General features: G+C 37.9%; 11 protein-coding genes, 1 long non-coding RNA gene and 1 pseudogene across 21 annotated transcripts in view; 3 read left to right on the top strand and 10 right to left on the bottom strand.

Moving 5' to 3' along the window:
* The window catches only part of LOC144651442 (coadhesin-like), a 31141-nt gene extending 17519 nt beyond the window's left edge, over positions 1–13622 (bottom strand). For 2 of the 7 annotated variants that reach the window (XM_078511378.1, XM_078511385.1), the window contains exons 1-3: positions 3883–4736; positions 1809–1906; positions 896–1065 (exon numbers count right to left, since the gene is read on the bottom strand). In XM_078511378.1, the coding sequence (XP_078367504.1) occupies positions 896–989 (94 nt within the window). In that variant the 5' untranslated portion in view covers positions 990–1065; positions 1809–1906; positions 3883–4736. Of the gene's footprint in view, positions 1–895; positions 1066–1808; positions 1907–3404; positions 3520–3882; positions 4737–13597 lie in introns of those variants that run through there. The other 5 variants (XM_078511384.1, XM_078511383.1, XM_078511380.1 and 2 more) reach the window with 5 other exon arrangements.
* Positions 13623–29094: 15472 nt separating this feature from the next.
* On the bottom strand, positions 29095–46549 carry LOC144651437 (uncharacterized). The gene is made up of 14 exons (XM_078511374.1): positions 46429–46549; positions 45969–46220; positions 45426–45590; positions 44996–45109; positions 40816–40941; positions 40591–40687; positions 37806–38024; positions 37083–37459; positions 35847–36014; positions 35075–35185; positions 34119–34238; positions 33715–33805; positions 33249–33623; positions 29095–32130 (listed from the first exon to the last, which is right to left on the bottom strand). Exons 2-14 carry the CDS (start codon positions 46200–46202, stop codon positions 31409–31411), a joined length of 2919 nt encoding a protein of 972 aa, XP_078367500.1. The 5' UTR covers positions 46203–46220; positions 46429–46549; the 3' UTR covers positions 29095–31408.
* A 13624-nt stretch (positions 46550–60173) lies between these two features.
* On the top strand, positions 60174–78752 carry LOC144648146 (uncharacterized). The gene is made up of 2 exons (XM_078507777.1): positions 60174–62768; positions 78623–78752. Exons 1-2 carry the CDS (start codon positions 60196–60198, stop codon positions 78750–78752), a joined length of 2703 nt encoding a protein of 900 aa, XP_078363903.1. The 5' UTR covers positions 60174–60195.
* A 6108-nt stretch (positions 78753–84860) lies between these two features.
* On the top strand, positions 84861–86543 carry LOC144648145 (uncharacterized). Its single transcript, XM_078507776.1, has 3 exons — positions 84861–85315; positions 85754–85831; positions 86431–86543. Exons 1-3 carry the CDS (start codon positions 85093–85095, stop codon positions 86541–86543), a joined length of 414 nt encoding a protein of 137 aa, XP_078363902.1. The 5' UTR covers positions 84861–85092.
* A 5032-nt stretch (positions 86544–91575) lies between these two features.
* On the bottom strand, positions 91576–119575 carry LOC144651422 (uncharacterized). 3 transcript variants are annotated; one of them, XM_078511353.1, is made up of 15 exons: positions 119132–119575; positions 115306–115454; positions 114179–114430; positions 113511–113675; positions 113062–113175; positions 112618–112743; positions 112352–112448; positions 111200–111418; positions 109693–110069; positions 109102–109269; positions 108364–108474; positions 107418–107537; positions 107039–107129; positions 92472–92846; positions 91576–91884 (listed from the first exon to the last, which is right to left on the bottom strand). In XM_078511353.1, the coding sequence occupies exons 1-15, from the start codon at positions 119214–119216 to the stop codon at positions 91871–91873; spliced, it is 2463 nt and encodes an 820-aa protein (XP_078367479.1). In that variant the 5' UTR covers positions 119217–119575; the 3' UTR covers positions 91576–91870. The 3 variants fall into 3 exon arrangements, with proteins under 3 accessions (XP_078367479.1, XP_078367480.1, XP_078367478.1); XM_078511354.1 differs by lacking the exon at positions 92472–92846 and adding an exon at positions 106351–106725 and having other exon boundaries at positions 119132–119573; XM_078511352.1 differs by lacking the exons at positions 91576–91884; positions 92472–92846 and adding exons at positions 101877–102954; positions 106351–106725 and having other exon boundaries at positions 119132–119569.
* Positions 119576–120271: 696 nt separating this feature from the next.
* Positions 120272–122864, bottom strand: LOC144651490 (roundabout homolog 3-like). The gene is made up of 2 exons (XM_078511437.1): positions 122409–122864; positions 120272–122133 (listed from the first exon to the last, which is right to left on the bottom strand). Exons 1-2 carry the CDS (start codon positions 122779–122781, stop codon positions 120995–120997), a joined length of 1512 nt encoding a protein of 503 aa, XP_078367563.1. The 5' UTR covers positions 122782–122864; the 3' UTR covers positions 120272–120994.
* A 2280-nt stretch (positions 122865–125144) lies between these two features.
* Positions 125145–129598, bottom strand: LOC144651558 (uncharacterized). The gene is made up of 3 exons (XR_013570333.1): positions 129471–129598; positions 127803–127888; positions 125145–125971 (listed from the first exon to the last, which is right to left on the bottom strand). It is a non-coding gene; the product is annotated as an uncharacterized LOC144651558 (long non-coding RNA).
* On the bottom strand, positions 125145–177269 carry LOC144651418 (uncharacterized; annotated as a pseudogene). Its single transcript, XR_013570312.1, has 16 exons — positions 177179–177269; positions 175169–175317; positions 174279–174530; positions 173556–173720; positions 172591–172704; positions 172127–172252; positions 171858–171954; positions 171236–171454; positions 170442–170818; positions 170052–170219; positions 164506–164616; positions 164070–164189; positions 162821–162911; positions 162331–162705; positions 160771–161447; positions 125145–125400 (listed from the first exon to the last, which is right to left on the bottom strand). The product of XR_013570312.1 is annotated as an uncharacterized LOC144651418 (transcript).
* Positions 135149–158948, bottom strand: LOC144651559 (uncharacterized). Its single transcript, XM_078511523.1, has 16 exons — positions 158853–158948; positions 155061–155209; positions 154186–154369; positions 143628–143695; positions 142963–143127; positions 142515–142628; positions 142065–142190; positions 141799–141895; positions 141207–141425; positions 140367–140743; positions 139545–139712; positions 138814–138924; positions 138407–138526; positions 138021–138111; positions 137357–137731; positions 135149–136183 (listed from the first exon to the last, which is right to left on the bottom strand). Exons 1-16 carry the CDS (start codon positions 158935–158937, stop codon positions 135456–135458), a joined length of 3177 nt encoding a protein of 1058 aa, XP_078367649.1. The 5' UTR covers positions 158938–158948; the 3' UTR covers positions 135149–135455.
* A 6912-nt stretch (positions 177270–184181) lies between the features above and the next one.
* Positions 184182–186451, bottom strand: LOC144651488 (roundabout homolog 3-like). Its single transcript, XM_078511434.1, has 2 exons — positions 185826–186451; positions 184182–185527 (listed from the first exon to the last, which is right to left on the bottom strand). The coding sequence occupies exons 1-2, from the start codon at positions 186205–186207 to the stop codon at positions 184383–184385; spliced, it is 1527 nt and encodes a 508-aa protein (XP_078367560.1). The 5' UTR covers positions 186208–186451; the 3' UTR covers positions 184182–184382.
* A 5986-nt stretch (positions 186452–192437) lies between these two features.
* LOC144651420 (uncharacterized) lies at positions 192438–213895 on the bottom strand. Its single transcript, XM_078511351.1, has 16 exons — positions 213254–213895; positions 210598–210746; positions 209621–209872; positions 208907–209071; positions 207822–207935; positions 206158–206283; positions 205878–205974; positions 205250–205468; positions 203722–204098; positions 203125–203292; positions 202326–202436; positions 201909–202028; positions 195771–195861; positions 195099–195473; positions 192982–193978; positions 192438–192596 (listed from the first exon to the last, which is right to left on the bottom strand). The coding sequence occupies exons 1-15, from the start codon at positions 213336–213338 to the stop codon at positions 193254–193256; spliced, it is 3174 nt and encodes a 1057-aa protein (XP_078367477.1). The 5' UTR covers positions 213339–213895; the 3' UTR covers positions 192438–192596; positions 192982–193253.
* On the top strand, positions 198967–200943 carry LOC144651511 (uncharacterized). The gene is made up of 2 exons (XM_078511472.1): positions 198967–199037; positions 199218–200943. The coding sequence occupies exon 2, from the start codon at positions 199318–199320 to the stop codon at positions 200647–200649; it is 1332 nt and encodes a 443-aa protein (XP_078367598.1). The 5' UTR covers positions 198967–199037; positions 199218–199317; the 3' UTR covers positions 200650–200943.
* A 4725-nt stretch (positions 213896–218620) lies between the features above and the next one.
* LOC144651406 (protein turtle homolog B-like) lies at positions 218621–220142 on the bottom strand. Its single transcript, XM_078511336.1, has one exon. It carries the CDS (start codon positions 220140–220142, stop codon positions 219276–219278), a length of 867 nt encoding a protein of 288 aa, XP_078367462.1. The 3' UTR covers positions 218621–219275.
* Positions 220143–225590: the final 5448 nt, after the last annotated feature.

Raw genomic sequence — 225590 nt, 5'->3', positions numbered from 1 at the left:
AAAAATCGCGTGTAGTTCCTTCAAACTAAGGCTCCATATACACGGGTCCGGACAAATCTTTGCACGGACAAAAAACTTGCACGGTTCCATCTTGCATTTACACGGGACCGGCGGAACTGGACGAATTTTTGAACGGCTAAGTGTGCAAGTTTAGTTTTGGGACCTGAAAAAAGTAGGTCAACTTTTTGACCGGCACGGTTCCATGTTTCGTACGGACTCACCCAAACCGTGCAACTTTTTGCTCAGATAGCGCGGTTAAGGCCTGGAATCTAGTTAAGTTTTTCTTGGTCGCTTTGCAAAAACGAAACATTTTGTTACATTTTGCCCCTGTTTTGCTACATTTTGTTAAATTTAAGACAAAAGAAGCAAAAAAGGCAGATTACAGATATGAGGAGACTTGATTCTTTTTAGTTTGTTTTGGATTCGGTCTTTGTTGAAGTTTCCCCACGCCTCGGTACGTCGGACGAATTTCTCCTTGTCGTCATCAGGGTACTTTTCCAAAAACATTTTGGTTACGTCCTCGTACCACTTGCTCCTGACCGTTTCCCAGTCAACTCCTTACCTTGCATTTCCTTCTTTGTAATCTATAACTACATGTGGCAACCAATCAATTTCTACATCAGACCACGTAAAGTTTTTGTTAAAGTTTTTTTAAACATTAGCGATAACCAATCACAACAGAGAAGTAAAAAAAAACATTCAAATGCCGCGACTGGTCTAAAATTTGCACGGATCCGTGTAAACACTCCTACAATCTGTAACAGAATTTGCACGGATCCATGTAAACAGGCAGTCCAGGAACAAAATTCGCCCGTGCAAAAATTTGTCCGGACCCGTGTTAACGGGTCCTAACTGTTATGTAACGATACGATTAATTATTTTTCCCTTTACTTACGTTTCCAATTTTCAATCACTGTTAGATTAGCGAGTTGTTTCTGGATCTTCTTTAGCTTAAGAATCACCCACTCCTCATGATCACTTTGTTGCATGTTAAGCAACCAGGCCTCCCTGCGTCATTCAGTACTGCGTCTTCTGGAGAGTTTGCCAACATAATTTTGGGAAAAACTGAGAAGAAAAGTAGGGAGATTTTATTTCGATTACAGTCACTTCAAGACACTCTATGAAAAACGTTAATTTATCATATTCATCATTATTTGCATGTTTATAGATGCTTATCACTAAGTCATACTTCCCGAAAAGAACGTAATTGAGTGAATAATTCATTTTCCTGTCTGCTCGTTCCACTAGATATTAATTTGGCCTTAAAGGTAGTATTCTATAGGATCATATCAGAATAAAATGCTTCTGAAGTATTGACAACCTTCACCGCCTTTGAAAATCAGCATCGGTGCTTCAAAAGGGTTAAGGCTTGTTGCTACGTCACGATCCGCAACAAAGAAGTGTAGCTGCGCAGTGGTGACGAGAACATGTTGGCTGGCTAGAATTAGCTTTTAATTGATTTGTATGTTGAATTCGTTTATTTTACGGAGGTCAAATGAACGCAGAGTTGCCTGTCAGAGCGCTACAGCCGGGGTGGCCAGCACTAAGCCTAGTCACACTCCTCATTGTACAGCCCTGTACCTATCCGTTACATTTATTTTGTAAAAAGTGTATTACAGCTGTACTTACATTTTTTATTCGTCATTGCTCGCCAAAATACTACAAGATTAGCAAAAATATACACTTATATGTCCAATAAGTCAGCCTGACTAAACCATCTGCAATGAATGTTCAGCTCCTACTCTGTCACGGCGTTCTTTGCTTCCGAGGTCAACTGAGTCTAGTATTTCTTTATTGGTAATGCTTACCTTCGGGCTTATTGTAACATTTTGATTCTACTGTAATGTGTGACATCAAGAGGAAGAAAAACACAATTGACTTGGTAGCCATCTTTAAAGTCTATCAACTAAGGGAAAATAGAAAAATCATTGACTGGTTAATTCAGGGGCACCCAACAGATCGTTTAGGTGAATATCTGTTCAGAAGACCTATAATCGCCTAGGATTTCGGAATTAAAGTGTGTTGAAAAACTGGATATTTCTTTAGCTTAAACTTTCGTGTCATGGAGAAAGTAATGGCTGTTGTTTTTGGAGAGAGAAAAATATCGTTTTGGGTACAAAAAAAAAGGCCAGCTACGATTTTCGAGAAGGCAACAGCGGCTCGTAAATTCGGTTAATAATATTTCGTTCCCTAAAATTTTCTGAAGTTTGAATGTCCAGCTAGCGTATCCGAAAAGATATATTTTTCTTAGCGTTTAAAAATAAGTACCAGATCACAGGTGCTTCCGGCCGGCGCCCCAGTCCGCCCGCCCTTCGGCCGTTCTCCTCTCGGCCATCTCGCCGCCCCCGGGGGCCTCCTCTCTCCCCCCCCCCCGCGCGCATGCGTCGGCGCCGGTGTCCTCTCCTGCGTCGTGTGTGCTTTCGTCGTCCGTGTTGTCTCACTCCGCGCGCCCCTCTCTTCCTCACCTCTCATCCTTGGGTTGCGGTTCCTGGCCTGCTCCGTGTTCTTCCGCGTCTGCTCCCTGGTCGTCGCCGTGCTCTAGCGGTAAGTTCTGATTGTCTTCGTCACATTTGTGTTGTCATCCTTTGAGTCTCCCTCGTCTGGCGATTCACCGGCCGCCTCGGACTTTTGCTCACCGCTCGTAGTCTAATTGTTTATTAAATCGCACAAAAAGTACACTTATAACGTAAAAACGGTGTTCCGACACCTATGGTAAAATGTTCTCGTTCGGTGCCCCTGCTAATTAGTTCTCAAATTCTCCGATGAGCTTGTACCAGACCACTTTGAACATGTAGACTTTGCAGCCTCTATCTGTCAAGCTTGTGCAATGGTCAAAACTCGTTACATGCTATGCTTATACAAAAACATTTTCATGTGATGAACATCATAAAAGCTAGCGTGGCAGTTAACAGGCTTTGGAGTTATTAGAAATCATCAGAAACTTTACCAGACCAAGTGGCACAAGCTGCCGTCCTTACAGAGTAAATAGACGATCTTGTTTAGAATTAAATACAGAAAATATTTTTTCTTTATTATACCGTTTTTTTTTTTATTATTTTTTTCCCCCCAAATTAATATAATCCTTTATTTTTTTTATCCCCCCAATATTAACCCTTTTTTATTTTATCCCCCCCAAATAAATAACCCCTTTTTTAATTTATCCAAAAAAAAAAAAAAACCCCCCTTAAATAACCACAACAAAAAAATAAAAAACAAAAAAAAAAAAAGAATGGCAACCAATCTAAAATAATACTTTTTTTGAATGATTCAAGCACCAAATGTAGTTACCGTATTTACCCTTTTTAGACTGGCGAGGGACTGATCGAAATTAAAAAAAATTGTATAGTCAAGCGGAATCTTACTGCACTTCTGTACGTTGTGACACTGGAAGTCTGTTAAATTACCTTGAGCAGTTAGTTTCACAGTGATCTCTTTCGTTTAGACACGTACGCTCCACGTAAGATGTAATACAGAAATTCTCTTATGTAAACATAAATATCGGCGTGGCTGACTAGGGTCCTATAAGTTACAAGAAAAAAAAATTGTGAATGGCGTAATGCATCCAAATATGTTTATATGAAAACAACACACATTTCTTTCCCCATATCATGAAACTTTGGGCTAAAGAAATCTCCAGTTATCATCACGCTTTTATCCAAAAATCGTTGGCGATTATACAAGTCTACGGATCAGTTATTTTATTGACCGAAACGGTCTGTTGGGTGCCCCTCACTTCCCAAAAGAAAAACACGTATCTTATACTCAAAGCAACAAAAGTTAAGCAAAAAAATTGTAATTTCCTAAATTACGCAAGTTAAAGCTTTAACCGCTCACGGCTATTTCAGTTAGTAAGACTGAAATACTTGCATTCTCTCTGCCTACCTTGGATATTCGTGGATAAAATGTATCAACGTTCACTTCAGATGGACAAGATATCGTCTTAACTCAAGCGATGAAAACCTGCAAAAAATAAATACATTAGAATAAACGGTTGGCTTTTCAACTGTAGCTTCTGTTTGAGTTCAACGGAGAGAAAGTCTTGTAAACGGATCCTACCTGTCTTCCTGTGGCAAGCATACAGCCTGACTGAAACGGAGAGAGGACGCGGAGTACGTTGAAACTCGCTCTTTCTATTGGTCACTGATAACATAATGAGTAAGATAATTGCCTGAATTGAAATGGTAACTTCTGCTTATGCTCTTATGGTGACTTCTGCTTATGCTGACTTCAGCTTATGCTTGTAGCAACTTCTGCTTATGTTTTTGATCTAGCCGACGAGGATGTCGTTGACAACAGTCACTTCTCTCACAAGAATTACGAAAGCGTTCAAGGACATAAATTTCCATATATATATATAGTAGTTTGGTACGTGGTTGGAAATTCAAAATACAAACCGACTTTAACCAGTCATGCTTGACTTTTCTTTGTTTTGAATGTCCCAGCGCGTGCTTGCCTCCAGCGAGGTGTTGTATAGTTCCATCGCCAGCTTTAAAGGTCCTATTAAACAGAAATACACGAGTTTTATTTTCTTTCTTTTGAATAAAAGTGTTGCTGATAGTTTGATTGATAATATTCCATAACGTTCCGAATCAAACAACCTTCGGAACATAACGTAATAACGTTTTTTCTAACATCTCTAACGGTTCCCCGGAAAAAGTCGCGAAAACCGAACAACTGAATTTGGAAGCAGCGAATGCAAGCATAACTTAACTTTCTATTCACTGACATATTCACTGAGTGGGATGTGCAAAAGTGTGGTCTTTGACTTGTTTTCTTTGTTGATATGACATTTTCAATGATAGTTTACATGGAAATGGCAACATCTGCTCTTGTTTTAGCCTGGGGTTATGCGAAAGGCCTTTTAATAGTCTTGACAACCTTCGCGATCTATGCAAGAAAGTCAGTGTTTATATCTATTTCTTTTATCAATTCTTCGCTCTTCACCTTCTTTAGCAATCTTCTGCTATTGTTATAAACAAATTGAATTTGCAAGCAATACAAAGAGTGCGCTGAATTTCCTTTTATTGTTTTAGTTTTGTTTAATGAGATTATATGCCCAGCAACTGTTTGGTTAATATTATTTGTCCGCTAGATAATTCTATAAAAAAAACCCTTCAATTTCATGGTAAAAGAAAATACTGCACAAAAACATGTACTTTTAAACGGAATTGCCCAGCAATTCACCACACATGACAATACTTTGCACCAAACTCTGGCAGTAAGAATCGAAGCTACTTATTCAGCCATCTTGGCTCATTTAGGAAGGAAAAGCTGCATATCAGTTCTGTGCTAACGAAGTACTCGAACGATGAAGTTTATACGACAAATCCAATTTTCGACCGACATACGTAGCTCGATCTCGGAAGACCAAATTTTTTCGCATACTGGCCGACTGTTTCAAGTACCCGTGGTCAATAGCGGAGCGCGCGAGTGACGCCATGACTCAGACAAGACTCAGACAAACAAGCCGAAATGGCGGATGATTTTCCTAAAACACTTTCTAAAACAGCCGGTGTTCCTAGAACCTTTTTTTTAGCGAAAACTTCGCCTAGATTCCCTCTATTTATCTCAGAACACGCTGATGTTCTCTGAGGCTCCTGGTGGGTATAATCATTTGCATTCTATTTTTAGACGGCCTCGCGCGCTTCGCTATTCTCAAGATTGAATTTGTATACGACTAGCTTTGATTGCATCGTAGTTTGTTTCCTGGGAAGGGGCCCTTTAAAACATTATGTCGACCACTTTTTTAAGTATGGCTTTTATATAAAAACTAAAAAAACAAACTTAAGAAGCATCTTTTGTAAATTAATGTTTTTATATTATTTTATTCCTTATCAAAGATTCACCAAATTAAAGAATAATTATACGATAACAACTCTTGCCTACAATTCTGTTATGAAGTCTGCCTTCGAGCCTGGTGTCCCAATAGGCCAGAGCGTATCCCGGTTTAACTAGCATGACGCGATTTGGAGTATTTCCACTCTCCCCTGATTAAGATGCTAGTCGATCGCAGGGTTATCTCCAGCTTTTATTCACCGCTATCCATTTGTACACCTGACACTATGAGAGAAAATTGTCTTGCCCAATAACACATCACAGTGACTCATGCCAGATCCCCGGTCATGCTATGCGTACATCTATCGAGCTGTCCATGCACGTGGAAAGTTGGGAGAGTATGATACAGAGAAGCTTAAAATGTCATGTGGAAACACTATACTCGGTCTACTAGGACGATCGAGGCGAGTGTTTAATTGCATCAGGTGCTATCATGCCCAGGGGGGTACTTGCAGTATTCATGACGGGGGGGTCCGACGGAGCTTCATATGGGAACCCAAAAAAATACATGAGCCTGAATTTTACACCCAAAAAAATACCTGACAACAAAATTCTACCCCAAAAAATACAAAACTAGCACCTCGATCTATTTATTCAATCAAACAGACTTTAAGTCCTTAAAAATACATACAGATCTCACCCAAAAAATACCGAGGGTGTAAAGTTTCAACCCAAAAAATACGTCGACCTCCCCGTCATGTATCTGCAATACCCCCTGGGCTATCATGAAAATCGTGCCCCGGTAGAAACCATACTCAGGCGAAATATATCACAGATTAAACCGAGGTATCCAATACTGGCATTTTCTAGGATTTAAAGATATACATGTAAATACAATTGCTTTAAAATAATCGGCGAAAAGTTTCAAATGCACGTGGCTGAGACGGAGAAAAATTAGAGAAACATCAGAACAGCATACTACAGTACTCACAAGTACACGAGAAAATAAATCGCTATCAGGTTCGAATTTCACTTTTCGATTATCGACCACCTATTCTCTTTAAGACTTCCGCCAAGATTGAATCACAGCCCGAATCGAGCTAGACTGTTCACAGCCCTCTATTTTTAAAAATAGAGAGGCTGTGGACAGTCTAGAATCGAGCAGGACCATGCATGGACCCTGTGTCCAGGTCGATTTCAAATGTCCGATTATGCAATCGAGACCATTTTATGGGAACCGGCTTGGGGTCGATTTACAAAGATTTATACCCCGTCGCTGTTTAATGATTTCAAAGCGGAACTTTCCATGGCATCCTGCGCGATCCCGCGCGTCTCAATCCACCCTTCCAGACATCGTAATCGATGACATCAATGAGAAATCAATAGGTATATCGATGGGTAATCAGTTGATTGGTCATCGATTATTGACGATGATCAATGAGTAATCAATGGCTAATCGATAAGCCACATCATTTTCCGTCATTGATAAGTCATTAATTGGATTGATTAGTATTTGATTGCAATGATTAGTGATTTGTTTTAATGATTACCCTCTTTTTTTTTATAAGAACGTCTAATTTTCGGCCGAGGCTGAACTTTCTTAATTTTTTCGATGATTTGTATGTAGTAGATAAAATATGAGCGGGAGATCTGTATGGGCGTTTACAATGGCGAGCCGATAGGCGAGCCATTGTAAACGACCATACAGATCGGACGCGAATATTTTATTCTACTTGTGAAATGAAAACAATAAATTGAATGCAAAGTTTTGTTATGCGAATCAGTAGAGATCTGTATCAAAAGTTAATGAATACTAATTAGCTGAGCAGGAGTCTGTATCAAAAGTTAATTCTATTGTTTGATTTGTATTGGGGTTTACAGTTGTGTACATGCGGTCGGTGTAAAACGCAGACCATGCAGACTGCAGACTGCAGACTGCAGACGGTGCAGACGGTGCAGACCGTGCAGACTGAGTAATTTTTTTTTCTTCTTTTTTTACATTGTGTTTCACAAAACTTTTCACGAACGGTTTCCGAAGTTCGTTTGAAATTCGCGAAGTTCGCTACGAACTTTAGGGGGAATTTCATTAAGTAGTTGTCAATCGAATTACGAACTTCGAAACGAAATTGTGAATTTCACGTGCAGCGAAGTTGAAAGGTTGAGGAGTTCGCAAGTTGAGAAGAAGTTCGTCCAGTTTGTTTAATTTGGTGAAATGAATCCGTTCACGGTACAAGGAAAGGCAATTTCAAGTCCAGGAAGGCAGGAAATCATCTAAAGTTGGCTTCAAGGTCAAGGATTATTTTATTTAGCTTCCAGCTTGTTAAGTTTTCTTCTACTGTCAGAGAGCGCGTTACACTGTAAACATTGGAACATTTTAAGTTTTAGGTAAAACGAACTGGTCGGATATAGCAGTTTGTTTGTAAGTTCAGGTTTCTAGTTCAATTTTATAACGTAAACAAATGCTTCGGTTGGTAGTTATGCTTTGGGAATACAGGGTTTTCTCGAGAAATCCCCCAAAATTTTTTACACTGTCCTTAATAATAAAATATAAGTAATTCATAAATAAATAACCATTTCAATTGTTCCAAAGCAAGTGTTGTTTATTAGTAAGAAAAAATTTAACCAAAGCTTATTTTTTGCAAATATAAATTATTTCAGAGGAACAGAGTTTATCACGAACGGACAGATGGCGTGACTTGCCTGTTGTGTAAACACAGAAGTATAACAACACGGAATTAAAAAGTTCTGGTTTTCCGCAGATTTTCCAAACTGATATGTATTCAAGAAGGAAAACGTTTTTTTCTCTTTAGAAGATTTTTACGGCACACACAAACAGTATTTTTATATTTAAACCGGTTCATCTGTTGAAATTTTTTCCTTCGAAACTGCACACGGCAGAACTTGTAATCTATTTTTAGTCGGGTGTCGGGTGACATTGGGAAACTCACTCGCTCAGTTGTAACATTCACAAACCATTTTCAGGGCCGCCTTGCTTTTTAGTCCGTTGATGTCCTGCCTTACTGGACTTGGGATTGCTTTTTACTGTACTGGGAACGGATTCATTTCACCAAATTAAACAAATTGGACGAACTTTTTCTCAACTTGCGAACTCCTCAACCTTTCAACTTCGCTGCACGTGAAATTCACAATTTCGTTTCGAAGTTCGTAATTTGATTGACAACTACTTAATGAAATTCCCCCTAAAGTTCGTAGCGAACTTCGCGAATTTCAAAAGAACTTCGGAAACCGTTCATGAAAAGTTTGTGAAACACAATGTAAAAAAAGAAGAAAAAAAAATTACTCAGTCTGCACCGTCTGCACGTCTGCACGGTCTGCAGTCTGCAGTCTGCATGGTCTGCGTTTTATACCGACCGGTGTACATGTGATCTGAATACAGTGCTGGGATTGGTTTGCACCCTCATGAATAGTTAATGAATTTTACAAGTTATTTTAAAACCAAAGTGGTATTGCAATCTCTTCATTCCTGGCCGAAGAACATGTTCACGTAACTGATTGGCGATGGCAATGTTGGTTACAGGCTGGATTTAAATAAAAATTGATTTACTGCATATTTTCGTCACTCACAACAAGTAGGAAAGAGTAAAATTCGTTCTCAACCAAATAAAGCCTTGGATACATTCTTGGGATGCTCTTAAATTTTAGCCTTTTCACAGCCTCGTCTCGTTATCTGTTTGGTTATCAACGTTGCCGCTTCATTTTGTTCGCCAGGCGACTATTTAATATAACTACGGCATACTGTGTGTGAACCCACTTTATCCGTGTACTATCAAGCTGGTTCGTTTGGTTAAAGTAAGCATTAAAAATATTTGTAATAATAATAAAAAAATAAAAATATTTGCTTGTTACACAAGAAATCCAAGCGCATTCGATGCGTCGTATTTATGAAATTTCTTCCGTGTACTATCGAGTATTGTGTTCTCGGGCAAGACAGTCACTTTACTCACATAGTGCCTCTCTCCACCCAGGGGCCAATTGTTCAAAGCGCGGATAACGCTATCCACCGGATAAATCGCTATCCAGTGGATAAATGCTAACAAAACATACTACACTATCCACTGGATAGCGATTTATCCAGTGGATAGCGTTATCCGCCCTTTGAACAACTGGGCCCAGGTGTATAAATGGGCACCAGCAAACTAATGCTGAGGCGTTAATCCTACGATGGACTAGCATCCCAGGAGAGTAGAAATACTCCTAGTCGCCTGATGCTACAGAAACCGGGATAAGCTCCGGTGGTTGATGCAGACTTTTTGCAGACTTTAAACTATCGAGTGACTCGTTTGCCTAAAATTAATTAAAAAAAAAAACACGTGTCCTAGCACTATAAATATTTGCTTGTGCCATAATGGAATCCTAGCGTATTCGCTGCGACGAAAATCTGAAATTTCTTCCTTATCATTCTTCGTTGGCATATGGCGTCATCACCGTCTTTATAGTGAACTTGGTAAGTTGTCGCTCTAGAAATGATCTGAACGGTTTGTCCGGCTCATTAATAGTTATTAGATAGAAAAGAAGTCTGACATAGTTTGTTTGAAGAAAATCTGCATTCTTGCCCGGACACTCAATTGCAAATCAGCAGGCCAAATTCGCATTTGCAAACCAAACCGCACTAAGAAGTTCATAGACTTGCTCCAAGTCGCTCGCTAGATGGGACGTTCCTACCCGCTAGATCGTGAGTACCGCTGGATACGGAAACGGAGGGCGCGCGCGGGCATGAAAAACAAAATGGCGGAGGATCTTGGCGGAACGCGCACGAATATATAAATTCCGCGCGGTCACTCGCGTGCGATTTCAAAGCAATCTTACTCAAGTAACTCTATCGACATTAAACGAGCGACTTGGAGCAAGTCTAAGAAGTTCATTTTGCACACTTTATCAGTAGAAAACCTTACTGGGAGATAATGTTACGGCTAAATATATCTTTTTTATTACCCAATTAGATTTTGCCAAAGATTCGACCAAACAGCCGGCTATGGTTTGTAATACAGCATTCTAGAGACCGAGCACCGTATTTACAAATAATCCAAATCGTACCATGTATTTTTTTAATAGTTTCTAACAGGGCTCTTTTGCGAAGCTCGCATTTTTTTTTACTACAAGGAGCAAGCTGGTTCTGCATGAGCAAAAAATAATAAAAAAATGTCTCATTGAGTGACAGTTTGCCGAGCAAGTATTTGCATAACGCTCTATTTTCCTTTTTGTAAATGATAGAAAGATTTCAGACCATTTCACGGTGCCCCTGAATTGATTAAAAATGCTCTTAGATTTTACAAGTGCCGAGATCTTACTAGTGCTGTACATTTACTTTGGTTCTCTTTAGGAGAATTTGACTCTAAATCAAGACAGCATCATTGCAAGCCTATAAAGAAATCTGGCGGGACGAACAATTAAATTAAGGTGGCCAACAATAGTTTAGGCCTCCCCGCCTTTGGCATTCTATTAAAGCTAGCCCGACGGTGAGGCTGAAAAACGATTACTGTAAACCAGCAAAGCTTTTTCCAGTTAAAAGAGTCCGATAAAAATGGCGTCAAAATTTGTTGCCGTGGCAACCCGAAAATGTAATAAATGCCCTATTTTGACCGTTTCAGGCTAATTACTTGAAAAGCACTGTGTGAAAGTTTTTTATTTTTTGACATATGACAAACGATACACTTTTGTAAATTTTAAAACAATCTGTTAGTAGGGTTCAGAGCCACCTTAAATTTATGTAAGTATAACATAGCTCTGAACCTTACCTACAGATTTTTTGTAAAATTTGCCCAAATGTTTTCTTATGCTGATAGCACAGATATATATTTTGGGGGAAATAAAAAAAAAAAAAAAAAAAAAAAAAACAAAAAACCCCGAAAATAAGTAACAATAATATTAAAAACAAAAACTTTCTCCGAGTAGTTTTTAAGCTATTAGCTTCAAAAGGTCAAAAATAGGGTAACTTTGACATCTTTTTTTACGTTACCATGGCAACGAATTTTGATGTCAAAGTAACCTGTATTTGTTTATTTGTAAAACCTATCAACATTTGTGCTAAAAGTTATTCCTTACCACTATTGGTGTAGCTGCGATAGATTGCCGAAGACAGGAACGTTTAACCATCACGAGCCACCTTAAACTAAAATACACTGACAACTTGGAAAAAGAAGAGTCTTGATGTATTAGTTTATTAATTTGTGTCCGGTTACACTACAAGTGTTCTCGGAGCTAAAGTTCGTCACTTTTCACGTTTGTCGCTAAATCACACAGTTCCAACCGTTTCCACTCTGGCCACAAAATGAAAAGCCTCTAAACAAGCTAAGATATGGATTTATCCGTGATTTCTCATTCTCGCTCGTGTTCTTTGGCCTTTTTCCTACTACAAATTGGTTCCACAGGCTATAATTTTCGATATAATTCTTGTAATACGCAAATGGCCAAACATTTTCGAAACAGAGCAGCTAATGCTGGTTGTGCTTGTCGATTAAACTACATCAAAAAGATGGTATTTATGCTAGCCTCATGCTATGCCATAGCACTTCAGTTTCCCCAGTGTGTGGTAACCTTCCTCGCCGCTATCGCCTGTATCGCCAAACCTCAGCTGTTTAACTGGTAGATGTAGTCTTGTCAGTGAGGAGACCGCTGTCTTCACGCCATACCGGGTCATTCTTATCACAGTTACAACCATAATTGGGGTCTGCACATGAGTTGGTCATCCCACATGCGCAATTACCACTGCCAGGTGATGCTCCACCCCAGTACGTCATCTTGCTAGAATCACGTGACATCCACCAGGCAAATCCCCGGTGCCCCAGGATTATTGATTCATAACACTCATACTTGATAAACTGTTCACAGTGTGACGAGACTCTAGTGAGACTTGCAAGCTGAGACAGACTCGCTAGCTCCTGTGTAATGAATGTCACGTAAGTAACACCCTATAGATTCACATTCTTTTACATGCGTTCTGTTCTCACTGTGTTGACCGACCACAGTAACACCAACGCCACTCTTGTCACCCATGTCACAGTAAACTGAAAATGGTGCCAGGCCTCCCGCGCCATCTGGATCAATGACGTAATTTCTGCTTTTATCACCGCCGCTCCTTCTGATCGAAGAACAGGAAGTAGTATAGTTGCATTCCAAGCCATCTCCAACGTAACCATGGTTGCAGGTACACGAATATGATCCAAGTTCATTTGTGCAACTGGCATGCTGATGACACTCATATGTCTGTCTTTCGCATTCATTTAGGTCTGTTGAACAGACAAAATGAATTTAAACTAAGCTTAACAGTAAATATAGTATAATGAAAGAGGCGTGTTTATGTGTAATAGTGCATAAACTGAGGGTAAAAACGGTAAAAAAATGATAATAGTAATTCTCCTAACTGATTGCCATACATTTCCTTTGAAGTTAGTAGAGGGAATTTGGTGTTAGATCAAGACAATATCAACTGACAGTCTATTAACTAGTTGATGATTTCCTTAATTCTCATCACCAGTCTGTTTGTAAGGAGAAATTAGAGGATGATCATTATTGAAATCAAAGGTTCAGAATAACGTGTTAAATTTTAAAAATAGTTCCTTAACTCTCCAAACTTCTGTAATTCTGTCCGATTGTAAGATATGCAATAACTGGGCAATTGTGAATAATTTCAGCCACCGATAATCCTCAGTGGCCGTTGCATGGCTTATTTCGAATTTTCAATATTGACTTAAAATTTTTTTCTACCATGCATGACTTTTACTTTATTTTAGGCCTACCATCATACACAACATGGCAAGAAAACAGCGCGATAAAGCATATTTTAGTCAACTAATTACTCTACCTCGTTGACTTGAAATATTTAAACATTGTCTATTGTCTATGATTTCTAATTCGGCCTAATAAACACTGATTGACATCTTACCTTTCTTACAAGTGTACTGATGACAGTCGCTACACCGCACGTCATTCCACTGGTAGCTGTGTTGTACACCAAGTGTGTGAACACAATCTTCTCCTCTGAAACTATTTGGCTGATTTTGAGCCCAAGCCGTAAAGTTTCCTTCTCCCCGATCCGCCCAAGTGAAGTTGCCTTCCACAAATCGATCATTCAACCCCATCCAGGCCTTTGCACCATTGTGTTGATGCTGCAAGTACACATTGTCTTCGTTGCTGCTGACATGTCGTGATACCGTTATGTACTGGTGCCGAGTTTCCACTTGCTGTTGTGCTGTGATTGGCTGATACAAGAACTGATGGTGTCGTGTTATATCTTCGTGTAAAGTGCACAAACTGTATTATGAAACAAATAATTATACTTTTCATTAAACTGTTGACGATTATCTTTGCACATTTAAATTAACTGTACAAATATTAATGTGCCCCCTAATAAGTGGATACCCTTGTTAAATGGTTAATGCACGGAATTATTTCTGAGGACAAGTGCACAGTTCTAATCAGAGAGTCATTTCTCTACCTTCCATGCAGCTTGTTGATTTTTTTTTTCATACACTTTTCTGTAAACTTACCTCGCAGAAAGCGTTGTTATTTTCATCTGTTGGTGGGCGGTGTTTGGAAAATTAACAGAACCATGTTCAGTTAAGAGCGGCCTATGTAGTTTAGAAAACGCCAACCAGTTCTGTAATAAAATGTCATGGATGTGGTTTGAATAAAAAGAGGTCCAGTGTAAAAGTTTCTAAATTTCCTCTGGACATAATAATGGAGCTGGCAACTAAAGTTGACCTGAGCACGATGACGGGAGGTATGCCATGTAATCATTGTTACAAGCAAGTTCGTCCATCCCGGCCCATAAAACCTGACGTTTTTTCTCAATACCAAAAAATGCTGTTACACTTAACTTGAGCCTGAGTCTGAACTTGAGCCTGGTTGGTCAAAGCACCATTAACCTAATCCTGGATTCGCGCGAAGTTTGATTTCAGTTGAGTACATTTTCAGTGACATTTTCTGTTTATATTTTCTGTTCTTCAATTCTGAATTTCATTTATCTTAAACTATAGAAGACGATAGCAATGCAAAACACTTTCACACAAGATAAGTCAAAACGTCGACTTGCTTTTTAATCGTGAATAAAAGCGTGGTGAGATATTCTGGATCTAAGAGGGTCATTCTACATTATTTTAAAAATAAAAACATGTGTTCTATGTTGTCTGAATGTTGGCATTAAATTCAATTCGTTTAGCAACAACTATCGACTGTAATGAGCAAACGAGTCAATTTTCTACTACTTTTTTGTCCCAGTTTGAAGGCTTTGCTTAGGTTAGCGACTTTAAACAGTACTTAAAACAGACGTGCATTCATTTGCCATGGCCGTTCAGCTTTATCATCTCTGAATTACGAGTGTCGCGTTACCTCGGCTCTCTATAAGGCGGACACCTCCCTAAGACGGACAGTTGGGGCCGCACCCGAAGGTGTCCGTCTTAGAGAGAGTTGACTGTAATCTAGCTTGGCCGTGTAATACATATAATTTCCGTCTACAGTTTCACTTTACACTACCAGACGATATTATCGAGAAATACAGCCTCGGTTGATTGAAAGCATTAACGCGTGATGATATAGACCTCCAAGGTTACTCTTCACCTCTGTTCATGACCATGCTACTAGCTTGCATTGTAGGGTAACCTACCAGACGTCGGAGCTTCAGAATAAGCTTAATCGTCCAATCAGAATAAGCTTAACCAAATCTTTGCCTCACCTCCATTCACCTCAATTTTTGTTAAAAGAGAAAACAACACTTATGATATGATTGACAGGTTCATGCCAAATGAACTCACTTGACAGAAGCCATAGTTGTCTTCAGCTGTTGGAGCTCCGTTATTGGAAAAAGACGCCTCTCCTACCAGCGTAAAGTAAAATCAGAACCGTTGCCATGGAAAGCAAAGCAGTCCCGCCGAAGTGAAATAAAGAAACAATTGAATGATTGTTTCCGTCAAAAAACCAAGACTTTGGAATGATCTTCCAAAAGACGTTGTGCAGTTCGAAAGCTTCCAAGTTTTCGAAATAATTTTGTAAGATTCCTGCAGGTCTACTAACATATGCAAATAATAGAAATCTTGAATGTTTGTTAGTATTTTTATCGCCACCGTGTAAGAACTTTTCGCTTGATTTCTCTTACTTAAAGATGTCCTTGAATCTTATAGTCTCTTTACTATAGTTCCAGCGAGTTTTTTTTACATAGAGTGCACCATTTAAACTGCATGATATCAGAACGTTTCTTATGTAAGTTTTACATGTTTTTTTATGGTAGTTTTATTTTTTTATTAAAGTGATCCTAAAATACACACTATATTGTTATTAAAGCATCATTCGACCCTCAAAGCCTTAAAAATAAATGTTCAATACGTTAACTCACCACAATTGTGTCTTGGTGTTTTCCATTAAATGCCAGAAATTCTGGAATACAAACCTCGAAACTTTCGGAATTCACGTTCTCCAGCCAAAGGTACATGGCATCATCAGGCTTTGTATTACGAGTGTACTTAGCTGAGACAAACACAGAAGGCTTTCCACCAAAGTTCTGTATAATTTCACAAAATTGTGTTAGAATTAGAATTTCTTTTAATTTGTTAGCCTCTTGTTTATAGGTTCTTAGCATAATATACTTATAACAGGGCTGTAACTAGCAAGAGGCAAGACGAGGCACTTGCCTCGTCTAAATTTTAACTCAAAATTAAAAACAAAACAAAATATCTTTGGTTGGGAAAATAATCCCAAGTTAAACAAGATTTATTTTTCTTAAGAAATACCTTACGAAAAATGTCGAAGAAAGAGTTCCAGAGCTTCTAGTGTTCAAAAGTTTCTAGAGGAAATGCCCCAAGAACCCCTTAGCAAGATCTTGCCTCTTCTATGACAGAGGTCTGGTTACGGCACTGATTAATAAATAGATTTAGGCAAGCCTAAAAGCGGAGCTCCCCATTTATTTAATTTTCACTGGAGCTTACAATGTTTTCATTCTAGTGAATAAGCGACCAAAGTACTAATGTTTACGGTGGTTAATAGGTGCAAGACAAATTTAAATCGCTCATGGTTAAGCTGAATGTCTGCGGTACGACAAAAAAAAAATCTTAAAGCAGGGCAAATGTCATTACTCATGGCACTAAAAATACTTTAGAGTACAGTAAATTATGTGCTTTCTAGCAATAGAAAATAGTTTCGCGATCCTGTTATAGTTTCGCAGCAGTTTAGTAGACCCCACAATATCTGTTACATTGATATAGGATATATTCGTCTTGCATCACGGAGCTTGTCGCATTAGTGCAATCGAGAATTCGAAGGTGCCAGTATGCGGACCGGGAGGTCGTGTGTTCGAATCCCGGAGGGGTTAGATTTTTTTTTCTTTTTTTACCCCGTAGCAATAAAATGGTTTGTTTATTATATCGCTCCGTAGGTATGCATTGCAGAATAAAAACAGTTATATGTAAGCAGTAAAGAAATAACATATCAGAACATATAGACTGATTCAGGTAAAAATGTACTTGTGTACTTTCTTGCGAACAAGCAGCCACGCACTCGATTTTAGCCAGCGCTCTGGTTTCTAGATAGATCCGTTGTTGATGAAGTTTATGTGAAACACGATTTAGCTTTTGAATTCTCCTTCATGTACGACGCTGGCTTTACAGATAGACACGAAAGTCATCGATCGATTATTGCTCTCAATGTCCACTTTTTTGGCGGTCAATTACTTTCTACACGTAATTGTCAGCCACATTTCAAACCCCTTTAAATTTTAAAAGCCTCCTTTATACGGCCGTCTTAATACGGCCTTCTTGCTTCACTCTTTCTACCGTCAAACTATGGCCGCCATGTTGCGCGACACCGACGTACGGACGCGCCCGCGAACCATGCCGCTAGCCAAGATGACCATGGAAAACCAAAAGCATGGTATGGTTCTAATTTTCCATGGGTATGGTTGCTCCGCTCGGGAGCTCCGCTATAAAGCAATTGCTTCAAGTGATATTTCGAAAGCATTTTCACCTCGTTTAAGTTTGAAAGGTGAAATACTGAAAATTCTCTATGATAGTTTGGCAAACAATGATACTTGTTTTCCCATATCCTTTCTCTCTGCCTGTTTTGGTTAAATAAAGTAAATAACGTTCGTTATATTTGATATAAAAACGATCGTCATTGCAACTTTTGCAGTTTTAATTCTTGTTTTTAAGCCGAGTAAATCTTGTTGCCGTACCTGTGAAAACGTGACTTTCGCGCATATTGCTTTCTGTTGTCCATATTCCATTAAAACTAACACTGCCATGTGTCATTTGTGGTTGATCTTGGAAACTAAGCCAGCCAGTTGATGATTCCAGTTCCATTTGATCCAATGCCTGCCTCACGTGCACACACCTCAAATCCACGTGTACTGACGGATTGAACCCACACAGCAGAAGGAGAGTGTACACGTGAAAACTCTTCACCATGGCTCATTGACACGTGAACTTGAACCTAAAGGACGTCAAATAGAAATAAAGTATAAGTTTGAGCTCTATTTTACCAAACGGAACTTAAAAGTGTCTTAAGGTGCTTCGTCAGGTAGACGCTGTGTATTTATGAATTTTTAAAGAAAGTTTCAGCAAGGGTCTGAATATTCCTTAACCTAAAGCCTACATTTATGGTGCGTGCAACTAAAAGAGCTCATATGAATTTAATTGGAGGTGATTTGCACCACAAAGCTCACCTTTCCTGATCCGCTGAACGTATTAGGGAATGCAACAGTTGTGCAGAGTGGTAAACGACAATGCTGTGAAGGCAAACATCCACTGCTGCAGATCCAGTCGATACCAGTTTTTGACACGTTGAGTTTTCCAGCTTGTAGAGAAATCCCTATATGGACAAATGGTCAAACTTAATCTAATCAGATATTTTAAGCCAAAGGCAAAAAGCATGAGTATCAAGATATAAACATGGGAAACAATCCTAAGTTGCTGTCCCAAAACAAGATCTTTTTGTACTTTTTTGATTATTCGCAGATAAACAAAGGACTTAAACCAAGACTTAGCATAATGGGAACATTAGGTATACAGCGTGCACTTTGTATGCAGAGAGCACTGGGTTTGCGGCGTACTCTGGATATACAGGGAACACTAGATATACAGGGTACATTACATAAACAGGGAACACTGGATATACAGGGAACTCTGGATATACAGGGAACATTGGATGTGTAAGAAACACTGGATATACAGGGAGCACAAGATATGCAGGGAACACTAGATATACAGGGAACACTGAATATACACGGAACACTAGATAAGCAGGTAACTCTGGATATACAGGAAACTCTGGATATACAGGGAACACTGCATATACAGGAAACAGTGGATATACAGGGAGCACTAGATATACAGGGAACACTGGATATACAGGGAACACTGGATATACAGGGAGCACTGGATATACAGGGAACACTGGATATACAGGAAACACTGGATATACAGGGAACACTGGATATACAGGGAACACTAGATATACAGGGAACACTACATATACAGGAAACACTGGATATACAGGGAGCACTGGATATACAGGGAACACTGGATATACAGAAAACACTGGATCAGTGTAGAGGGAACACAGGATATACAGGAAAAACTCGATATACCGGGAACTAGATATACTAACACTAGATCTACCGAGATATACCAAATGAATCACTGTAATGAAATAAAGGCTTACTTTTTTAATTTACACCCCTATACAGGAGACATTTCACAAACTGGGAACGCTGGGTACACAAGGAACACCGGATATAAGGGTAACACTAGATATACATGAAATACTACCTATTCATTCGATACGTGGTGGCCTCTTCGAGCCCTCGCTGGCGTCACTGCGTTGTGTTCTTGGGCAAGACCCTTTAGTCTCATAGCGCCTCTCTCGACCCAGGTGTATAAATAGGTACCGGCGAATTTAATGCTGAGGGGTAACCCAGCGATAGACTAGCTTCCCATCCAGGGGGAGTAATACTACTAACCAACAAAAACCGGGAGAAGGTCGGGCTGTATGGGCGACTTGGCTCGACTTAGACTTTACCTACTAGCTATTCAGAGAACACTAAATATACAGGGATTACTGGGTATGAATTAATTTGGAACAGATATAAAGGCACCACTTGATATACAGGGAACACTAGTTAAACAGAGAACACTGGGTATACAGAAAGTACTAGATATGCAGAAAACACTTGATACACAGGGAACATTGGATATACAAAAAACACTGGGAATATAAAAAAAACTAGATATACAGGGAACACTGGATTTACAGAGAGCAGTGGATATACAGGGAACACTTGATATACAGGGAACACTGGATACACAGAGAACACGGATACACAGGGAACACTTGATATACAGGGAACACTGGATATACAGGGAGCACTGGATACACAGGGAACACTGGGTATTACAAGGAACACTGGATATACAGGGAACACTGGATATACGAGAATACTGGATCTACAGGAAACACCAGATATACAGGGAACACTGGATACACAGGGAACACTAGATATACAGGGAACACTGGATACACAGGGAACACTGAATATACAGGGAACACTGGATATACAAGGAACACTGGATATACATGGAACACTGGATACACAGGAAACACTGGATATACAAGGAACACTAGATAAACAGGGAACGCTAGATATACAGGGAACACTGGATATACAGGGAACAAGGGATATACAGGGAACAATGGATATACATGGAACACTGTATATACAGAGAACACTGGATATACAGGGAACACTGGATATACAGGGAACACTGGATACACAGGGAACACTGGATATACAAGGAACACTGGATACACAGGGAACACTGGATATACAGGGAACACTAGATATACAGTGAACACTAGATATAGTAGGAGGGGTGCGACAGATTCCTGAAGGGCGAGGAAGTGGTTTCTTCAAACGTTTTGTTTTTGATTTTTTTTAAAGGTAATTCCCTAGAAATAGAACTGCTCATAGATTTCCAACCAAACTTTGCCCGTTGGTTGTATACTTTAAGGGAAGTTAAATTTTGTAATAAAAAAGGGGGGTCACAGTATTCTTTTAGGAGCAGGAAGACCTTGTATTTACCATATAATTCCTTATATTTCCTTTGCGAGTACTGGCAAAGTACACGTTTTCGGTAACAGTATATTATTCTGCCATAGAAATTGATCTGTATTCATTTTATAGAAAGAATTTGATCACTACTTTCGAATTAAGAGAAAAAAAAACTCGTTTACAAGAAAACGATGATTTCTCTCTCGCGCGAGCCAAGCCGCATAGAATAAAGCCGCCATTTTGTTTATGTGCGCGCGCTAATCATGCGTAAAATTCTGCGCAGTTAGGATGCGCAATGCAATACTAGGGAATCACCTTAAACTTCCCTTTGCTGCATTGAACTATTTTTTTATGTCATAATTTTTCGCATTTCACCGTAGACTTTTCGATTTTATCCTTGCAGGAACCACAGGGATCTAAAATATAAGGGAGTTAAGAGTGGTGTGATCCCCTTCGTCAGTTATTCCTAATGCGCCACCTCACGAAACGGATTCTCGCAATTCCAAAACAAGGATTATGTTTTTTTAATAGGAAATATGCCAAAACGCATATTAGCGCATATACCACGGACACTGTTTTGTACCATAAAAGTATACAAATGCGAATTTTTCAACGACATCTTAAGGGGGCTTTGTCACGGATATAACCAGAGTTTTGAACGGCTAAAATTTATGATTGTGTCGCAGGAAACCTAAAAATAATAGTCTTTTTTTATTAAAAATTGCTATATTAGAGCACTGAAACTATTAACGAGCGTCTTTGGCTGCAGATGGCTCGGATGGAAATGGATTCCAACTTAAGTTGCCTACCACTAATTTCAGAACAGTTTAGACCAAAAAATCTGCAAAATCCCCGTGACGTAGTTTTAAGCTGACTGGAAACAGAAAAGAAAAATACTCTTACCCGACTTTGCGCTGGATGGAAGTACCAACAGCATCATAACACCCAAAATCAACTTGAAGTTCATAATTCTTCGCGTTGTATGATAGTCTGTGGATGAAATAGCATTAATAACCAGATAAAATATCAGTCAGAGGTATTATTTTCTGAGTTATGGACCTATTCAATTTTTATTTGAAAATATTCAGAGGCAGTGCCTAAGCTTAACCCAGATTTATAACGGAACATTCTTCAAACGATTCTAACTCAAATAAAAATAATTCTAATTTCTTAATATGATGGAGTTAGAGGTCCTTTAAAAGCCTTTCGTTCTACTTCCCCAAGTGCCTGTTTCCATCAGGTAATGAGTGGGGAGTTTTCCCTTTGGAATTTTCAGTTGCAAAATGTAAAATAAAAAAAAAATCTGAATAGATATGTATATAACTTACCTTGCCAAGAACTCAGCGCCTGGGTTGTAAGAACAAAAGAAGAAGCCATATGTATCCCCACTAGTTATAAACAGTGTGTTATTATTAGTTTAATTTTTTCTGTTTTCTCTTTTGCATGTAATTTTCTTTTCATTTTGTATTACATTGTTTGAATAAATGAATTAAAATTAAAAAAAAAAAAAAAAAAAAAAAAAAAAGAAGCCTTAACATATAAGAGAACGGTTTATCGAACACGTGAGATGCAGCATCAAAACGATTTTAAAAACAACAAAAACCATACTTACTTCTTGCTGTTCAAAGCTGAATGAGTTTCCTTCTTTGAACAATGATAGATTTTGTTCGCTAGAACGACTTTTTTTCGTTTTAGATCTGTCCAATGGCATTAAGTCAAACATTTTTCTTTTGATGCTTTTGTCACATTTTTTGCTGACATAGCTCGCAGAGATATAATCACGACAGATTGTCTGTGTGAGATACCACCTGCACAAAGATAAACGGCAAAAGACATTAGACCTAACAGATAGTGATACTTCTGGATACTAGATTTGTTTTATTTTTGTTTAAAAATTATTATTTAAGAAGTTCTTGAGAAGATTTGATGTGTTAACAACCGGCTACATTCCTTGCCATTACCCACAATGCTAAACATCAGTGTACGCTAAAGAGGACCAACTAATGGAAAAAAGAAAATGACAAAGCCTCGACGTTGCAAAAAACTTAGCTATTGTCATTATTTGAGCGATAAATTAAACATTCAAACCATCTTTTTGAAAACTTTGACAACAATGCGCCTGTATTTATCAAGCAAAATTGAGCCTGCTAATTGCTTTTAACGATGAGTTTCAAAACAGGCTGTGTTTATAAACCTGGCTACACAAAGTCTATATATATTTATCAATCCAAAAACAAAGCTAGCACTTATTCCAATACGTTATCACGATTCTTGACTACAAAATTTTTTAAGGTGAAACAGGGGGGGGGGGGGGGGGAAGAAACTTCCTTTGTTATACGACTCAAAAATTGATCATAGCGGTGCCGGGCAACCGAGACTGCGCAGTAGCCATCGAATGGTTACTAAGGGCGTAATGAATAGCTTGACAAAGTTCATTGTTTAGTTCGCATGTTTTGGTCTTGACCGTGCACAAAACACAATAGCTATTTGCATTTTGATTGCTCCTTTCAATTTTGCCGGACATCAAAACAACAAACAGTGATAACGGTGATCAGTCTGCCAAAGTAACGCTTGCGAATTATACTAATTAAAAATAACTCCAATGATTCTGAAATGATTTCCCATTTTTTGATTGTTAAATGTCAACCGTGACAAATTTTTCTCTTTTTATTCCACGCCGCCAAAACATTCTCAGTGACGTGAAACATCAGGTGAGAAATCTGGCTGAAAATGCCAAAAACATCTCAGCGGCGTAAAACATCAGACACAAACACCGCCACTATTCGCATTTCACACGCACGCAGTCATTGATATTTAAATCTTTCGGAGAAAACAAAACTCTGGTTTGACGTCTTTCTTAGCAACGGCTTGATTGACATAGGTTCGCACCGTTTCCAAACACTGCTATGTATTCAAAGAAAAGTGCCGACTTTCTCTCCCCCCCCCCCCCCCCTGAGGTGAAACTACTTTTCAGCCCTTTCTTAATCAGATTTGTGAGACCAACAAACACACTAGCTTATTATTTTATCTATTTTCTTCTTGTTGGCAATGGCGTTGGTTAGAATGATTTGCTTAGTTCCATTAATATGTCAAACGGAATGTCATCTTTTAGCTTTGCTAATGTTGTGCATGAATTCAGCTGCAAGTTGTGACACCCTTTCCTTTTTGTGAATGTGAATTAGCACGTCCGCACGAGAAAATTCTGTCATTGAGAATATTAAGCATAAAATTAAATTACAAAAGTCTACGTTTAGTAGGAAATAAATTTGGTTATCTTGTATGAACCGATCACCGGCTGTTTACCGGTGGGATGCTATTTTTTCTAAGAATACCAATATGAACAAGCGAAACACAGACTGATTCTTGGTCTTTCAGTTAAAGAAACAATGTCGCGGTATATTAAGTCATTTTTCTGATTCCTTTCAAATTAAAGGAAACCTCAAAATAATAGTTTTCCAACATAGAAAAACAACAAACAAGTAATAAAAAGGCGAAAATAACCAAGAATGGTTTCGACTGATGAAAACTAAGACAAATTTCGAACGACAAATTTGGGAGAAAAACTTTGCCAATTTTTTTTCAAAATTTGTTGTTCGTGACATAGCACCTTTAAAAATTGGAGCCTCAACTGGATTACAGTTCAGTACTACTAAAAGATATATAACGAAAAAACAATACATAAGATAAATGTCAGAGGACAAATTTGAAACATTTTGCCAATTTTTTCAAAGTGTGTTGTCCGCGACGTAGCTCCTTTAACAATTGGAGGCTCAACTGGATTAGAGTCCTGTATTTTTTAAAAAAAACAATAACGAAAAAAGAATACATAATGTTTTACTGACTTTAGCAACAAGCCATTTTAGCCTTGCATAGCTAGGTTTGCTCTTTTTGGTTTCTACTTTGGATCTTCACTCTCGATCTAAAATCATGATGAAAGTCTCTGGTGGACCTTAATTTGCACACCAGCTGTGTCACGTGATCACAAATGTTTGAGTTCGTGCCATTTATGTGTTTGTTTGTCACTTTAATGCTAATGGACTCTAAGTAGGCCATTATCTTCTATTTTTTATTAGATTTTAGTATATTTGTTTAAGAGGAACAGCTGAGATCCACATTGACATTTTGCAGTCAACAATCTTGACAGCCTCTGCACACATCAGAAGTTTGGATTGTGAGTCATTTTCGAGAAACATTTAATTTTGAATCACAACGAACAATGTTGGGCTGTGATCTAGGCGTAAAACCATGTTCAATTCGATGTGGAATATCCCAATACCGATGTATCTTAGGCGCGGACCAAAAATTTTAATTTTGAATCACAACGAACAATGTTGGTTCTGAGCAATAAAATAGAAAGGAGAAGTATCACAGTTTGTGATAGTTCGCCGAGAAAGTATTTGCATAACGCTCTATTTTCATTTTCTTTAAAATAATAAAAACTGACCATCATCCTGATAATTATTTGTGTCCGAATTGGTAAGATTTGAACATTTTTAACGATGCTGTTCTCTTATTCAATACACGCAATGATAGTTTTTCCGTGCTAAATAGATTTGAGTTTATGTGGATCCGAAATGTGGTCCACAGTGGCTTTAAAAGAAGGCGGTGATAATCAATTCAAATGAACACCCTCAAATATTAGAAGCTTTTTCCTGACTTTTTTTTTCTTTTTCGGGGTTGTGATCTGGGGCGTAAAAACGTGTTCAAGCCGATGTGGAATATCCCAATTCTATCTATTTTTGTTTACTGAATCTTAAACCTTATCATCTTGAAATACTTCATTCAGTTACCGATGTATCTTAGGCCCGGGCCAAACGTCGAACTCAGTTCACATGAGTCGAACCTAATGCAAATGACCAAAAACAATCTAGGTTTTGCTCATTTACATTAGGTGCGACTCATATGCATGTGAAGTTCGACGTTTGGCCCGGGCCTTAGCGATTGTTTAAGGATATTTAGCAAGGGACGAAACCTTACGCCAAGTTTTGGCCACTAAGGAAGTAAGTCAAACATTTGTGGAACAACTGAAAAACAAAGATAACATTTAAAGATTGGGCCAGGACCTTGCAAAAAACGAGGATTTAAGATAGTTTTAGCCCTTATAAATTTATATAGGTACTGATCTTTGAATAATCACCTATAAAAATCATCATGATGAATATATAGTTGCCGCAAAAGTGGTAGGTAAGCTTTACATAAGTAAACTACGGGTGTTATTGGGTGAAAATGTCATTTAGATAGCCGGTCATTGCATCCAGCCGGTGTATATGCTAGGAAGGAGCACGGAATTACTGTTTACTTGTTGGTAAACATTTATTAAGAATTTAGATTTCGTCCATATAATGCTCGCTTGAAAAAATATATGCTATTTACAAGGCTAAAAAAGTTAAAAATTATAAATTAAAATATTGAAATCGAACATTTTCGGTTGTTTGCCATCATCAGGGTGGCAAACAGCCGAAAACGTTTGGTTTCAATATTTTTATTTTATAATTTTTAACCTTTTTAGCCTTGTAAAGAGCATATAATTTTGATCTCGATAGCTATGTTTGCTTGTGACATGGAAACGTAGCGAATCCAATGCGAAGAACATGTGAGATTTCTTCCGTGTACTATCGAGTTCCTCGACACTGCTTGTAAAGTAAACGTTTTTCTCACATACTATATATTTGCTTGTGGCTAATGGAATCCTATGGCGCATATGACGCGAAGAGCAATTGTCAAACCATTCGCGTATTTCCTCATACTCAAGAGAATTAAGGCAAGGGTCAGGCTAAACTTTGGAAAATTTTTGCTTATGCAGAACCAGCGTTTCTTCTTGTAGTCAAAACAAAAATAAAATTGATGTGAGCTTCGCAAGGGAGCCCGAAGCAGGCGATTTCGGTCAATAAATATTCCACTAACTACGGCATCAGGTACTGTGTGTAATGGCCACTCTATCCGTGTAGCTGGCTCGGCACCAACATTTAAATATTTGTTTGGGAGACAAGGAATGCAAGCGTTGCACTTTTAATCCTGTGTACTATCGAGTGCCTCAGATTGCCTAAAATTAACACGGCTTGCAAAGCAATTGGCATGAGGCGGCTCATTTGTCGATCCAGAAAAAAGGTTTAAAACCATTAATTTACCTATATCAGGTATTTCGATTTCCCTCATTTAATTTTTCCGGCTTATTAATAGCTATCAGATAAAAAAGAAATCTGACGTAGTTTGTTTCCATCAGAAGTCCTTTTGTTGTAGAAAATCTGGCGTTTTTGCGCTCAAATTAGCCGGCCAAAGTTGCGTTCGCAAACCAAACCGTACTGAGAAATTTGGCCGGGCACTTTTTATCAATAGAAAAACTCACTGGAAGATAATCTCAAGGCTGTAGTATACCTTTTTGTTGCTAACTCGATTAGATTTTGCCGAAGATTCGACGAAGCAGTCGGCTGTGATGGGTAACACAGCACTCGACAGATCGAGCGCGCATCACCGGAAGTAATCGTTGGAGGGAATTATACCGGAAGCTGGGAAAGACTTACGAAACAAGCTACATAAAACCATTTATTTTTGCAAAATAAATATCCTATAATCCAAAACGTACCATGTGTTATTATTATTATTTTTTTTAACGGGCCCTTTTTGCGAAGCTCACATTTTTGTTGTTGTTGTTTTTTACTAAAAAGAGAAACGTTGGTTCTGCATGAGCAAGAAAAGAACAAAAATTCACATTGAGTCACAGCTTTCCCAGATGGTATTTGCCCCACGCTGTATTATTTATGTGTAAAAAAAATCAAATTAACACTGAATTATTTTTGTGATTTACAAGCTTGAAACAACCTTGATACGATCTCGTAAGAATAATCAGGCCTTAAATTACACACGGAATTTCGAAGAGATAGTTTTTTTCCACGTAAAAATAGATTTAAATTCATATGAGTCCAAACTGAATTTGTTCAAGGGGACAGTGTATAGCTCCTTGGCGTATTTCTAGGGCCGGTAATTTAGTTCACATCAATAAGCTCAAGTTTTAAGTTCTTTTTTCTGCCTTTCTTTTGACTGATCACACCTAATACGGTCACATCAGGTACTGCGACACCAAAAGGGTCGAATTTCGGGGTTGTGCCGGCGCGGTTTAGGATGTACAAAGCCGATGTGGAACATCCTGTTTATTCGAGATTTAATAGTTTTTTATACATTATATTCAGCGCAGTCTATTAATTTTATTAAGCGATGTTTTTTAGTAACAGATGAAAGACCAAATTTCGGCCTTTGCCGATAAGAGTCAGAAATTTGCAGAAAGAGAGGCAGGCAGAGAGGTTTAATTTGGAACAGTAAAACACAAAAACGAGATAATCGCTTAGATCAGAATTGGGTTAGGGTTAGTCATTTTAAAGGGAACTATAAAAAGCCGAATCGTTTCCGCTACTTGCGAGTCTTGTTATCTTATGCTGCAGGAGATTTCGCTCAATAACTTTTATGCAGTTGGCTACTGAATACTGTAATGACCATTTTTAACCGTGAACTATTGAAATGGCTCCTTTGGTTTAAATAACAGTGCACCTGCCCCGTCCCCAGGCGTCCTCCTCCTTGGTCGTGCACGGTTCGCTTGGTGTTGTGGGACAGACGTGCACGGTTCGTTTGGCGTTGTGGGCCTGATAAACAATCAACCCCTGCGTTCCCTGTTTTCCGCCTTACTGCCTTAACCGTCCGGTCGAGCAACGCCTGGGGACGAGGCAGACAGTGCACTGCGTGCAACGTAAATTTCTCAACGTGTTTAAGCACTTAAACGCTTTTGACACATAAAAACCTAGCGCATTCGATGCGACATAGTTGTAAATAACTAAAATGTATTGCTGAAAGTTCTGAATTTTACGAAAAGGATCATGTAACAGCTCTCGCAAGGTCTCGCATGAATGGCTCGCTACCCTTGGAGAAAACAATAGAACAAACAACAGCAACAATGCCCCTACCTCCAGAAACAATAGCAACTGCTACGCTAGAGGACCAGTAGAATTACAAGGTTATAAGAGCTGCTACACTACCGCGAAAAGGACCGATAAGATAAATGGATCACTGAAGAATTTATGTCTGCTACCTGCTTTATCAAAGCATTGTGCGAAAGAAAAAAGTAATTTGGACCCACCCCATTTTGAAAAGGAGGGAGTAGTAAGAAACGAGGGTGGAGTTAATGGATGGTACTCGTTGAAACTCCAAAAAAAATCATTTACATGTAACCTGAATTTCTTGGACGCTTAAAATCACGACTAATACAATAAAACTGCACAAGAACCATTTTATTACATTACAAAACGGAATAGATAAGTTACATTATAGTAATTAAAACTTTGATAATAAAGTATATTTTTTCGTTTGTCTCACGACGTAGTCACTTGTGATGTAGATCACGACGTTTCGACTGCACGCTGCTATAAACTTTGCCGCCTAGCCTTCCTCGACACCACAGTTTCGAGAAAACCAGACGGCCGCCTCACAACCAGCGTATATAGGAACCAACACACACTGATCAATACTTAGCCTATTATTCAAACCACCTTCAATCAGAAAAACGCGGTATTAAAAAAATTGTCTTTACGATCGTGCTAAACCCCTCGTAACAAAACCATCTGTTATCTCCAAAGAGAAAAAACATCTGTCATCTGTTCTTGTTTCTAATGGTTATCCTTTTTCTTTCTTGCAGAAGATCACCAAGACCAGAAAACCCAGCACCAGTGCTGAGCCTACGACCGAGTTTAAATCCACTGCGGTTCTGCCCTATGTCAAAGGTCTTTCCGAACAACTTAGACGCTTAGCTACAACAACGCGCTGTTTTCAAGTCGGAAACTACCTTAAGATCACACCTAGTATGGCAAAAAGACGCTGTTGATCGTCTTAGCAAGATGGCGGTGTTTACAGAATTCCCTGTGAGTGCGGCAAAGTTTACATCGGTGAAACTGGAAAACCTAGGCAAGACAGGATCAAAGAACACGACCGGGACATCCGACTCGCCCGTATCCAGAACTCCGCCGTTTTAGAGCACACCCACAACACCGGACACTACCCGCTTTGTAATGAGGTGAAGTTTATTGATCGTGAACCACACTGGTACACACGCAGGGTCAAAGAGGCAATTCAGACAAGACTTCACCCTAACAATCATATCAACAGGGATAGTGAAATTGAAATTCCCGAAGCATGGATGCCCACAATCAAGATACACAACACCAGAAAAACGGAACGACAGCGAACCGCTGAGGGAACAACAGCACACCAGAACAGCGAGGATCGAAACGTACCAAAAACAGTTCTTGAGAACCAACCAATCACAGCGCAGCAGCGTACTTTATAAGGTTACACCAGACCAGTCGACCTTATCGCCTGATGAAGACTAGCAGTGTGCAGTCGAAACGTCGCGATCTACAACACAAGTGACTTCGTCGTGAGACAAACGAAAAATACTTTATTATTAAGAAACTTTTGTTCAGTAAACAACAGTAAATGATCGCAAGATTTCAGACCACAGTCATGGTTATTCTATGTTAATTAAAAAATACTGCAGCATTTTAAAATTGCCAAGATCAGACAAATCTTCTCCTTACTACTGCTGTAAATTTATCTTGATTCTCTTTAGAAGAATTTGGCTCTAAATCAAGACATCATCATTGCAAGCCTACCAATAAATTTGGAGGATGTACAATTTAAAAAAATTGTTGAAAATACAATAACATGAAGAAAGGACTTGCTGTATTAGTTCATTTGTGTCTGGTAACACTACATCTGTTCACGAAGGTGACACGTTTCACATTTGTTAATTACTGGCACAGCGTTCCAACCTTTTCCACTCTGACCAGAAAGTGAAAAGCCTCTAAGCATGTTAGACAGCTAGATATACCGTCGGTTGCATCTGAGCGTGAACACGTCAAAAAACACGATCTGAGTACATGGATATCAAACGTTGCATGATTCGTCATCAAACATTTGAAGTTTGACGGATCATTACGCAAACTTTTGCGCCCAAAATGCAATATAGTTGGTTTCGTTTTATCGAATGGTCATATGTTTGCAATAATTGATTACGGACGAAAGTTCAAACAACAAGTTTCTTTGTCTAGTCTTTGTCTAGGGAACTCCTGGTTTAAAATTTCGTCCATACTCATTGAAAACATTTTGATAACCCGATAAAACGGTACCAACTGTGTTGTACAAAGTTCAAATGTTTGATGACGAATCATGCAACGTTTGATACCCACTCAGAGCACGTTTTTTCATGACGTGTTCACGCTTAGATGCAACCGACGGGACTGAGATTAACCCATGATTTCTTAATCTCGTTTTCTTTTTTTTTTCTTTATTTGCCTTTCGTCCTACTAAAGTTTGGAGGCTTCAGAGGCTTTTATTTTTGTAATCCGCGCATTCCTACAAAGGTACACCATCGCTTGGCTATTACTGAGAAGCTAATGTTGGTTGTGTTTGTGGATTATACTACATCAAGAAAATACTGTAGTGTTTATGTTTCACAGCACTTCAGTTTCCAAAGTGCGCGATTTTTTGTGACTAATTTTAGCTGTAGCTAACGTTGATTGTGCATCAAGATGACAGTGTTCATGCTATGCCATAGCATTTCAGTTTTCCCAGTGTGTGGTAACCTTGCTCGCCGCTATCGCCTGTATCGCCAAACCTCAGCTGTTTAACTGGCAGATGTGTCTTGTCAGTGAGGAGACCGCTGTCTTCACGCCATACATAATCATTCTGATCACAGTTACAAGCATGACCACTTATACAAGAGTTGGTCATCCCACATGCGCACTTACCACTGCCAGGTGATGCTCCGCCCCAGTACGTCATCTTAGTAGAATCACGTGACATCCAGAAGCCAATTCCGCCACTTAAGGAAGAACCATAACATTCATACTTAATGAACTGTTCACAGTTTGAGGAGACTCTGGTGAGACTCGCCAGCTGAGACAGACTCGCTCCTGTGTAATGGATGTCACGTGAGTAACAACCATAAGCTTCACATCCCTGCACGAGAGTTCTGCTTTCACTGTCGTGACTTACCACTGTCACGCCAACGCCACTCTTGTCACTCATGTCGCAGTAAACGGTAAATGGTGCCAGGCCTCCCGCGCCATCTGGATCAATGACGTAATTTCCGCTTACATCACCGCCGTTTGTTCTGATCGCAGAACAGGAAGTATCATAATAGCATTCAAAGCCATCTCCAATGTAACCATATTTACACTTGCAAGAATATGATCCACGTTCATTTGTACAGCTGGCATGCTGATGACACTCATTTGTCTGTCTTTCGCATTCATTTAGGTCTGTGAACAAAAAAGATGAATTTAAACTTAGTTTAACAATAAATATAATATCATCAAAGAGGCGTGTTTATGTTTCATGGTGAACAAAATTGAGCTAAAAAAACTGATGGTAGTAACTTGAAATTGTTCTTGGACACTCCAACCTTCTGTCAAGTGAATTATAAGATACAACTATTTCAATTATCGTTGGTAGATCAAAGCTAAAGCTTACACGACAAGCGAGACCGAAATGTTGTATTGGTACAAGAAAGCTATAGCTACTACACAGGATGACAACTACTGATATATTACAACCTGATGGTAAACATGATTTTCTACTGTTATTTTCATGTCGGAAGAATCTTTAAGACTCACAGACATATGCAATTGACAGAGAAAGTTATGCTGCAGAAAAAGGTCTCTTGAGAGGAAAAACAAATACATCACATGCAAAATACAAACTTGTATATTTTCAATATGCAAAATTTTCGAGCACCCAGACCACCATTCGGTACTGTCTCGCAGGCTTACACGCTTTATCCGACAACGTTAATTGAAATATTTGTATGCAATAATTGGGCAATAGTATTTAGCTTATAAAAACTAATTGCGAACACTATTTCTTTAAAAACATATCTTAGCTACATCAAGTTAAAAATATTTACACTTTAATTCTAGGAACAAACCTTACTACATAAATAAATAGACAAATAAGTGAATAAATTAATGAGAATGTAATAGACTTTAAAATATAAGAAGTGTAAAATGTAAAATGTTATTAAAAAATTAAAAAAAATATAGCGGCCTAGCCGCATATGCACATTTACACTCAGTATATATTAGAAGTGCAAGCTCTTTCCTCCAAATACTGTTTTTGAAACTCTTGACATTTGGTTTCTCCTTATCTCCCTATCCCAGCCATCGATGCTCTTCTGATCTATAACCTTTGCAAGGCATATTTTGTTGCTTTTATATTGATCAAAAATGTTTTTACTACGGCTTTAATTTATTTTAGCCCTTACTATTCACAATAGAAAACATCGTGATGGGGCATCTAATTTATGTCAAATAATCTGACATAATTGCTGCAGCCCTCTTGATTTCTGGTTCGGCCTTATAATCACTGATTGACATCTTACCTTTCTTACAAGTGTACTGATGACAATCGCTGCACCGCACGTCATTCCACTCGTAGCTGTGTTGCACACCAAGTGCATGAACACAATCTTCTCCTCTGAAATTATTTGGCTGATTTTGAGCCCAAGCCGTAAAGTTTCCTTCTCCGCGATCCGCCCAAGTGAAGTTGCCTTCCACAAATCGATCATTCAACCCCAGCCAGGACTTTGCACCATTGTGTCGATGCTGCAAGTACACATTCTCTTCATTGCTGCTGACATCAACAAGGACGGAGTCTTCTTGTCGACATTTTTGCAATGCTGTGGTCCAGTTGGCACATGTCTGACTTGTAAAGTAGCAGAAGCCATTAAAATAGTCCCATTCAGGATCACAGATATCTGCAAAAAAAAAACACTGTTTGCTTTAATAGATGGAAGGGAACTATATCAAGGAAACCGGTACAAAGTAAAAAATGTAGTATTTACTGACCTGTTAGGACCACATAGCTAACTGATACAGGATCATATCTTGTCTCGTACAATTCCTTGACACAGGCTCTGAATCCAGAGGCATTCATGTTCTGCAAATGTATAAAGATATCACTCGGTGATTGCTGCAACTACTACAGCTATTACCACTACCACACCAAAACCACTGCCACTGCCACTACTTGCTACTGCTACTACTGTTACTTCTATTACTACTACACAGGTGCTCTCGTCGATGTCTGTTAGGTTAGTTGGGTAAACTGAGACATTATCGAGGAGATCACAAAACATTACAAAAACTAACTTGTTTTTTTTTTTTAAGTGACATTCCAAAAATATTAACATCGACTGCTTTATTCTTAATCGTTTGTAAGTGTACAATGTAGTTTTGAAACAAAGTTTTACCTCAATCCACGTCGTGATACCGTTATGTACTGGTGCCGAGTTTCCACTTGCTGTCGTACTGTGATTGGCTGATACAAGAACTGATGGTGTTGTGTTATAACTTCGTGTAAACTGCACAAACTGTATTATGAAACAAATAATTAAACTTTTCATTGCATTGTTGACTTTTATCTTTGCTCATTTGACTCATCTGGTATCACGGAAGGAAAATTGCCGTTTTCGTTCCAAGTGAAATTGTGTGCAAACCATCAATGGTAACCCCAATAAAGTATATATTTTCTGAAAGCTTATTGAATAAAGATTGTATTGTTGGATTTTGTTTTGATCATATAGACCATAATAAGCAACATAAGCATTTTGTTTGCAATTATGTATTCTCAAATAAACCTAATGTTGTACAACATCATAATAAAGCCTAAACTTTTATGTGAAATTTGATATACATATATTGGTCTAAAAAAGCTGTCTCAGATTTTTTTTCACATGCTCCATTATTTTTTTTATAAATTTTTAAACTTTAAAATGGCGTTCGTAAATGTGTTCTCAAATAAACCTAACGTTGAGCAACATCATAAATGCAAACAAAATGCTGACGTTGTTTATTATGGTCTATATGATCAAAACAAAATCAAACATTACAATTGTTATTCAGTAAGCTTTCAGAAAATATATACTTTGTTGGGGTTACCATTGAAGGGTTGGCACACAACTTAACTTGAAAGGAAACGCCAATTTTCCTTCCGTGATTCCTTAACTGTACATATGTGCACCCTTATAAGGGAAAGCCTTGTTAAATATTTAGGCAAGGAATTATTTCTGAGGACTACAGTGTACATGTTCTAATCAGAGATCTAGAATCATGCGTAGTCCGAATACGAACACTAATGAACTTTTTTTTCTCTACCCTCCACTCAACTGATTGATTTTTTTGTCATGCACTTCGTCTGTAAACTTACCTCGCAGTAAGCGTTGTTATTTTCATCTGTTGGTGGGTTGGTGTTTGGAAACTTTACAGAGCCATGTTCAGTGAAGAGCGGCTTGTGTAGTTTAGAAAACGCCAACCAGTTCTGTAATACAATTTCATGGATGTGGTTTGAATTAAAAGAGGTCCATTGTAACAGTTTCTGGATTCCCTCTCGTCATAATAATGGAGTTGGCAACTAAAGTTGACCTGAACACGATGACGGCGGGAGGTATTGCCATGTAATCATTATTACAAGCAAGATGGTCTATTCTGGCCCTAAAAGCCTGACGTTTTTTCTAAATACCAAAAAGTGCTGTTACACCTAAGCCTGATTGTTCAAAGCACCATTGACTTAATTCTGGATTCGCTCGAATTTTGATTTTACGCAGTTAAGTACCTTCTCAGTGAGATTTTCTGTTTGTATTTTCTGTTCTTCAATTCTGAATTTGATTTATTTCAAACTATAATTTAAAGACAATAGCCATGCAAAACACTTTCACACAAGCTTTTAAATCGTAAATAAAAGCGAGTTGAGATATTCTGGATCTACGGGGGTCATTCTAGATTAGTTTAAAAATAAAAACATGTGTTTATTTAGTTCAATGCGGTGAGCAACAACGTTTGTGCAAGAGGGAGGTCAGAATGACGGTCGGTTGTTTAATTTTTGCAATTTTGTAACTGGTTGTAGGTGGTGAAATGGTTAACCTTTCTCTTTACGTCTAACTTTTCTAAACTATTGATCGTGTTATTTTTAAAGTACGTACCACACTAATATCTTCATGCTTTCCATCAAAGTTTTGTAATTCTCGGAGACAGACTTTAAATGAGTCCTTGGTTACATCCTCTGTCCAGATCAGCGCGGCATCATACTCCTTACCAGTCCTCAGATGTTCTGATGTCACGAGAACTACAGGCTCCTCCTTAAATTTGTCCTGTACAGTGTATTTAGACACCATTATGTGAAAAATTAGAAAAAACGTATGAGACAAATTAAATTCCACATTACATGTTTGTTGATACAAAACTTCATTCTAAGCTGAAATTGGCAAACAAATATTTACATCTCTACTTTTCCATCCCTTTGTCCCTCCCCCCCCCCCCCCCCCTCTTTTTCATAAGTCGAAAACAACGGCTGGCAAATGATCTCCGAAAGAAAATCTCAGAAAAATTTATCACAATTATTCAAATTTTCTAAAAGAACTTCAGATTTCAAGTAATTCAGGTTGGATCGCTTATAGAGTAATTCTAAAGGACTACAGGCGTGAGCTAGGGCTGCCTACTCTTACCTCTGCTATTCTTAGAAGTTTTAGACTGGGTGACGTAAACAACATTTGAAAGACCTAGGCAAATTCGGTGGACGACGATCTGGAGACTAGCTATAGAGGACCTTGACTTTGCTGATGACATTTGCATACTATCGCAAACGCTCCACGATGCCAATAGCCAAATGGAGCGACTGAACACCACTACACAAATAGCAGGCCACAAGATCCATCCTGGCAAAACCAGAGTGATGCGAATCAATGCCACCCAAAAGAGGGGTTAACCTTGAACAGTCGTACATTGAAGAGGTTGAAGAGCTTACCTACCTCGGCAGCGCGGTGGAGACAAAAGAGAAGAAAGAAAGCAAAGCATGTTTAAGCTAGTATGGAGAAGCAAAGCCCTGCGAGCCGCAAACAAAATTAGAATTCTCAATACCAACCTAAAAGGCACACTAAGAGAGGGCGAGAGGAACATGGCACGCCATGCGATGGATTGGAAACAGGAAAGCACACGTAAACGTGAAAAAAACAGAAATAAAATGGCGTAGAAGCATCCAGAAAGACCTGATATGAAGATCAACATGACTTGGTGAGAAGCCAAACGAGCTGCTCGAGACCGTCAGGGTTAGAAGTAAAAAGCAATTGTGGACTCCCAATGCCACCCATGGGACAAGAAGGACTAGATGTGTTGAATCCCTAAGCAAACGAGCGATGCCTGGAATTTTTATTGTCACCAACCTTGGGAAAAGTCACATTTGCACAATTTGTTCCAGACCACCATTTCTTCATCTTAATTTCTCCCGTCATTCCTTTCAGCGGTGCTCCCTGATACGCCAGCCAACCAACAGTCGCAAATGGATTAAAGTTCTTTCTCTTTCTCCCAGATTGCATTGCACAAACTGTGAAATTCTTCGTATTGATATTTTCAGTCCAGGAAGTTATGGCGTCGTGCACAGTTTCAGAATCGTTCAGATTCATGTGATTGACTGTTATCTGTACATGAACTTGCTTGTCCGGATAAAACCGATATGGCGAAAAAGCAACCTTCTGGCAGCTTGAATCTGACCAAAATGGAACACGAAGAAGTTCCACTCGACCACGCTCAAGTGGAAAACCTGTAAAAAAAAAATTGAAATTTTCTGGCTTATTGTGACAGTAAAATGACAAATATCGTAAGAAAAAGTCAACAGTGATAAAGTTTCCAGTATCTTATAGTCGAGTGAGTTTCCAACGTAATGGATTTTGTAACGTTATCACCCTTTTAGGGGGGGACCCCATTCAATTTATCGTCCAACCTGACGTATGGAGTGCTGCTCCAGTACACTCTTACTACACATGTTATAATTATGTAGATGTAGGGCGCATGGAATGACCTCTCAATTTCGTTGTAACAATAGAATAGAGTACCTACTGTGTACTTTTGTAATTGAATGAAAGCCTGGCATAGGGACCCTGACTTACCCTCACAGCTTCCTGGGTGATACACAAGATTATTCTCAAGTCCTCTACAGTAGTTCAACTCGTGCCAGCATTTGTTGTCGTATGTTGTACCATTCGCGGTGCACACTGGGTCCTGATAGGAAGGACAGTCTTCATAACACACACAGCGAGCTTCATGGGCGCTGTAAGTTTTACAAACGCCAAATGAAGGACAATGTACGCCCAGACATGGATCGAGATCTATAAAACAAAAGGGTATAAGGCAAATGATAGACAATGCATGTCAAGAGAGAGGCATTAATGGGTGGTTTTCTGCATAGGACTTCCACACGACAAATATGTAAACCAGTATTTAGAAATTTATTTTTTTATATATTTCTATTGTACATTACTGATATTTTAACCGTGATAAAACAAAGATTTCATTCATTCATTCATTCATTCATTTATTAAGATCTAGAAAACAAAAGAGTGTTTTGGAATTGGATTTAGTTCAGTTGCGAGAGAAGTGATGACCTTTTATATTTGGCGCATTTGACCCAAAATTAATGGAAGAGCTCGAGCTCGAGCGATTGCTAGGTCATTAATTGTGTTGTGTTGTTTTGTAAGGTACTTTACCCTCACAGTGCCCTTCACCATCCAGGAGTACGGGGTTCCAGTTATCTCTTAGGGCAAACGGACTGAATGATGGGAATAATATTTGATGGATTAGCTTTTCCTCCATGGGAATGAAGCTATACTCCTAGCCGCTTCTTGGCAGTGAAAACCGGAATTACGCACGGCCAGTTGTGGGTCACTTTGCTCGTGAAAACTTTCCTTTGTGGTTAATACTTTCACAACATTCAGCTGAGGTCAGCTGAGCCAAACCGACAAATCGTTTCAAGAACGAAATTTTACAAAAACTGATCATGATACCATGCTAAAGTTAAAAAAACCCCGCAGTTTACGTTTTTCATAGATCAAATTTTCGAAGTAAAGTAAAGCTGTTTGAAGGGATAATTGATTTCCGGTTCTCCAATATAATTAAAATTGGTTTTCACTCATTCTTGATAATAGTAACAACCAATACTATGGTCGAACGGTTTGTTTTTTATATGTAACTCAATAATAATGGATTTCCTTCATAAGTAGGTAGGTAAAGTCTGCATACGAGCCTAGTGGCCCATCAGGCCGAATCTTATATATCCCGGTTTCCGTAGTATGAAGCAACTAGGAGCACAGGGAGCAGAGGAACCAAATTTGACCTTTGTAAATATTAAAATGTTCGATCTATTTCGTAGCGCTTCTCCCGCCCTGGTTGCTGGTTATCTGATCATTTTGTTTACGCGACGGTTAAACCAGCGGGAATCTTGTTGCGCTTGGCGAAGCCCCAGGCTCAATGACCGTGGGCGCCACAAGTTTCGAGCAAGGTTTCAAGTTCAAAGCGTCGGTTTGTTTCTTCACAAGTGTGAATAAAATCTTAACAAGAGTTAGATTTCAAAGCGTGCGTTCGCGTCTTCGCAAGTGTGACTAAAAGTTTCGAGCAAGGTTTCGAGTTCAAAGCGTCGGTTTGTTTCTTCACAAGTCTGAATAAAATCTTAACAAGAGTTTGAGTTCAAAGCGTGAGTTCGCGTCTTTGCAAGTGTGACTGAAAGTTTCGAGCAAGGTTTCGAGTTCAAAGCGTCGGTTTGTTTCTTCACAAGTGTGAATAAAATCTTAACAAGAGTTAGATTTCAAAGCGTGCGTTCGCGTCTTCGCAAGTGTGACTAAAAGTTTCGAGCAAGGTTTCGAGTTCAAAGCGTCGGTTTGTTTCTTCACAAGTCTGAATAAAATCTTAACAAGAGTTTGAGTTCAAAGCGTGAGTTCGCGTCTTTGCAAGTGTGACTGAAAGTTTCGAGCAAGGTTTCGAGTTCAAAGCGTTGGTTTGTTTCTTCACAAGTGTGAATAAAATCTTAACAAGAGTTTGAGTTCAAAACGTGAGTTCGCGTCTTCGCAAGAAGAAGGTCTCATTTTGAAACGTTGGTTCGCGTCTTTATAAGTATGAATAATAAGTTATGCGTGGTTTAATTTCACGTTAATAGCGTTGGTTAGTTTCAGGCGCGGAAACCTGTCCTGACGAGTACAAATTTGACGCTGCCTACTCCCCCAGTGTAGCTAAATTTTCATACCGACAATCTTCCGATTAGTCACGAGCTTTTCCGGTTAGCTTCGACCATGAGTCCCTAAGCGCAACCAAGAACAAAGGGACTATTGTTTAGTGCTTAATCCAAAAAGTTGAAACACAACAATAGACCATTTCTTGATACGAATACTGGACTTGAAGCCCACCCTCAATGACAACGTTGGCAGTGAAAAGCTGTGGCTTTATTAGCTCTCACCTATTGTTATCAGTGTTGTTAATTATTGTTTAGCTCGTTACCAGTACCTCGTTTTTAAGTTTTAAAATCTTTCGCTTTTTGTAACCGTCACTTCTGAAGATGCGTGCTGTAGCATGCGAAACGTCGAGTAAATTTTAGATTCTTTTTACAGACCATGCGTAGTCCATGTGTTATGTTTGTTGCCGCTGTTTGTATTTTATTTCTGGTCAACTAGGAGTATTTCTACTCCCCCTGGATGAGATGCTTGTCTACCGCAGGGCTACCCCCAGCAATAGATTCGCCGGTACCCAGCGTGAAGAGAGGCACCGTGAGAGTAAAGTGTCTTGCCTAAGAACACAACACAGTGACTTCGGCCAGGACTCGAACCCGGACCTCTCGATCCAGAGTGCAGCGCTCTAACCGCTAGGCCGTCGCAGCTCCCATGATGAAGGTAAGTATATAATACTAACCTCCAATCACAACATAGATGACTGAGAGAGGGTCGTGCTTGCTTCCTGTTCCACTCAAATCTTTGACACAAATCCTCATGGATGTGAGTCTAACTTCCTAAAGAGAAGATAAAAATCCTTAAAACTAATCAGGTGATCTGTTAATGCTTTTCACAGGCTCACATTCGAATAAAACAATGTGGACCAAACGCTCATGCATGAATGCGATAAATAGTAATATCTTACCTCCACCCAAGCCGTGATTATGTTATGTTCTGGAGGAATGTGTTTTTTCACTTTTCGGTCGTAATAATGATGAACAGACACAAGTACAGCTGGTGGCGCGTAAAAGGTGGTGTTATAGTGAACTTTCTGGAAAAGAAATAAAACAGCCGTTTCAATTAATAAATTACAGCTAAATCTCTCTTAACAGACACCTCTTAAAAAAGGACACCTCCGTAAGACTGACACCTGGTGACGGTCCCTGCGGTTTTTGAGTCATTTTACTGTAACTAAACTCCCTATAAGACGGCAACGTCTATAAGACGGACGACGGACACTTTAAAAACCGTCAGCGGACACATAAAAGGTGTCAGTTTTCAGTAAATAATTCTTCACAACTTCTTGTTGACATAAAGCAAAGTTAGTCAGTGCCTTGAGAACGCCAAACTTACTCACCAAAACAACCCGCTATAACGGATTACCTTCTCTGCTGATGTAAATGGGTACAAAATAGGTCGTTTTCTACTTACAGTATTACAGGTTAAATAATCTCTTAACTCTTGCTTCAACAATTGAATACAGTCGTTTTATTACTTTAGTCTTGTTCCAGTTTGCAATGTTTATAGATTAGAAGCCGTGAACGTTTGCTTGAACTCAAGCGAGTACAAACTGACATGTTACAGTACGCAAAATGCATGTACTGCTCACTCTTCAGAAGCAGTAAACTATCGACTGTAATGAGCAAACGAGTCAATTTTCTAATACTTCTTTGTCCCAGTTCGTAGGCTTTGCTTAAGGGACCTGTCATTATTTATTGGGGGGCACTTTATTTGGGGGGAGGGTCACTACTTTTTGAGCGCCAGTTTGAGGAAGGCCATAACTTTGTAAACTGTATTTAGGGGGGGGGGGGGGGGGGGGGGGGCTCTGACTTTTTTTAAGCGTAAAACTCCAAGTGTCTCAAATGATTTGAATATCAAGTTCTTAATTTTGAAACTGATGTTTGCCCTTTCTCGTGATGCCCGAACAATGGTGTTGACTAAAGATTTAAGACAATATTCAAATATGGCCAGTAATGAGCTTTAATTTTCTCTTTTCGAAGACTTTATTTTGACTTTGCTTTACCTCTTTGCCTTATTACATATTGTCTTTTGCCCTCGGCAACAGTCAAACAATTTTTTTCAATAGTGCCTATTTTACTAGTAAGTTGCAATAGGTATTGAATGCTTTGTACCTTAAATAACAGGTGTTTATCACTGGTATAAATTGAAAAACTTTTCATTTTTTGACAGTTTTGAGTAAATTTCTTGTAATTTTAGAAGACGTAAAATAAACAATTTTCCCTGGGGGAGCATACCCCCGAACTCCTGTAAACGTCCTTGTGTTGTGTGAAACTGAGCTGTTTGAGTATAGGCTTCTTGGGCCTCACGCTTGAGACTCAGATGCAATCTTACACTGCAGCAATTATTTCCAGCATGAAATAATCTTTAATTTAACAGTTCATTTTGAAGGCAGGAAGTTAAAGTACACCTAATCAATGATCGTCCCAAAACATATCACTACATTTTAGTTTCATTTTGTTACCTTCTTTTATCCGTTATAAATAGCTCAAAACAACAGTGGTCTAAATGGCGTTCTCGATATGCGAAGGGCTATTTTGTTGCTCAGAATCGCGGGTAACAGATCTAGGAGGAATCGATATACTACAAAATTTCCTGGGAAAGAATACATGGCCACCCTAGCCTAGAGGGCACGCAGCCTCGCTCATTCTAAAGCCCACCCTTAATTTTGGGTAATTTTGGCACTGACCAACCCATGGCCAGAAATCGCGGACATTGGAGTCGGCGAATTTTGATGCATCGTACATTAAGCGGTCACGAAAGTTGGAAATAGCCGCTGATTCGAAAGCCTGACTTTGGGCTCATATACATCGACGATGATACACAAAATGAGGCCCACATAAAGGAATATTTTGTGTAGTGGGGAAACCACTGGTCAAATATATTGCACAATAATAAAACTGGAAGGAAAAGAGCTTTCAAACGATGGCTTTTGCAGCAAAATTGGAGCATAGACGGCTGACAACGCTTTGCATAGCTTTATGGACATATTAGAACTGAATTTCGCACATGCGCATTGTGCACGTCCGCCAATTCTGGGAATACGGTCATATAATTAACTAAAAAATCCCAATGAACGGCTTAAAACCGAAGAATAACTCAAAAGAAACACAGAAAGGCCAAAAAGGGGCATGGATGGGCGAGATTAAAACGGTTTGCGTTCGGGTAAACTTGAAAAGCGTAGGTTCGACTTTTTTCCAGTTTACTTTCAAGATTATATTCAAGTTTATTTGTATGAAATTGTCATTTAAAATGCTTGAAAATCATCCTTGTTTGTTACAGGGGTGGATCCAGGATTTTTTGAGTGATTTGCACCAACTTAACTAAGGGGGGGGGGGGGAGTTTGGGGCATGCTTCCTCAAGAAAATTTGAAATTTAGTGTCTTCAGATTTCAATTTTGCTGTTTATTTCTGAGAGTACTTTAAGCCATACAGACACAGCACCCCACAGAAAGCATGATTCTGTACAAAAAATCATTCCTGTTTCTTAACCCTTTACAGCCCAAATTAATTGAAACTCAATTTAGTACTAAATCTGAGGTCCCCAAAAATATAAAATATGTCACGCATATGTCACAACAGAAATATGTCACGCATATGCTACAACTCAGTAAAGCTTTGCGTAAATATTTAATATGTTTCCAATACGTGAATCCATTAAAATAACCCGTAAAATGATTTGTACGGTTTACACTATGTATAAATAAATTCTCATTTGTAAAACTCCCTGAAGAAGTCCGTGACAGTCTGACGACACGCGTAGGAGAATAAATCAGTTGTTCAAATACCGTTCGCAAAGTGCTGTTCACTAGTTTAGTTTCCAAAAAAAAAATATCTTCTAAAGTCGATACTGGAGGAAGCCACATGAAGAACGGGGCTGGTAAAATTATAGTTGCTCCGAGCCAAAGAGAAAATTCGCCATTGCAATCACACAGAATCACTAACATTTCCCGCTGGCGGGTTTCGAAAATGTCAGACTGTGGATAAAATACTTCTACAATTTGTCTGAGAAGTTTATTCGTATTTCGCCCGCAATGGACCTCAAAAGATACATACGGTAAACATTATGCACCATCAAGATATTTAGTATGCTAGCCAGGGAAATCTTGCTAGCCAACCCCACACAAAATGGCGCTTAGAATTCGAACTTTCCACTAACACTGGGAACTCAAACAACTCACCTGGTTTCCAAAGATTCTCTATTACCTGAACTTGTCCTGGTTGGAATATGTTCTCGTTTCTTTGAAAACCAAGCCGATATCGTTCACAGAGCAGTCCTCCTTACGGCAAACTGGATCGCCTCGAGCCATAGACTTAAGTATTTAAACGCGTTTGTAAATTGAAATTCCCTCTTCCTCCGTAGCAAGTTTTGAACTCTGTGCTAATCTGAATACGAACGAACAAACGAAGGACTCTCGGGGAGAGGCTTCCCTTTATATACGATTGTCACTAGTTTGCACAGTAGTTTGCGGCCTGGATAGCCAATCAAAACCGAGTTTGAGTGATTCAAAAGACAATGCGAGTGTTTCTGGCTAATCGGAGAGGGTTTTGAGTGATTTGTGAAAAGATCAAGATACCACCTACTCCCACCCACTGCGTACAATTTTTTTTCCAGTCGTGCCTACGAATTTTTTCGCGTTGATCTGGAAGTATCGACAGAGGACGAAAGCGCGCGAACGGAGACTCTTCGAATTTGATCGGGAAGGACTGGATTTGCTGTGTATTGTTCGACGGAGTAACGACAAACGAAGGTTTTTCTTTGTTTTATTTTATAATCAACAGTTAAACAAGAAGGATAAATTAATTTATTTCTTTAAATAAATAAAGAGCCTGAGAAATAAAAAAACGCAAATATTTGGAAACATTTGAGTGATTTGTGCAAATCACTTGAACTAGTCTGGATCCACCCCTGTGTTATGTGGCCGTGATATTTCCAATAAATGACTTTTGCTCTGCCAATTAAGCTTAATCCTCCAATCAGAATAAGCTTAACCAAATCTTCACCTCACCTCCATTCACCTCAATTTTTGTTAAAAGAGAAAAGAACACTTATGAGGTGATTGACAGGTTCATGTCAAATGAACTCACTTGACAAAAGCCATAGTTGTCTTCAGCTGTTGGAGCTCCGTTGTTGGGAAAAGACGCCTCTCCTACCAGCGTAAAGTTAAAATCAGAACCGTTACCATGAAAAGCAAGCCAGTCCTGCAGAAGTGAAATAAAGAAACAATTGACTGATTGTTTCCGCCAAAAAACGAAGACTTTGGAATGATCTTCAAACACATGCAAATGATCGAAATCTTAAATGTTTGTTAGTATTTTTATCGCCACCTTCTTAGAACATTTCGCTTGATTTCTCTAACTTAAGAGTTTTTTTTTACATGGAGTGCACCTTTAAATCTCGTTTATTATGTAACGTTTCTTACGTAAGTTTTACATGTTCTTATGGTAGTTATATTTTTTATTATAGCGATCCTAAAAAAACACATTTTTTGTTATAAAAGCATCATTCGACCCTCACCACAATTGTGTCTTGGTGCTTTCCATCGAATGGCAGAAATTCTCGAATACAGACCTGGAAACTTCCGGAATTCACGTTCTCCAGCCAAACGTACATGGCATCATCAGGCTTTGTATTACGAGTGTACTTAGCTGAGACAAACACAGAAGGCTTTCCACCAAAGTTCTGTATAGTTTCACAAAATTATGTTAGAATTAGAATTTCTTTTAATTTATTAGCCTCTTGCTTAAAGTTTCTCAGCATAATATACTTATAAAGCAATTGCTTCAAGTGATATTTCGAAGGCATTTTCACCTCGTTTCAAATAAGCAGGAACTTAACTGCACTATCATTAAGATTGAAAGGGAAAATACTGAAATTTCTCTACAGTTTCGTAAACAATGTTACTAGTTTTCTCATATCCTTTCTTTTGGCCAATTTAGTAACGAAAAACAAATAAAACGAGTAAATAACGTCCACTATATTTGATATAAAATCGACCGTTTTTGCCATTTTTGCAGTTTTAGTTTTTGTTTTTAAGCCGAGTAATTCTTGGTGTCTTACCTGTGAAAACGTAACTTTCTCGCATTTGTTTTCTGTTGTCCATATTCCATTAAAATTAACACTACCATGTGTCATTTGTGGTTGATCTTGGAAAGCTAGCCAGTTGATGATTCCAGTTCCATTTGATCCAATGCCTGACTCACGTGCACACACCACAAATCCACGTGTACTGACGGATTGAACCCACATAGCAGAAGGAGAGTGAACACGTGAAAACTCTTCACCATGGCTCATTGACACGTGAACTTGAACCTAAAGGACATCAAATAAAAATAAAGTATAAGTTTTACTTCTATGACTTAAGGTGCTTCGTCAAGTAGACGCTGTGTTTTTATAAATTTTTAAAGAAAGTTTCAGCAAGGTCTAAATATTCCTTAACCTAAAGCCTATATTAATTGTGCATGTAGCTAAAATAGCTCATATGAAATTAATTGGAGGTGATTTGCACCACAAAGCTCACCTTTCCTGATCCACTGAACGTATTAGGGAATGCAACAGTTGTGCAGAGTGGCAAACGACAATGCTGTGAAGGCAAACATCCACTGCTGCAGGTCCAGTCTTGAAACGCATGTGATACGTTTAGTTTCCCAGCTTGTAGAGAAATCCCTATAAGGACAAATGGTCAAACCTCATCTAACCAGATATTTTAAGCAAAAGGCAAGAAGCATGACTGAGTATCAAGATATTAACATGGGAAACAATCTTAGGTTGCTATCCCAAAACAAGATCTTTCTATACTTTTTTCAGTGATCACCTCGCAGATAAACAAAGACCATAAACCAAAACTTAGCACAATGGAAACATTGGGTATACAGTGTCTAGTAGTATAGGAGTTGGGGGTACGAGATCATAAAAATTTTTATTATCTCTTACATCCCCAACTCCTATACTACTCACAGCACTGGATTCAAAAATAGAATCAAAAATAGAATCAAAAAATAGAATCAAACATGGAATCAAAAATGAAATCAAAAATGAAATCAAATATTGGAATCAAAACTGAAATTCAAGCCATGGAAAATCAAAACTGAAATTCAAACCCTAGAAAAACAAGCCTGTAAAACCAAGCCTGAAAAAAACAACCCTAACTCAACCCTAGGTTCAAAATAAAAAAATCTTCTTATACTCTTTTTCAAAATTTTGGATACAGTGCGTTTAAACAAGCCTTGATATCATAACTGAAATATCAATCTGGAAAACCAAGCGAAGCCGAGTTTTATGATGTTTTTTGAAATTTATTTCAAAATCTCTTATACTCTTTTTTAAAAATCTTGCATCTTAGTGCGTTTAAGGGAAAAACGCATAAAACCATATAAAAATAAAATCTCTTTGTAATATATATATATATGAATAATAAAAGATTTATAATTGGTTTAACCTCGGATAAAAATGATAGATCGAATGATATTAAAATAATTGCTAAAATCTTAGAAGATGAATTTAATTTCAAGCACATGGTATTTAATCAGCCAAAGAGTGTAGTTGTTATGGATGGTGGTGCTAACCCATGGGCTGATTATATTGAAGCATATTTTGATAATTATAAAGATACTAATTACGTAATATCAAATTTGTTTAATTTAGATATTGTCGAAATGCTTTTTGATAACGGCTGTAGTATTATAAATATTGATACCTTTTTTTATAATGAAGACCAATTGGATGAAAAATTAGTTGTTGATAAATTCAATGTTTTTTTAAAATGAATGTATGTCCTAAAATATTTTTTGTAATCAAATACTGATTTATAAAAATATTATACTTAATATTTTTATTTGCATGTGTAATACTTGATAATTGATTTTAAGGCACTCTTAACATATACTCCATAAATAAAATTAAAAATTGTTTATATATCTTTCAAATCCTTGATTGGAATCCAACTGTTGAAGTCATCACTGTATCCTTTCCACTTAACTAAAGCTTGTTTCTTCTTATAATCTCTACGGATCACTTTATCAATACTGAATACTTCCTGTTTTGCTTTTAACATTTCAGGCTCATAAAAACTTCCTTGTATGTCTTCATTATTGAGATCTTTCAATTTGTAAGTAATAGGATTAGTGTATTGTATCTTATCGATTGTAAAAATTTCTTCTGTCCAGTTTGGGGTGTACCCTTTATCGAAAATATTTCTTTTATACTTCGATATTCGAACCTTATCACCTATTTTGAATTTCGGTTTCTGTTTTGATGTTTCCATATCACCGTATAAATTGAAATATACTAAGCCTTCATTCTTTTTCCTCGATGCTTCTACAGGTGTCATTTTAATGCTTGAGTGTTTGGTATTATTATACTGTTTTAACAGCTTGGGTAGCATATCGAGGTACGTCGTATTACCTTGAGCAGTGAATTGTTTCCACATTTTGGTTTTAATTGTTCGATTCCATCGCTCACATACAACTACTCTTCTCTTCATTCTCTGTTGAGTATAGTGTTATTCTATTCTTTTCCAAGAGGTCCTTTACATTTTTATTGTAATACTCTTTACCCTTGTCTGTCCAAAGATATTGTGGTTTACGCCCCTCTTTGAATATTGTTTTCAAAGCTTGAGTTACAGTTTCACCTTTTTTGTCTTTTAGAGGCACTATCCAACCATATTTACTGAAAACATCTAGTACCATTAGAAGATATCTGTAGCCCTTATTCCATTTACTGAACTGTTGCATCTCAACAAAATCACAGCACCATATCTCATCAATATGGTTAACTATAACACGTCGTTTAGTAAAGTTCCTCTTTATTTGCTTGTGTAATTCATCAGCTAATTTTTCTTGCCAGTTTTCTTCACCCGACGGCTTTTTACGTTTTTTGGCTTTTTTTTTTTATACCCAATCCGATTTTTCTTTTACTAGCGATTAAAGCTTGTACCCCTGTTGTTCCCCATGGACGGTCTTTAAATGGTATTTTTGATATTCTCTTAAGCATAAGATCATCTGCCTTATGTTTATCAGCTAGTGATTTTGAATTACTGTAGTCAATATCATGCTGTTGGCATATGCTATCTAGATTGTTTATTGGATCTCTATATTTAGGATCGTTAGATGCTAATCTTTTTTCTAATTTAGTTCCAGGTCCACAATAATTATACTTTTTGCCTGTAGGTGTTCTCATGTGTAGTTCTCCAAGTTTTGATAAGTGTTTTTGAATATCAAGAGCCCCGCCATAATGCTCTTTGATGAATTTGCTTTTATTCTTTTTGCATATAGAACAAATCGATTTCTCCACGAGCCGGTTATTTTTGCTTCTGACTTTTTTAGGATTTATTGAATCGGTATATCTTTTACATGAAACGCAGTATGATTGGCACATTATATATATTGATTAGATATTAATCGCAATAATGATTAATCCATTTGCCGTTTTTATATTCTGTGTAATTACATGATGGATTAAATTTTTCATGTGCATATGCACCAGCGGGCTTCCAAAAATTAGATGTCTGAATCCCGCTTTTTTTATTAAATATACCTTTAGCAAAGTCACCGCGCCAATATTTTTTAAATAGATCTTTATCACCTCCGGTAACTGCCATGATAGCCGATGCTAAGTCTTGAGCCTGTTGAAACCCTGGAATCTTTTCGCCGACCTTTTTGTTAATCGTTTCACCTACTCCACGCCCTTTTTTCTCACTAACAAAACGGGTTTTAGTAATACCACAAGAAGCGCATTTTGATTTGAGCAATAAACGATTGTTTTTTGTTCTCACATATTTTTCAGAACTAGGAACTGAATTAGTTTGTCTTTTTTCACGTACGCAATACGTTTTAGTCATTGTATATATATGAGTTATATATTTCTGAAATAATGTTGAATGAATTTTTCATTATTCATTGTGTCATATATGTCAAACACTTTTAATAAATTATAATACGAATTTCCCTTATTCATTTCGTTGAGAAAGTATAAAGAGAAGTATCCGCATGTGGTTGTATTTATATTCTGTATCTGATTGTTTTGATGTATCAATGTTAAATTCTTCTTTTTTGCGTGATCGACTATTTCTTGAAATGGAGGCATACCAAAACTATCAAAATAATTGATTACCATATCTTTTACATAAGTTGCAACCCAATGGCTACCGCTCATATAAGATGGTTCAAGATTGTAAATAAATAATGCTTGTTTATGGTTATGTGGTACTCTTTTATCCCTTGACAAAACATCACTAATTGGGATGCTTAAATATCTGCACCATTTTATTAGATCAAAATTACTCATCGGTATATTCTTATGGAATGTTGGCTTTATTACTTTCTTTTCGGTTTTAAGATTTTTTTTTTTGGAAGCACTAATCCACCTGTTCTAAGAAATTTATCATATTCACCCCATGATCCTATTACTGGAGGAGATCTGTAAGATAATACATCTTTCTTACTTGGTAGTTTGATTTTGCCACCATTTTTTGGTCTTTGCTTCCTAATGATTTGTGGTGAATAATAAGGGTATTCTATTTGCATTCCTGTCCCTCCTTGAGGGGGAGTGACTTGAATTCCTTTTCCAATCATATCCCTTCGCATTTTACTTATTTGGGCTTTAGATAAAGTCAGTGTAATGCCTTTTCCTTCACTTTTTACTTTATTGTGCCGTGTTATTTGTCTTTTTGTAAGGTATAACTCAGTATTACCCTTCTTTTTGATCTGATGCTTATCAATCAATAAACTCACTTCACTTGAATTTTTGATTGCTCTGGCTAGCTTTTTCATTTGGCCTTCTGTTAAATGAATATATGCTGAAATATATTTTGTGCTCATAGTCTTGCTCTATATATAATAGTGTTAGATTAAATATTACATAAAAATAAGTTCATTCCCAATTTTGTCAATTACAATTTTTTCTTCATAAAGAACTACAGCGTATATCATATAATCGTCAGTAGCTTGTACATTCAATCTGTAATGAAACAATAACTGTTTTGGATCATCAGTAACCGATTCCTTATGATTTCTTAAATCGAAATAGATAACAGGAAATAATTCAGAATAATTTTGTAAATTTAACTGAGTTCCTGTATTGTAGTCGTTGGTTCTGAATGCATATTCTTGAATGTCATTATATAATCTTGGTTTAAAATCACAATCATACTCTAGTTCTGGAGTAAAATATGAATTTCCAAGTTGCAATCGACAGGTAGATAGTGTACATGCATTATCACCCGCATTTATTTTAAAAGTATCAAAAATAAAGGGGTTTTCTAATTCATTATTTGACTTGTTTCTTTGCAGATATACAAAAACATGTTTTGCATTTTTAATAGCTGGTGTAATTTGATATATCCCAGAAATAGCAGTTGTTGGCGATGAATGTTTAATAAATTCTCTTAAATATGTCCATTTTGTTGCTGTTAAAAAACTACTATTCACTAATTTTTGTCCTGCTGATGTAAAGTTTAAACGCGGTAGCCATAACTGAAAATCTTGAACAACATATCGTGTTTCATCCCCAGCAACTCTATAAATAAATTCTCTATCATCATTTAGTGTTATGTTTAGTTCGATTTGCATTGGTGGTATCATTTTATCGCGGAGTTCTTGAAAAATTGAAAACCTATTTAACGGAATGATTGCGTATACGTCTTTTGATTGTGAACACAATTCAGCTCTTTTAATTGCTCCTACTTTTGGGGCTGTTCTTAAATCGCCAGCTAATACAGCTCTATCGTCGAGATACCAATTGAAATTGGTAGCTACTGTACGGCTATAGTCATCAGAAAATTCAAGCAATCCTTTTATGAAACAGATTTTATGCATGTCATTACCATCGTAAGGTTTTTTACCTCCTGAAGTTATCATAATGTGATTTATAATACTGGTACTATCATTTATCGTTGACGTTAGCGCAGGTGTTTCTAGAGCATTGACCGCAATGTTCGATCCATCAGCCTTTTTCTCAAGTTTATATTTCACGATAAAATACCCATTATACCAATCAAACCAACTAGACCTATCAGTCATATTGAATATATACCCTGTTTTTTCCTGATATAGCCCATTTGCAGGTCGAATAATGGGTGTTTGCAGATTGAATCGGAGATAATCAACTTTTTCAACATTTTCTATGCTTCTGAAACTCATTTATATTATTAGATTAGATAATTTACTTCAATTGTGCTAATCGTTTCAAAATAAGATCACCAGCTTTTTCACTTCTATTTAACACGGATTTTAAACTTTTCTTTTGTGCTTTGATTATTGGTGATTTATTGAGATATTTTACCATTTTTTTAGCATATTGTCCGATATTTTCTAAATCATTAGTTATTAAACCTGATCCTTTATGACGATATTGATATAAACCTTTTTTAGGGTTATAAAATTTTGACCATTCGTATACTCGATTCATTTTATATTATTAGTTTAGATTAATTCACCTCTTTGATAACGATATGAAACGCCGTATCGATTTCATTTAAATCAATGGGACGATTATACGAATCGGTTATATATAGTCTGATTGAATCAATACTATTTTTATTAATTGGTGAAAATTTCAACCTTCTCGGTTCAATAGTAAAAGGAAAAGATCTACGAATTCCTTGTGCTATGATACTAAAACAAAATAATACATCTTTTGATTCATCTGTCAATGATCGGTGAGTTAAATCACAATGAATACATATCATATCAACGCTCCTTGTTAAATCAGGTATTTTATCACTGATGTTGCTTCCAGCTGATAAAATTTTCTTATCAAAACCCAGTATCATATTAAAGTCTGATACAGATAGATCTAATTCATAATTTTGCTGTATGGTTATTATTGTTCTAAATAATGATAAATCAAACGTAACTAAAAATGGATAATCATCACCATCTTTACCAGTTGTATTTTTTAAAAAAGTATCAATGTCACTATATGAATACATGCCATCTGGAAAAACGATATCTTTAAAACTTGTATCACTACCTGTTGTTTTTCGATATCTAATCTTATTATTGGTGAATGAAGCCGAAATATTATACCAGCTATACGTCATACTGATTATTTCGTCTAGTGCCATCTCATAATTTTTATTTGGATCAAGGAATAAAGGCTGGTCAAGATAAATTGTAAAATCATGTGCTTTCTGATTATAATTATTGGCTTGTCTTTTCGCCCTGAATGAACTAAGTATTAAATGCTTCTCCATTATATATATTTAAATTAGATAAAATAGTTGTTATAAATTTTTTCATATAGACGCTTTGTAATTCTTTTCACTCTTAACAGTTCATCCAATATTGTAATACCTTGGTTTTTTAATTCATAACTCGTATTCCCAGAGTTAATGCTTCCGCAAATTACATCCAGTTTTTCAATAAGTTTTTCAGGGTCTCTGTAATAAATAGCCTTATAATTATGGGCTAGACCACCACCATCCCATTCATCGTCTTCTCTATCAGAATCAGGCGCTGTGTCCCTTCTCATAGCATCTATCTTATCAAATAATGATTCCTCTATAGTTGGTTTTTTTTTATATTTAGTTTTTTTGGGGGTCTTTTTCAATTTTTTTGATTTTTCCTGTAAATCCGAAGCTGAGAAAGGAACCCGTTTGTACTCCATACGTTGTATTTTTTGCTTAGTTAATAACAACTGGTTTTCAATATTGTTAATTTGGTTTGTAAAATCTTCATCTATTTCCAACAGGTCATTATATGATTTTCCTTTGTATTTACCAGATTTGATCATATTTTTACCACTTTTATTCAGTTTGCCTAATAAAACACTAACCTGACGCCTTTCTTCGGCGAGAGATTCCCTTTGACGATCTAACTCCTTTTGATCAGCCTTTTTGAGCGAACTAGGAACCCATTCTTTTCTCTTTCGTTCTATTGAGGGCGGTGGATCAAAATCGGGCATTTCATCTTCATCTTCTGTTTGAGCTTCATAAATGGGTGGCGGTGGATCAAAATCGGGCATTTCATATTCATCTTCATCTTCTGTTTGAGTTTCATTAATTGGTGGCGGGGGTGGATAATTTGGCATTTCATCTTCATCCTCATCTTCATCAATTGGAAATTCTGGAAGAGGGTCAAGCTCTTTTAACCCTTTATTATTCAACTTTTTAGTTGCTTCAATTTGTGTATCGAGACGAGATGTTACTGGTTTAAACATTTTTGTAAATTTGATTTGTCCTAATTCATCTGCCAATTTTGAAGACATTATTTGATTATTAATATTCTTGATTTGATTTTCAACTTCTTCTTTTTGATTAGCAATTTTTTGCCAAGCTAATAGACTCATTTATATATATTAGTGTAGATTATTATCAATCTTTCATCAGTCTTCCAGAAGTCTTTCATCAGTCTTTCATCAGTCTTCCAGAAGTCTTTCATCGGTCTTTCATCAGTCTTTCATCAGTCTTTCATCAGTCTTCCAGAAGTCTTTCATATTATATAATTAAATAATATAAATGAAGATACCAAATTATGACAGAAAATCATCAAATAAGCCCGAGAGAAAGTTATGCGATTTTATAAGCGAAGATTATAGAATGCTCGTAGCGGGTAGTAGCAATTGCGGTAAATCAAACCTAATGATGTTCATGTTGAGAAAACCGCTTGTCTTTTATGATAAAATATTTATTTTTACCCCTAATCAGCATCAAGATAAAATTCAAGATCTTATAAAGTTGATGCAGGAAATATCTGGTTTTGTAGGTTATGATGTGCTCGAAGTTGGTGGTGAAGATGATATAAAAAATACAAATGAGTATCAAGATGATAACAGAAAAGTTGTTATTTTTGACGATATGATGAATTCAAACAATAAAATTCAAGATAAAATAGCTAACCATTTTACTGATGGTCGACATCATAAGATTAGCCCTATATATCTGAGTCAAAGCTACTATGATGTTCCGCAAAAAATTCGGTTAAATTGCTCTCATATGATTCTATATCCACCCACGACAAAAAATAACCTCCAGATGATTGCTAGAGAAAATCTGATATCGCCGAATTTGTTTGATAAACTCAAAAAATATGAGTTTTTATTTCTTGACAAACAAAAAAATACCGTAAAAAAGAATTTCGACGAATCTATATTATAATCTAATATATTAACATAGATGGGTTACATTAATGATGAAAATGATTTTATATCAACTAAATATTCTCAAAGTGCAAAACCTGCAATTGGTTTTAAATTGACTAGCCATGGTAACTATTATATGGACAAAAAGAAAATATTCGGGTTAAAGACACAAGATGACGTTGCAGTGGATGCTGATTATGATTCATATGCAAAAGACTTGGGTAGTGCTATTAATAAGAGATATATTAATCAATTTTGTTTAAAAAAAAATAGAGATGAAACTACTTTTGATTGTGTTGGACTTTCACTTCAGAACACTGAAGCTTACTATGATGGGTTGTATAACGACTTATCAATACCGAATGTTGAATACGTAAAATTAGAAGACAATAAAGTCAAAGCAGAACTCAATAACAAACTCGCTGATAAAGCCGACCTTAGTACCAATAATGAACAAACGTTTAACAGCATTTTAAATGTACCTAATTTCGATCAAGGTTATAGCAATATGTCTAACGTGATGAATAAAGAATATATTGACTCCAGAGACGCGCTTAAAGCCGATAAAACATATACCGACAATACATATTTGAAAAAAATCACTGGTACAGCTATGGCTAAAAGCATTCAAACAAAGGCTGATAAACAATACGTTGACAGCAAATTTGCAAACAAGTCTATAACTACAGCCCTAGCTTATAACCTTCATACTAAGCTTGATATAGACGGTAGTAAAAAAATGTTAGCTGATCTCGATATGAATGGCCATACCATTAATAATTTAAAAGAGCCGAAAAAGAATGCAGATGCTGTAAATAAATTGTATGTTGACAGTTCACATATTACCTCTATTGATAAAGGAAACGTTTTCAATAATATAATGATTGACAGTAATAATCAACTTAGTGAAGAGAATGATATCGAGTTAGGCAGTTTAATCGATCATCCGAATTCATACCATAAGATCAATACGAAAGTTGTAGACAGTAAGCTGGTACTTGACAACAATAAAGGCTACTACTCAAGCAGATTAGGTATCAATGTATATAGTTTACCAATCAATCGATACACAATGGTTTTCGAGCTATTTTTTCCAGCTGAAGTAGATCATGATAGTCTAGATATCGATATTGTATCATCAATCGACAACATCGACAAATCAACTACGCGAGTTTATGATGGATATAGTCGAACAATAGCACAAATTAATAAATATCAACAACATCCAAATAATTATCTCTATGTTGATATCGTTTTAAAGATGAAATCAGGGAACGCATATGTCCCAAAATTACAAACATATATCGTGATTTATGGAATAAAAGGTTATCAGAGTAACGTTGATCCTAGGATATACGATCAGCTATATTATGTTGAAAATGATAGAATAGCTTTCAATGCATCGATTGATATGAAAACAAAGGCTATTTATGGTATTAAACCAGCTACTACTAATGACCAAGCTGTTAATTTTGAACAGTTAAAAAATTTTCGGGACAATTTGAAGTCTGATCTTGAATTAAAAATGGATAAGAAAAGAAACATCAGCTATTACCATAAAATTTTCGAGTATTTTTATGATCTAACGGATCCATCTGAATTCATCATGTCAGATGCAAACGGAGCGGTAATTCAGGGATTAAATAATGGTCTTGTCTTTAATCCCACAAAATTGTTAGAAGATTTTAATCCAAAAAACGGCTTTATGAGTGGTTTCGAAATTAATTTAAATGAAAATATCACTGAATCCAATGACTGGACTATATATATGGCATTTAAATATGACTATAAGCCCAGTGATAATAAAAGGATTAAAATTGAATTTATCGAGGGTGATAGTTTTAGTTTTCCGTGGGTTAAAGTTGAGCATAATAAGCTATTCATCGATTATGATCTAGATTCATATAAAGAGCAAATAAGAGGAACATATTTTGATAAATATTTGAATCTCTGGTATACTAAAATAGGAAATCAATTTAGAATCGCTGTTTGCAATAATGCTATGAGTATTGATCAAACATTGTCTGGGTTTAATATCAATGCATCCAACATTAAAATCAGTTCAGATTACTATGTACAAAGAATCGCTTTTAGTAAAACTGCATATCCGATAAACGGTAGAGAGTATCATAAAATCCAATATTTAGATAAAACAAAGGCTGTATTCTTCGAATAAATTATCTAACTCCAACGATTTTATCTAATTAAATTATATGAAAACAGTGAAATTGGTTAGCAATATTATTGATTCTATTGAGAGATTAATTCAAAACATAAGGAAGCTGTATTACACAATAAAGAACAAGCGCAATGCTAAAATGACAAAATGATAAAACAAAAAAATCATATATAACTAATATATATGACTAAACATCGAAAATGCATATTTACATGGAACCATATATCAAGCGAACTGACTGAAGAACAAATTATAGAATTGAAAGCTTATTATCAAACATATCATCGAAAATGTTGGGCTTATAAGCAGGCTGTTAAACGTTTCAAAAAATGGAAATTATTAGGGAATTCATTGTCTATTCTCTTTGCATCCGGCTCCCTTGCATCAAGTATTGCTACAGGAGGTATTAGTTTGGTTGCAATTAGTACAATAGCGCTTTTAATACAAGGCTGGATGCATCATCAAAATCTCGATTTAAAAATTCAAAATAGTACATATGCATATCAGAGCTACCAGCATTTACTCAACTCAATTAAAAACACGATGAGATGCGGTGATTACAATCCGTCTAGCGTCATAATTTCAATGAAAAACATTGACGATTATGTGACGGATACCTGTCCGATAATCGACAAGTACCTACGAAAATATGATAAGAAATTTATTGGATGATCCGATTTATTTTGCCAAAATTTAATGACAAAATCTCATTCCAATACAATCGATAATAGGCTAACGTTTTCTTGCTTTTGCTAATTTTGATAAATTCACAAGGTAGATTCATCATCAAAAAAAGCTGTTTAATTATGAATTTGGTTGATATAAGTCTTTTTCTACCTTTGTTTACAACAGGAATAGCGCCGGATTCGATAATATCAAACACTTTATAAATTCGATTCCTTTGATCACTAGTCAATTGTACCCTATTTTTAATACATAAATCGTTTAAAACATTCTCAACGTGATACTTCCGATGATATACCGATTCTCGCCGTATTCTATGCATATTTTCATAAAAATCAATGTACTCACTGACATAATCATAACTATTAACCAAACCGCAATTTAGACAGACATCCATACCATTTATATTTTCTATATCCTGCTTACTACAGCATTGCTCAGCATCCTTGATACCTTTTATCAATAGTTGATCACAGAAAGGGCATATAGGTTCTTTTAAATTTTTTAATTCATCGTGGATTTCAGAATTACAAACCATTATATATATAACACACATAACTTCACGGCACAGCTGTGTTTGGCAGTAAATTTCAGAATAAACTTTTTGAGTAAACTTTTGAGTAAACTTTTGTGTAAACTTTTGTGTAAACTTTTGTGTAAACTTTTTGAGTAAAATTTGTTGAAATATGATTGGTCAATAGAAATCACACCAGATTAAAATACCTGCTGACGCGTCAGCAGGTTTTTTCGGTCAATGGTTTAGTCATTAATCATTTATAACTTATGGCTAAAACCGTAAACTGAATAATTATTTATTTAATGTTGATCTTTACGAGGTCTCCCCCGTCGTCGTTTCTGGTTTTTAGGTATACACTCTAAACGTACATGATTTTTGTCTTCATTTGATATTTCAGATCTGCTGTTAAGGTCTGAAGATAGCATTTTAATAATACTAATATTAGCGTCAAGGATGCTCTGAATACAATACATTTTATTAATGAAGGCTATATCATTCGAGCTTTTATCAGCTTCTAGTAGGTGTTTGATATTTAATGTTATATAACACATTCTATATATATTAATAAAGAAAATAATTATCTGTTTATATCTATCACTTAAACGCACTATAAAATGATATAAGCAGATATTATGTAATGTATACTGTAAAAAATCCACAGTATATATTTTTCACATATGCTGTTTATTGTTACCATTTGGTAACCAAAAATGAATTCTGTTTCTGGTTATCTTATATGCATTTTTTGTTATGAATATATTTAGTACTGTTCCTCATTTGCTTTTCACATCGTGGACATATATAGATTCTTTGTAGCCAGCTTTTTGCCTGTTCTTTATTAGCTTCTCTCTTTTCCTCAATTGATGTATATTTACTTGGGCGTTCGTTCAAAGACTTGATAATGTTTTCAGGCATATCATCTTTATTAACATATTCAAATTTATACTGAATATTATCTTTAGTAATGCCTGATTTACAATGGTTTAAGCCTTCGCAAACCATCTTTACAATACCAGCATTAATACCGAGATTCTGTTGAGTAGCATACATACTATTAAAATATAAAACTTCATTTGTAATGCAATTAATAGCTTTAACACATTTTTTGTTTTTATAATTGTTTTTTACAAATCCATAATCACGATCTTTTGCTGATTTTTTACAATTTTCTTGATGTGTTAATAGTTGTAGATTGCATAAACGGTTATCAGATTTGATATTATTGATATGATCAATGACTTTATCATTAGCGATAACACCGTTGAAACACTCATAAATAAAGCGATGTACTTGGTAAGACTTTTGACCTGATTGACCATATTTTCGAACACTACATGCCATATATCCATTGTGAGATTTTTTACCACAACTGATATCTCTTTTAAATATATGAGCAATTTTACCATCTCTACTTGCACAATATAAATCATATATAGGATGAATTTGAAACTTTTCATTATTTATAGTTATTATAACATCAGCCATTTTTTCCATTTTAATTTTAATATGTGTCAAATCTTTAAGCCAAAATATTTTTTTTAATTTTGACTTAAAGAAATAGTTTTAATATATAATAAATCAAAATGACCCAAAAAAATATCTTAACCAATATTAATACAGAACTTATGAACCAAGATGATCTTCAAAATTTAAGTAAAGATCAGCTTATAAAAATAATAATCTCACTAAAAGAAAACCAACCAAGGATATACAAACCACGGCCTCCGAAGCCTACTCCAAGACGAAACGTTAAACAAATGATTCAAGATTATGAGGAAAATATCATTCAACCACCTCCTGAATTTAGGGATGATTACAAGCCTACACCCATGCTAAGGACTATAAAAACAGCCCCACTACCATTACCAAGGACTAAGATAGAGGAAGTTGCTAAAGCTATGAAAGGCTACACAAAGTCTTTTGAAATTGGTATAAAAAATAATAAAGACCCGTTATTACAGCTTCAAAACACAAGAAAAGCTGTAGAAAATCACATCATAAAAGAGCTATCAGAAATGAAAGGACTCAAATTTGCTGAAACTCTTAAGGTGACATTTTCAAAGATGACTGGCGATAGTGTAATATATAAAACAGCTTATTTTAATTGCAAACCACAAACAATCATCAATAATCTAGAGATCGCAGAATCACTACAAGCATCTAAACAACAGATATTAAATTTCGTAGCTCAATGGATATCAGAAGGCTCAGGATGGGTATTACAATCTGTTGATGGTCATTATATTAATATAGTAAAATATGAACCAATAAAGGCATCCTCTTATATCAAACTACCTCAAGAACTCAGAAATAGTTCAAAAGGATTAATAAATATGAAAAATGAAGATAATGAATGCCTTAGATGGTGTCATATCAGACACATAAATCCTCAAGAAAAATATCCTCAACGTATTAAAAAAATTGATAAATCATACATTGAGAATCTAAATTATGATGGAGTTCAATTCCCAGTAGCAATAAAGCAGTACAATAAAATTGAGAAGCAAAATGAGATTAATATTAATGTTTTCGGTTATGAAAACAAACAACCATATCCCATCTATATATCAAAAGAAAAGTATAACAATCAGATGAATTTATTATTGATAACTGAAAATGAAAACAAGCATTATGTTCTAATAAAGGATTTCAATAAATTCATGTATAACCAAACTAAACACAAAGAGAGGAAGCACTTCTGTATGCACTGTTTACAATGCTTCAGTTCTGAAAAAGTATTAAATAATCACAAAGATAATTGTATTCAAATAAATGGAGTACAAGCAGTAAAAATGCCTGATAAGGATAACAACATACTAAAATTCAACAACTTCCATAAACAGCAACAAGTGCAATTTGTCATTTATGCTGATTTTGAAGCTATAACAGAAAAGATATCCGGCTGTAAGCAAAATAATGATAAATCATATACTGAAGCCTATCAAAAACACAAAGATTGTGGATATGGTTATAAGGTTGTTTGTTGCTATAATGATAAATATTCAAAGCCTGTTCAGATATACCGAGGTAAAAAGGCTGTTTACAAATTCATGGAAGCTATGCTAGATGAAGTTAAATATTGCAAAACGACTATGCGAAAATTCTTCAAAAAACCACTAAAAATGACTCAAGATGATGAAGATGCATTTCAAAAAGCAAACGGATGCCATATTTGTGACAAACAATATACTGACGAAGATATACGAGTTAGAGACCATTGCCATATAACTGGTAAATATCGAGGATCAGCTCATCAAGAATGCAATCTTAAATTAAGAATAGAGCCCGATAAAATTAAAATACCAGTCATTTTTCATAATCTAAGGGGATATGACAGTCACTTTATAATGCAAGAGATCGGAGCTATTGTTAAGAACCATACATACAAAAATAAAAAAGGAGAGATCAAAGAGATGAATATCAATGCTATACCCAACAATATGGAAAAATACATGGCCTTTATGCTTGGTACTCATTTAACCTTCCTCGATAGCTTCCAATTCATGAGTTCTAGTCTTGAGAAGCTGGTTAGTAATCTACCTAAGGAATCACTAAAATATACTTCTGAAATATTCAAGAGTAAGCAACTCAATCTAATGTCAAGAAAAGGAATATATCCTTATGACTATATGGATAGCTTTGACAAATTTAATGAAAAACTACCCAAAAAAGAAGACTTTTACAGTATATTAAATGATGAGCATATATCAGATGATGACTATAAGCATGCTAAAAATGTGTGGAAAACGTTTAAGATCAAGAATATGGGTGAATACCATGATTTATATCTAAAATCAGATGTCCTATTGCTTGCTGATGTGTTTGAAAGCTTTAGAAAAACATGCTTAGAATTTTATAAACTTGATCCATGTCATTACTTTACAAGTCCGAGTTTATCGTGGGATGCTATGCTTAAAATGACTGATATAAAATTAGAGCTAATGACTGATGTAAATATGTACCAATTCATAGAAAAAGGAATGAGAGGAGGTATTAGTTATATAGCAAATCGATATAGTAAAGCAAACAATAAATATATGAAGGATTATGATAAAAAAGCTCCTTCTAAGTATATCATGTACCTCGATGCGAACAACTTGTATGGCTGGGCAATGAGTCAATATTTACCAACAGGTGGATTCAAATGGTTAAAACAGAAAGAGATTGATAAGATCAACTTAGCTCAGTATAATGATAATAGTAAAAAGGGATTAATAATAGAAGCAGATTTAGAGTATCCAAAAGAATTGCATGACATTCATAACGACTACCCATTGGGAGCAGAAAAAGTTAAAGTAACTAATGACATGTTATCAAATTATTGTAAAAACATAGCAACTAAATACAATATATCAACAGGATTAGTTCATAAGTTGATTCCAACTTTAAACAACAGAGAAAAGTATGTACTACATTATAGAAACCTTAGATTGTACTTAAATCTTGGATTAAAGCTAAAAAAAGTGTACAGAGTGCTTGAATTCAATCAATCTCCATGGTTAAAACAATACATCGATTTTAATACCGAAAAACGTAAAAATTCTAAAAACGCTTTTGAAAAAGACTTTTTTAAATTGATGAATAATTCAGTATACGGCAAAACCATGGAGAATTTGAGGAAGCGAGTCGACGTTAGGTTAGTGACTAATAAAAATAAATTATTAAAGTTAGCTTCAAAACCAACATATGTCAGTAGCAAAATATTTAATGAAAACTTAGTAGCTGTCCATAAAATCAAAGAAACATTAACCCTCAATCGACCTTCATATGTAGGAATGGCTATATTAGATTTAAGCAAAACACTAATGTATGATTTCCATTATAACTACATAAAAAAGAAGTATGCAAACAAAGCCAAACTGCTATTCACAGATACAGACAGTTTAACTTATGAAATTCAGGCTGAAGATGTATATAAAGACTTTTTTGATGATAAAGAGAAATTCGATAACAGTGACTACCCTGAAAAATCACCATTCTTTGATAAAACAAACAAGAAAGTCATTGGTAAATTCAAAGATGAAGCTTCTTTTATTCCTATTTTAGAATTCATCGGTCTGCGATCAAAAATGTATTCTTATATTAAAGACAATCTACAAGTAGGAAAGACAGCCAAAGGAATCAAGAAATCCGTTATCAAAAAAGATATCACACATGAAAACTACAAAGAGACCTTATTCAATAAAACACAGATGCATCATACTATGAAAACCATCAGAAGTCAAGGCCATCAACTTGGAAGCTATGAGATTAATAAAATATCACTGAGCTGTTTTGATGATAAACGGTATATACTTGATGATGGCTTAACAAGTTATGCTTACGGGCATATTAATAACAGCATCATTTACAACAAAAAATCAGATTAAACGCACTTTATAAATGATATAAAAAATAATGTATAATAAATATTATAATGACATCAAATTACATCAAAAAAAAATTTGTTGATATGATGAATATTATAGAAAAACATTGCATTAAGGACAATACACATTTCTTACAATTAAGTGAAAAGGAACAATCAGATAAATTAGCTAACATTTGTACTGATCTCGGTATTATATCAAATATGATCCTTCATAAAAACATGTTAAAAAATCTGATAAAAATACAAAAATATTATATTGAAAATGTAATATAAGACGTTCATTTTAAAAGCACTAAGATGCAAGATTTTAAAAAGAGTATAAGAGATTTTGAAATAAATTTCAAAAAACATCATAAAACTCGGCTTCGCTTGGTTTTCCAGATTGATATTTCAGTTATGATATCAAGGCTTGTTTAAACGCACTGTATCCAAAATTTTGAAAAAGAGTATAAGAAGATTTTTTTATTTTGAACCTAGGGTTGAGTTAGGGTTGTTTTTTTCAGGCTTGGTTTTACAGGCTTGTTTTTCTAGGGTTTGAATTTCAGTTTTGATTTTCCATGGCTTGAATTTCAGTTTTGATTCCAATATTTGATTTCATTTTTGATTTCATTTTTGATTCCATGTTTGATTCTATTTTTTGATTCTATTTTTGATTCTATTTTTGAATCCAGTGCTGTGAGTAGTATAGGAGTTGGGGATGTAAGAGATAATAAAAATTTTTATGATCTCGTACCCCCAACTCCTATACTACTGTGTCTACTATGCATGCAGAGAGCACTGGATTGACTGGATTTACAAGGTAAAAAGTCTATAAATACAAGGAAAAATGACAAACACCCAGGTAAAACAGACAAAAATAATAATATATTATTATGCAGCACCGGGTATGCAGAGAAAACAGAATAATTAGAGGCAACACTAAACATACTGGGAACATTGGATATACAGGGAACACTGGATATACAGGTAACACTGGATATACAGGAAACACTAGATATACTGGGAACATTGGATATACAGGTAACACTGGATATACAGGAAACACTAGATATACTGGGAACATTGGATATACAGGGAACACTGGATATACAGGTAACACCGGGTATACAGGGAACACTAGATATACAGGGAACATTGGATATACAGGAAGCACAAGAAATACAGGTAACATTGGATATACAGTGAACAGTGGATATACAGGGAACACTAGATATACAGGGAACACTAGATATACAGGGAACACTAGATATACAGGGAACACTGGATATACTGGGAACATTGGATATACAGGAAGCACAAGAAATACAGGGAACATTGGATATACAATGAACAGTGGATATACAGGGAACACTAGATATACAGGTAACACTGGATATACAGGAAACACTAGATATACTGGGAACATTGGATATACAGGAAACACTGGATATACAGGTAACACCGGATATACAGGGAACACTAGATATACAGGAAACATTGGATATTCAGGAAGCAAAAGAAATACAGGGAACATTGGATATACAGTGAACAGTGGACATACAGGAAGAACAAGAAATACAGGGAACATTGGATATACGGTAAACAGTGGATATACAGGGAAAACCAGCTAGATATACAGAAAACACTAGATAAACAGGCAACATTGGATATACAGGGAACACTTGATATACAGGGAACACTTGATATACAGGGAACACTAGATATACAGGAAACATTGGATATACAGGAAACACTGGATATGATGGTAACATTGGATATACAGGGAAAACTGGATATACAGGGAACACTAGTTGTACAAAGAACATTGGATATAGGGTGAACACTGGATATACAGGGAACACTAGATATACAGGGAACATTGGATATACAGAGAACACTTGATATACAGGGAACACTGGATATACAGGGAACACTGGATATACAGGGAACACTGGATATACAGGGAACACTAGATATACTGGGAACATTGGATATACAGGGAACACTGGATATACAGGGAACACTAGATATACAGGGAACATTGGATATACAGGAAGCACAAGAAATACAGGGACCATTGGATATACAGTGAACACTGGATATACAGGGAACACTAGATATACAGGGAACATTGGATATACAGGGAACACTGGATATACAGGGAACACTAGATATACAGGGAACACTAGATATACAGGGAACACTAGATATACTGGGAACATTGGATATACAGGGAACACTTGATATACTGGGAACATTGGATATACAGGGAACACTGGATATACAGGGAACATTAGAAATACAGGGAGCACAAGAAATACAGGAAACATTGGGAATACAGGGAGCACTAGATATACAGGGAACACAAGATATACAGGGAACACTAGTTATAAGGGAACACTTGATATACTGGGAACATTGGAAATACAGGGAACACTAGAAATGCAGGGAATACTAGAAATACAGGGAACACTAGATAAACTGGGAACATTGGATATACAGGGAACACTTGATATACAGGGAACACTAGATATACAGGGAACACTAGATATACAGGGAACACTAGATATACAGGGAACACTAGATAAACTGGGAACATTGGATATACAGGGAACACTTGATATACAGGGAACACTAGATATACAGGGAACACTGGATATACAGGGAACATTAGACATACAGGGAGCACAAGAAATACAGGGAACATTGGAAATACAGGGAGCACTAGATATACAGGGAACACTAGATATACAGGGAACATTGGATATACAGGGAACACTGGATATACAGGGAACACTAGATATACAGGGAACATTGGATATACAGGAAGCACAAGAAATACAGGGACCATTGGATATACAGTGAACACTGGATATACAGGGAACACTAGATATACAGGGAACATTGGATATACAGGGAACACTGGATATACAGGGAACACTAGATATACAGGGAACACTAGATATACAGGGAACACTAGATATACTGGGAACATTGGATATACAGGGAACACTTGATATACTGGGAACATTGGATATACAGGGAACATTGCAATTCAGGGAGCACAAGAAATACAGGGAACATTGGAAATACAGGGAGCACTAGATATACAGGGAACACTAGATATACAGGGAACACTAGTTATAAGGGAACACTAGTTATAAGGGAACACTTGATATACTGGGAACATTGGAAATACAGGGAACACTAGATATACAGGGAATACTAGATATACAGGGAACACTAGATATACAGGGAACATTGGATATACAGGGAACACTAAATATACAGGGAACACTAGATATACAGGGGATATTGGATACACAGGAAGCACAAGAAATACAGGGACCATTGGATATACAGTGAACACTGGATATACAGGGAACACTAGATATACAGGGAACATTGGATATTCAGGGAACACTGGATATACAGGGAACACTAGATATACAGGGAACACTAGATATACAGGGAACACTAGATATACTGGGAACATTGGATATACAGGGAACACTTGATATACTGGGAACATATGATATACAGGGAACACTTGATATACAGGGAACACTAGATAAACTGGGAACACTAGATATACAGGGAACATTGGATATACAGGGAACACTGAATATACAGGGAACACTAGATATACAGGGGACATTGGATATACAGGAAGCACAAGAAATACAGGAACCATTGGATATACAGTGAACACTGGATATACAGGGAACACTAGATATACAGGGAACATTGGATATACAGGGAACACTGGATATACAGGGAACACTAGATATACAGTAAACACTAGATATACAGGGAACACTAGATATACTGGGAACATTGGATATACAGGGAACACTTGATATACTGGGAACACCGGATATACAGGGAACACTAGATATACAGGGAACACTTGATATACTGGGAACACTGGATATACAGGGAACACTAGATATACAGGGAACATTGGATATACAGGGAACACTGGATATACAGGGAACACTAGATATACAGGGAACACTAGATATACAGGGAACACTAGATATACTGGGAACATTGGATATACAGGGAACACTTGATATACTGGGAACATTGGATATACAGGGAACACTGGATATACAGGGAACACTGGATATACAGGGAACACTTGATATACTGGGAACATTGGATATACAGGGAACACTTGATATACTGGGAACATTGGATATACAGGGAACACTGGATATACAGGGAACACTGGATATACAGGGAACACTTGATATACTGGGAACACTGGATATACAGGGAACATTGGATATACAGGGAGCACAAGAAATACTGGGAACACTGGATATACAGGGAACACTTGATATACAGGGAACACTAGATATACAGGGAACATTGGATATACAGGGAACACTGGATATACAGGGAACACTAGATATACTGGGAACATTGGATATACAGGGAACACTGGATATACAGGGAACACTAGATATACAGGGAACATTGGATATACAGGAAGCACAAGAAATACAGGGACCATTGGATATACAGTGAACACTGGATATACAGGGAACACTAGATATACAGGGAACATTGGATATACAGGGAACACTGGATATACAGGGAACACTAGATATACAGGGAACACTAGATATACAGGGAACACTAGATATACTGGGAACATTGGATATACAGGGAACACTTGATATACTGGGAACATTGGATATACAGGGAACACTGGATATACAGGGAACATTAGAAATACAGGGAGCACAAGAAATACAGGAAACATTGGGAATACAGGGAGCACTAGATATACAGGGAACACAAGATATACAGGGAACACTAGTTATAAGGGAACACTTGATATACTGGGAACATTGGAAATACAGGGAACACTAGAAATGCAGGGAATACTAGAAATACAGGGAACACTAGATAAACTGGGAACATTGGATATACAGGGAACACTTGATATACAGGGAACACTAGATATACAGGGAACACTAGATATACAGGGAACACTAGATATACAGGGAACACTAGATAAACTGGGAACATTGGATATACAGGGAACACTTGATATACAGGGAACACTAGATATACAGGGAACACTGGATATACAGGGAACATTAGACATACAGGGAGCACAAGAAATACAGGGAACATTGGAAATACAGGGAGCACTAGATATACAGGGAACACTAGATATACAGGGAACATTGGATATACAGGGAACACTGGATATACAGGGAACACTAGATATACAGGGAACATTGGATATACAGGAAGCACAAGAAATACAGGGACCATTGGATATACAGTGAACACTGGATATACAGGGAACACTAGATATACAGGGAACATTGGATATACAGGGAACACTGGATATACAGGGAACACTAGATATACAGGGAACACTAGATATACAGGGAACACTAGATATACTGGGAACATTGGATATACAGGGAACACTTGATATACTGGGAACATTGGATATACAGGGAACATTGCAATTCAGGGAGCACAAGAAATACAGGGAACATTGGAAATACAGGGAGCACTAGATATACAGGGAACACTAGATATACAGGGAACACTAGTTATAAGGGAACACTAGTTATAAGGGAACACTTGATATACTGGGAACATTGGAAATACAGGGAACACTAGATATACAGGGAATACTAGATATACAGGGAACACTAGATATACAGGGAACATTGGATATACAGGGAACACTAAATATACAGGGAACACTAGATATACAGGGGATATTGGATACACAGGAAGCACAAGAAATACAGGGACCATTGGATATACAGTGAACACTGGATATACAGGGAACACTAGATATACAGGGAACATTGGATATTCAGGGAACACTGGATATACAGGGAACACTAGATATACAGGGAACACTAGATATACAGGGAACACTAGATATACTGGGAACATTGGATATACAGGGAACACTTGATATACTGGGAACATATGATATACAGGGAACACTTGATATACAGGGAACACTAGATAAACTGGGAACACTAGATATACAGGGAACATTGGATATACAGGGAACACTGAATATACAGGGAACACTAGATATACAGGGGACATTGGATATACAGGAAGCACAAGAAATACAGGAACCATTGGATATACAGTGAACACTGGATATACAGGGAACACTAGATATACAGGGAACATTGGATATACAGGGAACACTGGATATACAGGGAACACTAGATATACAGTAAACACTAGATATACAGGGAACACTAGATATACTGGGAACATTGGATATACAGGGAACACTTGATATACTGGGAACACCGGATATACAGGGAACACTAGATATACAGGGAACACTTGATATACTGGGAACACTGGATATACAGGGAACACTAGATATACAGGGAACATTGGATATACAGGGAACACTGGATATACAGGGAACACTAGATATACAGGGAACACTAGATATACAGGGAACACTAGATATACTGGGAACATTGGATATACAGGGAACACTTGATATACTGGGAACATTGGATATACAGGGAACACTGGATATACAGGGAACACTGGATATACAGGGAACACTTGATATACTGGGAACATTGGATATACAGGGAACACTTGATATACTGGGAACATTGGATATACAGGGAACACTGGATATACAGGGAACACTGGATATACAGGGAACACTTGATATACTGGGAACACTGGATATACAGGGAACATTGGATATACAGGGAGCACAAGAAATACTGGGAACACTGGATATACAGGGAACACTTGATATACAGGGAACACTAGATATACAGGGAACATTGGATATACAGGGAACACTGGATATACAGGGAACACTAGATATACTGGGAACATTAGATATACAGGGAACACTAGATATACTGGGAACATTGGAAATACAATGAACACTAGATGTACAGGGAACACTAGATATACAGGGAACACTAGATATACAGGGAACACTGGATATACAGGGAACACTTGATATACTGAGAACATTGGATATACAGCGAACACTTGATATACTGGGAACATTAGAAATACAGGGAGCACAAGAAATACAGGGAACATTGGAAATACAGGGAACACTAGATATACAGGGAACACTAGATATACAGGGAACACTAGATATACAGGGAACATTTGATATACAGGGAACACTTGATATACTGGGAACATTGGAAAAACAGGGAACGCTAAATATACAGGGAACACTAGATATACAGGAAACAATAGATATACAGGGAATACTAGAAATACAGGGAACACTGGATAAACTGGGAACATTGAAAAAACAGGGAACGCTAAATATACAGGGAACACTAGATATACAGGGAACATTGGAAATACAGGGAGCACAAGAAATACAGGGAACATTAGAAATACAGGGAACATTAGATATACAGGGAACACTAGATATACAGGGAACATTGGATATACAGGGAACATTGGATATACAGGGAACACTTGATATACTGGGAACATTGGATATACAGGAAACACTGGATATACAGGGAACACTAGATATACAGGGAACACTAGATATACAGGGAACACTAGATATACTGTGAACATTGGATATACAGGGAACACTTGATATACTGGGAACATTGGATATACAGGGAACACTAGATATACAGGGAACACTAGATATACAGGGAACATTGGATATACAGGGAACACTTGATATACTGTGAACACTAGATATACTGGGAACATTGGATATACAGGGAACACTTGATATACTGGGAACACTAGATATACAGGGAACATTGGATATACAGGGAACACTAGATATACTGGGAACACTGGATATACAGGGAACACTAGCTATACATGTACAGGGAACACTAGATATACAGGGAACACTAGATATACTGGGAACACTGGATATACAGGGAACATTGGATATACAGAAAACACTTGATATACTGGGAACACTGGATATACAGGGAACACTAGATATACAGGGAACACTAGATATACAGGGAACACTAGATATACTGGGAACACTGGATATACAGGGAACACTAGATATACAGGGAACACTAGATATACAGGGAACACTAGATATACTGGGAACATTAGATATACAGGGAACACTTGATATACTGGGAACATTGGATATACAGGGAACACTGGATATACAGGGAACACTGGATATACAGGGAACACTGGATATACAGGTAACACTAGATATACAGGGAACACAAGATATACAGGGAACACTAGATATACTGGGAACATTGGATATACAGGGAACACTTGATATACTGGGAACATTGGATATACAGGGAACACTGGATATTCAGGTAACACTAAATATACAGGGAACACTTGATATACTGGGAACATTGGATATACAGGGAACACTTGATATACTGGGAACATTGGATATACAGGGAACACTGGATATACAGGGAACACTAGATATACTGGGAACATTGGATATACAGGGAACACTAGATATACAGGGAACACTGGATATACAGGGAACACTAGATATACAGGGAACACTAGATATACTGGGAACATTGGATATACAGGGAACACTTGATATACTGGGAACATTGGATATACAGGGAACACTGGATATACAGGGAACATTGGAAATACAGGGAGCACAAGAAATACAGGGAACACAAGATATACAGGGAACACTAGTTATAAGGGAACACTTGATATACAGGGAACACTAGATATACTGGGAACATTGGATATACAGGGAACACTAGATATACAGGGAACACTAGATATACAGGGAACATTGGATATACAGGGAACACTTGATATACTGGGATATTGGAAAAACAGTGAACACTAAATATACAGGGAACACTAGATATACAGGGAACACTAGATATACTGGGAACACTAGATATACAGGGAACACTAGATATACAGGGAATACTAGAAATACAGGGAACACTAGATAAACTGGGAACATTGGATATACAGGGAACACTTGATATACAGGGAACACTAGATATACAGGGAACACTAGATATACAGGGAACACTAGATAAACTGGGAACATTGGATATACAGGGAACACTTGATATACAGGGAACACTAGATATACAGGGAACACTAGATATACTGGGAACATTGGATATACAGGGAACACTTGATATACTGGGAACATTGGATATACAGGGAACACTGGATATACAGGGAACATTAGAAATACAGGGAGCACAAGAAATACAGGGAACATTGGAAATACAGGGAACACTAGATATACAGGAAACACTAGATATACAGGGAACACTAGATATACAGGGAACATTGGATATACAGGGAACACTTGATATACTGGGAACATTGAAAAAACAGGGAACGCTAAATATACAGGGAACACTAGATACACAGGGAACAATAGATATACAGGGAATACTAGAAATACAGGGAACACTGGATAAACTGGGAACATTGGATATACAGGGAACACTTGATATACAGGGAACACTAGATATACAGGGAACACTAGATATACAGGGAACACTAGATATACTGGGAACACTGGATATACAGGGAACACTAGATATACAGGGAACACTAGATATACAGGGAACACTAGATATACAGGGAACATTGGATATACAGGGAACACTTGATATACTGTGAACACTAGATATACTGGGAACATTGGATATACAGGGAACACTTGATATACTGGGAACACTAGATATACAGGGAACATTGGATATACAGGGAACACTAGATATACTGGGAACACTGGATATACAGGGAACACTAGATATACATGTACAGGGAACACTAGATATACAGGGAACACTAGATATACTGGGAACACTGGATATACAGGGAACATTGGATATACAGAAAACACTTGATATACTGGGAACACTGGATATACAGGGAACACTAGATATACAGGGAACACTAGATATACAGGGAACACTAGATATACTGGGAACACTGGATATACAGGGAACACTAGATATACAGGGAACACTAGATATACAGGGAACACTAGATATACTGGGAACATTAGATATACAGGGAACACTTGATATACTGGGAACATTGGATATACAGGGAACACTGGATATACAGGGAACACTGGATATACAGGGAACACTGGATATACAGGTAACACTAGATATACAGGGAACACAAGATATACAGGGAACACTAGATATACTGGGAACATTGGATATACAGGGAACACTTGATATACTGGGAACATTGGATATACAGGGAACACTGGATATTCAGGTAACACTGAATATACAGGGAACACTTGATATACTGGGAACATTGGATATACAGGGAACACTTGATATACTGGGAACATTGGATATACAGGGAACACTGGATATACAGGGAACACTAGATATACTGGGAACATTGGATATACAGGGAACACTAGATATACAGGGAACACTGGATATACAGGGAACACTAGATATACAGGGAACACTAGATATACTGGGAACATTGGATATACAGGGAACACTTGATATACTGGGAACATTGGATATACAGGGAACACTGGATATACAGGGAACATTGGAAATACAGGGAGCACAAGAAATACAGGGAACACAAGATATACAGGGAACACTAGTTATAAGGGAACACTTGATATACAGGGAACACTAGATATACTGGGAACATTGGATATACAGGGAACACTAGATATACAGGGAACACTAGATATACAGGGAACATTGGATATACAGGGAACACTTGATATACTGGGATATTGGAAAAACAGTGAACACTAAATATACAGGGAACACTAGATATACAGGGAACACTAGATATACTGGGAACACTAGATATACAGGGAACACTAGATATACAGGGAATACTAGAAATACAGGGAACACTAGATAAACTGGGAACATTGGATATACAGGGAACACTTGATATACAGGGAACACTAGATATACAGGGAACACTAGATATACAGGGAACACTAGATAAACTGGGAACATTGGATATACAGGGAACACTTGATATACAGGGAACACTAGATATACAGGGAACACTAGATATACTGGGAACATTGGATATACAGGGAACACTTGATATACTGGGAACATTGGATATACAGGGAACACTGGATATACAGGGAACATTAGAAATACAGGGAGCACAAGAAATACAGGGAACATTGGAAATACAGGGAACACTAGATATACAGGAAACACTAGATATACAGGGAACACTAGATATACAGGGAACATTGGATATACAGGGAACACTTGATATACTGGGAACATTGAAAAAACAGGGAACGCTAAATATACAGGGAACACTAGATACACAGGGAACAATAGATATACAGGGAATACTAGAAATACAGGGAACACTGGATAAACTGGGAACATTGGATATACAGGGAACACTTGATATACAGGGAACACTAGATATACAGGGAACACTAGATATACAGGGAACACTAGATAAACTGGGAACATTGGATATACAGGGAACCCTTGATATACAGGGAACACTAGATATACAGGGAACACTGGATATTCAGGGAACACTAGATAAACTGGGAACATTAGATATACAGGGAACACTTGATATACAGGGAACACTAGATATACTGGGAACACTAGATATACTGGGAACATCGGAAATACAGGGAGCACAAGAAATACAGTGCACACTGGATATACAGGGAACAATATCTGTACAGGAAACACTAGATCGCTCGGATGTAAATGGATTCCAACTTGAATAATTAAGGCTTTTAAAGTTGTTTTCTCGTGCGTTTTCAAAAAATCAATTTTTATAGCCGTAGCTTGATTTCTATCCGCAAATGAAGGCAAGATTATGTTTTTCATAGGTTGATGCCTACCACTAATTTCAGAACAGTTAAGACCAAAAAAAATTGCAAAATCCCTGTGACGTAGTTTTAGGTTGACTGAGAACAGAAATAAAGAATACTCTTACCCGACTCTACGCTGATAGGGCGGAGTGCCAACAGCATCATAACACCTAAAATAAACTTGAAGTCCATAATTCTTCGTGTGGTATGAAAGTCTGCAAATGAAATAACATTAAAAAGCAGATAAAATATCAACCAGAGTTATTATTTTCTGAGCTATTAAAAATTGTGAATATGAATTTTTTTTAATTTTTATTAGAAAATATCGAGAGGCAGTAACTAAGTGTATCCCTGTTTTAACATGGAAATTTTTTCAAACGATTCTGACTCAAATAAAGATAAATTTTATTTCCTTAACATGGAGTTTAAGATTCCTTAAAAGCCTTTCTTTCTACTTCCCCAAATGCCTGTTCGCATCAGGTAATGAGTGGGGCGTTTTCCTGGCTTTTTGAAATTGTCAGTTGCAAATGTAAAATACAAAAAAACTTTGAATAGATATGTATATAACTTACCTTGCCAAGAACTCAGCGCCTGGGTTGTAAGAACGAAAGCAGAAACTAGAACATATAAGAAAACGGGACATCGAACACGTTCTAATTAGGTGCTGCATCAAAACGATTTTAAAAACAACAAGACAACTATACTTACTTCTTGCTGTTAAAAGCTGAATGAGTTCCTTCCTTGAATAATGATCGAATTTGTTCGCTAGAACGAGTTTTTTCCGTTTTAAATCTGTCCAATGGCATAAAGCCAAACATTCGTCTTTTGACTTGTTGTCACATTTTTCCCAGAAATAGCTCGCAGAGTTATCATCACGACAGATTTTCTGTGTGAGATTCCACCTGAACAAAGATAAACGTCAAAAGACATAAGACCTAACAGATAGTGATACTCCTGGACACTAGATTGATTTATTCTAGTTTAAAAATTATTTTAGAAGTTCTTGAGGAGATTTGGTGTGTTAACAACCGGACTACATTCTTTTCCATTATCTACAATGCTAAACATCAAAGTACGTTAAAGAAGACCAATTAATGGTAAAAAAGAAAATGAAAAAGCCTCATAATTGCAAGAAACATAGCTATTGCCTTATTTGAGCGATAAATTAAACTGTCAAACCTTCCTTTTGAAAACTTTTGGAAACTATTTTCAGCCCCTATCTTAATTAGATTTGTGAGACCGACAAACACACTAGCCTATATTATGTTATCTATTTTCTTCTTGTTGGCAATGGCGTTGGTTAGAATTTTTTTCTTAGTTCCATTAATATGTCAAACGGAATGTCATCTTTTAGGTTGCTGTCGTTGTGCATGAATTCAGCTGCAAGTTGTGACACCCTTTCCTTCTTGTGAATGTGAATTAGCACGTTCGCACGAGTAAATTCTGTCATTGAGAATATATTATTAAGCATTAAATTTAGTTTTACGTTACTTAGTAGGAGATAAATTTTGTTATCTTGTATGAACCAAGCACCGGCCGGTTTCCAGTGGGATGCTATTATTTCTAAGAAAACCGATATGAACAAGCGAAACACAGACTGATTCTTGGTCAGCTTGTAGTTAAAGGAGCAATGTCGCGGTATATTAAGTCACTTTTTTGATTCCTTTCAAATTGAAGGAAACTGGCCTCAAAATATATAATAGTTTTCTAACATAGAAAAACAATAAACAAGTAATAAAAAAGGCGAAAAGAATGGATCAAGAATGGTTTCGACTGATGAAAATTAAGACAAATAACAGAGGACAAATTTGCCATTTTTTTAAAAAAATGTGTTGTCCGTGACGTAGCCCCCTTAAAAATTACTTGTAATTGGAGCCTCAATTGGATGCACGAGTCCAATAGAGCAGTTTTCAATTAAAGGTCAAATGCAACGAAATTTGATGAAATTTTATTTAAGACTCATTTTGACTTTAAATGAAAGGAAATACTGTGAATAATCATAATCTAAAGTTTTAAACGATTTGGTTAAAACGTCGCTGAGATATTCGATGTTAAAGACAGCCCTTTATCTTCGCTTCACAAACGGAACGGTTCGGAAAAGCTTCGGAAAATTGTCGGAAATGGATTTTGTGACGTCACATGTGGCGAGCTTCGACGCGCGAAGATGCAGCAAAGTGCTGTTCCAAGTTTGTCTCTACCAGGTCTGCTGCACCTTTTGGCATTTAAAATCCCGATAAAGCCGGATGACCATTCGAAATATCTTCTTAAAGACGAGGAGCGATGCAAGGAATGGTTGAGATCGACGAAAAAGAGAGGATGTGTATGCCAAATGCACGCTGGCTTTGCTCAGCAAATACAATATCATCCGACATGTTTTTCTCAGAAAGCTTCCAGCAGAATCTTGCACTTTGGTCCGTGTTCCAGCCCTAGAAACTTCAAATGAGACCTGGCTTCTCCTCTTATTACCAACTTGGAAAGAAAGCCGTTAATCCAGGACTAATGCGAAATCGTTTGCGACGAAATGCAGAATTCGAAGGTAAAGTCGCTAATAAACTTACCCATTGTCTGGGAACCCCAAAGTTGTACTTTCTTGTATTATATTGAACTTAGATTCACACACTACTTCCTTAACCTGACGCTAGTCGCTTCATAAACTTCTACCAAAACTATAACTCTACTGTTTGCGTGAAATATTGTGAATCGCGAGGCTGGTATTAAAAATATATTTTTTATTACAGGAAGGAACTTTTGCAGACTTTTTATGTTCATGTTTCTTTTTACTTAAAAATGATATTCCCTATATAGCTTCGATCGTCTAAAAAGCTAAATTATACATGCAGACATTGAAGGAAAATAATGCTTTTAATTTACAGTATTGTGTACAATGAAACACTCTTTTCAATGTTTGTTTATATTTGAAATTATTATGAATGCTAAATATAACAACGAAAATACCCCCGACTGAACATTGTTGGTGCCCAAGAAAAGGTTTATATTTTTCATGTAAACTACATGTATATGATGAGTTTGTTCACTTGTAAAGGCCAATTTACCTGATTCATTTGTTGTTCAGATCTGCATTAACCCCATTTCAGTCCAGTACAATGACTGTTGCATTGCATAGCACTCATTATAAGTCAAGTATAAGTCAAGTGAACTACTGGCTCAGGAGAATCTACAACCAGATTGTAGGTGTGTCATGACAATTTATTTCTGAAATTAACTTTTCATAATTTTGTCTGCCCCAAATCTGTTGACCTTTTACAAATTCCTCAGTAACAGCTTTAGGCATACTCCCTTTAAAAATCTATATGGGTATTTTTAGTGCCCAAGACCCCCTCCCCACTTGCTGGGGGTACTCCCATACTCCCATAGACTTTCCAAAAGTCGTTCGCTCGATTCTGGCTTGGTGGTAGTAGACCCTGGTGCGAACCCGGTGCGGAGCTTTATAATAATGCAGCTTTGACAAAATCTCATGATAATTTGTACATACAAGGATGTGTAAGCAAGGTCATTGAAACACAAAACTAGGTGTAAATTTTCCCTGCTACATGTCCCAGTGTCAGGTCCTGTGTCAGCACACAAGTTAGATCTTATAACCTGGGTCTTAAGAAATGCAAGTTGCCATAAATTACTGTTGAAATTGTTATCTTCGACCTACACCCCATCTACTTAAGACAATTCCCTTTTCAGAGAATCATCAATAAAATCAACTGAAAAATATAAGGGCCAGATTACAAGATAATCACCTAGGTTAATAATTCGGCAAATAAAGAGCAATATTAATACCAGGCATAATTCTGATTGAAGCTAAAAGGCCACGCAGTCACGGTATTTAATTTCAATCTTTGAAAATAAATTATTTGGCTGAGGGGAATGAGTTTAAAGCTTCTAAAGGTTTAATCGATTCTTCAAGAACACACTCAGCTCAGCTCGGGCAATGCTACAATTAAACAGTGTACAAATAATTCCACATTGCAATCCTTTCGAACAAAAGCAAGACAATACTTCAACTTAAGATTCAACTATTTATTTATTTCAAATTCTTTGAAAGCCGTTTGCATTATATTTATTAGGCTCACCAATATATGTGGCATATTCCTTCGTTGTTGGTGCATCTAGATGTTGCCGGATTAAACGCCATCTTGTTCACTCGCAGAGTCGGAATTAAACACTCCAGAAATCGATTTAATCCTTACCAGATGCCGTTAGTTCGAACTGATATGGCTGTATTTAGACTTTTCGAAGGCTTGAATCAAAGTCTTCATCGGTTTCAACTAACGGCTGTTTCATAAACTCTGGAAATCCATCGAACAAACCCAGTCTGGAACAAACCCAAGGATTTGCAAGGATCGCTCAAAACAAGTGAAAATTTGCTCGCCACACCTGACGTCACAAATACCTCTATTCGATTCCATTCCACGCGCGGCCATTTTTGGTTCGTTTTCGTGAAGTCTTCGGAAATCGTCGGATTTTTATCTCCTAAGCGCCACAATTCGCACAAAAACCATTTCTGAGAGTTTATTATCATTAGTACCTTCATAAACGACAGGTTTGCGGACAAAAGAAAAAATTTCCAATTTCGTTGCATTTGACCTTTAAGTGTCGTAAAACCAAAACTAAGGTAATTACTCTGGCCAATCAGAAACGACATTGACAATCCAGTGAACCAATCAAAACTCGAAGCAAAAACATGTAGCTGACGCGTAGCGCGGGAAAACGTGCGCGAGCGAGTCACGATTGGTTTTGGTTTTAATTCTGATTGGTCGAGAAAGTGGCGCGAGATTTTTAAACCAATCACTGAGCGTAGTAATGCAAAACCAAAGCAAACGCAAATTACTTTCGACACTCAAGCGAAAACCGCTCTACTACTAAAAACTAAATAACGAAAATAGAATACATAATGTTTTACTGACTTTGGCAACAAGCCATATTAGCCTTGCCAGCTAGGTTTGCTCTTCTTGTTTCTAGTTTAAATCTCCAGTCTCGGTCTAAAATCATAATAAAAGTCTCTAGTGGACACACATCAGCTGTGTGTCACTTGATCACGAATGTTTGAGTTAGTGCCATTTAAGTGTTTGTTTGTCACGTTAATACTTTTGGACTCTAAGTAGGCCATTATATTCTGTTTGTTATTGGATTTAAGTGTATTTGTTTAAGAGGAACAGCTGAGATCCACATTGTTTTTTTTTTTCCTCACGCTACAATCTTCACAGCCCTCTGCACAGAACAGTAGTTTGGGTTGCGAGTCATTTTCGGAAAAAAAGGAGAGCTAAAACTGCAATTTTTTGTCGAGATTTTATTGTGACCCCAGAAGACGCCAACCGTTTTCTGTTTCGTTTCCTAAGAAACGAAACGGTATTGTTTAGGATTCGATATGAACTATTTACACAGTGCGGGGGCTACTATCAAATCAGAAGAACACTCGTAACCACAATGTCAACATGTTTCAGCAAAGACAAAAACATGGTAAAACATGTTCTTAAAATATCGAAAAGAAAATCGTCAGGAAGACAAAAGAAGATTGAGTATTATTAAAAAGAGAAATATCAGACTACTGCAATGCTCCCACTGTCGTGACTTATCACTGTCACGCCAGTGAAAACTCTTAAAGACAATTTATTAACCAAATAAATGGTTTCATGCACCTTATGAAAATGAATCTTTTCGGGCTTCCGGTCAGGTGGTGTAGCATTAACCCTCGTTATAAGGCAGAGAGGAGCTATTTTCAGCCTCTTGGCATCAAAGCATTCAAGGCGAAGTCAACATTTTCCACCCTCTCTGTTTTCCACAGAAAAAGATTATTAGCATGTGTTCAGGTATCCCCTCACCTTTGCTGGGAAAAGTTTCATTTAGACTGAACTTCATTTGAAAATAAACGGCCATCTCGGTGGTCAAAAGATGGCAGAATGTGTCACGTCATATCTCTTCCCAGCAAACCGAGCTCAACCAAGGCAATGGGCGCAGAATAGGAATATTTTCGTTGAGTAACGCATAAAGGAGCATAAAATAATCATTTTCGCGTTACGCAAATTTCCATGCCACTAAAAAAATCTCCAGTAATACCCAAGTATAACATAGAGAATACACAACAGCAACTTTATTACATCATTAAACGGAATAGCTAATTATGCACTATTTTGAATATTTTTATAAAAGAAAACGTTAATTTGTTCAGAAAAAAAAAACAGCAAATAGTAAGATTTTAGACTATTTCATGGGACGTCTATATAGATTAAAATGCTGCAGCGATTTCACAAATGCTAGGATCAGAATAAATATTCTCCTTAGTATTGTTGTACATTCTGTGTTATGATCTTTGGGTGAATTTGGTTCGTAATCAAGACATCCTTCTTGAGGTCATACGTTTCTTTATTGTCTTGGCTTGTCAACTTGAATTTGCCATAAACAACAACGACAGTTTATTATTATTATCCAACTCTGCTTCGTATAGTACAAATAAGTGAAAGAACGAGCAAAACGAGTACAATTATCTCACGATATTTGTACTCGACTCATTCCTCCCGACCGCGCGATAGATTAACAAACGTGGCAAGACAGGATTTTGGGGAAAGAAATCGTTGGATAAAGAAATTGGTTTGTAGTACCGCTGTACAATTTTTACTCGTCATTTGTATTTTGACTCCCAAAATACTGCAAGACTCGGAAAAATATGCAGCAATACAGTACAAACCCGCGAGTAAGAACCTAACATTTAAGAACCCGTTAGACTAAAATTTACAAATTAGACCCCATTTTTATAAGAACCTATTTAGCCTAAAATTTGGAAACAGGTTCTTTTTTTTCTAAAGTTGATTAAAAAAGGCTACCTTTGGGAAATAAGTTGGACAAAGCATTACTGTGCCTTTATATAACGTTATCTTCTAAATGATTAGTGCTTCATTTTTACATAAGCACTTAGTGGTATGCAAATTTTATACAAGGAATAGGCCGAATACCACCTGAAGCATATAAGCATCAATGTAAATTTTCTTCGAAAATAAGAACCTATTAAGAATCTAGATAGCCTAAATTTGTGTTAACTACTGTTAACTAGTATAGTTTTTACTATACTACACACTAAAGTGTCTAATAAGATATATGCATTTCTTTGTTGTTGTTGTTGTCGTTACGTTGTTACACTTGCTTTACTGATTAACTTATCGTTACTTCAAATAGGCAAAGGGGTGCGATAACAAGAATACGATAAAATATTTAGACGCAGCGGAGCGTTTTGAAACGTTGGGGGATAGGGGGGCTCATCGTACTCCAAGCCAAGCGCATACCTTCCCCCAGGGGGGGGAGGGGGGAAATCCCCTACTCAAATTTTCCAGAAGGTCTTTAATAGTGTCCGGTGCGTAACTAGGATATTCAGACGATCCTGCTTCTTGGTGCTTTTTGGAAAAATCTTAATCGTCGAAGCGCATACAATGTACGCTCTGAAGTCGCCGATGCCACAGGTAATGTCAAATACAATCTTCTTAACAGATTGCGGACCTCTCCTAGTAGCGTTTTGGGGAACGCAGAGAGGAGTTTCGTTGAAAGTCACACAAAGTCATGCCACGCGACAAGCGCGATCCTGATGAAACGATTTGTGCAAAGATCACGAGACTGACTATCTATTTTGTGCTGTAATAGCGATACTTTTAGCACTGAAATATCGGGGGCTGAGCCCCCAAATATTTGCCGGTTGGGGGGGGGGGGGGTTCTTTCCCCCTCCCTGCTCCGCCGACTAAGCAATTAATATTCCTTACTTGGAAACATTCCTCATTGCAATTCAGTGTAACCAAAGAGACGAAATACGGGCAAAATGTAAAACGAAACACAAAAATTACTTCTGATAACTTTATAGCCTTCTTGCACTTGTGCTTCTGCTCTTTGTATGTGTTTACGTTGGCTTCTAGAACATGTAAGAATCGTCGTTCCCTTTCGTGTTTTCCAAGTAACTAATGGGTACATAACGGAGCAGTTGGTTCCCTAACCGTTTCTACTTTACTTTTCAGGCATTTAATGTTCCATCGTAAGGAGGTATTTACTTCCTTCCCGTTCGACTCGGAGTCCAACGCACTAACTATTAGGCCAACGCACCTCCCACAATTATATAATAACCTGAATTCTACGCGCATTTTGATTGGTTCTTACTTATGATCTATCAGAGTACAGACACATGGATGACGTCACGCGGTGGTGTGACTCGCGCGCGTGATTAGAGTTCATAGTCCAGATCAGAGTTGTCGGCAAAGTTTTTCAAACTTGCGAGGCCACAACAAAGCAAAAAAAGTTCAGCTTAATTACAAACGTCCAGTGAGAAACAATACGCCAATCATCGTTCACCTTTCGAAGCATTTAACTGGGCGAAACAAGCTTGAAGAAGACAGTGAATTATTCGAGAAATTATCCGAAATCTTTATGAAAGTTTGGCCGATGTTGTGCAATTGGACGACGCCACGGGAAACAAACAGTGAACAAACGAATTGTGGTTGAACGCTTCGGTTATGTTTACAGATTTGAACAACTTTCCAAATCGGAATAAAGGTTAGAGTTTTCATTGACTTTCAATTGACCATTTTTCTGTTTATTTAATTAATCGGATTATAACAGTGCTTCGTGTTAACGAAAACTTAATAGTTAAATCAAAACAACTTAGCTCATCTTTACGGCGGCATTGCTCACACTGAAGTGTGCTGAAGCCTTGTGTTATTATATAAAACAAATAGATTCCATTTTGCCGTGGGTCTGTTCAGTTATAGATCACAGAAGACGTCAAAATGTGGTATGAACATCAGTGACCCACTCGGCTAGCGCCTCGTGGGCCACTTCTCTGTTCATACCACATTTTGACGTCATCTGTGATCTATAACTGAACAGACGCACGGCAAAATGGAATCTATTTGTTAAACAGACAACAGGCATACAGTTTACTAAAAGTGGTGTTATATTAACTTCATTTTAATTGTGGGCTGGGCTCCACCGTTAAACATGTGTCAATGATTAGCGAGTAGGTTCGAGCAATAAGCAAAAAAACTTTTATAACTCGTTTGACATGATGTGGGGACCTAGCTCCCAAACAGAGAAACAAAGAAATAACTCAACAAACAGCGGCAGTTCTCTTAGGATGTCTGTGTAAGGCAATTGCCGCAACGTAGACTATTTTACACCGCTACGGACAATAGGATCCTAAAAAAATTACAACGCGCTAATAGAGTCGCTATCCTGTGTCAGTAAGTGAAAGCAAACATTCTCTCGGTTAAAAGAGAATTTAAAGGAATCCAACAGTGTTATAACAATAATACCTCATTTTCTTCAAAATCAGTCATATAATCCATATAAACCAATAAAATTGCACAGTTCGCTACCATTTAGCAGTAAATCGACTTCAAACAACGCACTTTTACGGCTTCCGATCGCAAGGGGCCGCCATCTTTGAATCACGCAATGAGTTGTGGGATTGATGACGTTTCACGGCTCCCGGCCCCTGACTGAAATCTGAGCTGTCAACCTTTTGATCAACCGTTCTCTACATTCCTGTACATTTGCCGAAAAATGGCTCAAATTATCCCATTTCAGCTGGAACCGGAATATTCGTCTGACGAGGAACGTCCAAAATCTATCGTAGAAGAAGAAGAAGAAGTTTTATTTCCAGAATTAGGCAACTTAAGGTTGGGAAATTCGTTGTGGTGCATTTGCACAAATTGCAGCGAGATGCCTTCGGAAAAGGAATGCGTTTGCTGCAAGGAGATGAAAAACATTTATCTCATGATGGAAGGTAAGTGAAAGACTTTATGACTTTAGAGAAAAACGTGAAGCGTGTCATGTGTAAAGATCGATGTCTAGTTCTGAATTTACGGAACTCTGACAGTTATCAACAAGAGCAACGAAATTATGGCTTCGATTTACATGTATAAACAAACAAACAATAGCTTTATGCCTGTTTCATATGCTTCATTTACGGTTATTTTCTTGTTATTCTTTACAAAACGTTCGATTCCTTGAGATAACTGGTCTAAATGCATCCACTGCTCAACGATTGAAATTGTTTTAAAAGGATGATCAAAAGTTTTTAAATCGATTTAATAGTATACAGCCTTCGTTTTATCTGGACTTACATGCAAACTTCAAATTAATATAGAAAAATATTTAATATAATTTTTTTCGGATAAGCTTTTTTGTTGCATTTTGTTTACATGTATTTTTTTAAATTCAGGTCTTCACTGTGTAACACAACACGAAAATTTTTCCGCCGTTTGTCTTAATCGGGATGTCCTTTGGACTGCATTGGCAAGCATTTATATATGACAGGGAAAATGCTGCTCTACCAAACCGCAAGAATGTTTCCAACAGGTTTATTAAATTGAACCATTCATTACTTTATATACTTGGGAATTTACAATAAACTAAGTTGTTGCGGTCGATCGAGTGTGTTTGTCTTTGTTTATTAAGTATAATTTAATTCACAAATTTAATGAAATTTTCTTTCCCAATTTGAGAATGTTAAATAAATATTGTTTGGAAATACTGCCATTACAACTGAATTCAGATGGGACTACCCATTTCAGAAGTTCATTCTGTGTGAAAAGTTACTATTTTTATGAATGTGAGTCGTTCACAAATTGTAGTGTCTGATACCCAAACTATGGTATTCCATATCTTTGAAACTTGGTAAATTGCAGTTATTTACAACACTTTAATAGTGCGAAAGCACTACACTTAAATATTTATACAATCAACAATGTTAAGGCATGAAGAATTCTCTTTTGTTTAGGTGTTTTCGTTATGCTGCATATCGCCAGTTTACCTGGTGGGCTCATGGTTGGCTCGGGAAAAAAATCCACCGAGTGATCCCAGCCTGTGTAGTTACTCGCATACGTGCTGTTTTTCCAGAGCCTGATGGTGTTTATGTTGGCTACAAGGAAGGTGATGATGATGATGACGAGAACCACGACAGTGAAATACAACAGGCATGGAGAGACTTTATCCATTTGTGTGAAGTTTAAAAAAATTTTAAAAGCCTGTGTGACCTTTTTGCAGTTTTTGCTAAGATATTGTAAGTTCTGGTAAGATATACACATCAGAGCTACTTTACATAAGAACAAAAAGATAGCCTTATTCCTACTTATTTTCTCCAGTACTAAATTTTGCAACTCGCAATTTCAAAATAATTCTGAAGTTTAATTTGCATGAAAAAACATTGTGCAAAATTTAAGCATACCAAAGTTAAAACCATATTATAATATGTATCAAAACAGTAAACATTTTAATGTTTGAAACTGCAACTATTTACCTAATTTTTTTTGGTCTTGTTTCCAACAAACACCCTTCTTCTGATTACTGTTTTCTTCAGCTTGTAATTTGGCCTAAAATAATGTCTTTAGTACAGTCAACTGCAGGCTTGTTGTAGTTACATTGTTTGTCCAGTAGTCCCTTTAAAGTCCTTGAAGACTGAGCCATAAAACACTACTGATAAATTCATGAATTTTAGTACAGTTTTGTTCTAATTTATATTTCTTGAAATCATGAAAATAATTGCTTGCAAAATTTGGCTTCCAGATTTTTTGAAAAATCACGCGAGTAAAATAAGTCAGAATAAGGTTTCATTTTCTTTAAAAAAAAAACTTTACCACTTTTTAGCTGTGTGGTTATGGTGCACTTGCAATGTTTGGAGAGCACTCAAGAAGCTAGAGCACCTGGAACAACTCTTGTGCTCCCTTTATGCTCTCCAAACTTCCGACTTTCACCATAACTCGATAGTGCATACTAAAGCATGAACCAATTTGATTTTAGGTTCCTACATGTAGTAATAATACATTCTAATACATTATTTGACATGTATTCCTACACAAAAAAAATGAAAGCTAAAGCTGCAAGGTCAACTGGTTTTTAAAAGCGTGACATTTCAAGACGTCTGGCAATGATCTCTTCTCTTGGTGGTCTACTTTCTGGTGCCATAACATGTGTTCGATCAAGCTCACAGTGTACATTCACCTGGTCATCATTTCTAGCCAAAGTAACAATGTCATCTAGCATCTCTAGTTGATAACTGAATGATTTACTTTGTGGAACAGGTTCTGCTCCAAAACGCTTTGTGACTTTGTTCCAAGAAATTTTGAATCTTGGCTCTCCTTTGTGGTCACCTTCCTTAATTGTTGCCTGTTATGTGATAAAATACACTTGCATCAATTGATATTTATAAATTCATTTTTTAATGTAAAAACAAGTCAGTATCAGGGTTCAAAAGCCTGTGCAGACTGCTGTTAGTCTTTGGTTTCTAAGTATACAGCTAATAACATGAACTTGAAAAAATATATATATATTTTGTTGAATTGTAATTTGTATAATATAGGCACCTCTATGGGAATTGGTAACATTTTATTTTATCAAAAGCTGCAATCTATGCCTCAGAGTGTGGGTTTTTCAGATTATAAGAGGATAAATAATGACATGGATACCAATAGAGCAGTTTTCAGTTGAGTGTCATAAAGCTAAAACCAAATGATAACTCTGACCAATCACAAAGAACAAAGACAATCCAGACAATCAATCAAAACTCAAAGCAGTACAAAGCTTGCATAAGTTAGACGAAATTGGTTTTGGTATTAACTCAGATTGGAAGTGGCACAATTTTTAAACCTATCACCTAGCATAGCAAATGTATATAAAACTAAAAAAATGTTGTTTATAGTGGTCATGCACTTAGCTTCATATCTCTACGAGATAAAATTTATATTACTTCTGACACTCAAGTAAAAACCACTCTATGCCTTTTTTCATGTTGACTGACCTGTGGTCTGTTAACATTCTTGTTATGGTCCAGAGCAGCCAGCATTGTGCCCTTACTCATGCACTCATGAGTAAAGTGCATCTGTTTTGGCAGGTATTTGAGGTACATAGAGTGGTATACCTCAAGCAGTGTTGTGTGTACACACTTCGTCAGATGTTCCATGTCCTTAAGTAGCCTCTTGTCTTTAATGACTTCAACAAGGGCATTGTGCGCAGCTGATCCTGGGGTTAGCCATTTTTTCTTGCGGGAGGCCTCAGGTGTGTACGGTTCATGTGCACACTTGTGGTAGTGCTGGTTGCCAGGCCACTCATGTCTGTTTGTGACATGATGGATCACTGAACACCACTTCTCTTTTAGAAGCTCTGGGTTTCCTTCACAAGTAGTTGCGCTCCACCAAAGATGGTTAATTATTGATGGTATCCATGGTTTCAGCTCGCCACACCCTTTTTTGTTTGCTGCACTTCCCAGTTTCTTTGATATAGATTTAGCCAAATGCCATGGGTCATACTGGTGGTCCTTGTCTGGGTGGTTGACCCTCATCTCCTTGCTTATTTGGGAATGGCGGTCAGTTGATATCACACACACCTCAATTCCTTGACTTTCAACTGTAAATAGGGCATCTTGAAATCCCTTAATTTCCATAACATTGGAATTTGCTACTTGACCAACACTTACAACCTTAAAATCAACAACTTTATGGGATTGAAAGTCGATGAATGTATAAGTGCAGTACTTTGCACTATGGCCTGGGGAATCACATCGCCCATCTCCAATTAACATATTGTTTTCTCTTGACTGTAAATCCCGAATAACACTTGCCTGCTCTTCTTCCCAAGCTTTTTCAATAACTGGGAAAACATACTTTTTCCTTAACACGTAGTATGAAGATTCACTAATCGATTTCAGATTTAAGCAATGAGCAAATCTTTCGAATTTTGCAAAGTGGATCCCACTAAAAAAAATCGCTGTAGTGAGTGCCACATTCCCTTCACCTTTAGGGCCATGCAGGGGGGTTGTGACTGCCACTTGTAAGAACAGCCATTCAGGCATGTCAGATGTACTGAAAGTTGTGATCCCTCATTTTGAACCTCGTTTCTAGTAATTGTTGGGGACCCACAGTTTGGACAAAACCGATAAAGCTCTTTCAGATTATCCTCGTACACGATAAATGTCCGTTGTCTGTTTATAACAACTTCTACTGCTGAACTTTGGGAAAGCCCGTCTTCAGAACAATCACTGGGATAATATTCAGATTGGCTGGCAGTTGCAGTTTCAGTACACTGAGAATCCACATGTTCCTCAACTTGTTGAGGCACTGTTGAAATATCCTGAAAGTCGTCACTACATGTTTCAGGTCCAGATTCGATTGTTGCGTTTTCTTTTTCGTTAACTGTTCTCGACGGCCGATCTTGAGTCTTTTTGGAACAATACGGATGGTCAACCATAACCTCTTCGACTACATCCTCTGGGAACTGAACGGAGACCTCACACGTACCTACGGTCTGGCTGGCTTGGACGCCAAAGTCAACTTGGATGCCAATGTCAACTGATGGGGACATGTCTGTTTGCGTACTCACTTCTTTCGATAATGATTTCGCTTCAACTTTAATATCATCGGAGTTCTTTGACGGAGTGTTTTCTTCAGAAAACGAAGCCAGTGCCTCTTCAATTGTCTGAAAAGTGAGTATTGAAATTGTCATTGTTTTTTTTATCCCACCAAATTATTAACACTAATTATCTAAAAGTATGAACCATGTAGTAAAAGTCGTGTACCTGCTGTCGTTGTCGTCGAGCTGCACGTTGCTCACTTATTACTCGTGGTTTTTTTGCCTGCTTGTGTGAAAAAATTGTTGGCACTGCATCCTCCTTTAACTTTCTCTTCCACCGACAGTGACCAATTAAATCTTCTTGAAGACGGACTGTGTCGTCAAACGCATCAGGACGAAAATGGTGAGAACACAATCTCGGATCTTTAGGCAAAGTGGTTCGCTTGACAGCAACAATCCACTTTTTTCTTAATTTTTCATTCCTGGGAAAACTGTGAAGCGTTGAACTTGAGCCACTCCTGTTTTTTGTCGAAAAATTACACCCAAAAGCGCAACAACTCGGCATTTTTTTCTTGTTTACATCTTTAAACTTCGCGCGTAGCTTTAAACTTCGCCGGGAGCCGTGAAACGTCATCAATCCCACAAGTCATTGCGTGATTCAAAGATGGCGGCCACTTGCGATCGGAAGCCGTAAAAGTGCGTTGTTTGAAGTCGATTTACTGCTAAATGGTAGCGAACTGTGCAATTTTATTGGTTTATATGGATTATATGACTGATTCTGAAGAAAATGAGGTATTATTGTTATAACACTGTTGGATTCCTTTAAAGAGATTACTGACAGAAGCGATCACTAAAACCGTCGCAGCTTGCTTGCAACCTTATTAAGAAATTTAAGGATGTAGAATGAAATTAAACTGATAAATCAACAGCTTGAAAAACTTAGACTCCAGTTTATTAGTCCTTTTGTGCTAGGTAGACTACAGTTGTCCACGAAGCTCTTACTTTTCACATTTTTCACTAAGTAGCCCAGAGTTCCTATAGTTTATAACACATTTGGGAAAAAATTAAAATCCTTTAGCAAGTAAAGCCCACAACTTCGTATCCTTGCTTGCTTTTTGGTCATTTTTGTAACTACAAATTTGTATCTTAGGTCATCGCACTTTCCTACATAAAAACCAATTACAATTTTTAAAATACTGAGTTTAACCAAACATTTTTCTAACTGAAAAGCCAAATAAAAGCTGCTGTGGCTTGTTCTTGTCCAGAGACCTACATCAAGATGTAAAAGTTTATGCTATACCATAGCATTTCAGTTTTCCCAGCGTGTGGTAACCTTGCTCGTTGTAGCCGCTTGTGCCTGTATCACCAAACCTGAGCTGTTTAACTGGCAGATGTGTCTTGTCAGTGAGGAGACCGCTGTCTTCACGCCACACCTGGTCATTCTTATCACAGTTACAAGGAAGGCTGAGGTCTGCACATGAGTTGGTCATCCCGCATGCGCACTTACCACTGCCAGGTGATGCTCCGCCCCAGTACGTCTTCTTAATAGAATCACGTGACATATATATATGATATATGAATGATAACACTCATACTTGATAAACTGTTCACAGTGTGAGGAGACACTGGTGAGACTCGCCAGCTGAGACAGACTCGCACCTGAGTAATGGATGTCACGAGAGTAACTACCAGGACTGCTATACCCATTCACGTGCGTTCTGCTTTCACTGTCGTGACTGACCACAGTAACGCCAACTCCATTCTTGTCACTCATGTCACAATAAACTGTAAATGGTGCCAGGCCTCCCGGGCCATCAGGATCAATAAAGTAATTTCCGCTTACACTGCTGACGTATTTTCGTATCGCAGAGCAGGAAACACGATCACGATAGCATTCCAAGCCATCTCCAGCGTAACCATGGTTACAGGTGCACGAATATGATTCACGTTCATTTGTACAGCTGGCATGCTGATGACACTCATTCGTCTGTCTTTCTCATTCATTTAGGTCTGTTGAACAGACAAGATGAGTTAAAACTAAGCATAACAATGAATGTAATATCGTCAAAGAGGCGTGTTTATTTGTAATGGTGCACAGAAAATTGAGGTTTAAATCGAGTCGAAAAAATTGATGTTAGTAATTCTCCTTACTGGTTGTCATACATTTCCTTAAAAGTAAGTATAGAGAGTTTGGTGTTAGATCAAGACAACATCAAATGATAATCATTCTTGAAATCATAGGTTAAATAACAATGTGTTAAATTTTTCCACCTTGTTCCTGGACACTCAAAACGTCCGTCAATAATTTGTGTTCGATTGTAAGGTGTGCAATTATTGGGCAGTTGTAAATAGTTTCAGTCATTTATGCCTCTCTTTAACCGTTGGATGGCTTATTTCGTTGTTTCAATACTAAGTTAAAATGTTTTCTACCAAAGCCTTAATTTTAGGTCTACTTTCTTCCAAAACGCGCAAGAAAACAGCGTGATAGAGCAACTTCAATTCAACTTATCACTGTATTTCTTGACTTGAAATATTTAAACACTACTTACTGTCTACGATTTCTGATTCAGCTTAATAAACACTGATTGACATCTTACCTTTCTTACAAGTATACTGATGACAATCGCTGCATCGCACGTCATTCCACTCGTAGCTGTGTTCCACACCAAGTGCGTGAACACAATCTTCTCCTCTGAAATTATTTGGCTGATTTTGTGTCCAAGCCGTAAAGTTTCCTTCTCCTCGATCCGCCCAAGTGAAGTTGCCTTCCACAAATCTATCATTCAACCCCAGCCAAGACTTTGCACCATTGTGTCGATGCTGCAAGTACACATTCTCTTCATTGCTGTTGACATCAACAAGGACGGAGTCTTCTTGTCGACATTTTTGCAATGCTGTGGTCCAGTTGGCACATGTTTGACTTGTAAAGTAGCAGAAGCCATTAAAATAGTCCCATCCAGGATCACAGATATCTGCAAAAATAGAAAACATCTGTTTGCCTTTTGTCTTAATAAGTGAAAGGGAGTTATTTCTTAGTTTTTCAGTGCAAAGTTAAAGAGTAATATTAAGGCTCCCCTACAGGTTTCATGGAACAAGGGAATATCCTCTTAAAATAATTGGGAACAAGGGAACTAAAAACCAAAAAATGCTAAATATCGACAAAATACTTTAAGGGAACAAAGAGGAAATGTTCCTGCGAACATGGAAACAGAGGCACCCTTCCTTCCCCTGTGTGGCCCTCAGTATTCACTAACCTGTAAGGACCACATAGCCAACTGACACTGGATCATATCTTGTTTCGTACAATTCTTTGACACAGGCTCTGAATCCAGAGGCGTTCATGTTCTGCAAATGCATAAAGTTAACAATAGGTGCCTGCTAAAACTACAACAACTACCACAATAACACCAATATCACTCAATAGTTGACGAGTGCCGCAAGGGCTGTTCCTTCTGCTCATTTTAAATTTTTATTCAGTATCATATCATTTTTAGAGATCATAATTCGATTTTTACACTTTTAGACCAACTATTTTTATCACGCACGAAATTTTAATCCCTCCAGTGGGAAGCAAGATTATGAACCGGAGGGCACCAGACCACACTCGGTTAATCCGTTTCTGTGACTTCCATACACTGTGTTTAAGCAAACTGCCACAAATAGCTAGCCAGCAATGATAAAGCAACTTGAAACAAATTATTGCATTTGCATCTGACTAAGGCTTTACCATTTATATTCAGTTGTCGATCAAGGCAGATTCGTACTTGAGCAAGCAACAGCTTCCAATTAAATATCTCACAGCCATTAACAGTGATAAAAATAAGTTTCACATTGTCACGAACTGATATGTTTCAGATCTGTTGTGTTACGACAGTTTGGAAAGATCAAAAGCATGCGATGTTTTAAGTTTCAGCTAAAATTCATTTACGAGATCATGGTTATCAGTTTTCCCGCGCTTTTAATTTAATACACGGCACGCGACCCACTTAAAGAGAGCATTTTAGCCTAATCGTAGGTTTCCGCTGACGAATTAAAAAGAAAAGCTGTTAAAACTGGAATGAGACCAAAGAAAAACAATGCACAACTAAAATGTTCTTGAGTAGGCTTAGTGACACACGTAAAAATATTAGCCTCCAAAAGAACATTCATAAGTAGCTGATAAAAGGATTCTACATTGAAGTATTTACTAATCCAACCAAATATTTCAAAGACTTTCAGCGACCTTAGGCCAGACAGGTTTTCTATTTTTGTATTCGCATGATGCGTTCTCGCACGTTCGAACAGATTTCACATGATACTCACACACGCAGAAGTGGCAATTGGACTTGTTTCTCTGGCTGTGACGTTCGACTCAAAACACTCAAAATTAATGCAGTTACCTCCAAAACACTCAAGTGGGGAAAACGTACAGCTTTCTGCGAAAAGACTCCTAGAAAAGGCTAACGTTACTTCCAGCCCCACCCTCGACCTAGTTATGCAATTTCCCCCATAAAGAATAATGTGATGAACTATTTGTTGAACGTTCCCTTTAAGTAGCTTAGACGGTGAATCTTCCATCGACCGTGAAGACAAAAACTATATTTGAATATCCACAATAATGAGCGTCAAAAGTCCTTGAGAGAGTTGGTTGGAATGTATTCTAAATTTAACAATCTCATTTTCCCACTTCAAATCGGTTGCAGCTTGTGAACCACTTCCCCTCCCCCTTTCCAAAGTTGTACACAAACGCGGCTAGTCTTGCAGCCAGTAAATCCAACATTGTTTCGGGGAGAGGGGGTATATCGAAGGGGTGAAAGGGAAAATTTGTCCACGGTACTAAAAAAATTCCGAATGTCTCAACACTTTTGGCGCTCATTGCAGTCGTACTCAGAGAAGTGAATACGGTCATCAGTGACGCAGCTGAAGCAGAGTAATATAAAATGTAAAACTTGCGACCTTTACCGCGTCAGAAACTTTAGTAGGTTTCGCCACTCTTCGGAAAAGGATTTTTGTAGCTAGAAAGCAAAGTTAATGGGTCGTGTACGCGTGTCCGCTTACCAAAAGTACTCTTTCCAAATCAAATCTCTCCTTTAACACGAGCCTGGTTTGTGTTGTTAATAACAGGAAAAAATGCCTGAGCTTTGATCTTTTACAGAAAATGAACCACAGAATATAATTTTATCTTTGATAAATGTTCTATGCTTCATGCGAAAAGAAAAACAATTAAACGCGCTCTTCTGAAAGGGGGCGTGTCGACTTTAGTCTGTACTCGCTGCCGTTGTGTCGGCAAATTATTATATGCCTTTGAATTTCTGAAACATCACGAAAAGCTATATGATAAAATGACATTTAAGGTTTGGAAACATTATCAGCTCCTAACGATTGAAAAACAAGATCTTTGCACCGTGCATGTCTTTGAAATACTCGTAACCTCTTTAACAGCATAGATGTTTGCCTGGCTGTGTATAGAAGTCTCCTATTCCTTTTGCTTTAGCTTAAATTTACTTGACAAAGTGTTAAATGCTGCAAACGTAAGCGAAAACATGATGAGTAGAGATTTAAAGCTTTCGAGGTTTGTCATAAAATGAGGCCAGCCCAAAATGAAACACACAAAATTTAAGTTTCTTCGAAGTTGGAAAGAAACAGTGAGATTATTTGAAAGAAAGATTACCTTGAGTGTTCCTTTAAAGTTAATGTAAAGTACGTTTTTCCAGAACATGGATCACAGATGGCAGACTTATCATTAACTGTAAACGTGAGACTTCCTAGGATGGCCAAAACCAGCAGAACTGCAGGCGAAGGACGAGCATACATTCCCAAGCGCATCTTGTCGAGTCAGGAGGTGCACTGTTCTCTGGGCCTGTAAGAGTCTTAATTTATATCATCTCTTCAAATGCGTCTCATACGTAGGCAGAAATATTACGTTTCTTAGACAATACATTGTTTTTCAACTGGGTTTTTACAGGTCAGGTTAAAATAACTTTAAAGAAATCAAGCAAGGCACGATCGTGTGCGAAAATAACAGCACACAACTATCGAAGCAGAACACTTTATTAAATAACGCTTTTCTTCTTCTCTCCCGACTTTCTTCAATGATCACAAGTTTGTGTCTCTGTTTTTCCTATGGTTTTCATATCCTTCAGCTTTTTTCTACGTTTTTAGTTAAAAAAAATCAGTACTAAATTGGTTTTGAAAGTGTTATTTACTTGTGCTCTTATGTTATTTTCTTAACAACTAATGGATTTTTACGTCCTTTATGCGGGTTGATGATCAATGTTTGCACGCAAGGGTTCAAGTAACAGTTGCAATTACTTTTAACAAACTTTGATCGGCAAATTTTATCTATTAAAGTTATTCTTAGTCTTTTATCAGAATAAAATTTTAATGAAATTGTTTCAAAGTACAAAAAAAATGAAACGTTCGACTGTTTAATGAAAAAGGTAGACAAGTGACAGCTCCCGTTTTGACATTAAGTCGTGAAAGGATTCGAGGTAAATGCTAAATTCCAAGTTTACCGAAACCAACTAATTGCATGATGAAAGAAGTTTTAAAATGTAAAGAACATCCTTTGTTTAACTTACAAGATAACTGTCAAGTTAGAGACAATATGTCGCGCCAAAGCCCAAAAGTACTTTAAAAAAATTAAAACACTATTCGAGAAGAAACTAGCTATTACTGTTATACACACTTCGCACTGATCGTCCTGAAAATTTCTAGACAAGAGAACGCGGGAAATAAAAATAACAACTAAATAAACACATTTTCGGACGGCTACTGCACTTGTCTGTACATAAATGATCGTCATTTACCTCATGCAGACTGGGGGGGGGGGGGGGTTAAGGTTTTAAGGTTGTGTTACACGGGACAACTTGCAACAACGATTTTTTTCGCGTCAACTTTTCGTGGTATGTTAAACGAGTCATCTTTTCGCGCAACAACGTAAAAAATAGGTCACCAAGGGTGACATGAGTCTAATGCCGTATGGCATAGTGATACTGATTGCGCGGTTTTCGTAAGCCGGTTAAAATTGTTTAGAGGTTTGTGTTCGGGAGTTTAATTTAAAATGCTTATAGCAAGCTAGGGGCATCGTGGATGATTATGGATGAAAACGAAACAGTCATAAATGTTATATGCTTCACAAAATTTAAAGTATGTACAGGAGTTGATGTTACTTCTTCCGTATTGTCCGTAAAAGCAGAAACGATTAAACATTTGGACAAGATTGCGTGACGACTTACAAAAAGCATGTTCATTACAACAAGGGTTGAAGAACTTCACATCGTTTTCTTTCAGATTTTTCACCATTTTGATGATGACTCTTGAAACAGATTTTGCAATAAAAGCACTTGAAATAGTGACTGTTACTCCATTGTACTGTAAGCACTTAGTGACAGATTTTCCTAAAAACGGGTGTAAATGCTCACGTCAATATAATGATGACCTTTTGAACGCTGGAAACTAGGCAATTATTATCGAGCTACCATACACAGGAGCGAAGACTGTTTATCATGATGTACAAATTTCGCGAATCATCACTTCCATATCAATGTAACCATTTTATGATTTTTCTAGCTGTAAGAGGAACTTAAGATCTCTGAGAGTCGTAAAAGCATGAAATTCGATTTCAGTGTATGGCAAAGGCCGGGCGGGACAGTGTTATACTGCAAAGCGGCCAAACAAACGCATTTTGATTTAGTCGCGTAACTTGATTTACATTTATCCATGAACATCTTTTATTTTTGAAGGTTTTTGTTTGCACTGTAAAGAAAAAATTGGTCAAAATTCGAATGACTTAAATACAAAATACGAGGTAAAGTTTTCTCTTTTTTAAAACAAAATAAATATTTGGTCGCATTGTGTAAATAAACGCGAGTCGCCGTCGAAATATTTTTTTCTCAAAGACGTCTTGCTTTTTAAGCAAGACGAAAACACAAGTGCTTAACTGAACTGAAAACGAAGATTTATTTTCACAAAAAGCTTACAAATGTCTTAACTGGAAAATTATTACGTCCTGTTCAAGTGTTGAATAATCGTGACTTGAGAAAGAACTTTTAATTATGCGTGGGAACACGTGTCGCTGATTGGCTGTTTTTAATTGAAACTAATCGTGCGTGTCCGTACGGAGTCCGTTCTTGCAGCTGATCATTGTTTTCTACATTACAGCGAACGATTATCGATCCCGAACCATTCCCTTGGGATTGCTAACAGCTTTTTTCATATAACAAAGAGTCTAATGCGCATGCGCAAAGCGCACGCAAGCATTAGACTCAAAAAGTACTTGGCAACATGCATGTTACACGAGACGAAATGTCGACTCGCAACATTTCGCGTATCCAAGCAACATCCGTCCACATAACATGTGTCCATGTTAAATATAATTCTGGGAAGGTGTTGCGCAAAAATCGACGGCGACCCCGTTACACGAGCCAACTTTCTAAATATTCGTCATCTTGAATTTCGAGCTTTTGACTTGGGTTCAAAACCTCGTAACGTTTTGCCGAGTAAAATGTTGCGCAAAAATTGTCCCGTGTAACACCGCCTTTACGCAATGAAGGTTCAAATCCATTAGTGTTTGATTCAAGTTATAAGAGTTACAATAAGTTATATTTATTTATTACTTCTCTTTAAAGTGGTATCATACGCAAGCAGCAATATTACGTTTCTTAGACAATACATTGTTTTTTTAACTGGATTTTTACAGGTCAGGTTAAAATAACTTTGAACGAATCAGGTAAATGCCACAATCCCATGATTTACCGAAACCAACTAATTGCATGTTAAAAGGAGTTTTAAAATTTAAAGAACATTTTTTGTTAAATTTACAGGATAACTGTCAAGTCAGAGACAATATGTCGCGCCAAAGCGCCAAAAGTACTTTTAAAAAATTATAACACTTTTCTAGAAAAAAAACTAGCTATTACTGCTATTCACACTACGCAAATTGTCCTGAAAATTAACATTTATTCGAGAAAAGAGAACGCAGGAAACAAAAATAACAACTTAATTCACACATTTTCGGACGGCTACTGTACTTGTCTGTGCGTAAATGATTGTCATTTATCTCATGCAGAAAGTGTTAGGGTTTTAAGGCTGTGTTATACGGGACAACTCGCAACACCGCGTCATGGTATGTGAACAAGTCAATTTTTCGTGCAACATCGTACAAAACGTACTTGGCAACATGCATCATGATCTTACACGAGACGATTTTCAGCGCAACGTCGACTCGCATAACACGTGTCCACATAACATTTGTGTCCATGTTGAATAGAATTTTGGGAAGGTGTTGCGCAAAAATTAATCGACTGCGACCCCGTTACACGAGCCAGCTTTCTAAATATTCGTCATCTTGAATTTCGAGTTTTCAGTTTGACTTGGGTTCAAAAACTCGCAACGTGTTGCCGAGTAAAATGTTGCGCAAAAAATTGTCCCGTTTAACACCGCCTTTAGGCAATGAAGGTTCAAATCAATTAGCTTTAGGTTTAAAGATGATAAGAGTTACAATAAGTTATATTACTGGCACGGTGCGATTTGCGACGCCGGAGAGCCACTTTTCAAGTGGATTTGTTTGTATATCGGGTTATAAATTTGGATTATGTTTGCGTCCCGAACTAATGGATTTCGACAGACTGTTACAGTTTACGTAGATTGAATAGAAACTTGAATCCAAGGAATTTGCTTAATAATTAGCTTCTACCATGCGGCAATGGACTTAACTCGTTAAATGGCCGAGGAAAAATCAACCTTTACGGACTTTTTACTTCTCCAACAATGTTCGTGTTGATATTAAATCCTTTAAATTCGATTTCAATAGTATTTGTCAAGTGTGCATTCAATCGAAGCAAAACGGACTAAAAGATTACGACCTCTATTAAGTAATCTCATTTAGAAGGTTTGTTTTAACAACACTGGGGGAAACTCTTAAGATAACAACGGGATTATTTTCAACGTCTACACGTGTCTACGGAACTCCAACATAGTCGTGATATACGACATATTATAGCTTCTTCCAGGCGTTTGGTTAGATGGGAAGGAGCGCGAAGAACTGAACCTCGTCGTTTTGTTTTCCCCCTAAATGGAACAGGCAACAACATATACTACTGAATAAACATCACACTCAATGTGTTTTCACTTCCATCGATGTGCAATACAATGCCCTCTTTTAAGAAGAATTTGACCTGCGTAATTATATATATATATTTTTTCTATTCAGTAAATGATTTGACTTGACTCTGGAGATGACTTCTGCTCAGGTTGTCGAAACGTCAGTCACCAACAACAGTTCTTTTCGGAACTACTCCCACCCGGACGATCACGCTATAAGACCAAGTCCTCAGAGCCTAGTTTTTTATTATTAATTTAACTAATGAAACAATGTGCTTTCTTTTCTCTTAGAATTGCAAGTATGTCCGGCATTTCTTTGATATCGACCCTATTTAAGGATAAAGAAAGCAAAAATTGATACCCTTTTTAAGGCCCAAAACCAAAAAATGACACCCTATTCAAGGAGAGGAGAAGCGTCCCGTGACGACCAAAATAACGGCTAACCGCGCACGGCAAAACACAAATCAAATCTTAATAAAATCGCTTTACCAATACTTGAACGGTTAGTTAATTTTTAAGATCCCTTTTTATTTTTCGTTTAGCTGGGCGTTTATTTTAGTTGATAGATTTTACGTACCCTATCTAAGGATCAAACCGGAAACACAATGCCAAAAGAAGCAAAAATCATCCCTATTTAAGGACCGAGAACCTCAAAAACCATACCCTGATACCTATATAGCCCATATATGGGATTCCCCGCCCCCACCCCCCGGGGGATTTGGTCAATAAAGTCTGATTCCATCTTCATGATCCTTACATGATCCTTGAACTCAATCGCGCGTATTCATGTGTGTGCAGGCGATGTGTAGATTCGACATTGTTATTGTGCTAATAATTAACAATTATTCTATGAGCCTGCGTTGGCTATAACGACTCGTATTCAACAGGGGCGAATGAAATAATTATTTTATTAAATTCTTCTTTAAGTTTAAATCGACTAGACAGTTCATTTTGATGTGAACGAAGTGATGGTATGAGGAGGCGGGAAAATTTGTGGCGCGGTGTTCATTTCTTGTGTTGAATGAAACACACGAGGAAAGCGAGCGAGAGAGTTTTCTTCCCAAGATTTTCCTCTAACAATCTCCTCTAAAGTCGTCTATATATGCTGGAAATTGTGACGAAAGTTAAGATTTACGAGAAGATCCGAAGCAAAAGCTTTTCTAGAAACTTTACGTCTTGTGCAAGTCGAACGAAGCAAGTGTTTACATTGTACTTGTTTACGGCTCCACGGCTGTCATCAAGACTGCTATATTATTTGAAGCAAAATTGAGCACAAAGTGGAACAGGTTTATTTAAGTTTAAAAAGACAAGACCAAGATCGAAAGGTAACAAACTTAAGTGCTGAGCTTAATTTTATGACGTACACTGAATGAAACTGTGTCAGTTTGCCGTTCTTTTTTGATAAATTATTTGCTGCTTTTCTACTTTATTCACTCGCTCTTGTTGTGCGTTTACAAGTTATTAATTAAAATTTTCGCATCAATCCTTTTGTTTTGCATAGTTAATTTTACTATGGCATAAGAGCTCTGGGAAACGCTAAGGCGGAGTCCCCTCCTCTAATTTTTTTTCGACAGGAACAATAAAGATGCTTCATTATGCACACAAAAACCGCCCAAACAGGAGAATGCCTTAGGACTAACATGCATTTTTCAACATGTTCAACTAACTTTGTATGCTATTTTGGCAAAATTTCAGAATTTTTTAGTTGAAATACGGAAAGTCTAAATATAAATTTTAACTCTTTTCGGGAATAACAAAAAAATAAGCATAGAAGTTAAGTAGACTTACTTATTTGCGATAGTGAGATAGGAATCCGTTACGATCGAAAGTGAAATTGCATTAGTAATCACCGAAAAAGTTGCAGCTTATAAAACGCCACAAAGAAGTTTTAAAAGTGCATTTACAATTAACAACTTGAACAATGCGTCTCTCATTTTATTTATTCCTTTGTGTCTGGTTACACTACAGTTGTACACAAAGCTGTCAATTTAAACATTTGTCACTAAATGGCACAGAATTGTTTCCTACGTTTAACAATCTGACGACGAAGTGATTGAACAGTTTTAAAACAAATAAACCCATAATTTCTTATCCTCATGCACTTGCTTTTTTAATCAATTTGCTATTACGAATTTGTTTCGCAATCTTTAATTTCTTGTACTCCCTATATTCATACATAGAATCCTAACATTACAACAAATTCTTCCCTAAGCCATATATTTTTGCGACGGCAAAGCTAAAGCTAATGTTGGTTCTGTTTGTTGAGAGACCTACATCAACATAATAGCATTTATGCTACACCATAGCATTTCAGTTTTCCCAGTGTGTGGTAACCTTCCTCCGGGCTGCCGGTTGTGTCGCTAAACCTCAGCTGTTTAACTGGAAGATGTGCCTTGTCAGTGAGGAGACCGCTGTCTTCACGCCATACATTGTCATTCTTATCACAGTTACAACCTTTACTGGGCTCTGCACATGAGTTGGTCATCCCGCATGCGCACTTACCACTGCCAGGTGATGCTCCGCCCCAGTACGTCATCTTAGTAGAATCACGTGACATCCACCATGCCGATGACATCGCAGAATTATGACACTCGTACTTGATAAACTGTTCACAGTGCGAGGAGACTTTGGTAAGACTCGCCAGCTGTGGAAAACTTGTTCCTGTGTAGTGAATATCGCGCAAGTAATTGTTAGTACCCTTCACCCGCGTTCTGCTCTCACTGTCGTGACTTATCACTGTCACGCCAACTCCATTCTTGTCACTCATGTCACAGTAAACTGTAAATGGTGCCAGGCCTCCTGCGCCATCTGGATCAATGACAAAATTTCCGCTTACACTGCTGGCGTATTTCCTGATCACAGAGCAGGAACCATGATAACATATCAAGTCATCGCCAATGTAACCATGGTTACACTTGCAAGAATATGATCCACGTTCATTTATACAGCTGCCAGGCCGATGACACTCATTTGTCAGTCTTTCGCATTCATTAAGGTCTGTTGAATAGACAAGATGAGCATTAACCGAGCTTAGCAACAAATCGGGATGGTATAATCAAAGAGAAACACGAGAACTAAGGCAATAAAAAAAATGTAAGAAAACGAGTAGAAAAATGATAATTATATTGCTCACATTACTTACACACTTCTTTTTTGAAATGTTAGTTCTGAGAATTAGTGTTTTATCAGGACAATATTTCCAAGTTTATGATCTTACTTTATTTTTGAGCTCGTCACCTGTATATTTTAAAGAAACAAGATGCTGATCGCTCTTGGGTAAAATACAAACGTGTTAAATATTAGACAATTTAATTTCTTTTAAATCTTAACTCAAAACTAATCTTTGTAAAAAAGCTTTTTATTTTTATACTTTAAATGCACATTTATTATTATTATTATTATATTTTTTATTATATTGTAATTTCAGTATTGTTTTCTTTAATTTTTTAACATAAGTGTAAAGCGCCTGGAGCAGACCTGGATAGGCGCTATAGAAATATTTATTTATTATTATTATTATTTTTTTTGAAAATTCAACAACTTTATTTCTCTATTTCTAAACTAGTAATAACGATACGTTAAGTAGTGCGACCACGTGTATTTTGTATAGAATAATCTATTAAAAATGTTGTGAAATAAAATAAACTACAGGAATGTGAATTCTAGAAATAAGTTATGTTTTATGTGAATTATTGTTTTTAAATCCGGTCAGTGTAAAATGCAGACTGCAGACCAGGGGTGAAATACAGACCGAGGGTAAAGTAACGAAATATGAGTCACAAAGCCATTTTTCCCTGCCGGCTAGCTGCTCCAAATTTCGAAGAAATGTACGCCAGACAACGCTTCGCATGAGCTATCATGAAAATGAACTGGTGATAAATGTCATACAAAATAGATAATTTGATCAAAAGCTATCAAATTAACTTTTTGATACGTTTGAAAGCCCGATTTAACTCATTTAACTGGACGGTTTAAGGATAATTTAGAAAAAATAATTCTCTATTATACCATGCCGACACAGCAAGGTCACGTTCAGCCATCAAATTACTCCACCGCAACAGCTCTTTCAAGTGTTTTTAACTGGCGCAGATTAAACGCTTCCGCAGTAAAGTTATAAATAATGGCTTTGCTTCGCTAAACGTCGTAATAAAACGCTATATAAAAAAATAAAAGGTACAACACTTTTATGTTTAGAGCGGTTAACTTGCTTGCTTGCGTTGAGAATTGCAGACGATCGAGGATTTCGTGACACGTCCGGCTGCAACACAAGGAGCGATAAACAAATGAATTGAGTCAATGAGTTCGTGTGTGTAAAAAAATAATTTCCGAAAGGGCACAGCCTGAAACAGCTGAAAGGGCTGTTAACCGTTCAGTTTCATCCAGTTTACTGGTGACGAAGACTTGAACTCTCACAAGGTCAAGTCCGTATTAAAAGTAAAAAATTGAACTCATTTTGTGTCGGCATATAAACATTTTTATACCGTCAGTCCATTCACGTGTTCGCTCATGCGAAACGTAATCTGACATACATTTCGTCGAACTTTGGAGTCGGCGGAAGCCTTTCGTTACTTTACCCTCTCTGTCTGCATTTTTCTCCCGGTCTGCAGTCTTCATTTTACCCTCAATCTGCATTTTAGTCTTCGTTTTACACTAACTGCTCAGAAAACTCATGAGCGATGTGAAAACATGTTGACATCGTGAAAATACGGGCACGTACGAACACGCCAAATAAGGAATACCGAATTATTGAACGTGCGCATGTTTCGCTGCACCAAATATGGATTAATTTAATTAAAATCATATGAGCAGGAACATTTGTTCACGTGCTAAATGCCAAATATAGCTCGAGAACAATACAAGCGCCCGCGAATTTTAGGAGTATATGACGGAATCACTAGTCAGCGTCAAAGAAATCTTTCCTCACCAACATTAGAGTTGCTCCAGCGAACTGCGCTGGTGCTTGTTCGCTGTCGCAAATATTTACAATGGCTAAAAATACATTCTGACTTAAGTTTGAGCGTACATTACAAATACGACTTATTTTTGGTTGTCTATTACAGAGTAATTAATAGTATATAATAGCGAAATATGAATCTAAAAAAATAATCAAAAATAAAAACAAACAAAAAATAAAAATATAAAATTATTATTATCATTATTATTATTATTTAAAAATTTATTTTTTTATTTCATTATTATTATTATTATTATTATTATTATTATTATTATTATTATTATTATTATTATTATTATTATTATTATTATTCGCCTTATGCCGGCAGGCGATGGAGGATTAATGTTACGGTGTGAGGCGCATATGGTCCATGAATCGAGCTGAAGAGCAATGGGAACAAAGAACTTCGACTTTTATATTAGCTTCCTACGCAGACGCTCTTTAGGCTTGTCACGTGTTCCTTCCCCACGCTCGTCATTGAACCACTTGTGACGTCATTCATTTGCACGTCAGCGAATTTTGTTAAGAAACTGATACATCTATGATTGGTCTTTTAACAGGACTAATAATTTTCCTATTTCGACTGCATTCTGACATAGGTAATAGAAAAAACACGGTCAGTTTTTTTGTACAAAATCGGTGCTTAAACAGACCAATTCTCCTTTTGAGGGTTAACCAATGATTACGTCAAAAAAAAAATTCGGTCAGAAAGAAAGATATGAAGAGTAGAAACGGAGAGGAACGCTTCAGTCAAAAATAAAATAAAAACGCCCAAATTTTGGCCTATGCGCATGCGGCAAAGTAAAATATAATACATTTTACACGGAATCTATATCAAATTGTTGCTACAGTGCGAAAAGTTAAGGGAGATGTAGTACCGTAGCACCAAAAATTCAGTTTAACGGTTAAAAATGCGCGTTTTTTAAAAAAAAATCGCTGGTGAAAGGGTTAAGTAAATAAAAAATTAAAATACAAAAAGTCGCACTTTCTTGGATCGTTGTATAACGTCATCGACTCTGCATGCGTGCGTTCAGTTTATTATTTTTTGTAACGAGTTTTGACTTAGCTTAAAAATGAAATACCTTTATCTTATGTATATCTTTTGTATATAATAATGTTTGTATTTTTTGTATTTTATGAAAAAGCTGTATTTTCTACTAAACTTTTTCTTATGTTATTGATTTTATTTGTGGTAATACCTGAAAAATAGCTGCCACGCCCGACATCGAGCTAAGTGTTTCACCACGTTATTAAAGTTCTGTGTAATGTGTTGTGTTGTTTTGTATTGTATTGTATCGTCAGATTGGAAGTCAACTAATTGTACCATCCATTTGAAATACATGTACTATTTAATCATTGTCTATTGTCTATGATTTATAATTCGGCCTAACATATCCTCTACTAACTATGGGCCTTATAATCACTGATTGACATCTTACCTTTCTTACAAGTATACTGATGACAATCGCTGCACCGCACGTCATTCCACTCGTAGCTGTGTTGCACACCAAGTGCGTGAACACAATCTTCTTCCCTGTAATTATTTGGTTGATTTTGTGCCCACGCCGTAAAGTTTCCTTCTCCTCGATCCGCCCAAGTGAAGTTGCCTTCCACAAATCTATCATTCAACCCCAGCCAAGACTTTGCACCATTGTGTCGATGCTGCAAGTACACATTCTCTTCATTGCTGTTGACATCAACAAGGACGGAGTCTTCTTGTCGACATTTTTGCGATGCTGCGGTCCAGTTGGCACATGTCTGACTGGTAAAGTAGCAGAAACCATTAAAATAGTCCCATCCAGGATCACAGATATCTGCGAAAATAGCAAACGTTTGTTAGCTTTTTGTGTTAATACATGGAAGGGAGTTATATCTTAGTTAACCGGTACAAGGCAAAGTAAAATGAGTATTGAGGCTCCCCCAGGGTTTTCAGGGAAAAAGGAAACATGGGAACAAAAGAAAAATAAAGCCTTGAACTCGGGAACAAAAGCTTTGTCTCTGACCATAATTTTAGGGAACAGGGATCATTACAATTGACAAAACACTTTTAGGGAACACGGAAAAGTTTTCTGGGAACAGGGTAACATGGACCTACCCACTTCCGTGAGGCCAACAATATTCACTAACCTGTAAGGACCACATAGCTAACTGACACAGGATCATATCTTGTCTCGTACAATTCCTTGACACAGGCTCTGAATCCAGACGCGTTCATGTTCTGCAAATGCATAAAGTTAACAATAAGTGGCAGCTACCATTGCCACACCAACACCACTGCCACAAACACTGCCACAACTTGCTGTTGCTACTACTCTTACAGTGTACCTACTATTTAAATGCTACTGTCGATGTCCGCAGGGGGAGCTGGGATAATGATAGATTATCGACGAGATTAAAAAAAAAATTTAAATGTTACTTTTGGATTTGAATGACTTTATTAAAGTTTTATTATCGACATCTTTTGCCATAATTGCCAATGTACGTGTACAATGAAACAAAGTTTTACCTCAATCCATGCAGTGATACCGTTATGGACTGGTGCCGAGTTTCCACTTGCTGTTGTGCTGTGATTGGCTGACACAAGAACTGATGGTGTTGTGTTATAACTTCGTTTAAACTGCACAAACTGCAATACAGTAAAAACCCGTGTATAAGAACCTACTTTTTTTCAAGTTAGCCTAAACAGGTTCTTATATAAATGGTATTTAGTGTAAAATTAGGCTAACTAGGTTCTTAATTAGCTTCTTAACTTTTGGTCAAGAAATAAAGTAGAATTTTTAAATGATCTGGTCTTTAATGTCCAATAAGAGTATTCTTGGAGGCTTCGGTAAGCAAAATACTATCTGGAAGTTGCTTTTGGTCTGCATGGATGCAGATTTATTTTTGAATTCATGTACTGTGATTTCAAAAGATTCATCTGTTCATCTCAGTTAATAATTAAATTCAAGGAGGACAAGTTTTATGTAACTTAATTAATGCTGTAACTATAATGTGTACAGACTGTGAATAAATATATTTTTGAGACGATTTTTTAATTCTATATTTGTGAGAAAATGTTTTTTTATTTTTTTGAAAATAAGAACCTGTTTAAGAATTTAAGCCAAAAATGGTTCTTATATGAAGGGTGCTTAAAAATAAAATTTTAGCCTAACGGGTTCTTAAATGTTAGGTTCTTATACGCGGGTTTTTACTTTATAACAAATAATAAAACGTCAATAAGCTGTTATTTGAGTGTTTATTATCTAATGACATTTTATTGGTCTGTATAGAGGCTGAGTTAGTTTCTGTAATTGACAGGGAATTATTTCTGACAACTTCATACATCATTTGTTTCCCAATAATATAATTAGTCCGAGTTAACCAAGTAAACAACTTCACTGATAAAGTTTCTTTTTATTCTGCCTCCCACTCAGCCTGTTGATTTCTTTCCATGCACTTTTCAGTAAACTTACCTCGCAGTAAGCGTTGTTATTTTCATCTGTTGGTGGGTTGGTGTTTGGAAACTTAACAGAGCCATATTCAGTAAAGAGCGGCTTGTGTAGTTTAGAAAACGCGAACCAGTTCTGTAATAAAATGCAACGGTTTTGGTTTAAATAAACAGAAGTCCATTATAAAAGGTTTCTATATTTTCTTTAATCACATTTATATGGAGCTGGCAACTAAAGTTGATCTAAACGTGATGACTGGGGTTTCTGAATGCAACCCGTTTTTAGATACAAGTTCATGTCTACCACTAAAAGCTTCGCGTTTTTCTTCAATACCGCTTCTTACAAATTACAGTAACACATAATTAAGCTAGTCTTAGATTAGTGCAAAGTTTCAACGAGATTTTCTGTCTATATTTTTGCTTTCCTTCAGTTTTAACGTTGATTTCTTTTTAACTTAAACCAGAGGAACACTTTCATACGAGATAATTTGAAACCTCGATTTGTTTTTAATTCCTGGACTAGCGGTATTCGGCTTTAGAACAATCAGGCCCTGTTTTGCAACATTACGAACTCGATGTGCAACTACCATTTACAAGAAAGAGTTTAAACAACAATTTGCGAAAGAGAGAGGTCAGAATGAAAGTCGGTTATTTAATTTTTAAAGCAATTTGTAACAGGTTGTAGGTGTTTAAATGGTTAACCTTTCTCTTCACATATAACTTAACTAAACTATTGGTCGTGTTATTTTTTAAAAGTACGTACCACGCTAATATCTTCATGCTTTCCATCAAAGTTTTGCGACTCTCGGAGACAGACTTTAAATGAGTCCTTGGTTACATCCTCTGTCCAGATCAGCGCGGCATCATACTCCTTTCCGGTCCTTAAATGTTCTGACGTCACGAGAACTAAAGGCTCCTCCTTAAACTTGTCCTGCGTTAAGAAACAATAAGATAGATGAAATAAGAAATTATATGACATCTTTTTTACTCATAATGGGAAGAATGGCTTCTTCTACTGCGGTGAAGAAACGACGTCATGAGATGTCTATTTAAACCACGAGCGACGCGTGAACTTTTAATGCAAATCTTTTTAATTTTTGTAAAACTAGTCTTGTTTTGTTGTTGTTGTTTTTAACAGTGTAGACCAAGGAAGAATGTAGTCAATTTGGAAAGGATATACTCAATTGTGCTTTTTAGGTTAAAGAATACAACTGTTTCTCCCATACAAAACCTTATGCTTTTACTGTTCCTATTTTGAAGTTGGGATACTAGAGCTTCAAGATTTCAAGGAGTATGTTGAAATCTTACAAAATTTATTACATTTTAGAAAAAAAAAACATAAAAACAATCCAACCTTGGGAAAAGTCACATCTGCGCAATTTGTTCCAGACCACCATTTCTTGATCTTGATGTTTCCCGTCATTCCTTTGGGCGGTGCTCCCTGATACGCCAGCCAACCAACTGTTGCAAATGGATTGAAGTTCTTGCTCTTTCTCCCAGATTGCATTGCGCAAACTGTGAAGTTCTTCGTGTTGATATTTTCAGTCCAGGAAGTTATGGCGTCGTGCACTGTTTCAGAATCGTTCAGATTCATATGATTGACTGTTATCTGTACATGAACTTGCTTGTCCGGATAAAACCGGTATGGCGGGAAAGCGACCGTCTGGCAGCTTGAATCAGACCACTTTGGAACACGGAGAAGTTCCACACGACCACGCTCAATTGGAAAACCTGTTTAAAAAATAAAGACTTATTTTAACGATTTGCTATGGTTTTTAAAGCTCGAGTAACAATAGGCCCGTAACCAGGATTTTTTATGGGGGGGGGGGTGCTTTTGAGCGCCGCAGGTGCGATAACGTAGGGGGGTTCTAGGGGTATCCTTCCCTAGGAAATGTTGAAAAAATAGGTTATTTTGAAAAAAAAAATAGGTTATCAGAGACAGCATTTCATGCGTTTTGAAGGCAGTTTGTTAGGGAAAAAAGGCAGGTAAAAGTAAAGGTAACAACGACAATAATTCTGGTACATTTTAAAAATCAAATCATATTTTTCGAAACAGAAACTTGAAAACGTAACTTACAATTTATTTAGCTAACAATGACGGCAGTACATAGAAGGAAGACAGGAAAAAGATAGCTTTCATCATTTCTGTGTCAAATGGTAATTACATAAATCAGCCAGAGTCGTGTTTTTTTATCTTTTAGCACTGTGGCAAGCTCCAACCTTCTTGGGTGCTTCCGAGCCCAATGAACAAGTACCCAGTCTCTCTCGACTAGGAAGGACATTAAGTGGAACGTATCGTTGAAATTAACCTAGAATCGCACAATGTGGTCCAAAACGTACGACACAACTTTACAAATGGTGGGCCTTCAACCCAAAAGATTATATTGAATGTAAATAGTCGAAGTACAGAAATACCATTTCCCTTCACAAAAATTTCACAATGAGCGGACATCCAAGGCACGTGGGGGGCGGGAGGGGGTGATGCGGACGCACCCATCGCACCTCCCTCCCTACGGGCCCGAGAAAACATGATAAAAGGATTTTAAAAGAGACAGTGGGCATTTTCTAAGCCATTTCTTTTGGCCTTCAATTCAACTTCAATTTGAATAATGTGTAAATCAGTGAACAAGCGATGCATAAGATAAAGATGACAAAATCTGCATTGAGTTTTTGAGCAAGGATAAACGTTACTCTTATAATTCATCCCTCTGGGCAAATGGGCTATCCTATCCAAGGAGAAAACAAAAGTACTACTAGTCTTTTTACACAGCAAAACCCCCAGTTACCCGTTTGCATCAATAAGTCAATTGGCTTTTGCGATTCATGAGGTTGTGCAGAATTTTACAGACACCCTGACTTACCCTCACAGCTTCCTGGGTGGTACACAAGATTATTCTCAAGTCCTCTACAGTAGTTCAACTCGTGCCAGCATTTGTTGTCGTATGTTGTACCATTCGCGGTGCACACTGGGTCCTGATAGGAAGGACAGTCTTCATAACACACACAGCGAGCTTCATAGGCGCTGTAAGTTTTACAAACGCCAAATGAAGGACAATGTACGCCCAGACATGGATTGAGATCTGTAAAACAAAGGAGTATAAGATTGAGTCTTATATTTGCCCCAGAAGATGGACAATGCACTTCACGAAATGGATCGATCGAGATCTGTTAAACAAAAGAGTATTGAAAGTGATAAATGATCGTCGCAGTGAATTTCCAATTTAAGCAATTGGAATAAAGAAGCCTGAAAAAAAAAAAAAATTCAGGTCTTCAACGGGATTCGAACCCGTGACCTCCGCGATACCGGTGCGATGCTCTACCAACTGAGCTATTGAAGCCACACATTGGGAGCGAGGTCAATTGTGAGTTCATATTTTCCCGTGAGAGGAGTGAAATGATGTAATGTATATGATATACATTACATCATTTCACTCCTCCAGTCGAACTTTTCATATACATTACATCATTTCACTCCTCTCACGGGAAAATATGAACTCACAATTGACCTCGCTCCCAATGTGTGGCTTCAATAGCTCAGTTGGTAGAGCATCGCACCGGTATCGCGGAGGTCACGGGTTCGAATCCCGTTGAAGCCCTGAATTTTTTTTTTTTTCAGGCTTCTTTATTCCAATTGCTTAAATTGGAAATTCACTGCGACGATCATTTATCACTTTCATATACATCCGCAGTTCATATATGAATCATTTCATATACATTACATCAAAAGAGTATTGGTAAAAAAACAAGTTGTACTTATACCGCTTTCAAGACTAGCTGCATTACAATTCCATTTTATAATTTAACTAAAACAGATAATATACTGGCGTGATCAAGTTTGAACGATCTATTTTTAGAACTAGAGGATAGGTGCACGACTGAGCATCATCAGTTATAAATAATTCATTGTTAATTTTTAGATCGCTCCAACTTTTTTACAAGGTGATCACTTGATTAATCAGAGGTATGCCTTAGTTTTAGCCAAGTTTTAGATTAAAGATAGCATAATAACTAACCTCCAATTACAATAAAACTAACAGACAAAGGGTCGTGTTGGGCTCCCGTTCCACTCAGGTCTTTCACGCACATCCGCATGGATGTGAGTCCAACTTCCTGAAATGAAAATGAAAGTATTGTGAATTTTTATCAATGTTTTTATAAGTAGTTGTAATACATTCCTTACAGGCTCAAAAGTGTCTCTTGGGTGTTAACGTGTAGTTGTTCAAAACACCAATGAGGGCCAAACTGCCATAAATACATGCAATAAAAAGCTATGTCCTACCTCAACCCATGCCGTGATAATGTTGTGTTCTGGTAAAATGTAGTTTTTAACTTTCCGATCGTAATAGTGATTGACAGACACAAGGACAACTGGCGATGTATAGAATGTTGTGTTGAACTGCACTTCCTGTGAACAGAAATAGACAAAAAAGGCGTCATTTGATGCAAAGAAACGATACATAGTGCACTAAAGTCGCAATATTTTCCTCTATGGTGAAATTTTACTCTAAAAAAAAAAACACACGACAATCTTGAAACCATCACGTTTATGAAATCATTGGTTGAAGACATTAACTTGTTTGTTGGATCTTATACTAATTGGCAAAAGCTCATAATTTGAGACATACAAAAAATTAAACAAAACGTCTAAGGTGTTTATTTTTGTTTACTGAGATAAGCCTATACACGATGACGTGATTGACACCTGCTTATCAAATACACTCACTTGACAGAAGCCGTAGTTGTCTTCAGCGGTTGGATTTCCTGTGTTAGGGAAGAACGATTCTCCTGCCAGCGTAAAATTCAAATCAGAACCGTTGCCATGGAAAGCAAACCAATCCTGTGGGGAAATTAAGAAAAATTGATAGAAAAAATATCAATATCTCTTATTTCAGCTTATTCCAAATGAGTACCATTGATGAGGAACAAAGTACAACGAGCCCTGGCGATAAACTACCGAATTCTAGGAAGTTGTAAAAATTGAAACTAAGGTTCGTATAAATAACCACTGCTCCACCCAAAACATTTGCTAAACAGGCATCGTGTAGCATTTTTAGCTGCAGCAAAAAGAGTCATTTTATAGTGGAGTGCTGTGTTAACTTCCATTCCCATTCTAACAGTTATTTTCAGTTAAATCTATGCAACTCTCAAAAATGTCCAAATAATTTTACTCACCACTATTGCATCCTGGTGTTTCCCGTCGAACTGTAGAAACTCGCGGATGCAAACTTCGAAGGATCCGGGCTTCACATTCTCCAGCCAGATATACATGGCGTCATCAGGCTTTGTACTACGAGTGTACTTAGCTGAGACAAACACAGAAGGCTTTCCACTAAAGCTCTGTATAATTAAAGAAAACTATATAATGAGAGTCCAAGATTTGATTGATGTAGTTGAATTATAAGCAGGGAAGGAAGAAAAACAGAGGCCTGCGAAATTTACCGTGCATAATTTATTTAAATCGAATAAAAGCACTAAACAATCCCTTTAAAATTGTGTGACGAGGGTTTGGCTTGCACCCCCTGCCACCTTCATCCCCTTTTTCTTTTAAATTGCCACTATATTCTGACATTTTCTAGGATCGGCTGATAGAACTGATGATGGGAACAACTCGATGAAAAGGATGGAATAAAAAATAACTCAAAAAGGAAAACGTGAAAAAAAAAAATTTGTGCATTTACTCAGTTTCCACCTTATTCCAATAAGAAGTAATTGAATTTCGTTATAACTTTAGCTTTTAAAACAGACGAAAGAAACTACAACTTATTTTTCTATTTCTTCTATCAAAAAGCCTTACTGATTTTTAAACAGTTTTCTACCTTCTAACGATATTGTTTTCTAACCTGTGAAAGCGTAACTTTCTCGCATTTGCTTTCTGTTGTCCATATTCCATAAAAAGTAACACTACCATGTGTCATTTTTGGTTGATCTTGGAAAGCCAGCCAGTTGATGATTCCAGTTCCATTTGATCCAATGCCTGACTCACGTGCACACACCTCAAATCCACGTGTACTGACGGATTGAACCCACACAGCAGAAGGAGAGTGAACACGTGAAAACTCTTCACCATGGCTCAATGACACGTGCACTTGAACCTAAAGGACGTAAAATAAAACTAACATTAACAACAGACATTTTATTTAGAAAAATTTCGGAGGATTAAAAGCCCAAAAACCACATGGCTGAAAACTGAAAGTTTTACACTTTTGTTTTTCATAACTTCTTTCACGTAATTATACCTAAGTCTTAATGTGAACTAGGTATATATCAAGTTATCAATTACATTTTTCCTCTACACAAGGACAAAATAAATCATTCTTATTTTGAAAGACGTCTTATTTTCTTATCGGTTTTCCGTTTTGATCGATAAAGTAAGTAGCATTCAGTTGCAGGTGCAGATGGGTGAGTCCTCATTCACCGAACACGATATAAACACTGCGCACAAATTTCCAGCACGGAAATGACGAGGCAAAGGGGAACATTTTCACTAGTTTGACATTATTTCTAACTATTTCTAACTAAATTAATATTTCTTTCTAGAACGATCTTACTATTTTATGTAAAACGATCAGCATGGAAAAAAGTGACTTTGGAACGAAGTGACCGGATGGCGTTTAGTTACTACCTCATAAAGGAAACTCCTGTTTATGTCGAGATAAAACTCTGCCCATTTCGACAAATACACATTTTATATCTTTTGATTCGCTTAATTCTGGCCTTCAGTGCATAATGCAGCCAGCGTAAACAGTTGTGTTAAGTCTGGAACTGAAGTAGAAAATTTTTTAAATTCCGTAAACCTGCTGAGCCCTGCCATATATTTAGACGCAGGACGCACCACTATTTGGAAGCTAAAAATATCCAGTGTATATTGCGGCATAGAAGACCGTTCAAACTTGCCTATAAATTCTTTTTAATGCCCACTGTTTTACTATCAAATTGATTTTCAATTGTTCTGCACTAACACACTAACCTTTCCTGATCCACTGAACGCATGAGGAAATGCGACGTTTGTGCAAATAGGCAGTCGACAATTTATAGGAGGTGAACATCCACTGCTGCAGGTCCAGTCTTTAAACGTTCTTGACATATTGAGCTTGCCACTTTGCTGCAGAGAAAGCCCTGTACAGACAGAACGACAAACGTCTGTTAGCTGAAATATTTAGCATACTGAAAAACGCACATCAACGTAGTTTGTTGTATAACTTAATACAATTTAGTTTATACTACAACATATTGATAGAATAATAAAGAATGTATGCGGGTGAAACATTTTTTATAAAAGTGCATTCTTGGTTAGGTTCAACTTCGTTCCCAAACTAGTTGACATTGGCTCCAGACCTCTCGCTCTCGTTTCAACACCGAGCGCGTTCGCAAAAGATACGACTGTTTTGCAGTCTATTCCCAAACAAAAAGCTACCGAAAATAGCTTGAATACAGGTGGTTAATGATAAACCCCTTCTTTGGCTGACAAGAAAGCCTCAGGCTTTTACACGGACCTATTTGCGTTTACATTTCCTTTTGTTGTTGTTCAACAAGAAGTGCGTTATGTTGAACCGTGACATATATTATACGATACTCGGCCGTCATTATTCAAGGTCAAAGGTACTTTGACCGCTTTTGAAGTCTTTGACGGTAGCCAGCACTGATAAAACAACTTGAAAACAAATTCCACTGTAAAATAAATTTGTGACTGACTAAGGCTAATCCATTTAATATATTCAGTTGTCGAGCAAGGCAGATTTGTACCTGAACAAGCAACAGCTTTAATTCCAATTAAATATCTCACAGCCATTTACAGTGATACAAATAAGTTTCACATTGTCACAAACTGATATCTTTCAGATCTGTTGTGTTACGACAGGCAGGCTTCAGACGGTGATCACGCTTACAGTTTTCCCGCGCTTTTCACGGCACGCGACCCACTTAAAGAAAAAATAAGATTGCCAAATTTAAGCCTGATCGTAGGTTACTCTGTGGCTTCTGCTTAACAAATTAAAATAGACAAGTTCAAGCTACTTGCATGGCGCGCAGTGTTGAAATTGGGCTGACACCAAAGAAAAACAATGCACAGCTAAACTGTCTTTGAGAGGGCTTAGTAATAAACGTTTACATATAAGCCTCCAAAAAATCATTTATAAGTAGCTGATGAAAGGATTCCGCACATTTAAGTATTCACTAATCCAACCAAATCCTTTAAGGCTTTTCGGCGACCTTACTCCAGACAAAGGTTTTCTATTTTTGTATTCGCATGATGCGTTCTCGCACGTCCTTACAGATTTCATATGATACTCACACACGCAGAAGTGGCAATTGGACTTGTTTCTCTGGCTGTGACGTTCGACTCAAAACACTCAAAATTAATGCAGCTACCTCCAAAACACTCGAATGGGGAAAACGTACAGCTTTCTGCGAAAAGACTCCTGTTAACTTTACTTCCAGCCCCACCCCCCCCCCCCCTTGACCTAGTCATGCAATGTTCCCCATAAAGAATAATCTGAGGAACTATTTGTTGAACGTTTCCTTTAAATTTTCCATCGACAAAGACTAAAACTATATTTGTAAATCCAAGTCGTTCTCAGAGGCGTGAATATAGTCATCAGTAACGCAGCTAAAACAAAGTAACAAGATGGGCAACTTTCTGCGTCAAAAGATTAAGTAGGTTTGGTCTTCGAAAAATGAATTTGTAGCTAGAAAGCAAAGTTAATCCCTGTACAGACAGAACAACAAACCTCTGTTAACTGAAATATTTACTGAGAATCGCACATCAACGTAACTTGTTTTAAAACTTAATAAAATTTTAATATATACTACAACATATTGATAGAATAACAGAGAATGTGTGCGGGTGAAACACGATTTTTATAGGTGCAAGATTAGTTTAAAAAGCCAAATCAGTCATCTCTGTGACAAAAATAATCTGCAGCGTGCGATCTCTCCCTGATGGATTAACTCATTTCTGTGACTTTTATAAACGTGTTTAAACAGACTGCCGCAAATAGCTAGGAAACAACTTGAAAACCAATTCCACTGTTAAATGGATTTGCGATTGAATAAGACTAAACCATTTATGTTTAGTTCTCAAGCAAAGCAGATTCGTACGTGAGCAAGCAAAAGCTTACAATAAAATATCTCACAGCTATTTGTAGTGATATAAATAAGTTTCACATTGTCACGAAATGGTATGTTTCAGATCTGTTGTGTTACGACAGTTTGCAAAGGCCAAAAGACATGCGAGGTTTTAGGTTCTAGTCGGAGATCACGCTTATCAGTTTTCCCGCGCTTTTAATTTAATACTGTCACGGTACGCGACCAATTCAAGAGAAAATAAGATTGCGACATTTAATGTTGATCGTAGGTTACTCACTGGCGTCCACTTAACGAATTAAAAAGACAAGTTCAAGCTACTTGCATGGCGCGCAGTACAAGTGTTGAAATTGGAATGATACCAAAGAAAAACAATGCACAACTAAACTATCCTTGAGAGGGCTTAGTGATACACGTTCACATATAAGCCTCCAGAAAAAACATTTATAAGTAACCAATAAAAGGATTCCACACTAAAGTATCCACTTATCCAACAAAATCACTCAACGATTTTCAGAAAGTTCAGGGCAGACAAAGATTTTGTACTCACATGGTGCGTTCTTGCACGTCCGAAGATATTTCACGTGATACATGCACTTCGACTCGTTTATCTTGCTTTGATGTGCGACTCAAAACGTTCAACATTAATCCAGTTACCTCCAAAACACCCAAATGGGGAGCGAGAACATACAGTTTTTTGCAAAAATCTCCGCTAACGTTACTTCCCGCCCCACCCTCGACCACCTCATGCAGTCCCCCCTATAAACTGAAAATAATGTGATTAACTACTTGTTGAACGTTTCCTTAAATCTTAGACGTAAACTGTCCATTGACAAAGACACAAAACATATTTGAATAGTCATCAGTAACGCAGCTAAAACAAAGTAATAAGATGCGAAGCTTGTGACCTTCACTGCGTCAGAAGCTTCAGTAGATTTCGTCTTCAGAAAAAGAATTTTTTAGCTAGAAAGCAAAATTAATGGGTCGTGTCCGCTTATCAATCATAGTGCTCTTTTCAACTCAAATCTCTTCTTTAACACGAGCCTGGTGCGTGTTGTCAGTAATAGGAAAAAAATGCCTGCGCTACGAATTCGAACTTATACAGAAAATAAACCACAATACAATTTTATTTTGGAAAATGTTCTATGCTTCATGCAGAAAAACCTAGAAGCAAGCGTTTTCCTTTCTCCGCCTTTGAAAGGGGGTGTGTCGACTTAGTCTGTTACAAATATGAAAAATGCGATAAAAAGTTGTATTCGCTGCCAATGCACAGACAAAATATTAGATGCCTTTTTTAAAAAACAATGCGAATAAAAATGATTCGATAAAATGACATTTTAGGTTTTGGGAAACATTCTCAGCTGCCAACGATTGAAAAACAAGATCTCTGCCCCGTGCATGTAACCTCTTTAACAGCAGAGATATTTGCCTGCCTGCGTATAAACTCGTCTCCTATTCCCTTTGCTTTGGCTTTCATTAATTTAACAAAGTGCTTAAATGCAAACGTAAGCGAAAACATGATCAGAATAGATTTAAAACTTTCGAGGTATTTCATAAAGGAGGCACAGCCCAAAATAAAACCCGCAAAACTCTTTTATGGTTGAAAAGAAACAGTGAGATTATTTTAAAGAAATGTTACATTGAGTGCTTCTTTGAAGTTCATGTAAAGTATTTTTTTTTTCCAGAACATGGATCACTGATAGCAGACTTACCATTTACTGTAAAAGTGAGACTTCCTAGGATGGCCAGAAGCAGCAAAACTGAAGGCGAAGGTGGAAGATACATTGCCAAGCGCATCTTGACGAGTCAGGAGGTGCACTGTTCTCTGGGCTTGTCAGAGTCTTAATTTATATCTCTTCAAATGGGTCTCATACGTAAGCAGACATATTGCCTTTCTTAGCAAACACATTGTTTTCAACTGGATTTTTACAGGTCAGGTTAAAATCACACTGGAGATGTCAGGTTTCAAATTGTATCACGAAGTGAGTAAAAATCGCTTGACTTCTGACAAACTTCCAAGCCACTGTACTGCACGCACAAAACATCAAAATGGGGTACCTGTGGTTCAAGTGAGAAAACGTGAGATTACTGTCAGCACGCTTTGACAATTGACAATACCGAGCTATACCGTAGTTAAATTTTAATTCGAAGCTCTCGAAAGTGATTTTCGAATAGGACACAGCTTTAATTGTTTCCTCAAAAAACCATAAGAGTACTTTGCTCTGCGTTCTAATTTAAGCTGAGGGCGGGCCGGGACTTTTAAATTCGTTTTTGTTTTCACACAGTATCTGACCTGACAAAAAGGATCTTACTAATTTTAATGATTGCGGGAGCTTAAAGTCTACTTTGAAGCGGATTTATAGACGCTAACTAATTCCAGCAGCTTTAAACACGAAATGACCAAGACTATTATCACAGAAAATTGTACATCAACGTACTTTCGACTTCTAACTCACTTCACGTAGTGATAAGTACAATGAAATCCGGTCTAGTACTTGCTTCCCCATATCTGTTGCCTTGCTAGCTATTTCGCATATAAAACTTAACAGACGAAATGACTGGCATGTGCTATTTGTTGAACTAAAAGATTTATTTACTGAGTTCAAAGCTTATTTACAGGTCATGTTATACTTACTTTAGAGAACAATTCCAACAATAACTTTTTATCACGAAATAAGCGAAGTGTCTCCTTTACCGTTGAAAAGTACAATGGAATCACTTTCCGCTAGTAATTATCACATCCTATAATCAAAACTACATAAAAACAACAAAAAACTGTACAAAGTCTTCCTAGAAAATAATAATTGAACATTACAGTGACTCATGATATGGCGGTTTTTAATTGGACACTTCATGAAGGGCATTGCAGATCAGGAATAATGCACGTAAAAGCTTATTTAAAAGAGATATAATTTACCATGAGCGCTAGAGGAGGGTCAAGCCCTGACAGATCTATTAATTTATCAAGGTATTTCATACATTCACAGCCAGGCTGGGCACGGCACGTTCCATTTTTTCCCGGCAGCTCGACAACAGTCAGTCGTGGCCCAGAAGTATCATTTCATCAGATGTGCATGAAAGCTAGCACAAGTCACGCTTAATTTTTCTTTTCTTATCCTGTATCCTCCCTTCGATCCTTACATCTGCTTTGTCTTACTTCCCTTCTGTTGTCTCATTGTTATTGTTTTAGCGTCCTGTTTGACATTAAGTCGTGAATGGATTTTCATGGTAAACACCACAGTCCAGATTTACTGAGCCTAACAATTGCATGATAAGGAGTTTTACGAATTTAAGAAAACTATTTCGTGTTAAACTAACAGAATAAATGTCAAGGTAGAGACAACATGTCGCGCCAAATTAAAACTGCTTTTATCAAATTAGGTCAATGTACATTAACGACCGTACTGTGCGTCGAGCTATCAAAGAAAAAGAAACGTTTTTCCGTGTGTCTATGATTATAAGACATTTGTGATATGTACCCTATATTACTTCAACATATCAATATTGTCATTACAAACATAAAACTTAAAGGTGTTGCTACTACATTTGGGGACTATACATAAAGAAATCAACGTTTATGCTATGCCATAGCATTTCAATTTTCCCAGTGTGTGATAACCTTGCTCGCCACTATCGCCTGTATCGCCAAACCTCAGCTGTTTAACTGGAAGATGTGTCTTGTCAGTGAGGAGACCGCTGTCTTCGCGCCATACATACTCTTCCTTATCACAGTTACAAGCACGCCAGGAGTCTAGGCATGAGTTGGTCATCCCGCATGCGCACTTACCACTGCCAGGTGACGCTCCGCCCCAGTACGTCATCTTAGTTGAATCACGTGACACCCAGAAGCCAACTCCGCCCTTAAATTGTGAACCAACACATTCATATTTAATGAACTGTTCACAGTTTGAAGAGACACTGGTGAGACTCGCCAGCTGAGACAGACTCGCTCCTGTGTAATGAATGTCACGTGAGTAGCTACCCGCAGCTTCATATCCCTGCACGTGCGTTCTGATTTCACTGTCGTGACTTATCACTGTCACGCCAACGCCACTCTTGTCGCTCATGTCACAGTAAACTGTAAATGGTGCCAGGCCTCCAGCGCCATCTGGATCAATGACGTAATTTCCGCTTACGCTGCTGACGTTTTTTCTTATTACAGAACAGGAAGTCATAATAAATGGAGTATTGATTTTAACTTTGGCTTCTATTGTTGACAGAGCATTGTTAGCTCTACAGGTATAAGATCCTTCGTGTGATTTCTTGATGTTCTGAATAAGCAGTGTTCCATTCTGTAGAATATTGGACTCTACAGGAATTGAAGACTTGCCATCCTTTGTCCAAGAGATTGTAGTTCTAAGGTCACTCACGGCCACACACGGCAGATGAACACTTGAACCCATCACAGGAGTTACCTCTTGAGGAGGACGGACTTTGAAGCGCAGAGGAGAAAATATCATGACCAGAGCAGTGTTTGTAGCTGATCCCAGAATGTTCTCTGCGTTACAGATGTATGTTCCAGCGTCCTTTCGTGTCACATTGTAGATTGTCAGGGTTCCATTCATCACTTTAGTTCTGACTTCAGTCAAACTACCAACTGCTTTGGACCACGTGATACTGGGAAGCGACTGACCAGTAGCAGTGCAGGCGATGGTGACGTTTTGTTTCTCTTCAGCCATCAATCGATTGGATGACAATGAAAGTTGAGGAGGAACTGTCGAGAACAAGAGAACTGTCAAGTTCTTTGACCAAGCACAAGATGAATGCACTTTGATAAACAAGATTTTATCATACTGATAGGGTATTACAAAAAATGTACATAAATGTTATTTCACATTTATATTATATTTCATTAATCACTATATAGCCTACGCTTAGATGCCTTCCGATGAATACCGTTGGGTTAACCTGTTTTTTTTTTTAGAAAGGATTTTTTCACAACATTAACTGCAACGTCTGGAAGGTAAATGTATAAATTATACAACTTACACTGCACAGTTAATTTCGCCGAGGCATTCACTTGTCCCAGCAAATTTTCAGCTTGGCAGCTGTAAACTCCGTCGTCTCCAACTCTAACGTCTTTCACAATCAGAGCGCCACTGGACACTACTACATGGCGATCAACAGGAAGCGACGAATTCAGCTTAGACCACGTGACTTTTGGACTTGGATTACCATCCGCTGTACATTTTAAGATGGCTGTCTGACTTTCATTGACTGTTATTCCAACAGGACGCTGCAGCAGAGATGGAGCCGAGATGGACAGGCCCGGTTCACCTTTGACGCCTTTCATACCCAGCGGGCCTCTAGGTCCTACGGGACCGAGGTCCCCCGGCACTCCAATATCCCCTTTTATGCCCATTGGTCCTTGAGCTCCTATTGGTCCATGTTTACCGGGAGGTCCGCTTGACCCGGGTCTCCCTGAGGAACCTGGTCTCCCTCGCGTTCCCGGTCTTCCTCGTCTTCCCGTGTTTCCTTTTGGTCCTGTGCGGCAGAGCGTGTGATCTTTAGCACAGACTTGGTTTTGTAGCAGATCAAGTTCTTGTTTGATCATTACTTGTACTTCAGAGGCTGTTATAATTGATTTATGTTTAGAATCATCAGGCGAAGAGCGTTTTTGTCTTGAGACTGTCTCCTGTCCACCTGAAAAATTTAAAACAGTTATTCAAGTTAAAATCGCACCCCTTGAAATATTGTTAGACATACAACAGAAGCTATGATCGAGCTTCAGCAGCAGTGGAGGAGACTTTCGCTTCCTTAAGAAAGGGGTTCAGTAACATGCTGTCAGCCTCGTTTTTTTCGTTTTCATTTGTATTGGTTAAAAGAGAGTAAAAAGTTTATTTAAGGATAAATGACATGAGGTTGAACTGAACACAAGACGGCGGATGTATATAAAGAATGATCAGCTACATAACGCAACTCACCTTTGGTCCCTTGCCATCTGCCGTAATTTTGTTGTACTTTTCGAAGGATTTCTGTCTCCATCTTATCACAGAATGTTACTGAGTGTGATATCAGTCGATGATGTTCTTGTATTCTGAGTTCCACGTGAATAAGAGCGATACAACACACAACAGACAACAGCAAGCCTGACGCGGAACACAAGCTGTTCAGCGTTTGTCTTTTGTTCGGCTGCTTCTCTTCTTTATCTTGTATCATCGTTACAGCTCCTATCTGAAACTTTTGATTTCAAACTGATACTTAGGACATTTTTTTCCTCTGCGAGCTGCTTAAAATTTACCTAAAGACGACAGAGAGCTGATTTGTCTGAGCTTTATCGATCTCACCGACGAAACTGTAACCGGAATCTTGAAGTAAAAATCTTGACTTGTTTGTGCTTGTTATGGAGATTGAGTATCACAGGAAGTATATTATCTGATTACGTACTTAAAGAATATTTCCCTGGGCTGGTGAGGTGGAGTACATGTGCAAGGGAGGGGAGGGAAAGATTGGCCAAATGACCATGAAAGCAACATTTACATGTTCAAGTTCTTCCCTGGCCGGGACACCAGAAGGAGAGTTTTCGTGGGAAATGATTTCCACACACGCCACCTGGGGGAAATCCCGGGGGGGGGGAGGGGGGGGAATAAAACTGATTACGAAAAGAATCAGTGCTGGAATGTTTATAGTCCTTTATTATTTTTTTCTTGCCTTGTATTCTCATTCGATTGTTTATAAACACGTGAAAAGAATCCCGAGAGAGGGGAAGGGCAAGAGATTGGAAGCGTTATCAAAGTGATGGCGGGTAAGTGGTCAGCTTTTAGTTGAGGGTCTCAAAGGGGTTTATTATTATAGCCGTAAAACCGACCAAAAACTTAGGTGCTAGGTGTAAAAGTTTAACCCTTTTTTCCCCTTATCCGTACAAAATGTTAACTGTAAAAATGTCTGGCAACGAGAGACCACGAAAGTGAGAGTCTTAGCGAAAGTGAGAGTCTTTTGTCTTGCCTTATATGTTTTTCGGTACTGAGAAAGGCCCAGAATTTCTGTGAAATATCCCAGAATGGTCCTAAGACCTTAAAATTACTATTTACAATGATAAACATTGATTTTAACTTTTTTTAACAATGGAAATTAACTTTTATCACTTCTGTTAACCGTAAAGGAAACAAATTAACCCCCCAAATGGGGGTTGACCAGTGACTTGAAGTGGGGGGCTTAAAAGAACTCTTCTCTTTATAAGTCTTTATTTTTTTCAGAAATTCTGGGCGTGGGGGCTAAAGCCCCCCTAGCCCCCCAACTCCGCCATCTCTGTGTAAACATGGATCAGACTCGCTTGACTTTTGTGTAATTACATTGTTTTAGAGACTCTTGATCTCAACTCAGTGTCAAGTCTATATGGCACATTTGCCAAAACTCTAAAATTTCGGTTAAAATTGCTGCAAGTCTTAAAATAAATTATCACTGTTTTCAGGGATAATAAAATTCAGCATGGTAGTAGATGCTGTAGTAGAGTTACTTACTTCCGATACTAATCCTTTTCGGTCATTAGTGAGATTACATAGGCGATCACCGAAACAGTTTCAATGTTGTTAAGAAATTACTGTAGAGTAAGCACAATAAAAAAAAGAAAAACAAATAGATCAATCCGTCTCTCATTTTATTATTTTCATTTGTGTCTGGTTACACTACAGTTGTTCACGAAGCTATCACAATTCACATTTGTCACTAAATGGCACAGAGTTCCTATGTTCAACAATGTGAAGACAAAGTGAACAGTTTTTAAACAAATAAATCCTTAATTTCTCATCCTCGCTGTCTTTTTTGTCATTTTGCTACTACGAATTGGTTTCACGGGCCTTCATTTTTTGTAATCCGTACAATGCTACATGGAAACTCGATTATTCCAAATAATGCGCTTGACCAAACATTTTGTAATTGAAAAGCTAATGACGATTGTGTTCGTTGAGATACGTACATCAACATAACAGTGTTTATGCTATGCCATAGCACTTCAGTTTTCCCAGTGTGTGGTAACCCTGCTCTTTGTATTTACAAACACTTCCGCCTGTATCGCCAAACCTCAGCTGTTTAACTGGAAGATGTGTCTTGTCAGTGAGGAGACCGCTGTCTTCACGCCATGCTAAGTCATTCTTATCACAGTTACAAGAAAGACTCGGGTCTGCACATGAGTTAGTCATCCCGCATGCGCACTTACCACTGCCAGGTGATGCTCCGCCCCAGTACGCCATCTTATAAGAATCACGTGACACCCACCATGCCATTCCATGTCCGAGCAGCCTTGAATCATAGCACTCATATTTGATAAACTGTTCACAGTGTGAGGAGACTCTGGTGAGACTCGCCAGCTGAGACAGACTCGTTCCTGTGTAATGGATGTCACGTTTGTAGCTTCATCCAAGCTTCATATCCCCGCACGTGCGTTCTGTTCTCACTGTCGTGACTTATCACTGTCACGCCAACTCCATTCTTGTCACTCATGTCACAGTAAACTGTAAAAGGTTCCAGATCTCCCTCGCCATCAGGGTCGATGATGACTGTACCGTTTGCTGTTGATCGATCGAGATTTTTCAAGTCGCTACAAGACTTTGGTACTGAAAAAATGAAGAAAAAAATTGCAATCAACATCATCTACTGTTTTTCTTTAAGGTGGCTCACAATATTTTAGACCCTCCTGTCTTTGGCATTCCATTACAGTTAGGCCGATTGTGCGGATGAAAAACATTTAGTTTGTAAAGCATTATTATGTACTTATTGACTGAGTGGGAGGGCCGGACGGGAAAATATTTGGCTCGAGGTCAGGACGTACGGACCGAGCGCAGCGAGGTCCGTGCGTCCCGACCGAGAGCCAAATATTTTCCCGTCCGGCCCGACCTAACTCAGTCAATAAGCATTTTATCATATGACCACTGAATTTTTTTTGGTTTTTCTTTCGTGGATACAGACGCGGCGGCCCGTTTCGCGCGCATTTTGAAAAGCCAATGGTAGCTCACAATTTGTTTGGGAAGCCAGTAAAGTGCATTTGAACTGCGATGTGCGTACAAAGTTTTTGGACTTTTGTTAAAATTGTCAACCAAATCTCCGAGTTTCAGCTCCATTCCAAGAAGATTTAAATCCGACAGAATTCCTCGTAAATGACTGCAGTTAGTAGAAATTTCAAAGGAAACGTTTATGAAGGACTACAACAAAGAATTTGCACGACGTTTCGGCTAGTCGTGCTCGTCACAGCGAAGACCGAATTTATCCTGATTGAACAACTTAGCGACGTTTCTTCTGAGCCGAAATTCGCAATTGGTTCAAACGAGAGAATTAATTTATTTTTCACCAAGAAGGATTTTGGACGTTAAAACAACATCACATCTTAAGCTAGTATGATAAAGACTTGGAAAGGGATTGCACTGGCAGTTCAGGAATTTGGCTTCGAGCTTCGCTTCCCTTCGGCTTCAAGTTGTTTTGTTTACCACGGATCGTAGGATTCATGAACGTCTACTGTTGCTTCTAAGTCCCTGAATTCGTTAGTTCCTCGACGATGTTGAGCTCTGCATTACAGTTGATGTCCCAATTGTGCTTAAAATGCTTCGTGAAAACAAGCGGGAAACTGTGCCATTGATCAGGTTAGCCGTAAACATGTACACTCGCATTTTGTTTGTTGTGAGTTAAAATTACGCAGCAGAAAGAGAAATTTGAGTTTACTTCGCATTTGCTTTTTTTATTCTTCAATGTTTATCATGACTACAAACCAGGATACGTCTTTGTCCGGTTATGTTTTTTTTTTACGGCTTTTATTTCGATTTTATTGTTGTTGTCAGGAGTATTTCTTCATCATTTGCCAAGTTTAAACACGTTTTATTTAAATTTTTGCGCCTGCAAACTACATCGCTTTCTAGATAGTAAAGTTTTAATAAACATGTTGGACATTCTTTGCTTTTAGAAAAATCTTAACTATCGTTCATCTGAATTCAAAGCTGTGGATTCAACTGGTTCCATGCTATTTCGGCATCTCGCAGCAGTAGCGGGTCCGTACGCTTTTCTAGCTGGGCCGTACGGCTTTTTCCGGCCCTGCTAGAGCGAGGCGTACGGCCCTCATACGGGACTTTTTCTCATATGGTTTTCCAAGGAAATTGCGCGCGGGTCCGTACGGGTCATATGATAACACCCAATATTTGACCTTTTAAGGCTTTTTTAAATTAAAAGATGACCTTAAAAGGAGATTTTTAATTGACGAGCGTAAAGGCGGCGATGCAGTGTGTGGGACCACAAGATCACGTATAGTTCTTTCAAACTAACTGGCATGACACGATTAATCATATTTTTTTTGCTTTACTTGCGCGTACGGTTGCAACTTGCATTCGCTGTTAGATCAGCAATCTGTTTTTCGATCAAGTTGTCTACACGCTTCTTTAGCTCAAGAAACACATTATTCACGTTGTTGCGTGACACGCAACCAGGCTTCCCTGCATCATTATGTACTGAGTCTCCTGGGGAGTTTGCCAACATACTTTTGGGAAAAACTGAGAAGAAAACGAGGGTAAAATTATTTTGATCACTTCCTTGATCACCGTCAAAATGTTGATCATAATCAACATCATTATTAGCATTTTTTAAATGCTTATCACTAACGACGCACTTCCCCAAAAAATGGATTGAATAATCTATTTCGTGTCTGTTCGTTCCACAAGATGCCAATTTGGCCTTAAAGACATTACTCATTCATATCAGAATAAAGTGCTTCTGATTTTTCGATAGCTAACACCAACCTTCGTCAACCTTAAGAAAGTAAAACTAAGACATTATTATTGTAAGCTATTGTAATAATGTCATTAACCCAAACTACGAACTTGAAATGGAGTTTTCAGGACTTGCACGCGCAGCTAAATGCAATTACCGTACCCAAATTCGCAAGTAGCCAATCAGAAGCGCGATCTACTATTCTGATATCCTACGATATCAAGTCACTGACCTGATATGCCACCATATCACGGTCACTTTGAATTAAAGTAGTCTTTCCGTACTATGAATTGAAAAGAGGTTTTACCAATAAAGCAGAAACGAGTATTTTAAATTAGCTGGTGCTTACCGGTCGTAAAATGAGAAAAACTTTCCCGCCAAAACTAAACTTGAGCGCGCTCGCCAATTGCGCGATGTTTGCCGACGAGTACTGAAACATTCACACTGAAACAATGGAGTCGGAGTTTCAAAATGTTTCGCTGAATTTGGATTTTGAAAATTTAGGAAATGAAACTCCAAACAAACGAGTAAAAAATGTGAGAAGAGGACTTGATAAAAGTGTTAAAGACCAAAAAAGTATCAATACAAGCAGGTCAACACATTTTGCACTACGTGTCTGGCAAGCATGGCTTCGACAGAGCGAATAATATCACCGGATTTTTGGCTGAATTTGGGTACAGTAAATACCTAATAGTACCTTTTTGGTACGCTTCGGCGGCATATCAGGCTCGTTTGGTCTCGCCATGGGTATTTTGGCTCGACTGCCGCCAAAATACGAACCATGGCTCGACCAAACTCGCCTGATATGCCGCCGAAGCGTACCAAAAAGGTACGATTAGGTATAATAATTGCTCTAGACACTTAGAAAAAGAAAATAAGAAAAAACAAAATGTAAAAAACAAAACAAAACAAAAAAACGGCAGGTGTGGAGTCGAACCCGGAATAGTACGCATCAGGCGCGTCAACTCTACCAATAGGCTACCAATTTACTTGATTCAAAGGCTTTTCAATTCTAAGTAATAATTGTGTTTCCGTACAAAACTTAACAGTGACAGGCTCACAAGAGTGCATTGTAGGTAAACCGAAATGAAGACCCACCAAACGTATTTTTTAACGTTTTTAAATATATTTTCAATGTTTGTAACGTATTTTTTTCCAAATTGCAAAAATAAAATACCAGTAAATACTGTCTCGTCAAAATCGCGAAATGAAGTACCGTACCTGCGAAATTAAGTACAAATAAGGTACTCCCCAATAAACCTAAAGATACAACTCCTCTCTCATCATTGTTGTTCTTATTTACTGCAGACAGTAACCACATGTCCTCTCAGTAGAGGGCTTTTATTCTATATTAGTAATGCTTACCTCTGGGCTTCTCGGAAAATTTTGATTCCGTTGTAATGCGTGACATCAAGAAGAAGAAAAACACAATTTCCTTGGCAGTCATCTTTAAAGTCTATTATGAAAATGGAAAATCATTGAGTGGTTAATTAGTTCTCATGATCAAATTCTGACTATTAGCTTGTACTAGGCCAGTTTGAACCTGTAAACTTTGTAGTCTCTCTGTAGTCTCAAAACTGGTTACCTGCTATGCTTATACAAGGTAATTTTCACGTGATGAAACATCATAGAAGCGTGCGTGAAATAGCATTAACAACCAGATAAAATATCAATCAGAGGTCTAATAATTATTTTCTGAGCTATTAAAAATTGTGAATATGACTTATTTAATTTTATTTCAAGTAAATATCGAGAGTCAGTCTCTTAGTTTATCTCTGATTTAACACGGAATATTTCTCAAACGATTCTAACTCAAATAAAGATAATTTTAATTTCTTAGAGGTCCTTTAAAAGGCTTTTTATCTACTTCCCCAACTGCCTGTTCCCATCAGGTAATGGGTGGGGCGTTTTCCTGGCTTTTGAAATTTTCAGTTGCAAATGTAAAATACAAAAAAACTCTGAATAGAATTGTATATAACTTACCTTGATAAGAACTCAGCTCCTGGGTTGTAAGAACGAAAGCAGAAACTAGAACATATAAGAAAACGGGATATCGAACACGTTAGATGCAGCATCAAAATGATTTTAAAAACAACAAAAAACTAAAAAACTTACTTCTTGCTGTTCAAAGCTGAATGAGTGCCTTCCTTGAACAATGATCGCTTTTGTTCGCCAGAACGAGTTTGTTTCTTTTTTGATCTGTCCAATGGCATAAAAATAAACATTCTTCTTTTGATCTTTGTCACATTTTTATTTAAGATTCCACCTGAACAAAGATAAACGTCAAAAGATATTAGACCTAACAGATAGTGATACTCCTTGATACTAGATTGTTTTATTCTTGTTTAAATATTATTTTAAAAGTTATTGAGGAGATTTGGTGTGTTAACAACCGGACTACATTCTTTTCCATTATCTACAATGCTACACATCAAAGTACGTTAAAAAAGACCAATTAATGGTAAAAAAGAAAATGAAAAAGCCTTGCCATTGCAAGAAACATAGCTATTGTCATTATTTGAGCGATAAATTAAACTGTCAAGCCTTCCTTTTGAAAACTTTGAAAACAATGCGCCTGTATTTATCAAGCAAAATTGAGCCTGCTAATTGCTTTTAACGATGAGTTTCAAAACACGCTGTGTTTATAAACCTGGCTACACACAGTCTATATTATTCAAATCAAAACCAAACTAGCACTTTTACCAATACGTTATCACGATTCTCGACTACAATATTTTCAAGGTGAAACTATTTTCAGCCCCTTTCTTAATCAGATTTGTGAGTCAACAAGCACACTAGCTTATTATTTTATCTATTTTTTTTTCTTGCTGGCAATGGCGTTGGTTAGAAATATTTCCTTAGTTTCATAAATACGTTAAACGGAATGTCATCTTTTAGCTTTGCTATAATGTTGTGCATGATTTCAGCTGCAAGTTGTGACACGCTTTCCTTTTCGTGAATGTGAATTAGCACGTCCGCGTAAGTAAATTCTGTCATTGAGAATATAAGCATTAAATTAAGTTATAAAGGTCTACCTTAGCAGGAGATAATTTTTTTTGTCTTGTTTGAACCAAGCACTGGCCGTTTGCCGGTGGCATGCTATTTTTCTAAGAATACCAATATGAACAGGCGATACACAGTTAAAAATGAGGCTTCATCTGGATAAGAGTCCAGTACTACTAAAAATATATATATATACATCGAAAAAAGAATACATAATGTTTTACTGACTTTAGTAACAAGCCAAAGCCAGCATAGCCTAGCTAGGTTTGCTCTTTCTTATTTCTAGTTTGGTTCTCCACTCACGATCTAAAATCATAATAAAAGTCTCTTGTGGAAACACATCAGCTGTGTGTCACTTGATCACGAATGTTTGAGTTCGTGCCATTTATGTGTTTGTTTGTCACTTAATGCTATTGGACCGACGCTAAGTAGGTCATTATCTTCTGTTTGTTATTAGATTTGAGTATATTTGTTTAAGAGGAACAGCTGAGATCCATTTTGTCTTTTTCCTCACGCTACAATCTTCACAGGCTCTGCACAGGACAATAGTTTGGGTTGTGAATCATTTTCGAAAAAAAAAACGGAAAGCTTAAACTGCAATTGTTTGTGGAGCTTGTATTGTGACCCAGAAGACGAAATTTGCAGCAAAATTTTTTTGTTTCGTTTTCTAAGAAACGAAACGGTATTGTTTTGGATTCGATGCGAACTATTTACACAGCAGGGGCTACTATCCAATCAGAAGAACACTCGTAACCACAATGTCAACACGTTTTAACAAAGGCAAAAAGATGGTAAAAACATGTTCTTAAAATATCGAAAAGATAATCGTCATAAAGACAAAAGAAGGAGATTGAAAATTATTAGAAAGAGAAATATTTGACAACTGCAGTGCTCTCACTGTCGTGACTTATCACTGTCACGCCAGTGAAAACTCTTATGAAAGAAATTTATTTATCAAATAAATGGTTTTATGCACCTTATGAACTAGTAGTGATCAGAGATTAGGGGAGTGCGTTCGACCTATAGGTAAAATAGACCAAGGTAAGCAGGTAGTGGCAAAGAACTGACATGGTCGGCCTACAAGTAGTATGCCTTATACCAAAGTTAATTACTATGCTTATACCTCACTTTAAACGCGAGGAGTATATGTGTGAGAAAGATTGTGTGACGAGCCAAAAGAACATAGAATGAATAACATAATTATGTACACAAAACTAATTATTTATTTCACTTGACTTGTTATCGTTTAGCACTAAACGAGATTTAAACTTCCACAAACTTCGGGAAATAGTTTCATTCACGAAGTTCCACAAAATGTCACAAAGTACTTAAAAATACAGACATAATTTACGCATGCTGAACATTCAATATACAACGATTTCCTCGTCAAAACGTCTAGTGTTTCTAGGATAAACGAAATATCACAAAATTCAAAGCAGTAATAAAACAATTATTATCCGCATTATACCCACTCTTGATGCATGCAATTCTAAGAATTTGTAGTTTTGTGCAACATGAATTGCCGGAAAACACGCTGGTTTACCTACGAACGATCTCCGTACGAAACGACGCATCGACTTACTCGATTTTCACTCTTTTTATGATGTTCGTTGGCTGAAGACAACTCTGCTGCCTTGGATGATAACCCTTTAATGTTCTCCACGACATTTTCGGCAAAATTACAACTTTGGGCACACGTTTTTAGCCCTTTTTTCAAGCAAAGTAATGTTTCTGAGCTCAGTTTGGGGCGCCATCCTGTTTTGCATGAGATCGAGGCTATCTGTGGCTACCAGTTTCCCCGCCGAGATTTGCCCCTGCAAAAATCAAGTTGGGGGGGGGGGGGGGGGCAATCTGACGTTCTTACATCTGCGCGCGCAAGCGGCTCAATTCATTCCGCATAACAGTACACAGGCATACCAACTCAAAAGACACAGGACGCAAAAACAAAATTAGGCTTGCGCCCTCCTTCGTCGAACGCAACAATGAAACTGTTGGGGCTTCCGGTCAGGTGATAGAAATAACATCTTTCAGCATTAACCCTCGGTATAAGACAGAGAGGAGCTATATTAAGCCTCTTGGCATCGAAGCATTTAAGGCGAAGTCAACATTTTCCACTCTCCCTGTTTCTCACAGAAAAAGATTATTAGCATGTGTTCAGGTATCCCCTTACCTTTGCTGGGAACAGTTTCATTTAGACTAAGCTTCATTTGAAAATAAACGGCCACCTCGGTGGCCAAAAGATGGCAGAATATGTTATGTCATATCTCTACCCAACAAACCGAGCTCAACCAAGGCAATGGGCGCAGAAAGAATAAATATCGCTGAGTAACGCATAAAGGAGCATAAAATAATCATTTTCGCGTTACGTAAATTTCCATACCTTAAAAAGTCACCAGTAATACCCAAGTATAACATAGAGAATAAACAACAGTTACTTGATTACATCATTAAACGGAATAGCTTAATATACACTATGTTGAATATTTTTTTTATAAAAGAAAACGTTAATTTGTTGAGAAAAAAACAGCAAATAGTAAGATTTTAGACTATTTCATGGGACTTCTATATAGATTAAAAATGTTGCAGCGATTTCACAAATGCTAGGATCAGAATAAATATTCACCTTAGTATTGTTGCACATATTGTGTTATGTTCTTTGGATGAATTTGGTTCGTAATTCCTTCTTGAGGTCATACGTTTCTTTATTGCCTTGGCTTGTCAACTTGAATTTGGCATAAACAACAACGACAGTTTATTATTATTATCCAACTCTGCTTCGTATAGTACAAATAAGTGAAATAACCAGCAAAACGAGTACAAATATCTCACGATATTTGTACTCTACTCATTCCCCCCGACCGCGCGAAAGATTAACAAACGTAGCAAGTCAGCAGTTTAAGGAAAGAGACCGTTGGATAACAAATACTTTTAAAATAAGGCTCGATAGAAACGTCGCGTTGCTGTTTTTGGTTGATTTCCTCAGAAACGAAACGGTATTGTTTTGGATTCGATGTGAACTATTTACACAGCATGGTCTACTATCCAAACAGAAGAACGCTCGTAACCACAATGTCAACACGTTGTACTGAAGGCAAACAAACCCGTTTTCCATGTTCTTCAATATCGGAAGGATAATCCTCAGCAACACCAAAAAAATATTGAAATTTTTTGGCGACTACAATGCTTTTAAGTTCGAATAAAGCGATGTATCGGCGAAAAATATGAAGCGAACTCGTTGCGTGTTTAATTGTTAATTAAATTTTAACAGACATCACGTAAGACACAAAAGTGGCGAAGAACGTCTCAATCAATTCACAAGTATTTTTTACGACATAAAACTTTGTTTAAATTTTAAGATACATGCAGTACTGTATTGATTAAATATTATTGGGAAAAGTCAACCGCATGTAACTGATTTGACTGCTGAAAGTGTAGACATTTGACGGGACCGGCAAGGAATTTTAGCTTTCACAAAGGAAAATACCAAAAAAATTCGCTTTTGCTTATCATATTGGCATAGTCAACGTATTTCCGCCAGTCGCTCTAACGATATGAGGAATGAGAGTCCAACTGTAACTGAAAAATTTAGATGTTAGCTAGTTCGGGCGGTTTATTCCCGGGTTTATTGAAAGCAACTAAAGCGATTTAATTTACACGCAGAGATAGCTGAACACGAAAATAGAAACAATCACCTTGCAAAAGTAGTTATCCTCGAGCTCATGCATTTGTCTAATTTCCTTGTCTTCCGCATCAAAACCAGTTTTCCTCAATTCCTCACAATTTAACCCAACCTTACCAAAACCTGTTTGCCCAACACCCAAGGGACCAATATATGATGCTGTTATTGGTTATTTCGGTTGTTAATCAAATTATCCTCACTCCCAAGGGAAATACACACGCACCCTGAAAACAACTGGGGATGCCCTTAGGAATCCCCAAAAATTCAAAGGATTTAGAATGAAATTAAACTGATAAATCAAACAGCTTGAAAGACTCCAGTTTTATTAGTTTTTTTTGTGCTAGGTAGATTACAGTTGTCCACGAAGCTCTCACTTTTACGCATTTTTCAATAAGTAGCCCAGAGTTCCTATAGTTAATTACACTCTTGGGAAAACATCAATGGCCGTTAAACAAATAACAAAGCTCATATCTTTTCATCCTTGCTTGCTTTTTGGTCTTTTTTGTTACTACACTGATTAGTATCTTAGGCTATCTTACTTTCCTACATAAAAACCTATTACGATTATTAAAATACTAAGTTTAACCAAACATTTTTGTAACTGAAAAGCCAGAGAAAAGCTGATGTGGCTTATTATTGTCCGGAGACCTACATCAAGATGTTAAAGTTTATGCTATACCATAGCATTTCAGTTTTCCCAGCGTGTGGTAACCTTGCTCGTTGTATTGGCTTGTGCCTGTATCACCAAACCTTAGCTGTTTAACTGGTAGATGTGCCTTGTCAGTGAGGAGACCGCTGTCTTCACGCCACACCTGGTCATTGTTATCACAGTTACAACCTTGACTGGGGTTCACACATGAGTTGGTCATCCCGCATGCGCACTTACCACTGCCAGGTGATGCTCCGCCCCAGTACGTCATCTTACTAGAATCACGTGATACCCACCAGGCAAATCCAGAGTGCATAAATGAATGATAACACTCGTACTTGATAAACTGTTCACAGTGCGAAGAGACTCTGGTGAGACTCGCCAGTTGAGACAGACTCGCTCCTGTGTAATGGATGTCACGTTTGTAACTACCTGGAGCTTCATATCCCTGCACGTGCGTTCTGCTCTCACTGTCGTGACTTACCACTGTCACGCCAACTCCATTCTTGTCACTCATGTCACAGTAAACAGTAAATGGTGCTTGACCTCCCGCGCCATCTGGATCAATGACGTAATTTCCGCTTTTACTGCTGACGTATTTCCTGATCACAGAACAGGAACCAAGATGGCATTCGAAGCCATCTCCAATGTAACCTTGATTACACTCGCACGAATACGATCCATGTTCATTTGTACAGCTGGCATGCTGATGACACTCATTTGTCTGTCTTTCGCATTCATTTAGGTCTGTTGAACAGATAAGACGAGTTAAAACTAAGCTTAACACTGATAAATATTATCAAAGACGTGTGTTTATGTCTAACACTGCACAGAAAACTGAGGCTAAAAACGAGTAAAAAAGTGATAAAAGCAACCTCTTCATTGATTGTCGTGCATTTCCTTTAAAGTTAGTAGAGAGAATTTGATGTTAGATCAAGACAATATCAACTGACAGTCTATCAACTAGTTGATGATTTCCTTAATTCTCGTCACCAGTCAGTTTGTAAGGAGAAATCAGAGGATGATCATTCTTGAAATCAAAGGGTTAAATAACAATGTGTTAAATTTTACAAATTGTTCCTGGACACTCCAATCTTCTGTAATGTAAATTGTGTTTGATTATAACGTATAAGATTATTGGGCAATAGTAAGTATTTCAACCATCGATGCTCCTTTATAGTGGTTGCATGGTTTAATTTACCCTGAGAGCAGAGCCTCTTTTAACTTCCTTACGGTTGAGATTTGGGAAGTAGAAAGAGGCTCTGCGTGAATCGTGTCATTTCTTTGAAGTCGCTGCAGCCTCAAAGTTTGGGCTGGTCAGTCCTGATTAAACCGGTTTTTGCTGCGCGGGCATTAATTTTTGGAAAAACTGATGGCCAAGACGGAGCCCACAGTACGCTCTCGAAAGCACTAGAGCTGAAGATTGCTCTCGCCATCTGCTACCGTTTGTGCGCGCGTGCAGCTTGTGGATCATTTAAGATCTCATTTTTTTAGCAAACCAAGAAGAAATTTCACGGTTTAAATCGCACATCTCTACCATAAAGTCACTAATACGACCTCAAGCGGTGCTTAAAGTGTTTTTACTGAGGGAACGCAGACGATTTTTGAAGAAAAGAACTTGTAAAACAAACACTTTGTTCACAATGTCGTGTACGATACGACAAGCCATTCCGCGCGCGCATGCTAAGATTAAGTGGTCCTCGCGCAAGCTAAACGCGTAAGCATCGCGTAAGCCTCGCGCATGCTCATCAAGGATTTTACACGATTCTTGCAGAGCCCCTTCTTCTCAAGTATATCAGTGGAAAAAAGGGGCTCTGCTCGCAGGGTGGGTTTAATTTTGTCAGGGTTGTTGCATTGATAAGATTTAAACACTGTCTATGATTTATGATTCGGCCTAATGAACACTGATTGACATCTTACCTTTCTTACAAGTGTACTGATGACATTCGCTGCACCGCACGTCATTCCACTCGTAGCTGTGTTGCACACCAAGTGCATGAACACAATCTTCTCCTCTGAAATTATTTGGCTGATTTTGAGCCCAAGCCGTAAAGTTTCCTTCTCCTCGACCCGCCCAAGTGAAGTTGCCTTCCACAAATCGATCATTCAACCCCAACCAAGACTTTGCACCATTGTGTCGATGCTGCAAGTACACATTCTCTTCATTGGTGCCGACATCAACAAGGACGGAGTCTTTTTGTCGACATTTTTGCAATGCTGCCGTCCAATTGGCACATGTTTGACTTGTAAAGTAGCAGAAGCCATGAAAATAGTCCCATCCAGGATCACAAATATCTGCCAAAATTGCAAACATCTGTTGGCTGTTTGTCTTAATAGGTGAAAGGAGGTTATTTCTTAGTTATTCGGTGCAAAGTAAATAATAGTGGTATTAAAGCTCCCCAGCGGGTTTATGGAACAAGGGATCGTCACCATAAAATAATAGGGAACAAGGTAACAAAACAAAACAGAGCTAAATATCGACAAAATACTTTTTAGTAACAAGGGAACACAGAGGAAATTTTCCTGCGAACAAGGGAACATGGACCCCCTCCCCTCTCCTGTGTGGCCCTCAGTATTCACTAACCTGTAAGGACCACATAGCTAACTGACACAGGATCATATCTTGTCTCGTACAATTCCTTGACACAGGCTCTTAATCCAGAGGCGTTCATGTTCTGCAAATGTAAAGGTAACAGCAAGTGACTGCTACCACTACCATTACCACACCAACACCACCCCCCCTGCCACTGCCACAACTTGCAGCTATTACTGCTTCTACTTTTACTGATATCCTACTACTCTCGATGGCTGTAAGGGGAGCTGGAATACTGATATATTATATATTATCGACAAGATTAAAAAATATTATAAAAATATTACTTTTGGTTTTGAATGACTTTCTCAAAGTTATATTGTCGACAGCTTTATCCATAATTGTTAGTGTACGTATACAATAAAACGAAGTTTTACCTCAATCCATGCCGTGATTCCGTTATGGACTGGTGCCGAGTTTCCACTTGTTGTTGTGCTGTGATTGGCTAATACAAGAACTAATGGTGTTGTGTTATAACTTCGTGTAAACTGCACAAACTGTAATATAAACAAATAATTAAATCTCAGTTCGCTGTTCAAGTATTTTAGTGGTTATTAACTAAGCACTGCACATTTTATTTATCTGTATGGAGGCTGAGTTACTTTCTGCAAATGCGTGCCCTGATACGTTCAATGCACTTTAGTTCTGAAAACTTCATAATTTGTTTCTCAATAATATAATAAGTGAGAGTTATCCAAAAATATGCAAGTACACTGATAAAGTTTTTTTTCTGCCTTCCACACAGCCTGTTAATTTCTTTTCATGCACTTTTCTGTAAACTTACCTCGCAGTAAGCGTTGTTATTTTCATCTGTTGGTGGGTTGGTGTTTGGAAACTTGACATAGCCATGTTCAGTAAAGAGCGGTTTGTGTAGTTTAGAAAACGCCAACCAGTTCTACAATAAAATGCAATGGATTTGGTTTGAATAAACAGAAGTCCATTGTAAAGTTCCTATATTTCCTTTGCTCATAATTTTGGAACTGGCGACTAAAATTGATCTAAAAGTGATTACTGGTGTTATTGTCATGCAATCAGTTTTTAGATGCAAGTTTTTCTACCCACTAAAGCCTCCGCTTTGTTCCTCACTACCGTTTCTTATAAATAACAGAAACACATAATTAAGCTAATCCTAAATTAGCGCGAAGTTTTAGCGAGATTTTCTGTTTATATTTTTGCTTTCCTTCAGTTTTAACGTTGAATGATCTCAAACTTAAACCAGAGAAACACTTTCATACGAGATAAATTGTATCCTTGATTTGTTTTTAAATCCTGGGTTGGCGATTTTCGGCTTTTTGAATACTCAGGACCTACTTTGCAAAATAACGAAGTCGAAGTGCTACAACCATTTACAAGAAAAAATTGAACAACAACTTGCGAAAGAGAGAGGTCAGAATGAAAGTTGGTTGTTTAATTTTTGCAATTTTGTAACCGGTTGTAGGTGGTTAAATGGTTAACCTTTCTCTTTACTTCTAAGTTTACTAAACTATTGGTCGTGTTAATTTTAAAAGTGCGTACCACACTAATATCTTCATGCTTTCCATCAAAGTTTTGTAATTCTCGCAGACAGACTTTAAATGAGTCCTTGGTTACATCCTCTGTCCAGATCAGCGCGGCATCATACTCCTTACCAGTTCTTAAATGTTCTGACGTCACGAGAACTACAGGCTCCTCCTTAAACTTGTCCTGTATTGAGAAACAATGAGAAATATCAAATACAAAACTTAATTACATATCTTGATCTCTTCCTGGGAAGAATGTCGACTGCATTGAAGAACCAGCATCATAAGATGTCAATTTAAACCACGAGCGATGCGTGAATCGGTTTACTGTATAGTAAACCGATACTATAGTAAATACTATAGTAAATACTGCTAGTTTAAAATGTAGTCAATTTGGAAAGGATATACTCAATCGTACTTATAAGGTTTAAGAAAACAACTGTTTCTCCCCATACAAAACCTTATGCTTGGTGTGAAACATACATGTAGAACAGACCCTCCTATTTTGAGGTTGGGATACTTGAGCTTCAAGAATTGAAGAAGTATGTCCAAATCTTACAAAATTTATAACATTTGATTTATCCATTTACCGGAAAATTACGAGAGTTTCCCATAAAAATGGTTTTAGAAAATATGCCTAACGTTGCGTCACTTTAAATTTTAATGGTTTATGCTGCGAGCATAAGCCATAACTTTCATAAACAATAAACCATAAACCATAACATCAACCATAACTTTCAAACAATGAACAGTCCGGCACTACAAAAATAAAAATTAGATGTATATGTTGAAATTGTACATAAACATCTTAGAAAAAGAGCATATAAAGCAGTCAAACCTTGGGAAAAGTCACATCTGCACAATTTGTTCCAGACCACCATTTCTTGATCTTGATGTTTCCCGTCATTCCTTTGGGCGGTGCTCCCTGATACGCCAGCCAACCAACAGTCGCAAATGGATTGAAGTTCTTACTCTTTCTCCCAGATTGCATTGCGCAAACTGTGAAATTCTTTATATTGATATTTTCAGTCCAGGAAGTTATGGCGTCGTGGACAGTTTTAGAATCATTCAAATTCATGTGATTGACTGTTATCTGTACATGAACTTGCTTGTCCGGATAAAACCGGTATGGCGGGAAAGCGACCGTCTGGCAGCTTGAATCAGACCACTTTGGAACACGAAGAAGTTCCACACGACCACGCTCAATTGGAAAACCTGTTTAAGAAATTAAAAATGACTTATTTTAATCATTTGTTTCTGTACTGAACTCGAGTTGCAAACATGATAAAAGAATTTTAAAAGAGAAAGTTGACATTTTCTAAACCATATCTTTTTCAAATCATCTTCAAATAGAACATTGTCTAAATCAGTGAACAAGCGATGGATAAGTTACAGATGACAAAACCTGCATTGAAGTTTTTGAGCAAGGATACGCGATACTCTTATAATTCCTCTCTCCGCTGAGAAAGAAAACGGGTATTCTCGAATTGTTAAAAGTGCAGAGGGCAACAGGCAGTGGGCTGATATTCTACCCAAGAGATAACAAAAGTACTCCCAGTCGTTTTAAACAGCAAAAACCACAGTTACACATTTGCATCCATAAGCCATTTGGCTTTTGCGATTCATGAGATTGAGCAAAATGCTACTTTTTTACCATTCAACATACACTCTGACTTACCCTCACAGCTTCCTGGGTGATACACAAGATTATTCTCAAGTCCTCTACAGTAGTTCAACTCGTGCCAGCATTTGTTGTCGTATGTTGTACCATTCGCGGTGCACACTGGGTCCTGATAGGAAGGACAGTCTTCATAACACACACAGCGAGCTTCATGGGCGTTGTAAGTTTTACAAACGCCAAATGAAGGACAATGTACGCCCAGACATGGATTGAGATCTGTAAAACAAAGGAGTATAAGAGTGAGTCTTATATTGGCCCTAGATGATGGACAGTGCACGTCACGAAATGGATCGATCGAGATTTGTTAAACAAAAGAGTAAAAAAAACAAGTTGTACTTATACCGCTTTCAAGACTAGCTGCATTACAATTCCATTTTATAATTTAACTAAAACAGATAATATACTGGCGTGATCAAGTTTGAACGATCAATTTTTAGAACTGGAGGATAGGTGCACAACTTAACATCGTTATAAATAATTCATTGTTAATTTTTAGATCGCTGCAACTTTTTTACAAGGTGATCACTTGATTAATAAGTATGCCTTAGTTTTAGCCAAGTTTTAGATTATAAACAGCATAATAACTAACCTCCAATTACAAGAAAACTACCAGACAAAGGGTCGTGTTGGGCTCCCGTTCCACTCAGGTCTTTCACGCACATCCGCATGGATGTGAGTCCAACTTCCTAAAATGAAAATGAAAGTATTGTGAATTTTTATTAATGTTTTTATAAGTAGTTGTAATGCATTCCTTACAGGCTCAAAAGTGTCTCTTGGGTGTTAACGTGTAGTTGTTCAAAACACCAATGAGGGCCAAACTGCCATAAATACATGCAATAAAAAGCTATGTCCTACCTCAACCCATGCCGTGATAATGTTGTGTTTTGGTAAAATGTAGTTTTTAACTTTCCGATCGTAATAGTGATTGACAGACACAAGGACAACTGGCGATGTATAGAATGTTGTGTTGAACTGCACTTCCTGTGAACAGAAATAGACAAAAAAGGCGTCATTTGATGCAAAGAAACGATACATAGTGCACTAAAGTCGCAATATTTTCCTCTATGGTGAAATTTTACTCTCAAAAAAAAAAAAAACACACGACAATCTTGAAACCATCACGTTTATGAAATCATTGGTTGAAGACATTTTAACTTGTTTGTTGGATCTTATACTAATTGGCAAAAGCTCATAATTTGAGACATACAAAAAATTAAACAAAACGTCTAAGGTGTTTATTTTTGTTTACTGAGATAAGCCTATACACGATGACGTGATTGACACCTGCTTATCAAATACACTCACTTGACAGAAGCCGTAGTTGTCTTCAGCGGTTGGATTTCCTGTGTTAGGGAAGAACGATTCTCCTGCCAGCGTAAAATTCAAATCAGAACCGTTGCCATGGAAAGCAAACCAATCCTGTGGGGAAATTAAGAAAAATTGATAGAAAAAATATCAATATCTCTTATTTCAGCTTATTCCAAATGAGTACCATTGATGAGGAACAAAGTACAACGAGCCCTGGCGATAAACTACGAATTCTAGGAAGTTGTAAAAATTGAAACTAAGGTTCGTATAAATAACCACTGCTCCACCCAAAACATTTGCTAAACAGGCATCGTGTAGCATTTTGAGCTGCAGCAAAAAGAGTCATTTTATAGTGGAGTGCTGTGTTAACTTCCATTCCCATTCTAACAGTTATTTTCAGTTAAATCTATGCAACTCTCAAAAATGTCCAAATAATTTTACTCACCACAATTGCATCCTGGTGTTTCCCGTCGAACTGTAGAAACTCGCGGATGCAAACTTCGAAGGATCCGGGCTTCACATTCTCCAGCCAGATATACATGGCGTCATCAGGCTTTGTACTACGAGTGTACTTAGCTGAGACAAACACAGAAGGCTTTCCACTAAAGCTCTGTATAATTAAAGAAAACTATATAATGAGAGTCCAAGATTTGATTGATGTAGTTGAATTATAAGCAGGGAAGGAAAAAAACAGAGGCCTGCGAAATTTCCCGTGCATAATTTATTAAAATCGAATAAAAGCACTAAACAATCCCTTTAAAATTGTGTGACGAGGGTTTGGCTTGCACCCCCTGCCACCTTCATCCCCTTTTTCTTTTAAATTGCCACTATATTCTGACATTTTCTAGGATCGGCTGATAGAACTGATGATGGGAAAAACTCGATGAAAAGGATGGAATAAAAAATAACTCAAAAAGGAAAACGTGAAAAAAAAAATTGTGCATTTATTCAGTTTCCACCTTATTCCAATAAGAAGTAATTGAATTTCGTTATAACTTTAGCTATCAAAACAGACGAAAGAAACTACAACTTATTTTTCTATTTCTTCTATCAAAAAGCCTTACTGATTTTTAAACAGTTTTCTCCCTTCTAACGATATTGTTTTCTAACCTGTGAAAGCGTAACTTTCTCGCATTTGCTTTCTGTTGTCCATATTCCATTAAAAGTAACACTACCATGTGTAGACTTGCACCAAGTCGCCCTCTATATTGGCGAGCGAAGCGAGCCACGCGTCGCGAAGCGGCGCGCATGGAGTCGCGAAGCGACGATCGCGAGTGACGAAGTCGCGAGAGGGCGACTTGTCCCGCTTGCAGGGTTTTGAATCAAGGTTCCCGCCAAAACCAAGAGGTATCAATTATCAGGGGGCGGTGCTTCTGCAAGCGCGTGACTTTTTAAGCGGGAGTCAAGTTTCATGAATTCCTGTTTGTGATGGCGGAAAGTAGCGCGGGGTCAACTCCGACCAAAACGATCACGCGAATTTCGGTTTCGCCTAGCTCAAAAGATCAAATTTGTCTTATTTGCGCCAAGGAAGTCATAAAAAACGATTACAGACGAAGGTTGATCGGCCCAGGTGGCAAAAAACACAAGGCTTGCTTAGACTTGGAAATCCTCGCCGGACGGCAATTCACAGAACCTGAACTGACTACAAATATTATTTGTAGAAACTGTGCTGATAAAAACGATACAATCGTAAAGAAAGTTAACCTTGTGAGGGATTCCTTGAAGGCTGGCCATGATGCGATAGCTGAACAGAAAGGCAGCACGACCAGCACGAAGAGACTATCTTCAGACGCCTCTGGTAATGCAACCGTGAAAAGATCGCTTCGCCTGCAGGATGCCCCAGATAAACTAGCTGCTAGGGAACAAGATTTTTTGCTGCTCACAAGAGATGCATCGACTCAAGCTGACTTATTTGATTCATCAGAAGAGGAAAGCTTTGTCGAGGTAAGGATATGACATGTATAAAGCTCAATTATTAAATGACTTTGCGATGGTTGAAATTCCCTAAGTGTCACTGAAGTGTGATATTAATTTTCCGGAATTTTCTCGCTAAGCGTTAGATTCGAGTGATTTTCTGTCCTTTGCAAAATAACTTACTATATATGTTTTATAAAGTCCCCCGAGAAACTGTTAAATATGTAATTCGGGTAACTTACTTTTGTGAAGTGAATACTTTCGCGGTTTTCGCGGAATATAACTGGATCCACCAAAATTGTAAGTTCTTGCCCGGACAAAGGTGAGACATTGAACATTCCGCGAGATTTAATACGTAAATAAAGAAATAACGAGATTTCTACTGTATTCTCTGTACGTTACATTTTCATATAACTTCGATTTTTTCACCGTATTAAATCAAAATATTGAATCTCGTTTAGACTTGTCGCAAGAAACTTGAATCAACATTGTGAAATAATTCAAAGTCAAAATCGTGTTCTATGTTTCTCTCTAGAATAATAATTTTATTATAGCAACAATTCATGCAACAAATATTGTTGCATGAACCCGCGTAGAAGCTTTTTGCCGCTTTCTGGGTCGTTTTAATTGAGGTTGTTTATTTTTTCACAGAAATGAATGAAATACTATCGCACGTTTGCGACTTTTAATTAAACTTTGAAGAGAAGTTACTACAAAAGTCGAAATATTAATTTGCGATTTCCTTTCGTGTCAAATCAACTAGAGTTGGGACTCCAATTTCAAAATGTTTTTATATCATAAAATTCTGATCATAAGCCCGGGGTTTATTATTAAAGGGTTTTATTAGCTCGGAAGCGAAAAATATTTTGACAATAATTGCTCGAATCGAAAAAAAGGATGAACAGAAATAATGTTTTGACAATAAACTACTGGACTTATATACCATATTAAAATTTTATTGATAAAAAATAATGCAGGTTTTAATTTTTTTTATTTTGATGCAATCAGTATCGTCAAAAACTAATATCTTGAATGGGATTCATTGTGATTTTGACCAGCAAATAGTTTGAACCTTGTTTAGCAATAACTGATGAGTGCATGAACTGCGGTTTTGGAAAATAATTATTTTGATATAATAATTTGTGTTTATTTTCAGATAATAATTTCATATCCAAATAGCCCCTCAAGAAGAGTGTTCTTGTACGGCCAGAAAGCAATAATTGCCCGTCAGCTTGCCACAGGAACACCAAAAACCACTGTGGCTTCTCTCATAAAAGATGTCGAATACAAGGAAGAGATCACAGAGGCAATGTGCAAACAGATAACAAAGGAACTCACTGGACTGTGCACATTAGGGCAACCTTCACTGCTTCGTCAGAAGGAGAAGGAACAGCTAAAAGCTCTAAACTGGAAATTGATTGATGATGAGTTGAAGGAAAGGTGTCCCCTTTTTCATACATTCCTGTGTTCTGCTGTGGCAAATCCATCTCAAGCTAGAAATGTGCATAAGAAAGGCTCTGCATTACTGGCTCCAATGATTGATGCTGGGTGCCAGTTGATTTCAGTATTCAATTCTGACCTTGATGCCATCCGGCGTGTCAAGTCTGTCATTCTCAAGAAAGGTGGCCTAAAGAAAGTTGGCTTCAAACGCCTCTCATCAGTATACAACTGCCTCAGCTACAATGCTACCTGCACAATGACCGAGAAGTTTGGAGAAGGGTTTGACAGCAAGTTGATAGAATGGAAGAAAAGTGTAGAGGAAGACCACAAGGAAGAACAACGCATACAGTCAGAGATAGAGAAGGCACACCTGGAAGAACCAAGCAGAGTTGAAGAGCTAGAAGCCACGCTCCAGATCCACAGGGATTCCATGCACCCTGGATACTCCTTCACAGGCGACAACGTGGACATAAACTGTAAAACAAGGCAGATGACTGTGAAGAATAGGAACAAGGATCACCATATGTTCCAAATTGTCTCGTTCAAGAATAGGATACCCTCAAATCACTTACCTGTTGACCATCAGAAGGGTGACATTGGCGTTGTACCATTCTCTACATTCCTGCCAAGTGTTGATGATCAGTCCAAGCTTAAAGAGGAGCTACTAGTACTTGTTGGAAACATATGGATTAAGTATATTCCTGCATTGACGTGGATGAAGGAGTTCCTACCCGACAAGATTAGTCACCAGTACATGGAAAAAACACGTCTCAAAACTGAAAAGGTAATACCAGTACTGTGTAAATTTTTTTCCTCACATGACCACCATTCACAAAACCCTTTAAAACTTTACAACTCTTGATGCAACAAGTGTATCTCCAATGGATGGCTCCCAAATCTCTTGATTTACTTTCAAAAAAGATTTTTTTTTCCAAAATTTGAGTTTCTAAATTCCCGGGTGTGGATCCCGGGGGTGGGGGGCGGAGAGGGGTGGGGGGGGGGGTATATAGGAATGTGCCCACCGAAAGTGTATGGTTTTTGAGGATCTCGGCCCTCCCCTCAAATAGGGTATCATTTTTGCTCCTTTTGACAATGTGTTCCCGGTGTGATCCTTAGATAGGGTACCTAAATTCTATTAGCTAAAATAAATGCCCAGATAAACGAAAAAAAGGTATCTTAAAACCACACACACCTCTACCCGAAATTTGTGGGAATACCCCCCAGGGCGTGGATTATCTGTGGTTGCGGCTAATCTGGCCATGGGGGTGTTTACTGTATCTTATCAGTAAAAAATTACTACAATTAATTACTGCATTTCAACATTTTTGTGCAACCAATGCTACAAAAAAGGCTATAGGTTCACTTTCACTAATTTTCCACCAATTGGTACACTGTAGGTCAATCTTGGAGTCCTACGCAAGAATGAGCAGTATGAAGAAGACATGATAGACCTTGCACATTTTATGCACAGTTATGTTCCTGGCCATGATGAGGAATCGGAAGAGAAACCCGTGAAAGTGTTGAGTGGTGGCGACTATCTGACCTTCGAAAGACATAAAGAGGCACAGTCAGCTATGCAGGACGCAAGAACCCCCTCTGCACGAATGGAAGGACTGATTCCTAAAATTGAGGATTTCCATGCCCAGATGGAATGGTGTGAGGTAATGCGACTTCAATTGCATTAACTTGGGGATATAATGTTGTCAGCTTTATCAGGGAACATGTTTTTTCAGATTTAGAATATTGCTGGTTATTTCATTATTTGTCTTTGCCCCAGAGCTGTCAAATCAATTAAGCTCAATTGTGACAAATGCTTTTGGTAACAGTCATTATTAACAGCACTGAATTAACTATTTTCAAAGTTGTAAATTGTTTGCATTTTCATAAAATACATGTCTATTCTCATAGAAGCCAGCTTTTCAAATTAATGTTCCCAGCTCTAACTTCCAATTAAAATACTTAAGACTTACTTTTATACAGTTATTGTTTTTCCCATAATTTCACTGAAAGTTATGATATTTCTATCCAATTATTTTTATTTTTTTAGAAGTTTAACCAATAATTTAAAAATAATTTGAAATCATTGATAAACACACCAAAAAAAACTTTATCAAGGGGGAGGTTCTAATTTCAGGATTAAGCATACAACCCTATCCCTCTCTGGGATACTCAAATACAAAACGCAATGGAGCCTCCATTTCGCGGTTGCGCCTCTGACAAACAAAAGTGTCTGCACTGGAGGTTTCCCTTTATTAGGGGTAATAAATTATTAAAAACATTATAGGAATGTTTAAAATTTGAGGACAGATTTATGTCCCCAGAATGGACATGACACCCAAATAGGGGTGTCCTGGGGCAAGGATCGAATGGATTTCACTACATGTATGCCAGGTGTGATTTATGTGGTGAAAAGGGGGAAATAGATTCCCAGGAATTTCCAATTCCTTTGGGTGTATGAATATTTCCTGGCATTCAGAGTGTACTTACTTTATTTTGTTTGTATTAATTATTAGGTGATTTGGCATCATTTATACAACACCAGTTCAGCCAGAGATTCTGGAACACTGTATGCAATGAGAAATTCTATTGATGCCAGAAATGTGTCAAGCGAGCCCCATAACCGCTACTATGCATCAAGTGAGTTCCTCGATAAGGTCACAGATTCATATCTCATTGCTGGTGCCCTACATCATTTTGGGATGTCTTCAGTTGATGATGAGCCCACAACCAATCTATTTGAGGGTTCTGCTCTTGACAGTGATGGCAAGAAGAAATATGTAGTCAAGGTCATCTCAGATTTTCTTGATGAGCATGTAATTACCAACACACCAGAATTGTCAATGACTGCTCCTATTAGTAATGACCTCAAGTGCAGAGTGTGCAGTAAGCCATATAAACGTCCCAAAGCACTGGCCAAACATGAGATTGAAAAGCACAACATCAGAGAAGATACGGTACAGGTTCAACACACTGCTGCTGAGAAAGAAGACAGAATCAAGAACTACACTCGTCAACTTCTCATCTTGTTACTCCTGAGAGCTGACCATAATGATGCCATAAAGTATGGGGATGGAGAAAGGGTGATCCGACTTTACAAGTACTTTTGCTTGTACTTCAAAGTCTCTGAATGTCCGAAGTATGCTTTTGCTATGCTTCATCTTCAGGCTCAAGTGCAATGTCTTCTCAGTCCCAGGTTGGCACATTCACTGACATGGAACAGGTATGTAAACCACCGGGGAAAGCCAGACACAAACCATCCAATGGATCTTGAGATAGAGCACGACAACAAGTCGTTCAAGAATGACTGCCACAGCTACAGAGGGGAGATCACCGACAAGAGTATGCAACGTGTTGGACGGAGTACAGAAACGTCAGACAGGGTAGTCAACAACTTTGACAAGATAACTCAAGTTGTCAAACCCTCTGGCAAGCACACCATGATGTCAACAACAGAGGATGTGCTTCTGTTAGTAGATCACCTGCTACCGAATGAGGTGTTTAGAATGGTACCAGGAAGGGCACATTCATGTTTCCCTGATATGCCACAGAATATACTTGAAAGTCTTGACTGTGGCAAGCTTAAGGACTGGATTAGTCAATCTTTGAAGAAGTTTGGGAAAAAGCACTATTACAGAATTTAAACTGTGAACTGACATTTCACTCTCCAGAGACTGCATTCTTTTGGACTGTACCACGGATCTAGCTAGACCTCTGGTCAGACCAAATTTTTTGAGCATGCATAAAAACACTTGAGGTCAGTAATTCACAGACTCACTATCAAATCTAATTGGCCAAACTTGCAAAACGATTGGGGGGGGGACTCCTATAGTAAAGGAATGGGGATGCTTGTTGGAAATGGCTCAAGCTATTTTACACCCTTACAAGATACCAAAATTCTAAAAAGAGAATTTATATTTATAAATTTTGTCGTAACCCTAAACGAAACCATTTTGGCTAAAAATATTGGTGTTTGCCTGGAACATCCAAAGTGATACTAAAAATTGGAAATGTACAACCCTAAGCAAGAGAAACATTCCCTTCACTTTCAAGCGAGTTCTTCACACCTTTACCTTTAAGCGATTCCCCCCCCCCCCCCCCCTCCCGGGCAAAACGATTACTTCATGCATTCTCAAAAATCAGTTCCAGGCAGAAGTCTGGTTGTGAAATAATTTCACAGCAGTCATTTTGTAGTGTTTTAATCACTTTATTGTGAAAGCTCATGGCAAAGACAAAGACATTGTGTAGTTCCATAAATTATCCATGCCTCCCCCACAGAAGGGATTTTACCAAATGACCCCCCCCCCCCATCCTCAAGAAATTCAAACTGAGCTTCATACATTTCCTTAAATAGATTGGCCTTTGAGACAACTCCCACCCCCAGGACTTTCCAATCCCTTCTGTGTGAGGAGTATGGATATTTTCTAGAAACATACATTTAGCAAAACATTTCTTACAGCGACTAAATCAACATCGTGGAGGGCTTTATGAACAGGAAAAAAGGGGGGCAACTGAGATTTGGTCCTAGTATTGACATATCAAATCTATTTCACTGAATAAATATGAACTTTCTAAATATAAACATGTGATCTTTGCAAAACAGAAACAAGACTATGAGAACCATGAACTTTGCAAAGAGCAAATGGGAACCAAATTTAGAGGTGGTCAAAGTCCTCGAAACTGAGATTTGATCCCAGAGTTCACATATCAATCTTAATAATTGAACAAATATTATAAGCATTGTCAATAATAACCTCTGGTCTATACAGAATAGAAACAAGACTACAAGGGCCATGAATTTTGCAAAGGGGATTTAATCCCAGAGTTCACATATAAATCTAAACTTAGCATTTGAACAAATATAAGCATTGTAAATACAAACATGTTGTCTTTACATAACAGAAACAAGACTTTGAGAGGCATGAAATTGCCCTATGAAATTATGTTATTTGAAACTTGGCTTGAACAAACATGTTCATGTACTAATTTTTTAGAAAAAACATTTGTAAGATATGTTTAACTTCTTAATCCAATAAATGTTTCTTGAATCACTAATACAGCAATATTGATTTTCCTTAAGTAGGATTTCTAGTCTACTGCACAATCTTGCCTGCAAAGTTTATTGAATTTGTTTTTATTCTAACCAAAATTGTGGAAAAAAATATATTTTGGCAAAACTATTAGCAAACTGAAGAAACTTGATCTTATTGTAAACTGACAGTCAGTTGTAAGCAGACTGAAAATTACTTTTTGTACAAATAAGCTACACAGACTTGCCAAACAAAGGAGGGATATACAAAATTACTCAATGTGCCCTGTGCTATGATGTTGGTGTAAGAACAAATTTGAAAATTTGTTCAAGTCACCAAACCGTTTCGTGATAACAAAAATACTACAACACGAACAGATGCATTTTCGGTATAAGACCCCTTTACTTGGCATGTCGTAAGGAAAATGAACCCATAACTCCTAATCTGAACGCTCCTCCTCAGAGCTAGAGAGGATAAAAGCCCTACGTTTTCTAAGGAACATTTCAATGTCACTGTCATCAGATGCACTGTCCTCTGATTCATTTGTCTGATCAGAGTCACTGTCACTGTCAAAACTAAGATCGCAAAGACATTGCCATACAAATTCAGCATGCTTCTTATCAAAGAAGTCAAACTTTGCCATAAGCACTTCCAAGCTGTCAACAGTGGCAGCACAGGCAACAACACTGTCCACCAAAGACCTTGAAAAGCCTGTTGCGAGATCTACGCCCGTCAACACCTGTTCGGGATTTAGATTGCCTGCAAGCTCAAGTCTGTAGTCCAACAAGTCCTCCCTTAACTGAGCAGCCTTTTTGCCCTTCAGTGCGTAGCCATTGCTCTTTGTTGCTGCTGCCACTTTGGATGTCCTCATGTCAAGAAGTTCATTTTCAATGTCTGACCTGTATTCAGCTGCATTACAGGTCTTTTTGCAAGAACACTTATTCTGCCCACGTGCACACTTACACAAGCACTTACAGTTTTGAGCACAAATATCACAGCATGAATGACGTCCACTGTTTGGAAGAGGAGTGGAGCAAAATTGTTTTAGCAACAAAACCCGTCTACATGTAGTAGAATTGTTCACATACTCCTTCATGGGCTTCGTTATGTTTCTGCTTCTAGTGCATCCTTTGTACTTTAACAATACTGCATGGGCATTAACATCTTTCTATCGACCAACTCTCCCAGACTCCTGCAAGTAATCGTCAAGACCACTTGATGGTCCAAGGTGGATGACAATGTTGCCGCCATGCACATTTATTCCCATACCAAAGGCAATGGTGCAAAAAACTACTCTTACTGTACCATCTTCCTTACAGAACTCTGTCTCTACAGTCTACTTGACAAGTTTATGTGTTCTCTTGTGGTACATTGCAAATAACCTCGATCTATCGTCCTGTGGCTCTTCTCCAGTAGGCCTATAATATGCCTTCGGACCAAGGCACTGGGTAAACAACTCGAACAGTTCTTTGACGTGTCCTTTTCTACGGCAAAACACAATGACTTTTGTAGCTTTCATCTGATTTTTCTCCAAATCATCAATAATGAACTTAAAAGTCCCATATAAGTCCTCATGATCAACATCGTTTATGACGGAGTATCGAATATTAGACTTGTTGGGATCACCAAGAATCTGCACACAGTCCTTCATGCACAGATCTTTTATGATCGTGTTTCTGGTGGCCTCTGTTGCAGTTGCTGTCAAAGCAATAACTGGTACATCTCTGTGCACCAACGAGCGCAGTTCGGAAAGCCTACCATAATCCTTCCTGAAAGCCTCCTCTGTTGTGCTGTCTTTACCCCTGTTCAAATAGGAAAGTAGCTTTAAGGGACTTTCTTTTTTATTTAAATACAAAACTGTGACAAAATAGAGTGCACAGTTTAAGAAAATATTCTTGTAGGGTTTCACTTTTGCACCCCTACTCCTTCAGAAAAAATACAATTTTTATTCCTTGCTTCTATAAATTTTGCCTCTTAAATCCCCTTCCCCTGGAAAATACCAGGGACCTTTCTCAGAGTAGGTATGTGTTTATTTTTTAAACAATGAAGTGCAAAAATACTAGTAAGTACTGTTCTTGCTACAAAGCAACTTAGCAAGGATTTAAATTTAGTTAATAATTTAAAAAAAAAAATTCAAGATTTTATCACATCCTTGTGCTTTTAAGAAGTCGATGTAATGAAGGCACTTAAGCACCAATTATATATAGACTTGTTGCAAGTCCAAATTGTATACAAAGCAGGTGCATTTTGCGTTTACTTTGTTTTGTTCGGCTATAGTGCATGTTTTTGTTTAATTAATTTATAATTTCGCCTCATCTATAGAGCCAAACTCTTGTCTGAAACTGTTTTAGAAGCCACAAAATAAAAACGTTCATTTGGGTGGTGAGTGGGATTGCGGCACATTTCTATTCTATATGTTTTCATTTTTGTTTTAATAATATGCAAATATTTTCCTTTGTTGTCATGTGTTGTGACAGCTCGAACACAAATTTCAACGGCCCAGAGTTAAGTTCCTCGTGCAAGCGAAATATTCAGAAACAAGAGCAGGGGAAACCATTAATTGGAAACAAATAATAAATCGCTTCCTTAAATAGATTGAAAACACTTACCACTTCGCTATGCAGTGACTTTCGTCGACGAAAATAGCTTTCAGGTGAGGTTTTAATCGGCGAAATACGTGTCGGTAATTGTTAAGAAGCGCTTCTGGACTTCCAAAAATAATTCGGTACTTTAAATCAATAATGTCCTTCAACTGTTCGTCGCTGCAATCGTCTCCAACATACGAGGCCGCAATCCCACGGTTTTGCAACGAATACACTTGGTCTTTCATAAGGGAAACTAAAGGAACAACAACAAGGACAATCGTCGTGTCGCCTCCATCTCGCATAAAGTCGAGTGCAAATGGTGCCAATTCAAAAGTGAGGCTTTTGCCCGCTCCCGTAGGCGCAGAAACGAAAACATCTTTTCCGCAGAGATAGGCTTCTATGGCCTGTTGTTGATATTCTTTCAAGTTGTCATAACCCGTGACCTGCTGAGCAATTTTCAACGCTTCCTTCGCTGTTCGCATGCTGTGACCTCGACGTGACAAGAAATGACGCGTGAAGAAGCATCGATTTACATTTGAGTGACACTTTCTTTGAGATCTCGACTCTGATTGGCCGAGCCTATAATTTATTCACCGACCCGTTTTTGGGTCGGTAAAATTGGCGCGCTGCAAGTTGGAAAAGTCCTTCGTACGCCACATACCTAAACCGCGCGTCGAAGGACTTTGAGAAAGTCTATACCATGTGTTATTTGTGGTTGATCTTGGAAAGCCAGCCAGTTGATGATTCCAGTTCCATTTGATCCAATGCCTGACTCACGTGCACACACCTCAAATCCACGTGTACTGACGGATTGAACCCACACAGCAGAAGGAGAGTGAACACGTGAAAACTCTTCACCATGGCTCAATGACACGTGCACTTGAACCTAAAGGACGTAAAATAAAACTAACATTAACAACAAAAATTTTATTTAGAGAAATTTCGGAGGATTAAAAGCCCGAAAACCACATGCATTCAGTTGCGGGTGCAGATGGGTGAGTCCTCATTCACCGAACACGATATAAACAAACTTCACACTACAAAACATGCGCACAAATTTCCAGCACGGAAATGACGAGGCAAAGGGGAACATTTTCACTAGTTTGACATTGTTTCTAACTATTTCTAACTAAATTAATATTTCTTTCTAAAACGATCTTACTATGTTATGTAAAACGATCAGCATGGAAAAAAGTGACTTTGGAACGAAGTGACCGGATGGCGTTTACTACCTCATAAAGGAAACTCCTGTTTATGTCGAGATAAAACTCTGCCTAATTCGACAAAAAATCATTTTATATCTTTTGATTCGCTTAATTCTGGCCTTCAGTGCATAATGCAGCCAGCGTAAACAGTTGTGTTAAGTCTGGAACTGAAGTAGAAAATTTTTTAAATTCCGTAAACCTGCTGAGCCCTGCCATATATTTAGACGCAGGACGCACCACTATTTGGAAGCTAAAAATATCCAGTGTATATTGCGGCATAGAAGACCGTTCAAACTTGCCTATAAATTCTTTTTAATGCCCACTGTTTCACTATCAAATTGATTTTCAATTGTTCTGCACTAACACACTAACCTTTCCTGATCCACTGAACGCATGAGGAAATGCGACGTTTGTGCAAATAGGCAGTCGACAATTTATAGGAGGTGAACATCCACTGCTGCAGGTCCAGTCTTTAAACGTTCTTGACATATTGAGCTTGCCACTTTGCTGCAGAGAAATCCCTGTACAGACAGAACGACAGACGTCTGTTAGCTGAAATATTTTGTATACTGAAAAACGCATATCAACGTAGTTTGTTATATAACTTAATAAATTTTTAGTATATACTACAACATATTGATAAAATAATAAAGAATATGTATGCGGGTGAAACATTTTTTATAAAAGTGCATTCTTGGTTAGGTTCAACTTCGTTCCCAAACAAAAAGCTTCTGTAAATAGCTTGAATACAGGTGGTTAATGATTTACCACTTCTTTGGCTAACAAGAAACCCTCAGGCTTTTACACGGACCCATTTGCGTTTACATTTCCTTTTGTTGTTGTTCAACAAGAAGTGCGTTATGTTGAACCGTGACATCTATAGCTAATATTAGCCTGCGAACAGGCTCCCGAGTGGGGTTTTTACGCGAGCGAAGCGAGCGGAAGAGCGGGGCCTGAGGGGGAGTACGGGGGCGCGGGAGCCTGTGGACAGTCTTTTGAAAACGCCGATCCATGATACCAGATTCTGGTATCATGATCTGATTGGTCAGAACGCTAATTTTTGACAAGTGAGTGATGAAAAATAGTGGCATACACAACACGCAAAAAAGTCAACCGACTTGCGTGTGGTTAGATATGCAATAAATCAACATGAATCCTACATTTATCTTGTGGTGCAAATGTCACACAACGAACAAAGGAAAGAGGCAAAAACCCAAAACATCGAGCTCAAAAGACTAAACGCTCGTTAAAATTGATGCAAGATACATATCCTTAGCGACAGTAAATAACGTGTCTCTAAAACAAAGCAATAGCTTTGCAAAATAAAGCTACGCAGTCTCTGGCTAAAGTGAACAGAAATAAATTGTCATCCGTGATAAAAAGCAACACACATTGCAACACTATAAACAGCCGGGCCCGGCCTTGCAAATATAGAATGCAAGTACATAATCAACATATTCACGGAAATAGGATCTGTGTCCTTCCAGAGCGAACATTTTTAGAGCTTAAAACACATCTTGCGAATATGAATGAGCCAAGGCTAACCGCAATAGCAAAATTTAATACAGAGGTGTCAAAATGTACTAACGGGAAACGGTGCAGATCTATCATCTCTACACATCTGCTGAGCGGCAGTCTTTCGACCCTACTTTATAACCTAAAATCGCCTTCTTATAATACAAGTGACAGAGCATAGTGCCCTTTCTAAACAACTTTGAAGCGTCAAAATAAATTGGACGACCAAATCCAATTTTACCGAACGGCTTATTTTGTACAAAAGTCACGAAGTAGGAGTCTGTGTAGGCCTGTCATCTGTTTTTTTGCTAGGTCTAATTACCCTACTGACAGATGTGTTACAGGATCCATTACAAGTGGGCGGATGGGCGGAATCAAACAAAGTCTACAGGCTCCCCCTCAGGCCCCGCTCTTCCGCTCGCTTCGCTCGCGTACGCCGCTCGCTTCGCTCGCGTAAAAACCCCACTCGGGAGCCTGTTCGCAGGCTAAGCTAATATACGATACTCGGCCGTCAGTATTAAAGGTCAAAGGCACTTTGATCGCTTTTGAAGTCTTTGATGGTAGAGATGTCAGAGTTGTTTTCTTTCTCCTTCTAAAACTCATAAAATATAACGTGTCTCTTTCATTTATATCTCGTAGTAGTCATTTCTAAATGCTCAGCAGTTCTATTTTGCTCTGTGGTCTAAGCGAGGATTCCCTGTTGAGTTAAACACATGAAAATTAAAAGCGCGTATGTAACGCACGAAATTTTAATCCCTCCAGTGGGAAGCATTATATGAACCGGAGGGCACCAGACAACACTCGGTTAATCCGTTTCTGTGACTTCCATACACTGTGTTTAAACAAACTGCCACAAATAGCTAGCCAGCAATAAGAAAGCAACTTGAAACAAATTCCAATTATTGCATTTGCTACTGACTAAGGCTTTACCATTTATATTCAATTGTCGATCAAGGCAGATTCGTACCTGAGCAAGCAACAGCTTCCAATTAAATATCTCACAACCATTTACAGTGATACAAATAAGTTTCATTTTGTCACGAACTGATATGTTTCAGATCTGTTGTGTTACGACAGTTTGGAGAGATCAAAAGCATGCGATGTTTTAAGTTTCAGCTGAAATTCATTTACGAGATCATGGTTATCAGTTTTCCCGCGCTTTTGCACGGCACGCGAACCACTTAAAGAGAAAATAAGATTGCGAAAATTTTAGCCTGATCGTAGGTTATTTCTCTTGAAGAATTAAGAGAAAAACTGTTGAAATTGGAATGATACTAAAGAAAAACAATGCAGGACTAAACTGTTCTTGAGTGGGCCTAGTGATATATTAGCCTCCAAAAATATTTATAAGTAGCGGATAAAAGGATTCTACATTGAAGTATTCACTAATCCAACCAAATCCTTCAAAGACTTTCAGCGACCTTAGACCAGACAAAGGTTTTCTATTTTTGTATTGGCATGATGCGTTCTCGCACGTCCTTGCAGATTTCACATGACACTCGCACACACACACAAGAAGTACTTCGACTCGTTTCTGGTTGTGACGTTCGACTCAAAACGCTCAAAACTAATGTAGTTACCTCCAAAAGCCTCAAATAGGGAGAACGTACAGCTTTCTGAGAAAAGACTCCCGTTAACGTTACCTCCAGCCCCACCCTCGACCTTGTCATGCAACTTTCCACATAAAGAATAATGTGATGAACTATTTGTACAACGTTTCCACAAATCGTAGACGGTAAAATGTACATCGACAAAGAAATATAACATATTTGCAAAACCAGTCGTTCTCAGAGGCGTGAATATCCATCAGTAACGCAGCTGAAACAAAGAAATATAAAATGCGCAACTTGCGACTTTTACTGCGTCAGAAGGTTCAATAGGTTTCGTCTTCAGAAAAGGAATTTTGTAGCTAGAAAGCAAAGTTAATGGGTCGTGTCCGCTTTACCAACAGTGCTCTTTTCAAATCAAATCTCTTCTTTAACACGAGCCTGGTGTGTGTGGCAGTGACAGAAAAATATGCCAGACCTCTAGATGTTTGATAAAAAATGACCCACATAATATAATTTTATTTTAGAAAATGTTCTATGCTTTATGCGAAAAACACAAACAGGCGTTCTCCTTTCTTCATCTCTGAAAGGGGGCGTGTCGACTTCAGTCTGTTACAAATATGAAAATTTTGATAAAAAGTTGTATTCGCTTCCATTGTGTCGACAAAATATTAGATGCCTTTTATTTTCTAAAAAAACGATAACAAAAATGAGTTGATAAAATGGCATTTTAGGAAACATTCTCAGCTCCCAACGATCGAAGAACAAGATCTCTGCCCGTGCATGTCTTTGAAAATAATACTCGTAACCTCTTTAATAGCATAGAAGTTTGCCTGCGTGCGTATAAAAGTCTCCAATTCCTTTTGCTTTAGGACCCTTTTGCTTACATTTACTTAACAAAGTGCTTAAAAGCGTGCAAACGTTAGCGAAGGTATTTCATAAACAAGGCACAGCCCAAAATTAATGAAACCCATAAAACCTAAGCTTCTTCATGGTTGGAAAGAAACAGTGAGATTATTTTAAAGAAAGGTTACATTGAGTGCTTAATGAAGTTCATGTAAAGTACTTTTTCTAGAACATGGATCACTGATGGCAGACTTACCATTTACTGTAAAAGTGAGACATCCCAGTATGGCCAAAACCAGCAGAACTGAAGGCGAAGGTGCAAGATACATTGCCAAGCGCATCTTGACGAGTGAAAAGGTGCACTGTTCTCTGGGCCTGTCAGAGTCTTAATTTATATCTCTTCAAATGGGTCTCATACGTAAGCAGAAATATTGCCTTTCTTAGCTAGCAAACACATTGTTTTCAACTGGATTTTTACAGGTCAGGTTAAAATCACACTGGAGATGTCAGGTTTCAAATTGTATCACGAATCGAGTAAGAATCGCTTGACTTCTGACAAACTTCCAAGCCACTGTACTGCACGCACAAAACATCAAAATGCGGTACCTGTGGTTCATGTGAGAAAACGTGGGATTACTGTCAGCACGCTTTGCTCCAATTCAGTAATAAAGTGATACAATTGACAATACCGAGCTTTACCGTAGTTAAATTTTTATTCGAAGCTCTCGAAAGTGATTTTCGAATAGGACACAGCTTTAATTGTTTCCTCAAAAGACCATAAGAGTACTTTGCTCTGCGTTCTAATTTAAGCTGAGGGCGGGGAATTTTAAATTCGTTTTTGTTTTCACACATATTTAACCTGACAAAAAGGATCTCGCTACTTTTAATGATTGCGGCGGAAGCTTAAACTCTACCTTGAAGCGGATTTATAGGCGCTAACTAATTCCAGAAGCTTTAATCACGAAATGAGCTACAGACAATGGTTCTTCAACGTACTTGCGACCTATAACTAGTACTGGGTTCACGTAGTGAAAAGTACAGTCCCGATCCAATACTTGCGTTCCCATATCTGTTGCCTTTCCTTATATGCATTTCGCATATAAGACCTAACAGACAAAATGACTGGTATGTGTTATTGGTTGGGCTAAAAGACTTATTTACGTACTGAGTTCAAAGCTTATTTACAGGTCATGTTAAACTCACTTTAGAGAACAACTCCAACAAAAACTTTTTATCACGGAATGAGCGAAGTGTCCCCTTTACAAATGAAAAGTACAATGGAATTACTTTCCGCTAGTACTTATCCTACAAACTATATAAAAACAACGGATAACTGTAAAAAGTCTTCTTAGAAAATAATAATTGAACATAACAGTGACTCATGATATGACGGTTTTTAATTGGACACTTGAAGGGCATTGCAGATCAGGGTTAATGTACGTAAAAGCTTATTAACAAGACACACAACTTACCATGAGTGCTAAAGGAGAGTCAAGCCCTGACAGATCTATTAATTTATCAAGGTATTTCATACATTCACAGCCAGGCTGGGCACGGCACGTTCTATTTTTTCCCGGCAGCTCGACAACAGTCAGTCGTGGCTCGGAGGTATCTTTTCATCAGATGTGCAGGAAAGCTAGCAAAAGCCACGCTTAATTTTTCTTTTCTTATCCTGTATCCTCCCTTCGATCCTTACGTTTGCTTTGTCTTACTTTCCTTCTGTTGTCTCATTGTTATTGTTTTAGCGTCCTGTTTAACATTAAGTCGTGAATGGATTTTCATGGTAAACACCACAGTCCAGACTTACTGAGCCTAACAATTGCATGATAAGGAGTTTTACGAATTTAAGAAAACTATTTCGTGTTAAACTAACAGAATAAATGTCAAGGTAGAGACACCATGTCGCGCCAAATTAAAACTGCTTTTATCAAATTAGGTCAATGTACATTAAAGACCGTACTGTGCGTCGAGCTATCAAAGAAAAAGAAACGTTTTTCCGCGTGTCTATGATTATAAGACATTTGTGCTATGTACCCTATATTACTTCAACATATCAATATTGTCATTACAAACATAAAACTTAAAGGTGTTGCTACTACATTTGGGGACTATACATAAAGAAATCAACGTTTATGCTATGCCATAGCATTTCAATTTTCCCAGTGTATGATAACCTTGCTCGCCGCTATCGCCTGTATCGCCAAACCTCAGCTGTTTAACTGGCAGCTGTGTCTTGTCAGTGAGGAGACCGCTGTCTTCACGCCATACATACTCTTGCTTATCACAGTTACAAGCACGCCAGGAGTCTAGGCATGAGTTGGTCATCCCGCATGCGCACTTACCACTGCCGGGTGATGCTCCGCCCCAGTATGTCATCTTAGTTGAATCACGTGACACCCAGAAACCATATCCGCCACTTAAGTCTGAACAAACACATTCATACTTTATGAACTGTTCACAGTTTGAAGAGACTCTGGTGAGACTCGCCAGTTGAGACAGACTCGCTCCTGTGTAATGGATGTCACGTGAGTAACTACCTTTTGCTTCATATCCCTGCACGTGGGTTCTGCTTTCACTGTCGTGACTAACCACTGTCACGCCAATTCCATTCTTGTCACTCATGTCACAGAAAACAGTAAATGGTGCTTGACCTCCCGCGCCATCTGGATCTATGACGTAATTTCCGCTTACACCGCTGACGTATTTCCTGATCACAGAACAGGAACCATGATGGCATTTCAAGCCATCTACAATGTAACCATGGTTACACTTGCACGAGTCAATCCACGTTCATTTGTACAGCTGGCATGCTGATGGCATTCATTTGTCTGTCTTTCGCATTCATTTACGTCTGTTGAACAGATAAGATGAGTTACGTTTAAACTAAGCTTAACAATAAATATAATCAAAGACGCGTGTTTGTGTGTAATGGCGCACAGAAAAAAGAGGCTGGATACAAGTAGAAAAAATGATATAGTAATTCTCCTTACTTAGTGTCAATCATTTCTTTTTTCTTCTAAGCAGTCCTGAAAAAATCGCCGACTGTGGCTGCCTTTCGAATCAAAATTAGAAAACTCAATCTATCGGACTACGTGGAGAACAATAGTAATTGTTGCAAACTCTGTAGCGCTTAAGACATTTTTTATTTTTTTTTTTTTTAGTTTTTAGTTAAGTATTTTAAATAATTTTTAGCTTAGCATTATTAATAGTATTTAAGGTATTTTAATTGTGTCCCCAATTAGTCCATAAGGGCTAAACACACAGACACAGAAATAAAGTTTTTTTCTTATCTTATCTTAAAGTTAGTTGGGAGAATTTGGTATTTAATGAAAACAATATCAACAAACTGATGATTTCCATTATTTCATTGCCAGTCTGTTTGTAAAGAGAAAATAGAAGATGATCATTCCTCAAATCCAAGGGTTGAATAACAATGTGTTAAATTTTCCAATTTGGTTCTGGACGCTCCAACCTTATGCAATTATTGGACAATTGTAAATAGCTTCAACCACAGTTGCTCCTCAATAGCCGTTACATGGCTTATATTTTGTGATACTACTAATTTAAAATGTTTTTCTTTCACGGCTTTTACTTTTTTTAGACCTTCCTTCTTCCACAACACGAAAGAAAACAGAATGATAGATCATCTCTAAGTCAACTTTACCATACCCCTCGATATAAAAAAAATTAAACTAAGATTCTTGCTTTGACCAAAACGCTGATTGACATCTTACCTTTCTTACAAGTGTACTGATGACAATCGCTGCACCGCACATCATTCCACTCGTAACTGTGTTGCACACCAAGTGCGTGAACACAATCTTCTTCTCTGAAATTATTTGGCTGATTTTGAGCCCAAGCCGTAAAGTTTCCTTCTCCTCGATCCGCCCAAGTGAAGTTGCCTTCCACAAATCGATCATTCAACCCCAGCCAAGACTTTGCACCATTGTGTCGATGCTGCAAGTACACATTCTCTTCATTGCTGTTGACATCAACAAGGACGGAGTCTTCTTGTCGACATTTTTGCAATGCTGTGGTCCAGTTGGCACATGTTTGACTAGTAAAGTAGCAGAAGCCATTAAAATAGTCCCATCCAGGATCACAGATATCTGCAAAAAATAACAAACGTTTGTCAGCTGTTTCTGTCAATAGATAAAAGAAGGTTATATCGACGTTACCCGATACAAAGTAAAGAAAAGTGGTTCAGAAGTAGTATTCACTAACCTGTTAGGACCACATAGCTAACTGACACAGGATCATATCTTGTCTCGTACAATTCTTTAACACAGGCTCTGAATCCAGAGGCGTTCATGTTCTGCAATTGCATAAAGTTAACAAACAGTGACCACTACCATTACCACACCAACACCAACATCACTCAATAGTTGACGATGGCTGCAAGGGCTGTTCCTTCTACTCATCTTAAATTTTTATTTAGTATCATTACATTTTTAGCGATAATAATTCGATATTTACACTTTTAGACCAACTTTTTTTAAAATTATTAGATTAGCATGTTTAGTATTAGTCCAGTCCCTTAACTCTCTCTTCCGCGCGCCCTTTATAGGGGCTGAACCCAGGTGCGCGAAGAGAGAGTCCAGGATAACTTGCATGCGCATGCGCCAGTTTTTCCCCAAAAATTGAGGGAAAACCATATTTGGCAGCCGTTTTGAAAACGCGCGCGCACAGATGACGAGTTCAACTACGCGACCGTGTACTATAGCAGGATCACCGGAATTACTTTAAAAAGCCAAGCTTTGCAGTCAGTGTCTGTTAAAAGCTAACGGCCAAAACAAAAATCGCTGTCTGTCAACTATTCCTAGTATTTTGTAGCTGTTTATTGAATTGGTTTTGGATGCAATTGAGCACAGATTTTTTTCTTGCATTTATTCGCGCGCTCAGTCGCGTAGTTGAATTCGTCATTTGAGCGAGCCAGTTTTAACCTGGCGCCCACGTCCCAAGCAAGTGACGCCACACTCCTCGCTTCTGATTGGTTCGTTCTGAGCATGCGCATGCAATTTATCCCGGACTATCTCTTCGCGCGCCTGGGTTTAACCCCTATAAAGGGCGCGTGGAAGAGAGAGTTCAGGGACTGGACTAGTTTAGTATTTGATTAACGATTTATATTTTACACATTTTTTAATATTATCAAGTGTCATTTTTGTATTTTTCGGTCGTGTTCCCAAATTAGTAAGGGAATCTTCCATAGCTAGGTGGGTTTGACACTCTAATAAAGTTCTTCATGTCATCCATTCATTCACTAACAGTACCACAACAACACCACTGCCACAACTTGCTGCTGCTACTAATGTCGATGTCCGCAGGGGGAGCTGGGATACTGATAGATTATCGACGAGATTAAAAAATATTTTAAAATGTTACTTTTTGGTTTTGAATGTCTTTCTTTAAGATTTATTATCGACAGCTTTATCCATAATTGTCAGTGTACGTGTACAATGAAACAAAGTTTTACCTCAATCCACGCCGTGATGCCGTTATGAACTGGTGCCGAGTTTCCACTTGCTGTTGTGCTGTGATTGGCTGATACAAGAACTGATGGGGTTGTGTTATAACTTCGTGTAAACTGCACAAACTGTAATATAAACAAATAATTAAATCTCAATACATTGTTATTTTAGTGACTTTTATCAAAGCATATTTTATTCACCTGTATAGCCGGGCTAAGGTAGTTTCTGCAAATGCGCTCTCTTAAACGTTCAATGCACTTTGGCATGTTATAGGCAGGGAATTATTTCTGAGAACTTCTTAATTTGTTTGCCAATACAGTAATAATACTTATTAGTCCGAGTTAACCAAAAGTAAACAAGTGCAATGATAAAGTTTCTTTCTTTCTCTATCTTCCACGCAGCCTGTTGATTTTGTGTTCATCCACATTTCTGTAAACTTACCTCACAGTAAGCGTTGTTATTTTCATCTGTTGGTGGGTTGGTGTTTGTAAACTTAACAGAGCCATGTTCAGTAAAGAGCGGCTTGTGTAGCTTAGAAAACGCCAACCAGTTCTGCAAATATATCAAAAAGAAAGTGAGTAATCAGAAACCTACAGCAAACACAAACATCGCTACAAGAACCACAATTTTATGACGCGTGCAAGGTAAAAATTAATATTTCATATTCATCTCTCCTAACACGTATTCGTTCCTTTATTTTGGAAAAAAATCTTAGCATGGCGAAAAAGAACATCTACGAAAAACCCTTACCAGTTTTCATCACAGTGGGTTCCTGTTCTGGGGAGAATTAAAGCTGCCAAGTTCAGTACTTTTAACTATCCACTTTTCGATTGCATCGAGAACCTTTGTGCTCAATAATATATTCATGATAGCTGACTTTGTTTTCGAATTCCGCATGGGCAGTTTGCCACTTGGGCATAGCGAGTGTTCAAATATGAAAATGGTTTTCTTATTAAAATGATGTTTTAATGTTTTTCGAGACTTGTTATCCCCAAGTGGCAAACTAGCCGTAAGGAATGCGAAATCAAAGTCAGCTACCTTGAATATATTATCAGGCACAGGGTTTTCATTGCAGTCGAAAAGCGGATGGTGGGAAGTACTCAACTTGGCGGTTTTATGTCTCCTCAGAATAAGAACCTACTGTGACGAAAAACTGGTAAGAGGTTTTCTAAGATGTTCATTATATTTTTGCTATGCTAAGTTTTTTTCGAAAATAAATGAACGAATACGTGTTAGGAGAGATGAATATGAAATATTAATTTTTACCTTGCACGCGTCATAAAATTGTGCTTCTTGTTGCGCTTTCTGTATTTGCTGCAGGTTTCTGATTACTCACTTTCTTTTTGATAAGGTTTTAGGGATCATTATCCTTGCAGATGACCGATAATTTGGCTTCACTGTTCCGCTATTTGTGCGTCAGTTGGCATGAATGCATTAGCGTAGCATTTTTAAATAAAGTTTTAGCAGTATTTCGTGCAGCGAGTTGCATGGTCAGGATTGTCATGAAATTTCTTGATACAAAACTTGAGAGTTCTGAGGCTTATTTGCTAAAGTTTAGAAGAAATCTGTCGTCGGGTTTTAAATGTATGGACATTTTTGGTAAAAACTAGATTTTGAAAATATGTTCAAATCTCAAAAGTTTTTATTCCCACTGAAAATCGAATGCCATTTCCCGTAAATTCGAACATTTTACATTCAGGACGCAAAAATTCGAAGAAATCGGTGAAATCTTTCCTGCCATAAAGCGCGATTCAAAAATGCAACCATCACGTAAATAAATAGGTTCGGGCCACCTTAAATCCTGGATTAGATATAGTCGGCTTAGAACAATCAGGTCATGCATTGCAACATTATGAAGTCGAAGTGCAGGCCCGTAGGGTGGATTCTGTGGAGGGGGGTTCTTCATTTTTTGGGGGTTATTTTTTTTTGCGCGCGAGCCTCTAGGGGGTCTAGGGGGTCTAGGGACATGCCCCTCCCCCAGGAAATTTTGCAAATTTAGATTCTCTCAAGTTTCATTTCCTGCATTTTGACATCATTTCTGAGATGGGGTGCATCTCCTTTCAATGTTAGCTTTTCGGAAAGTAGTTTTTCATTCTAGAAATTCTGAAATGTTCAGAAATGACTGTGTGCATTTAGACAGTTTTCAAAACACAAATATTTAAATTACATGCGGGGTGAATGAGTGTTATACAATTATGTATTTTAGAAACAACAACTGAAAATGTTCTATGTCTTAGCAAGTACAGAATATCTGTTTGTTCCCGGGGGTAATTCTATACCTTTCAGAAATTTTGGTTAGGTTTATTTTACAATGCTTACACACTGTCTTAGACTAAGAGCTTTGTCCAGAAATCCACAAAACAACAAATACGCATGCTTGCTTATCAAGCCACCTAACACTAGTTCTAATAGACCATTTGCATTATGACGTAAATGCGCAAAGACTTCTGGTAGTTGTAGTTAAGTTCGCGGGAAATTTTGAATCGTCATCAAGCTGGCTTGCCCAAGAAAATCGTGATGGAGGTAAAGAAAATTACTCTCACCGAAGAAGACGTCCCCGTAGCTTCATTTAAAGGGCAAAAAGCAACCTCTCAGTATAAAACCAAGTCCGTTAAAATGAAAAAAAGTTATGCAAGAAATTGTATATTTGCTGGGTTGCGTTTTGTAGTGAAGTTTCAACGAGTGTTTCCTCCAGTCGAGTCTTAAACCCCATTTACACGCGCAAAAAAATCGGCACGGCACGGCAAATTTTTGGCACCGTGCTGACAATTTTTGGGCACGGCACTCCCAATTATCGACGTGTAAACGTACCGGTCCCAAAAAAAATGTGGCACCAGTGCCCAATTTTTTAGGGGTGCCGAGACTACCTCCAGGAGGTAGTCTCGGCACGGGTAAATCGAGGCACCGTGCCGAAAACAAGTGTGACGCATGCGTTGTTTCTACGAAAATGGCGGCCACTGCGTCATTCTCGCCCCAAGAGACTTTGTTTCTTTTAGTCACGTGGTCGGCGAAAAGAGTACAAAAAGAGAAGTTCTGGGGGATAAGAATGCCACCGAGGCAGAAGATAAGAGAAAGCTCCCGCTCTAAAAAAATCACCGTAAGTCAGGCACTTCCACAATCACTGCAAAGAGCCATTTATTTTTCAGACTTTTCAATCTTCTTCTTCTGATTTCGTCAACTCCTTTCAGATGTCGATTTGTTTTGCCCCTGAACACTCTTCATTATGTTGAATGGTCGACAACTCGTTCCTTTCCGATAAAATTCGCGTTTTGCACTGAAAGCACGATGAACTATCACAGCAAAACATTTTGCTGCCATTTCTCGGCAAGGAAACCGATGGAAAGTAGGGGTGCCAAGATAAAAATTGGTACCGTGCCTAGCAGGAGAGAACCTTCTTGTTTTGGTCGTGTAAATGGGCAGTGCCGTGCCAAAATGGTTTGGTCACGGTGCCAAAAATTTGCCGTGCCGTGCCAATTTTTTTGCGCGTGTAAATGGGGTTTTAGTCGCGTGGTTATTTAATTAAATTCCTCAGTAAAACTTTTGCTTGCCAGGTATTTTCAAATAATATACGAAGACGCAATATTTTACCATTTCTAAACATGGGGAAGTACAGTACATGATGTCTACACTCGTAAAGATCTTTGAGGCTCACCTTTCGAGTCGCACAAGTAATCGTTAAACAACAAGATTATGCCGGGAAATAAAATTATATTTGCTCGCACGGCCCTCGCTCGGATTGAAACAACAACTGCTACTCGACGAGTTGACATTTCCAGTACAAAAACAAGAAAACTTCTTTGTTAAAGAATATTGTAATTACAGTTCTAATTTGACGAAAAAATACAATTTTAAGATAAAAACAAATAATCTGTATTCAACTGCACAGGGAAGTTTTGATTGATCAGCTTGAAAATCCTTTATGATTGACCCTTCATGATTCATCGATGAAGCTCGATTGAACGAGGAAAATTATTTGACTCGTTTCTCTGTCTCACTGTAAAAACAAATTAAACTGACCGTCCCGTCGAGCAATCATGATATACGGTAAATTTTCTAAGCTTTTCAGTGAAGAATTAATTCACCTGCGATCGATGGAAGCGATCGTTTGTTGAACGTCTGGAAATAGGTGATGAACAGTCAATGGCTTGCCTTGCTTTGACTTGATTCCACACAAATTTAGTTATATCCTCGACTCGTCCTTTCAAGCAATCTGTTTTCAGTGCGCGATTTTTTGAAGCTGTGATATTTTAAAGCTAAAATTATTTGCGAAGAGAAGTTGTCGGCCGCGATGAATGAATTTCTACCAAGTCAACTCCGCCACACAACGTACATATCAAACTTACTTGAACACGAACAACATTTGTCTGTCTTGGTTAAAACACAGAACTCAGTCAATTTTCATTCCAAAGCTATCATCCTGTTTTCTATATTTTTGACAGGTAACTGAAAAAATAAATGTATAAACAAATTTCGAAGCGACAAGAGCGTAAAATTAGCAGCTCAACTTCGGATCAAAATAAAAGTCCTGGATGTCCAACTTCAAGCCAGAAATGGTGTTTTCCCGCGAACCTAACTACAACTACCAGAAGTCTTTGCGCTTTTACGTCATAATGCAAATGGTCTATTGCCGTGGGCGCCACGACAAGGATGGAAAGCAAGACTAATTAACAATTATTCCATGAGCCCGCGTTGGATACGAGGTGGTAAATAGCCAACGAGGCGCGAAGCGCCGAGTTGGCTATAACGACTCGACTCTTAGTCTAATTCTTTTCAAGTTTAAATCGACTGGACATTTCATTTTGATGTAAACGAAGTTATAGAATGAAGAGGCGCGAAAATTTCTGGCGCGGTGTTCACTTCTTGAGTTGAATGAAAAATACGAGGAAAGCAAGCAAGAGAGTTTTCTTCAGAAGATTTTCCTCAAACAATCTCCTCTAAAGTCGTCTAATTATCCTGTAAATTGTGACAACAGTTAAGATTTACGAGAAGATCCGAAGCAAAACTTTTTCTGGAATTTACCAGTCTTGTGCAAGTCGAACGAAGCAAGTGTTTACATTGTACTTCTTTACGGCTCGACGGCTGTCATCAAGATTTGAAGCGAAACTGAGCTCAAAATGGAACAGGTTTATTGAAGTATGAAAGGACAAAACCAAGATTGAAAGGTAACAAACTTTACTGAAGTGCTGAGCCTAGTTTTATGACGTACACTGAATGAAACTGTGTCAGTCTGACGTTCTTTCGTAAATTATTTGCTGCTTTTCTACTTTATTCTCTCGCTCTTGTTGTGCGTTCAGTTTAAAAGTACAGTATTATTAATTACACTTTTGTTTTGCGTAGTTAAATTTACTATGGCATTTCTGTGGTTTTTGTAGGCACCGCTAATTATTTCTTGTTCATAAAGCTCGCCAAATTTGCTGTTCAAAACCATTTTTTGATGGAACTGTCGCTTCCCGCAGAAAATTTTAGCTTGGCAACAGTAACGCAATCATTTTCCAAATAAGGTCAAACTAAGGTATACGAGCTGACAACCGGGATTGAGTGAACCAATTAGAATGCTAGAAATGCAATATCCGTGGCTGAAAATTTAATAACATCAATTAACCAATCCAAAAGATTAAAACTTCTCATTATAGTGCCAAAATGTTGCGGCTTCCTCCGATAATCCTGGCAAGAAAGGTAGTCGTCCGTGTAATCGACCGGTCAGTCTTTTGATTGTCTTGTGTAAATTTTTGAAACCCCCAAAATTGCCGACTTCAAAAATGTTAGGGGGTTCGTTCAAACCCTTCGAACCCCCCACCCTACGGGCCTGAAGTGCTACAACTATTTACAAGAAAGAGTTGAACAACAACTTGCGAAAGAGAGAGGTCAGAATGAAAGTCGGTTATTGCATTTTTGCAATTTTGTAACGGGTTGTAGGTGGTTAAATGGTTAACCTTTTTCTTCACGTATAACTTAACTAAACTATTGGTCGTGATATAAGTACGTACCACACTAATATCTTTATGCTTTCCATCAAAGTTTTGTAATTCTCGGAGGCAGACTTTAAATGAGTCCTTGGTTACTTCCTCTGTCCAGATCAGCGCGGCATCATACCCAATACCAGTCCTTAGATGTTCTGATGTCACGAGTACTACTGGCTCCTTCTTAAACTTGTCCTGCATTAAGAAACAATAAGATAGATGAAATAAAAAATTAAATGTCTTTTTGAAAACTTGCATAGCGTTGCGTTACTTTAAGTTTTAATGGTTTATGCTGTTCGTCAACCATAACTTTCAAACAATGCACAGTCACTTCAAAAATTAAAATTAGATGTATCTGTTGAAATTTTACAAAAACATCTTAGAAAAAGAGAATAATAAAAAAAAAAACAATCCAACCTTGGCAAAAGTCACATCTGCGCAATTTGTTCCAGACCACCATTTCTTCATCTTTATATCTCCCGTCATTCCTTGGTCCGGTGCTCCCTGATATGCCAGCCAACCAACAATCGCAAATGGATTGAAGTTCTTTCTCTTTCTCCCAGATTGCATTGCGCAAACTGTGAAATTCTTCGTATTGATATTTTCAGTCCAGGAAGTTATGGCGTCGTGGACAGTTTCAGTATCGTTCAGACCCATGTGATTGACTGTTATCTGTACATGAACTTGCTTGTCTGGATAAAACCGGTATGGCGGGAAAGCGACCGTCTGGCAGCTTGAATCAGACCACTTTGGAACACGAAGAAGTTCCACTCGACCACGCTCAATTGGAAAACCTGTTAAAGAAATTAAAAAATGACTCATTTTAATCATTTGCTTTGGTTGTCAAAACTCGAGTTGCAAACATGATAACAGAATTTTTAAAGAGAAAGTTGACATTTTCTAAACCATATCTTATCAGTGAACAAGCGAATAAGTTACAGATGACAAAACCTTTTTGAGCAATGATACGCGATACTCTTATAATTCTTCCCTCAGAAAAATAAACGAGCATTCTCGAATTGTTAAAAGTGCAGAGGGCAACAGGCAGTGGGCTGATATTCTATCCAAGAGATAACAAAAGTACTTCTAGTCGTTTTAGACAGCAAAAACCCACAGTTATCTGTTTGCATCCATAAGCCATTTGGCTTTTGAGATTCATAACGTTTAGCACAATTTTACTTTTTTACCATTCAACAGACACCCTGACTTACCCTCACAGCTTCCTGGGTGATACACAAGATTATTCTCAAGTCCTCTACAGTAGTTCAACTCGTGCCAGCATTTGTTGTCGTATGTTGTACCATTCGCGGTGCACACTGGGTCCTGATAGGAAGGACAGTCTTCATAACACACACAGCGAGCTTCATGGGCGCTGTAAGTTTTACAAACGCCAAATGAAGGACAATGCACGCCCAGACATGGATTGAGATCTGTAAAACAAAAGAGTATAAGAGTAAGTCTTACAGACCCCAAATGAGGGACAATGCACACCTAGGCACGGATTGATATCTGTAAAACAAAACAGTATTGGAAAAAGCCAAGATGTACTTTTACCGCTTTCAAGACTTGCTGCATTACAATTCGATTTTATAAACTCAACTAAGTAACAATAATAGACGGGCATAATATACGGGCCTTTAATCCCGTCATCAAGTGCGAACGATCTATATTTAGCACTGTAGGATAAGTGCATAACTGAACATCATCAGTATTAATAACTCATTGTTAATTTGTAGATCGCTTTTACTGTACTTACTTACAACGTGATCAATTGATTAATAGGCCATCCTTAGTTTTAGTCAAGTTTTAGATTATAAACAGCTAGTAACTAACCTCCAATTACAACAAAACTAACAGACAAAGGGTCGTGTTGGGCTCCCGTTCCACTCAGGTCTTTTACGCACATCCGCATGGATGTGAGTCCAACTTCCTAAAATGAAAAAATAAAATGTTAACTGAAGTATTGTGAGTTTTTATCATTGTTTTTACAACAGAGTTGAAATGCATCTCTAACAGGTTCAAAAGTGTCTCTTGGCTGTTAACGCGTAGGTGTTTAAAACAGCAATGAGGGCCAAACTGCCATAAATAAATACATGTCCTACCTCAACCCAGGCCGTGATAATGTTGTGCTCTGGTAAAATGTGTTTTTTAACTTTACGATCGTAATAGTGATTGACAGACACAAGGACAACTGGCGATGTATAGAATGTTGTGTTGAACTGCACTTCCTGTGAACAGAAATAGACAAAAAAGGTGACATTCTAGCTACAGTGCAAAGAAACGGTACACAGTGCACTTAAGTCCCAATAGTTTCCTGTATGGTAAGATTTTACACTAAGTTAATTTCACAGGATTGTATTGAGACCAGCACGCTTATAAAAATCATCGTTTGAAGACGTTAATTATAACTTGTTGGTTGGATCTTAAAAATTGCAAAAGCTCATCATAATGCAAGGCTTATGCAAAAATATTAAACAAAATGTGTAAGGTGTTTATTGTTGTTGACTGAAATGAAAAACGACCAGGTGATTGTTGTCCTATATGCCTGCTTATCAAATACACTCACTTGACAGAAGCCATAGTTGTCTTCAGCAGTTGGATTTCCTGTGTTAGGGAAGAACGATTCTCCTGCCAGCGTAAAATTCAAATCAGAGCCGTTGCCATGGAAAGCAAACCAATCCTGTCGGGCGAGAAATATATATAAAAGAAAAAAAATGGAATCAAAGATTTTCTTTTCAGATCAAGGGATTGGGTACAAAGTCAAATGCAAACATGTGATTTTGCCTATGTGGGAGAGAGTAAAAGATCGTGGAATTCGCGCGGCGCAGAGCACAAGCCTGGCACAAGATCTAATAACGAAAGCGCAATAAGATTTCACGCGGAAACAACAGACCATGACATTCATCCGGATTATGTAAAAATTTTAGAAAGAAATGTCAACAATGGGAAACAACGCCTATTCCAAGAAGCGCTACATTCTATCCAGGACATTAACTGTGTGAATGAGCATGTGCAATTCCCACAAGTTTATTTAACATTGGGTACATCCCTAGAGACCGGCGGTGTATAAAAAACTTATTATGCAAAACTGAACCAATTTTAACTCTGATGAAGGTAACAAAGAGTTACCGAAAATTCAGTTTTATACGTTTTTACCAACCGATTTTAAGATCAGATACAAACCAAATTTTTATTATTTTCATTTTTTTTTTTTTTATTATTATTTCAGCTAATTCCAAATAAGAACGATTAATGATGAACAGAGCATAACGAGCCATAGCGATAAACTAACTGGTTTAAATAACTTTTAGAAAATTGTAGAATTGAAGATTCTTACTAAAATATCGACTGCTCCACCCAAAAAATTTGCTAAAAAGGCATCGTGTAGCATTTTAAGCAGCAGCAAATTTAAAAAAATCATTTTATGGTGGAGTGGTGTGTTAACTTTCATTCAAATTTAGCTCCCATTCGAACATTAATTTTAAGTTAAATCTTTGCAACTCTCAAAAATGTCCAAATAATTTTACTTACCACAATTGCATCCTGGTGTTTCCCGTCGAACTGGAGAAACTCGCGGATGCAAACTTCGAAGGATCCGGGCTTCACATTCTCCAACCAGATATACATGGCGTCATTAGGCGTTGTACTTCGAGTGTACTTAGCTGAGACAAACACAGAAGGCTTTCCACCAAAACTCTGTATGAATTCAACGAAATTGTGTTAGAATTAATAATTGTGAGAGTCAAAGATTTCAACTGATGCAGTTCTATTGTAAGCAGTGAAGGAAGAAAATGGGGGCTGAAATATTACCCGTGCTTTTTCTTAGCACGTTGACAGTAATAGCAGAAAAATGGTAAAGATCGATCGAATGAAAGCACTAAACAGTCCCTTTTCAATTGAATAACGAGGGTTTTGCTTGCACCTCCTCCCCACTTCATCCCCTATTTCCTTTTAATTACATCTATAATATGTCATTTTTATAGGATTGGCTAATAGAACTGATGCTAGAACAACTCGATGAAAAGGAAGGAATAAAAAATGACTCGAAAGTGTTGCTTGAAATTTTGTTGCAATAAATCGTTAAAAGGAGCATTTTGGTGCATTTACTTTCCACCTTACTACAATAAGTAGTTGCTGAATTTCTTTTTAATATTTAGCTATCAAAACAGACAAACGAAACTGCAATTTACTTTTCTATTAAAAAGTCATATTGATTTATAAAGTTTTCTCCATCTAACGATATTGATTTCTAACCTGTGAAAACGTGACTTTCTCGCATTTGCTTTCTGTTGTCCATATTCCATTAAAAGTAACACTACCATGTGTCATTTGTGGTTGATCTTGGAAAGCCAGCCAGTTGATGATTCCAGTTCCATTTGATCCAATGCCTGACTCACGTGCACACACCTCAAATCCACGTGTACTGACGGATTGAACCCACATAGCAGAAGGAGAGTGAACACGTAAAAACTCTTCACCATGGCTCAATGACACGTGCACCCGAACCTAAAGAACATAAAATAGAAACTAACATTAGCAACACATATTTTATTAAGAAAAATCTTGGAGGCTTAAACTAAGATTAAAACCCGAAAAACACATGGCTGACAATTGAAAGTTTTACGCTTGTATTTTCAATAACTCTAAACATGCAACTAAATTTGCCTAAAAAACAGTTTTCAAAACATTTTCAAAATAAACAATTCTTGTTTTGAGTTTAGTTACCACCTCATAAAGCAAACTTCTGTTTATGTAGAACGGAGTAAAGGCTATGCCTAATTCAATGAAAAAACATTTTATATCTTTCAATTCGCATTCCTGCTTTCAGTGCATAATGCAGCCAGCGTAAATAGTTGTGTTAGGTCTGGAACTGAAGTAGACAATTTTAAATTTCCTTTAACCTGCTGAGCCCTGCCATATATTTAGACGCATAAGCACCACTATTTGGAAACTTAATGCTGAAGTTTTCTTCGCTGGACTCATATATTGCGGCATAGCAGCCATAGAAGACATATATTCTTTTAGAAACTGGCGATTTCAGAAAGACCGCATCAAATTGTACCAATCACAACTTGCCAATATATTTTTCTTTAATATAAACTGTTTCAATATCCCATTGATTGCCAGCTGCTGTGCACACAAACCTTTCCTGATCCACTGAAGACATAAGGAAATGCAACGTTTGTGCAAATAGGCAGTCGACAATTTGTAGGAGGTGAACATCCGTTGCTGCAGGGCCAGTCTTGAAACGTTCTTGACACATTGAGTTTGCCACTTTGCTGCAGAGAAATCCCTGTACAGAAAGAACGTCAAAAATTTAATGACTGAGAAATTAACTAAGGAATTCGTCGCGTTTTAACGTTAAAACGGGGTTAAAACGTAATCATTAGATCAAATAAGACTTTAAACTCAGTGAACTTTCAGTATTTATATACATGTAGAATAGTTTATGCGAGTGAAACACTATTTATGACTGTGAGGTGAGCTTAAAAAGCCAAATCAATGACTTAACCAAAATGTCGCAAACTCTTAGCAGCTGTAAAACCACTTAAAAAACAGTCATTGGAAATTGGATTTGCGACTGACTGAAGCTAGCAATTATTCAATTATTGTTCAGTTGTCGACTTAAGGCAGATTCGCACTTTGTCAAACAACGGCTGCTTATAAAAACACAAGTTTCATATTTTTGTCAGGTCTAAGGTGTTACCGGATAGTTTCGAAAGATCACCAGACATTCGTAGTTCTAGCCTTGTACTATTAACTTGAGATCGCGCTTATCAGTTTTTTCTGCGCTGTTGATTAAACACGCGACCTGCTTACAGAAAAAATAAGATTGCAACCTTTTAGCCTTATCGTGGGTTTACTTTGAAGTGTCCACTTCACGAAATAAAACGAAAAGCTGTACGTGTAGTGTTGAAATTGGAATGAAACCAAAGAAAAACAATGCACAATTAAACTGTTTGAGGAGATTAAGAAGTGATACAAATTAGCATCAAAGCCTGATTGATAAAAGAAAACATTCATAAGGAGCCGACAAAAGGATTGCCCATTGAGGCATTTTCTAATCCAACCAAATCCTTCAACGATTTGTAGGCGGCTTGGGCAAGTAACGAGGTTTTTTTAAAAAATTCGCATGGGTGTTCGAACAGATTTTTATATAATATACGTCTTGTCACACCCTCCCGCCCCACCCTCGACCACCTCAATTCCTCCCATAAAATTAAACACGATGTGGTGTACCATTTGTTGAACGTTTTCTTTACCTAAAACAGTAAACTGTGCATTACAGAGAAAACAGAACATCGACTTTTCCAAAAATCCATTCGCGCTCTGAGGCACGAATAGTCAGCTGTAACACAGCTGAAAAAAAGTAATAAAATGAGCAACTTGCAATCTTTAGTAAATCTTCAGTATAGGTTTAATTCGTCCAGAGAAAAAGGAATTTTATAGCTAGCTTATAGAAAGCGAAGTTAATAGATCGTGTCCACTTTTCAACAGTATCTTTCCAAATCAAGGCTCTCCCTTTACACGAGACTAGTAGTCTGTCTGTGACAAGACAAAATCCTTAAGCTCTAGATCTTTAGCATAAAAAAAGACCCACATAATATAATTTTCTTTTGGAAAATGTTCTATGCTTCATCCGGAAAAACAAGCGAATGTTCCCCTTTTCTTCGTATTATCTGGGAGGCGTGTCGACCTCGGCCTGTTGCCACATAATTATTAAAAATTTTGATAAAAAGTTGTTCTCATTGCTGTTGTGCCGACAAGGAAAATTTGCCTTTCTGATTTCTAAAACATCACGAATACAAACTACTTGATAAAATGACATGATGTGTTTAGGACACATTATCAGCTCCCAAAGATCGATCGAAAGACAATACCTCTGCTCCTGCCTGCATGCCTTTGAACAATGGTTTCATTAACTTTACAAAGTGCTGACAAAGTTCAAACGTAAGCAAAGATATCATCAGTGCAGATTTAAATTTTTGAGGTATTTTACAATCGAGGCACAGAACAAAATGAAATCGGCAAAAATCTTTCATGGTTGGAATGAAACAGTAAGATTATTTTAAAGGAATGTTGCATAGTGTTGCTTTGAACTTTATGTAAAATACCATTTATCTAAGAACATGGATCAATGACAGTAGACTTACCATTTACTGTAAAAGTGAGACTCCCTAGGATGACCAAAAGCAGCAAAACTGAAGGCGAAGGTGGAAGATACATTCCCAAGCGCATCTTGACGAGTCACTAAAGGTGCACTGTTCTCTGGGCCTGTCAGAGTCTTGATTTATATTATCTCTTCAAATGGGTTTCATACGTAAGCAGAAATATTACGTTTCCACAAGAATGTTTTTAACTGGCTTTTTTTCAGGTCAGGTTAAGATAACTTTGAAGAAATCAAGTGAGGCACGATCGTGTGCGGAAATAACAGCACAACCTAAAACTATCGAGGCAGAACACTTTATTTAATAACGCTTTTTCTCCTTCTCTCCTGGCTCAGTCTTCTTGATCACAACTCCTTTGTGTCTGTCTCTGTTTTTCCTATAGTTTTCATATCCTTTAGCTCTCTTCTACGCTTTTAGTTTTAAAAAATCAGTACTTAATTGGTTTTGAAAGTGTTAATTACTTGTGCTCCCTTATTTATTTTCTTAGCAACTAATGGATTTTTGCGTCGTCCTTCACGCGGGTCATTTACCAGTTATTCTTGGTCTTTTATTAGAGAAAGAATTTAATAAAGTTGACTCAACAAAGTAAAACAAAATAAAACGTTTGTTTGTGTAATGATAAAAGTAAACAATAGACAGCGTCCATAAAGTCGTGAAAGGTTTTCGAGATAAATGCTACAATCCAAATTTATCGAAACCAATTAATTGAACTTTGTTAAACTTACAGGATAACTAGCTAGCTTGCTGTCAAGGTAGAGACAATATGTCGCGCCAAAGCCCAAAAAAATTAAAACACTTCCCTAGAAGAAACTAGATATTACTGTTATTCACACTACGCAAATCGTACTGAAAATTAACATCTAACTAGACAAGAGAACGCGGGAAATAAAAATAACAAATAAATTCACACATTTTCGGACGGCTACTGTACTTTTCTGTGCATAAATGGTCGTCATTCATCTCATGCAGACTGTGTTTTGGGGAAAGGGCTTCAATTAGTGGTGGGGTTTGGGTTTAGAGGTTGTGTTACACGGGACAACTTCCAACAACTATTTTCGCGCAACATCGCGTCAACCGTTTCGTGGTATGTTAAACAAGTCAATTTTTCGCGGAACATCGTACAAATGTACTTGGCAACGTGCATGTTACACGAGACGATTTTCAGCGCAACGTCGACTCGCAACATTTCGCGTATCCAAGGGACGCGCGTCCAGGCCATGTTGAAAAATTCTGGGAAGGTGTAATGTGTTGCGCAAAAAATCGACGACGACCCTGTTACACGAGCCAACTTTCTAAATATTAGTCATCTTGCATTGCGAGTTTTTGAATTGGGTTCAAATTGGGTTCAAAAACTCGCAACGTTTTTTTTTTGTATTTTTTGTATTTTTTATTTACAATTTTTACATTAACAAAAAATGTTGCGCAAAAATTGTCTCGTGTTACAACGCCTTTACGCAATAAAGGTTCAAATCCATGAGCGTTAGGTTTAAGATTAAAAGAGTTACAATAAGTTGTATTACTGACACGGTGTGATTTGCGAAGCCGAGCCACTTTTTAAGTGGATTTGTTTGTATATCGTCTTATAAATTTGGATTATGTCTGCGTCCCCAAGTTAATGGATTTCCGGCACACTGTTACAGCTGACCGAGACTAAATAGACACTTACATCCAAGCAATTTGCTTAATAATAATTAGCTTCCGCCCTGAGGCAATGGACTTAACTCGTTGCAAGACCGAGGAAAAATCAAACCTTACGGGCTTTTTACTTATCCAACAATGTTGGTGTTGATATCAGATCCTTTTAATTCGACTTCAATAGTAATTGTCAAGTGTGCATTCAATCGAAGCAAAACGACTAAAAGATTACGACCTCTGTTAAGTGATCTTAAGAAGGTTTATTTTAACAACACTGAGGGGAACCTTAGTTTGATAACAACGAGATCATTTATCAAGTCTACGTACACGTGTCTATGGAACTCTAACATAGTCGTGATATACGACCGATGTTATAGCCTGTTCCAGTCATTTTGTCAGTTGGGAAGGAGCGCGAAGAACTAACAATCCTCTTTTTGTTTTTCACTCCACCTTTTTCACACTGCTCCCAAATGGAACAGGCTACAACATATACTACTGAATAAATATAATCGCACTTTAAACAATGTGCTTTCTTTTCTGTTAGAATGTCAAGTATGTCCGGTGCTGTTGGTCGATAAACTCCTATGTCAATGACAATTCTTGAATAATTCTATGTGCATTCTTGCCTCGTTTACACGATCCCTGAAATTAATCGCACGTATTCATGTGTGTGCAGGCGAAGTGTAGATTCGACATAGGTGTTGTGCTGCCTCTTTCAGTGTAGTTCTTGTATGCTAATATTTTTTACACTCAATTTTATTTTCGTAGACGTAAAATATAAATAGAAACTGATTAAAGACAAATGAGTTACTAGCTTTGTCCATGTCCATATGCGACCTATACTTCTTAGCAAATAGGATCTTAACCCTGCAACGTTTTAAATAAAGCATGCAGCTGTTTTCTTGTTGCGGCGTTTACATTTGCCTACGCATATGGAATGTCTGTTGGGTATAATGTTATTAGGGGATGCACGCTCCTGTAGGAAAAGTATGTAAACTGTCCAGGGCCTGAGAGAGATTTTAATTTCACCAGGGGAGAAGAGTGGGAGGGGGGGGGAGGCAAAAAAACCTCACCGAGTCAAGTGTCACCAGATCTGTTACAGACTACACATCTTCAGAATGACAATGAGCGGGAAGCGCATTTGTTGCTTTATTAATGTTCTAAACCTTAGCTGAATCAAAATCGCCTCTCCGATTAGACAATAAACTTTGGCCGTTTTTTCGTTAACGTAGGAAAATATCTCAGTTAGAGCGAGTCCAATTTTCTCGTGCGCGAAAAAAAAGTAGAGACGCAGCTGCAGTATATTTTACACGCTCGCGCTGAAAAGGGGAAGATGTGGAATTTTTCAATTTTTCCAGTGGAAAAATTTAATGAATGAAAAACCAAAACAATTTCCCTTTGATGCTAGTTTCCTTAATTTTCCTGACATTTACACCTGGTAACCTATCGGTATTTTTAGCGAGCGTCTGTTTAAAGTTCTCTATTACTTTCCTGGCTTGTTTTTATGGTAAACTTGAGTTAGTCAATAAAACTGCTGGAGCGATCTGTGGCATAGCTTAAAATATAAAAATGTTTAAAACAGATACCCTAAGGATACTCTAAATTTTCGATCGCCTTCTGCGGTCTTCTTCAGAGAGTGATGGATTTTGCAAGGTTCGCAGAACTCTAATAAGTTGCATTGACGTTATTGTTCGTTGCCCCCCTGGGGAGCAACTAGCGATGCGTAAACCCTTGGGAAGGGCGCTCTTTCGTTTATAGTGTTTTTGTCGAGGAAAGAATGTAAAGACTCCAGAAACAGTCTTTTGTTCTTGCTCCTTACACCTGTTTCAAGAATTTCGGCGTAACTTGGATGTATGTCGTGACCGATTTCTGCATGATGTTTAATCGCGGAGTTGATATTTCCGTTTGTTCCGGGCTTGTGCTCGGCCCCTCGCGATTTCCGGCTTCTTTTGCTTTCCCCAACGTATGCAAATGAGCATGTCCTGCAAGTCACTTTGTATACGATTCCTTTCAGCTGCTCTTTATTCGGTCGGTCCTTGGGCTTTTTGAAGATATTTCCTAACGTTCGTGCTGGTTTAAACGCTGTCTTGATGTTTTCGCGGCTCAAAATCCGTCGAACGCGCTCCGACACTCCTCTCACATACGGGATGGACGTGTATGCCTTCGGATTCTCCTGGGTTCTTGGTTGCGTGTTTGTTTTGTTTGATTCGCCAGCTGACTTGATAAAGCTCTCGAGATAACCAGTAGCTTTTAAGTCATTAATAACGCGTTGTTTCTCGTTTTGGCGCAGTTGTTGTTGGAATGCACTTAGCTCGGTCCATTAGAGTCTTAACGACAGCTCTCTTGCTTTGCGCCGGGCTGTGTGAATGGAAGTCTAAATACTTGCTCGTATGTGTAGTCTTGCGGTATACACCCACCTCGATCCTACCATCCTCATTAACGGTGTTGTTGGTGTCCAGGAAGGCTATGCTGTTCTTGCCCATAGTTGTTGTAGGCATCTCCACTGTAAACTGAATGTTGGCGTTTATCGAGTTTAAGTGGCTGTGAAAAGCTTCAACACCGTCTCTCTTAATGCACGCATTCGAATCATCGACATAGCGGCGCTACCACTTTGGTTGAAAGGGCGAAATTTCTAACGCTTTCTCTTCAACTTCTTGCATTACAACCTCTGCGATCACCACACTGACTGGCGATCCCATGGCACATCCTGATACCTGGTGGTATTGGGTTCCCTCGAAATATACAAAATAACTGTTGTGCAGCAAACAGGTTGCAAATAAAAATAATAAAGACAGAATTGGAGGGACCTGAACTTGTGGCTCATCAATTTTATTAAGAAGCACCTGCCAAGTAGTGAATCTTTGAAACGTTTGGGTTGGTCTCCGATGTTTAGGTTCAGTGATTAGTGAATAGGTTAAGTGGGCTTGGCATGTTAGGAAATAACAATATTCTACAGTTGTAGAATATTGCTGCTACATACACGCGTTAAGATTAATTAAATTATAAAATGTTCCTTTTCCAGCAAGTGGTCACAAAGATAGATAACTATTCAAAGTGGCTATAAGCCACTTAACTCGGAAAATTTATTATGAAACAAGAATCGAAAACAACAAACTGACAAATAGAGATTTGCTAAAACAAATGATATTAAACTTTCCACAATTCAGATGACTTCACTTAGTTTCATTGTCATCTAGCTGCTCAACGAGAGCAGGCCGAAAGGGTATTAAAGTGATAGAGTTCCCATCGGTTGCAAATTGTTTTCTTTCTTCTCATTTTTCCTTTTTGTTGTTTGGAAGGTTGGCAAAATAATAATATCATCAGAAAAAATAAGTTTTGGTTTATTTCAAGAAAACTGACATTAATACAATATTTCGGCTGGTAGTTAAGCATGCATGTACCGTATTTATTCGGCTATAAGCCGAGACCCAATTTTTCCTTGAAACTATAAAACAATCCACGTACAGCGAATCAACATATTCGTTAAATCACAACTATGTAATTGAAAAACAACAAATCATTGATAAAGAATGAATTCATTAATAGAACCGTACACACGCGTGACAAAACATTCACCTGAGTTCAGAATCCCATCTCAAACAAACACGCATTCTTCTGAAGAATTAAGCAGTTATCGATCATCATGCCAAAAGCTACTGGTTTTCAAACAACTAAAACCTTCAAATTGAAAGTTGTTGCCGAGGTAGAGACAGTTCAGAACAACTGCAAAATCGCCAGAGAATACGGGATGATTGCTGATGATTCAGTGAACTGAGTGAATCTTGTCCGTCGTAATTCGCCAAGTTGCTAGCGAAAAGATCAAGCAGATCAAGCGGGTGAACTTTAAATGTCATCAAAACGAAACATGTGCTGTTACCAGTATTTGTCGATTATCCTCAATCCAATCAACCTCTTCTGAAGTGCTTTCTTTTAGCAGAGAAGTCGTGGTATTTTAAGTTTTAGCTTTTGAACAAAAATATTACATGCAACCGATTTCTGTCAGATCGTGTTACAATGTTTACCAAGCGCGTGGGAAAGACCGCTTCTGATTGGCCAGTTTCTGGTGTCGCGACAACAAGTCAAATAGATCGATTCTTTCTTGACCCTTCTTCTCTTGAAAAGTCACGTTAGCAGTGATTTTGCAAATTTAAAACTAAACTTAGAGAAAGGAACAGAAGGAAAGGAACATAAATAGTCTTAGGCAGAAATAATTTTTGTAGTAGAGATTTCGAGGAAATTGTTTAAGACATGCGGGATTTCGAATGCCCTCGTCAGTTCAAAAGACGATCACGTATGCCGACAAAACAATAATATTCCAGAGCGAGCCGATGGAGGACGAGTTCCAGCCTAAATAGCGACGAAAAGACGAATAAAAACTTAATTCCTAACGTTGCGTCATTAAACCAAATGGATTTTTTAAAGGGGCCGCTAAAATAAAAGGTAATCACCAAGAATAAATACAAACGCTTGTTAATTTTCGTTTGTTGATGACCGCTCGGCTTATAGATGAATATTTCATTCAAATTGAACTCTTTTCTAGTACCATCTAATTTTTTTCGGAAATACTCGGGGATAAATCGAACCCCAAATTTTGTTGAATTTTAACCAGTTCTCAGTAAGATTTGGTGAAAATATATAGTCTTTGTGTACTTCATATATGCGCATGCGTTCAGCACGAAATTCCGTGTGCTTGGGTCTACGCCTGGAAGAATGCATACCACAAGGAGAACATTGGGTTTTCAGAAACAAATATATATCCTTTGTGTACATCATATAAAGTAACACAGATAAAACTCGCATTTTAGCCAACCCCCTACCCGCTTTACAAGATTAATTGATTAATTCAATTTGATATTAATTAATTAATTCAATTAAAATGTCTAACAGGAAACGAGTGAAGGAGTGAGGGAGTGAAGGAGTGAAATTGGCCCTCTCACCAAAACTCGGAATTTTCCGAGTTAAAAAGGAACACGACGGCCTCCAAAACAACAGGACCAGTCAAGCTTGTCTATTTTCTGTTTAAGTGAGTAAATTGATTTGGAATGATTTTTTACTAAACAAGGCGGACTCTAAAAACTCTGGAGTATTTATACTGCTGCGGAAAACAGGACCCAGGGAAATTTTAGTGTGCTCAGCAGTTGCTATCCCGCGCCACCAAAGCGTAAGTCAACATTCTTCAGGTCAAAAGAGATTGCATATGCGATCACCAAAATCGTTGGAGCTTGAAAGCCTAAAAAGAAATTTAAAGGGTTTACAGAAAAATAATAAACTTAAATGATGCTTGGACTGGTAACAGTACAGTTGTTTATATTTACATCTCACTGAGTGGCCCAGAGTTCATCATTTTGTTAAGGGAAAAATCTTGATACAAACGAGACCATGTTTATTTTATTGTATTCTACACTGTATATTTTGTAACCCTTACATTCCTGTACGGAAAAGTAGCCTTCTAAAAATGTATTGTTTATTACAGATAATTAGCTTGTCCTGGCATTTTCGTGATAAGAAGGTAAAGATCGATTTTTTCTGTCGCGAAAACTAGAGATTAAAGCTTTTATACTATGCCATAACATTTCAGTTTTCCCAGTGTGTGGTAACCTTGCTCGTAGCTAGCGGCTGTATCGCCAAACCTCAGCTGTTTAACTGGAAGGTGTGTCTTGTCAGTGAGGAGACCGCTGTCTTCACGCCATACCTGGTCATTCTTATCACAGTTACAACCATATCTAGGATTCGCACATGAGTTGGTCATCCCGCATGCGCACTTACCACTGCCAGATGTTGCTCCACCCCAGTAAGTCATCTTACTGGAATCACGTGACACCCACCAGGCATATACCCCGTAACTCAAAATTACTGAGTGATGACATTCGTACTTGATAAACTGTTCACAGTGCGAGGAGACTCTGGTGAGACTCGCAAGCTGGGACAGACTTGCTCCTGTGTAATGAATGTCACGTGTGTAACTACCTTTTGCTTCATATCCCTGTACGTGCGTTCTGCTTTCACTATCGTGACTAATCACTGTCACGCCAACGCCATTCTTGTCACTCATGTCACAGTAAACTGTAAATGGTGCCAAGTTTCCCGCGCCATCTGGATCAATGACGTAATTTCCACTTACTCTGCTAACGAATTTTCTTATCACAGAACAGGACGCTGCATTAAATGGATAATTAATTTTGACTTTTGATTCTACTGTTGTCAGAGCATTAGTTGCTCTACAGGTGTAAAATCCTTCGTGCGATTTCTTGATGTTCCGAATAAACAGTGTTCCATTCTGTAGAACATTGGACTCTACAGAAAGTAAAGACTTGCCATCTTTTGTCCAAGTAATCGTAGTTCTAAGGTCGCTCTCGGCCACACACGGCAGGTGAACACTTGAACCAATCACAGGAGTCACCTCTTGAGGAGGACGGACTTTGAACCGCAGTGGAGAGAATATTACGACCAAAGCAGTGTTTGTAGCTGATCCCAGAATATTCTCTGCCTTACAGATGTATATTCCAGCGTCCTTTCTTGTCACACTGTATATTGTCAGGGTTCCATTCATCACTTCAGTTCTGTCTTCAGGCAAACTACCAACTGACTTGTACCACGTGATACTGGGAAGAGGCTGACCAGTAGCAGTGCAGGCGATGGTGACGTTTTGTTTCTCTTCAGCCATCAAGCGATTGGATGACAATGAAAGTCGAGGAGGAACTGTCGAGAAAAAAGAGAACTGTATTTCCTTGACCAAGCACTGAACGTGACATAAATACTCTTTTAATAAACAAGATTTTACCATGAAACGGGATATATTACAATCGAAATGATATTTCCCATTTATATTATATTTCATTAAATTCTATATAGCTTGCCTATAGCCCATCTTCGATAGATGCCTTCCGATGTATATTTCATGTGGCGTAACTTCATCTGACAAAAGAATTAACCTGGGTTGACTGCGTTTTTTAGACTATATCTGCTGGGAGGTAAATGTTTAAGTTATGCAACTTACACTGAACAGTTAATTTCGCCGAGGCATTTACTTGTCCCAGCAAATTTTCAGCTCTGCAGCTGTAAACTCCGTCGTCTCCAGGCCTAACGTCCGTCACAATCAGAGCGCCACTGGACATCACCACGTGACGTCCATCAGACCGGAAGCTAAACGATGAATTCAGCTTAGACCACGTGATTTTTGGACTTGGGTTACCATCAGCCGTACATTTCAAGATGGCTGTCTGACTTCCATTAACTGTCATTCCAACAGGACGCTGCAGCAGAGATGGAGCCGAGATGGACTGGCCCGGTTCACCTTTGACGCCTTTCATACCCGGCGGGCCTCTAGGTCCCACAGGACCGCGGTCCCCCGGCATTCCAATATCTCCCTTTATGCCCATCGGTCCTTGAACTCCTATTGGTCCATGTTTACCAGGAGGTCCGTTTGACCCGAGTCTCCCTGGGGGACCTGGTCTCCCTCGGGTTCCTGGTCTTCCTCGTGGTCCCGTGTTACCTTTTGGTCCTGTGCGGCAGAGCGTGTGATCTTTAGCACAGACTTGGTTTTGCAGCAGACCGAGTTCTTGTTTGATCAGTACTTGTACTTCAGAGGCTGTTAGGGTCGATTTTTGTTGGGAATCATCAGGCGAAGAGCGTTATAGCCTTGAAGTTTTCTCTTCTCCACCTGAAAAATTAGAGCTATTTATTCAAAATCGTGAACTGCGAACCACTCTTTGCCATTTAACGGTTATTTGATGCAGTAATAGGACCTTGTAATAGAGACTTCCGTTTTTAGTAGATTGTTATTTTGATTATTTGAAGCGAAGGAATAGTTCCAACGCTGTGGGATGCCATTTATGATATTAAAATTAAAACGTTTCGGAACTCTGTAGGTTTTAATATTTCGGCTTTAGCTGTTTATGTAAGTAAAGTATATGAAGACTGCAGTAACAACGATCCGAATGAACTGCCGAGTGAACAGCCAAACATGTGCATAAGCACATGAAAGGTCTGAACAAACAGACCGAGCAGACGAAGGTCCAAAGTGCAGAAAACCATCCATAAGACTGACTGACTAGAGGGTTTATTGACTAGATGGTAAAGAAAAGTCCTAATAGTTATGTTTGTGTAAGAAACAGACGCAATGACTGGCTATGGTGGTTTACTTAGTAGTGATCTGTTATCCTTATTTAATTTTATCGAATTATGCGAATTGTTATTTTAAAACGAAAGAATAGTTCCAACTCTGTGGGATGCCATTTATGATATAAAAACCAAAAAGTTGTGGAGCTTTAACTGTTTATGTAAGTAACGGATATAAAGACTGCAGTAGTTACTTGCAGTAACAACATTCCGGATAAACCGCTCAATGAACAGCCCAACATGTGCATAAGCACATGAAAGGTCTGAACAAACAGACCGAGCAGACGAAGGTCGAAAGTGCAGAAGACCATCCATAAGACTGACTGACTAGATGGTAAAGAAAAGTCCTAATAGTTATGTTTGTGTATGTAACAGACGCAATGACTGGCTATGGTGGTTTACTTAGTAGTGATCCGTTGTCCTTATCGGTCAGTACAAAATGCAGATTGCAGACTGCAGACTGGGTACAAAATGCAGACTAGGTACAAAATGCAGACTGCAGACTGCAGACTGGGTACAAAATGCAGACTGACATTTGACAAGTCCAAAATATTCGTTTTCAAAAAATAAATGCAGACTGAGGCCAAAACAATGGTCATTTAAGGAGGCTCAAAAAAAGTTTATAAATATTCGACGATTTAGTTAGCCTTTCAAAATAAACCGCTTTTCATGAAAGAGAAATTTGTTCTTTTTCTTCAATCTTTTAGTGGTTTTATTTATAATATTGACCACAGATTGAAACTCTTTTCGAATAAAATTCATTTCAAGCGGCTAGCAGGAAATTACTACCGCTAATTAAATATGTCGCGACATCTGACGGGTGGCATCGCAAATGTTTCTCGGCTTCTCTTTCGCCGTGAAAGAAACGTAAACACAGCAAGCACGAAGAGTTGAAAGTACCTGGTAATTTTTTAACATGAAATCTCGGAAGTTTCTATTCATTGTCAGTGTCTACTCACAACATCAAGCGGCGGGTTGGGCATTTGAGACGTTTCTAAAACAATGCATTCCGATAATATAACTCCTGATATATAACTCGTTTTCGCTTTCCGCCAACAAAAACATTCTAATTACTCTGAATTACTACAGCGCTACGAGCAGATGAAGAGCAACATAATTTTACCAGTAAATTTCCTCAGGAGAACTTGTCAGCCTTTGAAAGCAGAATGAATCATGGTTAAATATAGTGAGAGAAATAAACGAGATGAATTTTTAAAAATCACTGTCGAAGCAATGAATTGTGCGACAGCGTGAATATTTGAGAGCACGACTTTTCACGGCGTGAAATCACTTTACATCGTGGAATTTTCACGACATAAAAACTTTTCCATTTTTCAAACTCACGTACTTCTGCAAGCTAAGACTTTGCCGTACTTACTGCGGATCACTTGAAGTAATTGCTGGTGTTGCTTTGTTCTGAAGAAGCGCAAACTGTTTATTATTTGATCGGATCGGAGTGATGCGATGCTTACTAGTCGAGCATATTTTCTTCTTTTGCGGTTAATGTTTAAACAAACAGCGTGTCACGCGCGCACTGTGTTCGTTATGAATGAAGGCCAAAGTCTTCTCCTCTGCGTGTAATAGCCTGCTCGGAAAACTACGCTGGCTTTGTGTGTATAAAATGAAAAGCGAATGCGTGACAACCGGTAATATCACGTTATATTATCACGTATAACACGAAAAAAAAAACAGTTTTAAATGTTGACCAGTCTGCATTTTGTACCCAGTCTGCAGTCTGCAGTCTGCATTTTGTACCTAGTCTGCATTTTGTACCCAGTCTGCAGTCTGCAATCTGCAGTCTGCAGTCTGCATTTTGTACTGACCGTTGTCCTTATTTAATTTTATCGCTTAGGTAAATTACCATTATTATAATTGGGAGCTCACTAATAAGTTTTCTTGGATCGAAGTAGATTGTCATGAAAGCTCAGAAAGTCTTCCATTCTCGTCAGGGGCACAGTGACAGACCCTTTTGAGAGATGATTTATTTCGCGAAGAGTAAAGCTAGAAAACAGGATAAGCGCGCGCGGGAATACATTATTGATCTTTTTTTGATCAGTTATAGGGATTTCCGTTTTTGTTAGATTGGGTTTCAGCAACACAGCTTCAGCGACCTTTATTTCGCATTCATTTTGTTTTGGGGAAAAAATACACTTTAAGATAAATGGCAGGCAACCCTGGGTAAAGATGACGAGCAAGGCGCACAACATTATTGTCAACGATAATTAATAAGAAGAAGCCAGATATATAATACTATTGCAAAAACCGTTCTTTGGCGAAACAATGCTCACCTTTGTTACCTTGCCAATTATGGCGGCGTGTAGCCATAATTTGCCATCTGTCGTAATTTTGTTTCACTTTTCGAAGGATTTCTGTCTCCATCTTATCACAGAATGTTACTGAGTGTGATATCAGTCGATGATGTTCTTGTATTCTGAGTTCCACGCGAATTAGCGCGATACAACACACAACAGACAACAGCAAGCCTGACGCGGAACACAAGCTGTTCAGTGTTTGTCTTGTGTTCGTCCGCTTGTCTTTTCTATCTTGCTTCATCGTTACGGCTGCTACCACAAAATTAAGATATCAAACTGATGCTGAAGACGTTTTCTTTCCTCTTTGAGCTGCTTACAGATCAGTTCACTGCGGGTTTAATCGGTGTAAAGACGATAGAAAGCTGTTGTGTCCGAGTTTCACCGATGGAAGTGTAACATGAATCTTGCGTCAACCGATATGAAGTAAAACCAACTTTACTTGTCTGGGCTTATTATGAAGATTCAGTATCACAGGAAGTATATTATCGACTAACTGAGGTCAGATTCATTTACCACAGCATGCGATAATATTACGATCGATATTCTGGGGAGGGGTGGGTAAATAAATATTTTATAACTAACGGCTTACTAAAAACAGGATAGAGTTGATAGATCATTTGTGGCCGTGAAGGAAGATTTATTTTCATTTGAATCGGTTACAAAAAGTACATTTCAGTTATGGCTGTCTATTTGGCGGGCTTTCAGTCTAGCCCATGGGTCTCGTTCACAGAGGTCTCGCAGACCTCTGTTAGGGACAGACCACTATGTTGTTGAAGGGGAGTTTGAAAAATATTGAAAAAGGTGTTTGCAGGGCCTAAAACGAGAAAATTAATTTATTTGCAAGCACGACATGTATAACAATTCGAAAAAAAAGTTTGCAGATGTGCAAAAACTAAAAAAAAACGTTTGCCAAGGAAAATTTTTCATACCCCCCTCCCCTCCAATAAAATATTGGTTCATCCTTTACAATAGTTGAAAAATCGTTTTCTCCCAGCTCATTTAATTTTTCCGGTTCATTAATAGTTTTTATGGGCAAAATGTCTGACGTAAATCGCGTTCGTAACAAATGAAAAAAGAAAAAGCGGAGAAATTTAGACACAACTCTATCAATAGTAAACTGACTCCACTGAAAGATAATTTCACAGCTTCAGTTTACCTTTCTTTCTAACTCGATCAGCTCAACGAAACAGCTGGCTATGGTGGGTAACAAAGCAATCGAGAGATCAACCACCAATATTCACAAACAGCCCAAAACGTACCATGCGTTATATTTTTTTTATTACCGTAATGTTTCGCTCCCCTTCGAATGTGTTTTTGTCAATAAGCGCCCCAATTCTAATAAGCGCCCCCCCCCCCCCCTCCCATTTGTATAAGGTCCCTTTCAGTCTAGTAAGCGTCCGGCCTATTGTAGAAAACTGCCCCTAATCAAGTCACCGACGTCGACTAGATAAACTCATGATCACCGCACCGTACATGTATATATTTACTGTTAAAATGAAAAATTATTTTAAAAGTAACTGAACTTTCAACAATTTGTTACTGTAAGTGTTTCTGTTCTTGTTAGTTATTTTAATATTTATTAAAGTTTTGTTTTGAACATTTGGTTATTTCTCAAAAAAAATAAATAAGCTCCCTGTCTCGTATAAGCGCCCTCCCTTGGGCTGCCAAAAGTAAATAAGTGCCCGGGCGCTCAGTCGAATCATTACGGTACTTTTTTTTTGCCTGGGCTCTTTTTCGAAGCTCACTTCTTTGTTTTGACCACAAGGAGCAATGTTACTAATGTTTGTTCTGCAAGTAAGTAATTAAAGTAGAAAAGAAAGTGTCACATAAAGGGAGAGTTTGCCGAGGAAATATTTGCATAACTTTTTATTTTCTTCTAACAAAGAAAGAATCAAATTAATACTGAATTATTTTTCTTACTACAAACTTGAAACAGTTTATTTAAGATGCCTTTATCGTAGGAACAGGTATTAAATTTAGAAAGAAAGATGTAAATAAATAACAGATGGCTTTCGACACACGTCTCTGAAATGAAAGAAAAATTGCATGCCCCGAGCAGGATTCGAACCCGCGTCTCCCTGGTACTAGTCAGGCGTGATATCCACTACACCATCGGGTCAACCACGCTGGATACGTGGCAACTTATTGATGTGTATCGGATAGAGCGCGGTCAATCCACAGGGAATTTTTCTTTCGAGACATTTGTGTGTATCATGGCTAAATTCCCAAATTAAATTGGGTTACGTGACAGATAGAAATGTTTTTATAAGCCTAGAAAGCCTTACAAACGTAGAAAGAAAGATGTAAATAAATTACAGATGGCTTTCGACACACGTCTCTGAAATGAAAGAAAAATTGCATGCCCCGAGCAGGATTCGAACCCGCGTCTCCCTGTTACTAGTCAGGCGGAATTACACATGGAATTAAAAAGTGATGGTTTTATTCCATACAAAATAAATTTACGATTTTCATGTTCGGGTGTGGAGAGGAATTATTGGAACTGACTTATTCATTATTCCTTCACATTTTTAACGACCTATCTATAACTCATTTTTTTAGATTTTTCTTGCTATTCATTATTCCCTATTTCCTAAATTAAGTGACCGTTCATTTGTTATGGGGTGGAGGTGGGATTTGATCGACAGTGCCTGTGAAATGTAATGGACCTCCCTGGTCATCAGATATTTTTCCCTGCCCCCCCCCCCCCCCCCACTTTCGTTAACTTCAAATTTTTATGACCCCACCCCCGAAAAAGCGTAACAAGTTAAATTTCGAATATCAGAAAAATGATAACAAAAATAATGCTAGTGTATATTGATGGATGTGATTGTTACTGTGTCTATTTACTGCCGGGTTACCTTTGTTTATTATATTTGGTGGAATGGTTTTGATGCTGTTCGGTACATAAAAAATGTAGGGGGGTCCAGGGGCATGTTTCCCTGGGAAAATTTTTATTTTTCGAACCCCAGAAACGTTCTTTTAGGCATTTTGGTAGAAGTTTTGCACTATTTTAGTTCCCATCATACAACACTTAAAAAGGTAATTATCTTGAATCTCTCCCCTACTCCCCCCGCACACCTTAAAGCCATAATTTTTTGGCCTGGCCCCTCTCAAATCCCACCATTCCTCGCCCCACCCCCCCCCCCCCCCACCCCATAAACAATGAACGGTATAGTTAAATTTGTTAATTATTTTTGTTTTAAATGAAGATTTGATCAGTAAATAACAGTAATAAGCTCGTTTCCTTACAATAACTTGAACAAATCAAACTCGCTGTATGAGTCGATTTGTGCCTGGCTACATTACTACTGAAATAAAGCTGTCACTTTAATCGATAACTATTTGTAATTAGTTTTTTTTAGGACAGTAGGAAATTATTTTATATTTTAGATCTGTGACATTTGTACTTCCTTTTAGATTTTAATACTTTTTTATTTGCCATTTTTAACCTTAGTTAGTAGTATTTTAATTCTTGTCCTAGTTTTTAATCTTAGTTAGCATACAACATAGGTTTTGTCTTTTTATTGTATTTTAGATTTTAATGCATTTTAATGTTTAACATTTATTTTTTCAGAGGACCCTCCTGAAAACCACCCCCTAGGTGATTGGAGGCCTCCTCTTAAAATATTATTTTTTATTATTATTATTATTATTATTATTATTATTATTATTATTATTATTATTATTATTATTATTATTATTATTATTATTATTTCGGTCTACATCCGTTGCTAACTGGAAGAGAGTTTCTAAAAATTTTTGTGGCAACAAAGTGAAAAAATTATACCCCTAATTTCTAACAGCCTCACATTTCTTTGTTTTTTCTTTTAAAATGTATGTTACTATGAATTAGTTTCGCGGCCTATCATTTTTGTAATTCGTTCATTCCTAACCTTAAATGATTACTACAAATCCTACGCCTAGCCAGTATTTTTGCGTCTGTAAAGCTAATGTTGATTGTGCTTGTTTGGAAAACTACATCAAGATGACAGTGTTCATGCTTTTCCATAGCATTTCAGTTTTCCCAGTGTGTGGTAACCTTGCTCGGGACTGGATACATCCCCAAACCTCAGCTGTGTAACTGGAAGATGTGTCTTGTCAGTGAGGAGACCGCTGTCTTCACGCCATACATAGTCATTCTTATCACAGTTACAAGGAAGACTGGGGTCTGCACATGAGTTGGTCATTCCGCATGCGCACTTGCCACTACCAGGTGATGCTCCACCCCAGTACGTCATCTTATTAGAATCACGTGACACCCACCACGACATATCCCCGTACGCCCTCATATATGATTCATAACACTCATACTTGATAAACTGTTTACAGTGTGAGGAGACTCTGGTAAGACTCGCCAGCTGAGACAGACTCGCTCCTGTGTAATGAATGTCACGTGAATAACAACCAGGAGATTCACATCCCTGCACGTGCGTTCTGCTTTCACTGTCGTGACTTATCACTGTCACGCCAACTCCATTCTTGTCATTCATGTCACAGTAAACTGTAAATGGTGCCAGGCCTCCCGCGCCATCTGGATCAATGACGTAATTTCCGCTCACACTGCTGACGTATTTCCTGATCACAGAACAGGAACCATAGTAACATATCAAGTCATCACCAATGTAACCGTGGTTACACTTGCACGAGTATGATCCACGTTCATTTGTACAGCTAGCATGCTGATGACACTCATTTGTCTGTCGTTCGCATTCATTTAGGTCTGTTGAACAGACAAGATGAATTTAAACTAAGCTTAACAATAAAAATAAAAATAATATAATCAAAAAGGCGTGTTTATATTAAATGGCAAACAAAAGGTGAGCTAATTTAAACTGGTAATAGTAATTCTCCTTACAGATTGTCAGTCAAACATGTCAAACATTTCCTTGAACGTTAGTAGAGAGAATGTGGCGTCAGATGAAGACAATGTAAACTGACAGTAAGATTTCGTTTATTCTCTTCAAAATTATGTTTAAAAGGAGAAATTAGAGAATAGTTATTATTGTAATAAAAGGGTTAATCACAATGTATTTAATTTTTCAACTGTTCCTGGACACTCCAATCTTCTATTACTAGGCAACTGTGAATAATTTTAGCCATCGATGCTCCTCTGTAGCCACTGCATGGCTTACTTCGAATTTTCAATACTGACTTAAAATTGTTTTCTACCATGTACGGCTTTAACCTACCTTCCTCTACAACACGAAAAGAAAACAACGTGATAAAGCATCTTTTATTCAACTAATCCGTGAATGCTCGAATTAGCGCCCGGACGCTTATTTAATTTTCTGAGGTGAAAGGGGGCGTTTATTGAAATGGGACGCTTATTTTATTTATCAATTTTCACCCTCAAATGACATTAGCTTTATTTCTAGTAGACCGACACTGTAACATAATAACTAAAAAAAAAACGTGTAGTAGCAAATTTGTTTTTGTGAAACTTGAGCCTAAAACGTTCTTAAGACGTTTTTTAGACGTTCTTAATCAGGTGGTGATTGAAGTCACTGGAGGCAGGAAACTTAATTAGAAATTGCCTCATATAATTTAGGCGCGAAGTTTAACGAGGAAGCTACTAATGTGAATGCATTCACATTGTTTTCTTTTTTCCTCAAGGAAATGAAAGTAAATCTGTGCGACTTTGAAGGACTTTAAAGAACATCTGTACTGTTATGTCATATTAATAAAAATTCTTCTTTTGTAGGGGAGGGTGGGGGAGGGGGGCGTTTATTCAATATTTTTGATTTTGGGGGGCGCTTATTTGAAGCTGGGTACTAATTCGAGCATCGCATTCGGCCTCATCGATTTGTATTCGGTCTAATAAACACTGATTGACATCTTACCTTTCTTACAAGTATACTGATGACAATCGCTGCACTGCACGTCATTCCACTCGTAGCTGTGTTGCACACTAAGTGCGTGAACACAATCTTCTCCTCTGAAATTATTTGGCTGATTTTGAGCCCAAGCCGTAAAGTTTCCTTCTCCTCGATCCGCCCAAGTGAAGTTGCCTTCCACAAATCGATCATTCAACCCCAGCCAAGACTTTGCACCATTGTGTCGATGCTGCAAGTACACATTCTCTTCATTGCTGCTGACATCAACAAGGACGGAGTCTTCTTGTCGACATTTTTGCAATGCTGTGGTCCAGTTGACACATGTTTGACTTGTAAAGTAGCAGAAGCCATTAAAATAGTCCCATCCAGGATCACAAATATCTGCCAAAATAGCAAACATCTGTTGGCTGTTTGTCTTAATACATGTAAGTGAAAGCAGGTTATTTCTTAGTTAATCCTTACTAAGTAAATAAAAGCTGTGTTGAGGCATCCCCAGCGGGTTCATGGAACAAGGGAAAATCACCATAAAATAATTGGGAACAAAAGAACAAAGCAAAACAAAGCTAAATATCGACAAATTACTTCTTGGTAACAAGGGGAAAAAGAGGAAATTTTCCTCTTAAAAAAGGGAACAGGGATCCCCTCCCCTACCCTGTGTGACCTTCAGTATTCACTAACCTGTAAGGACCACATAGCTAACTGACACAGGATCATATCTTGTCTCGTACAATTCCTTGACACAGGCTCTGAATCCAGAGGCGTTCATGTTCTGCAATTGCATAAAGTTAACAATAAGTGAAGGCTACTACTACCACACCACTGCCATTACCACACCAACCCACTGCCATTTGTAAACACTGCACAACTTGCTGCTGCTACTACTGTTACCACTTAACTGCTAATGTCTAAAGCTTCATTATCGACCGCTTTATCCATAATTGTCAGTGTACGTTGTTATAACTTCGTTTTATTGTATTTTAGATTTTAATGTATTTTAATGTTTAACATATATTAGTAGGGGAAAAACAGGGATACTGCGACATGCGGCGGCGGCGGTAATGACATCACAATACCCCAGGTGACGTCATAGTTCCCCCAGGGGTGACATCATCATCATCATCTAAAAATACATCCCACAATCGTCTCTTTTTGCGGTGGAATTCATTAAAATGATGACATCACCATCTAAAAATAGTATATTCCTCTCAATCATTGGTTTTTGGGGTGTAATTTAAAAATAGAATAGTGACGTCACAATGCCACAGTGGTAAACGTCATAAAAATGATGAGATCATAATTTAAAAATAGAATAGGGACATTATTGCCTTCATCTTGTTTATTGTCGCAAAATAAAATAAAATTGTGATATAGGTTAAAGAATCTGCATTCAGAAGTCTTTTTTAGAGGCAAAATTATCGGTATATTTAAGCTTTGTGGAGCAGCCGACCGAAAAGTCTTGGGAGCGATTATTTCTCGTTTCCATTCTAACTCGGGCGATAGTTCGAATATAATGTATGCAGGTTGGCGCAATGTTTTGCTGTGAAAGACCAAAGTGGCATTTTCATAGTCTCGCATATTTGGATCATCTCTGGTAAGTTTTTGCTTCTAGTCCAAACAAGAATTAAATAACTTCGTGAACCTCAATCAACTAACGCCAAGATTTGTTGCACGCGAATTCGCGTTTAATTAATTCGAATTCAACTTGAACTATTAATTAGTTTACGAAATCAACAGTTCACTGGCACTTTTTTGTGTAACGAAATTACCTTTGTAAAGTTCAATGATGTCATGGTTTAATTTTCTACTCCATGGCGGTAGCGGTTTTCAGAATTTCACAGTACAGGCATAAGTACCGATTCATTTCGGTCAAAGTTAGTTTTTAGCTTTGTAATTATTCAAGTTGTCTTGTCGCATACATTTAGTACTGCTAACATACCGGTAATTGTTTTTTAAAACAATGGTAAAGACTCGATGTGCTCTAGTGAACAAAGCATAAAACAATAGAGTGAACGCGCTTCAGTGACTTCGGATATAAACACAAGTTTTCGGTTAATAATAAGACACTTAACGCACAGATTGTAATTCAAGCAAACTTTTATTCCGATCGTTCAACATGGCATTACAATGATTTAATTTAATCGTCTTCGTCCTCCTCATTGCTTGGGGGAAAAAATGTGGATTTTGATGTCTTCACGTTCTTGTGTGTTATAGTTCCGCAATCGTAACATCGACGCAAAGTATCCTTTCCGTGCTTTCGATCAAGAGGGATTTCGTGCTTACATATAGGACAAATTTTATAGTTATCTTCCCAAAAGCACTTCGGGCATTTCATGATCGCAGTATCATATACATTGGAACCCTCGCAGTGTTCACATGGAGAACTAGCTTTTGTCTGAATTACATTTTCGAAATCGCTATTCTCGGCTTCTTTATCGCTGTCGCTCTCGCTCCCTTGAGATTCCTCATCTCCACTACCCTCCTCAGAAGCTGTTCCCTCCTCTTCACTACTGCCAGTTGAGTTATTGTCATCCTCCTCTTCCTCTTTATCACGATAGGCTTGTTCTTTTTGTAATATATCGCTTAGAACTTTCTTATTCTTTATCAAACGCTTATTTACTCCCAGCTCCGCCAGTCCCTCTGAAAAGGTATTGAGTGCGCGGGGTTTGGCTACATCATCGTTATGTGGAAGTAGCACATACTCGACCAGTTCTGAAATGTTTGTTACTGGTATTATGCGTTGATTTCGGAGTAATTGTCCGCGTGGTGTCCAAAACAAGATATCTTTGGAGGTGGCCATGCTATGCAGCAGTTCAGAAGCATACTTTCTAGACACAGCTTGGGAAAGATTATTTAAAACATCTTTTATCCGGGGTTCCTCGTCATCGCTCTCGTCATCAGAGGTTGTGCTATCTTCTTGTCCGCTTTCCTCCTCTTCGTCGTCCCAGGTTATCTTTCTCTTCATATTGACCAGCACTCGTTAAAAGCAAGATATAAATGATCAATTTTAAGGATGCAGCTATGCTCTTATAACATAAGAAGTCCCAAACTACTTATAACAGGGGTTAATAATTCTTGAATAAAGCCTCCACCCTCTTGTACAAGAATTCGTTTCTTTGTCTTGAAGGGAACATTTGGTTCAACGAGGTTGACTAGATCATCCTTGTAGGGTATCACTTTACGCTTATCTTCTTCAGAGATTGGTATGTTTTCCTTGAGAACGTTATAAATAAGTTGCACTAATGCGTGCATCTGTTGTGGAGTGGCTGTCTTAAGAAGAAACTGGCGTTGATGAGAAGGACAGTCAGCTAAAAGTTGAAGGAAACCTCGATTGTTCTTTACTACACGAGTCATGATTATAGAATGAACTAACGGTAGTAAGGTTTTTCTTTATAATTAATAGTGGTGGTGGTGGAGTTAAACAATAGAAATGTGGTGGTGGTGGAGTTAAACAATAGAATTGTGGTGGTGGTGGTGGTGGTGGAGTGAAACAATAGAATTGTGGTGGTGGTGGAGTTAAACAATAGAATTGCGGTGGTGGTGGTGGAAGTGGTGGTGGTGGTGGTGGTGGAGTTAAACAATAGAATTGTGGTGGTGGTGGTGGTGGTGGAGTTAAACAATAGAATTGTGGTGGTGGTGGAGTTAAACAATAGAATTGTGGTGGTGGTGGTGGTGGTGGTGGTGGTGGTGGAGTTAAACAATAGAAATGTGGTGGTGGTGGAGTTAAACAATAGAATTGTGGTGGTGGTGGTGGTGGTGGAGTGAAACAATAGAATTGTGGTGGTGGTGGAGTTAAACAATAGAATTGCGGTGGTGGTGGTGGAAGTGGTGGTGGTGGTGGTGGAGTTAAACAATAGAATTGTGGTGGTGGTGGTGGTGGTGGAGTTAAACAATAGAATTGTGGTGGTGGTGGAGTTAAACAATAGAATTGTGGTGGTGGTGGTGGTGGTGGTGGTGGTGGAGTTAAACAATAGAATTGTGGTGGTGGTGGTGGTGAAGTTAAACAATAGAATTGTGGTGGTGGTGGTGGAGTTAAACAATAGAATTGTGGTGGTGGTGGTGGAGTTAAACAATAGAATTGTGGTGGTGGTGGTGGAGTTAAACAATAGAATTGTGGTGGTGGTGGAGTTAAACAATAGAATTGTGGTGGTGGTGGTAGTGGAGATACAATATAATTGTGAAACATTGCACAGAAATTTAGTTCTCGTTAAGTTGTGAGGGAGTTGATATGAGTTGGTCCTGTCCTATATGTCAAAAGGATTTTTCAAGGAAAGATAGCATGCAAAGACACATGAGCAGTAAACATAGTACTTCCGGTTTTCCTCCATTTCAAGCTATGTCGATTTCTCGAGAAAAGTGTCAGCGGTTTCACTTGGGGCATCCGTTTACCTGTATGGTGGCGGGAATGACAGGTTCGGGTAAGACGCTCTGGGTTAAATCTTTGTTGCAACAGGCTCACAAGACAATTCACCTACCCCCTGAGAGGATTGTTTGGTGCTATTCCCAATGGCAGCCCGCTTATAGCGAGTTGTTGATGACGATACCTGGAATTGAATTTAGCAAGGGTATCCCTGAGACCTTAGAACAAGATTCCTACTTTGATGTTAATATACGAAACTTGATTGTCATCGACGACCAAATGATCGAAGCCGGAAGTGATAACCGAGTCGTGAACCTGTTTACTAAAGGATCTCATCATCGCAACTTGAGTGTCATTTACATTGTGCAAAACCTGTTCCATCAAGGCAAAGGCACTCGAAGCATCAGATTAAACAGCCATTACTTGGTACTTTTCAAAAACCCCCGCGACAAACTGCAGATTTTGACACTAGCAAAACAAATGTATCCAGGACAAACTGCTTGGTTTATGAAACAGTACGAAGACGCGGTACAAAGACCATTTGGTTATCTGTTTGTTGATCTTAAACCAACCACTCAGGAAAGTTGCAGATTGCGAACAAATGTATTACCTGGTGAAGAACGATTCGACAAAGGCGAAGTAGAAGGCAACGTTTCTAAGAAACTAGTGCAATATCTTAAGCAGCAAAACTTGATGACTCCTCCGGTAATTTCGGAAATGCAACGCTTGCAGAACAATATGGATGGCTTTCTCTCTCGTAGAGACCTTGCAGAAGACGAAAAAGCAAGGCAATACATGCAGCTGCAAAACAGGTTTTTGACATACAAACACCAGCTCAATTCTATACCAGAAGCAACCCAAGAGCAGAAACAAATATCTACCGCAGGCAACTTACCAACAGTGCCAACCCCCCTTCAAGAATCACCGGTAACAATACCAGCAGCTCCTGTTCAAACGCCAAACCAACAAGTAATTACTTCCATGGCAACTTCTACTCCCTTACCTCCCTCCCCTCCTCCATCGATCTTGACACCTCCTCCCACGGTGGAATCATTATCTCCGCCTAAAAAGCGGAAACGACCTCAAATCCGATTCGTAAATTACTGGGATGATGAACCGAAAAGACCTTCCAGACGCTCCCGGCGAATACATAAAAACTCGCCTTACAAATCTTACGAAGGACAAGAAGAGGATTATTAAATTAAATCATTGTAATGTTGAACGATCGAAATAAAAGTTTATTTTACTTACAATCTGTGTGTTTAGTGTTTTATTATTAACCGAACACTCGTGTTTATATCCGAAGTCACTGAAGCGCGTTCACTCTATTGTTTCATGCTTTGTTCACTAGAGCACATCGAGTCTTTACCATTGTTTTAAAAAACAATTACCGGTATGTTAGCAGTACTAAATGTATGCGACAAGACAACTTGAATAATTACAAAGCTAAAAACTTTGACCGAAATGAATCGGTACTTATGCCTGTACTGTGAAATTCTGAAAACCGCTACCGCCATGGAGTAGAAAATTAAACCATGACATCATTGAACTTTACAAAGGTAATTTCGTTACACAAAAAAGTGCCAGTGAACTGTTGATTTCGTAAACTAATTAATAGTTCAAGTTGAATTCGAATTAATTAAACGCGAATTCGCGTGCAACAAATCTTGGCGTTAGTTGATTGAGGTTCACGAAGTTATTTAATTCTTGTTTGGACTAGAAGCAAAAACTTACCAGAGATGATCCAAATATGCGGGACTATGAAAATGCCACTTTGGTCTTTCACAGCAAAACATTGCGCCAACCTGCATACATTATATTCGAACTATCGCCCGAGTTAGAATGGAAACGAGAAATAATCGCTCCCAAGACTTTTCGGTCGGCTGCTCCACAAAGCTTAAATATACCGATAATTTTGCCTCTAAAAAAGACTTCTGAATGCAGATTCTTTAACCTATATCACAATTTTATTTTATTTTGCGACAATAAACAAGATGAAGGCAATAATGTCCCTATTCTATTTTTAAATTATGATCTCATCATTTTTATGACGTTTACCACTGTGGCATTGTGACGTCACTATTCTATTTTTAAATTACACCCCAAAAACCAATGATTGAGAGGAATATACTATTTTTAGATGGTGATGTCATCATTTTAATGAATTCCACCGCAAAAAGAGACGATTGTGGGATGTATTTTTAGATGATGATGATGATGTCACCCCTGGGGGAACTATGACGTCACCTGGGGTATTGTGATGTCATTACCGCCGCCGCCGCATGTCGCAGTATCCCTGTTTTTCCCCTACTTATATTTTCTCAGAGGACCCTCCTGAAAACAACCCCATAGGTGATTGGAGGCCTCCTCTTAAAATATTATTTATTATTATTATTATTATTATTATTATTATTATTATTATTATTATTATTATTATTATTAAATTAACAAAGTTTTACCTCAATCCATGCTGTTATACCGTTGTGGACTGGTGCCGAGTTTCCACTTGCTGTTGTGCTGTGATTGGCTGACACAAGAACTGATGGTGTTGTGTTATAACTTCGTTTAAACTGCACAAACTGTAATATAACAAATGATAAAACCTCAATAAGCTGTTATTTGAGTGGTTATTATCTAAGGACATTTTATTGGTCTGTATAGAGGCTGAGTTAGTTTCTGTACGCCCAAACGCAATGCACTTAAGCATGGTATTGACAGGGAATTATTTCTGACAACTTCATACATCATTTGTTTCCCAATAATATAATTAGTCCGAGTTAACCAAAAAGTAAACAACTGCACTGATAAAGTTTCTTTTTATTCTGCCTTCCACGCAGCCTGTTGATTTCTTTCCATGCACTTTTCTGTAAACTTACCTCGCAGTAAGCGTTGTTATTTTCATCTGTTGGTGGTTTGGTGTTTGGAAACTTGACAGAGCCATGTTCAGTAAAGAGCGGCTTGTGTAGTTTAGTAAACGCCAACCAGTTCTGCAATAAAATGCAATGGACTTGGTTTGAATAAACAGAACACCATTATAAAAGCTTCCGTATTTTCTTTAATCACATTTATGGAGCTGGCAACTAAAGTTGATCTAAACGTGATGACTGGGGTTTCTAAATGCAATCCGTTTTTAGATTCAAGTTCATGTCTACGGTCTACCACTAAAAGCTTCGCGTTTTTCTTCTATACCGCGTCTTACAAATTACATTAACACATACTTGATCGAGCTAGTCCTAGATTAGTGCGAAGTTTTAGCGAGATTTTCTGTTTATATTTTTGCTTTCCTTCAGTTTTAACGTTGATTTATTTTTAACTTAAACCAGAGGAACACTTTCATACGAGATAATACAAAAATATATATATATATATATTATTATTATTATTTAGATAAATTGAAACCTCGATTTGTTTTTAATTCCTGGACTAGCGATATTCGGCTTTAGAACAATCAGGCCCTGTTTTGCAACATTTTTTTTTACGAACTCGATGTGCAACTACCATTTACAAGAAGGAGTTTAACAACAACTTGCAAAAGACAGAGGTCAGAATGAAAGTCGGTTATTTAATTTTTTTAAGCAATTTGCTAACGGGTTGTAGGTGGTTAAATGGTTAACCTTTCTCTTCACATATAACTTAACTAAACTATTGGTTGTGTTATTTTTCAAAAGTACGTACCACGCTAATATCTTCATGCTTTCCACCAAAGTTTTGTAATTCTCGGAGACAGACTTTAAATGAGTCCTTGGTTACATCCTCTGTCCAGATCAGCGCGGCATCATACTCCTTTCCGGTCCTTAAATGTTCTGACGTCACGAGAACTAAAGGCTCCTCCTTAAACTTGTCCTGCGTTAAGAAACAATAAGATAGATAATATAAGAAATTATATGACATCTTTTTTACTCATAATGGGAAGAATGGCTTCTTCGTACTGCTGGTGAAGAAACGACGTCATGAGATGTCTATTTAAACCACGAGCGACGCGTGAACTTTTAATGCAAAACTTTTTAATTTTTGTAAAACTAGCTCTTGTTTTGTTGTTGTTTTTTTTAAGAGTGTAGACCAAGGAAGAATGTAGTCAATTTGGAAAGGATATACTCAATTGCTGCTTTTTACCGGTTAAAGAATACAACTGTTTCTCCCATACAAAACCTTATGCTTTTACTGTTCCTATTTTGAAGTTGGGATACTAGAGCTTCAAGATTTCAAGGAGTATGTTGAAATCTTACAAAATTTATTACATTTTTGAAAAAAAAAACATAAAAACAATCCAACCTTGGGAAAAGTCACATCTGCGCAATTTGTTCCAGACCACCATTTCTTGATCTTGATGTTTCCCGTCATTCCTTTGGGCGGTGCTCCCTGATACGCCAGCCAACCAACTGTTGCAAATGGATTGAAGTTCTTGCTCTTTCTCCCAGATTGCATTGCGCAAACTGTGAAGTTCTTCGTATTGATATTTTCAGTCCAGGAAGTTATGGCGTCGTGCACTCTTTCAGAATCGTTCAGATTCATATGATTGACTGTTATCTGTACATGAACTTGCTTGTCCGGATAAAACCGGTATGGCGGGAAAGCGACCGTCTGGCAGCTTGAATCAGACCACTTTGGAACACGAAGAAGTTCAACACGACCACGCTCAATTGGAAAACCTGTTTAAAAAATTAAAATGACTTATTTTAATCATTTGCTATGGTTTTCAACGCTCGAGTAACAATAGGCCCGTAACCAGGATTTTTTATGGGGGGGGGGGGGTGCTTTTGAGCGCCGCAGGTGCGATAACGTAGGGGGGTTCTAGGGGTATCCTTCCCTAGGAAATGTTGAAAAAATAAGTTATTTTGAAAAAAAATAGGTTATCAGAGACAGCATTTCATGCGTTTTGACAGGCAGTTTGTTAGGGAAAAAAGGCAGGTAAAAGTAAAGGTAACAACGACAATAATTCTGGTACACTTTAAAAATCAAATCATATTTTTCGAAACAGAAACTTGAAAACGTAACTTACAATTTATTTAGCTAACAATGACGGCAGTACATAGAAGAAAAACAGGAAAAAGATAGCTTTCATCATTTCTGTGTCAAATGGTAATTACATAAATCAGCCAGAGTCGGTATTTTTATCTTTTAGCACTGTGGCAAGCTCCAACCTTCTTGGATGCTTCCGAGCCCAATGAACAAGTACCCAGTCTCTCTCGACTAGGAAGGACATTAAGTGGAACGTATCGTTAAAATTAACCTAGAATCGCACAATGTGGTCCAAAACGTACGACACGACTTTACAAATGGTGGGCCTTCAACCCAAAAGATTATATTGAATGTAAATAGTCGAAGTACAGAAATACCATTTCCCTTCATTTATTTTAAATTTGTTTTTCACAATGAGCGGACATCCAAGGCTCGTGGGGGGGCGGGGGGGGGGTGATGCGGACGCACCCATCGCACCTCCCTCCCTACGGGCCCGAGAAAACATGATAAAAGGATTTTAAAAGAGACAGTGGGCATTTTCTAAGCCATTTCTTTTGGCTTTAATTTCAATTCAACTTCAATTTGGATAATGTGTAAATCAGTGAACAAGCGATGCATAAGATAAAGATGACAAAATCTGCATTGAGTTTTTGAGCAAGGATAAACGTTACTCTTTTAATTCTTCCCTCTGGGCAAATAGGCTATCCTATCCAAGGAGAAAACAAAAGTATTACTAGTCTTTTTACACAGCAAAACCCCCAGTTACCCGTTTGCATCAATAAGCCAATTGGCATTTGCGATTCATGAGGTTGTGCAGAATTTTACAGACACCCTGACTTACCCTCACAGCTTCCTGGGTGGTACACAAGATTATTCTCAAGTCCTCTACAGTAGTTCAACTCGTGCCAGCATTTGTTGTCGTATGTTGTACCATTCGCGGTGCACACTGGGTCCTGATAGGAAGGACAGTCTTCATAACACACACAGCGAGCTTCATAGGCGCTGTAAGTTTTACAAACGCCAAATGAAGGACAATGCACGCCCAGACATGGATTGAGATCTGTAAAACAAAGGAGCAAGATTGAGTCTTATATTTGCCCCAGAAGATGGACAATGCACTTCACGAAATGTATCGATCGAGATCTGTTAAACAAAAGAGTATTGGTAAAAAAACAAGTTGTACTTATACCGCTTTCAAGACTAGCTGCATTACAATTCCATTTTATAATTTAACTAAAACAGATAATATACTGGATAACTCTCGTGATCAAGTTTGAACGATCTATTTTTAGAACTGCAGGATAGGTGCACGACTGAGCATCATCAGTTATAAATAATTCATTGTTAATTTTTAGATCGCTCCAACTTTTTTACAAGGTGATCACTTGATTAATCAGAGGTATGAACATTTAAATAAGTCAGCCTTAGTTTTAGCCAAGTTTTAGATTAAAGATAGCATAGTAACTAACCTCCAATTACAACATAACTAACAGACAAAGGGTCGTGTTGGGCTCCCGTTCCACTCAGGTCTTTTACGCACATCCGCATGGATGTGAGTCCAACTTCCTAAAATGGAAATAAAATGTTAACTGGAGTATTGCGAGTTTTTATCATTGTTTTTATGTGGGTCCAGTTGTAATACATTTCTAACAGGCTCAAAAGTGTCTCTTGGGTGTTAACGCGTAGTTGTTCAAAACATTAATGAGGGCCAAACTGCCATAAATTCATGCAAAAAAAGCTATGTCCTACCTCAACCCATGCCGTGATAATGTTGTGTTCTGGTAAAATGCAGTTTTTAACTTTCCGATCGTAATAGTGATTGACAGACACAAGGACAACTGGCGATGTATAGAATGTTGTGTTGAACTGCACTTCCTGTGAACAGAAATAGACAAAAAAAGGCGTCATTTGATGCAAAGAAACGGTACATAGTGCACTGAAGTGGCAGTATTTTCCTCTATGGTGAAACTTTACACTCAAAAAATATCACACGACAATCTTGAAACCATCACATTTATGAAATCATTGGTTGAAGACATTAACTTGTTCGTTGGATCTTATACTAATTGGCAAAAGCTCATAATTTGAGACTTATACAAATCAAAGGCACTTCGAGCAACCTCATGGTAATTCGATGAATGTAGTGCCGACCTCCGCATTTTTTGCTAAATAAGTGACCAATAAAGTAAAGCAATCTCACTTTGCTTTATTTTTCCACGTGAGTTGCGTCATTGATGACTCGTGCTCTCGGGCGTCGTAGCGCTATGAGAATATGTTTACTTTTCTGTCACACGTATAGCGTTATTTTTTGAGAAGCGGATAAAATTTGAGAGAAAAGATACGCCCGAGCACTTCGTGTATATGCTCGACTCAAAAAGATGAAAAACGGATGACGTGACACGAGGTGAAGTGACGCGAAACAAAAACGTGCCGTTGATGTGGTGTTAACTAAAACACGTCACATGGCGAATGTAATATTTTTTTCATATAACAATTTAAGCGTAACTATATGTAGTTCATAGCGGCTTTCAGTAAGGTCACAACCTCACTTAATTTGCCTTTGAATGTTTTCTTGCGTGAATGGGTCATTGGTAGTTTTTTTTCTTCAAATAAGCGTTCAATAATGTAACACAATCTCACTTTATTTCCCTGTGAATGTTTTATTTTTCCATGGGAATTGCGTCATGATGGTTCGTGCTCTCAGGCTTCCTAGCGCGAATTCTATTTCATCACAAAAATATTTAAGTGTAACCTTTGATCCTTTTTAGCATTAAGTAAATTTGTTTTGTGAATATGTTTACTTTTCTGCCAGCACGTATAGCGTTATTTTACGAGCGAATAAAATTTGAGAGAAAGATGAGCGTTTCTGCACGACTCAAAAAGATGAAGAACGGATGACGTGACACGAAGATGATGTGACGCGAAACAAAAACGTACATGAATGTTGTGTTTACTAAAACGCGTCTTTGAATGTTTTCTTACGTGAATGGGACATTGATAGGCTATGCTCTGAGGCTTCGTAGAGCGAATTCTATTCTCTTTTGTCACCAGAGGATAAGTGTAACTGATCCTCTTTCGATTTGTTTTGTGAAAATTCAATTTAGTTCCCTGAATGAGAGAGACCCTGGGTACGAGGTTGGAGAATAATTTGTTTTGACATGCGCTGAATAACGTTTTAAAGAACCTTTCTGTCAGTACGTTCACCGTTAAATGCATGAATTAATTGCGGTTTAATATCAGAATCGCGCGATCGAGTGAGTGAGGGAAACACGTGACTTCGCGAATGATCCCTACAACCTCATTACCATGAGGTAAAAATTAAACAAAACGTGTAAGGTGTTTATTATTTTTGTTTACTGAGATAGGCCTATACACGATGAAGTGATTGACACCTGCTTATCAAATACACTCACTTGACAGAAGCCATAGTTGTCTTCTGCAGTTGGAGTTCCTGTGTTAGGGAAGAACGATTCTCCTGCCAGCGTAAAATTTAAATCAGAGCCGTTGCCATAGAAAGCAAACCAATCCTGTGAGGAAATAAAGAAAAAATGATAGAAAAAATATTTAATATCTCTTATTTCAGCTTATTCCAAATGAGTACCATCAGTGTGGAACAAAGTACAACCAGCCCTGGCGATAAACTACCGAATTCTAGGAAGTTGTAAAAATTGAAACTAAGGTTCTTATTAAATATCCACTGTTCCACCCAAAACATTTGCTAAACAGGCATCGTGTAGCATTGTAAGCTGCAGCAACAAGAGTCATTTTATGGTGGAGTGGTGTGTTAACTTCCGTTATTATCAATACATGCGGCCAAATTGAAAACCGCCCTATTGAAAACACGCGCTTTGCGGGCCGCAAATGACTCCTAGTGCATTAATGCATTAACGGCCCTGCAGCTGATTGGTTCTCAGTTCATCATCCGATTAATTATAACTTTAACCAATCAGCGTCGCTGACGCGGGAAAACCATTCAGGTGCGTACGCAAGAGTCTCGAACAGTTTTTTGCGAAGCGAATTGTGTTCGGTAGGAAAAATCAATGTCTACTTGATGTAAATGGGACAAAATACAGCAAAAAAAAAATCGGATTTAGAAGTAAATGCACAAGGCAAAGAGACAAAAAGAGCAACTCCTTGTTGTCTTGCGAGAAACGAAACATTGTTCACTTGAATTGTGTATCTCCGGTCGAGCTAATTTAGCTAAAGAAGTTGCAGGAATTTTACGCCGAAGTTCAATAGGAAAATGTAAGTTTGTAAAGTATTATTATCCATGAATCAACGCATTGCATATTATTTTCAGAGGCACTGCAACTAGCTCTTTTAGACTACAGTGTCTTTTGTGGCCCTTGCGCTTCGCGATCGGGCCACAAATGACACTACGCGGGCGCAAATGAACAATATTCCCTCAAAAAGTCATTTTACTCCCTTTTCCCATTCTTACATTTATTTAAAGTTAAATCTATGCAACTCACAAAAACGTCCAAATAATTTTACTCACCACAATTGTATCCTGGTGTTTACCGTCGAACTGTAGAAACTCGCGAATGCAAACTTCGAAGGATCCGGGCTTCACATTCTCCAGCCAGATATACATGGCGTCATTAGGCTTTGTACTGCGAGTGTACTTAGCTGAGACAAACACAGAAGGCTTTCCACCAAAACTCTGTATAAATTCAACAAAACTGTGTTAGAATTGATAATAATGAGAGTCAAAGATTTCAAATGATGCAGTTCTATTATAAGCAGTGAAGGAAGAAAATAGGGGCTGAAAAATTACCCGTGCATTATTTTTTAGCACGTTCAAAATGGTAACGATCGATCGAATGAAAGCCCTAAACAGTCCCTTTTCAATTGAATGACGAGATTTCGCTTGCACCTCCTCCCCACTTCATCCCCTATTTCCTTTCAATTACATCTATAATCTGTCATTTTTATAGGATTGTCTAATAGAACTGATGCTAGAAAAACTCGAAAGGAAAGAATAAAAAATAATTCGAAAGCGTTATTTAAAATTGTTGCAATCGTTAAAAGGAGCATTTGTGTGCATTTACATGCATTTACTTTCCACCTTACTCCAATAAATAGTTGCTGAATTTCTTTTTAAATATTTAGCTATCAAAACAAACAAACGAAACTGCAATTTACTGTTCTATTAATAAGCCATACTGATTTATAAACAGTTTTCTCCCTTGTAACGATATTGTTTTCTAACCTGTGATAACGTTACTTTCTTGCATTTGCTTTCTGTTGTCCATATTCCATTAAAAGTAACACTACCATGTGTCATTTGTGGTTGATCTTGGAAAGCCAGCCAGTTGATGATTCCAGTTCCATTTGATCCAATGCCTGACTCACGTGCACACACCTCAAATCCACGTGTACTGACGGATTGAACCCACACAGCAGAAGGAGAGTGAACACGTGAAAACTCTTCACCATGGCCCAATGACACGTGCACCTGAACCTAAAGGACGTAAAATAAAACTTGCATTAGCAACACACATTATATTGAGAAAAATCTCGGAGGTTTCATCTTTCATCTAAGATTAAAACCCGAAAATCACATGGCTGACAACTGAAAGTTTTAAACTTGTATTTTCAATAACGTCTTTCACGAAATGATATCTAAACAAGCAACTAATTTTGCCTAAAAAGCAGCTTTCAAAACATTTTCAAGTCTTGATGTGAACTGGGTATATATCTAGTTAGCAATTGTATTTTTCCTGAACACAAGGACAAAAAAAAACAATTCTTGTCTTAAGTTTAGCTACCACCTCATTTAGCACACTCCTGATTATTTCGAGTTAAAACTATACCCAATTCTATGAAAACATTTTTTTTTTTTTTTCGATTTGCTTGATCTGGTTTAGTGCATAATGCAGCCAGCATTGTCTGGAGCTGAAGTAGACAATTTTCAATTTCCCGTAAACCTGCTGAGCCTTGCATATATTAAGACGCAGTACGGACCACTATTTGGAAGCTTAAGATATCCAGGATGTTGAGGTTTCCTTCGCTGGACTCATGATCATATATTGCGGCATAGCGGAAGACATATTGTCTTTTAGAAACTGGCGATTTCATAAAAACAGCATCAAATTGAACCAATCAAACTTCCCTATAAATACTTTTTTTATGCCCACTGTTTCATTATCGAATTGATTTTCAATTGTTCTGCACTAACACACTAACTTTTTCTGATCCACTGAACACATGAGGAAATGCAACGTTTGTGCAAATAGGCAGTCGACAATTTATAGGAGGTGAACATCCACTGCTGCAGGTCCAGTCTTTAAACGTCCTTGACATATTGAGCTTGCCACTTTGCTGCAGAGAAATCCCTGTACAGACAGAACGACAAACGTCTTTTAGCTGAAATATTTACTGAGAAACGCACATCAACGTAATTTGCTGTATAACGTAATAAAATTTGAGTATACACTACAACATATTGATAGAATAATAAAGAATGTATGCGAGTGAAACACTTTTTATAAAAAGTGCTTTCTTGGTTAGTTTCAACTTTGTTCCCAGACAAATGTTTAACCACTTCTTCAGCTAACAAGAAAGCCTAAGGCTTTTAGACGGACCCAGAAGCGTTTGAATTTCCATTTGTAGTTCTCCATTAAGATAGATAAAAGAAGTGCGTTATGTTGAAGCGTGACATCCGATATACGATACTCGGCTGTCAGCATTAAAGGTCAAAGGCAATTCGATCGCTTTTGAAGACTTTGAAGGAAGGGATGTCAGAGTTGTTTTCTTTCTACTACTAAAACTCATTAAATATAACGTGTCTCTTTCATTTTTATCTCGTTCTGGTCATTTCTTACTGCCCAGCAGTTCTATTTAACTCTGTGGTCTAGGAGAGGATTCCTTGTTGAGTTAAATACATGGAAAACGCGTATGTAACGCACGACATTTTAATCCCTCCAGTGGGAAGCAAGATTATGAACCGGCGGGCACCAGACCACACTCGCGATCGTTTAATCCGTTTCTGTGACTTCCATACATTGTGTTTAATCAAACTGCCACAAATAGCTAGCCGCAATGAGAAAGCAACTTGAAAAAATTCCAATTATTGCATTTGCTACTGACTAAGGCTTTACCATTTATATTCAGTTATCGATCAAGGCAGATTCGTACCTGAGCAAGCAACAGCTTAATTTCCAATTAAATATCTCACAGCCATTTGCAGTGATACAAATAAGTTTCACATTGTCACGAACTGATATGTTTTAGATCTGTTGTGTTTGGAGAGATCAAAAGCATGCACAGTTTTAATTTTCAGCTGAAATTCATTAACGAGATCATGGTTATCAGTTTCCCCGCGCTTTTACAAGGAACGCGAACCACTTAAGGAGAAAATAAGATTGCGAAATTTTAGCCTGATCGTAGATTATTCCGCTTGACGAATAAAAAAGAAAAGCTGTTGAAATTAGAATGATACCAAAGAAAAACAATGCAGAATTAAACTGTTTTTGAGTGGGCTTAGTGATATATTAGCCTCTATAATATTTATAAGTAGCGGATAAAAGGATTCCACATTGAAAAAAAAATTACTTATCCAACCAAATCCTTCAAGGACTTTAAGCCACAGACAAAGGTTTTCTATTTTTGTATTGGCATGATGCGTTCTTGCACGTCCTTACAGATTTCACATGACACTCGCACACACACGAGAAGCACTTCGACTCGTTTCTCTGGCTGTGACGTTTGACTCAAAACTAATGCAGTTACCTCCAAAACCCTCATTACAAATAGGAAGAACGTACAGCTTTCTGCGAAAAGACTTCCGTTAACGTTATCTCCAGCCCCACCCACGACCTCGTCATGCAATTTCTTCCATAAAGAATTATGTGATGAACTATTTCTTGAACGTTTCCTTTAAAAATCGTAGACGGTAAATTTTCAATCAACATAGCCAAAAATTACAATTGCAAATTCAGTCGTTTTCAGAGGCGTAAAAATAGTAATCAGTAACGCAGCTGAAACAAAGTAATAAGATGCGCAGCATGTGACCTTTACTGCATCAGAAACTTTAGTAGTTATCGTCTTCGGAAAAGGAAATTTGTACTGAGCGAGAAAGTGAAGTAAATGGGTCGTGTCTTCTTTTAAACAGTGCTTTGAGATCATTAACAAGATCCTTTCAACAATATCTTTCTAAATTAAATCTCTCAGCTCCTTTACACAAGACTGGTATGTGTCGTCATTGACAAGAAAAAATACCTCAGCTCTAGATCTTTTGCAGAAAATTACCCACATAATGTAATTTTAGTTTCAAAACTGTTCTTTGCTTCATGCGAAAAAAACAAGCAACCGTTTTCCTTTCTAAGTCTTAAGGGGGCGTGTCGACTTCAGTCTGTTGCAAATATAAACGTTCGATAAAAAATTGTACTCACTGTCGTTGTGTCGACAAAATATTATATGCATTTGATTTTCTGAAACATCACAATTTAAAAATACTTGATAAGTGACATTAGTTTTGGGTGTGGGAAACATTCTCGGCTTCCAACGAGTCGAAGAAAAAGACCTCTGCCCGTGCAGAAATACTCATCACCTCTTTAACAGCATAGATATTTGCCTGCCTACGTACAAACATCTCCTATTTCATTTTCTTAACGTTTTTGTTATCTCAAAAAGTGTTCAGTGAAAAGCGTGCAAACGTAAGCAAGCATATGATCAGTATAGAGTTAAAAATTTTGAGGCACAGCCCCAAATGAAACCGCGAAACTTCTTGATGGTTTCAAAGAAACAGAGAGATTATTTTAAAGGAAGGTTGCATAGTGTTGCTTTGAAGTTCATGTAAAGTACTTTTTTCCAGATAATGGTTCACTGATCGTATACTTACCATTCACAGTAAAAGTGAGACTTCCCAGGATGGCCAAATCCAGCAGAAATACAGGCGAAGGTTTAAGATACATTCCCAAGCGCATCTTGACGAGTCAGGAGGTGCACTGTTCTCTGGGCCTGTCAGAGAACTATTTTATAGCAACTCTTTAAACTGGTATCATAAGTAAGAAGAAATATTACGTTTCCACAAGAATGCATTGTTTTCAATTGAATTTCCACAGGTCAGGTTAAAATCACACTGAAGATATCAGGTATAAAATAATTCCTTTAAATGTATCACGAATTGATTAAGAATAAGCAGCAATCATTCAAAAATTGTGAAGTTACTGCACTTTATGCTCAGACATCACAATTAGGTACCTGTGGTATATAAAATAAATCGTGGGTGTCCTGTGTGCTGAAAGTACAAGTCTGCCACAGTTCACTCACTATGAAAGCGATGCGATTGACAATGGCTAAATTTAAATTCGCAGATTGCAAAAGTGATTTTTCAATTTACGACAGGAGGATTAATTTTTATCCCAAAAGACTACAAGAATATTCTGTTTTGTTTTCCAATTAAATAAAGGGGAGAGCGGTACGCGTCCGGCTGGATTCCTTTTTGTTTTTAAACATATTAGGCTTAAAATGAAATGTCTGATTATCTTTCAGTGCTTGAAAGTCAAAAGGCTACCTTAAAGTGGTTTATAAGGATTTGTAATTCAGTCAAGTTTTATTAAGAAATGAGTAAGAATTATCACAGCCAATGGTACTTCAAAATACTTATGACTGGTTTTTAAGTCAAGAACACAAGCACCCTGCCCAGTGTGTTATTGCATCTTTTGCCTTTTTAAACATTTCACATACTCAATTCAATAAAGAGCATTACTAGCACGTAGCATTGCTGGAGATAAAACATATGTTTTAAAGTAGATTTACAGGTCAGGTTATTTATATTCAATTTTAATTCCAACAGCAACACTCTTTCTTACGAAAGGAAGGAAGTACTTATATCAACACTAAAAATACAATAAACTTGCTAAGCAGAAATATAATGTTTCCTCAAGAAAGCATTGTTTTCAACTGGACTTTTGAAGGTCAGGTTAAAATCACACTGAAGATATCAAGTATAAAATAAGACCTTAAATTTTATCACGAACCGAGTAAAGAATAAGCAGGAACCATTCGAAAATTGTGCCGTCACTGTATCTCATGCTCAGACTTCAAAACTAGGTACCTGTGGTATTTAAAATCAAACGTGGGTGTCCTGTAAGCATAAGCATGCCCCAATTCACTCACTGATGTAATTGACAATGTATGCAATTGACAATGGCTAAATTTAAATTCGCAGATTGCAGAAGATATTTTTCAATTTACGACAGGAGGATTAATTTTTATCCCAAAAGACTACAAGAATATTCTGTTTTGTTTTACAATTAAATAAAGGGGACGAGGGTGGGAGGCGACCGGCTGGATTCAATTTTGTTTTTTAACATATTAGGCTTAAAATGAAATGTCTGATTATCTTTCAGTGCTTGAAAGTCAAAAGGCTACCTTAAAGTGGTTTATAAGGGTTTGTAATTCAGTCAAGTTTTATTACGAAATTAGTAAGAATTATCACAGACAATGGTTCTTCAAAATACTTATGACTTTGGTTTTTAAGTCAAGAACACAAGCACCCTGCCCAGTGTGTTATTGCATCTTTTGCCTTTTTAAACATTTCACATACTCAATTCAATAAAGAGCATTACTAGCACGTAGCATTGCTGGAGATAAAACATATGTTTTAAAGTAGATTTACAGGTCAGGTTATTTATATTCAATTTTAATTCCAACAGCAACACTCTTTCTTACGAAAGGAAGGAAGTACTTATATCAACACTAAAAATACAATAAACTTGCTAAGCAGAAATATAATGTTTCCTCAAGAAAGCATTGTTTTCAACTGGACTTTTGAAGGTCAGGTTAAAATCACACTGAAGATATCAAGTATAAAATGAGACCTTAAATTTTATCACGAACTGAGTAAAGAATAAGCAGGAACCATTCGAAAATTGTGAAGTCGCTGTTCCTCATACTCAGACATCAAAACTAGGTACCTGTGGTATTTAAAATCAAACGTGGGTGTCCTGTAAGCACAAGTATGCCCCAATTCACTCACTGATGTAATTGACAATGTATGCAATTGACAATGGCTAAATTTAAATTCGCAGATTGCAGAGGTGACTTTTAAATTTAAGACAGGAGGATTAATTTTTATCCCAAAAGATTACAAGAATATTCTGTTTTGTTTTCCAACTAAATAAAGGGGAGGGCGGTACGCGACCGGCTGGATTCTTTTTTGTTTTTAAACATATTAGGCTTAAAATGAAATGTCTGATTATCTTTCAGTGCTTGAAAGCCAAAAGGCTACCTTAAAGTGGTTTATAAGGGTTTGTAATTCCGTCAAGTTTTATTACGAAATGAGTAAGAATTATCACAGACAATGATACTTCAAAATACTTATGACTTTGATACAAGTACGTTTTTTTTTTAAGTAAAAAACACAAGCACCGTGCCCAGTGTGTTATTGTATCTTTTGCCTTTTTAAACATTTCACATAATAGAATTCAATAAAGAATATTTCTAGCCCGTAACTTTGCTGGAGCTAAAAGATCGCTAGTGTTTTAAAGGAGATTAACAGGTCAGGTTATTTATACTCACTTTAATTTTAATTCCAACAGCAACAACTTTTCTCACGAAATGAGCAAAGGATTTACTTTATCACTTAAAATGCAACAAAAGTATGAAAATTCAATAAGATGCATATGGCTGAACCTAAGACTACTTAATGTAAAAGGTTATGCAAGATTTAACAATTATCACGAGCTGAAAGAGGGTCAAGCCTACCCAACTAAATGGCTCATACACTTACACAAGGCTGGGCAGGTTGCAATGTTTACTTACTCTATTATGTATGGCGGGCTGAATCGTGTTCTGGGTCCCGTTATCCATAGAGTGCTATTAAAAAATCCACAGAAGCCTTACACAACGTACACTCTAACGGCGTATGCTAAAAAATATATATGAAAGGCAAAACAGTAAAAGCTAGAAAAATAAATAAATAAATAAATAAATCGTCTTTATTTTACGAGGGTAGCACGTAGTAGTCTTTCGACTAACAAGCCTGTGGCCCTCGGATTCCCGATCGAATTATTTAGAAGTGTTGAATTTTTGGGGAGGGAGGAAACCGGGGAACCCGGAGAAAAACCCTTGGAGCAAGGACTAGGACCAACAACAAACTCAACCCACATATATATGACGCCGGGTGCGGGAATCGAACCCGGGAATTAAAATTAAAGTGAGTATAAATAACCTGACCTGTTAATCTCCTTTAAAACACTAGCGATCTTTTAGCTCCAGCAAAGTTACGTGCTAGAAATATTCTTTATTGAATTCTATTATGGTGGGAGGCGAGCGCTCTCACCACTGCGCCATCCCTGCTCCCCTATAACTTAAAACCAGTAATCATCCCAAAGCCCCCACAAAAATAAAGACACATACAAATGAAGAAGATAAGCATATTTTTTAATTCGTTCATATTTAGAGGTTTCAGAAACACCGTTTTCCCAAAGGAATCCTCATATTTCGTCGCACAGTACGGCTCTCATGTATCGAACTTCGAGTACCTGTGCTGCAACATCGAAACTGAACCGTCTTAAGATTATAAGTGAACAAGATACGTGTGTCAATTTTCCATTTTAGCTCTAAAATTCAGCCCGATTGCTAAATTTAAACCTGTTATTGGCGTTATTGCCAGCCATAGAAAAATAGTCCATTTTGTTTAACTTGAATGCGCGCTGATTTTACCTTTTAGGTAATGAGAATTATTATGAAAATACTTATACAGCATACCTAACTCGCTTGTTTTAGTCTTTGATCATCCTCCGAGACCCAGGGACAGTTAGTGGGGCGAGGGAAACGCGAAAATGCGGGTAGCAAATAGCGCGAAACTGCGAGGGAAAAAATCAGCATATAAAATTTGTATTGACTGAAAGTGCCCCTGGGGAAAGAGTCTTACCAGACCAGTTCAAAAAGCTCTCTGAATACTGCCTCCTGATTGGGCAGAAAAATCTTTTGTATTTCCTTTGTATTATTCTGCCCAATCGGCGACCAGCCTGACTACAGTCCTTTTGGTGTGTTCTCCAGTTCGCTCGCCATATCTGTCTTGCTTGTTCGCCAAGAATTTGCTCGGGAAGGAAAAGTTTCGGCTAGTGCCTCCTCAACTTGGATGTGAAGTGTCGGGAAAATTTTGTCTTCGGGAAATATGACCGTCATTTGAGTGCTACAATTGGTGCTGCACGCATTACACGCGCGCGTAGCTAATCGGTCGATCGACGGAAAAATTTTACAAAATGTAAGGTCTTGAAAGTTTGTTTGGAAATAGTTTATCTTTAGATCTTTAGCTTAATGTAACTTAAAACACATTATTATTTTAATTTATTACTATGATATTCAAAGTTATCTTTCTTATTACTATCTTTTCTTTAATATAGATAAGGTATTACCCTTTTGTAACTTTATTGATTTATTTTTTCTTCTTCATTTTCTTCTTACCTCCCGCCTCTAATAACTAGGCTAATTGCGGGAGGTGAAAAATATTGTAAATAATATGATTGTTTAGAAAAACTTTTTGTTGTTGTTGTTGTTGTAGTTTCGCTTCCAGCTGCGATCGATCTTCTATTATCTCACCTATAAAAAACGTGGGAATCGCTGCTGCACGCCTTGCACGCGTAGCTAGACGGCCGCTTGACACATCTGTCGGGCTTGTTCATAAAAAACTACTCTTGTTTGGAAAAGTTTCGCGATAAGCTGTCTTTGATCTTCCCAGAAAATATCATTACAGCAGTGCAACTAGCATATCGCACACAAACTTTTAAAACTCGCAAACAGCATGCAAGTGTTACGATAGGGGCACTTTCAGTCAATACAACTTTTATATGCTGATTTTTCCCTCGCCTTTTCGCGCTATTTTCTACCCGCATTTTCGCGTTTTCCTCGCCCCACTAACTGCCCCTGGGTCTCCGAGGATGGTCTTTGATCAACTAGTTACATAAGTATTGAATATGTTTACTTATTCTTCCTAGGAGCAGGTATGGCGCAGTGGTGAGAGCGCTCGCCTCCCACCATTGTGGCCTGGGTTCGATTCCGGCCCGGTGCCATATGTGGGTTGAGTTTGTTGTTGGTTCTCGCCTTGCTCCGAGGGTTTTTCTCCGTGTTCTCCGGTATTCCAAATTCCAATTCGACCTGGACAGAGGACCCGCATGAAAACCAGCAAGCGCTGATGTGGCTTCCTCTCTAAATATAGCAATTTTATTTTTTTAAGCCTTGTGACGAAATCAATCAATCAATCAATCGGCCGTTATTATACTGGATGAACGTCGCAAGGCGGGAATCCATTATAGTTTAAACTAGCTCAATGGAGACTGGTTTATGCTAAAGCTGTTTACGAAGATGTCCATTATGGCATGTAAACCCTTGTTTATTTTAATAAATCTATTTGAAAAGAACATGCAAACGAGCCAACACTATCCTACACACACCCACTACCTTGCGTTTGCGTTCGCCTTATCCCACGCACTTTTTATCTTGCTCGCACTTTCGACGATCTTAAGAGAAATTAGAAGGTCTGTGAACAGAATATCGTCGATCAAACAAACTGTCATCATTATCATTGTTGTTATCACTACAAATACGAAGCTCCCCTTGATTTTCAGTTAAAGGGTTTTAAATTAGTATTTGGAGAGAATACATAAAGATGTCAACGTTTACGCTATACCATAGCATTTCAGTTTTCCCAGTGTGTGATAACCTTGCTCGCTGCTATGGCCTGTATTGCTAAACCGCAGCTGTTTAACCGGAAGATGTTTCTTGTCAGTGAGGAGACCGCTGTCTTCACGCCATACATAATCATTCTTATCACAGTTACAACCTTGACTGGGGTTTGCACATGAGTTGGTCATCCCGCATGCGCACTTACCACTGCCAGGTGATGCTCCGCCTCAGTACGTCATTTTAGTAGAATCACGTGACACCCACCAGGCATTTCCGATAATCGATGAACCATAACACTCGTACTTGATAAACTGTTCGCAGTGAGAGGAGACTCTGGTGAGACTTGCCAGCTGAGACAGACTCGCTCCTGTGTAGTGGATGTCACGTGAGTAACTACCCGCAGCTTCATATCCCTGCACGTGCGTTCTGCTTTCACTGTCGTGACTTATCACTGTCACGCCAACTTCATTCTTGTCATTCATGTCGCAGTAAACTGTAAATGGTGCTAGGCCTCCAGCGCCGTCTGGATCAATGACGTAATTTCCGCTTACGCTGCTGACGTTTTTTCTTATCACAGAACAGGAAGTCATAATAAATGGAGAATTGATTTTGACTTTGGCTTCTATTGTTGACAGAGCATTAGTCGCTCTACAGGTGTAAGATCCTTCGTGAGATTTTTTGATGTTTGCAATAAGCAGTGTTCCATTCAGTAGAACATTGGATTCTACAGGAAGTGAAGACTTACCATCCTTTGTCCAAGCGATTGTAGTCCTCAGGTCACTTTCGGCCACACACGGCAGATGAACAGTTGAACCCATCACAGGAGTCACCTTTTGAGGAGGACGGACTTTGAAGCGCAGAGGAGAAAATATCATGACATGAGCAGTGTTTGTAGCTAATCCCAGAATGTTCTCTGCGTTACAGATGTATATTCCAGCGTCCTTTCTTGTCACACTGTAGATTGTCAGGGTTCCACTCATCACTTCAGTTCTGTTTTCAGGCAAACTACCAACTGACTTGGACCACGTGACACTGGGAAGCGGCTGACCAGTAGTAGTGCAGGCGATGGTGACGTTTTGTTTCTCTTCAGCCATCAATCGATTGGATGACAATAAAGTTGAGGAGCAACTGTCGAGAAAAAGAGAACTGTATTTCTTTGACCATGCAAAACGTGACAAAAATACAAGATTTTATCATGCACATTGGATATTATAAAAACGAAATTATAGTTATTTCGCATTTATATTTTATTAATCTATATATAGCCTGCCTATAGCCCATCTTCGGTAGATGCCTTCCGATGTATATTTCATGTGGCGAAACTTTATCGTACAAAACAATTACCGTGGGTTGACCTGCATTTTTTTAGTGATCAACAGACCGGAAGCTAAGCGATGAATTCACCTTGGACCACGTGACTTTTGGACTTGAGTTGCCATCCACTGTATATTTCAAGATGACTTTCATTGACTGTCATTCCAGCAGGACGCTGCAGCAAAGATGGAGCCGAGAAGGACTGGCCCGGTTCACCTTCGACGCCTTTCATACCCGGCGGGCCTCTAGGTCCCACGGGAATAGGGGCCCCCGGTATCCCAACGTCCCCCTTTATGTCCTTCGTTCCTTGAGCTCCTACTGGCCCGTGTTTACCAGGAAGTCCGGTTGACCCGGGTCTCCCTGGGGGACCTGGTCTCCCTCGGGTTCTCGGTCTTCCTCGTCGTCCCGTGTTACCTTTTGGTCCTGCACGGCAAAGCGTGTGATCTTTAGCACAGACTTAGTTTTGCAGCAGACGGAGTTCTTGTTTGATCAATACTTGTACTTCGGAAGCTGTCAGTGTAATGAAATCAGTACATTAACTGTTAATTATGTACGTATAATTAACCTTTTCTCTACGTCACTGATCACTTGCTGTAAGTCTGGACTGAATGAATAAACACCATAAAACGTAAACAGTTCAGTCTGATCGATTTCTCTAAAACTGGTGCCGAGACCCGCATTAAAATGTCAAAGGAAGAACTAAAACACAACAGGGCAGTCAGAGGGGCATACAAAGGTCATTGTAACCAAGACATCAAACGCGCGGAACGTCTTATGACCGATACTGAAGGCGGCATAAACATCACAGAACTGAAAGCAATTGGAGAACGTCTCTCAAGGAGATTGGACGAAATCAAGGCTATGGATACCGCGATCTTGAACGCATTGCAAACAGACGAAGAGATAAGCGAAGAAACCGAGCAAGCATTGACGTTCCAGGACGACATCCATTATTGGATAGTAAAAATTAAAGAATTTGTCACAGACGGGTACCATCCGGTGAGTACGTTCCAAAACAAACCAACACCTAGAGCTCACACTGCTCACATCAACCTTCCAAAACTACAAATCCACCCCTTTGATGGAAACCCACTTGAATGGCTAACGTTTTGGGATAGTTATAGTAACGCAGTGCACAATAATCAGGAACTGAACAATATTGACAAAATGAACTATTTGAAAGGTCTGATAACCTGCAACGCAGCGCGCGCAATTTCAGGGCTTCCAATGACATCACAAAACTATGAAAAAGCCATTGAAATACTGAAAGAACGTTTTGGAAGGAACCAAGTTCTAATCAACGCGCACATGGAATCGCTTTCAAAAATCAGCGCGCCCTCAGCTGATGAGCAGCAATTACGACAATTTTATGATAGCTGCGAGAGCAACATTCGTGCCTTAGAAACGCTGGGAGTCCAGACAGACTCATATGGAAGCCTGTTAATCCCAATACTGCTAAAGAAATTACCGGAACAATTACGTTGTACAATATTCAGAACAAATCCTCAGGCAGATTGTTCCCTAAATGATCTACGAACAGCGCTTTGCCATGAAATAGACACAAGGGAAAAGAGTCAACTTACGCAGGAAAACGATACAAGCTCAGTCGTTGACGACGTTCTCGTACCCACAGTTGGCGCATTACTCACAAACACTCAACCACGCCAAATACACCCGGCTCCGAAAAGCCCCAATACGAACAGGAAATTTCAGCTAAAACCATGCATATATTGCGACGGTAAACACCGTCACGACAAATGCTCGAAAGTAAAGACAACAAAAGAAAGGAAAACCATATTGACACAGAAAAATAAATGCCTTAACTGCCTCCGATCAGGCCACACAAGATATCAATGTCAATCAAGATTTAGATGTCTAAATTGCGGACTAAAACACCATACGTCGATCTGTAAACCAAGCGAGCCAAATCGAGATTCAAGCAAAACACACGAAGAACAAGAAGACCCACAAAACAGCAGAAACGTCACCTCTGCAATGACAACCTTAGCAAGTACAACGATACATACAAACACACTAATGCAAACTGCACTGGTCACAGCAAGCGGACCAACCACGAGATGCCAAGCACGCATCCTTATCGATACCGGATCGCAAAAGACATTCATTACGCAATGCCTGAAGAATAAGCTACAGTTGAAAGCTGCTCAAAACGAGATATTAGACGTAACCACGTTTGGTTCCACCAAAGGTACTCTAAAGTCCTACGAAGTCGTGACACTTACCTTAAACGCAGTAAATAAAGATGTCAAAATAACAGCCTTAGTCGCGCCCATCATCTGCCCACCACTCTCAAGCACGCAACATATGGAAATTCCTGTTGAATTCAAAGCTCTCGCTTTCACCGATCCACTGAACGCGAAAGGTGATCGCACAATAGATATACTCATAGGAAACGACCACTACGCCCAGGTCATTCTGGGAAACACAAAGAAATCACAAGATGAGAGATGGATGGCTACACAAAGCAAGTTTGGATGGCTCCTCTCAGGACCGGTACCCAACAATGAATTCAGTACAGAAACTACACTCAACACATTATGTCAAATGATTGATGCACAGCCCACAAGAAACGATGACCTCAACGAAACTCTCACTAAGTTCTGGGAGATAAGCAAAATCCCAGACGAGTGCAACGACACAGAGGTAACAGGAGTCCAGAAACATTTTCAAGATACTATTGAATTCAACAAAGTTACCGGCAGGTATAATGTAATACTCCCATGGAAGGACAACAAGCAAAACCTACCAACAAACTTCACATTGGCGAGAAAAAGACTAAGCAACCTGCAACATACCCTTAAAGGAAAACACCCAGAGCTTATTTACAAATACAACGAACAACTGCTCGATCAACTCAAGAGAGGATTTATAGAACAAGTCCTCGACCCGAACATACATCAAGGAGTCATGCACTACATGCCACATTTTCCAGTCTTCAAAGAAAGCAACACAACAGCCATGAGAATCGTTTACGACGCTTCAGCAAAGATATCCTCGAAGGCATTAAGCCTCAACGATTGCCTTCATACAGGACCTAACCTCATACAAAGACTACAAAATATGTTACTCACCTTCCGATCACACAAGATAGCCTTCACGGCAGATATCGAAAAGGCGTTCCTACAAATAGAGCTCAACACTCAAGACAGGGATGCTACGAGATTTCTTTGGCTAAAAGATATAGACAAATCAGCGAATAATCCAGACAATTTAGTTGTCTACAGATTCTGCCGCGTACTTTTCGGAGCCGCTCCGTCTCCATACTTACTAAATGCTACAATACAGCATCACCTTGCCAAACAAGACGACTGGATATCAGAAGACTTACAACGATCGATTTACATGGACAACGTTGTCACGGGAACAGACACTGAACCTGAAGCCTTACAGTATTACACATCATCGAGAAACTACTTCCAAGGGGCGGGTATGAATTTACGGCAATGGACCAGCAACTCCCCTACCTTAAACCGTCAAGCTCATGACGATGGAGTATACGCAAAACCAATGGTCAAAGTCCTTGGCCTCAATTCGAACACAAAGACAGATACTTTGTCACTTTCATTAGCGAAACTGATCAAGCAAACAAACAGCATAGAAAAAGTCTCCAAAAGATCAGTATTAAGCTTATCCTCAAAACTATACGACCCCTTGGGATTTGTGGAACCAGTGACAGTAAAAGCGAAAATAATGATGCAGAAACTATGGAAACAACACCTAAAATGGGACGAAGAACTTCCTGGAAGCTTTAAGGAGAACTGGGTCAAATGGCTGAATGAACTACAAAATCTGACCCCACTGGGAATACCCAGACAATACTTCAATAATGATGACTCCTAGTTTCCATTGATTTCGCGGTGTTTCGTCATGTATCAACACAACTTTACCGCGAGCTACTGGCTCTCCCGATATGTTTTTATTCTTCTGGGATGAATGTTGTTCCCTGAGGCCAGTTAAGTATTCCCTTTGCCATTGCTTACAGAAAGACTGCATTATTTTCTGGTGGTATTTTTTTCTGTGACAGCAGCCAGCTGGCATACGGAGCAGTGGCCTATCTGAGAGGAACCACACCCAAAAGTGAGACAAAATGTACATTCACAATGTCCAAAAGTAAAGTAGCGCCCATAAAACCACAAACAATGCCACGATTAGAACTACTTGCAGCAGTGCTTGGAGCAGAGTTATCTAAATACCTATCAAATACTATACTTTCAAAGTTCCATACGTCCGAAATTATATTGTGGAGTGACTCACAAATTGTGTTATCATGGATAACTTCATCAAAGCCTCTACGACAACAGTTTATCCAACATCGAGTACAACGGATTACAGACATTACCTTACAGAGTCCGTGGATGTACTGCCCGACCTCTTGCAACCCTGCAGACCTCATTACCAGAGGATTAGACGCTAATGCCTTTATATCCAAACAGCAGATTTGGAACCAAGGACCCGCGTGGCTTATGAAGCCAACACGGGAATGGCCAACAGTCAACGACAACCAATTACAAGACAACACAGAAAATTACACAGAGACCCAAGCAATAAGCATTAATGTCGCAAGCACACAAAAGAGCCCAAATTTACTGAACGTCATCGATATCACCAAATACAGTACCCTGAACAAGACGCTACGAGTTACCGCGCTCGTTATCCATTTCACCAGAAAACTGAGAGAGAAAACAAAGTCTAACACAATTACTGCCATAGACATGAAACACGCTCGCAACGCTCTACTCCAATCTGTACAACAATTTTACTATGGAGAGATCCTATCGAAAATAAAAGACAAAGGTAAAGGCAAACGGCCAGCAATAATACACCAGCTTGGCCTTTATTTAGACGATGATGGCTTATTGCGATGTCGCGGAAGACTACAATACGCACAGCTACCACACAACACCAAGTTTCCAATATTGATACCGAAGGAGAGTCACTTGTCAACCCTTATTGTTAGAGCAACACACTCTATAGTTTTGCACGGTGGCGTACGTGAAACCTTAACAGAACTTAGGCAATCGTATTAGATGCCTAAAGGCAGGCAGCTAGTAAAGAGGGAAATAAGGAAGTGTGTGACCTGTAGAAAGGTAGAAGGACCACCATTTCGCTCGGTTAGCTCTCCTCCATTACCAGATATAAGAGTCACAGGGTCCCAACCCTTTCAAGTAACGGGAATTGACTATGCCGGACCATTATACGTGCGTAAC

The sequence above is a fragment of the Oculina patagonica genome, chromosome 4, assembly GCF_052425735.1.
Source record: "Oculina patagonica isolate OP01 chromosome 4, crgOcupat, whole genome shotgun sequence".
Taxonomy (NCBI): Eukaryota; Metazoa; Cnidaria; class Anthozoa; order Scleractinia; family Oculinidae; genus Oculina; species Oculina patagonica.
The sequence above is the reverse complement of the archived record's forward strand: the minus strand, read 5'-3'. Positions and strand labels throughout refer to the sequence as shown.

Coding starts and splice junctions, on each gene's coding strand:
- LOC144648146 (XM_078507777.1), top strand. CDS start 60,196: ATGCTAAGGACTATAAAAACAGCCCCACTACCATTACCAAGGACTAAG. Junction 62,769..78,622: donor ACTTTAAACAACAGAGAAAA/GTATGTACTACA, acceptor TTTGTTGTTCAG/ATCTGCATTAACCCCATTTC.
- LOC144651437 (XM_078511374.1), bottom strand. CDS start 46,202: ATGAGCCATGGTGAAGAGTTTTCACGTGTTCACTCTCCTTCTGCTATG. Junction 45,591..45,968: donor AGAAAGTTACGTTTTCACAG/GTAAGACACCAA, acceptor GAAACTATACAG/AACTTTGGTGGAAAGCCTTC. Junction 36,015..37,082: donor CAAATGTGACTTTTCCCAAG/GTTGGTGACAAT, acceptor TACACTGTACAG/GACAAATTTAAGGAGGAGCC.
- LOC144651420 (XM_078511351.1), bottom strand. CDS start 213,338: ATGCGCTTGGGAATGTATCTTAAACCTTCGCCTGTATTTCTGCTGGAT. Junction 209,873..210,597: donor TGTTCAGTGGATCAGAAAAA/GTTAGTGTGTTA, acceptor TACGTCCTTTAG/GTTCAGGTGCACGTGTCATT. Junction 195,862..201,908: donor GTATAACAGCATGGATTGAG/GTAAAACTTTGT, acceptor ATGCAATTGCAG/AACATGAACGCCTCTGGATT.
- LOC144651406 (XM_078511336.1), bottom strand. CDS start 220,142: ATGGCTGAAGAGAAACAAAACGTCACCATCGCCTGCACTACTACTGGT.
- LOC144651511 (XM_078511472.1), top strand. CDS start 199,318: ATGAGTTGGTCCTGTCCTATATGTCAAAAGGATTTTTCAAGGAAAGAT.
- LOC144651490 (XM_078511437.1), bottom strand. CDS start 122,781: ATGGGCATAAAAGGGGATATTGGAGTGCCGGGGGACCTCGGTCCCGTA. Junction 122,134..122,408: donor GGCGAAATTAACTGTGCAGT/GTAAGTTGTATA, acceptor TGTTCTCGACAG/TTCCTCCTCAACTTTCATTG.
- LOC144651422 (XM_078511352.1), bottom strand. CDS start 119,216: ATGCGCTTGGCAATGTATCTTCCACCTTCGCCTTCAGTTTTGCTGCTT. Junction 113,176..113,510: donor AACACCAGGATGCAATAGTG/GTGAGTAAAATT, acceptor ATTTCCCCACAG/GATTGGTTTGCTTTCCATGG. Junction 112,449..112,617: donor TTATCACGGCATGGGTTGAG/GTAGGACATAGC, acceptor TTTTCATTTCAG/GAAGTTGGACTCACATCCAT.
- LOC144648145 (XM_078507776.1), top strand. CDS start 85,093: ATGGCTCAAATTATCCCATTTCAGCTGGAACCGGAATATTCGTCTGAC. Junction 85,316..85,753: donor CATTTATCTCATGATGGAAG/GTAAGTGAAAGA, acceptor TTTTAAATTCAG/GTCTTCACTGTGTAACACAA. Junction 85,832..86,430: donor CCTTTGGACTGCATTGGCAA/GCATTTATATAT, acceptor CTGTTTTTCCAG/AGCCTGATGGTGTTTATGTT.
- LOC144651559 (XM_078511523.1), bottom strand. CDS start 158,937: ATGCGCTTGGCAATGTATCTTGCACCTTCGCCTTCAGTTCTGCTGGTT. Junction 141,426..141,798: donor TAGTTTTCTTGTAATTGGAG/GTTAGTTATTAT, acceptor TTTGTTTTACAG/ATCTCAATCCATGTCTGGGC. Junction 138,527..138,813: donor ATAACAACGCTTACTGCGAG/GTAAGTTTACAG, acceptor TTTATATTACAG/TTTGTGCAGTTTACACGAAG.
- LOC144651488 (XM_078511434.1), bottom strand. CDS start 186,207: ATGGGCATAAAGGGAGATATTGGAATGCCGGGGGACCGCGGTCCTGTG. Junction 185,528..185,825: donor GGCGAAATTAACTGTTCAGT/GTAAGTTGCATA, acceptor TTTTCTCGACAG/TTCCTCCTCGACTTTCATTG.